The sequence below is a fragment of the Carettochelys insculpta genome, chromosome 1 (genome assembly GCF_033958435.1).
Source record: "Carettochelys insculpta isolate YL-2023 chromosome 1, ASM3395843v1, whole genome shotgun sequence".
In the NCBI taxonomy this organism is placed as follows: domain Eukaryota; kingdom Metazoa; phylum Chordata; order Testudines; family Carettochelyidae; genus Carettochelys; species Carettochelys insculpta.
The window spans coordinates 314,549,868-314,803,578 of NC_134137.1; the positions used below are offsets into that span (position 1 = coordinate 314,549,868).

A 253,711-nucleotide genomic window follows, 5' to 3' on the forward strand; every position below is an offset into this window, starting at 1 on the left:
AGCCACTAAGCCAGGCCCACATCCCCCAGCACCCTGCTGATTTGAACCCAGAAGACGCATCTCCCCACCTCAGCAGGGGCTTTCCTGGTCCGGCCCTGCTCCAGGCTGTGCTCGTTGTGCTGGAAGTTCAGTGGCAGCAATGCCACACTGGGTTCTGTCCGGGCTACCAGGCCCAGCACCAGCTGTGTCCACGCCAGAATCATCCCCCCACCCCCCCCGCCACCAGCAGCACATCCACCCCAGCCCAGCCCAAGACACCCAGCTGGGAGCCCTTGGGCCCTCCTGCCTGCAGGCTGCTGATGGGGCAGGCTGGCTTCTGTAGCTGCCCCAGCCCTGTGCTCTGGTGGGAACCCCACGGCTGGGGCTCCAGCCCCAGTCCCATGCTGTGGCAGGGGTCTGGCCCTCTCCTGTGCTGCCTGCATGAGGAGGAGCAGGACTGAGCTCCTGCCTTGCATGCTGGAGTAAATTGGCTCACGTGCCAGGAGTGGTACGCATGCTGAGGTTGCCGGCCCCTGTGCGAGACTGTATTCAGGCCAATTCACTTGTGTATTAGCATAGATCAAAATAAGAGTAACTGTGAGCAGTCTCAGTGGGGTAGCCAGGGCTATAGCTTCACTCAAAAAAAGACCCGAGCAGTCCTGTAGCACCTTAAAGACTAACAATTTTATTTATTAGGTAATGAGCTTTCCTGGGTAAGACCCACTTCATCATATCCTCTGAAGTGTGCAAGAGCCTTCCTGGAGACAACGTTGGTCATGAAAGGGCTGGTTAATGGCACAGAAAACACAAAACAAGGCCCAGTGGCTGGATGGTGGCTGGAAGCAGACACACTCATATTCAAAATAAGGCACAAATATTGCACAGGAAGGATGATTCAAACAAACCACCAAAGCGAATGCCAGAGTCTCCCTTTCTAGATGTCTTCTACTGAAGATTAGATGCCTTTCTGTTGTGTGCTTGGATCGAAACTTAACTACAGTGACATGTAAGATGGCTGGGCTAACGGTCCTGTCTGGCCTTATCTACTAATTAATAACAAACTGTGTGTGACCTAGAGCACCCAGCTTGCTCCCCAGACTCAGCTGTCATGAGGTGGGCTGACCCAGGGGAAGTCACTCAAACAACCCAAGAAGCTGGCCAGGGTCAGGACACCAGCCCGGGGGAGGGGGGGTGCAGGGGGGAAGACATCACAAAGCTTTGTTGCAGGACCTCAGCCTATTGGAGGACTGCAGTGGGAAGTTGGTGACCTCATGGAGTGACCTTGACATCAGCCAGGCAGGACAGAGGCACAAGGCAGGAGCAACCTCAAAGACTCCTGTGGCTTTGCAGCAGCAAGGCTCCTTCTCTCCTGGGTCTTCTCTCCAGGGTCTCTCCTGGGGGACTGAGAGTGAATTAGGATTAATCAGCGTGAGCCTGAGAGGCCTCACTGGTGTTTTCTCCTTCCCTGCCACTGATTCTGTGTAACCTGTTTTGAAGGTCAGAGCCGCAGAGCCTGTTGTGTCAGATCCCACTGTCACCAGCTGAAATCTATGCCTAGAAATCACTGGGTTAAAGACTTTGTCCTGTTGAATCACTGTGGCCCTTGGTTTGTTCTTTCAGGTTTCCCATTTTCCGTTCTTCTCTCCCTCCACCGGGGTGATGACAGTGGTTGTAGGAGTGTGTGTGTGGGAGGAGTGTTATTCTCATTGTGGGAGGCCCTTACAAAGAGGTGGGGCTGAAATTGCTCTGAGACTGATCCCCTGTGGTGGTGACCTGGGCCATCCTTTGGGACATCTGCTGAGACCCCCCGCTCCCTCCTACCTGTCAGATTCTCCATGGTGATTGGCTGAGCAGGGGGCTATTGACAGGAAAGACTCTGGTCCTTTTCTCTTTAAATACTAGGCAAATAAGTCCCAAGCAGTCATGAGTTTGGGTGGCCGCTCTGCTTCCTGCGATTAGTGCCGCTGCACAGTTCCTGGTTCTCTCTAAGGTACCAGTTCTTCTCAAGTACTTGCTGAATAATGACTATGAGCAAGTGTTGGTCTGTAGTATGTTTGATAGCCCTGTCTTGTGATGGGTCAGTGTGTCCCAAGGGGCTGGCTGGGGGCAGGACACCAGCCTTGCAGGGGAGAGGCAGGTGTGGGGGTTACGTCACAAATACCTGGTGTCTGAGCAGAGCGGGCACACAGGAGTGGCCACTCACAGATGTGACATTGGATTTTAAGGTGAATAGAGAAAACATTATTCCAGGTCTGTGCGAAACCTTATGCCAGGTGGGCCAAGTAAAGTGACTACTGGTGATCTGCTGAATGATCTGCTGAATCTGTTTATACTATTTATGTTTGTATCATTTTTATATGTGAAGTCATAAGTATTGGTTCCGTACTTGTATTTGAAATTTTCGTTTCTGGAAGACCACAGTACGAGGTATGGCAACTAGCTTGCCTCACCAGGGAAATCCTTGGCAAGCTTAAATTCAGAAAAGAAGCTTACGAGAAGTGGAAACTTGTATAGATGTCTGTGGAGGAGTATAAATGTATTGCACAAGAATGCAGGGGAGTAATCAAGAAAGCAAAAGCACAATTGCAACCACAGTTAGCAAGGAATGTGAAGGTTAACAAGAAAGGCCACAGGCATGTTAACAATAAGAGGGTGATCAAGGAGGGTGTGAGTCCCTTACTGGATGAGGGAGGTAACCTAGGCCTGGTCTGCACTAGGGATCAAAGTCAACCCAGATATGAAATTCTAGCTACGCCATTAGTGTAGCTAGAGTCAATGTATGAGGCTCAACTTTGTTCCCTAGTGAAGATCGGGCCTCTTCAGGCTCGCACATATGTCCCTTGCTCCATGTGAGAGCATGGAGTACCAGGTTCGAGTTCTTCCATTCCCATGGGATGTGTCCGTAGCCCCACAGAACAGGAGGGCTCCCTATGGTGGATGGTGTATCCTAGATGCCTGGGAGGGAGTTGGTTCTAAATGGAGTAGGGGGAGAAGGAGAGACAGACTTGTCCTCCAGCAGGGGCCAGTTCCAGGGGATTTGATGAGTTTCGACAGGACTCCTATTACCCAAAGGGAGACAGCCTGAGTTGGGAGAAGGGACATTTCTTCATGGGTCCCATTACCTGGCTTCTGTCAGTTCACTTTTCTATTGGGTCCCATTTCCTAGCAGGGTTTCCTTACCTGTGTCGTGGCAGCAGTTTGCATCACCATCATCATCATCATCAACAACCATTGGCTCAGTGCCCATTGGTGTCCGATGTCTCTCACTATTTCCTTCCATCTGTCCAGTGTGGAGTGGCTTAGGTTCTGTAGACTAGCTCTGCACCAATCTACTATGTAATCTACCCATTCTCTGTGGGGTCTGCTTCTCCTATTCAAACCATCCATTATGTGTGGTATGGTATTGCCACTCTTCCTACTACACCGCTGCCGGTGGTAGCACTGACTTCTGAGCTGGGTGCCCTGCAAGCGAGCTACTCTTTGCCTGCCCTGCTCGGAAGTCAGGGCTGCTACCAACAGCAGTGCAGGAGGACATGCAGCATGGTGTGGCATTGCAATGCTTCCTTCTGCACCCTGGCTGGTGGCAGCACTGTCTTCCAAATGGGGTGAGCAGAGAGCAGGAGCCTCTGGCCAGGTGCCTACCTCAGAAGCCAGTAACAACAGGGCAGCAGTGCAAAAGAAAAGATGGCGCTGTAGGGTATTGCCACTTCATTCTGCATCACTGCTGGAGGCGGCTCTGCCTTTCAGGCTGGCCAACCGGCAAGTCAGTGCTGCTGCCGGGAGCAGCATGGAAGGAAGGGTGGCACACTGTGGTATTGCCTCACTTCCCTGTGTGCCACTGTTGCTGGCAATGCTAAATTCCAAGCTGGGAAGCAGCAGAGTGGCAGCCTTCAGCCAGGCACCCAGCTCGAAAGGCAGCACTGCCGCCAGAAGCCGCGCAGAACACATTGTGGCAGGTGATGGGATTGCTGCCCTCCCTTCCGTGCCAATGCTGCTGGCAGTTCTATCTTCCAAGCTGGGCAGCTGGAAAGGCAGTGCCACCATGAGCAGGGTGGAGAAGGAGGGGTGGCATTCTATGGTATTGCCTCCCTTCCTTCTGTGCCACTGCTGGTAGTGGCACTGCCTTCTAAGAGGGTGACTGGGATGTGGTGACGACTGGTCAGGTACCCAGCCTGGATGGCAACCCTGCCACCAACAAGGGTCTGATACTGCCCCTCTTCCATCTGTGCCTCTGCTGGGAGCAGCACTGCTCTCCATTCTGAGCAGCCAGAGAGGCATGGCTGCTGGCAGGACACCCAGCTCAGAAGTCAGCACTGCCACCAGCCACGGCACAGAAGGAAGGGTGATATGGTGTGTTATTGCCACTTTCCTTCTGCGCTGCTGCTGTTGGCGATGTTGCCTTCTGAGCTGGGGAGCTGCAGAGCACCTGGCCTCTGGTGAGGCACCCAGCTTGGATGGCAGCGCTGCCAGCAGCAGCAGCAGCAGCAGCACAGAAGACAGTGTGGTGTCACATGGTACTGCCACCCTTCCTTCTCCGCCATGGCTGGTGGCATCTCCACCTTCCAAGCTGGGCAGACAGAGAGAGCAGAAGCCCTGTGACGAACTCAGTGCCACCAGCAGCAGGAGTGCAGAAGAAATGTAGCAAGTTATGGGATTGCCGTCCTTCCTTCTGCATGGCTTCTGGCAGGGGCAATGCTTGCCAGGCTGGGCGGCTGAGAGCAGCTGCCACTCCAGCCACCCAGCTCTGAAGGCAAGGAAAAAAGTCATCAACATCTTTTCATATGTCCAAAGTCCACTTGGATGGGGATCAGAGGACTGAAAGAGAGGTCATGGCTTGGGAAACCCAAATAGATGACCCTACAAATGACCCTCTTTCACTGGCCTTGCTACCCCCTTTCGGGGTGGGACACCCCCACCAAGTGAGAAATGCTGTATGAGTGGATTCCTCTACAACCCCAAGGTCCAACATGGCCTGTTGTTCTTGGCAGACCCTTTCCCACAACTTCCATGGAAGTGGTTGTAGATTCTCAGGGAAGTTTTCCATATTTCAAATATCTGCCTGGATTGGAGAACCAAAAGGTCATGGCCAGGAAAACCCAGATACATGGTGTGCCTCTCAGACATCCAGGTCCCTGGCATTAAGTGACCAGACACTTCTTTGTATATACTTGTGTATAAAGAAACCTGTTTCTCCGCAACAAAAACATTGTGTCTCCCTGCCACTTGTATCAGCCAAAATTTATGCAACCTTCTATTAATTCCATAGTCTCTGCTGGCTGCTTCATCTTAATTTCCTGGGACAGCAGAAATGAAATTTATCCTCCAATAGGTTCTAAATCAATGCAAAATTCTTCATCCCAGCAGCACGGTAAACCTCCAATGGACCAATATCAATAGCCAAGTAAGAAATCATGAGACTGACGTAAGAATGAGATTAAAGAGAAAGAAATGAATAAATAATTCATTTTCAGTCTGTTTATGTGCCTTTGTTTTCTGAGCCTTGAGGACACACTCGGGTCAGGTGTTCAGCTTTTTCCTCGCAAACCTGAGGACATGCAACATTCTTTCCATGAAAGCTGAGGAGGCATCTACATTCCAGAGCTCATGCTGAGAGAGCTTCTCCAGCATAACCCCCTAAGCTTACATGCAGCCCACAGGCACAGAAGGAGTTTTTCTGTTGGCATAACACCATCACCTCCCCAAGCAAAGCCTTCTTAGACTCCTAGCTGGGGCAGTTGTGCCTCATAGTCAGAGAAATGGAAGTCAGCAGGATTCAGAGCCATGGGTCAGTAGTCCAAGAGCAAGCCAGAAAGCAGGTCTCATAGGCTATGGCTAAATTACAGGGATTTGTTAGCAGAAGTTATCTTGCAACAAAACCTCTGTAGACATATTGCAGCAAGAACTTAAAAGCAGATGGAAAGAACAATCTGCTCTGTCAACAGAGAGTAGCTGGACTCCTCAGCCACTCTATTGGCAAAATGGCCATATGGAAGCACAGCAGACAGGGTTGTGTGGTGTCCCAGAAGCCTCTTCTGTCAACAAGAGGCCCCTGGAACATCCAGACCAGCGTTTTGTTGACAGATCTCTGTTGACAGAGGCATTCTTCCTCGAAGTGAGCGGGATATGGCTGTCAACAAAAGTGCTGTGTTCTGCCAACTTACAGTGGACAGAACACCCTTGGGAATCTGGACACTACATGGGTTCTGTTGGCAAAACGTCCATTTTGCTGACAAATCCCTCCAGACTAGACGTAGCCATAGATGTCACTCAGCCTTCAAGAGCAGAAGGGACCATCATGATCATCTGGTCTGACCTCCATATTGCAGGCCATAGGGTTACCCACACAAATTTCTTTATCCCTTCTACACTTCAGGGACACACACACACCTTTACCCAGTACCTAGGACTCAAGGTGTGAATGACCCTGTTAATTTAAACTCCCACCTTTATCCAGTTCTTAGGGCTCAGGGCATATTTCTCTGCAGGTATGCAGGATCTTTGCCATTGAAAACCTTTACATAGTAATATTTTTATTCTCTATTTATTGACAATTACCAAGAAAGCAGAATACATGCTAAGCACTCAGTGTCATGCTCACCAATCCTGATAGAGGCAGGCAGCTTTACCCTGTTGGACAAAGTCAATCTCTCTGTATGCTTGTTGCTGCACTTCAAGGTCTGGCAGCTCTGGTCTTGGCAGTGAGTCCTCCCAGGTTCTGTCTCTTCTTCTTACTGTTTTCCTTCTTCCCTCCTTACTTTCTTTGACTCCAGTTTAAGTAGTTATTAAGTAGTTATCAGGTATTGATAAGTAGCTTCTTGCCAGGCAAAATGCTGTTCACTAAGTTTTCTTTACCCGTTCTGAGATCTACTTTCTTTTATTTGATGACCGTGGGTGGCTTTAGGATGGCGGCTCCTTCTTAACAGCCTGGTGTGACACTATTGTAATGAAATTTGGATGGAATGTGAGCATGTGACTTCTAGCTTCCCAATTAATGGCTGCTGCTTTTTCATTCTGGCTGCAGAGGAAGGCTTCAGGGGCTCTGTATGGTTATAGAAAAGCCATATTTGTTACACTGTTACAATAGAACCTCACACATCTGCCCACCACAGACGTACCATAACTGGCTGGTTACCGAAGTCCTCAAATTCTTATTCAAAGACGTTAGGTTATGGAGAATCCACCACTTACACTAGTTGAATCCAGCCAGTGACCCAGGCCCCATGCTGTAGAGGAAGGAACCTTCCAGTGCTCCCCAGCCCCCAGGGTTCTGCAAATCTGCACCATGGGAAACTCCTTCGCAACCCCGAGCATGGGCTTATGGCTATTTCAGCAAGATCAACCAGCCAAATACATGGAAAAAATAATCTGTAGCAACTTCAGGTGAGGGGAAGAGGGCAGTTGCTCTGGGGCCTGGCAGTTCAGAGGTCCTGGAGCTCCCAGCTTCTACTATTATAACAACATGGGTGGCCTGAGCCCCAGACCCTTTAAATCACCATCAGAGCACTGGGCTGCTTGGTCTGGGCAGTTCTAAGGGATGCGGGGGGGGAAGGTGCTGGTGTTACATGCTCTGGGTAGCATGGAGGGTTAGCTGCAGGCTGCCAGCTCCCCTGAATAACTCCAAGCCCTTCTGTGATATGATAAGATTTTGAGATGAACCTGCAAAACATTGTTGCAACTGCTGTTCTGTGTTTGCACCAAATCTTGTGCCAAGTGGGCCAAGGGAGGTGTCTGCTGAAAGCTGGTGATTTGCTGGTTCTGTTTTTACTGCTCATATGCAGGTATCATTTTTATATTTGAAGTTGTAAGTATTGGCTTTGTACTCGTATTTGTAATGTTTGTTGCTGGGCAATCCCAACAGGAGGGTTGGCAATCAGACCAGCCAATGGAGGTTGTGGGGCAGGTGTAACAGAGGCAATTGCCTTTAGGACCAGCATTTCAAAGGGATTTGGAGCTCTGGCCACCACCGCAACTAAAGCTTCAGGCCACTTTGAAACACCACAGAGCTCAGTGTGCAACTCAATGAGTGGCTCAGAGGGAGCACGGGGGAGGGGCTGAGTGCCCCAAACCCCATCCTTGCTGCCTTTGCACCTGCCCCTTCCAGGGGAAGAGAGCTGGGCCTCCCTCCCACCTTGCTCCCAGGACCCATGGCACCTCTTGGCACTGCTGTTGGCAACCTATTGTGAAAGGGTTCTTAGTTAAGTGAATCAGTACTCAACTGACAAACAGCCTTAATAGCAACAGAGGAACTTTGCTGGCTACATTTAGACCAAAAAATAGGCAATGGCTGATTGCCTAAAAAAGGACATGGACAAGTGACCTGCTCTTGTAACAGGGTCCACCTTGGACCTGATACCATGCAGCAAGAACAATGGAGTTCCCTCCACGTGGGCAAGGGAATAAAGTGGACCCTGAGGCTCCTCTGTCTTTGTCTTCACTCCAGCTCATGTCAGAAGCATCTTTGCTATGAACTTGGGCCTGGAAAGATTGAAAGGATGTATTACAGAGACTTTTTAAGATCTCCATCTATTCCACCTCTGCTGCAAGCCTGCATCAAGAGCTTTGTGACCTGGTGTATGTAATAAGATGGAGAGAGTGTGTAACTTGTCAGCATAGATAATCATTGCAAGATGTAACCTGGGTAATACTTAAAGAAGAATGTGTTTGTATCAAAGGTATGCTTTACAGGCCTGGAATAAAAATGAGGCTCCAGCTGATACTGAGTCTTGGTGGCCACTTCAACCTAACCTGTTTAGTGGGCAACATAATGGAAGGCTCAGGTGTTCAACCTTGCTCAATCCCAAGACTCCGTGAGAAAATACCAGACACCTGCAAATCACTGAAACTCCCTGGAGATAGAAAAGGGTCAGAACCGATGGGGCTTACCCTGTCTATGAATAAGGACAAGAGCCCATTTTATGAGAACACAGTGGAGGGGGAAGCGTACTGTATCCAGGCACTGAGGAGACACATTGAGGGGTGATGTGTTCTCATGAAAAATTGGCTCCTGGTTCCCAGGAGGCCAGTCAGCTCTGCAGCAGACTGAGGGTGTGAAGGAAACCTCTGTTACTAGCCAGGAGAGGGGATAGTTCATATGTGCAGCTCCAGCTTTGCATGGGATTATTTTGTTATCTTCTTTCCAGCCCTTGCTCAGGTTCCTAGCAGAATCTCTCACTTTTCCTAAGCAAACCTTCTTCTGGGTTATGGTCAGTGCTCACAAGTGGGGGGCAGGTTTCAGGAGTGGAGGGTTACAGTGAAACAGGTGAACTGGGCTCAGTGTTCTTTGGGAGACCCCACAATCAGGGGTTCTGTGCACAGCCAGTGTCAGGGGCTGGATATCACAGAGGACCAATTCAAAGGGAGTGGAAACAAGGGTGGAGGGAGGCCTTACGGTTAACCTGCAACATGAAGGCAGGGCTGGCCTAACCTAGTGCAGTGAGGGAGGAGGTGGCAGGCTCTTTGTGGAGCTGCCCACCTAAATTCCCACATGAGGAGACACACAGGGAGCCTTGAGACAGGCAGCCAGTTGTGCATGGTGCCAGTCAGCAGGGGACATGACCTGGATTATCTGCCATCTTCAATTATTGTCTTCTTGAAACAGCTTGTTCCAACAACCTTTCTGAGGTGGCGTGCCAAAATTTGGCCTTTCGACTTCTATGCATGGTCCGAGTGCTGGTGATAATTTTAAAGTCACCAATAGTCCTACTTACAAACAGTATCATTAATAAAGACAAATGGTAAAGCTTTGCATGTTTAAGTCTTCTAAATCTTTTTAAATATCTAAAAATACTAATTATTTTAATACAGGTTGAACTTGCTTTATCCTGGATTCTCTGGTCTGGCAACATCCTGTTTGCCCTCAGACAGTTGTTAATCTAAGGAAATTATTGACTGCCTCTCAGCTAGTGTGTAAAGGCATTTGCTTAAAATTACAAAATATTTTTGGGTTTGAGCATATTGTCAACAACAATCCTGTTTTCCAAACAATTGAAAAGTAAATGAATGCAGATTTAGAAGTGTGCACTCAGGTTATGTGTAGATTAGAGCAATTTATTGACAGAATTGGCAACATGGCTAACCAGAAGCACAGTAGGCAGGGGTGTGCAATGTCCCAGAAGCCCCTTCCGCCAACTGAAAGGTCCCCAGGACATCCAGGTCTGCTTTTTGTTGACAGCTCTCTTGTGACAGAGGCATTCTGTCAGAGGTATCCCTGCCGTGAGCGGGCTACAGCTGTTGACAAAAGTATTGTGTTCTGTCGACTTAATGTCGACTGACTGCCCTTGGGAATCTGGATGCTTGGCGGGTTTTGTTGACAAAAGGGCCATTTTGTCGACAAAAGCCTCCTGTCTAGACATAGCCTCATTGTAAGGCCATTCCTGAAATGTTGGTTTAATGGTGTTGCAACCTGGAGGGCACTGAAGTCCATTAATCTATAACTGGAAATTTTAGTGCTCGCATTTGTCAAACCCATTGACATAATTTGGCAGAATGGCTTTGTACGCTGTGGTTGCTGAGAGCCATTGGGTGATGATTATGTTTGCTGATGATGGCATGGTTCTGTGTAAGTGTTCAACCTTATTTTCAACTCTCTCTTTCATTTTTACAGAAATCTAACATGATATACAAGTATCAGAGAGGTAGCCGAGTTAGTCTGTATCTTCAAAAACAGCAAGCAGTCCTATAGACTAGGAGATATTTTGGAGCATAAGTTTTCATGGGCATTTGACGAAGCAGGTCTTTGCCCACGAAAACTTATGCTCCAAAATATCTGTTAGTCTATTAGGTGCCACAGGACTTCTTGTTGTTTTTGATTATATACAAGTTATGCAAATAATACAAAATTAAAATGTATTAGCTGAAGATGCTAAAATTATACATCTCCATAAACAAACTCCCCATACGTAAATGAAAAACATTTAAATATTGAACACACTGAAACAAGTTAAACTAGGTTATATTAACCGCTACCTACAATATCCCCTTTACAAAAAGCTAAAATCGCGCTATCAGTCACTCAAATGTTACAGCGTATTCTGCTAAGCTGAAGAGTCACATCTCCCCCAGCAGCAAACACTTGTGACTTCCCCTGTATTGTGTGCTGGGATGGGAGCAAGGCAGAGGGCATCCGGCTGTGAGGCCGGCTGTGGGGGCAGGTGCATGGGGTGCAGACTTACCTGCTGTTCCCACTCAGCTCTGTGGTCATAGCAGAGTCACCCTCCCACCTATGTCCCTTCATGCCTTGGGGGCTGCCAAACCTGCCTGGAGGCAGGAGTCACCCGCACGTCTCTTCCCCACACAAACTCAGCGGCTGCCCCACCTGCTGTGTGGAGAGTGGGCACTGCTTCTACAACTCAGGGAAGCTGAGGAGAAGAGACGAAGACCTCCCAGCCCATCCCAGCCACGACACAGGCTGCACCTGAGCCCACTTCACTCCAGCCCATGCCCACCCTATCGCTTCGTGCGCCGTGTGCTCTGGCACATGTTGATGCCAGATGTGGCCCACGTTAGACCCATCTGAACGGATAATTTTCCAAATCTGAGGTGAGCCTATGCCTAAGCTGTGAGATGAAATGTCCTCACCTCCCCACCTGCTCCTCACAAAGTCGACATTGCTGCCTCACTGAATCACAATCAACAGTAGCGCATTGTGGGAACCTATCCCATGGTTTCCTCATCCCTGTAGCACTCTGGGTATATCTGCTGGTCTTCGACATTATCTTCCCACATTGCATTTGACTGATTCGCCTCCCGGGATAAGCAAACATCCATTTTTCCAGTAGGAGGAAGGAAAAGCTGGGCATCAACAAAGATGGCAAAGTTAACAGAAATCTCTTTCTTCTGTAAGTGAATTATCAAGGATTTTATAAAAATCAGCAAGTGTGTGTCCTCTCAGCTGGCCATCCACTGACTGTCCCCTCTCCCTTGATTGCATCTGATCCCTGACAATAACACAGGAACAATGAAAAGCATGGAGAAAGAGTTGATAGTAAAGTTTTTGAAAAAAAAAAAAAAAAGAGAGTTGCCGAGGGGAGGGTATTTGGCTTCCCAGTTTATTATGCAGCTTCTGCGCACATTTGAAGCTTCTGTATTCTCAACTGGCCCTTCACCCACTCTTCCCTGCATGAAGGGGAGCAAAGGTAGAAGCAAGAAGATAGAACAGGCTAGGAAAAATGATTTTTGTCTTCCCTCTTTACTGCACAGAAATTGCCAACACGGGATGGCAGCAACACCCCGAAAATCTTAGCTTCCAGAGGAGACTTCCCCCGACTGGCAGCTAGCCACTTGTTGGGGCAGGGGCGTGGGAGGGGACTTCAGTGGGGGGAGCCAGTTGAAGTAGTCCCCCCATGTGGCAGAAAGGCCCCAAAAATCTTAACTGCCAGGGGAGAATTCCCCCCACCACTGGCTGCAAGCCCCTGAAATTCTTTCCCTGCCTTGGAGCCCTAATCACGTGCAAGCCAGAACATGGGGCTACCTGGCAGCATGGTCAGCACCAAACAGCAGGCACAGCCTTTTCTTGGATCAGGGGCTAGCCATGTGATGTGTCTGAGTGCAGGAAAGACCCCAACTGCGTGGCGCTTGCTGTGGTGGGAAGGGGGCTAGTGTAAACCACTGAGAAGAAGTTTCTCGGCCTCTTATGCAAGCACAACCCCGACAACAGCCTTGCTGCCATGTGGTGCATCAGGGCAGCGGCTGGCATGTGGCAGCACAGAAAAAAATACCAAGTGTAGAGACAGAACCATGAACTTCATGCTGGGGCTATTTGTAATGGGGAGAGGTGCTCAGTGCGCTAATAGCAAAGAAAGAACGACGTTTCTCATCAGACTCTCATACAAACATGAGCCCACAGCCCCAGGCTTCCTGGTCCCGATTTGAAATTCACAGTCTTCCTGTTACCTAATTCCTATGCACCTGGAAAGCAGCAGCCAGAGCGGAGCACTGAGAGGGGCATTGTGGGTTACATACAGGACAGCTCTGGAGGCTAATAAATTCAATTTTAAGACGTGGCACTACCAAACTGGCCTTTATTCAAACTTCTAAATTTGAACTTGACGCTACACCCACCCAGTTCCAATGACATTGTGATATCGGTATTAGTGGCATTTACAGTGAAGACCATCACATGGTAATATTGAGCTAATTACCTTAAATTCTAATTGAACTTGCAGTGTAGAAGTAGCCTTAGTAAGAAGATCCTTTACTAATGGGCCTGTTTGTCCTCAGTGCCCACCAAAGCAAAGGTTTGTAATTAGATGCACAATCGAAGTCTGTGTATTACATGACACGTAGCATAACTGCCAGACTATGGCCTCTCTTTAAAAACACTATTTTTTCAGAAATGTTTATTTTAAATGTAGCGGTATTATTGTTATTTCTGCTTGGCAGTTTAAGTAGTATTTTCTTTCCTCTGCACTGAGCTTGAAAATTCCTGGAGACCTATGACAATGTTCGACATTCATGATTACACAGACAGACATATTTCATGAAAATTGCATAGGCTTTTAATATTGAATTATGAATGAGCTCTAATGTTGAAATTAGATTGCTTTTCAGAACCTATTAACATATTTCCACAAAGCAACCTTGAGGTACCTTTTCATAAATGGTGATTACTAAGGATAGATTTTTGGTTTCGTTTTTTTTTTTAAATGAAAACATTTGTCCAGAATGGACAAGACTTTCTGAAGACTTTACATTTTTATGACTGACATTTCAGTTGTTTTGAATTACCGTCCTACCTCCATGTTTCACCATATATGTCACCATGTGCATCTTCAAAGAAACCTAGAGATTTTCCTCAGAAGTTTTTTTGCACTGTAATGTAAACTCCACTGCGTAATTTGTGAGTTGGGAGTCAGGTAAAATATATAGCCCAAGTTATCCCATTACTCAGAAAGCATAAATAGACTTAGCTAATGTCTAGCTTTTTTAAAAGCAGTGATTTTTCTCAGGAGATTCCAAGGGGGTCTGTAAGTATTATTTTGTGAACAAGCCCACATTTTCTCTCTTCCCGGACTCAGACATCGGACTGCTTGATCCACTAACCCTGATGAAAACAAATTGTTTGAATCCTGCACAGAGGCAAACAGAGTTCTGATTTACCTTTGCATAATGCTAAAAGCATTGTGATTACACATTACAGGGTTTACTCAGGACAAGTATGTACATTTGGTAAGCAAATGTCCGAGGCTATGTCTACACTACAGCATAAATTCAAACCTAAGGCAGTTAGCTCCATTTTAAATTGTGACTGTTCACTCATTAAACACCATTATCTCAAATTTAGGGGGCGCTATGGCTGATATTATTACTCCAACAACCTGAATGGGATTCACGAGAAGTTCAAATGCAAGAGATCAGATTAATGGTAGTGTGGACACAGCTCCCATTTAAACTGGTTTTATTGGCCTCCAGAAGAGCCCCTCATGCATCCCACAATGCCCCACAGTTGTCCGTTCTGGCTGGTTGCAGTTCCAATGCTCTCCAGGCACACAGGTAACAGGAAGCCCATGAATTTGAATGCTATCAGGAATGCAAATTCATTTTCTTCATGACCAGTCTCCCCCGACACCTCGCAGCAAAGATTTGGGGGCTGGCTGCCACTGGGGGGGTGAAGTCTCCCACTGTGGCAAAGACTTTGGGGGCTGCAATGTGGGAAGACGACATCACACACCCACAATCATTTGCAGAGCATTTTTTTCCATACTGCACCAGCAAAAAAGAAAAACCAGAATGCTAAGGAGATGAGGGAACTGTAGGACAGGTTCCCACAATGCACTGCTACAGCAGTCCACCTGTGGCAATTTAGTGTGGCAGCACTAACTCAAATTTGTGGGGAATCTGTGGGAAGGTGAGGAAACTCAAATTCATATTTATAAAACCCAGCACTACAAATGTGAATTTCCTAAATTCAAAGTTTATCTTGTAGTGTAGACATCACCTGAAATTTACGTTTGAGTTTTGCCTCAAACAGCTGCCTGTGTGTGCATAAGGGGTACATTTAGGTGAGATTCCCACAGATGGACAGTTCAGATCTACCATTCTGTGCTTTACCGGTGATTTCTGAGGCCATGTTCTCAAACAAGCAGCCAGGTTTTAATTTTCCTTTCCGGAAATGGCTGTCAAGTTTCTGTTAGCTAATTTAGAAATTTATCCAGCATGCTAGCGATCAAGATGTCTAAGCAGCAATTTTGCAGCCTACGTGCACTTTGAGTTGCTGAAGCTGTCTGTTGTTCATGTTAATTGGGAGCCACTTGGACAATCTGCCATACTGCACTTTGCTGAAGGGGGGCTTCTAGTCTTACACTGATGCAAATCAGAAAAAAATGCCCCACCGCAATCAAGTGGATTATGCCAGTATAAAAGTGTTTAAAAGAGAGCTGGATGGGTCCCTTACCTGCCTGATAATCAAGTTTGATATGTGACAAAGTCAGTCTTGTTCCTGGGCTTCTGGTCTCTATTCAGTCCACGGGTCCTACTTAAGGGCCCAGTTGCCCTTGCTGGGGTGAGGGACAGTCTGGGGGGAACCCAGCCCCTGCCCACTCATGCCTGGTTCCAGCCCAGGGACCCGATGTGGCTGCTAGTGGGAGGAACTGACTCCCTTAGCCCTTGGCACAGCAGCTCTCCTCCCTAGGTCACTTCCCCCGATGATTCCCCCAGTACCTTCTCCAGGCAGCAGCAGCAGCAGCAGCAGCAGCAGCAGCAGCAGAGTCTCCACTCTCCAACTGCTGAAGGTCGTCGGTGTCACATTCTCTCCCCACCCTTTCCCCCTGTGAAGTGCTTTTAAAGGCCTCTAATTACACAAGTCATGGAGTCAGCTGGCCCCAATTAGGCTGAGCCATCTCCAGCCCAGCTGCCTGTGATTGCCCTGCTGGCGCTCTGCAGGCCCTTCTGCTTGTTTGGGCTCCCTCTGAGGAGGCCCTCTGCTCTGGCCCTGCCACAGATAGTTCTAGACGATCTAAGTTGGCCACGAGGCAAAAGTCATATTTATTTGACACACTGTTGGTGTAAGTGGATATTTTCAAATGTAAAGCAGTAGCTCACGAGCAGCGTGGAACATTTCCCTCTACTGAATAGTAACAGAGCCACTCACACCATGAGTCACAAACCAAGCTGATTAGCTTGGAAAGGGCTGAGTCACCTAAAACTGTTTTGCACAACTGCCCCCATCAAAAACATTTATCTCCTGATTCTTCTTTTTCTTTCCTATGATAAGGGGAGCGATGAGCAACGCTCAAATATCCAGGCACTGTTTAGTGAGGCATAGTCTGCTGATTCAACAGCAATAGAGAACACATGATTGATTGTCGTAATCTCTGGCAATTTTGGTTTCCGGACTGAAGACAGGGAAGAATAAAACAACACAAAGTCGCACCCAGATTTATACTGCATTTTATACACAAGTCTGGGGATGGAATTAGCTAGAGATGTGTGTTTGCTAATTGTGCATCAAAAAGTAGCATAGGCATTGGTACCAGTCCAGAGCCTATACTTCCCATTCTAGCCACGTTCCTGTATGACAGTTCCTCTATTCCTACCACCTAGCCATTTGGTAAACCAGAACCAATGTCATGTGGCTTGTATGACTAACCTCCAGCTGGCAAACTGGCTCAAAGGAGGACATAAGAATGAAAACCTTTGTGTGAAAGTGGCCCAAATAGCGACCATTTGTATTTTGTCTTTGCTATGAAATGTCAACATGTTAACAATTTGCTTCTTCAGTCGCTCAGCAAAATTCACCACCAAGAAAGCAAGCCATTTCGGGGGGCGGGCGGGGGGGAATATCTTGGCCTCCTATTTCACTGTTTTATGACTAGGGAAAACTATGGCCCTTCTGTGACCAATTTGCTTTCCAATTTAGGCAGTGTATCCCAACACAGGGTTTGGCTTCACCCTTGGCAATAATCTCTTTCCACTAGAAACGTCAGCTGAAATCAATACACAATATTTACCCAACTCACCTGAGGATAACTCCAGCAGGAGTCCTGCATGTACTGACGTATTTGATGTTCATGGAGTGAGAATACCAAATATTATTCCCCTTGGATGGACATCATTCAGCTGTTGGACTTGCTCCCTTCATGTCACAGCGTCACTGGGGATGAACGAAGCTGCCCTTTGGCCAGGTCATTGTTTGGTTTAGAATGTTAGGTTTGGTGTAGCAACTCAGGCTCCTCCCACCACCTCTGCCCTTGTTTGTCAATGCAAACAGGCAGTGGTGGCTCGTGACCTACACAGCCACAAGAGGCTGCCCTTGAAAAACACAATGTTGTTATAAACAAAAGGGTCGTCTACTTTGATCTGCATCTTCTGGGAACAACTGCCCTTGCCCTGCAGGATGCTAGCACAGCCCACCCACTTCATTGGAAACTGCTTGCATCCTGGGGCTTGAAAACAGGGAATAGGTTCTTTGGTGCCACCTCAATACCCACTACTCTTAGCTATCTTGGGGTGGAGGAGAGGGAGGGAGTGTACTCTTACTGGTCTCGACAGCAAAACTCCCATTGAACTGCAGTAGGGTCACTCTCAGTCAGTAGCTTCTCAGCTAACCTTTGCCACCCATTCTGCTGGGTGATGATATCTAGTACATATGCACACATCTGTGCATGCACATGTACTCAGGTAAGAATCTATTGGCCAATGCCTTTGAACTGGCAAAACCCTAAAAGGGCCAACAGCCGAGAAAAACTAGCTGATGAATAAAGAAAGGACAAAGAATTAACTGCAACTTCTGACCATTCAGATCACTGCTAGGCCACAAAACTATATTCAAAGATGTAGAGATAGCCGGCTAGAAATTCCCTAGATTAGGATTGGGATGATATGATAGGTTTTTGAAATCCTGTGTAGCACTGGACTCTGGAAAATGTGTGTGAACCTATTGTAACCATAAAAGACTGTACTGGCACACTAAGGGGTAGGGGGATGTGTAAATGGTATAACAGTACCTGCGACAAGACAGCCCAAGCAGCAGTTTACTTAGAAAAATGCAAGAATTCTTCACTAAAGAGGGATGTGTGCATTTTGCATGGCACAGGACTTAGCTGAGAATTTTGTCTGCTGTTTTTAGATTGGTTATGCCCCATAGTTCATACACAGTCTGTACCCCCAAGGGCCTGGGCTTACGTGCAAAATGGGCGAGATTTTCAAAATCAACTAAGAATTAGACAGCCAAATCCCATGGGATGCTTTCAGTGAATATTCAAAGGATTTTCTCTTAGATGCTTTCTTAAATCTCAGTCAATGGGCCTGACTCACCATTTAATTGTCCCAGGTTTACAGGAGCTTAACTCCTGGCATAAAAGTGATGCAATGGCGTAGAAAACCAAGACTTGTGTTTTGGTAAGTTATTTCAGAAGCTTATATTGTCTAATAGTTTGAGTGCTTTTCGAGTTCATAATAGTTGCCAAGTTGAAAACTTCTAATGGAAGGCCTTTCTTTAGCCACAAACCAGGTTTAGTCTGAACAATGTGAATGCAAGTTCTACACTCTACTGCACCTCCCCCTGAACACAAAAGGACCACTCTGACAGCAAAGGTGGTCATTCCATCTCTCGGCCCATTCAGTTCTTGGATTGTCAGGAGAGGCTGCCAATGAGTAGGGCTCTTGGGGTGGTGGGTTTGGAAAATGGTGCCAAGACCAACTCATTCCACAAAGACTATGAAATCATTGTGGGTTTTGGCTGTTGCCGACACAGGCCAAAATTGAAGTGGTGATCTAAAGGTGAAAGTGTCTCTATCCCAATACATATTTTCTCAATTAGCCAGCTCCATAGGGACATACTTTCATGGAAATCAAAACTTGTTTCAGATAATTGCAGATATTTTCCACTCTGTCCACACGTTACAACTGACGAGGTTCTCCAGATGTTCATGTACGTACAAAATATACAATAATGAAGTTGTTAACTGGATGAGACTGCCCAGACTACAAAAAGAAGGCTTTCAAAACAGCCTTGAAAATCATTCTGAAAATTTACCAGCCCAGGCACAAATTCTACTTGTCCTCTTTTACAGTGATAACAAATGACATCCCTCCCTTGTTTGTTGTAACAGCTACTTGCTCCAAGCAAGTGAGCCTATGAAACAGCATTTCCCAAACTAATTTGGCCACAGAACACTTTGGGGCTTGGAATATATTGATAGACCACATGTATGCTGGTTGGAGGTGGGGGGTGCTGAGGGGTTTCCTACGGAAAAATTGCCACACAAAATGCTCAAAAGTTGATTTAAAAGGTGTATTTTTTCAGATGTGTTTTATTTTACAAAGAACAAAAAATAACAAGAGAAAAATAATCTGAATGAACAACTGATGTCCTTCTGATAGGAGAATGTTTAGCAACGCTATAATTAACTATAAAAAATTACATGCAACCCCCAAACAAAACATCAGTATAACAGCTAGAAGAAGGATGGCTAGTATCGTTCTTTTGTACAAAAACAGAAAGGACAACATTGTTCAAAAAGGGACTGTCCTTCCTAAATGCTTAAAAACATTTTTATGAAAAAGAAATGCAAAACAAATTAGATATGGAAAAGTATTTTTAAATTTTGTATTTTCATATGTTTGTTATTTCTACGGAAAACTACTGGAAAATAAAAATAAGTAACATCTGACAGTTTTTTTAAATGGGAAAAGTGCTTTAGCAGCTTTTGATCACAAATCTGCTTACTATTAGGAATGATGCTTGAGAGCTGGAGCCTTATATCAGATGCAGCATCACGTGATTTCTCTGAACATGATTCATGCTGAAACAATCCAAATAGATTCTGTTTTAGCACGAGTTGAATAACAACAGGTATACTGTTATGAACGCATTATAAATATTACTATACCTACAATTTAAGCACTTTTCAAATACCTTTGTGCTTTGATATGCTCATAATTTCATATTTAGTATTTCAGAAGGAAAAATATTATCATTGAATTTTTTGTCACAGAACATCTATTCACATTGTATGGAACACTAGTGTTCCACGGAATACGGTTTGGTAACCACTGCTATAAAACTTGGTTTTTCTTTTACAAACATTTGGGACAGACAAGATACAATATTTTGCTCCCTCATATGTTTGGTACTTGGGCAGACAGTAGGGTTGCCAGTTCTGGTTGGACATATACCTGTATGTTTCATCATGCAATAATATTTAATTAAAATTATTTAATTCTTTGAGATTCCAGGGCAATCCGGGGGGCTTGGCAATCCGAGCTTTCGACTAAGTGAAAGGAGAAAAGAATCATTTGCATTGGTGCTGCATTGACTTAAATGCTACCAGTCCATAAATAAATAAATAAAGGGCAGGGGAGGAGGAAGAGAATTGCCAGTAGCTGGAAATGGAAGTGGAGAAAACAGGTCTGTTATATTAGCCAAGCAATTCTTCTTGGCGGCAGACAAGCGGGTCGCTTGCAGGTGTCATTCTCAATGAGGCATTAAGAAACACTACAATCAGATATCTGCAGACTGGAATTTTCCTGTGTGTTTGAGAGCAGTCCAAGAACAGGAACAAGGATGGATTTTTAAATTAGAGGCCTTTTTTTTTCCCACTTGTGGAACACCTTTTCATTTACCACTGGCCTGCACAGGTTAAGCAAAAGCAAGTTTGAACCGTTTGACCGGAAGTTCTAGGAATTCTGTGGAGTAGCTCTGCAACTAGCCACACCCTAATATGCCAGGGTGATGTGTAGGTGGAGGCAGGAAGGGGCGCATGCTCCCCTCAGACACAGTGGAGTGAAAAGGCAAGAAGCTCTTCTGGCCACACCCCTTTGCAAGCCTCAGAAAGCTGAAAATTTGCCCCTCCCCCCATATAGAAGTCATATTATGCCTATGGCACAACACCTAGAAAAATAGGCCTGGCCTAAAGAGCCGTCATTTGGTGAAGAAAGAGACAGAGTTTGCGGGTGCTATGAGGCAGCAAGCTACACTTTGGGATGGGTATTGCACTCCCCATTCCCTGCCCTGAAGTAGTGATGGGTCCTGTTGGACTTTGCCAAATAGCTTGCTTGAGTCACCTGACTGGTGGCTGAATGTCAGGAGTACGTAAAGTGATTCCTATTATTCTTAAGTCCATGGTAGTACAGCCTTATGTTTACATATTACCTCTTCTTCTGATGAAAAAAAAACATTTATTCTTTTGTGTAGATTTAGTCCGGTTTGTCCAATGGTAGGGGGGCATTGCTGGCACGTGACAGCAAATATTACATTTGTAGATGTGCAGATGAATAAGCCTTTGATGGGATAGCTGATGGGGTTAGGTGTCATTAGGGTAGATATGTGGACAGAGGTGGCCATGGCATTTGTTACATAGACTGGCTCCTGGGCTGTTTTTGTTGAGAGATGTGGAGTTGGTGGTATTTGTTTCAATTTGGTGGTTGTCCGGCTTGCCTCCCAATGCCTTTCACTCCAGGCGTCCGAGGAAGTGAGCTGGAGCACACAAAAGCTTATGCCCTAATGAATGTGTTAGTTTTTAAGGTGCCACCTACTGTTGTTTGTGCTGAAAGAGACTAACGATCCGAAATCAGTCCCAGAAGCATCAAATTATCTCAGTTATGACAGGAGACAGGCATTGGAGAGGGGAAGGACGGGGATCAGAATGGGATTGGTTTGGACTCGTGTAGAATATACTAATGTGGCAAAATGAGTCCTTAGAATGTCACCTGACATTCTGATTGACTGTCATCTCGTCCTTGGACGCCCTGCAATACCTGAGACCAGTTAGCTGAATGACTGCACCAATGCCACTTAGGTTTCCAGGAATGTAAACATGAAAGCAGGATTGAAAACAACATGGAAGCTCTTACCCTCCCCCTCCACCTCCCTGCACACACACACCATTTTAAAAACATTTGGTAGAGCTGATTTATCAAACTGTGAACAATGAGGAATTCCAAACCTGTTTCCCTAGAGCCAAATCCTGAACAAAATGGAAGTTTCCAGCCAAATTGTTCAGCAGCAGGTCTCTGCACTGGTATGTATAACTCTTTCAGTTTGCAAGGGGCCATCTGCATAGAACTCCGCACGGCCATACCTATACGTAAGAACATATGGCAGTGGCTGAAGATTTTTGCTAAAGTGAAGGTTGAGCACTTACATAAATGTTTCTCTCCCCTCAGTTGTTATCTGGATTTCTCAAATACTTTCACAGGGACTGACGCAGGAATCTGAGCACATTGCAGTGCTTTGGCTCTTGCTACTGAAAAAAAAAATTAAATATTGTGTGATAAAAAACTGGATATATAATACAGGAGTTCTCAACCTTTTCCTTTCTGAGGCTCTGCCACAACAAAATTCCATGGCCCATCTGTGCCACAATTGGTTTTTTGCATGTAAAAGACAGGGGATTCTGCAAAGCTAACTTGATCAGGCTTTGACTTCAGCCACAGGTGGTGGGGCTTCAGCTTTCTGCCCCAAGCTCCGTCAAGTCTAATGCCAGTCCTGCTTGGTGGACCCCACATACCTGCTCGCACATGGTTGAGAGCCACTGACGTAATACACAAAATGCAGAGAGTCAGTAAAAGAACCTAGATAAAGGAAGCACCTTCAGATTGGCTGTAGTTCACAGCAGATGAACCCATGGCAAAAAGTAGATATGATTAAGAAAGAAAACAGAACAGTGTTTAGCTATGAAGGAATTTTATTGTGTATTAATATATGATAAATATTTGAAAAGAAATTTGAATTAAGAAATATAATTGTTTTTCAAAACTGCTGAACTGTTCTGAGGGAAGGTTTAACTATTAAATGGTACCCAAAGCTGAAATCATCATTGGATAGCTATAATACATATGCATACATTTTACATATCAGTTAAAAAGTTCTTCTATTCCAAACAACCAATTAGCAATACAGAGAGGATATTATAAAAAAAAAAGCTTTTTATTTCAGCATCATTTGCTTTCCATATGAATAAGCATCCAGACAGTCCACATTTTACCCAGATAGAAATGTTCACTTGTTACATTAGACATTGTACTCAGGTCCCAAGATCCTTTTGTCATGACCACAGACAGGCTGACCTAAATTTGGACTTTTTAATACCAACCAATGCTGGCATCTTCTAACAGCACTTACCTTCCACTGTGCTGTGGTGCAGAAAGAGAACAATGAGTTTCCTACGTTAAATGGTGTAACTCCCCCAGATCACATACACCTCACCATATTGATTCAGTTCATTGCATTCCATATCCTGCAAAAATAAATCTACTGTAGGACAGCTGACATTATTGCTTACTGAAGATTTAGTAATGTATTTCTCTAACATAAGACCAAAATACGGTGAAATTTGATAACAAATCCAACAGCAATCTGAAATTAAAAAACAAATATGCTCCCCCCATTATTAAAGATGCTACATTTTTCTCGTTTATGTCAGAAAATATTACCGGAGAAAACAGACTTTTCCTTAAACAAAGGCAAGGGACAAGAATAGCCCTTCTGTAAGAAATTGTTAAAGAATAATGGGACCCTGGAAAGCTTGACTGCCTTGATACATTAAGATCTAGTCTCAAAGGGGGAGCTGTGTTAATCTGTAGCTTCATAAACAAGCAGTCCCGTAGCACCTTAGAGACTAACACATTTATTAGGTCATGAGCTTTCACAACATCTGATGAAGTGGGTCTTAGCCACAAAAGCTCATGACCTTATGCTGCATCCCTGCGTTTGTTGTAGTGCTAATGAGGCAATTCTCATTTTTCTCTATGCTTGTACAGAGGCTGCTTTTAAAATAAACGGTGACTTTGTCTGCACTTCCAGCTGGGCCCATTCTGGAGCTAGCATGCTCAAACTAGAGTGCAGCCCCACAGTGCAAGCCCTGAGTACAATACACCTGTCTGAGAGTCTAAGTGCACATCTGACGTGGGTAACCCCTCCCTTCATTTGTGCTGCCACAGCTACCATTTTTAGCCTGGTAGATCAAACAAACAGAGCTATTGCGTCTGCCTCCCACTGAGCTGGGAATCAGCCCGAGTTCAATGTGCAGCCATATTCTCCATTTCAAGGGGTATGTTCATTTTGATTGGTATAATAGGCTCAATCCAGCTTCTATTAAAATCAAGGGGAATTTTTCCTCCCAGCACGAATAGGACTGGACTCAATGTCAACTGTAACAGGATATGCACAAAGAAAGCACTTGATCTGACTGGTCACTGAACTTTTCAAGGCAAAGTGATATTAGATAATACCCTATCACTAAAGCTTAGGAAACCTGATTACTCACAATTACAACCAGATGCTACTGAAGTAAATGCTGAGAGCAGTTGTGGAAAACTTCTTGCCAGGTGAAACCAGCAACTTTTCTCACCAAGTGAATAGTCTGGCTTTTTGCCAGCCTTTGTCATGCTCCTTTGTTACCTCACCCTCCCACCCACAGCCCTTGCCGTAGCTACAGCTAATAAAAGCCTGACCCGTGGAGGCTTTATGGGCCCTGGCCAGCTTCAATTAAATATGGAGCATTTGAGAAGGGCTTCACTTTTCATTCTGAGGTCCCAGGTGTCCTCAGAGCCTCTTCTATGGGTCTGCTGAGGCCTTGTAATGATCCCTTGCTTTGGGCAGGACAAACAGCCCACCAATGTCAACCCATACCCACTTCAGTTCTCTAAAATTTCTACCTGCTCCTGCCCACATAAATAATCCCCTTTATATTTTAATTCAAGTCCAGATATCTAAGAGCTTTAGCTACAGAGGACACAGCCTCTCAAAAAAGCAAACGCTAGTCAGCAAAACCTGAATAAGTGAAGCTTAATAGTTTTGAGCTGGAATTAATATTCAATTCCAGCACCCTACGGAAGGAAAAATGGATGAGCATGCAACATATGCTTCCCTGCAATGTCTACACCCTTTGTATTTTGGCAGTAATCTAGCCAAAGGAGGGGTTGTACGTCTCACCCGTCATTTTCAGTTGGAAGGGAACTGCCCAAATCCAAGCCTTTGCAGGGTGTGGTTGACACAGGGAGATGGCTGAATACATATGACCTAAGGCCACATACCTCACAAATCAGAACAACCATACATGTGCTGGGATCTCAAGAATTTTATTACACTCAGGAGTTTTCTGTTTCCTGAAGATAACCTCAATCCCTTTCTCCCCACAGAAAAGGAAAAATTTTCCAATCTATACTAACAAAGCAATATGAACAAACTAATAAATAATGAGGCTATCACCTCATTTTCAGGCTTCCCCAAAGCAATCTCCAAAAAGAAACCAACAGAATCAGTCAACAAATATTCAGATCCTATTATGTACTATAGTATGCTGGCAGGCAAGGCCTCAACTTCAGCAAAGAAAGAAGGTGCAGAATGCCTTTGCATTTTTAAATATATGACATTATGTAGCAGGCAAGTTAGAAAAACATTCTTAGTAAGTCAGGAGTTTTCTGCAGACTGGTCCTTGTCCTAAAGTTCAGTTTTGTCTGTTTGGGCTGGACTGGTGCTACTGCTGCCGTCTCCGGCACTGTTCTTATCTACAGACTCAAAAGATAGCGAAGCAGAGTTTATGCAGTATCTTTTGCCAGTTGGACGAGGCCCATCATCAAAGATATGCCCCAGGTGAGCACCACACTGAAATAAAACAACAGAATATCATTGCATTTTTATACACTTACATGGCACAGCAATGCTAATAATGCTGTAGTCTTAAGGTAAGTCTATAGTGGGACAAGGGTTACACCAGGAAAATAGGTAGAACAATTTCTTAGGTATTTTTCATTGGCAGGTGTTCTCAAACATCAGCGCACTGCAAACCCCTTCTGATAACAAAAATTACTATGTGATCCCAGGGGAAGAGACCAAAGCCTGAGCCCCCAAACCCCACTGCCCCCAGGGCAGGAGGGTGCAAAGCCAATGCCCAGGGGTCTTCAGCCCCAGGTGGGGGACCTATAACTTGAGCCCTGACACCCAGGCCTAGAGCCCTCAGGCTTTGAATTTGGTCTCAGGTGGTGGGGCTTGGACTTTGGCCTGGACCCCAGCAAGTCTAACGCCAGCCCTGGTGACTCCATCAAAAGGGGTTTGTGATCCACTTTGGGGTCTCAACCTCCAGTCTGAGCACTGCTGGATGCCTAGTTGATGTCATTGCAGGCTGTGCTCTGCATACGAGAGAACAAAGAATAGCAGAGCTCTCATATCTGATCTCATTTGTAACTATAAATTGAACTGATGCGTAATTTGTTACCTACATGGAATGTGAAAGTACATGTGTTGTCCCCACAGACAGAAGTATTATTTTGGATGAGTGGGTTTCAGATGTGTCTTAAAGCATGGTAAAGGCTGTAGTACTGGCTGTAAGAACAGGAACATTCACTTCTCTTTACATACAGAACATCACATTTGAAGAAGCAGATACATTGAGCTATTTCTGAATGCCTAAGACTGCAATAGAGGCTTCTGATGAGAGGAGAATTAGGTCAACAAGTACATATTGAAACCAACAGCGCAGTATAAATAGCCGTTCCAGTTCTTTCTTATTTTTCCAGTATGTCACGAGGAATAAAAAAATAAAACCCTGCACTGAAGAAACACGTACCTTGGATACAGCATCATGCTGCTTTGCTTGCGTCCAATGTATTTCCCATTAAAGTAAATGGTTGGCTTCAATATGAGTTTAAATCAGTGGTGTTAGAAGGGTGTCATAGTTGAGACACAGCCTATGTCATAGGCTAGCTGTCTATGTCTAAGGCTGCTTCTAAACTCTCACTCTCTCGTTGGAGGTGGCATGGTAATGAGGCAATTTGAAGCAGGCTAATGAGGTGCTAACATGCATATTCAGTGCCTCATTAGCATAACAGAACTAGATCAGAGTAAGGGAATGTTGAAGTGGGGTGCTTACTTCAAAGCTGCCCCCATCTTCACTGTCAGGCTGCACTTCAAAATTTGCACAACCATCATTATGCTGATGAGATGCTGAATATGCATGTTAGCACCTCATTAGCCTGCTTTGAATTGCCTCATTGCCATGCCACCTCCAACGGGAAAGTGAGAGTGTAGAAGCAACCTAAGTCATAGGCTATGCCTACACAGAAAAGTTATTTTGAAATGGTAGCCACTATTTTGAAATAACTGTGGCTGTGGCGGCCCTAGTCCCCTCCTTTCGGAAGGGATTTCGGAATAAGGTAATAAGGGATTTCGGAAGATGCTAATGAAGCGTTGCCATGAATATGCAGCAACTCATTAGCGTAATACCAGCCATGCCTGATTCAAAAGTGCCGCCTTCTAAATGCATGCCGCCCATGTAGACGGGGGCCTTTCAAAAAGACCCCCTGACTTCAAAAGCCCCTTCTTCCCATTTGGTTTTAGGAAGAAGAGGCTTTCCACCCATTCCTTCAATGCTTTCCAGATTTTGAAAAATATTTGACAAAAAACGTTTCATTGAAAAATTCCCTACCACCTCTAATTCTGATCACCACCAGACTTCAGGAGCAGGGGTCATAGCCAGATGCATGTAATGCCTATGCCTTAACTCAGTGCTGGACGAAGACATCCCTGCCATGGAGAGTTTAAAGTTTAAGTCTCCAATCCTGCAATCAGGTGTATCAGAGCGGATGTCTGAGAAAGTGACAACTGTGGTTTTGGGTATGGCACCTTGAAGGTGCAACTTCCAAGACAGAGAGCTTTGGAAGGGCTCTGTGAAACTCCTGTTGCCATGCACAGCCTGCTGGGACCAGCCACAGAACAATATAGAGCTCCCACAAACCCCTTAAGCAGCGAGTCATCACTGAAAACTGTACCACCTTCCTGAGGGCAGCCCGTGCTAACGCCCGTCTCCCCTGGGAAGGCAGCAAAAATGGCTGTGGAAGCCCAGTGGAGACATACCACTAGCCAATGAGCCTACTCCCACTCTGTGGCATTGCCAGGAAGAGCTCTCGGTAGCAGCTGTTCCACAAATGAGTTTTGGGAAGGCACAGGATTGACTTCTGCGTAGGCGGCTAAGGAAGCAGTTAACAGGACTGGTGAGGCTGAGGACAAAATAACCACCTAATTTCTTTTGTCATGAGGGAGGGAAACAAAGGAGCCAGGAAGGTAAAATGAAACAATAAAAACATAAGATAACAATGAGGACACCTTCAAATAATAGAACTAACAAGTCTGATATTCATGACTGATCTCTTGCTTGTGCCCCCTTCCCAGCCCTGATCCCTTTTGTCCTTTGAGGTTGTAAGAGTTTTGAAGTAGGAGCTGCCCTTCTGCGTTTTTAGAGTCTGGTGTCTAGCATAACAGACGTCTTATTTCAAGTAGGGCCTTTGGATACCATCACAATGCAAACAAGTCATAATAATTTAGTGTCCCAAAGTATTTGTGTAAATCCAAAATATGACAAGACAATAGCAAAGTCTATTCCATGTCATCATCTACCAAAAGATTATTTATAAATCACTCATTCTCCAATGCATAGGAACTGAGAAATTACACAGAGGGGCAGATTTCAAGAAAACACTGACATAAATGTATGGACTATTCTGTCAGAGCTATCACGACAGAACTGCTTGGCAAGGAATTCTAAAGCCTCAGCAAGGCCAGAGATGGTTTCATGATATTTTTGTGTGGTAGCAGAAGTCACACCAGGATTGGATTACTGAGAAATCAGTTAAATTTTGTTACACTGTCTCTCACTAATATTTACATATAGTCCATGTACACACGTGCTATTACTCAGGGGCAATGAAAAGAACTCAAACTCAATTGTTTGCACCACAAAGGAATCATTGTGGCTGTTATTTGAGTGTATGAAAGATGTGCTGACTATTTTTCTTTGGTGAGTGTTAAAGTTGATGAAGCTTCACCTTGAAAATTATCCTATGCTGGTTCATACATTGGACAGAACATGGCAAGATAATAATAGACTTCCAAGCATAGCTCAGGCCTTTGGCAGCTGGGGAGCAAAGCTGACCACAGCTGTCAGCGTGGTTGGCTCTCACTGGTTGCCATGAGCTCAAGAAACCATTGTGCAGTTGAGCTGCTAATGATTTATTTCAGTGCATATTAAAATGTGCAACCAATATTTTTGTGATTAAATAATTTTGTTATGTTTTACAGGTACAACATAATAGCTAGAGAGTCCCTAGGGGGAAGGACCCCCTGCACAGGAAAGGAAAAGGAAGGAGACAGAATGTGTAACCAATTTAATATTATCCCCTAAATGTGCCTGCAATTAACATTTACCTGTCACAAGTATCTGGCATTATATGTCCTTCCATGATGATGTGTTTCCAACAGAACTGTAAAAATTGTTTCTTGGATAATCACAGGGATGCTTTTGTTTTATATTAGGGTAATTTCCCTCCCTCCCCTCAGCGTTTGATCTCTAAAGTGAAGAACATTTTAAAAAGAGGCTTTTACACAGGAGCAAGCAGATGGAGGGACATTTAGAGAAAAAAAGCAACTTTTTCATCTGCAAGAAATTAATACAGTTTGGAGTGTGGGGCGGGGGAAGGGAGGAGAGTTTACAAAGAACTGTGCTGCAGTAAAATTGTGGTCTCTTTTGCTGCTGGATACATTATTCACATTCTTAGGACCCCAGGGAGGCAAGGAAATGGCTGTGTTATGGGTACACTACACAGGGGTGTTGTTCCCCTGGGCCATCTTCCTGTGTGATCTGCCCCATCTGCTGGGCCAAGAATACGGGTTCCACTGCTGTTGGACTTTGCTGTGGGGTTTATCCTCACATTTCCCTACACTATTCAGTAAATTCAGTTTTTAGTGTGTTTTAAATTGGTGCGTGCATTGCTAACACCATTCTGTAAAATCTGCCCATTCTAGTTTCTCTCTGAAGACAGGGAAATGATAGTCTCAGATTTCTCTACACTGACCACATGCTCCTTTGGGCTCCAGTCAGGTGAATCCAAAAACTTCAGCTTCTCTGGAAGGGAGTCAAATCCATTTGTTGGTCACAGGCTTCATTGATGTGTACTCACCGTCCTGCCATGTGGCACTGAGTAGGCTGCATTTTCAATGAATGTCAATAATCACTGAATAAAGGAGATATTCCCAACCTGTGCCTCTTAGAAGACATTGAGGGGTAAACTACAGCTAAACAGCAGCACAGAACACTGAGAACCAGGACAGGTGGCTGGGAATAAACTTTGCAGGACCACAAGAAACTTGGCCACACGCATGATAAGTAGGCGTCCGGATAACTAAAGTCATGCTGGATTACAGAGGTTGACAGGTGAGAGAGATCCACGTTAGAGAGGTTCAGCCTGTACCTTAATACTCTTAACATCTTGGTTGCTCTTCTAACCACCTAAATCCACTGATGAAATCTCTTCACTGAGCAGGCCACACCCATGGCCAGGTCTTTTTCCTGTGTGGTTTCAGTTAATTTAAAACCCACAAATGTGTAAGAGTAGTGACTTGTCTACATGGCACCTGTAAAGCTCTCTGGTGAATTATGATTTGCAGAATGCACTAACAAGCTGTGCACTAACTGCCCCTATAGACCCAGCTGGGGCTCTCTCTCAGGAACCTGGCTCACACTGATGGAGTCCTGTTTCAGCCTTTTAGAGCACGCCAGCCGGGTCTACTGGACCCACAGCAGAGGGACAGCAAGGTGGGATTGGAGCATGGAGAGGGACAGCTCAGAGAACCTCTAGTTATAAGGAAGTAACTCTGCTTCATCTTCAAATGATCCATCCTTATTCTGTTCCTCTGAGGGCAATTACTCAGCAGAACCCAGCGAGGAGTGGGGTGCAAGGAAGAGGATGGAACTGTGGAGCAGAGGACTGCTGCAACAAACAAGGTGTCCATCACGGGATCAAGCACAAGAGCACAATGAGAGGAAAAGGTGTGCACCAAACTCCATGTGGCTGCCTTATATGCCCACAAGCAGCACTTTGTGGAGCGCAGCAGGTTTTGATGCTTGCACTTTCATGAAACGGGCAAGTATTCTATCTGGTGGGGACCATCTCAACAACTGATAGCAGAGCATAATGCCCTTTCAGAACCACTTTGAGACTCTTGGTGTGGGAACGACCTACCCTTTAATTCTCTCTGCTATGACAACACGCAGTCTGGGGGACTTCCAGAACAGCTTCATCTTTTGTAGGTAAAAGGCCATGGTCCAACATACATTGAGGGAGTGAAGCCAGCATTCCTTAATTAAGGTGTGTGGTTTGGGAAAGAAAGCAGGTAGATGTACAGTTTGGTAGAGGTGGAAGTGGGAAACCCCTTCCAGTAGAAATCTGGGGTGCAGGTGCAGTGAAACTTAGTTCTGAAGGAATGTGGTGAAAAGGATGTTTCCCATCATGACTCCCAGACTGTCAAAGGCCCTTGCAGAAGTAATAATAACTAGGAAAGAAGAAAAAGCAAGCAGAAGGTCAGAGGTCCAAAGGGAGAGTTTGTTAATGACATAAAGGCTAGACCAAGGTCCCACTGGGAGCAATAGGCTCAATGGGCAAGTATTTCTGTACAAGGCTTGTACAAACTCAGGCATTCCAAGGGAGGGGTAAAAACCAAATGCTCCTTAATTGGGGGGGGAGCGGGGCTGAAAGTGCTAATAGCCACTGTATGCACCCTGATGGAGTCGAGAGCAAGTCCTGAGGCTTTCCGATAGAGGAAATAGTCTAAGAGCATTGGGATATCTCCAGCTTTTGGGGAAGACCTTGCTGTGGGGCCCATGAAGTGAAACATATACATTTGGATAAGTAGGATCATCCCATTGAATCCTTACTGCTATTGGAGAGCACATCCTCTACTGCCAACAAACACACACGTTAGCGGAGGTGTCCATCCAAAAATCAAGCTATCATGTGAAGCATCTGTGGATTGAGATCCACCGTGTTCTTTGAGCAGTTCCAAAAACATCAAGAGCAGCAATGGCATGCAGAGAAAAAGAAGAAACCATAATTAGCCATGCCAGAAGAGAGCAAATAGGATGGCCATTACTCTCTCCCACTGGAGTCTGTGAACGACACTCACGAAAGTGATAGGGGAGAGAAGGAATAATTGAACAAGTCCAACCAACTGCTGACCAGGTTGTCACCCTGTGAAAGGGAACCAAGTCCTCTTCTTGAGCAGTATTGAATGTATTTGGTGTTGGTGTGAAATACAAAGGGGTGCCTGATCAGAGTTCCCCACTGAGCAGAAATATCCACAACTACCGTGTTGTGAAACTTCCATTTGTGGTCAGTTGCAAAGTTTCTGCTGAGAAGATCAGCAATAACATTCTGAGTTCCTGGCAGGCCGGCTGCTGTCAAATAGATACAACACGCAATGCACCACTGCCAGAGGCCTTCTCTACAGAAACCTGAGAATTGCCCCCTCGTGACAATGTGCAAGAGGATGCGTCTACTGAATCAACAGCAGCCTGAAGTATAGACCTAGCTACCAACTTACTGACCTCAGGTTGGAGCCAGGTACAATACTGCTATGGTAGCTTCTCAGCAAAATCTGCCATTTATACATAGTTTAAAAAGTTACCTTGGGCCATCTGTGACAGGTAGCTAGAGATCTGGAATAGGATACCAGCTGATGAGAAGATTGGCCCATAAAGTCTAATTTCTTGCATTAGTCAGAGTGGAGTGTGGATGCTGCTGTTTAGCCAACTCCAGAGAAGCCTGTGTCATGAAGCAATTGAGTAGGGGATGTAAGAACAGAAATTCAGACCCTTTGGTGGGGGAGGACAGAGTAGCTCTTTTTCACCCCTTTCCGGGTGTTAGCGAGAGCATGTGGCCAGGATATGTCACATGGTGCCTGCTGGCTGGAGAATGGCATCATTGATCAATATGGCCAAACTGGCTGGTATCACATAATGTCTAGTAGTTGGAGCCGACTGCCTGCTCCACTTCCACTGACAACTGAAGAGCACTAGCTGTCTTCCATGGCACCTCCTCAACAACAGTCAGCTGGGGAACAGGAGGGCATTGATGACACAGCTGCATCCAGGGATGCAGAGGGAAACGTCTCCAGATTCATGGGTACCATCAGGTCCAGGCAGATTGGCACAGCCTCTAGCCCTGGTTCCACAGGTCTGCTTAATGAAGAAAGAGATGGTGAAACAGAGGAGTCCTCTCACATTAGATAAGATGGTTGCAAAGGCAAACACTGGGGCCACAAGCCATTGTGCCCAAGGATCAGGGAACCAGTGGCTCCCAGGCTGAGATTAAGGAGGGAACTGCCACGGAGCCGTCAAAACTCTGTAAGATTCATGAATTAGGAGAAGCAGCAGCAGACGGTGGCCACTGTATGAACACACAGACTCCGAAGAATCAAACACCTGCACAAATGATGTGGTCGATGGAATAGGATATGTTGAAGAACACAGCCAGAAAGGGGCAGATCTGATCTGAGGGTTGGGGCTCTCAACAGGCAAGTGTACTGGAACACAGGGAAGACTCCTTTTTTTTTCCAGTGTGAACAGCTCTTAAGCCAAGGAGCCCTGCTGAGTTTGCACAGAGTCAGTGGCACATCACCTGTGGACAGAACCTGGCCCAGTAAAGGGAGCAATGCAACTTCTTGCCATTCATGTGACCCTTGGAAGGCAGCATTCCTCTGTGGCCAGAACTCATGGATGGGACACCATCCGTCTTGGATCTGCAGGCAGACTCACTGCCGTGCTTATGTGTATGCTGCCAGCACTCATGGCTTGGCCACCAGCACCACAGCAGTGGTCCTGGCAGAGCTGAACTGTGGCTCCGAGGTAGGAAGTGCACTCTTGGATTGCTCAGGCCAATGTATTTAGAGTGGGGAGTGGGGTTACTCGGCCAGGATCCAACTGTGTCTCCAGGGTAACCTCCATGAGCACTTAAATCAGAGGGCTTGGCCTTCCCATGCAGGGTCATGGAAACAGAACGGCAGATTTAACCAGCGTGAATGAAGCTGTTGCAGCCTCCCCAGAAGGAATGTGAGGATTTGGAACTGGATGGATTTGAGCTGCTGGGTGTTTTTGCTACAAGCCAAGTCAGCAGTTCCCCTCCTTTCACAGAAAGTTGGGCATCATCAAGTATGAAAGCAAGTCAAAAGAGACAGATAACGGAAAGTTGGGAGCATCTGGCGTTACGATTGATTTCATTACTATGGGAGCTGGGACTACCTGAGATGGTCAGTAAAACTGACCTGGGAATCAGTCTTGGATTTCAGGGAGTGCACAACGATGGAATCAGCACACAAAGAGCCACCACAAAGCTTACAACCCCCATCAAAAACTTTCGTAGCTGGAGGTAGAAGAGCAGAGCACAGGGGTGATCCATGAAGGGATTCCTTTCAACAAGAGAACTGCGGCATTCTTGACACTACTGATTCAAACTATTAACGTATGCTCTGTTAAACAGCGCGTAAGACAAATAACACCATGCGCTCTCATTAGCACTTTGTACTCTGACCATCATCTGTCACACTTGCAATCCACCATGTCATCTTAAAATGATTACTATGTAATGAACTAAAAGCTTGGCAAACCACAGTGAGATGATTAATGTGCTGGAACAATATTTGCAGCTTTTACCATTGAAAGAGTCTGTGTGTGCCATGCACTGACCTGACTGCAGCTTGTTTCGATCCTGTGCATCCCGTAAGAGAAGTCATCGGTGAACGCAATTACATCAGGACTGATCACATCATAGAACGAAGGCCAGCCTGGGAAAGAGGAACAAGAGAAATCAAGAGCTGCAGTATCTGTGTGCCAGACAGTGTTAACAATCAATTACAAACTGAGAGGAACATTGTTAAAAGCACCTACCTAACTTAGGAGCCTGAGTCCCATTTTCAAAACTGTCTGTGGTGCCTATGTCACTTCTGCACCTCTGAAAAGTTTACCTCACATGTACAATTATAATAAAGTATTCACACTTAGGCCCTCTCAGAGAACAACCTGCCTTGTACCTCTGCAGACTGACTGCCAAGCTCTTCCACTGACAGCAGCTGTGACAGACTAGCCCAGAGAGAGGGAGAGAACAGAGGGCTCTGGTAATCCATACACAGATTCCAGCCATTTAAAGTTTTAAAGATTAATAAAAAATACCATACAGGTTGAACCTCTCTAATCCAGAACTCTCTCAGGCCAGCAAACTCCATAATCCGGCATGATTTTAGTTAGCCAGGCAATCACTTATCGTGGCTGTGGCCAAGTTTCCCACGGTCCCATAAACTTGGTTATAGCCACCAGTCCTGGCTGTCAGTGTTCTGTGCTGTTATTTAACTGTAATTTGCCCTTAAATGTCTTCTAAGAGCCCAGTAAGCAGTGGAAGTGTCGGTAACACAGCTAGACCAGGGTGCCCAACACACGGCCCGCAGGCCAGAATCCAACCTATGGAGCCTTTTCATCCAGCCTGCAGAGCTGGCAGCAGCACCATTTTGAAGGTCAGCAGAGTAGCTCCAAGCCGGACATGGCTCTTTAAGGAACCACTTGCGGCTCCTGCTGCTGCCACTGCTCACTCCTCCTCCAGGTCCCTGCCCTGCTGTGCTGATAGAATAAAACTCAGTTTAACTGGTTTAACAGCTGGCAGGAGAGATGCAGCCGTTAAACCAATTAAATTGAGTCCCATTGTTTTAGCACAGCAGTGCAGATTGCCACACGTGCTGCAGGAGGGCTAGGGGGAGCCGCACAGCTGCGCTGAGGAGGAGACAATGGTCTATCGAAGGTGCAGCGGGGGTGAGGGGTGGCAGCACCCAGAGCTCCTGTGTAGAGGAAGTTAATCTACGTTTGGGGCTGGGAGGGGTTAAGCCTGGGGGCAGGTTTGGGGCTATTCTGTGTTTGGCCCCTGGAACATGTAAAAAATTGCCATGTGGCCCCCCATTGGAAAAAGGTTGGATACCCCATGCTAGAAAACATTGACCTCCCACGGTCTGGCAAAGTATCTCATCTGGCACCAGTCAGGTCACAAGGGTGCCGGACAACATAAGTTCAACCTGTACTTTGAGTTCCATCCAGCTGCTAAAAGGCAAATGCACCAGCTCATGGGATGCAGGTGTTATGTGCTCCCAGGGGAAGCTTAATACAGAGCTCCTGAATTCTGCACTCATTCAGCTTCTGCATAGTCTCAGTTGCAGCCCCAAGTAAAGAGCTCTGAGGGAATCTAATCTCAAAAGCACAAGGCCTACATGCAAATGAAAAGACCTCATTTCACTTTGCCACGTACAGATGGAAAAATGTGTTCTTCAGTGCAGCTGCTACTTGAACATCCCATAGTAGCCTCAGATGCAATAAAAGTACTGTGCTGTCATCTCTATTTATAATTCATGGCTGCACATCATCATCTGAAGAATGATCCTTCATCCTCTGACCATTTGCTCTGGAATTTCCCCCGCTCCACCAATACAGGGACAGGAGCCCCAGCCCTGGAAACACAGTATTCTGGCAGTTTCCCCACACAACCTCATTGGATCTCCTAAAATGCTGTATTACCTGTAGCTGAACTTCCACACGAGAACTCACCCAAAAGGCTTTAATGGTCACCTAAAAACCCATCCAATATCCACCTGAGCATCACCAGATACATGCCCCGCCCTTGCACCCTTCTAAGGTCACTCACCCATATAATATATTCTCTGTGTACAGGCTCCTACATACCACACTTCCTCTTGCTTTTCCCTTATATCTGTTAAACATTTGTTACTAATGGTTTCATAACATGCCCTCCAGTTAGTCATTAAAGAATATAGCTGCAGCTACAAATCACTGTGTGCAGATGAATGCAGGATGTACAGTTTCCCCACAAGCTTTTTAGGAAAGAGAGGTATGGAAGCTATCAAATGGTCTCAATGGGGAACAACGCCGTACATCTTTCATTACACTTTACACAGTTAAATGTGGAGAAGACCTTTTGAGGAGGAAAACATGTACAAGGCAAAACTAAAAAGAAAAAAAAAATCCAGCACTCTCCCCAAGAGTTTTCATTCCTCCCCCATTGGGAAAAAAGCTGGATAAATACAGTATCATCTTAACTAAAGCCCCAGCCCTGCAATGAGCTCCACGCAGAAGCCCATCGGGTCTATCCGCGTAAAGCTCATTGTGAGATCAGGCACTAAAAGTGTTATCCAAGCGTGATTGACGGGAAGGAATGGACAGCAGCAAAGCTGACGATCAAATACTCTGAACAAGGCAAACATCCTGCAAGAGAGAAACCCACCTGGAATCCCTCCAGTAATGTAAATCTTTAAAAAGAATTGTTACTAAGTAACGAATGTCTTTATAAATTACTCCACACTGTAAACTATCCCAGCCAAACCATGCACATAGATAGCTTCACCAAAAAAGCAGCCTACTACAAAGTTCTGTAGAATGGGAACCCTCCAAAAATCCATATCTTCCAGCTGGCCAATCCTCCCTAGCAATGCAAATTATCTTCTGAGCTGGAACTCCACCTAATAATGATCAGTGAGGTATTAAGCAGACCAGGCTGAAAAATTTTCAACAGAACTTTTTCCATCAAAATTGAAATGTTTTGTGAAGAAGAATTCTTGTTTTCTGGCCAGCCCTAAGTCTTAAGGCAGAGAAGCCCCAAAAGAAGAGACCATTTCCCTCATCGTGTGAAAGTATTTGAAGGAGGAACTCTTCACTGCCATAGAAATCCTCAAAGGGAACCCTCCCTCCCCCTACACACAACAATAAGGAGAAAGCTTCAAAGGCTGCTATGCAGAGATTGAAGCAATCTGTGTCTTGCTGAGAAAATTATCTAGTGCAAAGGGGTAGGGGGATGTGTTTGTGTCAGTTTTGACATTAAAGGAAGATCATCCATCCTCCTCTCCCCAGACTTTTGCTTTTGGTCTTCCCATCTAGCACAAAAAATTATTTGTCTTGGATGCATTCCATGCACTTTTTAAAAGTGAAGTCAGCTGAAAACCTGTACAAACAGAGTTGAGCTCCCTTAAAGCAGCCTTTGTACCCAACAGAAGCGGCTAGAATTTAGTCTGTTAATTTTCCAGTGCACACATTTTTTTTTCCAAAATGCCCCTTGCTCCATAGCTTCTGCCAGTGAGGCATCTGCTCCCCTCAAGAAATGACTGCAACACAGTTAGCAAATCCAAGAATTGGTTCCTAAGATTTTAATCACTTTTTTAAGGCTACCTTCTTGTATTTCTACCTCCTCACCTCCTCTTTGTCTCTTACAATATTACTGTGATGACGTAATAACATTAAAAGGGTTGACAGTCCAGCTGTGTGAAACCTGCAGGGGACAGTTCAAGAAGGACATCATCATGTGGTTGGTCTGGAGATCGAACCAAACTAACCGCTGTACATTGGGTGGGAGGTTTGACTTCACAATGCAAACTTACAAAGTAACCTTCACTCTCGGCTCCCCAGCTCCCTCACCTGTAGCACGGAAATAGAAGGTCATGCTTTGGACAGTTTGTGAGCCCTCCAGTGGCACTCACTGTGTTCTCTTTCAGAAGCGGCCGGAAACCAGTCAGAGCTGCGCAACAGAGGTAGCTAGATCTGGCATATTTGTGTCCATTTAGTAAACAAGTTTTTCTGGACCCCTGTTGTACCCATGTGGCTGCTTCCGATTGTCGGTATTGTGTAACTAGCAAAAAACACAACAGGGGCTTTCTTGTGTCTCCACCTTTCCCAGCAACCTCCAAAAAAAATCTCTTCTTGGCTTTAGGCTATATCTACAAGACAATTTAAGGTGTAACCATAGCTCAGGCAGACTTATGGTGCTAACATGGGCAACGTGTGGAAGAGCACAAGGGGCCAAGTGCACCCCCACAGAATTGCCCCCCCCCGCACTCACTGTGAGAGCCACACCACTCCTGATGAGCATGGTAGTGGTCTCCCCTGCCCCCAGCCCCTGGAGCAGCGTAACCCAAAAGCAGCACAAGCTTCCTAGCTCACGCTCCTCCTCTGCTGTGCCACTCCCTGCGGGGTGGGGTTCCCCTGCCCCCACCAGAAGAAGAGTGGTGTTTCCCTGGAAAGACAGAGTCAGGGGCAGAGCAGGGATGGAGAGAGGGCAGGGTCGGGAGGAAGGGGAGGGGCAGGGGTTGAGCATGGGCAAAGCAGGGGAGGGGCACGGGCATATGGCCAGCGCTCCCCCTAGAATTCTTGCACTAGTTGCCTCTGTGTGCTGGATTTAAGCTCGCTAGCACAGGAAACAACAGGAGACAAAACGTGGCAGCATCAGCTTCATTGCAAGCCAGCTGCCACTGTACGTCTGTTAGGGATGCTGGGTCTATACTTCGGTTGCAAGCCCATGCTGAAGCCTCTGCTACCATGTCTCCATTACCACTGCAAGCCACTTGCAATAGAATAAAGCGGGGATGGTACACCTCCCCCTCACCTGCTACGGGGACATAGCTGTAGATGTCGTAATCTCCCGTCACTGTTCCCTCCCCCAGGGACCTGAGCCCTTCTACCCCTCCTCCCTCCCTCGGCCTGCAAGTGCCACAGGGTGACTGCAGGAGCATGGCTTTCAAGTGCCAGCGAGCTAGGGGCGTGTGTGTCGCTCAGTCTTTCAAGGGACATTTGGGGGTGGGATGCTTCCGAAAGGGAAACAGGAATGGGAGAGAAGAAGCCCCCCAGCCCCCAACTTCTGCTCTCCACTGGTTCAGCAGAGCTGGGGCCAAGAGGAAATGGAATCCCATGCATGTAAAGGCTGAGTCTAGGAAGAGACGCTTCATTCATGATCATGCGTGGTTTCCTGAGCAGGACAGCGCACTAATAATGGCTGGGTGACTGTTAGCTCCCGCTGAAGAACAGCCAGGTGGGTGGGTAGAACAGGAGAACAGCTGGGGGGAGGGGAAGAAGGGTCATTGCAGGAGACAAGCAGCAGGACAGCGAGTTTCCCAGTGAAATGAACAACTTCAACCGCTGGTTGCACACTTTTGTGAACAGGAGCCAAAGTCTGTGACTACATTGATCACTGAACTCAAGGTTCAGTTTGAGAGGGATGGATGCAAATGTTACACACAGGCCTGTTTGTTAGTTAGTTATTTGTATACGATTACAGACCTTTAAGGTGGGTCTAATTCTTATCTTCACTGAGGCCATTTTACTCCACTGTGACAGAGGACAGGGGCTTGAAGACCGGACTATATGATATACATGCACACTTTAAGGCCCTAGGACTGTAGTGTAAATGTGAAGCAGGCCCACAGTGTTGCCCACCATCCCAGTTGCACCAGAGTCTCCTAGGGACTAAAGAAGTCAAATGAAGAAATTTTTGGCCACTAACAAGTGGGCTAAGGCCAGCTCCTTGTCTACCCCGGCTCTGCACTGCTTCCGGAAGCTGCGGGCACATCCTGGAGTCCCCCTTCTGAACCACTGCCCCCTCTCCAAGAGCCAACACTGCAGATCCCAGTGGCCCAGAACTGCGGTTCATGGACACTGCAGGGGCAGTGAGTCGAGTCCCCTGCCCCAGCTGGGGGACTACAGGGACATGCTGGCCACTTCAAGGAGTGGCACCGGCCAGAGTAGGCAGAGAGCCTGCCTTAGTGCCACTGTGCCACCAGTCAGATGCCACCCAAGGTAAGCACCACCTGGCCAGAGCTCATACACCCCTACCCACACCCATGCCCCAACCCCTGGCCCTCAGCCCCCTCCCAGAGCCAGCCCCCAGCTCCTCCTCCCACACCCCAATCCTTGAGCTCCCTCTCAGTCCACACCCCACACTCCCTCTTGCACCCCAACCACTTGCCTCACCCCTTGAGCCCCTCTCCAGCATCCAAATCCCATCCTAAGTCTACCTCTTGTCCTCTACCATATTTCCATTCCCTGCCCCAGCCTGGTGAAAGTGAGTGGGGGTAGGGGAGAGAAAGCGATGGAGGAAAAGGAGATGGAGTAAGTGAGGCAGAGATTAGAGAAGGGGCAGGATAGTAGGACAGGGGTGGGGAAGAGGTGTTTGAATTTGTGTGATTAGACAGCTGGCAACCCTAGGCCCATTTGTTCTTGGGTCTGTGGGTTTCTGATCTATTACATGTCTGATTTAATTATTTAGATATAGGGAACATCCATCTGAGCCAAAAATGCAAACATACCAAACAATGGAACATTATATTATCCATTACCTCACTAAAAACTGTGTGTAAACCATACATTAGTTGAGAGGTCATTTCCACTTGGCCCTGAATAAAAAAGACTCAAGCCAGTAGGTTGCACATATTTAATCAGTCATGTGTTGCACTTCTCTCCACCTCCTCCATCTGGGATTTCTCCCACATATTTTATAAATGCTGCACAGCTTTTGTCCTAAAATTCGAATAATTTGTTTTCACTGATGATCACTAATTTGGTGAAGAGAAGATGGAGGGCTTGCATCAGGAAATGCTTTCTTCAAGATAGAATACAGCTGATGACTGCCCTGAGCAACCAGGTTAAGGGCAGGAAGGAATAGAAATGTTTCCACTCATACTATGTGGCTGATGTTGTTTGTGCAATCTACAAAATCTATTCATAGTTGTGTACATGTGCGTGTGTGTGAGAGAAAGACAGAAAGAAATCAAACCTATTCCAGAAAGAGCTGCAGCGTACGTTATATGATCTTTCTCATTAAAGTTAAAAAGACAGAAGGAAGCGTATTATCCATGATGATGAAAATTCTAGAAAACCTGTGTGTTCTGGCCACTCCTAAGGCATGTTTTCATAAGGCGATCCTGGCCCCCGGCAGAGTCCTACACACGACATATTTCCCACTTAAGCCACCAAACAACATAAATTGAACATATGATAAATATTTTCAAAACAGTCTATGCCTGAATTCTATTATTAATTTTTCAATAAAAGTCTCGATTCTGCTTCCAATTTTATGAGTTTAGGCACATTTTGTAGCATTTAGCTATCTAACTGCCTACGTCCACAAATTAGGAAGTTAGAAGTTTAACCGCTAAAACATGCACCTATAATTATTTGCAGAAGCAAAACGACAGGCTGCTTTAGAAAATCAGGGCCTGTCAGCATTTTCTTTTTTTTTTCTTTTTTTTTTTGCAGAATATTCCTTTCGATAATTTCCTGAACAACACAATTTCAATCACAAACCATTTCATGGTTTTGCATTAGTGCCGGATTCACATACCTGTGAATTGGAGACCTCCATTCTGTCTTCCATAGCAGAGATTTTTTGCAATTACGTGTTCCATTTTAGAATCCAGAGACAGTAAAGGGTAGCCTGTATTTTATCATTTTTTTTGCAAAATTATTCAAAGCGTTTCCTACAGAAAGCTCTTTGCAGGTGGAAAGGTAGGGAGTGATGGAATATGTTAGGACTTCAAAAAAAAGAGTTGGTTTTGAGCAGGGCAGGGTCTTGACCTGCAAATGCTTGGTTTTTCTGATGGGTTGGGGTTTGGGACTCTTGTAATTTGAACCACAATTTTTGTTGTTGGAAACCATGGTATTTAATTCAGAATTTCATAATTTTCGTTTCAGAGTTTCATAATTTGTCTTATTCCACTGAGAAACTACATCTTTGTAAAAACACAAGCATAAAATGTCTAAATACAGTAATAAATCTTCCAGTTTCAAACAGTTGTAGATCTTTAAGTTATTTCTCTCTCTCTCTGTTTCTTCCTCTCCATACATGTTTGTACCAAGACCAAATCTGACTGAGCCATATATATCAGCCTCTAACTCCATAGTACTCTAATTTTATTACATATTATGCCTTTGCAAATACCAGATCTGCTTTGGTGAGCTTTATGCATTTATTTTCACAGCAGCAGAATAACTATGGGAAAAACAATATTTTTTAGAATGCTTTTTTGCTTACACTTCAGTAAAAAAGTGGTACCAGACTTGAAATATTGCCCTTGCTTCAAAATACTACTTGCTGGGATGGCACTGGAGAGAGTAAGCCTTATTATGGTTTCATGTAAGCACTTTTTACAGTGAAAGAAAATTAATTTAATGGAGTTACTCCTGACTTGTACCAGCATATCTAGAAGCAGAAGCAGACACAGTAATCTTGTGTTTCCCCAGAATGATAATCAAGTGTTATATGCATCCTACTGGAAAGGAAATCTTAGTTTCCCACTCTTATCACATAAGGCTTTCAGTGGGACCAGAAGACCATATTGTTAAGAAGGGACAAAGAGGGCTACAAGGGAGAGGGAGAAAAATTGTCTCCTTGGCCTCTGAGGATAGGACAAGGAGCAAAGGGCTTAAACTGCAGCAAAGGAGGTTTAGGTTGGACATTAGGAAAAACTTCTTCACTGTCAGGGTGTTTAAACATTGGAATAAATTTCCTTGGAGGCTGTGGAATCTCCATCACTGTAGACATTTAAGAGCAGGTCAGATAGACATCCATTGGGGATGGTCAAGAAGGTGCTTGGTCCTGGTGTAAGGGCAGGGGACTGGACTAGATGACCTTTCCAGATCCCTTCCAATTCTAGTGTTCTATGATTCTATGACATATGGGGAGCTGAGCTTGGAGACAATGCTGTGAATGTGTGTGGGGCGGGGGAGGGAATGAGGAAAAAGGTAGGATCTTGGGTGTGCACAGAGAAGCAGATGGGCCCTAACAAACTCATTGTGATCAGCAGAGTTGTGCCACTACAACAAGTAAACATGACCCTCAGGGACTGCATCTGAAGGAAATCTTACAAAATAATTACAGATATGAGATGCTCATCTTTTGCTATCCTGTCTCTCACTTGGAAGTCAAAAATAAAAACCATGAGGTTTCTGTAGCTATTGCTGCTCTCTGAACGTGAAAAGAAGTCTTGACAAAACAATATATCCAACCTGGATTTATTTCTTGTGCTTAGTTTTAGCATGCTAAACTTGCTTAAAATGATTGCTGAGACAAGTCTGAAATGTCACATCCGCAATCTTGTTTCACCTTTGAATTGTTGAAAACAATTGGCTTGACAACAGCAACCCAGATGTTCAATGAAAATATGCTGCATCTGTTTGCTTTAGAAAATAACAACAATATTAGCATATAGCTCTTGCTATGCTTTCCATGAATTTCTAAAATACCTGAGGATATATGGTCTGCATTGCCTCTGAAAACACATCAGACATCTCCAGCCTTGGACTCATTAACATGCAGAAGGTAGGCAGTGTTCCTACAAAATTTCAGCTACCGATGATTTCTTTTTGGTTCAGGTTCAATAAAACTGCTAAATTAATGCACTTCATGCAGAAGGGTTCCCCCTGCCCTGCCCGCCACATCAGCTGAACAGTGTTTCTTGTTGCTTCAAATCATGGTTACTATTTTTCAATATACATCTTACACGTCAGTTGTAGAGCTGCAATAGCAAAAAATCTGAATAACACGTGTAGGAGTGTAACCTATGGTTTTAAAATGTCATTCAGAAATGTCTCAAATAGTTTTTAAAATTTAATGTTGACCTAGTAACCTCAGTCCAAAAGCTCTCACTTTTGAATAATGTTTTTTTCTTATAAGAGCCTGATCAGTAAAACAAATGTATGTTTTGAAAGTGGCTTGTGATTTACATAATTATGTGTTAGCACTATTATTCACTAGCTCAATCACGGTTTTCATCTACAGGTTGAACCTCTTTCATCCAGAACTCTCTCATCCAGCAACATCTGTAATCCAGTATAATTTTAGTTAGCCGGATGACCACATATAATGGGTGTGGTCAAGTTTCTCATGGTCCCATAAAGTTTGTTTACAGCCACCAGTCCTTGCTCTCAATGTTCTGCGCTGTTACTTAACTGTAATTTACTCCTAAGTGTCTTCTAAGAGCTCAGTAAGCAGTGGAAGTGTTGATAATGCTGGTAAATAATATAACCTCCCATATTCCAGCAAATTCCATCGTCCGGCAACAGTCAGGTTCTGAGGGTGCCAGATTAGACAGGTGCAACCTGTAGTTTAAATCAGTCAGCATCAAATTGTGATTGCAAGCCTGTGTAGTTATTTAAGTAAATCAAGCCAATAAATACAGCCCAGTCATCAGCACTGTCCATCTAGATATAAAACTATTATTACTTATCTTGTGGTAGCACGTAGGCACCCTAATCTCAGACCAAAATCCTAACCGTGTTAGGTGCTGTACAAAAGACAGATCGTTTCCCAGAGACCTTGAATCCTTTCATTTATACAGCCAAATATTTCAAGAAAAGCTCCCACTAAAATTATACAGATTTTTCTGAGTAGTACTAATATTTTACCACCACTACCACCCAGCTCTCTTAGGGTACCTTTCATCTACAAATCTCAATGCAATCTACAACGGTAGACAAGTAAGGTTAAACTATCTTCCTGTCCATCCATGTTAAAACTGATTATTTTTAAAAAATTCATTCATATGAGATATTATGAAATGGCACATCAGCTGGTTAATATGTCATAATTCGTTACTTTTTTTTTAAATGTTTTGCACTGAGGTGGCACAGAAAAAAAAAACTGAGGGCTTTCAAATTTCATAGGCCTGATTCTCCCCTCATTTACATTGGTTTGATGCAATGTATCTTTAGTAGTTATATAATCCCCATCACGATAGCATCTAAGAAGCTCTCAATCTTTAATGTATTTATTCTCACAACACCCCGGTGAGGTATGACTGCACTATTATACCCATTTTACAGAGGGGAAACTGAGGCACAGATAAACTAAGTAACTTGCCCAAAATTAAGGACCTGAACTTTGGAGTTCCAAGCCAGCACCTGCAACCTGGGACCAACTATCAGACAGCATAAATCATGAGACTCAATTATTGATGAACTTGTATAACAGAGTCCCTCTTTACTAGTGGCAGTCAAGTATGTAATGCTCTGATTTCTATGTTTACTCAAACATAACTGCACAGGGCCAACTTTATAGGGATTCAAGCATGTTTTCATCTTTTGAGAAGGTGGCATTTGTGGCAACGTTGCTTTGGAGTACTTCAAGAACAGACTATGTTCTATACCTGTATTTTAAAAGAGTTTAAGCACTGTGGCTATTATGTAGATGTGTGGAATTTATTTTTGAAGAACAATTGCAGTTCAAGAGAAAAGCCAGAATCATGGTGATTGAGTTCTAGTAAGAAAATTGTTTTGGCCTCCTTTTAGGTGATTGTCTCGCTAATCTGGCAACATCCTATCAAAATATGCTTTGTTATGTTCTCTTTACCGAGCGACGTGTCATAAAACAGCCTTCCACACAAATGCCCTCCCACCTACAATTTAACAAACATGGATCTCAGTACAAAGGCAAGGTCATTGAACAAGGGTGCAAGTTAAGCATAGTGATAAAGTAAGACACCCTTCCTTCTGTTTACTTTAGCATTTAAATGTAACGTCTTTGAAAAAGAATTTGTGCAATCTTCATATAACCCAGAGGCACCGAGACATCTGACAAGAGAAAGTGAAGTCTCTGCTCTGCAGCCTCAACTGGGAGTCAGTTGGCTTTTAACTCATGCAGTAGAGGCACCAGGTTTTTACCCTAAAGGTTGCAGGTTCAATCCCACCTATTGACGAACAGGTCTGTCGGTTTTACACCTATTTCACAATTACTTTAAACGGAACAAAGTTTTCTTGATCATCAAGGGCATTTTTTCACAACTTCCACCCTGATCTATTGAGTAAAATTGCACTCCTCTGAGGCTATGTCTACACTGCAGGTTTTTGTGAAGTTGCCTATTTCAACATTCTAATATCTAAATAAGTAACTGTGAAAAATCACATTCACGCAGCCACAGCATTGTGAAAGGGAATGTTCTCATTTATAGCCACAGTTCACAGACACAGCATTGCACAAGGAGCCTTCAGATGAGGCGATAATAGCTCTGCTTTGTTCACACACATTCCTTTTTGACCTTGAAAAGGGGTGTGGGGGGGGGCAGCAAAAGTCATTTGCAGAGCTGGAATAATTATAAAAGCCCTCCTAGCTCGAACTATCTTGCTTGGCTGTGTGAACACTTTGGCTGTGTCCACACTACGAGATAAAATCTATGTATAATAAATTTGAATACTTAGCCTCGATATTTTGAATTTGAAAAAAGTGTCCACAAAGCTTCTTAAAATTTGACCCACCTTTCCCCCTTGCTGAATCTCTGTGTCCCCGATGCGCCCTGCAAGTTCGACAGCGTGAGCACTGCACTGTGGGTACCTATCCTACAGTGCCTTAGCCCCGGTAGCTTGTGGGTGTTTCATGTTGTAATCCCAGAATTCCAAGCACTATCCCAGAACTCACTGCATCACTAAGGGTGCAAAAAAAAAAGAACTGGAGATTGCGCCATTACCTGCTGCAGCATTCCAGTGCAAGCATGGATCCACAAACACTCCAACTCATAGCACAGATTGTTTTGGCAACCACAGCATCTGTCACGCAATTTGTCCTTCAATTCCAAAGCTCAGTGACACTCGGCTATCATACTGGGGAGGCTGCGGCTGCTGCTGTTGCAGCTGGTGATGATGATGATGACGACGACAATGATGACGACGAGGATGGTGGTTTGGAACAGCGATTATGCCAAATGTGGTCCATGTACTCAGAGCTGATGGCTGCCATGAATGCATTGATGACAGTGGAGTGGCAGTTTTGGACTCGAGAAGCCCACACGCACTGGTGGAATCACATCATTTTGGAGTCCTGGGATGACCAGCAGTGGGTGCAGAACTTTCTCATGAGCAAGTCCACCTTTATGGAACTTTGTCATGCACTGGCGCCTGCCCTGAGCACAGCAACACCAAATGAGGCCGGCTTTAATGGTACAGCAGTGATTGGCAATTGCACTGTGGAAGTTTGCAACCCCCAGTCAGTGGCAAATCAGTTTGGAGTGGGCAAATCTACAATGGAGTCTGTGGTGACAGAGGTGGACCATGCAATCTGTCAGCATCTCCTCAGGAAGACTTGCAAACCTGGGAGATGTATAGGCCATCGTGGATGGCTTTGCTGCCCAGGGCTTTCCTAACTGCAATGGGGCAATAGATGGCATGCACATCCCCATCATGGCCCACGCCCACCTGGCACTGGAGTGTATTAATCGAAAGGGGTACTTCTACATGGTCACGCAGGGGTTGGTAGATCACAAAGTTCGTTTTACTGACATCAATGTTGGCTGGTCAGGGAGGGTTCACAATGCACACATATTCCAAAATTCAGCACTGTACCGAAAGCTCTTGGATTGGACTTTTTTTCCCCGATTGGAAAATCAAGATTGGCGACGTGGAGATGCCCACTGTTATATTGGGTGACCCTACTTACCCTTGGCTTCCCTGCCTGATGAAACCCTACACAGGAGCCCTGGACCCCAGCAAGGAAAACTTTAATCACAGACTGAGCAGGTGCAGAATGATCATGGAATGCACCTTTGGATGTGTGAAAGTGAGGTTCCGATGTTTATTGACCCGTTTGGACGTTTCTGAAGCTAAAGTCCCCACCATGATTACAGTGTGCGCTATTTTGCACAGTGTACGTGAATCAAGGTGGGAGACTTTCCTGTATATCTGGAATTCTGAAGTGGAGGCTGTAGGCAGGCCTTGCTCACAGCTGTTTACACTGCCATCCACCAGTAGCCATGCTCAGGTTGCCCCAATAAGTGATGCTTTAAAAAACAGCTTTATGACTGATCTGTAATGCACATGGTACCCATTCCTAGCTCCCAGCTTCTCCTCCCACCACGAGGAGCCAGGAATGGGGCTGCAGCCATTCCTGGAGGGGGACGGGTCTCCCTGACTGGAGGGGTGGCTGCCCAGGACACCAGGTCCTATTAAACTCTTAAAAAGGAGTGGGGACATACACTGCCCTCCCCACCCCAACACAGCCTGCTTTAGCTATGGCACAGCCCCTGCTGGCTCCCTCTCCTGCAGCTGCCTAAAACGTGGCCTCTCCAGCCAGCAGCTGTGACTGCGCTGACCTGGGATAAGGGCAGCTCAGCAGCAGACATGAATACAAGACAATCAGCCCTTTTCTTAAAATATGTCAGGATGTCTTCCAGGTGCCTGAAATATGGGACTGTCCCAGCCAAAACCAGACGGTTGGTCACCCTATTTGAGAATGACTTGCAATGCTAGATCCAAACCTACTGAGCTTTCACAAGCGTAGAATCAGAAGCTGAAGGTGCTCATAGAAAATCGGACATTATTAGGAACATGACTAAGATTCTTTAGTGCAGGTCAGAAGCCTGCCAGCCTTAAGGAAAATCACTAAATGCCACCACACTGGTTCCACCTGGTGACGTGAAACAACTGGTTTTAAGATCTAGCAAGCATGTTAGAGAAAGCATGACACCTCATAGTTTGTTCCTGTCGCCGTCTGCTGAGAAAGTAAACCCACTTGCCCAGCCAATATAGGACCGGTAGAAAGGCATATGCATAAATGTAAGACAACTGTTCTGAATCGGTGTCTGCGGAAGCACATCTATAGCTAAGCCTACCAGGATTTAGAGGATTTGAGTGGCTTGTGGGTGCAGATTGTAATGATGACATTATTATAACAGAATGATTTCTCAGATATGTGTTTTCACTAATCTTCCTGCAGACAATAATACAATAACCCTAGAACTTTCCAAGGGTTAACAATTTAACGTACGGCTGCAGCTCATGCAGTGCTAGAATATATATGTGCTACACTTAGCCATGTAAAAGTATCTGTATCCACGTATAAGGCAATCCATTTACTCATTTGGTTTTCAAAATTAACAACATAAAAAACTATTTGCTACTTACAGGGGAAAAAAAGGTGGGTGTTTAGCAACCCCCATCACCTCCTTCCTCTCCCTCACAGTGCCTCCTGCACACTGCAGATTAGGTATTTAGTGGTGTGCAGGAGGCAATGAGGCAAAAGGACAGTGAGATGTAACGGAAGGGCATGCGCAGGTAAGCAATGGCAAGAGGACGGGCAGAAGGGCAGGGTGGGTGTTTGGGGGAAGAGCTGGAGTGAGGGTGGGCGTTGGGGCAGAGAGGGGTCAAGCTCCTCCCACCAGGAAAGAATAACGTTGGTGCCTGTGATTAGCCACATCAATTTTTAATTTCAGAACCACTGGCCCTTTATTTAAAGGGAAACTTTTGATTCTGATTAAACTGCTCTATTATCGATTTTGAACTATTATAAACAAACATGAAATGCAATTCTCCATTGGTATGAGAGTGTAACAATGTATATTGCACCAAAAACCAACCAACCAAACTAACTAACAAACACACAAGCAGTCCTGTAGCACCTTAAAGACTAAAAATGTTATTCCTGGGGTTAGACTAAAAATGTTATTCCCCTCCGACAGAGACAAACACCTACAGGATCTCTACCAAGCATTCTTGAAACTGCAATACCCACCTCAGGAAGTGAAAAAACAGATCAACAGAGCCAGACATGTGCCACGAAGCCTCTTACTACAGGACAAACCCAAGAGAGAAACCAACAGAACACCACTAGCCATCACCTACAGTCCTCAGCTAAAACCTCTACAGTGCATCATCAGGGATTTACAACCCATCCTGGACAATGATCCCCCACTTTCACAGGCCTTGGGAAGCAGACCAGTCCTTGCCCACAGACAACCTGCCAACCTGAAGCAAATCCTAACCAGCAACTATACACCGGACCACAGTCACTAACTCAGGGACCCATCCATGCAACAAACCTCGTTGCCAGCTCTGCCCACATATCTACACCAGCAACACCATTACAGGACCTAACCAGATCAGCCACACCATCGTGGGTTCATTCAGCTGCACATCTACCAATATAATTTATGCCATCATGTGCCAGCAATGCCCCTCTGCTATATACATTGGACAAACTGGACAGTCTCTACGTAAAAGAATAAACACACACAAATCAGACATCAGAAATGGCAATATACAAAAACCCGTAGGAGAGCACTTCAATCTCCCAGGCCACACAGTAGCAGACTTAAAAGTAGCTATCCTACAGCAAAGAAATTTCAGGACCAGACTCCAAAGAGAAATGTCTGAGCTACAATTCATCTGCAAATTCAACGCCCTCAGCTCTGGCTTAAACAAAGACTGTGAATGGCTGGCTAAATACAGAAGCAGCTTCCCCTCCCTTGGTGTTCACACCTCCAGATCAACTGCTGGTAGTAAGCCTCACCCTTGCTGACTGAGCTAGCCTTGTTATCCCCACCCTTGCTCTGGCTTATTTATACCTGGCCCTGCAGATTCCCAAGACCAGCATCTGATGAAGTGAGTGTGTGCTCACGAAAGCTCATGCTCAAAACTTTTCTGTTAGTCTATAAGGTGCCACAGGACCCTTCGTTGCTATTCCTTAGGTAATGAGCTTTCATGGGTAAGACCCTCTTGTCTTACCCACAAAAGCTCATTACCTAATAAATAAAATTGTTAGTCTATACGGAGCTACAGGACTGCTTGTGTGTTTGTTTTTGTTAAACTAAGGGTTAACGCAGCTACCTCTCTGAGACAATTTAACATATATTTCAGTAACTCTTGTGATTTCAGTGACATGATGTCAGTGTAAGAGAGGTAGATTAAAGCCATAAATTCTCACACATAAAACTGTACTGTTAATATAGTTCTGCCTCTTTTAAAAATCAAATCATGACACAGGCAATGAGTCTGTTCTTAAGAGAGCTTTGGTTTAGAGCTATAATTTTCACTAAATCAAGAATTATTGTTGCAAATTTAAATCAGGTCTAAACCAGGGGTGGGCAAATACTAGCTCGTGAGCTGGATCCAGTCTGCCAGGGTTAGTCACAAGCAGGCTCCCACCTCTATATTTATCTCCAAAGGAACAGGTATTGGCCAATCACAGGTCTCACTGGCTGTGGATCACCCTTTCTGACCAATGGGAGCAGCAGGAAGTGAAGTCCTGGTCCATGCCACTTCCTGCCTCTCCCATTGGCCAGGACCAATGATCGGCAGCTGACAAGTAGTGATCACCCAATACCGACGGGACTAAACTTGCTGGGCTGCCACTTTTTTATTGACCACCCTGGTCTAAACAGTTACATGCAGAACAAAGTATGTCTATTGTATTTAAGCCCACTTTCTTTGCTGTTCTGAATCATACTATGCTATAGGTCTCTTCCAAAGTACAAGGATCTGAGCATCCTTTACAGTTGTCATCTTGCCAAATAAAGCTGAATTCATATTAAAATAGCATCCAGGCCTTATACTTCAGTCTTCTCAGCTTAAGGACTTTCAAATATATAATTCTAATAACAAATGGCAGCTAGGCACTGTTATTTTATACATAGAGAGAGGCACACAGAGACAAATTCCTTGTATAAGCACAACTTGCTCACACTACAATCACTCTATACATTTCTGGAACTCACACGTCAAAAAGCATCATCTTCAATTCACTGAACCTTTCAAAACAGAAACACACAAGGTTTCGGGTGTTCCAGCCTAACCTGACTTTCACTCCCTTCAAAAGATGCAGAACACTAAAACAAGAAGGAAAAAGACATTTCTCGTCAAGTGTTAAATGGTCCAATACAGTCATAGCTCTTGCTCTCTCTCTTTCCTTTATATCAGATGAGTCATGAAAACCTGATGAGACAGGCCTCCAAGCTACACAGTAATCTCAGATCACTGAGGTGCCTGCTCAGATTGAGACACAAATTTACACAAGCAAACACTGGGAAACTGCAAAGGCAGCAAGTGGAAGATGTTGTCATGAATATGTCAAAAAGGCTTTAAACATCTCCGAATAAAATAACTGCAGATCAGGTGCTGATGGGGATCAGTTTTCTTGAGGAACAGGAGTCAGTCTGTGAACTGGCTCCCCAGGTATTACACGGGCTACATTTACACGGCAGAGCCATTTCAGGATACCTCAGTATCCCAAAATAGCTAATCTGTGTCTTTGCCATGCTCCCATTATTTCTAAATATTTTTCCAACATAACAGGTGCTCTATTTTGGCAAGCCTGTAATCCTCATTGTAGGGAGAGTAAGGGATGTTTTGAAATAGTGCTTTACTTTGACATTTGATGCTGTTTAGACAGCTGCTGAAATAGCCAATTTTGAACTACACTCGAAATAAGCTTATTTTGAATTTAGGCTGTTGTGTAGACATAGCCATGGAGACCTCAAGCACATTATAGTTCAAAAAGGAACTGTTCCACCGAGCCCAGCTAAACCTATGGACATGACATACCAGTGAGACACAGGAAGTTCTTTAAGAAATAAAAGAATGTTATGAGTCAAACAATGAAAATCCCCATGAATACGCAACCCAACCTATCTAATGATGTACTCTCACTAGGAACTCCCGCACGCCTTGTTTGGTCGGCTGGTTTTGGTTTTCCACAGACTCTCCTGGGCTGTGGGTGTGTTTCATTTCAGATAAAAGCACAATTGAAATCTACTCAAATATTCGGCAAGACCTCCCCTCTGTGGCTGCAAGGAAGTTGTTCATTCATTATTTATATTACTGCCAGGTTAGGAGGCCCAATCAGTTCAAAGCCCATTCTGTCGAGCACTGTGCAGAAATACAGAGATACACTCATAGAACTGGGAGGGACCTTAGGAGGCCATTGAGTCCAGTCCCCTGCCCTCTTGGCAGGACCCAGCACCATCCCTGACAGATTTTTTTTTTAAATCTATTTGCCTCAGATCCCTAAATGGCCTCCTCAAGGATTGAACTCACAACCCTGGGGTTAGCAGGCCAATGCTCAAACCACTGAGATGTAAAACAAAATGCTGTCCCTGCCCCAAGAGCTTATCACATATAAACCTTAATATTGACCCCCAGTTTCCCCATCCATGGCTTGTGTTCCCAATATCGTCTTCACACAGCTATTGTGAAAACAGACACTTTCTCTTAGCTGCTTCAAAAAAGAGGAGTTCTATGTGAACTCAATCCTGAATGGTGCTGAGCACTTTGGTCTCATACAGCGTAGCAGCTAGACACATATTCATACGGTGCAGCACCTAGGCAGCTTTACACATGCGAGTAGTCCAACAGACTTCAAGAAAACTACTCACAGGATGGAAGTGAAGCAGAGGTTTAACATGAAGTATGAGGACTTTGCTGAATGAGGCACAGTGCTCAGAGTTTTGCAGGAGTGAATGTACTTAGTAGTATGACCGGTGTTCTATTTGGATTCGGAAATGCAACAATTCAAGCCCTAGACTCAGTTGCTGGCAAGATGCTTATTCAGGGATACATGGCATCATAGGCCACTTCACTTCAGCATCATCGCATATAGCATTTAAAATAAGGAGTCGGGGTCCTGGAACCATTGGTATAGAGGGGGTGCTAAGAGTTGTTGAATCCTACTGTAAACCCTGGATATAATGGAAATCACTTCAAGCCCCGGGGGGCCTGCAGCGCCCCCTGCACCTCTAGCTCCAGCACCTACGTAAGGAGTTGGATGTTGATGACTGTCCCATTTCAGATGCCTCTCTGTAGGGCTAGAAGAGTTTTCAGTGACTTTGATGAGTTCTTAGTACAAGTGTGCCAATGCACATAAGCAATTTGTAATTGGCTGTAGTAGCAGAGTGTATTTTAGGAGACAAGCTATCAAAATATTTTTAAAATTATGTTTGCCTAGAATTTTTGCTGTCTTTTGGCAAGAAGTCATAAACACTAGAGCCACATCGGAATCAAATTTTTTTCATTTAAGAGAGAGTTAGTCTATTTTGAAATCTCTTCTATTCACAGACAGAACAAAAACAAAATAAAAACAATTATCCGTGAACCCAAAGTCTGCAAAAATTGTGGTTTGGGTCAATCCAAATATTGCATTCCAATTTAAATTTTTTTTTATTTATATTTAAATGACTTTTACATGCATTTAGTCTACTGCTCATTTAATCTCTGAACTGCCAGCATCCTTCTATTTCGGTTTGATTCTGGACTCCACTTAAAATAGTAATTGTTTACATTAAATGGGGAAGAGAATGTGTGATGTATTTTAACTGTCAAAAGTGTTGTGAACAGCAACAGCTGGAAGAAGAATGTCTAATTCACTCATAGCCTTGAAGACTCAAGCCTTCAACCTTCTATATTCCCTATATCTGCAGCGACAACTTTACTCGTTTGCACAAAATCTTTTCCGGTGCCAGTGAACAGCACAGCAATTCCCTGCTGCTCTATAAAATATGAATATAGACTCCATAGGTGCTGCCATATCGGATCAGAACAGTACTCCATTTAATGCAGTATCTTATCTACATTACTGGCTAGTACCAGCTCCTTCAGAGGTGTAAAAATGTCCATCAGGTTTCTTCCTAATCCCTGTCTATTAATGGTTGGTTTATGTCAGAGATTCCCCTCCCCAGTCAACGTTAAAAAAAACTGATTCATACTTTTACATTGGTCGGCTGGACAATCTAATTCTAATCTCTTTTAAAAGATCTCCAATAACTGGATAATAATCACCCAGGGTTGTATCTTGGCCCCACTGAAGTCAATCCATTTTACAAGGTCACAACTTTCTGTAGTTCCAGCCAGCTAAGCAAGAGCAACTACCCTTTAGGCCTCACTTCTTTTTTAGGTCAGACTCAAAGACACAGCAACTAGGTGACTGGTTCAAAAAAAATCTAACTTGATATACCTGGATAATGATATTGAGAAATTAGCATAGGGCAAACCTTTTGCTCCCAGTACCTCTGCTGCTGAGTCTCTGATGTTGCAGCACATTTCAGTGATATAAGCTAACCAGGTAGAGAACGAGTTCAACTAAAGGGTTGTTTTCAGTCAGCGTCATTGTCGTTTCCTCCTTGGTTCATCAGACTCAATAGCTAAAGATGATCCAAAACTGGGACCTCATGCGCAAACCCTTCTGGGTCTCGGGGGCACTTGAGGTTCAGATCCCTGGAGCGGCACACAACCTGATAGCTTGGTTCAGGGTTTGACCATTAGGAACCTGATGTCTGGATCTTCAGTTGCAGACATCATGCAATAGCAGTGGACCTCAAAAGATTCCCTCCTAAAGGGTCATCTTCTTTGTGGTGACCGGAAACACCAATCCATGTTAAGGGGCTTCGCCATCCCAACACCATAAAAAGGAAAACAGCCTGAGAGGAGAATTTCATAAATCTAAGGAACGTCTAACATTATGAAACAAAGTCTGCCGCACCAATTCTCAGAGCCCAGGTCAACTGTTACATGGGGCTCAGGCTAGCAGGGCTAAAATCTGCAGTGTAGATGTTTGAGCTCAGGCTGAGTCTTGGATTTGAGATCCTCCACTCTTGTGAGGTTTCAGAGCCCAAGCTCCAGCCCAAAAAGGAACATCTACACTGCAGTTTTTTTCGTCCCACACTCCAAGCCCCACAAGCCTAAGTCGGTTGGCTAGAGCTCTCAACCTTGGTGCAGCAGATTTTTTTATTGCAGTGTATTGTGGTGCCATGGGTTTTTTGCGCAGGGTAGACATGCCTGAAGTCAGTGTGTCATAAACTTTGTTCTGCAGAAACCTGGTGTTCTGAGAACAATTTGCAGGTGTGCCACGAGCATTTGGAAAAAAACACAGATGAGAAATATTTTGTTAAGAAAACCAGATACAATGTTACTACTGCACTGCTATGATACCTAATTAAATTACTTCATTTTGTTTTTGCTGTATATGTTACTGTTAGTGGGGGTTTTTTGTTTTTTTTTTGGTCTAACAATTTTTTAAGAAAAGTTTCACAAGTGTTCCACATAAAAATATGCTATTGTCTGGTGTTCTGTGGTCTCAAAAAGTTTAAGAAACACTGTCCTAAGTTGCCACCCACCACTGGGCCTAATCTTTTCCTGGTGAGCAGTTTCTAGAGTGTAAGATTCCCAAGAGAAATACTATGAGTACTGAAAATCAAGGAGTATATTTTAAGTCCCAAAGAAATAATAAAACCTCACAAGAAGAGCCAATTCCATACCCTTCCTCTGAGTCTACTTCAAACCCCAACCTCTGCCAGCTGCCTACACTTTACCTGGATCCACCTCTGTTGGACAAGCAACATTTTCAAATGCTACATGACTATATATATATATATGTGTGTGTGTGTGTGTGTATATATATATAAAAAAGGCACTGTGTGAAGTATCTGCTAGCAATGCCTTTGCTACCACAGCATGGATCATCTCCCAGAGTGCTTTCAGCTAATAGGATGATGTGGAAATTTCACTCAGTGAAAAAACATATAACGATTTAGTAAGGTAGTGATAATTAATTTGCCCTTTCTGTGCATCAGGCTCCTTCAGCCTTGCAGATGAGGTGCCCCCCCTCCCTCCAGTCCAGGTTGGGACTCCCTCAGCCCAGCTGCCACTTCCGATTCCCTTCTATTTGAGACAGTTTTCAACTTTTTGTAATCTTGCACCATCCTTCACCCTGACGTGACACCTCTCTCCTGCGACCGTCGGCCTGCAAGTTTTTGCCCTGCTGGGAAGAATGCCTGTATCCCTTACTGCTTTAGCTTGTGTCTCCCAGAATCCTCAGCCATGCCCGCATTTCTTCCAGCTCCCTTCTCTGCAGTGTCTCCAAATCCAAGCTGTGCAGAGTCTTGTACAAGCCAACCATTGCCATGAACATTCCCAAGCACGCCATACAAGCAAGCCTGGGCATGTCACCACCCCCATCCTCAGACAGCTATGCTGACTCCCTGTTCATTTCAGGGCCCGATTAAAAATGTCTCTCCTTCGCTGTTGGAATATTCTGCAGGTTCCCGTGGGCCTCCTCAGAGCTCATGTTTCTCTGACATCCTTCGCTCACCTAGCAACACCGTATTCTGATTCTTAGCACAATTTCATTCATGTGGGCACAGCAGCTTTCTTCACTGTTGTGAAAGCAGGCTGAGGTTGGAGAGCCCAGCTGCTCTTCAGGGGCTTTAGTCACAGCACTGTATGCGACGGCCAGTGGGTCAGTGACTTCACACATTCCCACAGCAGAAGTGGATGCTGCTAAACACAGCGGGAGGCAGTCACAATGGTAGAGCTTTGGCTGGAGTATTCTCTCCCCACTCCACAGCCCTCCTACCCACTCCAAGTTCAGGAGAGGATTTGGCCCTGTTGCAGTAATTACGGTAATGTTGAGGGGCAGGTCCAGAATGCAAGAATTCAGTGACAATGAGAGAGGTACTCCTTCCCTTCATGTTCCCATTGCGTTGCTTCCCACTTTGACAGGCAAAAATGTGCTTTATGACTGCAGCCAACTCTGATCCCCTATGAAGAGGGTCTGCTTTTCTCAAGCTCAGAATTCTGCAGAAATGTAAAGGATGATGTATGCAGTTCCCACTGATGACAGGGGAGCCTAGTGGGAGGGGAGGGTTCGGAGGCTCCATCCTCCAGCTGCCAACCCGATAGCCACTGTGGCTCAGGCCCTGCACATGTCAGAGCCAGCTCCTGCCTTTTGGCTGGTCAGCCCTGAACTGGGCTAGCTTCTATCCCTTTATGCTCCCTCCAGGCCTGACACTGGCTGCAGGTGAACCGGGGTGGGGCTAATTGGGCAAACCGGCTTTGTTTAGCCCCTGCCCAGCCTTCCTCTCACTCCCTTACAGGTGGCTATTGCACTTGCGACATTTGCTGGCAACCCTGAAATGTTTTGCAGCCTTCCGAGAAGCTAGAACACACCAACAGCTTTGCACTAACACCTTCTATAACTGGATAGCACTTGGAGTGTTCTCAGTAGGATTCCTTCCTACACAACCACTAAAAATGTAAACTACAGTCAAAAATCTCTGCAGGAAAAAAAATGAACCACTAATACAATTAATTTCAGAGAGCTGACTAGATTCCCACCCCTAAGACAGTGGCATACAGACACCCCACAGTACACACACACACACCCTGCAGATCAGAAACCAGTTTAAGGGCAAGGACTAAGAGATCCGAGGATTCCAAATTGCACTACTCTATTTCTGACCTCTGAAAACACATGAAGGGTGTTGAAGCCTTGCAAACTCTGTTAGTCCAGGCCACATTTGCCTGAGGGCCGGCCAGCACCCCAATACAGCCATGTGGAAACAGTTCTATTAATTATCCCTGAAGGATAATTGCACTGATTACATCTCTTTCAAAATGCTCAGGAGGCGAACTATGGCACACTGGGGATTACCATTTCTTAGCATTTTAAGAGGTCTCCATTGCAACATTTTAGTTCTCCTTTTTATATATTTCCACTCTGACACTGGTATCAATATTCAGAATATCAAGTGAGTCTTCAATGGTGGGTCTAATTAGAAAATATTTGCTCACCGCCTAAAAAAATGTGAGGTCTAAAAGGTCACAATAGCTGTGTCTACACATGCACGCTACTTCGAAGTAGCGGCACTAACTTCGAAATAGTGCCCGTCACGGCTACACGCGTCGGGCGCTATTTCAAAGTTAACTTCGACGTTAGGCGGCGAGACATCGAAGTCGCTATCCTCATCAGGAGATGGGGATAGCGCCCTACGTCGACGTAGGGACCATGTAGTCGTTGCGCGTCCCGCAACTTCGAAATTGCGGGGTCCTCCATGGTGGCCATCAGCTGAGGGGTTGAGAGACACTTTCTCCAGCCCCTCAGCTCAATGGTGGCCGCGTGGAGAGGCCCCTTAAAGGTCCCCTCCCGCTCCCTTCCTGTGCAGGAAGCTGAGGGAACGTGCAGGCAGCAGCCCAGACACGCGGCCAGCCTGCACGTCCTTCAGCAGCCACAGGACCATCAATGGCCGGCCGGCAGCCCCCCCAGCACCCCCAGGGGACCCCCCCCCAAGGGGAGCCAGGGCAGCCAGCCCAGCCAGGCGGGCAGCCAGGCTGGCAAGCGGCAGCGGGGCCCCTCCTGGACAGAAGCCGAGCTGCGGGACCTGCTGGGGTTCTAGAGCGAGGAGCAGGTGCTCCAGGTAATTGGGAGCAAGAGGCGGAACGTGGATGCGTTCGCTTGGCTGGCCGACGGCCTGGCTGCCCGGGGTCACCCTGCCTGCACTCCTGATCATGTCAGGAGTAAGGTGAAGGAGCTGCGGCAGGGTTATACCCGGGCCCGGGATGCGGCCGGCCGATCTGGGGCCGCCCCCGTCACTTGCCCCTTTTACAGGGAGCTCAGGGACATCCTGGGCCCCCAGCACACCTCCTCCCCTCTGGCCACCCTTGATACTTCGGCCGACGAGCCCCAGCAGGCCCTTCAGCCGGAGTCTGCCCCGGAGGTAAGTCCCGCACCCCAGGGGCCTCCCCCGGAGCCCACCCCCGGGCCATCGCAGCAGGAGGAGGAGGAGGGGGGCTCCTCCTCCGCAGAATCCGGGCTGCAGATCCTCCTCCTGCCATCCCGAAGCAGCAGCCGGGCCTCCGCCCCCTGGGGATCTCCGGACCGTGGGAGTGGACCGACAGGTATGTACCCCCCTCTGGTGTACACCCCTGGGCTTGAGGGGTGGGGGTAACAGATATGTGTCCAGGGCCCCCCACATGCTCACATGGCCATGGCCCCAAGGACAGCAGGGCCATGTCCCCCACAGCACTGCATCAGCCCCTGCCCCCCCCATCCCGCACGACAGTGCCATACCCCATCCCCGGGGCAGGGGGGAGCGGAACCTCGAGGGGCCCCCAGGAGGAGGGGGTGGGACACCCCGCAGCAGCAACAGCAGCAGCAGCAACAGCAGCAGCAGCAGCATGTGATGGAGTGGGGGGAGTGCAAAAGGGAGACTCAGGCTAGATATGAGCAACAAGAGCCGAATAGCTCCCAGGTGCAAAGGATGATCGTGGGGCTACAGCTGGCAGGTGAAACCTCTGCCCTGAACAAAGAGGAGGGAGGAGCCGAGCTGGCTTTGAAATGGGGGGAGGAGGGCGGGAGCCGCAGGTAGAGGCTAGGGGAAGGGAGAGCTGGAAGGCAGCCAGCCTGAGGAGGGGGAAAGCTGCATCCCAGAGGGGCACCCCTTGGGGTCTTCTCCCCAGGACGGGTTGGAAGGACTGTCTCTTCTGACAGCTGGTGCTGTCACTCCTGGGAGAAACTGGGCATCTGTGGCCTAAGAAACCTTTCCTGTCAGACCCTGCAGAGTGAAGTGAGAGTCGCTCCCACCAGGGGACGGGGTGCAGTGCAGGAGGACCCCTGAACCCCATCCATCACAGCAGCATCTCCCAGGGACGGGGATGGGGAACCTGCAGCACAGGACTGGGAGGACAAAGGCCACGGCTCGGGGCCCACACTAACGCCTGTCTCCATTCTTCTTCCCCCCCTCCTCTCCTGTGTCCCGCAGCTGCACCATCGGAAGGGCCGGAAGAGAGCGCCGGCGAGGCATCAGTGGTCCCGGAGACGCCTCCGGGGCCATTGCTCCAGGCAAGCCCCTCGGCCAAGGACCGACCGGCCCCATGGCGGGCTAGACGGCGGACCCCGCGCCACCACCAGCCGACAGCGACGGACCCCCAGCTGCTGGCCATCCACCGGCAGCAGCTGGAGGTGGCAGAGCAGCGCCTGCGGGTGGAGCAATGCCGCGTCGAACTGCAGGAGCGGGCGCTGGCCTGGCGCCAAGAGGCATGGGGGGCCTACATGGACACTTTCAACCACCTGGTGGACTTCCTGGTCCCCCATGCCGCGCCGGCCGCCGCAGCGCCCGCCCTGCCTGCTCCACCCGCCACACCACCAGCTGCTTCACACGTCGCCGTCCCATCCACCGTCGCCCCGCCACCCACCACCGAGGGCCGGAGCGCCGAGGGACCCCTGGAGCCAGCTGAGACTCGCCGGGCATATCTTCCGGTCCGCCCCGCCCCCGGCCAGCCCCGGAGAGGGCTGCGGCCGCGGTGGGGCTCCCGGCCGCCCACGCCCAGTGCCGGACTTTAGGGGCAAGGGGCCCGGGACGTGCCCCCCCCGTACATAGTTGTGATTTATTAATTTGTGCCCCCCATTTGCCCCGTCCCCCCCATGTAAATAGTTCTTCCCTTTATCATCCCTGGTTTTCTTTTTATTAGTGAACAAACTTTTTTATTACTATTGTTTTATTTGTACACATTACTTTTGTTCCACACATTGTATATAGTTTGTTCTTGTTTTATTTACAGTTAAAAAAAAAAAAAAGTTCTAAAAGAAAAAGCAGTTTAAGTTCAGCCACAAGTGCGTGCTGTCATTTGCCCAGGAAAAGTGGGAGGGGGTGCGGTTGGATGCTCCATGGTGTGGGCGTTGGGGCAGGTGTGTGGTGGAGGAAGAGGCGGGCAGTGGGGGGCCTGGCAGAGCTCACCCCACAGCCTCATCATCAAAGTGGGCCTGCAGGGCCTCCTGGACCCAGGTCTCTTCGGGGTCCACCTGCCGACTGGGGGCAGGGGGTGGCTGCATGTCGACCCTGCCGGCCTCCACAGCCCAGCCCTGGAAAAAGGCCTCCCCCTTGCTCTCCACCAAATTGTGCAGGGCGCAGCAGGCACCCACAATCAGGGGGATGTTGTTGGGGCCCGCATCCAGGCGGGTCAGGAGACATCTGCAGCGTCCTTTCAGGCGGCCAAATGAGCACTCCACCACCTGGCGCGCGTGGTTCAGGCGCTGGTTGAAGTGCTCCTGGCTAGCGGAGAGATGGCCCGTGTACGGGTGCATGAGCCAGGGCCGGAGGGGTATGCCGCATCTGCGATGACGCAGAGGGGCATGGTGGTGTCCCCCACAGGGATCTCCCACTGGGGGATGTAGGTCCCCGCCTCCAGCCGGCGGCACAGGCCCGAGTTCCGGAAAACCCGGGTGTCGTGGGTGCTGCCAGGCCAGCCCACATAAATGTCCTGGAAACGGCCCCGGCTGTCCACCAAGGCCTGGAGGACCACAGAATGGTAGCCCTTGCGATTGATGTAGCGTCCTCCACTGTGATGCGGGGCGCGGATGGGGATGTGAGTCCCATCCAGAGCCCTGAAGCAATTGGGGAAGCCCAGGGTGGCAAAGGCCGCGATGGTGTCATCTGGGTCCCCCAGCCTCACGAGCCTGTGTAGGAGCATGGCATTGATGGCACGCACAACCTGCAGGGAAAGCACATGGGAGAGCACCAATGAGGGGTGAGCAGGGTGTGCGTGGCCCTGCCCTCCCCTCCCCGCCCTCCTCTGCCCGGGCCCCCCTCCCCTCCCCTGCCCTGCCCTCCCCCCGTGGGTTCTCTTACCTCCATGAGGACAGCCCCGACAGTGGCCTTGCCCACACCAAACTGCTGTCCCACGGATCGGTAGCTGTCTGGAGTGACCAGCTTCCAGACAGCGATGCCGACCCGTTTCTCCATAGGGAGGGCACGCCGCATGGCAGTGTCCTGGTGCCTGAGTGCGGGGGTGAGCCACTGGCACAGCTCCATAAATGTCTGCCGGCTCATCCTGAAGTTCCTGAGCCAGCGGTCGTCGTCCCACTCCTGAAGCACCAGCCGCTCCCACCAGTCGGTGCTGGTGGGGTAGCTCCACAGCCGCCGGCGTGTGAGGCGGGCAGGGCGGGGCGCTGCAGGGTTGGGGGTTGAGCCCTGCTGCCCTGGGGGCAGCTCCTCCTCCGGTGTAGCAAGGAGGTGCTCAGCTGCCTCCCGCATGGCATGGATCAGGGCGAGCCCTGCTCCTGCCAGGAGGGCTGGGTGGACCTCTGGCTGCTGCTGCTGCTGCTGCCAGGGGTCCATGCCTGCGTTGCCTGGGGTCTGTGTGCCTATGGCTCCTCAGACCGCGTGCTGTGCAGGCTGAGTGTGTCTGGGAGGGGCCCTTTAAGGGAGCGGCTAGCTGTTGCCCCGGAAGCGCTAGTCCGCCCTGTGACCTTGTCTGCAGCTGTGCCTGGCATCCCTATTTCGATGTGTGCTACTTTGGCATGTAGACGTTCCCTCGCAGGGCCTATTTCGATGTGGTGCTGCGCGACGTCGAAGTCGAACATCGACGTTGCCAGCCCTGGAGGACGTGTAGACGTTATTCATCGAAATAGCCTATTTCAATGTTGCTACATCGAAATAAGCTATTTCAATGTAGGCTTCACGTGTAGACATAGCCAATATCATATAAACGATGACTCATTTTCAAGAAAGACACGAAACAAGCTAACCATCCTTCAGAGAAAAAAAAAAAGAAAAAGTCAGCAGGAAATACAGGAATGGGAACGTTACAGCATCACTAATTCAATCAGGGTGGATGTGGATAAGAAAGAAAGACTATCTAAAGAGGGAAATTACTTATTGTACTGAGAGAGCCATTCCCAGTCCCTATTCAGATCCATTCTGATGGCATCAAATTTGCATATGAATTCCAGTTCAGCAGTTTCACTTTTCAGTCTATTTTTGAAGGTTTTTTGCTTAAGGATGACAACTTTCAAGTCTGTGACTGTATGTCCAGGGAGATTAAAATGTTCTCCCCCTGGCTTTTGTACGTTACCATTTTTGATACCTGATTTGTGTCCCTTTAGTCTGTTGTGTAGAGACAAAGTGGTTTGTTCAATGTACATGACAGAGAGACAATGCTGGCACATGGTGGCATGTATCACATTAGTGGCTGTGCAGGTGAATGAGTGCCTGATGGTACAGCTGATGTTGTTCAGGTCTTACGCAGGTGTCACCAGGGTAGATGTGGGGACCTATTGGGCAATGGGCTTTGTTGCAGGGACTGGTTCCTGGGTTAGTGTTTTTATTGTGTATCCCTTCCATCTCTTTCTTTTCCTTTCACTTCCGGCACCTGTGTGCCATGAAAGGGGCTGGCTGGGGGTGCTGCAGGTGGAGATGCTCGCTCCCAGCTGGGCTCCTGCTGGCCCTTCACTGCCATAGCTAGATGCAGCTCAAGCACATGCTGTCCCTGCAGCATGCAGACCCTGGGCAGAAGGGGAAGGGAGTGCAGGGGGTCTTTGCACACTGCTGCTGTAGCCTGCATGTAGCACTCCCACAGCTACAGCTGCTGGGAACAGGAGCATTGGAGGGCAGGGACCAGGTAATCCAATGTAAGCATTGTAATTAACTCACTGTGATATTGTTTCCAACCGGATCCCTATAGTCACTACTCAGGTAAAACCCAGTGGAAATTATGTCTGACAATAGCCTTCAGGATTATACCTTAATGACATTATCATATCTGCTTTTCAACTCAAGCAGATGTGGGTCTCTGTATATATTTATTTGCCAGTCCCAGACTGGCAGTCGCATTGCTATGATACAAACCTGTCTAAGGTTAATGCTTAAACGCTGGTTTTGCCATTACAGTATTTCAGCAAACGGCAAGCTGCAAAGTTCATTATCTTGTATAGGGATCCACCTAATAAATTACTTGCAAACAGCTATTCAAAAGATTTTAAGGGTGACCGCTGAACAATGCAGTTTAATTAAAAGCAGGCTGCATTTTTCTTACTCTCACTACTATAAAAACTAAGATAAGTTTGTTAATGAAGACTACAATTTGAAGAGGATTAAAAGATGACAGATCTCGCCTGTAATTCCCTACTAGTCATAAATTTACAGCAGTAATTCAAGACAGTTATTAAATGATAAAAAAAATCTTATTATACTTTTGCCATTAATCATTACATTTTTACCAGACTCTACAGCTTAGTTATATGAAACAGATTATATCCTTTACAAAGTCGTAACTTTCCCATTTCTGCTCATTCTATATGACATCATCCTCATCTTGCTGAGAAAAGATTTTATAACTTAATTCTTCTTCTGCTTCTTCTTCTCTCTCTCTCTCTCACACACACACACACGGTCTCTCTCTTTCACTCTTTATTTTGTTGGTGTAAATCCAGATGGCCAAAGCTTTTATTCTTTTGTTATTACGATCCATGACCACATTAGATAAAATAGAAGACAAGAAAGTTTGGACAACTTCCTCTTGGGGAACCAATTCATGTGTCAATTAAAATCAAGAGGAAAAAGACACATTACGTAGCAAGACACTGAGGGAAGAAGAGTGAACATTCAGATTTCCCACTGAGCTGAGCTGAGCATAAGACTAAAGGGATGAGGGCAAAGTTGCTTCAAGACACCCCAATAGTCCCCAGATCCTGACTATCTGGCTGGGGAACAGTCCATTCTCTGGCATACATTAGAGAAGCTCAAGGGGCCATTGGTAACCAGAGACCGCTTGGGTTTAGGGATGCTATGGCCTTGTTCCACTACCCTTAGCCACACACTTATGAATGCCAACGGCTGGGTGGACTGATGGTATAGTGAATGCCACAAATGGCTTTACAGTGTGCAAGCTTTCCTCAAGGTAGGGGCAATCTTTATAAGACCAGGTCCTCTGGCTTTATACGGCTGGCGTGAGCCAAGGGAAAAGGACAAAGCTGCCTGAACATAGCTACAAGCAGGACATTGCTTTTGGGTGGCCCTTGCCTCAAATTACAACATGGAGCTCTTAGTGAAGCATCCAGCACATTCTGTGAGTGTTATAGGGGAGAAGCAGTCCCAGGTGGGCTGCCCGGTTACTGGCCATTTTTGCCTGTGATGCCTGTAATCAGGCCACACAGTACAGGTTCAACCTCTGTAGTCTGGCTCTCTCTGGTGTGGCAAAATCCATGGTCCACCATGGTTTTAGTTAGCCAGATGTTCACTTATCATGGGTGTGGCCAAGTTTCCCATGATCCCATAAAATTTGTTTACAGCCACTCTGTCATGACTCTGTGTTCTGCGCTGTTATTTGGCGCTAATTTACCTGCTAAATGTCTTCTAAGAGCCCAGTAAGCAGTGGAAGTGTTGGCAATGCTGCTAAATAATATTGACCTCCCATGGTCCAGCAAATTCTCTCATTCAGCATCAGTCAGGTCCCAAGGGTACCGGACTAGAGAAGTTCAACCTGTACCTCTCTATCTATCTATGCACGCCACACACACACACACACACACGCGCGCGCGCTACCTGGGTGCTTAGAGCTGCTACCTGTTTAATTGGTGACATCTGCTGGTTGTGATGCGGAAAGCTGTGGACCTAAAGGTTTACATCACACTCATCTACATGAAAACATCAGTTTTGATGTGTTGGACAAAGCAGCAACAGACCAATCTCCTCAACACCAGTTGCAACTGACAAACCCATTCCTCCATTTTGGGTACCTCCTGGCCTTGTTCCACAACCCCTGGGAACACAGAACCTCAGGCTGATGGGTCCTGGAAATAACTTGCTATGGGTACTCCACCCACTTCACCTGCCTCCCACTCCAACACTTCTCCCTCTCCCTCTTCAGGGACCTAGCTCACAGGAGTTTATAACAAGAAATAGATCACCTCCTGAATTTAGGAGCCAAAGAACCTGTACTTTAGCAAGTGTGAGGCAAAGGGTTTCAGTCTTGTTATTTCCTGACACTCAAGAAGAAGGGTGGTCGAAAACCCATATTGCAACTCAGGTAAATTTGTGAAAGCTCAAAAATTCAGAACAGTCACATTATCCAGAATTCTTTCCATCTCGAGAACAGGGAGATTTGTTTTCTGCCCTTGAGCTACAGGATGCCTATCTCCATATATTGATTCACCTTCCCACAGATGATTCCCTGGACCAGCACCATGGGGATATTGGCTGTGCCACATGTGCTGAGGCTGAGCGGCTCACTGTAGAGGGTGTTGATGGCACGACTTATGCTGGCGGCATCTTCTCAGTGGTGGAGTAGTCTCTTCCTTTGACTTTGTCCTTATCTGCTAGTTCCATTGGTTCAGTGCCTGTGTCCATCAGGTCTTTAGGAGCATCATTACTGCTGCTACTGACCCTCATAAGCTATAGATACCATGTTTGGGCTGTCTTGATAATACCGAGCGTACTGGAACTCTTCTTCAGCTGGCTCAGGACTCACTCTGGGCACACACAGCTCTCATTTCAGAAGACTTACAGGAGGGAGCCACAGCTGTTTTCTTAGAGCTTTAGCTCCTAGATATCAAAGGCTGTGGGGAAGCTTTGTACCGCCTGGCACAGGTCCAGAGAAGGCTGAAGAACTGCCTCCACCAGGATAAGTTCCTTTCTCAGCTCCCTATCCCTCCAAGACCTAGGCTTGAGTTCTTGGCAGAGACCACACTTTTGAGGAATACGGCCTCTCCATAGGCAGCGGACACAGCTGCAAAGAGTATCTGCTACAGCAGTGGTCACCAACCCATAGATCGCAATCAACTGGCCGATTCTGGAGACTCACGCTATTGATCGCAATCTCTGGCAGATTTGATTGTTCTCTCTTGCAGCTGCTCTTGGGAAGGACCCTCCTGCTGGCTGCACCCCATCTCCACAGAGTGGGGAAAACGGAAGCCAGTCAGACTGGCTCAAACTCAGAGCACCCAGACTGTGTGAGACTCTCTGTATTTCTTAAAAAAATGTGACCATTAGAAACAATTTGTCAGTCAACATTTAACTGCCAAATTGTTTCCAATGGTAACTTTTTAAACCATGTAAAGTGAAAACAAAAAAATAAAGTAAAAAGAAAAAAAAGAAAAGATGGGGTCTTCCAATAACTAGGTAGAACAGTACAAATTACTCTTCCAGATAAAGTAGACAGATTGGCTTACATTAATCATATTAAATTGGAAAAGCGGTATCTTGAAGTATTTCCATTACAAGACCAACATAAATATACCTGAAAGCTAATGTCTTTAAGCAAGACAGGAAATTTGAAAAAGGAGTGAGTGTAAGAGAAGGAAAAATAATAATACAGCATTTTTACTAACACTCCATTTTTAGTTCCCTGGGCAAAGCCCTGTAAAACATACAGATTTTTTTTTTTAAATTCTACCACCTGGTGCTTTGTGCTATAACTGCTTCGAACAAAAGTGGCTAATCTAGTGCGTTTCCTAGTTCACGGGGATCATGAGTTCCTTGGTAAGCTTGGAATTAGACAATTACACACATGAAATATGCAGAAAGAAGGGAATTTTTTGAGACCCTGAGAATATAATAAAGAGTAGTGTTATTTATCTACTGTAGAAAAAATACAAACAGCCATTCAATATTGATCTAGATAATTCGATTAATAAGGCAATGAACACACCTGTTCAAGGCTGCTGTATTACAGATCCTAGACACCAGTAGCTAGCTGATAAGTATCTTCTTAGAAATACTAAGAGAGCCAAGAAGAGACATGGCAGTGATAGCAGGCAATAGTATACCTAACCAAGGTCCATTATGAACTATGTGTGCAGACTAAGGGTGGTAAACTCAGAGACCTCCTGTAACAGCTGACAAAGCAATAGAACAAACCACGAGAAAAATGGAGTTTTCTAGTGTAGCTAATTTACTCCTTAAAAAGTTCTAAGCAAATGGGCAGGCCTTAAAGCCCGCGCTAAAAGACTAGGGAGCTACCTAAGTTCAGATAAAAGAGATGTAAGTTAAACTACCTGACTGACTTTTCTGTTCCTCTGAAGCAAACAGAAATGAGAGCAGACTGATTATCAATTTAGCTATCGCAAGTCAGGGCAATATTTAGCTCTTCATTCCTTTGCGAATGAGACGGGTCCAAATGTTTTGTTCCAGTTTGTGAGTATTCCTCAGCATATTGTAAATATTGAGTTTTCGATGACCTCCAGAGGATCTCATTCCTGTCTTTAAGTCTAAATCTATTAAACAGTCCTGCAATGTGTAGGTATTGATAAAGTGTTCGATTGTTTGGTCGGTATTTGGATTTTAGGCTCTTGGGGAACGGAGAGTCCAGTGAAGACAGGTGCTGGAACTCCATGTGTGTGGGGGCAGTGTGCTCCAGTACCCCCAACTTGACATGGTTCCCATTATATCTGGAGTTCACAGTTTGGTTCCATGGCTTTCAGCAACCCCACCACACCAACAGGTCCAGAGCCCCTGAACTGGTGCGTACTTTTTGCTTTGGACATGCTTTTGCTGGGGAATGTGGCTTGGTGGTGACTGTAGTTGGTTTGTTGCAGGCTTTAACTGGATTGTTTTTCAAAATATCTGTCCAACGAGCGACAAGTAAACAAAGATGTATATTTTGTGTCTACGGAGATACAAAATCAAGGAAGGAGGCAGGAGAGAGATTGTCTTTGGAGATGTTCTGCTGGCTCTGGAGAAGCATTTCCATTTTTGAGGAAAAAATATCCTACCATGTCAGAATAGCTTTCAACAGCAAATGCAGCAGAACAAAAAGCATTGTGTAACCTTGAGTGCATTCGCGTATTCTGCTACTGCGAGGGTCTATTTCAGAAACAAAGCACTTGTATTTTTCTCTGAAAGGTTTCCACCTTCTTCTCTCTACCCAGCCTCAGGTCTGCATGAGGAAAATGTTTACTTGACATTACACCATTGGGATGCAAATGAAATTATATACCAGCTTCTTCCTTTTTCCCCCCACCCATTCCTCCCTACTGTTACCATCACTATCATTTGCAGCTTACACACAGTATCCCTGAGCAGTGGCACACTGCATCTTCTAAATTCTGCAGAATTTTCTTTCGAAGCTCCATCCCAAAAGGTAAGGCCTGTGGTCCAAACCTGCTGCAGTTCCCCAACATAAATTCAGAATTTGGTGACCAGAGGAGAAATGTGGACAAAAGGTGCTTCTGAAGCTGTTTACTCAGAATGCCAGATGGACAGAGGCACCAAAGGAAGAGAGCTCTCTGCTACCACCTCCTCATGAACGGGGAGAGAATGCCCAGAGAAATAGCTCCTTTGCATAAACTTAATACTCAGGAGGAGGAGGAGGAGGAGGAGGAAGGTGCTGCTACATTGTGGCGGGTACTCTGCCTTATGGTCCTACCTGCAGTGCCCCAGCCTGAAGAGGTCCCAAAGTGACTCCACAGTAAGAATCAGCAGACACAGAGATGGGTTTGAAGCAAGAGGCAGCACGAAGGTGGCTCTTTCGCTTAAGTTGCAGACAGGGGCATTGAGTTGGCAGAAATTTTGGTGGTGCTCCCTCCCACCCCCTCCAGACTCCTTCACAGAACCTCAGGTAGCTCAGGGGCTGGGGGGACAGGAGAGCATTTATATGTGGGAGGTGCAGGGGATTGAGTTAAGGTGGGGGTGCAGGCTCTGGGAAGAAGTTTGGGTGGAGAAAGAAAGAGGGGTCAGGCTCTGGGAGGGAATGAGTGTGGGAGGGAGTTTGAGGTACACTCTCCAAAAATGAGTGCAGGTGCAGGCCCTGGGCGGGAATGTAGGCTGCAGGAGAGGGTGAGGAGTGCAGGTTCTGGGGGGAAGTTTGGGGTCTGGAAGGCGTGTGAGGATGGGGTTGCAGGGGGAGTTTGGGAGTAGGGCTGAGGGCGAGGAAGAGGGGTGCTTATCTGGGGAACCAAGGTAGGTGGACTGGAGGGTCTCCATGAGCTGGTGCATTCAGGGACCACACCCACAGCTTCCCAGAGGCTGCAGGGGCACCAGGGGCAGCAAAGCAAGCAAAGACACACAGACACACACTCCTCTCTAGACCAGGAAGCTGCTCCATCTCCACTTGCTGCCTTTGGCAAGGCACCTAGGCCATGTTAAATCTCTCCTGGTAGGAGGCAAGGCTGTGAGGTATGCAAGGGGAGCACATGGAGTGGCAGGTGGGGCCAGGGAGAGATCCAGCCCCAAACTTTGGTGGAGCCAGACCCTAGGAATATTCCTGATGCCTGGGTACCACAGGCCCATGTAATCCCTGCCTATGGCTGCAGGAAGTAGCAACAGACCTGAGTGACCTCCATTAAAGACCTCCAGTAAAGCTGAAATAACTATAACTGTGCTAAGTATTGGAGAGTCAAGGCTAGAACAGGCAGCATTCCCCCTAAGAGCTGGGGGCAGGCTGCTGTAAGTGCACTCCTAGACACTGGGGATGTAGCTACTCTGTTAAAGGACTACTGTCCGAGACATCACAAGGCGGGTGTCTTACTTTATTAGTAGTGTTTTTATATTCTGTAGTTGTATATTCCCAAATTAATGCTGTGTCCCTTTAAATCCTTGATTTATATACATGCGCCATGCTTGTAAATAGGAATGCATTGCCCATTAAAGCAATTGTCCAGAGAAGCTTCTTCATTTTTCATTTTTTTCAGGTTTCTGGGCTCCAGCTAGTGCTGTTTGTTGGTTTTAACATCAGAACCCAGCTCTTGCTGCTGCGGTTGACACCTGCCAGAAAGGTTACATGAACAAGAGGTGAAAGAGTTCACTGACTTTTGCACCAGCACTTCTGCCTGTTTTGTAATTAAATTAGGCAAAAGCCTTGCTAACGTGAGGCCTGAACTCTGAGTTGCAGTTCCACGAGAAAATACAGAGGAGGCAAGCCCCAGGTGGAAGAAGACAGACAAACATACAGAGGAACAACTGAGTGGTAGCTAAAGAGAATTTCTCTGCAATGACGCCATGATAACAAGGTTCTTTTGGAGTGCTTTATTACTCCCCACAAAGTGTGGTCAGTGAGCCATTAAAGCAATTAAATCAAGTCCTTAGCATTCAGTGTGGAAGGCAGCTAGAGGAGGGAGCAGCAGCAGTGGGAGCCAGAAACAGCTCTTGAAGAGGCATATGTGACTCGCAGCCACCCAGCTGGCTTCCAAAATGGCAGCACCAGGAAAAAAGGTGCCGAAATTCCATTCCAGTGAGTTTCACCAGAAAAAAATCCCTGCATGTCCCTAAGTCTTATATTTTACAACCCCTTCCACACAGAGCATTAATACTCTCCCCAGCTACCAGCAGGCATGCCTTTCTTCCCCATTAATCACATGGCTGCTACACATTCACAATCCAGTTCACATGCAACAGACTCACTTTAAAGCAATGATGCCTGCTGGCCACAGTGAAGAAAGGATTGGCCCCTTCTTCAAACACATGAACACACTTCTGAAGCCTTTATTCAGTTCAGGCAGCCTCCCTCCCAGTCACCTCTCAGTTCTCATCCGGAAGAGTGGTGTTTACTTCCTGCTCTGCTGTGCTCAGCCACAAAGAACCACCAAATGCGTAAGACCGCCACAGCCAAAAAGTAGTAGTTAGGGACTGATCACCCCCAGTGCTATTGTGGTGTTTCTTGAAGTGCAGAGCATTAGGTCATTTATAAGCTTTTGTGGAGAGACACTACTTTTGTGTTTATGCTGCACCTAATGCAATGAGTCTCTGGCCATGATCAGGGACTCGAAGTGCTACCACAAAAATAATCAATTCTCCGCACAGTCTATTTCTAGACCACCTCTAAAGATGTACATTAATGCCAACATAAAGTTATGGTTTTCTCTTGAGCAGAGAAGATTTGCTGTCACAATGATGTGGCTCATTGTCAGCTACATTGTTTGCAAAAATGCAGCAGATTTCAGTGGATAAGGCCACAAACGGGGAGTATGGAGGCTTGCAATTTATTCTGTTTCGGTGATTCTCATACTGTGGAACACTGGCAGTTTATTCTACCTTGCTGTGGCTTTGGCTCCCCACTAGTAAAAAGGGAATAACAATATGGAGCCATGTGCTTTGAGATCTACAGATTACAAATTTTATATAAATACTAAGCATTGTTATTTTATCATTCATAGTGACATTTCCATTAGTTTAATCCTTCTGCATGAAGCATATTGCTACAAGTCTACCCAGCCTTAATCAGATCTAATTTACTGGCTGCAGCATGCTATTGCTGTATAACAATAAAGAGAATACGAACCTGTTGAATTTTACTCCAAAATGCCATATTAATTTTCAGTCAAGCAACTAGCACAAAGGAACCTTTAAAAACTCATTAATAAGTAAAATAAATAAGTAATATAATGTATCATTTAAATTATACCCTACAAAATATTAAGGACACATTCTCAGCTTTGACTTCAGTGGATTATCCTGACCAATGGTAAATTTGGAGAGAACAGTAGGACAAATACCATATTGCTAAGAATATAGTACGTATGTCTTACAATAGATTTTTTGCTTTAATATATATAGTTTTTCTAAATTATTTGAATCCATAATACCATAATATAAAAGTAAGCCAAGTCATTATATCATATAAGAACTTTTACAGCCTGAAGCTAATTTAATGTTCTTTGAGGCAAACTTTTACCTTTGATAAAGATATAAAATTAACACACAAAAAGTTTCTCAGGCAAAATTTTTAGTCAAGAGGATAAAACTGGTGTTCCATACAGATGTTATAGGTATTTACATGATAATCACTGATCATCCACACAGGAATATTACACCATACTTATGTTAAATGTTCTAATTCTAATTAATCTTTCTTTGACAGTATCTGTATAATATTTCAGTGTTTAGAAAAAATAGTAACACATTTTTTTTTTCAATACTTTCACACATGTTCCTAGGAAAAGAACAGTAGGAAATGCTCCCCTTCTTCTTCTAGTCTAGAGTAGATTTTTGTGCTTCAAGAATTGTCTCCATTCTTCCCATCCCACCAAATACATACAGAGAGTGACCACTAAGGGCCTGTCTACCCTTGAAAGTTAATTCAAATTCAGAGAGGTATGAATTGAAACTACAGTAGCTATTCCAGGATAACTCCATGCATGGACATTCTTATTCTGGAATAAAAATTTAACCCATTTTCAAAATTGAAAAGGACCAAGGCCTTATTTTACCATGATAACATTGCCTACACATAAAGTTGTTTGGAAATAATAAAGTCTTAGATGCACATCTGGCATGCCAAACTCAAAGCCTACTGAGGGCTGCACAAATGAAAACTGAAAGCTTTCAGGGTCACCAAAGAAAATGTACTTCTATCAGAAAAAGTCATAATCATTTATCATAGATTATGTTTTAGGTATATTTTATAATATTTTTCGGGTCTTCTTTGTTTGAGAACGTGATAATATGAATTGGTTTATAATTTTATTAATAGTTCATAACATTTGATGTGCAAAATTATTTGCTCATATATAATATTTTAATTAAATATAAATTCAAGGTATTCTGCACCCTGGTGGGTTCCCAGCCCTGGGGCTGCTGGGGTTCCCCCGGCCCTGGCTGGGTCCCTGGGGCTAGAGCTGCTGGCAGCGCTCTGTGACCCAGCTGGCTCCCAGCCCCAAGGCCAATTCCATGGGGCCGCATGTGGCCAGCGTGCCACATGTTTGACATGCTCGGTGTACATCTTTCTGTTTCGAAATGGAGGTGTGCAGAAAGACCTCATACAAAATTCACGTGGGCAAAGGAGAGAGTTCAAAGAGGAGCCACAAGACTTATTAAATTATTAGAAAACTTCCCTTATAGCAATAAATTAAATAGCGTGGGTTCCCGTAGTCTAACAGACAGAAGGTTAAGGGATGACTTGGTCACCAAGTATGATGAATGACAACACTCAAAGAGGTTCTCTGGCATGACTACAAAGTGGCCTCAGTGTCGCTCTAAGCTCTGTATGCCTCTACCTGCTTCTCAAGGGCAGTGAAAGCATTGTGTATGGAGATCAAGGAACTAGGTCTAAAAGTACAGGTTGACTGACTCATTCCTAAAAATAATCCTTAGTTTCCACCTTCACCGCTAACGCATCCATGGACTACCTATGCTTTTCCATTCACTCAGTGGTAGCAAAGTGCAGTGGCATGCATGTATCTTGGATTCAGCACTTTAGAGACTGGTGATATATAGGCCAGACAGCACCTGATCTCAGTCAGATTCAGTCAGGACAGACATCTGGAGAGAAAAGCAAAGGAAGGTGGTTTTCAGTGATACCTGGAGATCTTTAACTCAACTTCCTAATACTCATGTTTCCAGATTTCCAAAGGTCACTTCAGTGCTCTTTCTACTGTCCATTGATTAATACCCCTGCGGACCCTCCAAGGAGTTTTACAGGTTCTCACATGCCATCTACGGAAAAGAATGAAATCTAAAACCTTACATAAATCAGACTCTCAAGATGTCCTTCTTCACAGCCAAAATGATCTTAGGATCAAGCACTTTCTACAACAACAGTACTATCCTTTTCACAATGATAAAGTTACTCTTAAACTTCCAAAGAGTTCTTTATAGAAGTTTCACTGGAGATAGCATTGTTTCAGGCAATATAATAATATCCTTCTTTCTGTTTCCAATCTAGTCACCCTATAGAAAAAGCATGGTAAATACTGGCAATCAGGAGACAAAGAACAAAACCATACAAAATACCAGAGTCCATGTTCATAACTTAAATATATTCACTGTAAAACGGAATTATTTTATCCAACATTTCATTCTAATTAGGCAACAAGGAAGAACACCACTTGGGAGTTCTATTCCGTGTCTTCTTTTGAGAAGTTTAATTTAAAAAAATCCATCAGAAAACCCTTAAAACTACCCTAGCCGCCTATTTCCATATTCACAAGCCAGGGGCGCCAAAATGAGCATTTACCTCACTTGAGCAAGATCTATAACTAGGAAGCAAACATAACAATTAAAACCACAGTATGAGTGATCTATATACAAATCATGAACTGGATCGTGTGCATGCTTCACTCTTTAGGTTTCATGTTCTATACTGGCAGCTACAAAGATATAGTCCAGTGTAAAAAGGAAAGGGAAAATAGTAAAGGTACCTCAAAATTCAAATGGAGATTACTGGTATAAAAGGAAGCAAAGGAAATATGTCAGTTCTGAGACTTTTAGGTCACTAACATGGTAAAATTTGCAGAATAACAACAATTCCAAACCCTTAATTTTAACTAAATTCATGGCATAATATTAACAATTACAAGATTACGCTCAACTTCTATTAACATTTGTGTTCTATTTAAAACAATATTTTCCTTTTTAACTAAGTATGTTCAAGTGATTGGTTCAAGTAATAGACACTTCAGCTGCTCTAGGCATAAAAAAAATCATTTTTACAGTTTAAGGGAATACTCTTTTATAACATCAAACACCCAGGTATAGGTAGCTTCAGAAGTGGCAGACTGCTTTCACCATCCCCATTTGGAGAAAACAGTTCTCTTTGCTACCCTGCATGCTTTGTCTTGTTAGAAACACATCAATCTGTTATGCTGACCTTTGGTTTCTTCCCCTGTAACACATTAAAATTCTTTAAAAAGATAAGTTGAGAGATATTGCCTTTTGGTAAACCTCCTAGAGAGAATTTCACAGACTGGTTTGGCATGCATTGTGTACACGCATTTGTCATGAAAATGTAATGACAAATCAGCTGCTTCTCGATATATAGGCTGCACAGAATTCAAATTCCCATGAAATGTCTTTGTTCATAAGGAAGAAAAATATTCTTTAGGATAATGATAATTCCCAAGTTTCACCACTCCTCCACTTCCTTTACTCTTTACTGTGAATTTTTTAAAAAGACAGATCAGTTAAAACCTACTGCAAAACAATGGCTTCCAGGTGACCGTCTCAAGATAAAAGTCGAAAGTAAAAGAAATTATGAACCAATGAAGAGAATGAAAGCAAAGCCATCAGCTATCACAATGCTCTCCTTAGGTGGTGAGAAAACAGAGATCCTTTTAAAGATTGGCCTGTCTCACTCCGGTGAACACTGAAGCTAAACTGATAAATGAATCAGATAAGAGTGATATCAATACAATTTGTTCAGCATCACACTGTAAGTCTAAACATACCTGAATTGGAGTCAAACTTTGTTTCTGACCTGCAAAGAGAAACAAGAACTTACATTATAAGAACTGCTTTTAATCGTGGAAACTAGTTGACTGGATGAAAAAAACTACTGTATTTTCAAAGTAGGCATACCTCTGTGTTTTAATGATTCACACATGCAAATTGGTCTTAATTCCAAATGGTGCTTTTGTGCTTAATACTTTTTATTGAATTTGCACAATGTACAGAAAAAGGAAGAGAAATTTTAAAAGAAAAAATCCACACAATATAAAAGCAGGCTTAAATTATATATACTTGCCATTATGAAATACACATTGTTCTCATTCATTTTCATTCAAAAAGTCATTAACAGGATTCCATATATTCATGAATGTTTCTAATCTATTCTTGAACCAGATACTCTTTCATTAATATCATATGTCTTATATACAATGATCAGCATTTAGTTGGACAACATCTTAGGAGGGTTTTGTACATGTCTTTAATTTGCTCACTCTGCAAATAGAAAAAATAGTTCTGCTCTCTTTAAACACAAGCTGAACTGATTTTGATTTCTTAGCAAAGACAATGACGTGTGCTAGATGCACAATTATCCTCTTTGTTGTGTACCACGGCTTTTCACTCTCTAACAAGGCACATTATCTTTTAAGTGTTTAGCCCATAGCAAATGAACCTAGTAACCTGTACATTTAATAAGGAGGAGAAAAAGTTTAGCCCTGGTGGGAACAGTATGTTTCAGATATAGGTTAATAATAGTGGTAAATTCAGAAGCCTTTGAAACTCTCAGTTCAGCTGTGGGAAAACTTAAGTTGGGTAATTATCCTCAAGATGCTGCTGAAGTGCTGTGAAGCAGAATTAACCCTACCACTAGGCCTATCTGCACAAGCTGCTATAAGAGCATTGTCTGTATCTAGCTCTCAAACCAATTAGCAGGCATGCCCCAGTCAGATAGGTATGGCACAATCAGTAGCATATATATTCACAGCTGCAGCAGCAAGATACAAGAACTGACCAGCGGGAGTCCTGTGAGAGGAAATTAACCAGCAAAAAGATTTTGGGGGGGAAATGCATTTAACCAAGAGAGACATTAAACGTTTGGGTCTTTTAACCTGTGACAGGCTGTTGGGGTAGCTTGGGAAGTTACAACCTTGTTTTATGAAAAACAACTGAAGTACAGAAATAAAATACAGATATTTCTTTGAAAGAGATTAGATGGATGGATGGATGGATAATCTTTAGTTATATATATAGGCTTTGACACATCTAAAAATAATACCAAGATAATCATAAGGTAAGTATCTTTAAGAGCAAAGTAATGTCTATCATCTACATTCAAGAAAACAGGAGAAATTTACACAATGACTATCAATGGACAAAGAGAAGAAACATGAGAGAAAAGGAGGGAATGAGCTGCACACTGAAAAAGGAAGCTAGAAATACACCTACATTCCTTTTCCCTTCCAGGTTCCCCCCACTCCCCAACCCCCCCACTTGCACAGTTTAAATGAAAAGCTGAGTTTGGTCAAAGGATGGCAGTAAAACAGAAAATACAATGATATTTTAAGAAACTTACAGCAGAAGCACATTCTAATTCATTTTTACCAAGAGCTAACAGATACATGAAAACAAAACACATTTATGTCTATATTCACACACACACACACACACACACATTCAAAATTAACATGATGGGAAGAGCTGCAATTACCACTCTATTTTAGTTTCTTCTTCATATTGGAGTATAAGGGCCTGATATCGCAAATATTTCTGCACATGACTTACAGTGGTTATTCCCATTGAGTTTTCACCAAAAGAAAAAATGCAGAGCTGTGCCAAACACAGAGCAGCAGTGTATTCTGTTCACCAAATTTCATTGTATCTACCTGTGCAGTTCAGTCAGTCATGCTCATCACCATGTTACCTGAACATTTCAAATGCCTGGATTTCCTGAGCCTCAATTCAATTAACAGAGGATGGAACCAAGATAACAGCAAGGCTTTCTGTGGCTGACACGGCTTATGTGCCCCTACAGGGCATATTTTCCAAATAGAGGTCACAGGACAACTTCTCTCTGTAAAGAGGGCCAGGGTTCCAAAAGCCCATAATGGGACAGCATCTTTCAATTTCTCTGTTTTCCCTCCTGTTTACTTTGGGAGAATTTTGTAGGAAGAGAAACCTTAGTTCCAAAACCCTTGCTATCAACAATAATCACTTTTCACTCCCATTAACAGTAGCGAGATGTGATAGAGATCTCGTTTCTCCTTAGCTCCACTCTGCTGTTAATTCTGTGGCAATAAACACGCTATTTCACTTGTGTTTTGTACTCACATTGATTGGGCTGCTTCACTTTTTCCTCTTGTAAAACAGCTTTTACTGCATGAAATTATACAGCACAGCCACTCCAGTGGCATCTTGAAATGTGGACAGGGTGGCCATCCATCCCGTTTTTGGTGGGACAGCCCTGTATTTCAGGTGCCACAAAGGCATCTAGACTTATTTGAACAAAGGGGCTAATGGCCCCGTATTTGACCCCCTGTTGGCACACAGGCACAGCTGCTGGCCAGAGAGCAGTACTCACAAGCTCTCCAGCCACACCAGAGGGAGCCAGCAGGGGGCCCTGCAGAGGGAGAAGTATTTTGGGGCATGGGGATGTGGCTGCCAGCTCCCTGAGGCATGGGGAAGCCAAGAGTCCTGCCCCGCAGCTCTGGCAGAGAAAGCAGAGGGTCCCAGGACTACACAGCACTGGCCTGCAGGTACAGAGCGCTCCGGCCACTGTCTGCAGCTCTGCACTGCCCGGCAGCCCCACAAGCTGCTCGGGGCTTGAGGAGACCAGCACCCAGCCAGACTCAGAGCAAGGGCCACACACTGTCCGGGGGTCCCAGGGTGGCCCTCGGCGTACAATGCTGGAGGCCCACCCCATGCCCGGGCAGTCCCTGGCCCTGCCCTAGGCAGAGTGTCCCACTGAGCTGCCAGGCTCCTGGAGGCCGGTGGGTGGCTCCCAGACCCCAAAGCCCACAGGCTGGAGTGGGATATGGGGCCCACAGGTGCCTGGGAGCTGGGCTCAGGGGCATCCAGGCTGTGGCAGGACTGCATAGTTACCAGCGCTCACCTCCCCACCCGCCTGCCTCATCACAGGACTGCTTCTCCCAGGCAGGGTGACACTGCTGTGAGCTTCCCAGGAACAGGGAAGCACTCCTGCCCCACCCAGGCACCCTGCAGGATCCACCCCCTGGAGCACACAGCGACTGGCTAGGGTCTTTCGGCTTCTCCCGGCCACCAGGGGGCAGCTGTCCACAGCCCTGCTGTCCTCCCTGCTGCACTCCGGCCAGCTGGAGCGGCAGCCCGCTGCCCACCCACCCGGTATCCACGCATGTGAGGCTCAGGCTGCATGGACGGAGGGGGCAGTGGAGTGGCTGGGGCAGCCTGGCTCTGGGCGGATCGGCATGGGCAGGGCTGAGCGCTACTGAACCAGCCTGTAACCCTGGGCAGGATCGAGCCTGCCTCAAGCCCTTAGCACCCCTAGGTCCTGCAGGGAGGGGGGCGGTGTTCAGGAGCTCATGCCCTAACCTGGCCTAGGAAGCAGCCGCTGATAATTCCTGGGTCAGTCCCTGGCCCCTCACGCTGGGGGGTTTGTTCCTCAGCAGGTCAGGGCATCCTGGGACCTTAGCCTTGGTTCACAGCCCCAACCACTGCCCTGCAGCAGGGTTGGAACACTGGTGCAGCTGCTGCTTCCTTCCCAGGTCCCTGAGGCATGGGACAGCTAGTGAGGTCCACCGGGGCAGCAGACCTTGGGAGCTGCAGCCAGGGGCTGTCCCCACCCCCTGTATCTTCCTGACCCATATTCGGGATAGGGAAATATGGTCACCCTATATGTGGTGTTTCATGCTAGAAACAGACTAGCCTTTTTGATTGGGCTGCAGACCTGCCATTCACCTTGTCATGTGAAATGTAACATACCGTGAGAGTTCCCGCAACAACAACCAAGCCAGAAAGTAGTTGAGGGAGGAGGTTGCTAGGGGTCACTGAGCAATGTAATGAGTACTAAAGCTCTAAACAGTCATAAATTACAGGACAGCAAACCAGAAAGCTGATCTGGAGTAAGAAATGAATAGAACTTAATGTCTGGCAGTAGCTAAGAAAGCAAACAGAGCTCTGAGATGTTGCTATAGAAATCATTTAATAAGAGAAAATTATATCACTGCAGAGAGGTCTAAAGAGAACAAAACTTGGAGTACTAGGCAAAAATTAGGGAGACAGTGTTACAGAGATGGTACTGAAGAACTGGAAAAGGGAAAATGGTCACCGATAGTGAAGCGTCTCTGACACTAAAACTAAGCAATGACTTGGACAAAAGACTAAAAAAGCTATCCTCCAGGGTCTGAACGGTTCAAATATCAAGGAGGAAGATTAAGTAGTTTTTGTTTCAAGTGGTTGAATGAAGTATGGCTAGCATTTAGGGGTCAAATGATATTTGATGGCAATAGCAAAGCTTCCAATGACTTCAGGATTTGATCCTATGCTTCGGTCATCATATTTCTCCCTTTATAATATAGTAAGGTAACATATCAGAAACTAAGTTCATATGGTCATTAAAACTGTGAGTAAGGAAACACCAATATCAAACATAGTATCAAATAAATTCCTGGGAGTAATCTCCCAGGACAGCATGCCTTATTAAAAATAAAAATATTTCCTATTGCATTAAAATTTCTAAATTATATTAAGTAGCCAAAGGACTTCTTTGTGGATTTATTATTTGCACCAGTCTCCTGCACATCAAGATATCCAACATGGAATCATGATCTGACTTTGTAACTACTTTTAATATAGTTTCCATTATTTTTGTTCATTTGTACTTCCTCTGAGTTTGATGAGTTTATCACTTAATTATGCTCTTGTGATTCTCCTTCTTCATATTTTACCCTTCCTGTATATTTCTTTCTCCTTTGCTCTCTGGTAGGGCTCTGAAAATAACAGCCATATTCAGAAACACATGGAACAGCAGGTTGTATTGTACATCTATAATGTGCCTTTCATCACAAAATGCTTTACAAATCCATAACCGTATACCATGATGTGGGAATGCAGGGCAAGCAAACAAAACTACCAACACACACACAAAACAATGAAATCGGAACACTGGGAAATTTTAGCTAAAGACTTTCACACTAACCTTACTATTGCCACAAGTTCTATAAATATCCACATGGAGTGGAGAAAGCATCTCTTTTGAAGGTCAAACACAAGAAAGTGTATGTTGGGAAAGATGAAAGGCAAATCAACCTTGAGAGAATTTGAACCTGTGGTTCCAGGACACCTAGATGTTTTAAGCGTGACATTTTACCCAGGAAGCCTCTCTCCCACCAAAGGCAGAGAGAAAAATTGAGCAATGAACATCAAAAATGATTCTGAAGAAGAGCTCTCTGGAGCTCAAAACCCAGCCTCTCACCAAGAGGAGCTGATCCAGTAAAAGATATCACCTCACCCACCACCTCATCTTTCTCAAAGGCTGTCTACTCTAGCCTCTTTCTTCAAAGGGGCCATGGCAATCAGCCTGAGGAGAGAATACGAATGAAGTGCTGCGATGAATTCTGGGGAGTAAGGGTACTTTGAAATTGCGCAGGTACTTTGAAGTGCCCACGGCTACACGCATGCTGGCACTTCAAAGTTTGCAACTTCGAAGTTGCCACAAGGAGAATTAGCCGAATGAGGTGCTGAATATTCATTGTAGCACTTCATTAGTAATCTCCACTCAGGTTGATTACCATGCCCCCTTCAAAGAATGGTGCTAGTGTAGACACAGCCAAAATGTTTCTCTGCTGTTGACAGTCTCATATATTTTTCCTGTGTATAACTGAATTGTACCAATGGGTTGGTCTGTGGCATACATTGCAGATGGACCAGCAGTGGCGCAAATGCAGCTGTGACTATCTGGCATATGAGTATTTGGTTTGCCATTTGTCAGTGCAGCAGGGATTTTTTAGTGGGGGGAGGGGATGGGGAGGCGAGAATTCACTCAAGGTTGTTCCATAGAGAATTCCACTTCAGCAACTCACCATTAGCACCATCATTCTTTTTTTTCTACTGTCCTTCCCTGTCTGAGTCTATCCGATTCTTTAGCCTTTTTCACAGCTGAGTGAGAGGTTTGTTTGCTAGGACTTAAATGAACACAGGGAACAGACTCTATAAATCTCACTGGCTTCCCAACTAGCATCTGCTACATCCGCATTAGTTCATAACTTTATCACTATTCTTTTCCTTGTAATATAGGTTGGACCTCTCCAATCCGGAACTCTCTCATCTGGCAAACTCCATAATCCAGCATGATTTTACTTAGCTGACCACCACTTATCATGGGTGTGGCCACATTTCCCATATTCCCATAAAGTTTGTTTACAGCCGTGAGTCCTTGCTCTCAGCATTCTGTGCTGTTATTTAGCTCTAATTTACCTCTAAAGGTCTTCTAAGGGCCCAGCAAGCAGTGGAAGTGTTGGTAATGTGCTAGACAATATTGACCATCCATGGTCAAGCAAATTCTCTCATTCAGCATCAGTCAGGTAACAAAGATGCTGGACAAGAGAGGTTCAATCTGTGGTTACGAGAGGGAGGAAGAAAGCATTGGCCCCTTTCAGTCTGTCAGTACTTTTTCCTCAGATACATATTTTATATGGATACCAGGAAATATTGTTGCTTTCCCCAATGATACCAGGCATAGCTTTGGAAGAGGAAATATTAGCAATTTCATGCCACTCAAAATGGAGATGTGGGTCATCAAGAATCTGTTGGAGTTGAAAACATACATGATAAATGTGGGCCAACTTTGTTCTATCACTTTATTTTTCATAAGGTTGTGTGATTGAACTTTGCCCCAGACTGTGGATGTCAAATATGCACCCTGCTTCTGCACCCAGAGTCCAAACCCTCACCCCCAGCCGACTTCTGACCCTCCAGATCCCACACCTGCTCTCCAGCAGCCCTCTCCCACACACTGAACCTGAATCCCCATTTCTGATACCCATCCCCATAGCTGTCAGAAGAGTTAATCTGACCTGGGTGAAGCCCTGCACTCATCCCCCGTTCTCCATCCCCCTGCCTATGGTGCTGGAGCATGAGAGGAGTGAGATGTCTGTCAGTGAGAGAGTTTTTTTTTTCTTCTTCTCACTTTTATGTGGCCCCTGACTGATTTTTTTGTGCATCAGTGGCCCCCACCCAAAAAGCAATCCCCACCCCTGGCCTAGGTAATGCTTAGTCCCACCACAAGTGCAATAGACAGGACTAGATGACCTCCTGGGGTCTCCTCCAGTCCTATAATTCTATGCTTCATCCACTATTCCAAAAGACATGCTCCCATGCTGATGATGTTCATGAAAAAATAATGCATTGAGTAAATTTGTAGTTTGGGTTGGAGGGGGTAGAAAGCAAATTAGATGGAAGGAACTTCTCCTGTCCTGTTTTACCCACTTTCTGACATACCTTTCATGTGATAGCAGCCTCTGGTGATAACCCAGCATATGTTCATTTTAAGAACACTTTCACAGTGGAAATAACAAAACACAAAAAAGGTACATTGTGAGATTTCTAAAAATACCTACAGCACTTGACCTAAGATTTAAGAATTTGAAGTGCCATCCAAAAATCTGAAAGGGACAAGTGTGGAGCATGCTTTCAAAAAGAGCAACACTGTGATGCAGAAATTATAGAACCCAAATCACAAAACATAAAAAAAGAAAAAGAGAAAATTGAGCTTCTGTTAGTGGCATCTGACTCAGATAATGAAAATGAACATGAATTGGCTGGGGACACTGAGACTACTCTGGCTGGCCAGCACAGCTGCAATCACTGTGGCCAGCCAGCCTGCGTGCCTGGTTAATGCTTAAAGCAGGCTAACCAGTAAAAGTCATGCTGGTTATGCATAACTCTTACTGGTTAATCTAATGCAGGCACCTGTTCTCACTTTCAGGTGATGTTGTAAATGAAAAGCAGGCAGCATTATTTCCTGCAAATTATAACTAAACTTGTTTGTCTGAGTGATTGGCAGAACAAGAAGTAGGACTGAGTGGCTTTGTAGGATATAAAGTTTTACACAGTTTTATTTTTGAAAGTGGTTTTGTATATAATCCTTTTGTAGGTTGAACTTCCATGATAAAGAGATTTCACTATAGTACTTATCTTAGGTGAAATGAAAAATACGTTCTTGGGGATTTTTACAGTGCAAGTATTTGCAATAAAAAATATAAAGTGATCCCTCTGCACTTTGTCTTATGTTTTGTGATGGAAATCACTTTATATGAAAATGTTTAAAAAATCCAAAATATTTAAATAGTATTCCATTATTGTTTAACAGTGCAATCAATTGCTCAATTAACTGTGATTAATTTTTGAGTGTTTGATAGCCCTAAAATAAATCACTGTTTCTTTCAGTACCTGAGAGAGCTAAAACCCCTACCAACGAGAAGTCCTTCCATAAGCCAGCAAAACTAGCAGTGGAGTAGCAGCTAATTTATTAAGACATGGAGACTATTCTTGCACTTCAGAACTGGAAGCGTAGACAACAATACTATCAAGAGAAAAAAAAAACCTTGTCTATTCCATGGGCTTCTCACGGCATCTTGTCTGCATTAAGTCTCTCTTGCACAGGCTGCCTGTTCTCATACATTTTTGTAACAAGCACACTGCTGATGTTTGCTAAAAAATCATTATAATTATATGAAACTATTTGTCATTTCTTTTGTGGAGATGACATCAGAGTGCAAATTCTAGTTGGGTGCCTTTTGTGATGGAATGTGGGGAGTGCATGTGTGAGACTGAGGTTGGATGTGTGTGAGAAAAGCAGAGCAGCTCCCAGCGGCTAAGGATGAGCCTGGGGCTATAACCTAGGCTGGCAGGTAACACCTCTGCCCTGAACAAAGAGGAGGGAGGAGCCGAGCTGGTTTGAATCTGAGGTGGCAGTTAGAAGCTAGAGGGGAGAGGGAGCTGGAAGGCAGCCAGCCAGCCGGGCGGTGGGAAGCTACATCCCAGAGGGGCACCCCTCGGGCTCCTCTCCCCAGGACGGGTTGGAATGGCTGTCTCTGACTGCTGCACTGACTCTTCTGTAAGAAACCGGGCCTCTGTCACCTAATAAACTTCCTATTCTACCTGCTGAGTGAGAGTCACTCCTGCCTGCAGCCAGGGTGCAGTACATGGGGACCCCTGAACCCCATCACACCTTTGAAGACAGGCACAGCTGATTCTAAACTCCTACAGCCATGTTTGCTGAGAAAAGGACATTTTTGCATGATAAAAAGGAAATTCCTTGAAAAAAAAATCAAGCTAAGAGTCAAACACTTGAAATTCTCAGTCTTTAGAAAACAAACAATGGATTAAATGTGTCATTCATCATTTCTAGAATCATTTTATCATACAGGTGTTCTGATTTTCTGTAAATTGTCATCAAGTTACAGATCCCAAAGATCCTGCAATCTCAATAAAGATGGCAGAGCAAAAGATTACAGTAAACCAAGGTGGGGCAGAACAAATTAGAAGCACAGGTTTACAAAAGTGAGTTCCTGAGACTTGTTCATTGCTTGTCTTATACATCCTTTTCTTTGCTATATTGCAATATGAGAGAGTCTGTTATGAAGTTCAGGCAAGGAAAAACTGGATTTAAGGGAATGATGTTTATTACTTTTGAGCCACCTTCTGACTGTGGAAAAAATTAAAGCACATTCTCCACCAAGCCATGCTTATATCACCAGTTTAAATGAAAAGAAATCTTGAGTTTTAATTGTTTCTTCTTCTCACTTCTCCTGATAAAGGCAGATTTTTATTTTAAGCATGTAGCGAAAAAACAAAAATAAAAACAAACCAGGCCTTTCACCTGGCATATGAAATGCATGGCTTCCCTGACCTTGTGTGTCACATAGTAATGAAATAAAGGAAATCGGACATATTAAAAGTTGAAGTTTATTAATAGTAGCACTGAAGCGTTAGTCTCCTTCCTGGCAAAACAAATGGGTCTGTAGGTCAAACATATATATTAACAGATTACAATGATGCAAATAAAAAATTAATGGGCACCCAGCAGGAGCCAAATGAAACATACAGGTTTCATATGAAAATCTGGAAAAAAAAAAAACATTTGCCTAAATTTTTCTGTTAGCATTATAGGAGTTTCTTCTTTTCACTAGTAGTTCTCTCCTAAAAAGCTATATTGTGGGGATATTTACTGAACAGCATAGCTTTGTATTTTCCTAGCTATATGCTTTTGCTACCCATGCTACTTAATTTCAATTTTTTGAGCTGAAACAATCTCACTGTATCTCTTCCTAGTTATCATTTTTAATTTATTCAACGTATCTCCGCTAGTCGAGGAAATCACAATTCCTTGCTATTTTGCTGGTGAAATTAATGCTTATTATAACTTACCTATAGTGCTTTAAATATTTGCTTTTGTGCTCCTCAGCATGACGACACTGATACCTACACAGGTTTTAAACGTGCCCATTACTTACCTGAACACCTTTCAAGTGCAAATTGATATTGACAATAGACAAGAATAATCCTCTGTGTGTGTGTGTGTGTGTGTGTGTGTGTGTGTGTGTGTGTGTGTGTGTGTGTGTGTGTGTGTGTGTGAGCTTTTAACATCACTTCAAATGTTATAAATAAATATTTTAAAATCTACCCTTCACACTCACTGTATGGTATACAAGCACTGCAATGCCAGCTAATATAAATAAGCATAGCTCCATTGATGTCACCAGCAGTACAATGATTTACAATAGCTGAGGATCAGTCTGAAAAGCTTGACTATTGCTCATGGCAAGTACATCAAATGTCATTTTGGTGGAGGCCACAGAGATAGGCACTGCAGGGTTTTTGCAAATGCAGGCTGGGGTGCCCACTCCTCCTTCCCCTGCTTGGCCAAACATTGCCTCTTCCTTTTCTTCAGTGCCACCCAGTTGATCTGACTCTGTTTGTGGGAGGACTGCTTGAGGACTTGGATAGAAATGTTGTAACAGTGGAAGGAAGGGCACAGCGTCATCATGTAGAGTTTTTTCTTTCACATGACCAGCCTGGGTAAGTGGCTGTCCCTGAAGCATATTTAACAGGTTTTAGAGGTTGGATGAGGTTCACAATGAAAGTGGGATAAAACCAACAGTAACTCTGGAAATGGGCCTTGAAAACAGGGTCATTCCCATTTTCAGGAACACATGGTCACCCTAAGGATGAAATGCAAAACACTAAGGCAGAATATGGCTCGCACAGAACACGGAACCACTTCCCCTGGCAATGCAGCTTGTAATCATTCAATGGACACTATGATCTAATTAGCAGAAATGCTGTGTGTCACTATATGTGGTGAAGAGAGAAGTCAGGGCTTGTGTCATAGTATGAAGAAGGGGTGCACAAAGTGGGAGGTGGGCCCCCTTCAAGGGGACATGAAATTGCATAAGCCAAAGGTGCAGCATGATCAGTTGCTGAGTCTCAGGCTTATCTATCTCATTAAAAATGTTGAAATATGTTACTGTTTTACGTACGTGTATTCACATTTACATACCGATTTATAAAGTTTTTACATTCTACAAACTTATTTTCTTACACGTGCCAAAAAGATGGTTTTTTTGGTCATATGAACATAACTGAAATTTCCATCAGTTTAGATTACATTACACAGGTCATGGGGGGATGGCCCTGCTAACTGCAGGGAGGAAAGGTGGGAACCAAGGTAAAACTTTGCTCACCCCTTGCAAATAGTATAACAAAATATACATATGGCTACAGAAACCAAATTCAACTTATTATCTTTACTTAAACTAAAAATACCAAGGCCATACCATGAGACCTGACTTAGACAACACTTCCAACCTGAAGTAAGACAAAGTGGAACTTGTTCCAACCTACAGATCCCGAATACAGATACTCATGGGGGTGGTCAGAACATGGAGTGTGAACAGGTGTTTCAAATTTTTTTGCTTACTACTCATCTTGGAACACTTTCAAATGCCATTCTTCCTATTTTCAGCTCTTGCTTCCTCCTTGACACAACCACCCCCAACACTTTTAAACAGGTTTTAGGGATGTCTCATGTATATGTTGTCCTATTGCTGTCCTTTGCCCAACCTAATCAGAAATAAGAGCACTGTCCTGACCTGCTGTCTTGCATATGCTCTACAGAGGGAAAATCTAAAAACAGATATTACTATTTAAGAGAGAGACCAGGTTAGACTTGAGACAAAACAGGGCAGGAGAAATACTTTGAGTGAAGAAATTATAGTCAAAAAAGGAAAGAGCCTAAGGAAAAGGGAAAACATTTCAGGAAAAAGAATAACTGACACTATTAATCAGTTATGCTTCTGGGTCCCAATTTTTGCAGGATATTTTCCCCTAGTACATTTAAAAGCTTTAAGTTAGTAGCCTACTTTTGAAGAATCTTGGCCTAAGTGTCTAACACAGCTTTTCATACGGAATAACAAACATGAAAATTCAGTGAGTCAATGTAATTTTCCCTTGAACAAGAAAACCAAATATTTTGTCTCCCTCTCTCTCTCAACTACATGAGTAACCTTCAGGGAAAGGAGGAGCCTTTGCAGGATGGATGGGGTCCACTTAAATCCAAACTGAATCAGACTGATGGCACGTGAAATTAAAAGGTAATACAGGAGTTTGTAAGCCAAAGAATACTGAGGAGCACATGATTTGGACACAGGCAGCCCTCTGGGGAAAAATTATTTAAAGGGGATACTACAGATTAGAAAAAAGGATTGGATAGAAATTGATCAAGTACAGAAAGGAACTGGAGAGAAACAAAGAGAGCCTTATTCAATTACATCATATAAAGACAGTCTCTACTAAATAGTAACACATTTTATATGCACTTGCATACTTAATGCTATAATACTACCCAGTATTCTATGTATACTGTCGGATCAATTGGGTGGCACTGAAGAAAAGGAAGAGGTATGTTTGGTCAGGGAGGGGAAGGAGGAGGAGTGTGCAGCCCTGCCTGCATTTGCAAAAATACAAGTGTACTTGTACACTAAATGCTAAAAGTCTAAACACTAGGAGGTGTGAACTTGGTTGCCTGCTATAATTAGACTAATTGATACAACCGGCATCACAGAAACTAGTTGATATGACGACAATTAATCAGACACAATAATGTCAAGATATAAAATATGTAGGAATGACAGGATGGGTCATAATGGTGAAGGAGTGGCAATGCAGATGAAAAAAAAACAATAGGGTTAAATATAGTATAAAAAAAAAAAAAAACCCAAATGAATCAAACTGTACCACAGGGTCTCTATGGACAGAAATTGATCTACACAGAGGTCCTTTTCGGAAGGACCTCACCAGCTTCGAAATCCCCTTACTCCTATCAGCTGAGGAATTGTCTGGCTGAGCCACGTGGGAACGAAACATGGCAATTTCGAAGAGCCGCGGCCGGCGGCATGCTAATGAGGTGCTGACTATGCATTTCAGTGCCTCATTAGTAATCTTTGAAATGGCCATTTCAAAAGTTTGTGCCAGTGTAGACACGGCCTGGATGATTAAGGCGCTAACTGGAACATTCAAAGGAAGATATAAGGCCATTGCAGAGGAGCTAGATGAATTCTTTCCATCTGTCATCACTGCAGAAGATAAGTGAGATTCCCACTCTCAAGTCAATGTTTTAGGCGGTAGATCTGAGGGACTGTCCTAGATTGAGGTGTCAACAGAGGTAGTTTAGAACACATCCACAAATTAACAGTAATAAGTCACAAGGGCCAGATGGTATTCACTCAAGAGTCCTGAAAGAACTCAAAAATTAAATTTTAGACCTAACTGTGGTATAACTCAGTGGTTTGAGCATTCGCCTGCTAAACTCAGGGTTGTGAGCTCAGTCCTTGAGGGGGCCATTTAGGGATCTGGGGCAAATAGATTTTATTCAAAACAAAAAAAGGGGGCGGGGGACGGATGGTGCTTGGTCCTGCCAAGAGGGCAGGGGACTGGACTCGATGACTTCCTGAGGTCTCTTCCAGCTCTGAGATGTGTATCTCCATATAAGCTATCACTTAAAACAGTCTCTGCACCAGATGACTGGAGGATAGCCAACATAATGTTGATTTTTAAAAAAAATTATCCTAGAGGCAATCCGGTCAATTATACACAGGTAAGCCTCACTTCAGTACCAGGCAAACTACTTGAAACTGTAGCAAAGAACAGAATTATTAGATACAAAGAAGAACACAATAGGTCAGGGAAGAGACAAAATGGGCTTGCAAAGGGAAATCACACCTCACCAGTCTGATAGCTTTTTTAACAAAATCAAGCATACGGACAAGGGTGATCCACAGTCCCTGGTGTACTTGGACTTTCTGAAAACCTTTGACAAGGTCCCTCACTAAAGGTTTATAAGCAAAATAGTAATCAGGAGATATGAATCAGCACCCAAAAGACAGGAAACAAAGGGTAAGAATAAATGGTCTTTTTTCACAATGAAGATATGTGAAGAGCAGGTTCGCCCAAGGATCTGTACTGGGACTAGTTCCATTCAAAATACTCATAAAATATCTAGAAAAAGGAGTAGCAGGTAAAAATGTTTGCATAGGCTACAAATTACTCAAGGTATGTAAGTGTAAAGCAGCCTGTGAGGGGTTACAAAGGGGTCTCTCAAAACTGGGGGGGGACAGGGAAACAAAATGACAGATGAAATTCCATGTTCACAAATGCAAAGTGATGCACGTTGGAAAACATAATCCTAGCTATACCCACAAAACTATGGAGAGAAAAAATTAGCTGTTACCACTCCTGAAAGAGATGTCAAGAATCATTGTGGATGGTTTTCTAAAAGCATCTGCTCGTGTCTGGCAGCAGCCAAAAAAAGATAACAGAATCTCAGCACCATTATACGAGGGATAGCTATGACAGATAAGATAGTGTCATGTGGAATACTGCATATCATTTGTATTGTCCCATCTCAAAAAGATATATTAGAATTAGGGCTGTCAAGCAATTAAAAATTAATCTTGATTAAATCGCATGATTAAAAATTAATCGTATTGTTAAACAATAAGAATACAATCTGCAACACAAACACACACAAAACACAGTGCGTAGCAACACAAAACACAGACACAAATGCACAGTGTACAGCAGCACAAACACATAGAATACACGCACAGTGTGTAACAATGCAGGTACACATACACTCAGTGTGTATCAATATACACTCACAGAGAAAGACACACACACGCAGCCCCTCACAGGGGACTGAGGCCAGAGTGCTGGTATCCCCCAGCAGCCCCATGCGGTCCCAGACTGCAGAGTGCTGGGGCTGCCACTGGGTGCATCCTATGGCTTCGGGGCTGCCGACTTGGGCAGCCCAGCAGCTGGAAGCCAGATGGGGCATGGAGCCCCACCAGCAGCCCCGGAGCCATGGGACCTGGGCCGGGGCAGACCTACAGCCACAGGACCTGGGCCGGAGGCAGCCCTATGGCTGGGGCACAGAGTCCTGCTGGCAGCCTCACAGCTGTGGGACCCCGGCCAGGGGCAGCCCCGCAGCTGGCAAGGACCCCCAATGGCATTCCCACAGCTGTGGTAGCCCAGCCCAGGCAGGGAACCAGCAGCCCTGGCTGCAAGTGCTGTGGGAGTGCCACCAGCTGTCCAAGTTGTCAATTACGGGTAGTATTAAAGCCTGCAACTAACACATTTTTTAAAAACACTAATTCTGCCCTGCCTTAATCACAAGCTTTAACACGAATTAATTGACAGCCTTAATTAGAGTAACGGAGAGAAATGTATAGAAAAGGGCAACAGAAATGATTAGCGGAATAGAGCTGCTTCCATATGAGGAGAGAATAAAGAGACTGAAATGTTCAGTTTAGGAAGGAGACAATTAAGAGGACAGAAGTTTATGAAATCATGACTGGTGTGGAGAATGTAAATAAGGAAGGGTGACCCACTTCACAGAGAGAGAGAATACGTGTCCTCTACAGCCTAAGCTGAGAAGCAGCTGGCCTTTAGTTCAGGCTGTAGCAGTGCCTGCACTATGCTCTAGAGGTCCCAGGTTTGAGCCTGACTGATAGGCAGTTACAAGTGGGGACCTGTCTGGAATTTCAGCTGGGTCTCTGAAACGTAGGATACCTTCCTCAGGTAGGCGAGTATGTAACCCTAGGTGTGGTCAACTCTCCCACGTAGCGACACCTAGACCACTTCACAGAGAAAGAAGAAATGTTCTCTACAGCCTAAATTGAGAGCCAGCTGGCCTTCAGCTCAAGCTGTAGAGGCCCTGGAACTAAGCTCCTGAGGTCCCAGATTCAAGTCTGCCTGTGGGCAGCTACAGAAGCTTAACTAACCCCTTTACATAAACACAAGAACCAGGGAATTACCCATGAAATTCACAGGCAGCAGGCTGAAAACAACATGAGGAAGTACTTCACACAAGACAGTAAACCTATGGAACTTGTTGCCAGAGGCTCTTGTGAAGACCAAATGTAGAACAACTGGGTTAAAAAACAGAAATTAGCTAAATTCACGAAGGATAGATCTATCAATGGCTATTAGTCAAGGTGGTCAGGAATGCTACTCCATACTCTAATGTGCTCCTCAACTTCTGATGCTTGGGGCTGGGACTGGATCACTTGATGCTTGCCCTGTTCTATTCACTCCTGTGAAGCTTCTGGCATTGACTACTCTTGGAAGAGGGACCATTGTTCTGACCCAGTATAGCTGTTTTTATGTTCTCAATGGCCCAAACACCCTACTGGAGAGTGGATAAACTGCTTTCATTGGGCCTACCTGAGTCTGCAGAATGGGGACCACTGGTTTACACACATGTACTGAAATAAAGAACTTTAATATTACTTCAACAGCTCAGTCCATCGCTCTGTATTACAAAACTCAGTCTCCAACCAAGTTACTTATGCTATCCAACTCAAGTTTACTGTGTTTATGCTATGTAAATTTTTATGCCACCTTTTGGTTTGAATGACAGTAAATTCTTAACATTTTCTTACAAAAACTACTGCAAAGCTGGCACACGAGTAAGATTACTGTGGCACATAATATCTAGCACAGAAAGAGTCTCGAAATTATATTTTATATACTCACTTGAATAAAGGAGTTCCACAAACAACACATTTGTATATCCCATGAGCTTTATGATGTGTGTATTCTCCCTCAAAGGCACTGGGGAAACAACAACACCATTTTAAAAATCAGTAAGGGAAGCGTGTTTTTAAATACTATATTTGGTTGAACCTTAGAATATACTTTCTATAGTGTATATAACTTACCTCAAGAGGTAATTATTATCCTTTATCAAACTGCATAATCTCATCAATTTGCCTTGACAGTTACATACCATGAAGGAAGAAGCAAAATGTCATATATGCCAAAGATCAGAGCACAAAAAACAATTACTGTTTACTGATTTTAGGATGGTTCCAAACGGATTTAATTTTTAAACAAAGATTGTTTAAAATTCTATTTACTCTTTTGTATTTGTCTAGCTTTAATCTTCAAACAATCTTTTAACATGGATTTCAAATGCTCAACAACAAATAAAACCCTAAGTGTACTGGGTAAATGACACTGTTGGTTTGTTTAGCCTAGGATAGGCTGCCCATGTGTTAAGAGCACCAGTAGTATCTTGACAGAAAATGAAACAAAAGGTCCATCATTTCAAGCCGTGTGAGCCTTATATTTTTAGTTTAAAAGGAATATTACAGGTTTAAGGGAATATTTTTTCTATGTGAACAAACTTCAGGGCAAGGAGGTCATTCATCTAATACAAATCAGCTGTGCTATACCAACAAAAAGCCTATGTGCTCCACAGCTTGTTTTTATTATCCTTTCACCCTTTTTATGAGGTCCAATTTTTTTTTATAAACAAGATTTTTAAGAATGGCCTACTCTCCAATTGTTTGTGTGCATTAAATCATTTTTGCTAGTCATATATACAACAGTGAGTGACTGGGGTGGAAGAAGTCCTCATGAGTGGAGTTGAGGTCCCATGGCCAGCTTAGCTGTGGGGGGTAAAGGGCTGAAAGAAGAGAAGGAGAGTGCTGTGATTCCCATTCATTAAATTCAACCAACAGTATACTCTGTTAGGAAGAGTGTTGTCTATTAACTAGGACCCCATGTGTGGTAAAAAGACTTCTCAGGTCATGAATGAAAGCAAGCAGTTACATCATTAATACATTTGGATCAGAGGTAAGCTAGGGCTTTGTGCCAAGCTCCATGGTATAAATTAGACAACAAAATGGTTAGACCTTGGCAGGTTGCCTTCACGCTGGAATCAGCTGAGAGAGACTATTCACTAAAAACAGTTTGGAAGGGAGATTTTTTTTTTCCATCCAGGATTTAGGGCTAGCTTCCAGGGACTAAAGCCATGTGAGGGCAGTTATTGAAAATTTTTGACATTCCTACCACAAATGAGCCAATAAATACCTTCCCCACATGTGCTTCAAAAAGAAATTGGAGTGGGGTGGAAAGGAACTAAATTATGCTACCTTCTTTTTGCAGCCAAAATGTCTATACTTACAATGGCCACCTTCAAAATCTCAGCCTGCTGGCACAGAGCCAGTTTCTGCTCACGGTGATGTCTTCCAAAAAATGTATCTAAACCGCTATTACTTCCACACGTTTTGTAGTAAACTGAAAACAGACCCTGAGCATAAGCTCTGTGACTTTATAAGACGCTTAGTGTTCTTTTAATACACACATGCACAATTGCCTTGACCACCATGCTGCAGATTCCTGTCTTTTCAGCGGCGTTGATTTGCAGGGGTTAGCAAACAAGTGCAGAATTCTTGAAAGTGGCTGATGGGGAAACAGTAGCAGAGAGAAGGACAGAAGGGAAGTAGCCTATTTCTTCAGGAATGTGCTTCCTTTCGCCTGCCTTACCTTTCAGTCCCTTTCTCCTGAGTGACATGGTACTGCAAGGGCGTCAACCGCTTCCTCAGGTCCTGCTGGGAAAAGACCACCTTGCAGTTCTTTTTATCCCTACATGACCCTGCAAAAGGGAGAGGGTATGAAAGAAGGAGTCTTTTTTAACTTAAATCTTGAATAATTGTTTTGGCTGCTGGCCATAGCATAGCTTCTGCATTGGCTTGTCAATCGCCAGACAAGTCCCTAATGCACTAGAATGGCTTAGCTGAACAGCAGCTGATTATTTCTTCAAATCCAAGTTTAAAAAGAATGTTGCTCAAAAGCCAGGTGACTCTGCTGGAGTAGTGATAATGTGCTACAGCCAAAGCCTTCTGTGCGCCATCCTACATCTTTACACAGCCATTCACCAGAAGGTAACCTTTTTCCTACCACTTAAAGAAATTAAGGTCTGCAAAAATAAAATTCAAACTCAATGCTCTTTGCAAGACATCTATATAGCAGATATAAGGTAATGGGCATATGATGTTTAGCCACAATTCAGCATCCAATGATTTCACAGCCTTTTAAAGAAGTTATAAATATTATAAATCATTATACAGATTGAACCTCTCTAATCCAGAACTCTATTCCAGCAATATAAGTAGTCTGGCATGATTTTAGGTACCTGGACGATCACTTATTATGGGTGTGGCCAAGTTTCCTGTGGTCCCATAAGGTTTGTTTCAAGCCACCAGTCCTGGCTCTCAGTGTTTTGTGCTGTTATTTAGCTGTAGTTAACCGCAACTGTCTTCTAAGAGCCCAATATGTCGTGGAAGTGTTAGTAATGCTGCTAGACAATACTGTCCTCCTGGGGTCTGGCAACTTTGGTCGGCACCAGTCAGGTCCCAAGGGTACCAGAGGAGAGAGGTTCAACCTGTATTTTCACAATTGTTAATTTCTCCACCAACATCTTACTTAGTTTAACTTTGTTTCATGAGGTGTACTTTTGTCACAACTGAATTATTTGTCATGACAATGTCTCATCTTGCAGATCGAAATACCAGCCCTAAGAGAAAAGTCCTTTCCATAGTCTAAAAATTGTGCAGTCCCCCAAAATAAAGTTGCCTGTAAAATTAGAGCTGGGATTTTCAAAGGTGCTTAGCTGGCTCAAACTCTCTTGAAGATTCTATCTAGACTTTTTTTGCCCAGTTCTACATACAAAAAGAAAATCTAAATGACCTCCAGGCATTAGGGTAAAACCATCACTTTTGTAATGCAAAATCTGTAATTGCACTGGAAAAGAATTTTTAAAAAATGAGGAATGGCATCTGACATTTCTACTTTTAGGACCCAATTTTGGTTGCACCAGTGAATAGAAACAACAAAAAAGTCACACTAATGTAAGTGTGCTGCATGCAAAAACAGGTTAACTCACCATATGCAATACTTCATGTAAAATAACTTTAATTATTCAGGTAATTATAATATGCACAATTAGAAGTAAACAGTCCTGACAAAAATATTTTTGTCAGTAACATATACACTCATAAAAAGTCTAATTGTGTTCCAGAAGTAGAGGGAACAGAGTTACCCATCTGTATGTCATTTAGTACAAGAGAAGCAACGGCAGGTTTAAATTACATGGTATTGGATTGCAATTTCCTAACATTGGATGCTTTTCTGCTTTTTACCTTGAGTCATTACTAAGAGTGTTCATAAAAAGTAGCTTAAAGCACAGATGCTTGCAAATCATTTAGGCAAAGATATTACTCCCCCTCCCTCTCCCCTTCTCTCTCTTTTGTTTTTGTTTTTTAGCTTTGGAAGAATTATATTTGGTCACTCCTGACTAACCCTGTCAACTAGGTCCAAGGAGAACAAGCAAAATTGAGAACAGCTGATTGAAATAAATAATTCAAACATAAAAGTTTGGCGACTGAATGAAAGGTATTGAAAAGCAACTTCATTTCATAGATTAGAAATTACTTTTGATCCAAACAGTCTTAAAAACAGATTGTTTTCTGAGGCATCTCATTAACTTCTGTGCTGCAGAGCCTTCATTTTAATGGCAAGCTTTGAAAAAGCACTGCTATACCTCTTTGTTAGCTTCAATCTTATTTGGGAGGGGATAAAGATTTCATTCCAGGTTTCTTTGTTTGTCTTTCAAGAACCACTAAAGAAGTATTCACACAGCTTTTGCAGGAATGTGCCCTGTGCCATGGCTTACAAATTATTTGGGTTTGGTGCACTTAAAGGTCACCTTCCAAATTAGCAAAATGTTCCTACATCCTGGCTTTTCAACCTTAAATGTAAATATTGTTTCCTAAGTGTGAGTGAAGTTGGTTCTTTAGAACATTCGGTTGCTTTTTTTAAAAGATGTCAAACTTTGGAGATTTTTATTCTCAGGGTGTGCTATGTTCTTGCACTAATAAGTCTTTCAAAATATATCTAACAGCAAAGAGAAGTGTATCCATTATATAAATAATTCAACGTTGCATTAAGCAGCTCAGTAAGAAATTGTCTCAGCATTAATCAATACTTATTCTTACATTTTAATATTAAAAAGCAGCCCACATTGGTATGAGTTTTATAGACAAACACCCTTTAAAAAACTTGCTCAAAATTATTTTTTGGTCTAAATCATCATCTCTTTCTTTTACATAAAAAAAATAAGTGTGCCTCACCTTTGACAAATCATGGAAAAGTTGAGTGTTTTAAACAGAAATCTTACAATCAATTCTGAAATGTGTACCCTGATTTTAGTGTTTTAGAATCACAACATCCTTTACTGGGTATGTTCATTACTTTACAGAAGGAATTTTCCATTTTGCCATGTGTCATTTGATCCAACATTATGCAATCAGAAGTAAGAAACGTTATAAGAGATTTTTCCCTATTGTTTTTATAGCTACCTGCATGTTTTATAAGACAGACAAGTATTTACATGTACAGGGAAATCTTGCTAATCTGCACTTGTGTAAACTGCAAATGGACACTGGGATTTTCACCTGCAGCTCAAAAATGGTACAGAGCGCGAATCCACAAAATGCTAATGCTGTGTTGCAACCTCACTGGAAAAACCTCTTGTCATCACATGAATCAATCCTCAGAACTCAAACATCCTTAAGCAGAACTTTGGCACTTCAGATTTAAATGCTCATAGAAAACCAACAGACCAGTAAATTAACTAAGCCTGTTTCATGAATGTCAGTGACAATGGGTAATATGGTGTATATATCCATTTTCTATTTTCTCAACACATACTAGTCTGCAATGGGTTTCCTCTGTTAGGGTGCATTAGTGATGTTCTAGCATTACAGTTCTCTCTTTAGGCCACAGTTCAGAATAGCATCTCCATGCCAAGGGAGCACTTAAGACATATGCACAACTTGAGTGTTTTCCTGAATTGGACCTTTATTTTGCAATACTGTGCAATGCCAGATTAGCTGGCCGCATGCAAAACCTGTGCAGATGCAACATCTTCACGTCACAATCTGTAGAGATGCTATGATATGGAAGAGGCAGCAGACTAGATGAACAAAAATATTCACATTGCACTAAAATAACGTCTGCATTCCTCACCTGACACTGCAATCCATAGCTTTTAAAAACAGTTGTGTTCGCTTACAGAATTACCTTCTGGGGGTAAAATCAGTGGGAAAAGCAAGAAGAAATATAGGAGTGTGGGAAAACAATTGAAGATGGATCATTTCTTTGGTGACTATGCAATAAATTGCAACTAATAATGCAACCACTGTGGTATTCATGCCAAGTATGAAAAATTTAACTAAAATTAATTGATTAAATTATGAAAAATTAACTGTACAATCAAATCACCTTACTGGTCTTAAAAATACAGAAAGAACCTATTCATCAATCCATGTCTGACTTTCTTACATTAGTTTACTCAACAAGAGGGTAGCAATGCAACTGAACCAGGATTCCCAAGCACATCTCTAAAACTTGAGAGGTCTTCTTAATTTTTTGGCAAATCAGGTCTAAATCTGTGTGCTGCTCATTCCTAAACTCAGCAAGTCAATGTAAAAGAGGAAAATAATCAGCAGTTTGACAATTATTACAGCATCCATTTAGGACAGGTCATTTCATGGGAACATGGAGAAGGCAGAAGTGTAAATTTTCACTCCAATTTTTGCATCCTTGAAGTAAAAAAAAAAAAAAAAAAAAATAATAATAATAGGAGAAAATGTAAATATATCCTCCAGGTAGTAAAATTACAACTGAAAATTCCATGTCGGTTTAGTACATCTTACCCTGCTTCTGCAATGAGCTCCTGCCCAGGGAAATCAGTGGCAGGGGCTACACTCAACGGCCATGTCTACACTACAGTGATCTTTCAAAAGATGATCTTCTGGAAGGTCTCTTCCAGAAAATCTTCTTTCAAAAGAGCATGTCCACACACAAAAAATCAGATTGAAAGATCAATCCACTCTCACAATAAAGAGCATCCACATGGTCCCAGCTCTTTTGAAAGAGCGGGCCAGGGATTGAAAAATCCAGCACCATGAGGACTGCTTTTTCAAAAAGAAAAAAAGGGCCCACAGAGCATCTACATGCGTTTTTTTTTCCCCAAAAGAAACTTTCAAAGAAGCCACTCTTCCTGATCCAAGACCAGAAGAGGGCTTCCAGAAGAAGAGCCATACTCTTTGGATTTTGAATCAAAAAAGTGTATTTTGTGTGCATACGCTCCACATGTTCCTTCAAAAAAGGGCCTGATTTTCCAAAACAACTTGCTAGTATAGGGATCTGGGCCCAGGTTGAATATTTAGTGTTTATCCTTCCCTCTTCACTCTCATTGCTGTTCAGTGGTTTTAGCACCGGCCTGCTAAAACCAGGGTTGTTAGTTCAATCCTTGAGGAGGCCATTTAGGGTTCTGGGGCAAATAGATTAAAAAAGGGGTGGTGCTTGGTCCTCCCATAAGGACAGGGGACTGGACTCAATGACATTCTGAGGTCCCTTACAGTTCTATGAGATGTGTATCTCCACTGTATAAAAGCACTTGGCATATGGCTGCACTTCTAGGAGATGTCAGTGTTTCCATTTTAGAGCCATGTTTTCAGCGGATTCAAAAATGGCAACCAAAGTGTCACGTGGCTTTCAAGGCCTCAAAAGGCGGCAGAGGCTTTTTCAGACCAAACTAATAATGAAATGTGAATGTCTACTTTTAGGCTAACACATAAGCAAAAAACGTAATTTTGGGATGTTTTATTGATTTCCTGCATCTCAAAATGGTCTTTTTGAGGGAAAACAATGCAAAACACATTGAAAATAATTACCATCCTCACCATTACATCCTCCAGTTTCACAGTTTCGGACAACATGGAACACAGCACTATAAAACAGAAGCAAGTTGCAAACCTTCTCTGGTGTAAAGCACCTGACCTTATTTATAATTTCCCCTTTTGTACACAATTTCCTTTGATTTAATTAATAACCACACAAAAGAGCAGTAAGGTTTCCTTAGATCAGAGTGACAAAAAACTATCAAGCCATTACTCCTGGCCACTGTCCTTCATCTGCTCAACTGTGCCTGTGGGACCAGATTAGTGCATGACATGTACTGAAATATGTAGGCAAACAGCCAACTGATAGCTTTGCTTCTCTGCTACTCTTTTGAACAGTTGCAATTTTATCTTTGTTGCTTCCTCCCCATTATTGCATTGAAACTAACTCACGTTTCAAACTTCATGTAAAGCACTGTGAATAGCCTCCTCTTTGTACATGTGCATACATCCCATTTGCACAAATGGCCATGATAGGCATGAACTATTAAGATTTCCTGAACTAAATACAGCAAGACAAACATTCCAAACACATCATTGTATAACAAACAGGCTTCCACCTTTCAATGCTACTATTACATTTTTCAAGCATGTGTCAGTAGGGTTTTATATTTTTTATAAACACCATCGGTCCCAATTCTGACACTTGATCAGTGTAGACAGCCTCCTGCGACTACGCAGACCCCCAATGACTTCAAAGAGATTTGGTGTGGACAAACAGGTCTACCCATGCATATCAGACTGCAAGATCTGTGTCTAAGTGTGCCTCTTCTTGCTTCTCCAAATCAGCTGCCTGCATCTCCAGAGTGTACCATGCACACTAATGGCAAATTACCTAGTACCAATCTGACAGAAATGCTACCAGACTAAGATTTTACATTTAAAAAAAAAAAAATCAAATATTCTTACCCAAATGACCAAACTTTCCATTTAATTAAAAGCTGAACTAATTCAGTTTCCACCAATTATTATATTAGTTTACACTTCACACTTGCCTCATTTTGAAAGAATAAAAATAGGGAAGTCAGTTTCATTTTTGTTTAGTCTGTTTTCCTTTATGCATAGTTAGCCTTTGCAGAATGCTCTAGCATAGGGGAATGTTGGTTTGTTTTTGTTTCTAAAAAAACTATAGAACAAACTTTCCATTGGAATGACAAAACAATTGATGGAAACATTTATATTGTCTTTGAGTTTGAAAATATTTACAATACCTAACTTTGGTTTCTAGTTTGACCTGCCAGGATGTCTTTAAGAGGATAACTAAACATGCACTGTCAGAAACAGTCAATGGGAAGCAAATTTACTCAGATTTTTACTCAATGTAAACCAGTTCATCAGTAAACCTAGTCATTCTCCATGCAAACTTTTGCTAAAATTACATAGCAGAAGCCTTATGTTAAATTCTAAATTAACTTTTTAGACTTTCCCCCCTTAATCCACATTTTGCTTGAGCTCCATCTTTTGCTTTATTGCTTCAGTTTCTAAAATTTCCTTATAGCTGAATTCATAGACCATCTTTGAGTTATTTTAAGTGTCGTTCAGAAGACTCTCTCAGCTAGCAAGACCAAGTATTATTGTTTTGAATATATGCAAGGCCAAGTTTTAAATAAAATACAAGTCTTGGACTTAAAAATACTTTTTCATAAACTCAAAAAACCAAACCGCTCTATATTCAGTTGTGGAATGGCGCCTGCAGTTCCTTGCTTCAGGTGACTACATCCCACAGGCTGCTAAAATGCTATTTGCAGTTTCCAGCAAACAGTACCAATGGAAGAAGAAACCACCTGCACAGCACCATGCATTGGAAATACGAGTACTGGAGATGGTATTTTGAATCAGATGCAAGTTAAATAAATATAGCCCTCCCTTTTTATCTTAACACTTGGAGGAACAAAAGGAAGAGATGACACAGTAAAGGGGAAAGTTGGTTCTTTAGAAGTCTCTTTTATTGCACGGGCAACTTACAATTGATCTGGAGTTGTCTAATGTGTTTTTGATCTGGGTGGATCTTCAGCAAATCATAGTCATGATGTTTTGTTGATGATCCACGTATAAAAGACCATCTCTCAAGATATTTTCAGCTCCATTTTAGATTTTGTGTGCAAAAAAAAAAAAAAAAAAAAAAAAAAAAAAAAAAAAATCAAACCTCCAGCTCTCTCAATGACTGATAGCCATGTAAGCAAAGACAGAACAAAAATCCCACTGGGTACAGTAGTTTCCTTTAGAGCTAGACATTGATATTGGAACCAAATTGTTTTCTTTTTCTCATCTAGCCCATTAGTACTAGAGCCACTGGGAGCTGTGGGTGCCCGCTTCATTTCATGCTCACTGTTTGCTCCTTTAGATCCATAAAACTACAACTGGAACAAGAGCGTTTATATGGCTGATACGGAACCTGTGAGAGAAAACTTATCCCATGGAGAAGAAATACTGCACTGTTTTTGCAATATAAAAAACCCTTTGATTATTTTTAAATGAAGTGTTTTTCATACGGGAAAAATAGCCACATATACCATCTCAATGGGAGGGCGCTTTTACCTTCCTTCCTTATCAAAGGCATCTGTTTCTGGTGCACTGCTGAAATTATTGCCAGGAGTCACTTAAGCTTGGTTTTACGTTCAATCACAAACAAACACAAACTGGGCAAAGCACTCAAAAACTCTTCGGTGCAAGCTGGCAGGTGACTGACTACCTTTGGGGATTTCCCATCTATTCTTTTTAGGATGACTACGATTTAGGTAGCACAGTGCTTTGAAAATGTAACAATTTTCTGTAAAACTGAGTAATCCTGGTAGCTGAAAAATCTGAAGGTGCATTATAGATCAGCCTCCTTCGAGGGTATCGGTATGTTGGGTCACAATCCTTCCATTGCAGCTGAACTCCAAAAGGTTCAAGAAAAAAAATGTTACCATATTATATAACCATTATTACAAAAAAAGGCAATACAACACTAAAGTTCTAAATTAACAAAGTGGGAAACAGGTAGGTATGGTGGGGGGTTGGTAATAGGACATGAAGCACTTTACCACCGCATGCTGAGTCTGAATTTAGCTCTAATTGCTTAGTGGCCTATGTGATATGTGCTGTTACTCTCAGGATAGCTCCTAATAACATCCATGTAAAAAATGCCATCCTCGCCCTTGTAACTGGCACCTCCATTGGTGGTCTTATCAGAAGACTAACCTGAGTAAGCAGGGAGATTAATCTATTCTTTTCATCCTTACCAGTGAATTACACAAGCCAAGAAGGAGACATGTTGGCAGAGGGAAAAGAAACTGATGTTACGCTATCTTTTTTCTGCCAAAGAGGGGGCCCCTGGTTCCAATGCTGTCTCCTCACACACCAAATGTATGAGGTCACATTGTGTGGAGGACACAGTTTTAAACAGCAAAAGGGCACCCTCCATACAGCATACTCTCACACATAGGGTGTGTGCAAGCTCATGCTCTGTGGGTCATTTTGCTCTTCTGGAGTCTGGGCAGAAAGTACTTCATTCAAATGGAGCTGTGATAGCAAAAACCTCATGTTAACACAATAAAAGATGGTATAAGTGGGTGGGCTTATCATGGGGTCATCACTATGGAAGTGACTCTGTGTTTGCAAGGATGGGAACACGAGCAGCTTTCCCAGGTCCCAAGCAGTTTCTCTTTTCTCACTGCACCATACTCAGCTACCAAGCATGTGTCACTCAGTACCACCAAGGGCATGTAGCATGTAACAAAGCCTTCTACTGAGTCGGAGAATGAGAGCACCAAACCCCAAGAAAAACCAATGCAGAAAAAGAATGGAAAGATTAAAAAAAAAGAATAGCAACAAAGAAAGAGATATAAGAGATATGAGAAAATGAGAAGCTCTGACAACATGCCTGCACATAGAACTGCCGGAGTCAAGACTGAGTGTCCACCAATTTCTTGTAAGTTTGCAGAGAAAAAAGAAAACAAGGCCAGGGGGTGGGTTTAGCACTAAAGACTTAACATGACGTGCCAATAGTGGGTAGCTCACGTGAAAAACATTGCCTTTTGGTTGCTGTTCTAATATGGGGCAAAGAAGAGGATGCTAGGAGAGAAATTTCAGCCTTTTACACAAATTTCTGATTTTTGCAAGTATAAGATATAATATGACTGTTACTCAAACCAAACAATTTTATGAATACATTTCATTTGCTGTTTGATACTAAAGAATGAACAAATAATGTTGAACAAAGCCTTTTACATTAGACATTTGTATATGTGCAAAAATTACAGATTCAAATAATTGTTAAGCAACAATATTCTAGGGGTGATTTTTTTAACCTCAAATAGTGTGTTTCCCTCCTTCAGAGCCATTACATCACTATGACAACACCACAACATATCAGGTTACAACAGGTTGCTATTATAATATCAGTAGAATATACCTAACAAACATCTTGAAGTTACTAGGTCTGTACAAGTGAGAACATGCCAAAATAAGTACATAATATTTTAACATAAAAATGAACAACACATTAATATGCTATTTACAGTGGCACTTGGGTAGACTTTCCATCTTAAACACTCAACAGAAGCAATCTCAACATTCTAGCAAAGTAATGAAGTAGCAGCATGAAAAATCATATTGTAGATCAAAATGATATTTTGATTCTAGAAACAAATCACATTTCTTTAAAGATTAAAAAACAGTGAATTGTCTTTTTTCTCATTTTCCAAACTGTCTAGAGAAGGGACAAAAGTGCATATATCTGAGACCCTGTATGACGAATTTAATCTTTGAGCAAGTTTTTAAATTCAAGTTATAAACCCCCACAACAGGGATTTATAATGAAAACACTGACAGGCACTTAACCGTAGTACTACTTGGTGTTGCTAGAGTTAGCGTATATTCTCTCTCTCTCTCTCTCTCTCTCTCTCTCTCATTAATATTTTTTTCCAAACCAAATGAAGAAATAACTGTTCCTTGGTAACAGAACTATGGAAGTTGCAACAAATATGAAAAGCATATGTACAAATATACACACAGCAGAAATATATTTAGATATATTTTAGTCAGACAGTATACATATATATGTGTATATTCTGCATAAAATCTAATAGTGTTTACAGTTTTGGAATCTGCGTGTGCGGGAGAGGATAAGGATGGACATGGTAAACTGTTTTCAGAAAGTCCATTGTTAAAGCCAGATTTGCAAAACCTGTGCGTGAGTTAATTTAACTGACATGAGTAATCCCAGAGTTCAGAGGAACCATGCACATGAATTACTCATGCTTGCATGTGTTTGTAAGAGCTGCCCCTACATGTTATCCTTTATGTTAATAAATTAGTGCAAAAAGTCCAATTCTGAATTTTGATACGGTGACTTTTCATTTCCTAATCAGCATATTTTATTTCCAGGTAATGGAGATTTACTGAAAAGTGTTTTGAAAAAACGTATTACATATATTTATTTAATAAGAGACTTACACCATATGCCCAGCACCATTTTCATACAGATGTATTCTAATACAACCACCAAATCATAGAAAAATGTGGTTTGCCAGTACTATTTTAAACATTCTAGTAAGCAAACACTGCACAACAATTTAATTACCATTTAAGACTTTATTATTTCATATACCTATTAGACAGTGTGCACAGAAGCATATCCAAACTCTAGAATTTCATTGTTAATTTTACTTAATTTTTACAAATACTACAATTTTTCTTAATCTACGATAGCAGAAAAACAGACTTCTATCTCATGCAAAAAATGTGATGCAAGCAACATAACATTCAAAGTGTTAAAAAGGAAAGGGCACTTTTTAAAAAGAGAATAAGAGCCCATACTAATTCAAAGACACAGCAAAGCAAGTAAGATTTTTCTTTATAACTTGGCCATCTGCTACAGAAATCATATGTATATGGAATATTCATAATTGCTATTTATGTCTGTTACTTTTCTGGTCTGCATGAAAGAAGCCAAAGGAAATTTTGTTTCTATCTTAAAAAGATTTCAGAACAGATCTGTTTCTTTATGAACCCAATCCTGAAATATGCCAACTGCCTCCTACATCTCAGTGGGCATGAAGCACCCTGGATCAGGGTTAAACCATGCTGGTTTGTTTTAAATCATATGAAAATATAATGGAGTTGCAATTATTCTTGGAAACGAGGAGCCCTCTATATTATAGGAATTAATTTTGCAGATAAGTCTGAACTTGTGTGATTTTTCATAATGCTCATGCCTTTCCTATGACAGTTTACACTCCCTTTAAACTAAATTCTCAGAATCTACCTATGTACAAATGATTTCTAAAGTGGAAGCTTTTCATTCTATTTATGCAAAAGAATATATTATTAGTGCCATCTACTGGAAATGGGAAATATGGGATATTTTAGTATGATATATTTGGACTGAAGCACTTATTCATAAAAAGGCAACTGCTGATTCTAGGCATCATCCAGAACAGTGTTTTCCCAAATGGGGTTGAACACAGTAAAAATAAGGGTTCCACAAGAAAATTCCTCTGTGGCTCCCTGCCCTGCTGCTGAAACAGTAGAACTAAATGTAATTGGTTAAATGGCCAGTGGGAGGGATCCAGCCATTAAACCAACTGAAATTAGTTCCATGATTTCAGTGGGAGCAGGGCAGGGAGCCACAGAAAGCCCGTCCCTCACCCTGCTACCCAAGCGGCCACACCCCTCCAGTGGGCATGGCTTGGCTCTCCCCTGCCGGCAGAGCACCTATACACCAGCCTTCCTCACACTGGGCGCACGTGGCTGCCCTGCACAGACTCCCCAGCCAGTGCCACGGATGGGTTAGTGCCGGGGAGTCAGTTTGGGGCTAAGGTGGGCTATTCCTGGGGATGGGAGCAGGAGCTGTCTGAGGCTGAGAGTGGTTAAACCTGGGGATGAGAGGGGCACATTTGGGGCCGAGAGGGGTTAGGCCTGGGGATGGGAGTGGGGGTTTGCAGGATACAGGGTAAAGCTTGGGGGTAGGGGAGCAGAGGTGGGTAAAGCCTGGAGATGGGGGGGTGGGTTTGGGGGCCAAGGAGGTTGGCGCCTGGGAATGAGGTTCTGCAAAATTCTTTCAAGTTTAAAAGGGTTCCGTGGTCAAATGAAATTAGGGAACACTGATCCAGAAAATAAAAAATGGCTATATAATTACATAACCATGCCCAGTCCAGCAAATATTATGTGTGTGGAATTTAACTGTTATGAGTAATCTCAATTTACCAATTACACGTTATTTTAACAGCCATAACTGGCTAAAGTCGTGGTTTGGTGCCAGCACATTGCTCCCTAAAATAATTTGATGGCATTGGTTCATTATATCACTAGTGAAATTATGTCTCCTAAACCTCTTTCTGTACCACCTGGATTTTCTTTGAAAGTTTCTATCCTACTAGAAGCAGTCTTAGCCTTCTTCTTGCTTATCCTGAGTTCTGATGTGCTCACTGCACAAAGCAATAAGTTGTACATTATATATTTTGTGCGAACTATGATGCGGGAGGGAGAGGGCAAGAAAATAATTTTCATATAATTGTAATTCTAAAGAAAACAGGGCACTTCTGCAAATTGGAAGCTAAAATGCAGAATCTAGTAGGCCTGTGGCAGTTATACAAATGTTCCTTCTAGGACTTATTCTTGCATTTATATGATGCACCTTTCACCTTTTGCTTCTGTTCCACACCTCCACTACACAAACAAGCTGAAGACAAAAATTAGCCAGCATTAATTTATATGTCTAGAGAATTTAGTTTCCTCTCAGAATACATTAAATATGAAGTTGTACATTATTTTGCTATCAGTGCATGAATTTAATTTTATAATATACATCTCTAAAGTAATTAGTGTAATGATCTGTTGAAATTTCAGTAGCTATGGGGATCCTACAAACAGAAATAAATTAACGTGATGCTTTGTGATCTTGTATGTACTTCTGACAGATTCTGTTCCTAACCCACCAACTCAGGTTTGCTTGGGATCTGCATTAGAATGAACAGGAAAGCTGTAAAATGCCTTACTTTAATGCAGATCTCTCCAGTATGAGTTCACATCAAAGATGCATAATGAAAGGAAATTTGCTTGTCCTCTGTTTTCAGGATTTGAGGCCTGGGTCAGCCACACACATAATTGGAGACAAACGGAGTTATCAAGGTACACTTGGAACTCCTGTTGAGGTTAATGGAAGTTATAGAAAGGAAAATAGACCCTGATGCCACAAAACTGGAGCTGTTTTGATAGTTAAAACTGTAATGAGCTCGAGGCAAAAAAATCAATTAATATGAGGTTGTGTATCCTACCATTGAAAGCATTCATGACACTTCTTCCATGAGAGCAAATAGAAACGATGCATTAATTGTTGTATTTTGTCTCTGCATTCAATGGTGATGGATGCATAACCACCACCTAGCTGGAGTTACTTGGAGTTTCAATCATCGATCGCTTGCAGCTGCATCTTAGTTTTGATTTACAGCTGCATCTTACTTTTACATTTCAACTTTTTAAAATACAATTTCAGATAGCCTTTGAATGCTACAGATTAATCCACTGATGTTGTCATGTCATGTCAAATGTTGTACCTTATAAAGATATTACATAGGTTACTGTTTAAATACAGTCTGTTTAAACATTTAGATTCCAGTCTTGAAGTCAGATTCCCATGATTTGGCCGTATGCCCCAATGACAGCCTTTACACATGCAAATTCAGGAGCTGGGCTTTACATATGAAATGTCATTATTTCTCTTTGTATTTTTAAATGTGGTTTTGGGATGGGGAGTTTGAAAAAAAAACAGAACAGCTGTGACAGAGCAGTTTTGTTTTGTTGAACTAAAGTATCACGTAACTAAGGTGCACACTGAGAGGGGAAGGAAATTGCATTACAACTCATCACTTTCTGCATTAATCTTTGTGTGCGTTGTTATTAAAAGAAAATTTACAATAAGAATTTCACACACACAAAGGAATAAATGGCAAAAGACTTCACTGAACGGTATTTGAAAAACTTTTTCCTAAGATAATTAAATAATACTGTTACATAGATTGAATGCTGCTAAGCAATTTGTTATTAAAACGTATGCAGTATTTAATACAATTGTGATTTTCCAGCTCACTACTTAGTTTGTGTCCGGGGACAGGAAGATGCTCTCAAATTTGAGATATGATAATATATTGGGCAAGGAAACTGGATAATGTTTCCAAGGCATTCTAAAATCTGGACTATGGAACACACTAAAAGCAAAACAGTAATTTATAATAAACTTTCGGCTTCCGCAGAGAGCACTAATAAATCACAAATAAATTTAGTAAACCATAGCATATCATTTCCTGCAGCAGAGGCACACATCCCTAAAAAGGCCCTCAATATGCATGACACAACAAGCAGCACCCATTCAACCTGAGGGAAGCCCACAGGCTCGCAGGGCCACTGGCTGGCTCTTTGTCACCAAATGCAGCAGGTTGAATGCAGACATCACTGTGATATCCTCACCAACAAAACCAGAGGCAAAGAACAGGGGCAAGAGCTGAGTAAGGGGAAAAAATGAAAAACATCAAAAATGTTAGATACATTCATAGGAAAACAGATAGAATCATAGCTATCTGAAAAGAAAATACAGAACTAAGAAATTCTGTACGCCCATTTATTAGTTGGTTTATCCCATTTTGTCCTTTAAACTTGTTTACATTTGTTAATCAGAATACATAGTAGAAAATGCTGTAAACTCTTTATGTTACCAGGCGGGGGGGAAATCTTAATGTCGTGCAATGCAGGGCAACCCACATTTGCAATTAAAAATTTACTGAAAACACATGTTTATGTGGTGATTGCTGGAAACCAACCATTATGAAAAACTGTTCAGTTGGCTAGTTGGTTAAACAAAGCCAAACTTTATTTAAAAAATAAGCTTTCCAGTTATGGGACAACCATTTCTTCAAATAAAGATAATTTAGATCTTAAATTCTCCAAGGGATACATTTAAGCAATTTTCCAGATGGCACAAATATAGAATAAAGGAAAATGGCACTGGAGATTTTTTTGTTTTGTAAGATGTAATGTCTCTGGCGATTGTTTTCTTTTCTCACAATAGGAAGGATGAAATGCAGCTGCCTTATAGGATAGTCATTCATACCTGCAGTCTGCATCAGAAGATTATTACAGTAAATGACATCAGGGACTTAAACCTGCGCCCTCCCGGAGGTCAACAGTGAAGCTCTTGTTTATTTCAGTGGAAGCAGGACTGGGCCCCACAGAAAATCAGAACAACAATGCACCACTCTTAACCTCATCCAAAAGGCATTTGTTAAAATGATTACAGAATGGAAATGCCCAGAAATATACTCAGGAATGATTCTGTCTTGTACATTTCCTGAACCAGAAGAGATGTCTGCGCATGGTCTGTTCTGACCCCTGAAGAACAAATACATAATAAACAGTAATATATATTATAACATCACTCTGGAGTACATCTGACAGAAATCTGCTTGCATTAACATGCCTGAACTCTGACTTCTCTAAACTAAACTTACTACAAAACCAAAACATTTTTATGTTACTAAATGGAGGAAAAAGGGAGAGGGAAGGTAAGTGCCACATAACGAACTGCTCAAAAGAACCATTAAACATAAATAAACATGTCATTTTCACGAGTGACTGCAGAACTGGTTAAAAAAAATCCTCTGTTGCAGACTACTGACTAATAAAAGATCAAAGATCTATGCATAATAAACACTACGAATAAAAATGCAATTTTTTCTAGTGACCTTCACTGTGAGAAGTAAAGTGTGCAGTGAAAACATAATTACCTAGCAAAGCTGCAGTCTTACTGTGGTCCCGCAACTGATCATAAAACGTCTTCCTATTCTGTTTCATCAATTGCAGTACCAGGCAGCTTGTGCGCCTACCAATCGCAGCCATCTGGCTTGTGTCAAAGCCTGAGAGTCAGGCAGCTACAGTGCAACAGGAAGAAAGGCAGTGATGTCACTCTGCAGGTCAGGCAAAGAACAAAGATGTATTCTACATCTAAAAAGCAGGGTGCCCCCAGAGTGGGAGTGGGAGTCTACAACATGCTGTTACTGCATGACCTATAGTTAATCCTGTTTTTTCTATTATCTAAATAGAAGAGCACCATCTAGTGGTTATTCTTGCAAAAAGCTCTTTAAGGGGAAAAATCATTCAGTTAGCAAAAAATGTAACAGAGAGGAAGCCGTGCTAGTCTACACACTAGCAAAACAAAAAAGCAGTCAAGGAGCACTTTAAAGACTAGCAAAAAAGTTTATTAGGTGAGCTTTTGTGGAACAGACCCACTTCTTCAGTGGGTCTGTCCCACGAAAGCTCACCTAATAAACTTTTTTGCTAGTCTTTAAAGTGCTCCTTGACTGCTTTTTGTTTTCAAAAAATGTGTTGCTAAGCTTAGATAACGGACTTTGCAAGCCTTAAAAAACTTCATACAGCAAACTGGACAAGGGGTATGGCTTGTTCTCAGCCAAGAGTTTTATGCAATATTGTAGCTATTACATGGCACAGTCATACCAGCAAGGTGAAATGTTTAATAGCTGCCAAACTTGAGCTAAGTCTGAAATGCATCCTTTGACTTTCATGAGTGAATTTGGGAGCAGGAGGGAGGGACTTAAAAGAAGAACAGGAGCTCTGTAGTCATTTGAAATGTAAATAAGTCAGGATTTTGTTACATGTCTGAGACATCACCTGTCTTCCCAGGCCCTCCAGCCACAGGTGTGGTCAGTGGAGACACAAGAGCAGGAGCCCCTACTGGTATGAAGGGACCTTTGGCAGAGAATTCTCCATTTAATCACCGACCAATCTCTTGTTAGAATAATACATACTGCAAATGTATACCAATTTACCACATGTAATCCTTACAGCCTTAAGATACCATAGATTTGAATGCAGAATTTGGCAAGGAAGTTAACTGGCTTCTCTAAAAACTAACTGCATATCACCACCTTTCAGTTTTGAGAACTCCTCAGGGCAGAGAGTGTCTGCTAGATGCTGTCCGTATCTACACATGCTATACTACAAATTGTAACTTAAAGAACAAACAGTAGTATTTAGTTCCTAATGTCTACATTGACATAATTCAAATCCCAGTCCCGGGCTCATTTCTCAGGTAAAACCGCCACATGCTTCAATGGCAACTTTGACCAGGTCTACTACACTAGACTTTAAAAATCAATCGTAGATACGCAATTCCAGCTATGGCAGCTGTGTAGCGTGAATAGAAGCATCTACAATCGACTTATCTGGCCATCCTCACTGAGGAAGGTTGACGGTAGAAAATCTCCCTCACTCATCGCAAGAATGAGAAGTACCGGGGTCAACTGTCGACCTTTGATAGTTCAATGTCACACTTCCCCACTAGATGCACAAAATCGAACCCTGGAAGAACAATCCTGACCAGGTCAATCTTCCAGGTAGTGTAGATGTACCCTAAGATTCTTACAGATTTTCTTTTAGGTAGACTAAACTCATAAGAAATTCACAAGATAGTAGTCCCGATTTATTAAAAGTAATCTGCTGAGAAAATTCTCCGCTATTTTGAAGAATTTGGTGTCAGACAACAATTTTTTCATCCATGTCTGACATGTGGTTTACACATTTCTTCCTTTGCAGCCAGCTGGAAATAGAATATACTCTAACAGTGCAGCACTGGGAAACAGAAGATAGAAAAAGTAAAATAAAATACTGAATTTCACGCTTTACGAAACAGTATCATTTGTGCTTTTTTACTTCTTATACTCTGTTCTTTAGATAACACATACCATAAAATGACAGAGGAGCTGGCATGTCTGTTTATGAGTGGAAAAAGAGGGACAAATGTTAGTCTCCACTCTTTATATTTACCTCATGTTTCAATTTTCCTATTGTGCATGTGTCGCAGATTTACTTTTTAACAATCTGAAGCTGTTTACTACTTTTCCCCTCTTAGAAGCGAACAGGACTGCAACTCCCCAAAGTGTAAAAAGTTGATAAATTATTTAAAAACCCAAACTATTTTAAATGGATCTTCGTCTCCTGAAAAGGCCAAGTATTTCCATGTTCACCAAATTGTTGCTATTCAGTCCCAGGTATTCATATAGGATGTAAGGCTAAAATGCCAAAAAAAAAAAAAAAAAAAAAAAAAAATCAATAAAACTGAACTAACGTTCATGAAAAAAATAGTACAGCAGGCTGTCTTCTCACTTTTGAAGTTTAACCTCTATTACTTGTCTTGCTGCAGTCCCTAGAAGCCTGAAGCAGCACCAGGGCTCCCCTGTACTAGGTATTGTATGGACACAGTCCTGGCCACACACAGCTTACAACCTAAGCTGACAAATAACCTGCTAAGGGGAATGGAGGGAAGGAGGATACAATGAAAGATATAATTTTTAGCATAAGCTTAGGCAATGTGTTTAAGAAGCTGCTGTACAACTCTGCCCCCTTTTTTCTAAGAAAGGGCAGTGCTTTTTCTTAAGTTTAGAGAGAGAGAGAGAGAGAGAGAGAGAGAGTGTGTGTGTGTGTACGTGCACGTACGTACACACATGCCACTACATTGTGCTGGCACATTTCCAACTCCCACCCCTAAACCCCAGCTGGGGCTCCTGTGACTGGAGCTGCTGGTGGGGCTCGGCACCCCAGCCGGCTCCCAACTGTGGGGCTGCAGGGTCCCAGGCGAGTACTGGCAGTGGTGGATTAGCCACTGGGCTGATGAAGTTTATGTACAGGGACCCCAACCAGTTAGGGAACCCTGGAAAAATGGGAGCCCGCATGCCCCAAACCCACTCCCTGGCATGCTTCAGCTGATAGGGACCAGACAGAGCCCATGACCCCCTATGCTCCAGGTCCTGCCTCCACAGCTGGGTACTGCCTCCTGGACCCTAGTACTCACCTGTTTCTTCTACAGCCCTGAGTGCATGAGGAGTGCGGAGCAGAGCGAGTGGGCAGGGGGGCAGGCGAGGAGAAAGAGAGGAAGAGGAAGGGGCAGGGGAAGAGAAGGGGAAGCAGGAACCCAGCATGTAGTGTTGCCTGAACAGCAGCAGCACCAGAGCAGGGACACGACTGCAATAGCTGGTGCTGGAGTGGTCACCAGCAGCAGCAGCTGGGACTCCCCCCTTACATGTCCTGTCCCCTCTCGGCACCAGCAGCCCAGGTATCACTGGAGGCCGGGGGAGAGGGAGGTGCCAGTGTACCCATGGGAACAGCTTCAGCGTGCATGGGCATGCAGTATACCCACACCACCCCAAGTGTAGCAGTCAAACTACACCTATAGCCCTGCTACAGACTACAGTGGTGGTGGTGGGGAGAGAGGCAGGGCAGAAAGGAGCAAGGTTGTAGGGCTGCAGTGGGGGAGGCAGAAAGAATGGGGCTATTACGTGTGGAAGTGGGTGGGACAGCTGGTGAAAAGGCAGAATGAGCAGGCCTGGAGGCAGAAGGATGCAATGGGGAGGGGCACCTCACTTGCTCTGGCCCGGGGTCCCAGAAAACCTTAATCCGCCTTTGATACTGATAACATATCAGGATACTGGTAAATCTCTTCACCCGGCTTCTACTGTGCCATAGATTTCAACAGATACAAAAATCAGGACCACAACCTAGATTTGTAAAATAAGATGTTAGGCTACTACAAGCAAAGCACTTTTTCAGTATCTTCAATGCTAATTAGCATTCTTGGGGGAAACATTTATGCTGTGCCTAGAGCAGTGGTTCCCAACCTTTTGCAGACTGCTGTACCCTTATCGGGGGTAAGATTTTACTTGTGAACCCCAAGCGTGCTTTCACTTAAAAAACCATTTATGTGCAAAAGCAAACCTAAAAATACAAACGTGGCTCAGCACATTATTACTGAAAAATTGCTTACTTTCTCCTTGGATGTGTATGAAAATTTGAGTTTGTACTGACTTTTTGCGTAGCCTGTCGTAAAACTAGGCAAACAGCTAGAGGAGCTGATGCATCCCCTTTAAAAGCTCTGCATACCCCCATGAGTGCACACACCTCTGGTTGAGAGCCACTTCTCCAGGGGTGCAGCATAGAATGCTTGCCACAGGGTGGATAAAATGATTCTAAGCCAGCTTTGACCCAGCCCTGGACTGTTTTGGAGACTGAAGAGACCCCAGCATAACACAGGTATCCAGCAGCGTAAGTTGTAGTATCCTCCCAGCAGCGTCCTATGCACTTCAACACTATGCAGAACCTCTGCAGGAGTGTGTGCTACTGATGCAACCCTGACCCACCCCATCCTTCTCCAGGTATGCACTCAACACACCCCTTACTCTCAGGGGTGGGGAACTCCCAGGTCATTGTCCAGATCCAGATAGTGGCTTGTCTGGATCCAGACCCTAGGGCCTGGGACAGCCTCAACAGCACTGCCCAGAGGTTTCATACCACTCTTGTGATTGGACTGAATTCCAGCCAATAAAAGCAGGGGAGGGTGGTGCCTGGGAGTGGAGGAAGGGAGCAAAGAGCCATGTGCTTCTGGGGATGAACAGGTAATCTGCACCCCATTGCCCAGACCCCCCACCTCTTGACCACTCCTATGCCCCCTAACATCCAGGTCCCCCCACTCCCACTCCCTTCCAGTCCCCTCCATCCCAGATGCCTCACCCCTCCCTCCAAGACTCCACAACCCATACACTCCACTCCCCTCTTGGCTAGACCCCCACCCCTCTCCTCCACCCCCAGCCTGCTCCTGCCCCTCACCCCTGCCCTGATTGCCCATCCCCAGCCCACTCATGCACTCTTCCTCCCAAATCCCATAATCTGTCCCCTGAATCAGGGACTACTTGTGTGGCCCCCCCGTCTGATCTGTCTCCAGGTCAGTGGCCCCTGACCTGAAGACACTTCCCCACTGCTACCTTACAGCAAGGCTTCTCTCTCTCTCAACTGGAACCAGAGCTTAAGGGCCCCTTTTATCTGTCACAAAGGAGCCTGAGCAGGGGTGTGGATATCTCTGTTGGTATTTAAGCAATGTTTTGTTACAGCGGTTCTCATCTCCAAACACAGTGATCCTGTGTTATCTTGTTAACGATACAAATACAGTAAACCACAAATTCCACTAGCTTCTGCATTGCACCACTAAATCATTAGGTGATTTTTTTTTGGAAGATGAAAGCCTTTTGTTTGCATTGAAAACACAAACAATAGCTTCAGGAAAACCTTACTTTTAGGATTTTTATATTAAAAAGGTGATACTGCGGGGTTGTCAGCTTCACAACTTCACTATGGTCAATTCCAAAATGTTCAGAAAGCAGGAGTCAGGCCTACAGAATCATGCGCATGGCATAAAAATCATGATATTTGTTAACAAAAAATTAGGTGTTCTGTTTTAATTGGCCTTCTGGATTTTGAATCATTAGATTACAGCTGGGTCATTTGCTTTACAAGATGTCAGTTCTGACCTATGAGGGTTAGAAATATACTTAAAGAGAGAGAGAGAGAGAGAGAGCGCGCGAGAGAGAGTGCACTCAGAGACTCACATATATCAATGAGAGCTGGAGCTAACAAAATGTCATGGAACTCGAGACCCACCAACAAAATCACCTGGATTGTCAAAACTGTAGTTAGTTTGAGAGTCCTGGACTGTGAGATGCTTTACGAAAAGCCACAGCTCCTGGAATCCTGTGATTATGCAAGAATCTCAACTCTCATTTAAAAAATAAATTATGGCCCTCGTGACTACAGACAGGTTCTCTCCTGCTACTTTTCATTTAAAGCTTTTTTCTTTAAATGTACAAAGATTAGATTGTAAACTCTTTGGGGAGAAGTTATTTTTTTCTCTGTGTGTGTGTGTACCGTGCAAAGCACAATGGTGTCCTAATCCTTAAATGCAGCCTTTTATCACCCATCTTGGCCCTTACCCCTGTTTGACTCACCTACTCAGGCAGGAAACCTGTTAAGTATATGAGCTATATGAAGGCAGAAAAACAAAAAAGCAGTCCTGTAGCACTTTAAAGACTAACAAAATGATTTATTAGGTGATAAGCTAATCAGATCTGATGAACTGGGTCTCTCCAACAAAAGCTCATCACCTTATAAATCATTTTGTTAGTCTTTAAAGTGCTACAGGACTGCTTTTTGTTTTGTAAAGATACAGACTAACATGGCTACCTGTCTATGAAGGCAACAGCTCCTCCTATATGTTGCAGTTTTTGCAGCTCTCCCTTTACCTTTCCTTGGCTGTGTCTACACTAGCCCCACACTTCGAAATGGCCACGCAAATGGCCATTTCGAAGTTTACTAATGAAGCGCTGAAATGCATATTCAGCGCTTCATTAGCATGCGGGCGGCCACGGCACTTCGAAATTGACGCGCCTCGCCGCCGCGCGGCTCGTCCCGACAGGGCTCCTTTTCGAAAGGACCCTGCCTATTTCGAAGTCCCCTTATTCCCATGAGCTCATGAGAATAAGGGAACTTCGAAGTAGGCGGGGTCCTTTCGAAAAGGAGCCCCGTTGGGACGAGCCGCGCGGCAGCGAGGCGCGTCAATTTCGAAGTGCCGCGGCCGCCCGCATGCTAATGAAGCGCTGAATATGCATTTCAGCGCTTCATTAGTAAACTTCGAAATGGCCATTTGCGTGGCCATTTCGAAGTTTGGGGCTAGTGTAGACGTAGCCCTTCTCTGTTTTGTGCATGTATACAAAATTAATTGGTACTGTATAGTCTGAACATGTCAAGGGCCTTCTAGAATACTGACAACTTTTCTGTTCCTCTGCAATTGTTGCATGTGGGGAAAAAATCAAAATAACTAAAAATACTAAAATGGCATACAAATCAATGAGATGAAAGGGTTATGGTAGAAGCTTAACTGAGCTCAGGGAATCACAGAAGATGAAAATAGAAAGACATTTTTGGAAGGTCATACACTCCACTTCACTGTCAATGCATGACTGTGCCTTAAAGGACATTTACCAGTGCTTGGATACTTCCAATTTTAAATGGCCCATTCTATGAACTTTGCACCTCTCTTTTAGATGTGTCAAGCAATGGGGCTTCTATCTATTTCCTAGTCTTTGAGGTTGTAGTCTGTTCCCATAAAGCTGAAATTCAAGAATTTTAACAAATTTAAGCCCAACAGCTATTTCAATAAGGTTTTGTTTTCTAATAAGTACCCTAACAACTCTGTAGCAAATCCTCAAGGACACTGAAAGTATTATTTAACATATACAATTATTCCAGCCTTCCCTCTTAAAAGCTTTAAAAAGGCTTTTTAGCTGTGGCACAGTCCTTGCCAGCCACCTCACAATCGCTCAAGGGTTTAAGTATATAGAACTCTGAAATGCCACAACTATCAGAAATTTGGAAGGAGCATTGGAAATTGTCTACAGAAATCCAAGTAAATGGAAATCTTTAAGTGTACTACATAAATTTAAATTTTTAATCACTATTTTGTACTTCAGGTATAAAAAGCTACATTTAGGCTTACGTTTGTTTCAGTTCTCGCTCCTACCATATGTGAGGCATTCAGCACATAATTATAAAGTTACATTTCAATCACCTTTAAAATTCACCTGTTGGAGAAGTTAAAGGCACTAGATTTTCATGTGTTTGTAAAATACACCAATCGATAATGTAAATTGCACATGTACCAGATTTTCCTCAAAAACTGTGGCAAAAGCTGCTGCATGACAGGAGTAATGTATTCAAAATGATTAATAGTTAAAAGCATGCACCTATACATTATTTGTAAAAATGGTGTTCATAAAAATTGAGGTTCTGATGTACAATAAATTTCAGAAACTTGTATAATCTAAATAACGGCCTTTGAAGTTAAACAAGTCCTTTAAAAATATTTAATACCAGTCCAATTCTAAAACTTTTACTCACACTGAGTAGTTCCTTATAACTTGTCTAATTTTACTGATTTCAACAGCTCTGGTAAAGCAAGAAAATATTCAGTGTAATCAAAGGTGTGAGACTCCAGCTCTGTGAGGTAGCTGGATAACAATTCTAGTTTTGATGCAAGTGACTTCTCTGTGAAATAGGAAAATTACATTATATTTGATCTGAGGAAGTCTGAAATTGACACAATTTTTATTTGGTTACCGAATTCAGTTAAATCTTCTCTCTCACAACAGCTATAAAAGAGATGGGGAGTTCATGACTCTCTACCATTTGATTCTGATACTCTTGTTCGCTAAATTGTTCACTTTAATAGCGTCTGCCTATTCCAAAGGTCAGCTTTCTGAATTGTTGGCATGACAAAACAAATATAAAATGTATCCCAAGAGCTAATAAAAATGATGTGGGAGAGGTAAGAGGAAGTTTTATTTTAAACTGACTCTTTTGAATTCTAGATCCCGCACCCTCCCCCAAATAAAAATGGAAAATAAAAGCACATCATCATTCCTCTTTTACATCTACTCCGATGTTTCCTGCCTTCAGGGAGACAGCAACTGCACTGATTCCTTATGGTTTTGTTATTTATCTTTGGTACGCCACAACATACCTGACACTGCACTCCTCTGAATAATTTTAGTCTAAATTGCCAGTTCCCAAATTGTGACATGTATCACTCACTAGTACTTCAAGAAGGGCTTAGATGATATATTAACGACAGTCAAACCAGGGCTCCTGAGCTGCATGCAGTTCTTTTACAGTTAAATTGTGGTTCCTGACGGTTTCCCCATGTTCTCCCCCATTCACCACCAGAAGAGGTGGGGGGTGGGGAGACGGGCACTTAGGGCTTTTGCTCTGCAGTAAGGTGGTGGGGCTCAGGGCTTCTGCCCAACAGGGAAGGTCTGAGGGCTTTAGCCATGCACCCCAACAGGCACCACCCTGTAGGGCAGATTGTGCGTCTCTCGAAGCTCTCAAACTTCTGTAGATTATGGTATGTGTCTCTGAGTGTTGGTAAGTTTGGCCACCCCTGCAATGTATGCTAGGCAGGCTTCTCCTCTGCACTCTATCCTATAGCAAAGGGTCTTGCTGAAGGCCTGAAAAAAAAGATGGAACTAATCTAGCTGCTGCTATTAGAGGCTGCTACTAAAAGAGAAGAGAAAACAGACCACTGAATTCAGGGACCAGAGTCAATTGTGAACGGAATTATAATGCATTAGCAACAGAGGGGTATCCAGAGAAGAGAGAGTCAAGCCAGTATGTCCAATGAAGTGGGGTAGATGACAACCAGATGATTGGTAGCCTGGGCTAGGAGAAAATGGACAAAGCAACAGGGAAGTAAATGTAAGGAAAAGAGGACAAAACTGGAATTCACTGTAAGCATGATCAGGTGAGCAAGGCGACAGAGAAAAACAAGAGGACACACGCAAGGAGGAGACACAAAATAAAGCAAAAATAGAAGACCGCGTGGTTAAAGTTTTGTTGTGATTTTTTTTCCCCAAAAAAGACAAAACCACATTCATTGCACAGGACGGCTGTAGTCTCTGTGGTTACATTATGCATTTGCAAATGGGAGGGAGGTGGTCTACATAAGAACAGGGCTTGACAGTGATCTGTGAGAATATCTCTACGAGATGGTCTGCACTACAAATGTTTTATAATAAGGTTATAGGACTACTTGGGAAATTACACTGCACATCACAAAAGCTCCTAGTCCTGATCTGTGTTTTAAAAATAAATTCCTCTTACACAAAACAAAACAAAAAAAGTGTATGGAGCATTGTCTTAGAGACAGTGGGGGGAAAGGTGAGCTCTGAGGATAGAATCTGAAATAGGAGAGGGAGGTTTCATGGTGCTGAGGAACGGAGACACATTCTGCTCACAGAAGGCACCAAAGGGAAGAGCAAGAGGAAGAGTTGGTGCTACTGAGGTAGACACCGAGGCTATCTACACAAGAGCATAAAGTCAAATTTACGGCACTTAGCTCAATTTTACAATGCAACTGTCTTCACTGCAAATACTATTAGGCCGATTTTAATGAGCGGTAAGGTCGACTTCCTCACCACACCCCTCCAACGCGGTGTAACGTCAAGGTCGAATTTAAAATGTCAAATTAGTGCTAGTGTGGAAATAGCATCACTTTAAAATAGATTTTAATCGGCCTCCAGAGGTGTCCCACAATGCCCCGAATGTGTTCGTTCTGGTCACTTTTGTCTCCACTGTTTTCCAGGTGTGCATGAAGTAGGAAACAGGAGGCCCAGCAATTTTAATTCATCTTCTTTCTGGCTAGTGTGGTGATCGCATCTAGCCATGACTTCTCAGGACTGCAAAAGAGCCCCAGCATGGAGCCATCAGGAGAGCCAGGATCCCATTTCGGCTGGCAGGCTAGCCCCCGCCCCACCACACCATGTGGTGGCTGGGCTGTGAGGACCATGCTTGCACAGACAGTGACACATCCTGCCCTGCGTGGGGTGACCACTTCTTCCCTGCACAGGATTTAGCAGGAGAGGCTGAGAAACTTCTTTTCTGTGCTTCACATTTGTATGGGGAAGCCCCTCCCCCCAGTGCCATGCAGCTGGTAGGCTAACCTCCCGCCCCACCATACCACATGCTGGCTGTGTGGTGCAGGACATGCTTGCAGATAGCAGCACGTCCTGCCTGCATGGGGTGAAGGCTTCTTCCCTGCAATAAAATTGGTCTCTCCACTTCACATTTTCTGGGGCTCATTCTTGAAAGCGTCAACCCCTGGAACTTACAGCACGCACCAGGGGGCTGGCCCCAGGCCACAGAAATTGTATGGGGCTTTGCCAGCCCCAGGTGCACAACTGATTGAACCAAGGCAACAGATCACTCAACAGTCCATGGGGCTCTCCCCCACAAGGCACCATGTGCTGTGAGGCTGGCCTCAGAAATTTTAAGAGGCTGGCTCCTCCAAGGCACCACACATCTAAGGCGCCAGTACTCTCCCTTCCCAAATTGTGTGGCTCAGGCGAAAGATTTCCTATGAAGGAATGGAGCTTGTGGGCTCTCTCTCTCTCTGTACTAGTAGAGGCGAGGGAATCCTTTCATTCTTTCCTCAACTTTTCAATCTTCTAATGCTTCCTTAGCTTTTCCTTCTGTCCTCAAGCCACTATTACGTCTAACAGGGTAATGGGTCTTTCCACGAGCCACTAGCCACCAACACCTTCTGGGATTCTTTCCTTCTCTTCTGTTTAGTCTTCTGGATTCATAATGGCTACATCTACACTGGCAAGTTTTTTCTGAAAAACCCAGAGTTCTTCCAAACAAATCCTGTGGAGCATCTACACACAAAATGCATTCTTTCGCTATTAAATTGGAAGAATGAAGTTCTTTTTCCGGCAGCCCTCTTCCACTTCCAGATGAGGAAGAGCACCTTTTTCTGAAAGAAAGTTTCAGGAAAAAAAAAAAGTGGGCGTAGATGCCCGGGGGGCCCATTTTCCGAAAGAGCAAGTCTTCCACAGCACTGGACTTTTCGATCCACTGCATTTCTTGGTCCATTCTTTTGAAAGAGCAGCTGGGGGGTGGCCACTCTCTACTGAAAGAGCAGAAAGATTTTTCAATCCACTTTTTTGTTCATGGCTGCGGTCTTTCAAAGAAGTGTTTTTGGAAGAGATCTTCCAAAAGAATGTCTTTCAGAGGACTGCTGTAGTGTAGACATAGCCAATGACTCTGGAACAAATACTTCTAATGGTCTCCTCATCTCACGATGGAGATGTCAGCGCAATGGCCTCCCTAGAGAATCCCTCACTGCTATGTGGTGATGACTCTCAGATTTTTCTCTCAGCTTCAAACCTGTCTCCTCCAGCCAGATACACTACCAAAACAATACAGTAAACTCTTTCATATGCAGCAGACCCAGGACCCAGAGATTGCTGGATATTCAAATATTCTAGATAATAGAGAGGTATACTTAGCAATGAATAACACTAAAGAAAAACAAAATTAGATATTAAGAAACAAAAGTGTATGCAGAGTACTTTATTTACCAAGAACAGTAGTACTGTACACTGTGAACTTACACTGTATTTATTTGTATTTACTATCACTATACTTATGGAAAAAGTACAGTAGACCCCAGACTTACACAATTCTGATTTACACTTTTTTGCGATAACAAAAGTCGATATCATGAGTGGCAGGGAGCAAGAAACCAGACAGCAGCCTGGCTCCCAGCTCCCCTCTGCTTGCAGGAGCTGGGAAACTGACCAGAGCTGTTGTACTGGTCAGTTTCCTGACTCCAGCGACTGGAGTGGAGAGCCCAGAGCCAGGTGCAGCAACGCTGGTCAGTTTCCCAGCTCCCGCTAGTGGAGGGGGGCCAGAAGGCAGGCTGCCACCTACTTCTCAGCTCATCACCTCTCCTGGCAGCCAAGGAGAGGCTCTGGCTCTGGGCTCCCCCACCGCTCAGAGAGTAGGGAGCCAGGTGCAGCCAGGACCAGGGGACCCAAAGGCAGCAGGGCCCCTCCCATACCCGGTCCTGACATACACAAAATTTGACTTACATGTGATTACCCAGGAACGCAACCTATGCATAAGTCAGGGGTCTACTCTAACTAAAATTTACTTTTTGTTAAAATGCCTGTTAGAGAGTTCTGAATGATAGAATGCCAGACATGAAAGTTTACTGTAACACTTTTGCATTGTATCTTCTTTCTTTGTTAATATTATGAAGTCTTTTCCCAGTTGCATGGAGCCAGTTTGTTCCACTTGGGTATCAAGGGTTTCAGCTTCTGAAGCATACCTGTTTGATGGTTTTTCACTGGGAGAAAAGTAGTTGAGCAACCTATTGACATGGTTCCATCAGCTGGGTGCTCTCAGAACACACATGGTAGGGTTATTTTTTAAAGTCATTGGCTACGCCTACACTAGCCAAAAACTTCGAAATGGCCATGCAAATGGCCATTTCCAAGGTTTACTAATGAAGCGCTGAAATACATATTCAGTGCCTCATTAGCATGCAGGCGGCCACGGCACTTCAAAATCGCCGTGGCTCGCCACCACGTGGCTCTTCCAGATCGGGCTCCTTTTCAAAAGGACCCTGGCTACTTCAAAGTCTCCTTATTCCTATCTGCTCATAGGAATAAGGGGACTTCGAAATTGATGCAGCTCGCCCAGACTGGGCTCCTTTTCGAAAGGACCCCGGCTACTTCGAAGTGCCGCGGCTGCCTGCACACTAATGAGGCGCTGAATATGTATTTCAACACTTCCTTAGTAAATTTTGAAATGGCCATTTGCATGTTCATTTCGAAGTTTTTGGCTAGTGTAGACATGGCCACTGTTCTTTAAAAAGGGACAGAATGAAGCACAGAACACATTTGGTAACAAGGCTCATAATGCAGATGACTCAATTTCTCTCACCGGGAAAGAGACTTACAGAAAATGGCAGCTTGTCTTCAACAGGAGGGGAACGAGGGCAATGCAGTCTCAGAAGATGACATCACACACCACAACCTCTTTCAGGGCATTTTTCCCATAACGCAGACACAAAACACCCAGAATGCCACAGGGCTGAGGGAACTGTGGGATAGGTTCCCACAACGCACTGCTTCAACAGCAGAGGTTTGGTAATTTTAGTGAGCACACTCTAAATCAACTTTGCGGGCAGGTGCAGACACTCAACTTCGACTTTATAAAATCCAATGTTACAAAGGCGACTTTAATACATTCAACTTTATTTCATAGTGTAGACATAGCCCAAAAGGTGCCATTACAGAATCTGGAGGAGAATTAGTTAGTTGTAGAGTCCCTTAAGCCCAGGAGAATAGCAGATCTTATAATTAAGCATTACCTGGCTCTCTGAGCCTCGTTAGCCCAGGCAACTGCTTCGTTTGCTGATTACTATTGCACTATTGTACAACTGGCAAGACTTCTCCAAAACTGAAGTAAAATTGGGTCAGTCTAGATTATCCCTCCGTCTACTCCCCGTTATCTCAGGTCTGATGCACTAAAATAGAGCTCTGTTATATTTTTGTTTTCCTGAACTTGGCAGCGTAACAACATACAGCACATTCCTTTGATGACATTAAGCTTTTAACTGCAACAGACTTAAACAGACTTTTCTTTAAAGCTACAGTCCTTTCAACATCTTAAAGAATATCCCTAATCTTTTCCATTCCAGAACAGGTTTTCATAGTGTAACAACAAAGATTAAATTGCTTCTGGTGCTCAGAGGACATGATGCAAATATTCTAAAGGCACACTTCACTAATTCCTACCAGCTGGCTTGCTAAACGGCCATTGTGTTCACTGATTAAGGCTGTGATTTTGATGCAGTTCCTCAGAAATGACTTCACATTTAACTTGTGAGAAAACAGACCAATTCTGAAGTTTCACCATAGGAGTGAAGATTAAAAATATGTATTTATTTTTGAGACTGTATTGCGGCTCTATGTAAATTGCAATGCTACACCTTCTTCATCCTCCCTAAGTATTCGCCGTTTGTCTAAAGAGTGGTACACAGTATGAACAAGAAATGGCGATGGGCTGAGTGAAAGGCATTGTATAATGAACCACAGCAAAGAATGATATGTAACAAAACTGTCATACTTTAACAGTCAAAAATAGTTCTAAATGGCTGGTTAGATGACCTCTGAGGCCCCATTCTTGCCAATTGTCCATTGTAACAAGGACCGTCACAAGATTTAACAATCCAGTAAAGAAGCACTTTTGTGCCTGTTTTCAAAGTGGGAAAACAGCCCAGCACAGAGATTAAATGATTTGCCAAATCAGAGGCAGAACTGAGATTAAAACTCAAGTGTTCATTGTTCCCAGTCCTAAACTCTGTACCAGACTGTGGCACTGATGCCTTCTGCTGTACTTGGTGTACTCTGGAAAACTAAATTCTTTAGCATGTGAAATTTTTTTCTGTTAGACAGTTCCCAGACACTCCAGTTAGAATATCAGCCCCCATTTTGCTAGGCATTACGTGACTGAGGAATTATTTTCATTAATGACTGGGTCTGGAATTTTCAAAGGCGCCTACGGAAGTAGCCCAGCTTTTATCAAACATCCCTGGGACTTGAATGCAACTTTTAAGTTCAAGTACACTGCTTTGAAAGACTGCTCATGCCAGCCTGTGTTGCTTTTGCCTAAAATAAATGAGCATATGAGAGTTTATTGCAGAAGCTAACTGACAGCTTGATCAGCATATGCAGATATCCCTAGTTGGCTGAGCAATATGCAAAGCCATTGATGCAGATGCATAAGTTTATTAAAATAAAGTATCAATAAGGCAGTCAGTCACTTTTCATGACCTCCTTTGTGAAGCACTGCAGGACAACTGAGAAAAGACAGAATCGAAAGAAGACAGACACAAACAAAAAAACACCATCACTACAGGACCAACACCACAAATGTGTCACAGCAATGCTCAGCAAGAATGAAAACGCAGATAGATTCACATAACCTTTCCACCCTGAGATCATGAGGATGCCAGAGCCAAACTTGTACTAGGAGTTAGGGTGGGGTTGCTGACCCCTGGCTTACAGAAAGCAACTCTGCAATGGAGTTAGAGTCCTCTTTAAGACAAGTATCAGAAGTTTGGCTGAGTTAGTCTGTATCTTCAAAAACAACAAGAAGTCCTGTGGCACCTTATAGACTAAGAGATATTTTGGAGCATAAGCTTTCATGGGCAAAGACTCGCTGCATCAGATGCGTGAGAGGGGGGTTCCAGAGGAGGGTGCTGATAATGGGCCACATCATCCATGACTGAATTAACCTTGTCAACTCTGGCCCTCCTCTTGATGGGACTCCCTCCTTTTCATGAGCCTATAAATTTAGACACTCCTCTGGAAGCCCCACTCATGCATCTGATGAAGAGGGTCTTTGCTCCAAAATATTGGTTAGTCTTTAAGGGGCCAAAGGACTTCTTGTTCTTTTTAAGACAGTGGTTCTCAACTTTCTCAGACTACAGTGTACTGTATTCCTGGAGCCTGGCTCCTAGCTCCCCGCCTTTCACAGGAGACAGGGGAGCTATGCTGGTCAGTTTCCTGGCTCCCCTGAGTAACAAGAAATTTGACTTACGTGGGGTTGTGCAGGAACGCAACCGCCGCGTAAGTCAGCAGTCTACTGTACACTCCGTATGCCTAAACTACAAAAACACAATTATATTTCTATAACCTGTGCCCTTGGTCACACCTCTGCCTGCCATACACCATTCCTCCATTTTTCTATCAAGTCCATCGTTCAGTTTTTAAGCACTTTCATCCATAGAGCTGGGCATCTCACCACATGTCTTCTACGGCACAAAACCAGTTCCTGGGATAACTAGGCCCTTTACACACTAAGAATGAAATCTCTCTTACTTGGTTCCTGGCAAGAATTTCAGGCAACCTGGACTTAAATTAGTTTCCTTATTGTTCCTTTTTGATTTTTCTCACCTACCTGTGCTCATCAACAGCTTCCCCTTAGCTCTTTCCACAGTTGTCTCTTCTTCCTTCTCTGACTGTGCATGGCTAGGGGATCATCGGTGCACCTGTCTCTCTCTTCTTTTCCTACTTCCTTCCTTCCACCCTCTAGGCCCAATTTAAAAGGAGAGAGAAAGGAAAGCCAAGGGAGAGAACTTCAGTACCTGTCACTGACAAAGCTGCACCATTTCTTCACTAAACTCATTTGCTCACATGATATTGTATTCACATCCTCCAATCCACAGCCTTCACCTGTTTGTGTCTTCAGGGCAAGAATTATTAAGTATTAAGAACAATGGAACCCTACAACTTCAGAATATACTTACTACTACTACTACTACAGCTCTGTTCTGTGTGTCCTCTCTGAAGCTTCTAACATATTCATTAGAGTCCTTGAAATAATACATAAAATAAAAACAAAGGGCAATTCCAAAAATAGAACAGGAGTACTTGCAAGTCAAATTAAACTTGCAGTTTTTCAGACAAAAATATCTTGCAGTTCTTAGCTGGAACAGTTGTCAATACATAATCAGTTCTGCAGGATTTCAAAAAAAAAAGCACTGGACTATATACTGGACAATAAAACCTCCATTTATAGCAAAGAAGTCTACTGCAAAGGGTCTCGTGCAGTGCTCCGTATAAGCCGAGTGCTTGGGCAGCCATCCAGGAGAGATTCAAATGCTCCCAGCTGATTAGCAGAACGGCCACAGTTGGCACATGCGTTTTTACTGGTGGTGCACATCCATTCATGCCTTGATGCACATAGCAAAATTTCTTCAGCACACAGATGGAAAAAATTTGAGGGAATGTTGGTCTTGTCACCACTCCATACACTATTTCTTAGTTCTTCAATTTCCATTAATGTTAATGAGAATTTGGTGCAAAACATCCTGCTATAGGGACAGAAAAAGAGCTCCTGTGCCAGCTGTTTCCCCAACTCTAGTGTAACTGAGCTACTTCAAGAAGAGGCCTTTCCACACACACATTGTACCAATTTATTTAAATTTGTTCCCAAGTCACAGTCCAATCAGCACACAGCTCTGGCCTATGTGACATCCTCAGGCCCATACGGGTAGTACATATACAGCAAATCCTCAAGATACATACAATGGCTTAACTGCTGTGGGAAACTGCTCCTGTCAGGGGCAGAAGCCACAAATCAGGCTGCCATTCCTGACAGGAGCAGGGAAACCGCTCCTGTCAGGCAGCAGCCTGACTCTCAGCTGCCACCCCAACAGGAGCGGTTTCCTGTAAGGGGAGCTGCAGCCACGAGTCAGCCTGCCATCCGTAACAGGAGCAGTTCCCTGTCCCCAGAGTGGCAGGAAGCTGTGAACCAGGCAGCAGCTTGGGTCCCAGCTCCCCTCCATTTGCAGAGCTGGTAAACTGAGCAGAGCATCAGTCCTGCTAAGTTTCCTACCTCCAGCCAGTGGAGAGGAGTCAGGAACCAGGCTGCCACCAGTTCCTGACTTCTCTCCACTGGCTGGAGCCACGAAACTGACTGAGGTTGCTGCCCTGTTCAGTTTTCCCTCTATGCAAGCGGAAGGAAGTGTTGCCTTATATACATTAAACATGTGCACACCTGGACTGAGGTGAACATGGATGTAGGAGACAGACATGTTGAGAGTCTCTGGGTTAAGTTAAAAGGGGTAAGAAACAAGGGTGGCGTCGTGATGGGGTCTACTACAGACCACTTCACCAGGTAGAAGAGGTGGATGAGACTCTCTCTAAACAATTAACGGAATTATTCAAAATACAGAACTTGGTGGTGATGGGGGACTTCAACTATCTAGATGTATGTTAGGAAAATAGCACAGCAAGACACAGAATAACCAGAGAGTTTTTGGACTGCATGGATGACAACTTTTTATTTCAGAAGGTGGAAAAAGCTGCTGGGGGGAAGCAGTTCTATATCTGATTTTAACAAATAGGAAGGAACTTGTCAAGAATTTGAAAGTGGAAGGTAGCTTGGGAGAAAGTGACCATGACATCACAGAGTTCATGATTCCAAGCAATAGTGAAAGGGAGAACAGCAAAACAGAGATAATGGATTTCAGAAAAGCAAATTTTGGTAAACTCAGAGCTGGTAGGTAAGGTCCCAGGAGAAGCAAGATTAAGAGAAAGAACAACTGAGGAGAGTTGGCAGTTTTTCAAAGGGATGTTACTAAAGGCCCAAAAGCAAACTATAGCACTGCATAGGAAGGCTAGAACGCATGGTAAAAGACCGCTTTGGCTTAGCCAGGGGATCTTGCATGATCTCAAAATCAAAAAGGAGTCATATAAAAAATGGAAAATAGAACAAATTACAAAAGAGGTACATAAGCAAACAATGTGCGCACGCAGGGGCAATATTAGACAGGCCAAGGCACAGAACATGCTCAAATTAGCTAGACACACAAAGGGTAACAAGAAGACATTTTGGCTATGTCTACACTAGCCCCAAACTACATGGCCATTTCGAAGTTTACTAATGAATCGCTGAAATACATATTCAGCGTCTCATTAGCATGCGGGCAGCCGCGGCACTTCGAAATTGATGTGGCTCGCCACCGCGCGGCTCGTCCCGACGGGGCTCCTTTTCGAAAGGACCCCACCTTCTTCGAAGTCCCCTTATTCCTATGAGCAGATGGGAATAAGGGGACTTTGAAGTAGGCAGGGTCCTTTCGAAAAAGAGCCCTGTTGGGATGAGCTGCATGGCAGCGAGCCGCGTCAATTTCAAAGTGCCGCGGCCACCTGCATGCTAATGAGGCGCTGAATATGTATTTCAGCACTTCATTAGTAAACTTCAAAATGGCCATTTACATGGCCATTTCGAAGTTTGGGGCTAGTGTAGACACAGCCTTTATAAATATATTAGAAGCAAGATGAAGACCAACAACAGGGTAGGCCCACTACTCAGTGAGGAGGGGGAAACAATATCAAGAAACTTGGAAACGGCAGAGGTGCTTAATGACTTCTTCTTTGTTTCGGTCTTCACCAAGAAGACCAATGCAGAAATGCCTAACTTATGGTATGCTAGTGAGAAGGGGGTAGGTTTAAAAGGATACAGTAGATACTTCAAGGCTCTTGAATGATACCATCAATGGTGCCTCAGCAAGATCTTCCAAATTAAGTGGGATGACCAGCGCACCAACATCAGTGTCCTGTACCAAGCCAAAAACCTCTAGCACTGAAGTTATGATCACCCACAACTAACTCTACTGGGCCAGTCAAGTTCTTTGAATGCCAGACAATTGATTGCCAAAGGAGGTCATGTTCTTACAACTGAGCAGATGAGGGAAGAGCAAGAACAGTGCTTCAAAGATGCCCTCAAAGCCAAAACAAAGAAGTGCAATATCAAAATAACTTATAGGAAACCCAAGCCCACAACCAACTGAAATGAAGAAGGACTTTGTTGGATCCCAGCATTTCAAGACCAGTGGAAAAAACCCATGAAACAGACACAAAAATAAATGATAAAATGCACTGCAGCCCAACGCAACAATCCACATCCGCCCCTTCCACTAGAACACACATATCCCAATTGTTATATGATCTGTGGATCCTGGATTGGTCTTACTAGTCACCTGAAGAACCACCAGTTAAAACCGGCTAATATTTCATGGAAGATGATCATCCCTGAACTCCAGCAGATCACCACACACTATATTGCACTGTTCCACTGGAAAAGATGGTATACTGAATTGATACGTTACTGTAATTTGTCACGTTTGGGATGAAAATGCATCATTATGTATAACAACAACAGCTAAAAATAAAAAGGAAATGCTGAATTTATTCAGACTAGTGCTTAAAATTAAAAAGGACTAAATTGACAGAGTTTGAGGAAACCACAGTGTATCAGCTGCAATCCTATACACATTACAATCCAACAACTGCTAAAACAGTTTGAATCAGTTCAACATATCCCTAAACTTCCTGATTCAAATGGCAAAGCTATATGCAATTTATGAACAGGAAAGATAAACATAGCAAAAGGTTAAAACACAAGACAGCCTAGCGTTCTATTTCAGATTCAGGCACTCAGTCACTGCATGATCTCAGGAAAAATCACTTGACCTTTTTGGGCTTCAGGCTGGATAAGAGCAGGTGTGCATGGTGGGCAGGGCATTACATTTTCCTTGGGAAAAGTTTTTTTAAAGAACTACTATTACAGTACAGAATACCTTGCTATTGTTACTACCATTTCACTGCCTTTTCTGAATACACAGTAAGGTTGAAATATTAATCCCACCAAAATTAGGAAGAATTAAAAGTATGGTTTCCACAGCAGATATATTACATTGTACACAAATTCACACTAACAGTGCTTAAATCTGTCTCACAACTGACCATCAAAAGAAAGGGATTCGCATCACCACATCCTCATTACCCTTCATGACGAGTACTAGTTCACAAGAGGGCAAAACGTGTCTAAATGGGCCTCAGTAAGACTTACTGTAAGTCTGAATCTCTTGACTTGTATTTAAAGTTCTACAGATATGTATACTGTACACACATTGGACTGCAACCTGACAGGAAAGATTAAGGCAATTTCACGGAAAAAATCATTAGTTGGCCTTGTATGAGCTCCTTACAAAAAGAGTGTATCCCACCACTGCTGAGTGGCCTTCAAAGACTTCTGAAGAGGGACTACAACTGACTGGTTGGAGAGGGCCTGAAACAGAATTTTTCTGGTGGGGACTGAGGGGGTGGGGAAGACACATCCAGGGACAGTGCTTTGATTTAATTTGTCACTACAGAAGACTTCCACAATCTGCACGTGACAGGAAAAAAAACCCATGTATTCACACCCTATACACTACTGTAATACTAACTGTTGTACCAAAGTATGCCTTGTAAGAGATCATTTGAAAGATTATAATTGCTAGACAGTATTTTCCCTGTATACTATATGTGGAGCTTTAAGATTTCCCAGCATGATGTCATTAACACAAGTCTCAAACACCAAGCAGAAATCAGGTTTACCCTAAACAAAGAAAAGGAACATATGCTTGCCTTAATTTGCAGTTAAGCAGCAAACAGAGTCAGCAAGCTAGGACCAAAATCAAAGAAAGTTTAAACATTAAAAAAAGAAAAACAAACAAGCGGTGAATGTCCTTCCACATAAGTGCTTTGTTATATAGGTCTCAGCTAAAATGTTTTTCAAAAGGGGAACTAAGATTATAAAAAGCAGGGATGAGCAACCAGAAGTCCCTGTCTCCCTCTGCCCATCACATTCACTCCACCTGAAGAGACAAAAGAAGCAGACACTGGATTCTGGAGGAGAAGCCCTGACCCAGAGACTCTGATCAGTAAGACTGATGAAAGCAGGTGGTGAGAAAATGGCTTTCAATCGAATGCAGTTTTTGATTAGGCTCTACAAAATCTCTGACCATTATTGTTCTTCTAGCCTTTTCTGACTTTTCTGCCTCATTGTGTGCACTCACTTAACATTTCTCTTTAGGATTAAATAAATTTCTTTTACTGTTTTTAGCTTACACAGTGCCTTAAAGCTGAAGTGTCAAGAGTAATAAGTTGTGACCATATTGTTCCCTCAAAGGATGTGTGTATATATGCTGTCCAGGAGAGGGCTGGGCAGTACAGGACGTGAATTTCTGAGAGAGAATCTGGGACTAGGAGTAGTTGAGTTCACACTATGGAAATCTTAAGGCTGATAAAAACCAAAGTGGGTCTGGCTAGCTGCAGACACAACTGGGAGCAATGTACCTGCTGGAGGCTCTTCTGTGAGCAGTTCAAGGATGGAGGTAAAAATGTAAAGGGCAAAACAGCTTATATATAGCACAGGGGTGACAATTACTCATTACTCTGTATTCTACCTAGTATGTCACAACGACCCATTCTTTAAGGAAAGCAGCAGAAACGTAGCACTTTATAAATGTCAGTCTGTATTGGAAATGAGATTGATCTTATGAAGTGGGTCTGTCCCATGAAAGCTCATCACCAAATATATCATTGTGTTAGGTTTTTAAAGTACAGGAGGATAAAAAAAAACACTGCAGTAAAAACTGACAAATCAAATAGGATTGAAGGGGGGGGTGAGGGCAGGAATGTTAATTGTCCTGTCTGAGATAATTATGAGCATCAAAGGAAGGGAAGTAGTCCTTGTAATGCATGAGGTAATTGATGTCTCTGTTCATACCACGTGTAATGAGTCGAATTCAAATATGAACCCCAACTCACAAGTTTCTCGCTCTAATCTGTTAGGGAATTATTTATGCTCTAGGACACTCATTCTCAGGTCTTTAACAGAATGACCCACTCCACTGAAGTGTTCACTGACTGACATACGTGTATTGAGTTTCTTGTTGTCTGTTCTGTGTCCATTTATTCTTTGGCAACAGTTTTGCCAAGTCTGTCCAATGTACATAGTAGCAGGGCATTGTTGGCACATAATGGCATATATATTATTGCTGGAAGTACACAAGAACGTGCCTTTGATCTTGTAACTAACATGATTAGGTCCAGTGATTGTATCCCCAGAATAAATATGTGGACAAAGTTGGCAGAGAGGATTTGTTGCAAGGAAAAGTTCCAGGATTTGTATTACTGTGGTGTAGCCTGTGACCGCTGTTGAGAATCTCTCTCGGGTTAGGAGGTTGTCTATAGGGAGGACAGGCCTGTCACCTAGAGCCTTCTGGAGTGTAGCATCCTGATCCAGAATAGGTTGTAGATTTTTAATGATGCATTGCAGGGGTTAGAGTTGGGGGCTATACGTGATGTCTAGTGGTGGTCTGTTGCTAATCTTCTTGGGCGTATCTTGAAGTAGCCGGTTTCTGGGTATTCATCTGGCCTTGTTAATTTGTTTTTTACTTCTCCCAGTGGGTAATTCAGTTTTATAAATGCTTGGTAGAGGTCTTGTAGTTTGCAGTCTCCATCAGTAGGATCAAAGCAGATGCGATAGTATCTAAGGGCTTGACTACAAGCGATGGATTGTGTGATGTGAGCTGGATGGAAGCTGGAGGCATGTAGGTAAGTGTATCAGTCAGTGGGTTTCCAGTAGAGAGTGGTGTCAATGTGGCCATCAGTGATTTGCACTGCGGTATCCAGGAAATGTATTTCTCGTGTGGAATAGTCAAGGCTGAGACTGACGGTAGGATGCAGGTTGTTAAAACCTCCGTGGAATTCTTTCGAAGTCTCTTTACCCTGGGTCCAAATGATAAAGATGTCATTGATGTAGTGTAAGTAAACGAGGGGTAATGGGATAAAAGCTAAGGAATCTTTGTTCTAAGTCAGCCATAAAAACATTAGCATACTGTGGGGCCATGCGGGTGCCCATAGCAGTGTCGCTCATCCGGAGGTATAAGTTGTCCCCATATTGGAAATAATTGTGGGTGAGAACTAAGTTACATAGGTCAGCCACCAAATTTGCTGTGGTAACATCAGGGATGGTATTCCTGATAGCTTGTAGTCCATCTTCATGTGGAATATTGGTGCAGAGAAACTCTACATCCATGGTGGCAAGGATAGAATTATCAGGAAGGTTTCTAATGTTCTGCAATTTCTTCAGGAAGTCAGTGGTATCTTGATGATGGCTAGGAGTGCTGGTGACACAGGGCTTGAGGAGGGAGTCTACCTAGCTGGACAGTTCAGTAGAAAGGGTGCCAATACCCGAAATGATAGAGCATCCTGAGTTTCCAAGTTTGTGGATTTTAGGCAGTAAATAGAATAATCCAGGTCAGGGTTCAGATGGTGTGTCTGAGTGAATTTGGTCTTGAGTAGAGGCAGGGAATTCTTTAAGTAGATGGTGTAGTTTCTTTTGGAATTCCAAATTGGGATCTGAGGAAAGAGGACTCTAAAATGTGCTGGATAGTTCTCTAGCTGCCTTCTATTCATAGTCTGACCTATTCATGACGAAGATAGCACCCCCTTTGTCTGCCAGCTTTATTATAATGTCCGAGTTACTTTTGAAACTATGTCAGTCTGTATTGCAAATGAGATTGATCTGATGAAATGGGTCTGTCCCTCGAAAGCTTGTCACCGAAAAAATCATTTTGTTAGTCTTCAAAGTGCTACATTTCTGCTGCTTTCTTTTGTTGGAATACAGACTAATACAGCCACCTCTCTCTAACTATTCTTTAAGGGTTATTTTAGATTTTCTCATGGTTACTGGTGTAAGTGGCACATTGACTGACAAAAGATTAAAAACGACTAAAATGCATCATTTTTATTTACACTCTATACCTTCGTTCTCCTTCCCTAATTTGTTTTTCAGCACATTTCTCTCCTCTTCTAGAAAATCTTTTGGGCCCTTTCATCATCCAGGGATTTTAGTCAACTTTCCTTCCCTATGTTAAGGATTATTGTTTCCCTTATCTTGGTATTTTGGGCACCTTACCCTTCTGACTGGTTTGGGGAGCAGGCCGGGGGTGGCGGGGGATCTTCATGCTATTCACTGGCCCTTGAAAGTGCGTTTCTTCTCACTTATTCCTTTCCCCAAAGTCACAGGCGAGTGGGACAACACCACTAGAAAGATAGTGATGAAAACCTAGCCAATTTCACCATCAGGAGACGCAATGACTAGTATAAATCAAACCCCTGATAAATCAATTACACTCTTCCTGTACACAGTTGTTTAAAGTATTGCGAGGGAAATAGTCCAGACTGCCTAAGCTACCCTGGGTTTTGTTGCAGGACAGCAGCAGCAATACGCTGGCATAATATGGAATTTTCAAGATGCACAGGAAAAGGTGCACAGGAAAATCTCTCTGCTAAACCTAACAATTGGTGGAGTGTTCTCTTTTGACTATAGATGGCACAGATCACTCCATCATGAAGTTATTAGATTTCCTGCATATAACATTTCTTTTTCAGTGTGCAGTCCAAGTGAAATAGAGGGAATTTAGCAGTCTTTTTCTGACACAAGTGATGTGTATTGTCAGGTGACACTCACAATAATTTACTGTTCCTTGAATTAGAGATTCCTTCAAGAGAAACATCTAGATTAAGTGTGGAAATTTTTGGAGGGGGTGGCACTTCCTAACAATGAAATTATTTTGGTAAACTGCTATCTAGGGTTTAAAGAGATCACAATCCACAATTGATAATACAAAATGACTCAGCAACATGACTGGGACAGTTAATTGGGAAAGCGCATTGTAGTCCTCTCATGCCTGCCTTACCCGTAGTACAGTCTTAAGTTGAATTATGTTTAAACACAGCACATCCTGAGAAGCCATTTTCCCTGTCCAGTATGAACAGGGATGAACCACTACATTAAGCCATATTGCGAATTTTGATATATTACAACTTAAGTCTGTTCACTTGGGGAAACTATTCAGAACTTGATAATAACTGTCTTTACGCAGATTTCTGAATAACACGGGTTCCGTTTTCAGGCCTTAAACTGTAAAATTGAGGAAAACACATTTTTCTCCTAACAGCAGCTCCTAAACAACTTGTTAAATAAAAAGCAGAAGGCTGAAGTCAAATGGGTTAAAGTAGAATTTAATGTTAGTATAAAGTAGCCTTAAGAACTCATTTACCTTACTTTTACCAGAGCATAAGAGGCACCAGTTTCCCAGACAACCACAATGATTCCCTTTAAAGCCATCAATGATGTTCCACATCTGCCAGCAGGAACTTTAAATGGTGGGACACACTCTCCCCATTTCTCTCATCCCTAATCAAGTGGATGACAGCCAATTACAAGCTTTTTAAAAACTACTAGTCTACTACGCATTTACTTATTCCAGAGCAGAAGGATATGAATCCTTAACTCCATATTTTTATTTTAGCACAAATACACGAAAAACTCTTCCACTTAGCAGCAAGGTTACCTCCCAGGTTGATACAGAGCATTAAATATCAGCCTCCAGAGCAACAAAAGGTTCACTTTTTTGATCATTGATTGTGTACCCCTTCCTCCAATAAAAAACACCATGTCTGACAGACTGGTTTGCTTTTATTTACCAGATTGTTTTTCAAACCTTAGCAACATCAAAACATTTCAATTGAGCTTCAGTCTTTTTGCTAGAATTCCTTAGGGACACATCTACACTTAGAGAAAACTTCGAAATGACCATGCTAATGGCCATTTCAAAGAACACTAACGAGGCGCTGAACATGCATTTCAGCACCTCATTAGTATTCTTTGAAATGGCAATTAGAATCACCATTTTGAAGTTTTCTCTAAGTGTAGATGTAGCCTAGATGTAGACAGGCAGTCTCATCAGCCCCCAATCTCAGTTGTGAGGGATACTGAATCCTTAACAGAAAGGCCTTTTCTGCCACATCTTTGGTGTGGAACTTTAGCTAAAATCTGCATAAAAATCTCTCCCTCTCTTTATCAAGCTCCACTTCCTTGGCATTTCCACAATAACTCACCTACTAACTCCCTGGTCACCCAGAGAGTCCTGTAGGATAGATAAAACCTCAAGAAAAGATAGCTCTCAAGGCTTTCATTATAACCAAGGGAAAATGGCACAAATAACTTAACCCGCATGCACATGCGCAAGTTACTATTAATAAAATCTTCTTTGAAGAGCTACTTTTGAGTTAGATGAAAATGAATTTATAGTGCATAAATTCCTGTGCAGCTAGGTCTTCACTAAGCAAAGTAAATCGATCACAGATGCTTGTTTCTAGCTATGGCAACTGCATAGCTAAAACTTGATGCTTCTGCACTCGGCTGTCTTGGCTGTCCATACCGGGTGAAAGTCTACAGGAGAGTTTCTCCTGTCAACCTCCCTTACTCCTCACCTCTCATGAGCAGTACGGGTGTTGACTGCAATCCGAGAGGTTGATATTGTGCATCCATATTAGACGTGTGAAATCGGACCCTGGAAGGCTGATCCTGAGCAGATCGAGCTTCTGCGGTAGTGTAGGCATAGCCTGAGAGAATGTTAATGTAACTATTTGGATAGAAACAGGGTCATTCTGTCTAAGGGTGTTATTTTTGCCTAGAACCAATGGAGTTATGTGGCTTTGTAGCCAAATACAAAACATAAGCCAATACGGTTACCAAAAGGTTATATGTTTAAAGCTGATGGCTCTTTCTTTTGGGTCAGAAAAATGAGATTTCAGAATTTTACATGGAGAGCTGTCTTTTAACCGGACACTTTATTTTCTGTAAGTCATGATGTGTCGATCACAGTGAATAAAGGTACCACCTAAAATAAAGACTTTTTTCCAATCCCAAAGCAGAGATTCTCCATTTATGTTGAATAGTAACAGAGAGGAAGCCATGCTAGTCTTTTCACCATCAAAACAAAAAGCAGTCAAGTAGCACTTTAAAGACTAGCAAAATAGTTTATTACATGAGCTTTCGTGGGACAGACCCACTTCGGGTCTGTCCCACGAAAGCTCACCTAATAAACTATTTTGCTAGTCTTTAAAGTGCTACTTGACTGCTTTTTGTTTTGATTCTCCATTTAATTTATCTAATTTTTCTTTTTCTGTAACTCAGATTTTTGCTAAGACATATACCTGTCTTGCTGGGTTATTTAACAATAAGATTAGTTAATGTTTGCCATAGGTAATTCCCTACACAAACTCAGTGTCTTTTTGCAGTCTGTTAGATGTTTTTTCTAGAGTGAGAAATCTCTAGAACAGTGTGAGCCATTATCATAAACACTAGGAACAAATGCCTGATTAGGATTAAAAGCCCCATGAAATGTATGTCCTGAATTAAACCTAAAAAAAGCAATGCAACTAACAAGATTTGCCAGACAAGCAGCAGGAGCACCATGACAAAACTGCAAAGGCATGCAACAGGGAAATAAAAAAGAAAGAAATCATCAGGAAACAAGACTGTAAGCATTGGTAACAAGTCAGCAAGGACTTCAATATAAACTAGAAAGTGTTAACATTAAACATTTGATTCAAAGTAACTGGCATCAGGCCACAGTGTGGGTGGATTCTGAGCTGCCATTTATGGACTGCAAGCCATCATCTGAGCTTCATATAACAAAGGCAAATCATCTGCATGCTGTAGATATTTTGCTTGGCTATCTTTCAGAACAGTGTACTTTTAGAACTATCTTGCCTCCAAAACAGGGTCTGTTTAAGGAAACTGATAAACCATAACATAAGGGTAAGGCTCAAGTTGTTCCTAAAGTAAGAGTGCAGTGAGCTCAGCAGACTATTGTATGACCATCTAAGTCTAACATTTGTTTTACAGAGGGGTAGCTGTGTTAGACTTAAGCAGTCCTGTAGCAATTTAAAGACTAATAAATGTATTAGGTCATGAGCTTTTGTGGGTCAGACCCATTAAACCAAAGGAAGCAGGTTTTACCCAGGAAAGCTCATGACCTATCAAATGTGTTAGTCTATAAGGTGCTACATGACTGCTTGTTATCTATTTTACAGAGGCACTAATGCTAAAATAAACCATCACCCCCTTCCATCAATTCTATTTCATTTGTCAGTTTTTATTGCAATTTTCTTTCAGTCCTCTGTATTTATAAATGAAATGCCAGTCTGTATTGGAAATGAAACTGATCAGATGAAGTGGGTCTGTCCCACCAAAGCTCATCACTGAATAAATCTTTTTTGTTGAAGTGCTGGAGTACAGACTAACCCGGCTACCTCTCTGTTACCCTTCCTTTCTTGTTACTGAGCTTTGGCTTCCATATATAATTAATAACATTAAGCAAATATGGTAAATGTTGACTAGCACGTCCCACTGCTACGAAGTTTTCTGTGGTGCCAGTCTTATGGCAGGCTCCGCAGACAGCAGGAACGCAGCTCTACCCATGGAAGGCTCCAGGACCGCGCCCACTAACCCCTTCTCCTGCTTGGGGTGTTCATCTCTGGAGAACTTGGATTTGCTGTGCTACAAAGAGAGGCAGCAGAGGCCGCCTCCCCCCAGCAAGCGGGGGCCTGGTGCAAACCCGGCAGAGACCTGCATGCCGGCTTGCCAAGGGTCCCGTTCCTGGGGCTGCTCCTGGCTGCACAGGGCCAGCTTGTGTAAGGCAGTGAAGGCGACTTGCACGTCCCGCTCCCCCTCACACACACGGCAGGTGTCGCTTCTGCATCCCTCTCCCCACTCTCTGGCCTCCGGGCCCCGCCAAGCCCCAGGCCTGCAGCGGCAGCAGGAGCCGCAGGGCCGGGCCGGCTCCCGAAGCGAGGGCACCGGGCAGGGAGCTGCCAACCCCGGGCAGGGCCCCGCGCCTCTTACCTGCTGGTACCACCGCAGCCGCCAGGCAGAGCGCGAGCGGCAGCGCGCGCATGGGGACGCCCAGCCAGCGCCGCCCGGCTGCCCCCTGCCCACTCCCAGCAGCACAGCGGAGGGCGGGCCGGCCCGGGAGGCATGACGGGAAATTCCTGGGCAGGGGCAGCTAATGCCAAATATGAGCATGGAGCAGAGGCGCGAGCGCAGCGCCCCCGCCCCTCTCCCGCAGCTGCTCGCCTCACGGCACCCGAGCGCCCGGGGTGTACCCGCCAGATCCGGTGCCCGCTGGCGCCAGGCGCGACCGTCTATGGCCCGAGAGCGGGGACTTACTCCGGGCTCTCGCACGGCCTGGTGCAGCCTGGCTGCAGCCCTCTCCCGGGGGAAGGCAGGGCCCGCGGAAACAAGGCTGGCTGCCTGGGACCGTACAGGCTTCGCCTCCGCCGCCCACCCAGCGGCCTTGTGCCGTGTAGCTTTCCACAGGGCTTCCTCTAACGCGAACAGCCCCGTGCCCTGCGGAAACCCTCACCCTACTTCCCACTCCTCCAACAGGGAAAACGCGAGCCGCGCTCCCCAAGGCCAGGTTGAACCCGCTAGTCTAGAGCTAGGGCTGGTCCCAACTCCTGTCAGCCTATGAATGCTCCTCCCGCCCTTACTAAATAACTAGCAGGCTGGGGCACCACAGACTAATAAACCTATTAGCTGTTGCAGGTAAAACCCCCTTCACAGGTGCATTTTAGCGTTAAAGCAATGCCAGTTTGCATTTTTGAAAGAACGGGATGTGTACAGAAGAGGATGGGGTAGTGACCACTTTCATTAAATTTATTTAAAAGAAAAAAAAGAAAGGTAGGAAGGATAAGAGAGCTTATAGGATAAAAGCCCCAAAACAAGAAGGCGCGTGGCACCTTATAGCCTAACATTTTAGAGCCTAAGGCCCACAAAAGTTTATGCTCCAAAATATGCTAGTCTATACGGTGCAACAGGACTTCTTGCTGTATTTAAAGATACAGACTAACTTGGCTACCCCTCTGATACTTAAAACCCCAAAAGTTATTTTCTCTCTTAGCTGCAAAGGAGCTTTTCCAGGGAAGGAGACCATGGTTCAGCTACTGCTTTTTTTGTTTGAGTAATCAAGGGTACCATAGTCTTTCTTCCTCTTCGGCTGCATCAAGATTATACCTACAGTACATAGAGCAACTGGTCTTTCACACAACCGATTCCTGAGGGCAGAGAGGAGATGGAAGGCAGGTATTATTCAGTAATGGTTAAACTAGTGAACTACATAATAGTGCCAAATGTCTTAAAGCTGTGCTCAGGACTTTGATGAGCTTCTGAAGATTAGTAGCCCATGTGGAAGTTCTAGCTTTAAACAGAACACCTCCACCACTTCCCTTCAAGAAAAAATGGTGGCTATTTTAAGGCTTTTATCAGAAAGTGGTGTCATTACCCAGCATAGAAATGAGAGGAGGGTTCATCTATTTTATCTGTAAAGGCTGCATAAAGTATTTAACTGGCTGCATGGATAAGGTAAGAATATGGTTGTCATTTATAAACTTTTATTGTTCTCCATAAGCTAAGAGAGCATTTCAAGAGGAGCTCCAATGCAACTGGCTAAATTTGGAAGCCAGGATTGCAACACAGCAAAATAAACTATTCTGAGAAACCTGAAGATTTAATAAAAATGTATATGGAAATCTGTGCCCATGTTTCACAAACAGTAAAAACCCTAGTAAACAGCATAAAAAAGTAAGAATTATTAAAAATATTTCCCAACTTGGAACTGTTTTAGAAAAGTTTTCTGAGTTGTTTGGCATCTTTCCTGGCCTATATTCTCTTTTAGGCTACGTCCACACAAGAAGCCTCTGTCGACAGAAGTCACTGTTAGAAGGGATTTCCTGGAAAAACTTCCAGTGATAGATCACATCAACTCCTAAAAGCAGACAAAGAGCAGTGTGCTCTGTTGACAGAGAGCAGCCAGACTGCCTGGCCCTCTCTCCCCAAAACAGCTGACTGGAAGCACTGCAAACAGGGCTACCAGATGAACTGGAAGCCTGGTCTGTCAACAAAAGGGCCCCAGGGCATCTACACAGCTGTTTTGCCAACAGAACACTGTTGAGAGAAGTATTATACCTGAAGGGAAGAGGTATAATGCCGCTGGTGGATGTGCTGCATTTTGTTGACAAACTGTCAACAAAGCACATTCTTCATGTACGCGCTCCGTAGTTTTCCCCAACAAAAGCCCAGTTTTTCCAGGAAAAGCCTCTCGTGTAGACATAGCCGCATTGTATTTTAACCCACTAAAATACAGAGAATTTTTTCACTGTACCAGTGCACTCACATTTGACAACCCGCATGTTTTGAAATATCAATTTCCCTATGACAGTAACATAGCTTTTCGAGTTTCAGGCACCTAAGAAACATTCTAATCTTCAGAAACAGACATCTTTTGGGAAAACATACAATACTGAAATCACCTGCACAGGGAAAAGATTTACCATAGCAGGTACATGCCAGAAAAACCATAAACGTGAGTCAGTGGAAACCACTCAAACTCACACTAGAAGCAAAGTGCAATTTAACAATGAGGGTAATCAAGCATGGAAACAATCTTAGATACACAATGCAGTCTAAAAATACACTATTCCTTAAACAGATGCTTGATGACATTTGAGTCAGGTTCTTGGAACTGTGTTAGGTTAGGTAATCACAGTTCCTTTTGGCCTTAGATCATGTTAAAAAGTAAGACACACACACACACACACACACACACACACCCTCTCTGTGCTCACTGTTAGTGAACTCTGAGGATTGGCCTTCAGTAGAATTAAAGGCTGTACTAAAATCAGCATCACAATCATTACCTAAACTTGGGTCTGGAGTTTTTGTTAAAACTTTACATGGGTGCAGTACAAGGTCTTCGCATTCACTACCCACACAACAAATACAGATAGATATACAAAAGAAAGACACTCCTCCAGATTGAAAAGTTGACACACATATAAAAACCCCCTAATAAACTTTAATCAGAGTTGTTTTGTTTTGTTTTGTTTTTACAGGACAGGTGACAAATTACATCAAATATCTGATTTTCCTCAAATATCCAGATATTACACATTCCCCTCTGTCTTGCAGGGAGGGATATTGGTCAACTTAACAGTTTTAGGTAAAATAAACTGCATAATAGTACATATTACAATAATGAAATGTACAGTGTTTACAAGAAATATATTCTAGAAGCAAGAAAATGATGCATCCGCATCAGAGGGTGACCTTTTAAAATGCCACAACTACTTTTACATTCACTCTTGCAACAGGTCACAAGATGGGATCACTAAAATCAGGTCAACAAATCACTATGATGCACATCCAATACAGCAAAATCAGTTTATATACATATATAATACATATACATGTATATTATACATATGTATATATAGTAAAACTCATGAAAATCTACCAGATGAGACAAAATCTACTCACTCATCAAAAATATGTACTTGTCCCTCATGAGTAGAAATTTGCATGGCAGATTATATATATTACACATACTTATTCATTAGCATCTGAGATGTAAAATGGAGAATTAAAAATTTTTCAGATAACAAACCCTCCAATAATAAACATGGTGCCCACAAAAGCACAAGGTAAGGCACAATAGGATTTTCTGTTGCAGAATAGTGTGCATCATGTTTAATGAACTATAAGAAAAACATGCATTATTTGTGCAAGTTCATGCTGCAAATCCATCATATCTACAAAAGAATTAAAGTGAGTTTTATTAAATTTATTTGAACTGGCACACTCCCAGTCTTACTATCTATGCAATATTCATCTGGATAATTGTAGACAAAATTATGTTGTATAAACAAGGGATCAGTGCAGCCAATAATCTTAGATTTTCAGTGAAAATTCTTAGCAACTATTCTGTAGTTACTAAGCGTGACCAAATGTTAATAAGGAACTCACTTTGTACATTTCCCACTCCCATGAATCAAGATTTAGTTGCAAAAATATGCACCCTTATTAATTTTACACATAACTGGTTAATTAAAACTTATTTAAAGTTATAAATATATTAGGAAAGTTATTTAATCCCAATAGTACTTTGTCACAGTCCTGGTATTTGTAATAAATACAACTTGTCACAAAATATCTTCAGTATCTGTCAATTGCTTTTTTATTGCTCACATAAATTTGAATCCACTACAATTGTTATCATATCAGATCTTTCACACAAAATCAGTCAGATATTTCAATATAAAATCTATAAAAGATATTTAACTTGTATCTAATACTTTAAGGTGTTAGGCTGTTTGACATTTATGTGATGGTACAGCCAACACTATAAAAACATTAGGTTTTAATAAAATAGGAAGCTTATTCACTGCTTTAATGCAGACATCCTCACAGAACAAGACAATTTTTGCCACCACCAGCATTTACACTTATGTACAAAACCCAGTACATCTGCATTCAATTTGTTTCCCTCACATTTATAAGCAACCACTAAAGTCAAATTAATTTTCCCAGACCCCAGGCTGCAGCAAATGAATCTTTTACAGCAACAGAAACCTAAGGTTAGGCTGAAAAAATTAACATTTTTTACTTATTCGGCATCAGGAACTGTAGGTGATTTGTTATAAAATACCCACAAAATTATTTCACAAGAAACTATGGAAATACAGGAAGTCTTATTTTCTCCATGCTTCTGGATTGTTATCAAAACACTTCTTGGTGCAAAAAATACAGCCACCACATCTGAAAATATTTAATAAATTCAGTGTTCTACATGCAAAAATTAAATGCGTTGGTTTACTCAAGCTCCAAAAACTTCCTGAAGTGACTGTTTTTGTCCACTCAGTATTACCACTTCATTGCTTAGTCCCTTTGGAAACAAGATTTCTGGAACGTTCAGATTTTTATATAATCAATGAAAATATTACATACAAAAAGCACTAAAAAAGGAAGACGGCAGCCAAAACAGGAATTTTCCTGCTGCAAGTAACAGTCCTAGTAGTTGCAGAAAGTCTCCTCAGGAACTTCCCTGAGAGTTATTTGTGCCTGTCCTTAGACGAAGATGTGACATTGAGTTCATGCGTTTGTTTGATGGCTTCAAGGGTGTGTTGCAAGTAAGAGCCTGGGGAAAGCGATGATGATATCGATCTAACCGTAGGTATTTTACCGTTACCAGCTTTCCTGTAGTAAAATAAACCCAATTACTAGTTTACATCATTACACACAATTTAACAATTTGAGTTACACAAATGCTTCAATACAATGATGTAATCAAATTTCCAGATTAGTCAAACCTATGAAAAATGTCAAATTGTTAACGCTTAATATTTCAGTTATCCATCTTGCAGTTTTTAACTGTATTTTTCCCCAGAGTATAACCCTCAAACTTCTTACCATCAAACCAAGAGCCATGTAATGCTTTAAAAGCTTTTCCAGCATATTCTGGAGACAGACACTTGACATATACACAACCCTACGATGAGAAAAGAATAATTAAGTTGAAGACTGACAAGCCAAAGCACAGGACCAACAAGCCAAAAAACACAAAGGGAGTACTGGAAGGGTATTTACCTCACGTGAATTTTTGTCCACAGCAATATGAACAATCCCATCATTATCGCTGCATTTTTCCAAGATTGCTTCTTGAATTGCCAAATGCCAGTGATCGCCAATTTCCCTAAGTAACACAGTTAAGAGAACATATAATGAAGAAGTCTGCATGAATGCTTTTTTACATTTCTATGAAAAAGTCTGATAAGAGCAGAATAATGCAAAACTTACTTTAAAAACCTGGATGAGCAAACGTGTGCCTGCTCCACCTGGACTCGTTCATTCAGTATTTGTAATCCATCATTGCAATTCTAATAAGGCAGGCAGCACAGATAGCTGGGTGAGGGGAACTTCTCTCCTGCTTGCCTGCAGCATAGAGCTGGGAAGGGGGTTTCCACCCTGCTGCCAGGGAGCTCTAGGGTTGGAGGAGAGACCCACAGCAGCTCTGCAAGCCCCAACTTGCTCCCCTCCCCAGTTCCGGTCCACCGCCTACTTCCACAGGTCCCTGTTGCACAGTCAAGCTATGTGACTATTTATGGCCTGCTGCGCAGCTTAGAGGGAACTACAGCTACACTTGGTTGATGGAAGCCATTGCTGGCTTAAAGACCTTGCAATGAAGAGGTTCCAGGGAGAGGATCAAGCCCAGTGACAGGGGAAGGCAAAGGGGGAAATTGCCCCTGAGGCCCAGAGCTCAAGCTGCCGCCACTGCTGAAGTGACAGCAGCAGTGGCTAGAGCTCCAATGCCCTCTGAAATGCCAGAGTGCTATGCTGCCACTCCATATGAGGCACTGAGGGAACGTGGGGTGAGGGGGAGGGATGACCCAGGGCTGACTGCTTTAAGACCCAGCCCTTCCGCTCTTGGCTCCACCACTTCCAGTGACAGGGAGTAGGAGCCCCCTACCACCATGCCCCCAAGGCCCACAGCAGCTGTTGGCACCACTGGAGGGGATCCAATCTCCTCTCTGTCCCAAATAGGTATATGGGTAGAACTTCATTATATATTTATCAGACACTTATCTAACTTACTATATGGCGTTTATCCCTGCCATGTCAAAACAGCTTTCAAGAATATGGAGTGTTAAAGACAGAAATTCTGTTTCCTTTATTCAGTAGTGACATGACTTTCAAATGTTTGGTAGTATACCGCAGAAAAGCTTGGTAAAGGGGAAAACAGTCACTTACATGTGTTGTAGTTATTGTTTGAGATAATGCACATGTATTCCACTTAGGTGTACGTGTACCCAGTGCAATGGAGCTACAGCTTGTTAAAGCAGTACCTGTCAGCACAGCACACATAGAACATGCAGCCCAGTGATCCCTCACCAGGCTATGAAAGGGCAGCAGCATCCACCACCTACCTCTACTAGCTCGTTTACACTAAAACATGACAAATCAGGACTCGGGTGGGTTCTGGAAGAGACATGTGCAATCATCTCAAAAAACAGATACAATATAGGTAATTTTTGCTTATTTGAATCGTTGCCTGTATGTATTGCAATCATGTGATTCAAAAGCAGCACTGTCAAGTGGGGCTGGGAGTGTATTTAAATAGCCACGAAGGCTATTTAAATAATCACTGCAATGCAGCCTTCCAAAATTGGTATCCGATCTCCAAGAAGTCATCCTAGCAAATTGATGAGTCAACATAAGCACTAAAGACAAGTATCATCTTTAAAAACATTTAAACACATGGATACCCTTTAAATTAGCCACTGAAGTAGCCTGACCTCCTGCACAAAAGCCAACAACCTCTGCGGACAAGGCACCTTCCTGCCCTGTAAGCCAAGGTTGTACCTACCTTTCATAAATTTATTTTGAGATGTGTTACTCACATCCATTCCAACAGCTGTATGCGCACACTGCGTGCATGGTCATTGGAATGTTTTTCCCTTACTGGTACCTTCATGCCCCTAGGAGTGGCACCATAGATAGGGTTCTGCCGACCCCCACCCCTTCAGTTCCAGTGGCACTTCCTGTTGCTCCTACATGCAAACAGATTCATATGGGTAGGATCCCACCTCTGCTGCTCAGACAGTAAGTCTGGAAGAAGAGGTGAACAGTTGATGGAGAGTGAATCAAGAGGCAGTGAGGATCTGAGAACCAGCATTGCCTCAGCCATGCTGGGCTTTAAGCATTATCTGGTATGGTCCTCTGTCAACCTGACCATCACCTGTAGGATGAGCAGAATGCAGGGGTGGAGGGAGAACGTGTACAGGAAAGACTGCTCCACTGTAAGAGAGAAACATCAGTACACAAGCCTGAACTGTGACACCCTTGTGAACAGAATTATGGCATTTCTTTTTCTTTTTTATTGCAAAGAGGTCAACCAATGCAATATTCAGTAACTGAAGAGTTCTGAGTAGAATGGTCTCTGAAGTAGTGTTGATTTTTGTAAAATTTCCTGCTGACATGACTGCCCAATAGGTTGTAGAAACATGTTCCTTTTCATGCAAACATCTCTGTTTCATTACTTTAGACAAAGCGGTCTGTTGTATCTAAACCAATAAGCCTTTGGCATGAAGGAGAAAAGCACAGCAAGCCTTGCAAATTGCTTGAAGTTTGAGGCTATTGATAATGAAGGATCAATTCATATTAGCTCCCTAATTGGGCTCGCAAATCTTCTAGATGAGCACCTCAACCTATCAGGGATGCACCATAATGAGCATCTTGGATGAAAGAGAATGAGAAAATGGCACACGCTAGCATATGCTGTTCTGATCTGCTCATTGTTCTAAAGACACCAGACCCATAGGTGGTACATGGACCTATTTGTATAAGGGATTTCTGTTTGGTACATAATATTAATATAACTCCAGATCCCCCAGAAGAACTTGCAGGCAAAGTCTGGAATATTGGGTCACATATCTGAGTCCATGTGACGAGTAATATTAGTCTCACACTGAGGGCAGGGGGAGAAGAGATGAAAGAAGAAGAAGGTGGCGAGATGACATGAGAAACTTACACAGCTGGGCAATGACCTGAAACTTCTGAAAGGGAAAGGCCGTCAATCCAAGAAGGGTTCCCAATGACCTTCATTTTCTACATTGTAACCAACATAGATATCGGCTTGTTCATCAAAAGCAACATACTGTCAAAGAAGTGAAGGATGAAATGGCTGTCATGGAGAACATGATGTTCATACCTGTTCTGAAGTTACCAATAATGCAGGCAAGGAAAGACATGAATTCTTTTCCTCTTTAGGGAGACCACCTTCCCATGCCTGCTGAATACTCATTTCACCAACAGCAGCCTATAGGGAAGTAATGTAGTCTGATAATGCTGTTGTGCTATTTAAGAACTCAGAAGTTCCCTGTGACTCAGTAAGACGGCTATATGAAAGTAAGCTTCCTTGAGATCAAGAGCAGCAAACCAATGTTGCAATCTAGGGAAAGAATAATTGATGCTAGAGAGACCGTGGGAAACAATGCATCTGATGGACTTGAGGATTCAAAGATCCAGAATGAGTCTCAGACAACCCCTGTCCACAGACTTGGGATTTAAAGTATTGTAAATAATACCTCTCCCCCCAATGTATTTCTCCTATGGCTCTTGATCTGTCTAAACTTTGAGGAAAAAGCACTGACTTGTGAGACATGTCCCTGGGAAAGGAAAACATAACTACGTGGGGAAGGAGAGTGGGCAAACTAGGCAGAAGTCTCTCAATACTTAGGATCCATTTGTCTGTTTTTACAAATTCGCGGTATTGAGGAAATGTGATAATCTGTTTCCAAAATGGAGTTGGGGTGACGGAGGAACTGGCTGTCACTGGCAACTGTACAGCTATCCTGAAAGAACAAGGCAAATGACATGCCTCCCTACAGCCAACTGAAGATGAGATGCTTGTGCTGTACTACAGCTGAAGAGGTATGAACAGGCACCTCTACCTGGAGTATTGTAGACTAATAAAAAAAAAGTATTACTTGAGAGTCTTTAAAAGAATGCAAGGTCTCAGTTTATTCTGAAAACAAAGAAAAACTGGCACTCTCTTCAGTTATTGGTTTTCAGTCCCTAGCTATTCCCAAGTTCTGTAACCAGGAAGCTCTTTTCACAGTTTCTTCAAGTGTCTCTGCAGTATGAGCCTCATGAAGTGCAGACTGGGATGACATCTTAGTCACCAAACAATCTTCTGCAAACTAACCCTTTAACTTCTCCTTTGCACCCTCTGGCAGTTTTGCAGAAAACATGGACAACTGCATTTTAGTTTACATGTTTAGCTAACAGTGACCACTAATTTTATTATATACATCCTGAGAGAGGAAGTGGAATAAACTTCTCCCACTTAAGTCTTTTGGTCTTTTTTTCTATTTGGGAACTGATGTAAGCCTCCACAACGTGATCTCTCACTGATAGCTCTCACTATTAAAGAGTTTAGGGTGGCATGGGAATAAAAACATGTGCATGTTTCTTTGTATGCTTGGCTGCAGGGGATAAGGAAGCTGACATATGCCATAAGGTGTTCACTGGTTCAAGAAGAGCCTTGTTAATAGGGAGGAACTATCCTCAAGTTTTGAAGAGCATGTCCAAAAGCTTATGATGTTTTCTTATCCCACATCAGCTTTTATGCCCAAAGCTGCAGCCATTCTTCTCAGAAGTTCATAATGAGAATCATCTGCAACTGGAAGGGGCGTGCCTGGGATCATGTCTTCATTAAGCAAGGAGGGAGGTTAGCAAAGCAGATGGCTCCTGGTGTGATAAAAATTGATTCACTAGGCAAAGATTCCTCTTGAAGCATGGGGGACTCTGTGGGAACAGCATTTTGCACTTTCAACAAAGGTGACTGTCACTGTTATGCTCTTGTGAGCATCCCCCTTGACTGGACTTACGAATCAGACCCAAACAAAAGGGAAGCCTTCCAATACTTACCATTTTAAATCCAAACTGTGCAAATCTAAGTCCATTTTCTTAATTCTACAGCCACTCCAGTCTGTTGCACACAAGTAATAGAGCACCAATCTCTTTTTGATGCTACAGAAAATCAAACACTTTTACAGCCAAATGGGGAGAGCCAAGGTGACAGTGTATTTGGACACAAGATAACTACTCACTGTTGTTGAGGAAAAGGTCTGCAGAATGTTAACAGCAAAAAGCAAGATGAAAGGGAGGATGACTTCACGGGATTAACAGTCTCTAGTTACTTTGGCTGGTAATGCACACACCCTAAATATATATATTTGGCTTATATACGATGCTATTTCTCTGACCACAGTATTAGGTTGAAGTCTGAGATGTGGTACATTTTTAGAAGGGATCTAAAGAAAAGAAGCTTCCACCTGCTCTAAAGCACAATGCAAACAACATTTGGTGTACAACCACATTTACTTACATGACTGGATCGAACATATTACGAATCTTTAGGCATGGTGTCAAACTGTTTGGTGGTGAATTTCTTCTGTCTAAGTGAAATGCTACAAAGGAAAAGAAATGGATGTAATAATTTAATAAGTGATGAACACAATAGTGTACAAGCATTTCATCTCAATCCTTTTGTTGCTTTGAATTTAAGAGTAAGAATATCTTCCTTCCACATTATGAAAGAAAAAATTTAACAAATTACAATGTTCCCATAGAGACAGACATTCTAATATGGAGAAAAATAAAATACTTTTTTTCCCCCTCCAGACTGAATTGCTAGGTTTAAAAATACTGCTTTTGATATTCAGGCCAGTACACTGGATAGTAAATAACTTCCAGATAGCTTAAAGAAGTTGTATGCTATAACAAATGCAGAAATTGCACGCAGTCTCTGTAAGTGAAAACACAAAAAAAAAAGAGTTACCGTACCACAACTGGTGTTTGAGATGTGTTGCTCATATCCACTCCATTTTAAGTCCGTGGGCTCACCTTATGCACCAGTGCTGGAAATTTTTTCCCCCCTCAGTGGTATCCATAGGAGATTGGTTTTGCCAGGCACCCATATAGCATTGGGTATGGGGCGCTGTTGGCTCCCCCAAAACCCTCTGCTCTTTCTGGCTTGAACTCCAACAGTGGAGATGGAGATAATGGAATGGACACGAGAAACACACCTGGAAGTACAAGTTACAGAACAGTAACTGTGTTTTCTTCTTCGAGCATTTGCTCACATCTATTCCACGTTAGGGGATTCCCAAGCAGAATTATTGGAGGCAGGTAGAGTTCATGGCCTGGAAGCTTGAAGCACTACTCTGCCAAATCCAGCATCCTCTCTGTTCTGCTGAGGGATAGCATAATACACCATATCGAACCTGTGGACCAGTGACCATGGCATGACTTTATGTATGTCCTGGATGGGTACATGTGCTAAGAAGGATGCCACACAAGGCAGCTATATAGACCCTGAGAGAGGAGAGGCTAAACCTTGCATCTTCAGCAAGAGAATGTAAATCCAGGATATCCTGTACAGACAAACCTGTTGGGGATAGGTTGTACTCAAAGGCCCAGTGAAGGAACTAGTCCATTTTGCCAGGGAAGTCGATCTAGCATAGAGGGTTCCTTACTCTCCAAAACAGCCTGTTACACCTCCCTGGAACAGGCCTCCTCTTCAGGACTTAACTGTGCAGAATCCATGTGCGAGGCAGAAGAAGGGAAGTCTGAGGTGCAGAAGATGACCAGGGTCCTGGGATAAAAGGTTTTGGCAGTCAGGCAGCTCCCATGGGAGGGGTTGGGGGAGACAAATGATATCTAAGGTCCAGCAGTGTGCAGAGCCAGTCTTGGCACAGCCAAGCCAGAATGATCATGACTCAAGCCTTGTCTCTTGATCTTTGACAGCAGACTGCTGATCAGCTGCATTGTTGGGCATGTGCATGGCAGCTCCCTGGACCACAACAGGAGGGGCATGTCAGAGATTACACCCCAATGTAGGTCCTGCAGACAATGGAAGTGAGGGCTCTTCCTGTTCAGCCTGGTGGCAAAAATATCCATTTGGGGATTTTCCCAGTGCTGGAGAATCATCTGAGTCACTTCGGGGAGATAAGGATCTTCTCAATCTCCCAACACATTCCTGATGCCAGAAAGGTGACCTGACTCAAGGCAGATGTTATGATGAATAATGCGTTCCGAAAGGTCAAGCACTTCTTTACAGGGATAATGACTGTGTTCCCCCTTGCCTGTTGATATAAAACATGGAGTCCATGTCATCTGTCAACACCCAGACCATCTGGCCAGCTAGCTGTGGCAGGAACACCTTGCATGCTAGGCAGACAGCTCTGAGCTCCTCGACATTTATGTGCAATTGCGACTCTAAGGCTGGTCACACACACTAGGTCCGCAAATCACTGAGGTGAGCACCCCAGCCAAGGTCCAAGGTTTCCATCACAAGCAAGACTGACTGTTTCAGGCTACTGAACAGGACCATGGCCAGGACTGTGTAGGGACTGGTCCACCACTACAGTGCTGCCCAGGAGAAATTCAGTTTGATGACCAGCTGATTAGCAGAAAGCCCACAGCACCCACAGCTGGCAGCGTATGTTTCAACTGGTGGCACACTTCTGCACACGCCTTGGTGCGCACAATTTATTCTGCGCAGTGATGGGAAAAAAATAGAGGGAATCTTGTTAGTGAGGTCTGCAATGAGGTCTCATTTTGTGAGGAAGGAAACCCTCACACTGATGGAGGCTAGCACTCTTCCAAAGAGCTTGATCCATTGTAAGGGAGCCAACACCGATTTCTCTCTTTTTAATCACAAGACTGAAATGCCTGCACATATCCAACCATATCACAATGGCATTCCAGACCAGAAACCTGGAATAATCCCTAATCAGCCAGTCGTCAAGGTACAGGTAGATACCCTGACATCTGAGGTAGGCTGCCATAACTGCCATACATTTTGTAAGCATCCTTGGTGCTGATGCCAAGCCAAAGGGGAGCAACACAAACTGGCAGTGACGTGAGCCCATCATAAAGTGGATAAAGCACCAACAGCTTCAAAGATAGTAATATGGAAGTATGCATCCTTCAAAACGAGGGAAGCACACCAGACTCCTGGATCCAGGGAGAGAATGGTGGAGGGCCTCAGAGTGGCACGGCTAGTGGCATCCAAGACTATGCAGAACACCAAATTTGTTAGGTGTATGTTGAGGTTTCACAGGTCTATGATGCAGCGCAAGCCTCCCTTGGCCTTTGGAATCAGAAAATACCCGGAATAAAAGCCCATGGCTCTAATGCTGGGAGATGAAGGAGACTTCTTGTACCATCCCAAGCAGCAACAGAGTGTGTGCCTCCTGCTGCAGCATACTTACAGGGTTCCCAAAGAGGGACTGTGGAGAGAGGTGTTGGGTAGAAATAAAAATGTAGGGTATAGGCCTGCACCAGTGTTGAGGATCCAGCAGTGCAATGTTATGGATGCCCAGACTTGTCAGGAAAAATAAAAGAGGTTGGAGAAACAGGGGAGGATGCGATCCAGTACCATGAGTACAGCTAGTCTGTATGAAGGAAGAGTACTGTAGATCCTGCCAGTGTCTGATAAACTTTGGCTCTCTTAGGGAAGGAGTCCTGCTTATGCTGACCACACTGTTGGGATGGAGGCTGTGGTTTAAAATGCCACCTCTGCTGCCTGAGCACACAGAGTACTGGGGTTTTGAGGGTTATGTTGGAGTCCTTGAAGTCCTGCAGTTTCTCATCTGTTTGTTCCCCAAACCAAGCACCGTGATGGAAGGGGAAGTCTTGGATGGACTTCTCGTTCTAGCCATGCCACTTACCTCACGCAGATGGCAGAAGCCATTGTCTGAGTGACAGATTTTGCTATATCTATCTGAGGCCTTCCACAGTGGTACTCTCACAATGCTCTAGCCCTCATCCAGCACGGTCTGAACTCCTCCTTTCAGACTGCTGGGCTAGTGCTGGTGAATTTGGTCATAAGACTGCCAGGTATTAAAACCACCCCCACTCAGAAGGGCCTGATGATTTGCTGCCCTGTGCTGAAGGGTGGACAACAAATATATCTTTCTCCCAAAAAGATCCAGTTTCTTTGCCTTTATTTTTGGCCTTTTTTGCCTTTTGCCTTCTTTCCTGCTCAACGATTGCAGACACCACCAGGGAGTTTGGGGCAGTGTGGGGACAAAGATTCCTCCAACACACTGGCAGACACATATTTGCTTTCTGCACACTTAAATACTGAGGGGCTGGTGGGGGTGGGGGAAAGGATTTTGCCTAGGGGCGTCAGTGATTTTTCCCATCCCCTCATGTACTGGCAGTGCAATTCTAGCCAGGACTGCCTCACTAAGGACATTAAACAGAGTATCTGAGGGCTCCTGCAGCTATTCTGTTGGCAACCCTAGGAATAAGGCAACTCTTTTCAACAGCTCCTGGTGAGCCTTGACATTGTCTTGAGTGACCACTAGTGGTAATCCACAATACCTTCATCCTGATATAAAGACAATCATGCTAGTACTGCAGGAGCCGCTTCTACGGTCTGATGATCTGGACAATCATCCCCTGGTTGGGTCACAGGGAGGATCCCAAGGGTGGTAGGCTCTATCTCCTGTGGGCAGGAGATGGTTGCTGAGGGCTTGTCTGGTCACACAGCACAGTGTGAGCCCCTGCAGCTGTTGTGAGAAGTCCCAACATGTACAGGTAAGCCACAATAACAGCCAACGCCTGTGAGGCCAGAGAAGGTTGAAGGTGCCACTGGGGCAGGCAGTGCCCCCTGCACAGGCCCTTGACCAACCTGCAAAGGATCCTGGTTGGACTCCAAAGCCCAGAAGGGATCCCTGTACTTGGGGACCGAGACCATCCCAAAGTAGATCAGGCATCTCATCCCAGTCTCAACTGCATTCGTCACTATGGGCTGCACAGAACCTGTAGGGCTGGAACAACCTGCAACACTGAGAGCCCAGTGATTGGTGATGGTATTCATTGGGGGAAGGGATAGCTCAGTGGTTTGAGCATTGGCCATCTAAACCCACAGGTTGTGAGCTCAATCCTTCAGGGAGCCCATTTAGGGATCAGGGGCAAATAGACTTTTTAAAAAAAGAAAAATCGGTCAGGGATGATGACAGGTGCTGCTGTGAGTGCAGGGGACTGGATGTGATGACCTCTCACGGTCCCTTCCGGTTCTGAGATAGGTATATCTCCATATATAAACAACATCTGCTTTGGTAACCCAGACACTTGACAACTTGTATCATGAGCGGGCCCGTGATCGATAGCAGGACAAGGAGTGTCAATGCCAGAATAAGGTCCTGAAACTGCATGCAGGAGACTTGTAGTCTCAACAATGGTCCCCATAGTTACGGCTCTGCACGGACAACAAGCTTCTACGATGCTCCAGGTACCAACGCTATGGTGCTGTGCATGCCTCTGGTATGCACCACTTGAATAATAGGCACTTCAAGACCAACAAGTGGTGTCCAGAGTTCAGGGACCAGCGCCAAAAAAGCCCATGTATGGGCTCCTACAGAATGGCACAGTGGCCCTGTACAGAAAAGCGTTGGAAGGACACTACTGAGGGATGGGTGGCGGAAGTAAAGCTGCATTGATGGAGTGACAGAGGAAGTCCAATAGCAGTCTTACCTCTTTGTCCAGGTGCTATAACCAAGTACTGTGAGTGGCACTGGGAAAGACAAGATATCCTGCATTGCTTGCAGGACCTCCAGAGTTGATGGCTTTTAGGGGTGCTGGTCCTGTGCACTCCTGTCTGGATTGGCTGATGTGTCCCTGGGAGGGATGTCATGCTTGGCAAAGGCTGGGGCTCTCCTTTAAGGGGAAGAACCGCCCCTCCTGGTTCTACACTCACCTCCAGACCTATCCTTGCCCTTACAAGAGGGGAAACGTCCTCTACTAGGCTTCTTTTTAAGACCTGGTGCCAGGGATGGAGATCTCCACGGCTCTGATGAGGGACCCAGCTAAGCACTCTGCAATGATGTGGCAGTGCTGTACACCAAGCCCAACTGGCACCAGTCCAGTGCCAGGGTCAGCACCAACTTCCTAAGTAAGACTTTAAATATCACGTCCTGCTCTTTTTAGGAGCGCAGCTTAAAGCTTTTTTTCTCTTCAGATGGATCACCACCTTGTCTTGGTTGGGGGGGCTTATGTGTCTCAATGACCCAGAGAGCTATGCCGGCTGGAGCTTTACGCTCCTGGTAGGGTCTCCCTTGTCAGATGGGTCAATGGGTAGAGACCAGACAAAGAGCGATCCAACCTCTCCTTGAGGATAAGGGGTTGGCACAGGGCTAACAACCCTGTCTGTAAAAAAAGAAAACTGTTACAGAAACATCCACAAGGAAAACCTTAACTTGTCATGTCTGGGGAAGAGCAGGAAATCCAGCCGGAATAATTAGGAAGCGAGGCAGCGAAAGCCGAGAGGAGGCTGCATCGCAGATGACCCTTCTCTCACCCAGAACTACAACTCAGATTGGAACATGGAATGTTGAACAATATGAGGCTGGCAAGACAGCACAAATAGCAGCAGAATTGCGACAATACAAGCTAGCAGTTTTGGGGCTGTGCTAAACAAGATGGATACAATCGAGACAACTGCGACTAGCAACAGGTGAAACCCTTATTTATTTAGGGCATGAGGAGGATGATGCACCACACACGGAAGGAGTAGGTATGCTGTTGTCCAAGGATGGAATTGGATCCCTAATTGAGTGAGCAGCAGTGTCAGCACAGATTACAGCCAGGTTTTACACCAAGATAAACAAGATTCTGATTATACAGTGCTATGCCCCTACAAATGATGCTGATGAAAATATTAAAACAGGGTTCTACGAGACTCTCCAAAGTATTATTAACAAGAAAGGTAAGAAAGATATATTGATTTTGATGGGTGACTTCAATGCCAAAAACGGAAGTGACAACACAGGAAAGGAGCAGTACATGGGTACAGAAGGGTTAGGAAAAGCTAATGAGAACGGCAACCTCTTCAGTGACTTCTGCGTATTTAACGGATTGGTGAGAGTATCTTTCCACACAAAAGAATCCATAAAGCAACACGGGTTTCACCAGACCACTGGATGGAAAATCAAATTGATCATATCTGTATCAGCAGCACCTTCAGACATTCTGTGAAAGATGTATGCGCAAGAAGAGGGGCGGGTGGGGGATCCAACCCCACCTTGTCTTAACAAAGTTCAGGCTGAAACTGAAAAAGCACCACATGCAAGTAAACAGGCCAGGGCCAAGATATAACACAGGACTCCTGAGAGATCAGATAACAAAATCACAATTCCAGTTAGAACTGTTAAACAGATATACAGTCCTTAGAGATCTAAGATCAGAAGATGTAGCGGTAGAGCAAGTATGGGAAAGCTCTAAATCAGCAACAAAAAGAAGCTTGTGAGAAAATCCTGGGCAAAAGAACAAAACAACACAAAGAATGGATGTCACCAGAGACTCTAAGGAAGATAAAGGATAGAAAAGACAAGAGGGCAGCTGTCAACAGCAACAAGACCAGAGCTATCAGGGCAGAAGCGCTGTAATTGTATGCAGAAGCTAACAAGGAAGTGAAGAAAAGTATAAAGAGGGATAAAAAGAACTTCGCGGAAGCACTCACACAACAAGCCGAGCAAACCGTAGGCCAGAAGAATCTAAAAGAACTGTATAATATCACAAGGAAGTTAGCAGGTGCAAGACAGACAGTAGATCGTCCCATGAAAGACAAGGATGGGAGAGTCTTGTCAAATCTAGCTGAATAACTTACTCGAGAGAACATTTCGAGGATCTCTTAAATCACCCAGCACCAATAGATCCACCAGACTTACCCTCAGCTCCAGTACCACTACCAATAAATACAGACAGACCAACTAAGGAGGAGATAAGGAAGGCCATTTCTCTGCTGAAAAGTGGAAAAGCTCCAGGGCCACACTGCATTCCCTCAGAAGCAGTGAAGGTGGACCTTGAAACCTCCACAGATATGCTGTACGAACTCTTTGGCAGAAGATGAGACACCGAGGAAATACCATGAGACTGGAAACATGGACATAATTAAAATACCCAAGAAAGGAAGTTTGAATGAATACAGAAACTGGAGAGGTATCACTCTGCTGTCTATTCCTGGGGAAGTCTTTAACAGGATCCTGTTGGATAGAATGAAAGCAGAGATTGACAGGCTGTTGAGGGACGAACAAGCTGGTTTTCAGAGCGAGAGATCATGGGTAGACCAGATAATGACCTTGAGGATCATCATAGAACAGTCATTGGAATGGAACTCCCCACTGTATATAACTTTCATAGACCTTGAACAGGCCTTTGATAGTGTAGACAGAAATACACTGTGGCGACTGTTGCAGTATCATGGCATTCCCCAGAAGATGATTAATCTCATTCGAGCCAATTACGAACCCTCCATTTGCCAGGTTGTACATAATGGCACTCTGACAGAATCTTTCACTGTCCGAACAGGTGTGAGAGACAGGGATGTCTACTCTCACCATTCCTTTTCCTTACAGTTATGGATTGGATTATGCTACAAACAACAAGAGGACACCAGAGAGGTATTCAGTGGACCTTCTCTCGTCAATTAGAGGATATCGATTTTGCTGATGACATTGATCTCCTGGCACATCGGCATGAGCATATGGACAGCAAAGTTGCAGCACTGGATAGCACTGCCTCAAAAGGCAGGCCTGAAAATCAGTAGATGTAAAACTAGAACTATGAGGGTCAACCATACTAAACAAGACAACATCACTTTAGGGGGAGAGATCCTCGAAGACGTCGAACAATTTACTTATCTAGGTAGTGTTGTGAATAAAGATGGTGGTACTGACCAAGACATAAAATCCAGGATTGGCAAAGCCACAGCAGCATTTCAAACTCTGTGGCCAGTATGGAGATCACACAACATCTCTGTCGAAACAAAGCTGAGAATCTTCAATTGAAATGTAAAGTCCATCCTCCTGTATGCCTGTGAATCATGGTGCACCACAAAGCTCTCAACACACAAACTGCAGACATTTTTGAATAGATGCCTGAGGTACATATTACAAATAAGATGGCAAGACAAAGTCACGAATGAACATCTGTGGACATGAACAGGCCAAGAGCCACTGGAGATCCAAATAAAAAGGAGAAAATGGGACATACTTTGAGGAAACCCCCATCCAACATTGTTCGACATGTCCTAAAATGGAATCCTCAGGGGAAATGCAACCAAGGAAGACCCTGAATAACATGGAGAAGATCTACAGTCACGCAAGCACAAGAACTGGGATATTCATGGGGCCAGATTGAAGCCATTGCCCAAGATAGAACCAGGTGGAGGAGCGTTGTGGATGACCTGCCTATGCCCCACTTGGGGTTCACGGGTTGAACTTAACTTAAAGCTTTTACATGTATGACACTCCTCAATAATATGGGCCTGTCCCAGACAGCAAAGGCAGCTGGGAAAGAATCACTAATTAGCCTGCACCTTTTGCATCTGTCACAGTTCTTAAATCCTGGGAAGGAGAAATCCCTTCCTGGGACATTAAACTCTAACCTACACACCAAGAGAAGGAAAAAAAACCCAATAAGAAACTAACTACGTATAGTAAAGTTCATATGAACACCGAGAAAGTAAAGCTCTGCTAGAGCAATGGAGCATTCCGTGCATCATCACTAGTGATAAGGAGGAACTGATGGTGAGGAGAGCCAGCAGGGTCCCCTATACTGCACCAGGCACATGCCTCCCCAAGAGATGGCAGGGTCAGGTCCCCTGTGGATACCACTGATGGAAAAACTTCAGCTCTGGTGCACATGGTGAGCACACACAGCTAGCCAGGAATGGACATGAGCAAGCACTCAAAGAATAAATGTAAGTTCTTGCTAGACAGACAGAAGCAGTAATTATAAAGTTTTAATTTTGACATACCAATATGGAGATACATCTCTCATAGAGCTGGAAGGGACCTCGGAAGGTCACTGAATCCAGTCCCCTGCCCGCTTGGCAGGACCCAGCACCATCCCTGACAGAGTTTTTTTTTTTTTTTTAATATAATCTATTTGCCCCAGGCCCCTAAATGGCATCCTCAAGGACTGAACGCTCAACCCTGGGTTTAGCAGGCCAATGTTATCCCTCCCTCACATAAGGATGTAATTTTATGGTGAGCTTTTGACCTGCTGCTCACAAAAGGAGAAACAGACGTGAGTAGCAACCTGGGCTGCAGCAACCACGAGATGGTAGATTTCAGGATCCTGACAAATGGAAGAAAGGCAAGCAGGAAATACAGACGATTTCAGAAGAGCAAGGTTTGACTCCCTCAGAGAACTGATGGGCAGAATGCCTTCAGAAAAGGATATGAAGAGGAAAGAAGATCAGGAAAACTGGCAGTATTTTAAAGAAGTTTAACTGAAGGCACAGGAACAAACCATCCTGATGTGCAGCAAGAAAAGCAAACATGGTAGGCAACCAGCTTGGCTTAACAGGGAAATCCCTGACAAGCTTAAAAAGGATGCATATAAGAATGGAAACTTGGACAGATGACTAAGGAGGAGCATAATTATATGGCTGGAAAATGTCAGGGCATAATCAGGGAAGTGAAAGCACAATTGGAACTGCAGCTAGCAAGGAATGTGAAGGGTAACAAGGAGGATTTCTACAGGCATGTTAACAATAGGAGGGTGATCAGGGAGGGTGTGGGGCCGTTACTGGATGACGGAGGTAACCTAGTGACAGATGATGTAGGTACAGCTGAACTACTCAATGCTTTTTTTTACCTCAGTCTTCACAGATGAGATCAGTTCCCAAACTACGGCACTAGGCAAGGCAGTATGGGAAGGAGAGGGGCAAGCTCTCAGCGGGGAAAGAACAGGTTAAGAGATACTTAGAAAAGCTAAAGGTACACAAATCCATGGGTCCAGATTTAATGTATCCCAGCGTCCTGAGGGAATTAGCAGGTGTCATTACAGAGCCTTTGGCCATTATCTTTGAAAATCTGTGGAGATTAGGAGAGATCCCAGATGACCGGAAAAAGGCAAATGTAGTACCCACCTTTAAAGAAAAAGAAGACAATCCAGCAAACTACAGACTGGTCAGCCTCACCTCAATCCCTGGAAAAATCACAGAGGGGATCCTCAAGGAACCCATTTTGAAGCACTTGGAAAAGGAGAAAGTGATCAAGAGTAGTCAACATGGATTCACCAAGGGCAAGTTGTGCCTGACCAATCTGATGAGCTTCTATGATGAGGTAACTTGCTCTGTGGACATGGAGATGTCAGTGGATGTGATATACCTTGACTTTAACAAACCTTTTGATACAGTCTCCCACAACATTCTTGCCCATAAGTTAAGGAGGTATGGATTGGATATATGGACTGTAAGGTGGACAGAAAGCTCATTTAACGGACGGACCCCAAGGGTCCTGGTCAATGGCTTGTTGTCTGGTTGGCGGCTGGTTTCAAGTGGAGTGCCCCAAGGACTGGTTCTAGGGCTGGTATTGTTCAATATATTTATTAATGACTTGGATGAGGGAATGAATTGCACCCTCAGCAAATTCACAGATGACACTAAGCTAGGGAGCTAGGAAGATACATTGGAGGGTAGGGATAGGGTCCAGAGTGACCTAGGAAAACTGGAGGATTGGACCAAAAGAAATGTGATGAGGTTCAACAAGGAGCAGTGCGGAGTCCTGCACTTGGGATGAAAGAATCCTAATCATTGTTACAGGCTGGGGACCAACTGGCTAAGTAACAGTGCAGCAGAAAAGGACCTGGGGATTACAGTGGATGAGAGGCTGGATATGAGTCAAGTCAATAGGGTGCCCTTGTAGCCAAGAAAGCTAATGGCATATTAGAGTGCATTAGGAGAAGCATTTCCAGCAGATCTAGAGAAGTTATTATTCCCCTCTACTCAGCATTGGTGAGGCCACATCTAGAGTATTGCATCCAGTTCTGGGCCCCCCCAGTATAGAAAGGATATGGACACACTGGAGAGGGTTCAGTGGAAGGCAACAAAGATGATTAAGGGGCTGGAGCACATGACCTATGAGGAGAGAATGAGGGATTTGGGCTTATTTAGTTTGCAAAAGAGAAGACTGAAGGGCGATTTGATAGCAGCCTTCAACTTTCTGAAAGGGGGCTCTAAAGAGGACGGAAAAAGACTGTTCACAGTGGTGACAGATGGCAGAACAAGGAGCAGTGGTCTGAAGTTAGAGAGGGAAAGGTGTAGGTTAGATATTAAGAAAAACTATTTCACCAAGAGGGTGGCGAAGCACTGGAATGTGTTAGGGAGACAGGTGGTGGAATCTCCATCCCCGGAGGTTTTTAAGTACCGTCTGGACATGGTGCTGGCTGGGATGATTTAGTTGGGGTTGATCCTGCTTTAGACAGGGGGTTGAACTAGATGACCTCCTGAGGTCCCTTCCAGCCCTAGAATTCTATGATTTATGCTATCCTTTGGATATTTTACAATTCATCACAATCTACTAAGCAATAGGAACAGATTTTTCAGTATAAAAATATTTTTTAATTACTTCTTCATATTGGAGTGACATCTAAAGGCCCCCAATCAGGATGGGGACACTGTTAGTAACTGCATGTACATACGGGTAGAAGAAGACAAATGCCAATAATTAATAAAAAACAGAAATCCTTAACAAAAGAGAGAAAATAGAAAGATTTACACAAAAAGGATAGGGACTATAAAAAGTAGTAATAATTGTATTATTAACCTGTAAGTTTACTGCAGAGCTGTTTTGTTGGCAGTATTGCAAAACCATAGAAAATTTAATTTATGAATTTCATTCTACATTGGCACAACCAACAGTTTTCTTCAGACACAGCTAGGAGATGTGGTGTTTTTAAACACACAAAAACCTTAGAGATTCTACTCTGAAATGCTGAAACCAGTCTATTATGGATACAGATTTTTGGATCCATAACTTCTCCACTACAGAGTTTACAAATAAGAGGGTTTATGTGAATACCACTCTCAACAGCTGCCTGAAACCATGTCATGCTTTTTTCCCCCTAACCTGCACACTCCAGTTATTTCTGTTGATACAACAACAACAAAAAAGCAGCTCTCTTTCTGACTGTGAGGGTTCTGCTATTTGGCAATTGCAGCACTAACAGAAAAGCTTATTTCTGACATCAAAGTAAACAGATGAGAGACTAAGTACAGAGAAACTAGTCTACTGAATAGGAAAATATTTTTGTATTGTCTCGTTTTCAAACAACTGCAATTCACATTTAAGTAGATTAGAAAAAGCAAATACTTCCTTTTCAAATGATAGATAAGCCCTAGCAGGAGACAAGAATTAATGTGAAGTGTAGCATGCAAGATACAAATTACATTCAATAATATAACTATACCTTGTCCTTGCCATACTTTAGATGGTATAACTAAAATTTTGTCACATGCTGCAGATGGTTGTATCCATCTCCAAACCAAGAAGTCAGCACCACCTATTCGCCGCGTCTCTGTGCGAACTCTAGATTCATTCGCAGCAAGGAAGTCAACTGCTCTGTTCCAAACCTTCTTCATTTTTTTCCTTCAATTTAGAGGAAGAACAAAAATCACAATTTTAAAAACAAACAAAAATACACTGTGCAACCACATACTAGTAATTTTATTACATGGAGGTTACTTACCTGAAACTGGATGTTCTTCAAGATGTGTGACCCCTATCTGTATTCCACACTTGGATAATATGTTCACTATGCACCTGTGATAAAAGATTTCTAGCAAAGTAGTGTCTATCGGCTTGCACATTCACAGTTCTTCTTGTGCCCTGAACAGGCAATAATATAAGTGCAGTGCAGACCAATGCCTCTCCACCCATCCAAACACCAGATTGTGAAATGAGGGCCTGGGTTGCGGGTATCTGGCATCACTGTTCTCAAGGCAGTAGATCTGAAAAAGGCTGGGTGCTGAAGGGAGGTCACATTGATGTTTTCAGAAATTACCTGTGCCAGCTGGACACAAGAGAATACCCAGAGCTTTATCATGGTCAATCTTCTGTAGAATTTGTATTGTCACTGGAACGGGAGATAAGGCATACCTAAGGTGGCCCAGTAAAGGTAGATGAAAGACATTGCCTCCATGACCTACAAAGGATGTGTCCATGACAATGGTCATATTAGGCAGGTGGGTAAGGAATGGACTCACATATACATATTCTGGATTTATCCAACAAGGGAAGTTGTGACCTTCACAGAAATCATACTCTAGTATTTCTGTTGTATCTGTCTGGTGACTAAACAAGACTGCAGGACTTTTCTATATTGACAGATTCCCAGGAAGGTAGCAGACAACATAGGAATACGGTCACCAACTGAATGTTCCTCCTCGATGTAACCAGTCAAGAGCCAGTCATCTAGATGATGTAGTCTCATCTCATCCAGGCTACCATCATTGAAAAGATCTTTGTGAAGACCTTGGATGCTGGAAGTAGGCCATATAGAAATGATGACTGGATAGTGCTCTTGGCTTATTAGGAAACAAAGGACTCTTCTATGGTGCAAGGAAATATCCACAGAACAGTAGACATCTTTCATGTTAAAAGCCACAATCCATGTGCTCTCTTTGACAAAGGGGCTTATCAATAGCAATGTGACCATACAAAATTTTGATTTTAGAAAGAAGACATTCAGTTGGCAGAGACTACAAATGGCCCTCCAACCTCTGTTTTGCTTCAGGGATTGGAAGTAAGGAAGTAGAACATTTTTCTCTCAACACTAACCTGACATGTGCCCTACAGCCTTTCGCTGAGGAAGAGTCCACTTCCTGATTAAAGATCTTGTTGTGAGAGTGGTAACTGAAAAAGGGCCAGGAAGGGATTGCTTATAAATAAGTGACACACTTGATTGTATAGCCAAAATGAATCCTCACCAGCACATGCCTACTGTTATTGCCCTCCAGTTGCCCATGAAATGGGCAAAGCAACCACCAAAAGTTTGGAGGAGTTATGAAGAATGGCATCAGTAGAGGAATGCAATTCCCAAGCATCCTGCCAAAAGTAACTTCTGAATGGTGAGTGGAGTTGAGTAATGGCAGCAGCAGTGGAAAAAGTCACAATTTTGAGTTTTGTACCCTCTGGCACTTATGTGGCAGTTTATAAGAGGACTGAGAAAAAGTTCTAGGTTTATAAACCTGCTTATGGTGCGATGTCCCTGGGGCTGGGATGTAAATGCTCACAGAGCATAAGGTTGTCCTGATGAGCGAAGCAACATCTTTTCAATGAAGATATTACACAAAGTGAAGAAATTCAGGATATTCTCAACCTCACTGAGGAGCCCTAAAACATGACTCTTGCCTCAACTATAGTGTCGCAATGGCTATAGCCTGGAACGGATACAAACTTTGTATCTTCATCCAATCTGCAACGGCAGATATCTGCAGATTTGAAAGGATCTAGCACTATCTATGGGCACAGTGTCACCTGCACCCAGTACTATTTGGAGGAAAGTCTTACCCTCCAGCTTGTATCATTGATAAAAGCTTAGAACTGAATCGTGTCATCCTGACAAAAAGTTTGCTACCAGTCTGGTAAGTTAGCAACTCTGAACTGAAGGCTGGGTTCATGAAAATATCCTCCTCTCCAGAAGGTCAAGGCTTTTGATGCCATTGTATCAGAGTTGCCCTGCAATGAAGTGCCTAGATATTTTTGTGGTTCCCTGCACCACAAATCAGCTGAGCACTGGGTGGATAAACTCTTCACCTTCAGCTGGTCCACAGTAATGACCTTCTACCCCTCCTGATGTGAGCGTATAGAAGGCTGGAATGTGTATTACTGCCCTGGCAGGTACCCTGATGGCCTCATTTATTGAGTGGCCTGATAGGACCAAAGAATTATAGAATATCCAGGAGTCTACACTGAGTATCACTGACCACCAAAGAGATCCTGAATTCGGTTGCCACTCTGCAGGAGACATGTGGACCATGTAAAGAGAGCCTCTACTATTTAGGAGGATGATACACATTGGAACTGTCAGCACTAGATAATCCAACTCAGTTTCCCCTCTGCATACTCTTATGGGGCTAGGCGAAGGCCAGTGAGATTCATGCCCAGATCTGGAATGTCTAGTGTACAGAACTCAAACTCCAGTAGAGCGAGTATGAACGAGTATGAACGTTAGGTTGGGGACTACTCCAAGGTACCTGGTACCAACAGTACCCTGTAGTCATATCTGGTCATAAATTGGTCTCCCTCTGAGGGGGCAAAGGTTCACCCAGAACATCAGACTCATCTGACCAGTTCCACCTGTTTCTCCATTGGTACCAGTGGAAGCATGTTCCAGATTGTGTACAGGGTACAGGAGAGACCCAAGGTGGTTTCTTCTGGTGTTGGAATGTGCTGTGAAGGACCAGACAAGAGAGAATAAAAGATTCCAGGTAAACTAAGTCAAAGATATCCTCTGGTGTGTGGAAAAAGTCCTGAGGTATTCTCTGTGAGTCCTGCACTTTGTGACAGTTAGAGATGCCTCAGAGGCTTGCTGTTTCCCTTTTTGCTCTACCTCCCAGTTTTTGCAGGGCTGGGGCACAGCCTAGCGAGCCCTTCTCATCTTCAGCACAGTCATAAATGGGGGGAGGTCCCTCATGGATGTTGGGTCTCCTCCTGCTCCTTCCGAAATGTCTCCCAGAGGGCATGGGGTGGTCTGGGGGGAACCCAGTCCCCTCCCACTCAATCCAGGTTCCGGCACAGGGACCCGAGGTAGCTGCTGCTGGAGGGGCTGTCTCAGCCCAAAGTACACCAGCCTCCTCCCTGGGCCACTTCCCCAAACACTTTCCTCAGTACCTTCTGCTGGCTGCTGCCCTTCCTTTTTGCAGGCTCTCCTCTGCACTTGTTCCCTCCTTCCTGGTCCGTCCCCTTTCTTCTTCTCCCCACCCCCTGACCTGAGGGGAACCCTGACAAAAATGTTCCACAGGCCTTAATTGGCTGCAAGTGCTTGCTTAGCCCCAGGTGCTGGATTAACCTGCTGCTGGAGCCTGATCCTTCACAAGCCTCAGTCCTGGGGAAACATAAAAGCACTGAGTTAACTGCCCACATACTTGCCCTCCCTAAGCTCACTATAGTATGCTGCAGGCTGTGATCCTTCACAAGTGACAAAGGTTTCAGTCCACCCTGAAATTCCGTGTCCTAGAGGCTAGATTGTCAGAGCCAGCGCATATAACAAGATGGGCTTGGCAGATCTTTCCTGGAACATGTTAAGTGGGAATTTTTAGCTGAAGCTTTTGGCTTCAGAGTTGGAGCCAGAACTAAAGTGATGGAACCTTCCTCCATTGCACTTTCTATTCCTGATCTGCAGATTTAAGCAAACTTAACTCTTTAATACTCAGACACAAACACTCACCAAGCTTGGACAGAGACATATGCTTACACTTATGTTTTTGTCCCATATTCCTCTGAGAGGCTTAATGGGTTTGGCCTCTACTCCAAATCTCTTACTCAGAGGTGTGCAACTCACTAGCAGAGGCTACTGCTCTGGGGGGCATCTCCTCCCCCCACCAGCTCACATTGCAGTCTCATGGCCTTCTGCATAAGATATTTCACAAATAAGTCATGTGCCTCTCAGGTTCGGAGAGGGAAAGAGTAACAAAGTTGCATTGGTGGTGATTATGAGCTTCCCCAAAGTGGTAATGGCAGAGATGGTGCTCACCAATGCAGGAAAAAAGAGCAGGGGTCAGGAAATACAGTTAACACTGGGGTGTTGGGCATAGCACTCTTCTGCAGAAATGAACTTTGGAGGTGGGGGAGGCACATGTATGTGATAAGAACTGAACTATGAAGTCTAAAAATAGCAAGAATACTAAATACTAGGGCTGTCAAGGAATTAAAAAAAGCAATCACAATTAATTGTGCTGTTAATCATAAGAATACTATCTACCCCTGAACCCAGTGGGAAGTGTACATGGTTGGGTTGGTTCTGTTCGCACAGAGATGCAGGACTTGCCCCCTGAGGGTGTCTTAGGAGAAGGGAGGGAAGATCAGGCCAGCTGCCTGGAGTGGTGGGGCTCCTAATCCTGCAGGGCTGTCAGGCTCCCTCAAGTCTGACAAGGGTCCCCGGGGTTGCAGGGCCACCAGTGGGGCTCAGTGCCCAGCCAGCTCCCTCGGCCACAGGGTCCTTGCAGCTGTTGGCAGTTCCCAGCTGCGAGGCTGCCACAGTCCCCGCAGCTAAGGCTGCCGGCACCCCACCCTGCTCCAAGCCTACGGCTGCGAGGGTCACCCAACCCTCTGCAGGGGTCACACACTCAGGGGCAGCCCTGTGATCCCATGCCCTGGACACTAAGCCCCTGTGGGAGCCCCAGACACAGGACCGTGGGAGCCCCAGACACAGGACCCTGGCCGCCTCAGGCTGAGAATTGCCAGCAGCTCCACCACTGTGGGGACTCCTGACAGACCAGTGGGAGCCTGGCAGCCCTGCAGGAGTAGAGCGCCACACCTCCCCTCTCCCCAGGCAGCCAGACCAAAACTCCCCTGCTCCAGCAAATCCCCTCCTCTAGGACCACTCAGGACCCTAAAGGTGCTGGAAGAGGGAGGTACAACCCATACTTAAAAACTAGGGCTGTCAACTAATGCAAGTTATCACCTACTGTTAACGTGCATTAATTTTTGTAACACATTAATTCTGCCCTGCGTTAATCACAGGCGTTAACACGTGTCAATTGAGAGCCCTACTAAATACTAACATATGTACAAATTAAAAAACAAGAACAGTTTTAGACAGAAGATTCTGACTCTAACCATGCAATGGCAAGAAGAAACTCACAATGCATTGAGCTGCACCTGTCCTTATGCCCTTGCTCCAGAGCCTGAGGAAAACCATTCAGATGTGCAGACCAACAGGACACTACTTGCTAGGAACTTCCAATCTCAAGTGTATTATGTGCATGAGTACCCATGTGTGAAATACACAAAGATCAACACACAAACTAGGGTTTTTCTTCTCTTAATCATCTAAATGGGTTCATTTAATCATTTCAAATATTCAGTAACTTAGTTCATTGACTAAAATGATTGATGGACATATAAGCTCAGCACACTGCCCTTTAAAGCAACTCAACAGAATCATCTGAACATACCTGTCCTGAGTTGGTATTAAGGAATCACACACATGGGAAATAGGCATATATGGCTGCAAGTCTTTGTTCTCCTGACATGCCTCACTGTGACTTCTTAGAACATCTGAGAACACCACAACCAACAATTAGCTACACTGATATGAGTCAACTTCAAATTTAGTCACCTTTAAAAAAAAATAGAGAATCAGAAACAGTTCTGGGTAAAAACAGCTGCTTCAAATCCCCTGCCAGTATCAGTAGTTTTACAATCACTTTTGACTTTTTGGTTTTTAAAAAGCTCTAAGGAAGACAGATCAGGGAAACTGGCCACACAGGGATAACAGCAAAAATGGACTACAGTAAACTCTTTTATATCTGGCATTCTATCATCTGGTACACTCAAATAACTGGAATTTTAACCGTTAAGTAAATTTTAGTTGCATCGTCCACTAAGTACAGTACACTGAATGCAAATACAAATAAATACAGCAATATAGTATAAGTTTACAGTGTACAATACTACTGTTTGGTAAATAAAGTACTCTGCATACATTTGTTTCTTAATATCTAATCTTGCTTTTCTTTCCCGTTATGAATTGCTACGTATATTTCTCTATTAACCAGAATATTTGAATAAGTGGCAACCTCCTGGTCACAGGGCTGCCAGATATGACAGTTTACTGTCCGTACAACGTACACACATACAAAGTGAAAAATAAGCCATGAATTAAAGGGGGGGGGGGAATTCTGAGTTTTATTAACTGTAGATGTTTTTAATTATATGTAACACACCTTTTTAAACAGAACAATTCTTTTAAAACAAAAAAACAGAATGTCACTATTACTTCCAAAAAATTATTCTTAAACAAAATGTTTGTGGTAGCATTACATGAACAATAAGGTCTCAGGGTACACAAGGGTTCCGTTCCATGCACCCTCACGTAACCCAGATTTCGCGTAAGTGGCGGTCCAGCTTTTTCTCCAGCAGAACACATGTTCTGCAGCCGGTGAAGCAGCAGAAAAATAAGTCCTGGGGTGGCGGGGGGGACAGTTGGGGAAGGTGGTGGGTTAGGGCTGCAGGGGGTGGAGTTAAGCTGGAGCTGTGTGCAGGGTGCTGAGTTAGAGCCCTTATCAAGCAGTGAACCAGGACCCGGCGGGAGGTTGAACCAGAGCCAGAGCCAGAGCCAGGCACGGGTGGTGAGACGGCGGGGGGGGGGGGGGGTGTTGAACTGGGGCTACGGGTGAGGGGCTGGGGGTGTTGAACCAAAGCCACGTGGGGGGGATTTAAACCAGGGCAGGAATATGGAAACGGGGCCACATGCAAGAGAGGTTTGAATTGGAGACACACATGAGGGCTTTAAACTGGGGGGGGGTGTGGAGGGTGAGCCACAGCCACACGTGAGGGGCAGTGAGCCAGAAGTGGGGGTGGCAGGTAAGCTGGAGCCAGCAGGGGGTGTTGAACGGGGACCAGGGAAGTTGAGCTGAAGCCATGCCTGAGGGGTGGTGAGCTAGAGCCAGAGGTGGGGGTGAGCAGGAGCTATGCATGGGGGGGGGAGGGGTGAGCGGAGCTGGGGGGCGGCTGAGACCTGGCCATGCAGAGCCAATGGGGCTGAACCAGGGTGCGGGGAGTGAGTTAAGCACAACTGGAAATGGTGCTACAGGGTTTACTATAGGAATTGGGGTCAGTCGCATAAGAGTGGGGTCGTGTACTCTGCGTTCACATACTCTGAGACCTTACTGGATATTAATATTGCAAGTCCACCTCTGTTCTGGACCTGAATCAACCACTGTTAACAGTAAGTCCTAAATCAAGATGGTTCTGAAGCGCAGCTAATGTCCTAAACGAGCAACAACACCGGGTAGATATACTGCCATTCAGAAGTGGTAAAATAGTATTTGAATTAATCTGGATATTCAATTTCAGTAAAACAAAACTTAGTCCAGTTTTGGAAAGCTCTCTCAAAAGTATTCTTCCACTGTTATTCAGCCACTGAAAATTACTACTGAGCTAAAAATGAAGTATGAGAGGGAAATGTGCTCACAATGGAACAACAGAACACCAACTACACAGCAACGAGTGAAAGGGAGTGACCAAAAAAAAAATTCAGAAGATAACATTTGACATGCCACTGGATAGAGAAAGGATTTGTCTTTTCAAAATGCATACAAGTTTTCAAAACCACTACGTGTTGTATAAATATTCATACCTATGATCTTCACAACCATATCATACATCTGCCTCGTCTCCTCTTCCTCTTTTGTCCAGCGATATTTCATGTAGTGCAAGACTCCCCACACCAACCCTATACCTGCATTAAAATTCATAATATTCTTTTAGATATACTTACAACTTTGGCTGTTCCTCACTTTGCACCACATACTTCCGTAAATTGGTTTAATTAGATGGTGCATTACATACAGCGAACGCCTGACTTGTCAGAAAAACATACTTAACTTAGGTTTTGTATTTTTGGAACAAAGCAGTTGGGGCTGAAAAGGAAATGGATTATTAGTAGGGTTTTTTTGTTCATTTGTTTTTAATAAATACTTCACTGATATTACTAAAATGAGTTTCCCTCTGCCAAGCATCACATTTTGCTATTATTGGTAAACTAAGAATCATTTAATTCTCCCTGAGATGAAGTACAATACAATTTCATAGAATCACAGAATACTAGGACTGGAAGGGACCTCGAGAGGCCAATGGCAGGGCCAAGTACTGTCTAAACCATCCCTGATAGACATCTATCTAACCTGTTCTTAAATATCTCCAGCAATGGAGATTCCACAACATCCCTTGACAATTTATTCCACTGTTTGACCACCCTGACAGTTAGGAACTTTTTCCTAATGTCCAACCTAAACCTCCCTTGCTGCAATTTAAGTCCATTGCCTCTTGTTCTATCCTTAGAGGCCAAAAAAAAAAAAAAAGGTTTTCTCCCTCCTCCTTATGACACCCTTTTAGATACCTGAAAACTGCTATCATGTCGCCCCTCAATCTTCTCTTTTCCAATCTAAACAAACCCAATTCTTTCAGCCTTTCTTCATAGGTCACATTCTCTAGACCTTTACATAAGAACATAAGAATGGCCATACTGGGTCAGACCAAAGGTCCATCCAGCCCGCATCCCATCTGCCAACGGTGGCCAATGCCAGGTGCCCCAGAGAAGGAGAACAGAAGACAATGATCAAATGATTTATCTCCTGCCATCCATCTCCTGCCCTTGTTCTGAAGGCCAGGGCACCATACTTTATCCCTGGCTAATAGCCATTTATGGACCTAACCTGCAAAAATTTATCAAGCTCTTTTTTAAACCCTAATAGAGTCCTGGCCTTCACAGCCTCCTCGGGCAAGGAGTTCCACAGGTTGACTGTGTGCTGTGTGAAGGAAAATTTCCTTTTATTATTTTTGAACCTACTACCCATCAATTTCGTTTGGTGTCCCCTAGTTCTTGTATTATGGGAAAAGGTAAATAATTTTTCTATATTCACTTTCTCCACACCATTCATGATTTTATATACCTCTATCATATCGCCCCTCAATCGCCTCTTTTCCAAACTGAAAAGTCCCAGTCTCTCTAGCCTCTCCCCATATGGGACCCGTTCCAAGCCCCTAAATCATCTTAGTCGCCCTTTTCTGAACCTTTTCTAATGCCAATATATCTTTTTTGAGGTGAAGAGACCACATCTGCACGCAGTACTCAAGATGTGGGCGTACCATAGTTTTATACAGGGGAAGTATGATATCTTTTGTCTTATTATCGATCCCTTTTTTAATAATTCCTAACATCCTATTTGCCTTACTAACTGCCGCTGCACACTGCGTGGATGTCTTCAGAGAACTATCCACTATAACTCCAAGATCCCTTTCCTGATCTGTCGTAGCTAAATTTGACCCCATCATGTAGTACGTGTAATTTGGGTTATTTTTTCCCAACATGCATTACCTTACACTTACCCACATTAAATTTCATTTGCCATTTTGCTGCCCAATCACTCAGTTTGCTGAGATCTTTTTGTAGTTCTTCACAATCCCTTTTGGTTTTGACTGTCCTGAACAACTTGGTGACATCTGCAAACTTTGCCACCTCACTGCTTACCTCATTTTCTAGATCATTGATGAACAAGTTGAACAGGATCGGTCCCAGGACTGACCCCTGGGGAACACCACTAGTTACCCTCCTCCATTGTGAAAATTTACCATTTATTCCCACCCTTTGTTTTCTGTCTTTTAACCAATTCCCGATCCATGAAAGGATCTTTCCTCCTATCCCATGACCGCCTAATTTACATAAAAGCCTTTGGTGTGGGACCGTGTCAAAGGCTTTCTGGAAATCTAGGTATATTATGTCCACTGGGTGCCCCTTGTGCGCATGTTTATTAACCCTTTCAAAGAATTCTAATAGATTAGTTAGACACGACTTCCCTCTGCAGAAACCATGCTGACTTTTGCCCAACAATTCGTGCTCTTCTACGTGCCTTGCAATTTTATTCTTTACTAGTGTTTCTACTAATTTGCCTGGTACTGATGTTAAACTTATCGGTCTATAATTGCCAGGGTCTCCTCTGGAGCCTTTTTTAAATATTGGCGTTATATTGGCCGTCTTCCAGTCATTTGGTACCAAAGTGGATTTAAAGGATAGGTTACAAACCACTGTTGTTAACGCCGCAATTTCACATTTGAGTTCTTTCAGAACCCTTGGGTGAATACCGTCTGGTCCTGGAGACTTGTTACTATTCAGCTTATCAATTAACTCCAAAACCTCCTCTAATGTCACTTCAATCTGAGAGAGTTCCTCAGATTTGTTTAGTTAATCATTCTTGTAGCTCTTTTCTGGACCCTCTCTAATTTCTCCACATCTTTCTTGAACTATGATGCCCAGAACTGGACACAATACTCCAGCTGAGGCCTAACCAGCGCAGAGTAGAGCAGAAGAATGACTTCCCGTGTCTTGCTCACAACACACCTGTTAATGCATCCCAGAATCATGTTTGCTTTCTTTGCAACAGCATCACACTGTTGACTCATTTAGTTTGTGGTCCACTATAACCCCTAGATCCCTTTCTGCTGTAGTCATTCCTAGACAGTCTCTCCCCATAACTGGATGATCTTGACAGAGAAAAATAGGTTTTTACATGAACTGAAGGCTGAGAGAGGATACTTGCTTGACAGCCTGTGGAGTTTTAAAAAAGCACATACTTTGCAGGTTCTGGACTCCACTTCCTAGCTATAGGCAAGCATTTTTGAGTGGAGGCAAAGATGTTTCTAAATAGGGAAGTCTAATTTCTCAAATGTGGACTGCATCTACTCAGTAGCACTGCTCGCTGTGAAGCATTGCAGGTATTTCTATAAATGAAAATCATTCTGATCCCAAACCGCTTATCTCCACAGTGGTGACAAATCTTTAGGCTTTGCAGGAATCTCGTTTCTCCAGCTTACACCTCTATTAAGGAACAGATGTCACCGATACTAGAACAGAGAAACCCCACTGCGACAACCCCCCACTAACACCTCCCTTCCACAAGCAGAAGTGAACTGTACCAGTAAAAATTGCTGTCTGCATGTACCAAGTGTGTGAAAGGCTGTTGTCCTGATAGGGCATGGCAGAGCAGAGGCCCCCAGCCAGGACGACCAGTCTCAGGCATCGGGGAGGACAGCCCTCTACTAAATGGTGCCATCCCTAGGCACAAGCCATTTAGCAGCGAGGTTGCCATCTTCCTCACAGACCTCGCCAGTGGTCTTTGATCTGCCATGCCAAGACCACAGTCTTGCACATAATATTTAAACTGCAGGGAACAGGCATCACTAAGGCTAGGTCCATACTGCTGTGGAAGATTGATCTGCTCAGGGTCAATGTTCCCGAGTTTTGTTCCATGCATGCACAAAATAGCACCTTCTAGGGTCAAAGTTGACCCCAGACCTCCTTCTGAGTGGTGAGGATTAAGGAAGGCTGACTGGAGAAACATTCCCAACCTTCTTCTTTAGAGACAGACATTGTTCGACCACTGGTAAGTCAATTTTAGCTACTCAACTGACATAGCTAAAGTTGTGTGTCTGTGGTTGATTTCCATGCCTAGACACAGACATAGCCTGGGATCAGCAGCTCCCCTGCTCACTAGGCCAGCAGCATGGTAGTCATCCCCAGGCAGAAACTGTTCAGCAGCACCTGGCAACCAATATACTATCCTCCTTGCTGCTCCAGTCAAGGGTCTCTGCTCCTTGCAGCTTGTGCTCTTGTGCCTTGGGACCTTCAGCTATTCAAGGAGTACCCTGCTGCCTTTCCTGGAGCACCCTGAAGCCTCACTGCCTTAACCCCAACCATACCACCCCTTTATTTCCAACAACTGTAAAAATAAGAACACTTACAAACAAAATTGATAATCATCAAAATTAGGGAAAGAAAAATCAAATACTGCCATGCCTATGGGTCTCCTCTGGTTGAACTTCAGAGACGTTTGATATTCTAGTTGAATATAAAATGTTCAGCTCAGAATCTGATGCAGATTCTTCTCTTCTGGACTTTGCCAGTCAGGAAATTAAGCTTGCTGTTTGTTAACATCACCCATTTTCCAGCACGTAAAGGAGCATGGTGATAGGACAGAAACAAATGAAAACAAGATGGCACACACTCTTGATGGAATTGTGAACTCTCTGCTCAAGAAGTCATCCCCTGATTTGACAGCCTGAATGGCATCACTTTTGGAAGGGATGGTTAGTGAGAAGGTCATGGCAATGGGCAGTGAGTGAACCTTCCACTGCGGGAGGCAAGTAGCTCCCCTGTCTAGGCCCCATCCCTTTCCCACTGTCTTCCTTTTCTTTTCACTTGTCTTCCTTGTCAATCCTGTGTCACTGCTTGCTGCACGCTTGTCCCTTTCCAGCCAAATCCCTGAACCCAAGCAAATTACTTTTGAAAAGACCTTCCACTTTGCTGTAATTTTTTTCTCAACAATATGCAACAGGTTTTGTGCCATGTGCCAGACATGTAGAAGACACCCAATTAAAAGCACTAAACTTGGGATTGACAATTGAGAAATGTCTGGTTGCAGATTTTTTTTTAATACAGCCTCATAGCTGACATGCACGCAGCCTGCAAGTGCCACAGACTCCTCTCACTTATGTGGCGGGCGGACATAACAGCAAACACCAGTTAAAGCTAACTGAGAAATCTCTGTGCCTTCACCAGATAAAAAAGTGGGTCAGGTCTCACTGTCAGCTACCATTTGCACCACCTTGAGAGGAAGAAAATGGCTGGAATCAGACTGCAAGAGTTACCACCTCATTTTCAATTCCTCAGACAAGCATGTTGATGGCTTCCTATGTTTATTGTTTCAACAGCAGTAAGAGTCTTTGACAATGAGTAAGAAATGCCAAGGAACTTGGATCATGTCAGTAAAATAAAAGCTGGCTGCTGCTTTAACAATAACACCCATTCAGCTCACAAAACCAGGAAGGTAAAATGTTCTAGAGGCTAGGTCTACACTATCAGATACATTTGATTTTATTACATTCAATTTTATGACTCTGGGTTTTATAAATTCCATTTTGAGTATCCTCACTTCCCACAGAGTCCACACAAAGTCGAGTTAGTGCTGCCATACTAGAGCAACCAAACACTAACTATTGCAGCAGTGCATTGTAGAGACCTATCCCACAGTTCCCTCAGGCCCCCATTCTGCACCCTTCCCCTGGGCCCTGCTGCACCCCCACCGCTGGCAGCACTCACTCTGCTGCTTGGTTCCCAGGTCCCTGTAGCTTTCAAAAGGGCATGTGTGATGGGGTTCAGGGGTCCCCGTGCACTGCACCCCGTCCGCTGGCAGGAGTGACACTCACTCAGCAGGTACAACAGGAGGTTTATTAGGCAACAGATGCCCAGTTTCTCACAGAAGCGACAGTACAGCAGCCAGAGACAGTCCTTCCAACCCGTCCTGGGGAGAAGACCCCGAGGGGTGCCCCTCTGGGGCGTAGCTTTCCCCCTCCTCCAGCTGGCTCCTTCCAGCTCTCTTTCCCTAGCCTCTAACTGCTGCCCCGATTCAAAACCCAGCTCGGCTCCTCCCTCCTCTTTGTTCAGGGCAGAGGTGTTACCTGCCACTTGTAGCCCCAGGGTCATCCTTGGCCACTGGGAGCTGCTGCTTGCCTCAGACATCCAGCCTGACTCACACATGCACTCCCCACACTCCATCACAGCATGTTCATACACAAAAAAGCGGATTTAAAGATTGAACACTCTTTTGATAGAAAGCATCCACACAGCCCCTGCTCTTTTGAAAGAGCAGGCCAGAGATCGAAAAATCTGGCACCATCAAGATTGCTCTTTCGAACAAAGGGCCTGCAAAGCATCTACACATGCTTTCTTTCAAAAGAAGCTTTCCAAAGAAGACACTTCCTGATGCTGGGGTGGAAGAGGGCCTCCAGGAAGAAGAGTTGTATTCTTTCAATTTCAGATTGAAAGAGCGCATTTTGCATGTGGATACTCAGTATGTTCTTTCAGAAAAGGGCCTGTTTTTCCAAAAGACTTTGCTAGTGCAGATGTGGCCAAACAGTTTGGGATTCAGTTACTTAAGAAAGGCTATATCTACACTACAAGATAAATTTACATTTATTAAAATGATTTTATAATGCTTTTTTTAAATTTGATTTTGGAGTATCCTGACGTCCCAACAGGCTCCCAACTAATTCAACATATTGCTCCCACACAGAAACCACCAAACATCAACTACTGCAGCAGTGCATTGTGGGAATCTCTCTCTCAGTTCCCTCAGCCCCACATTCTGAACCGGGAGACAGGTGCAGCAGCACTGTCAGTTTCATGGGTCCCCGCAGCTTAGGGGACCCGGGAAACTGACAGCGCAGCAGCCCTGGTCAATTTCCCAGCTCCAAAGCAGCTGCAGGACCCAGGAAACTGCACAGCAGTCCTGGTCAGTTTCCCGGCTCCCATTAGTAGCAGCGAGCCAGGTGCAACACATAGCTTTGTGGTATACACATGGAACACTTGTGGAGGCTAATAAATTTCAATTAAGACATGATGCTTCCACACTAGCCTTTGAGATTTTAAATTCGAAATTGATGTTATACCTGTCCATTAATATCGGCATTTTGTTATCAATATTAGGGCACACTAAATCGAGCTAATGACACTTACAGTGAAGCCAGTGACATTTTAATGTTGCACTAAATTCAATTTTAAATTTGATTTTATCTCAGTGTAGACAGCCAAAATCTCTTTTCTATGCAAAATTACTGCTGAGACTAGAAGTGACAATTGAGCAAGATCCCTCTCCCTTTAAACAGGAGGCAAGCAGAGAGTGGCATTTTCTCTGAATGATTCAGTATACTAACTCTTGTTCTTCTTCAGTCTGACATAACCAAGATTAGTTGATAAGGCACATCCATGAGTTGATAAGTGAACTTGACGTTTTTGCATTAATCACTACACTCATATTGAGTCGGTGACTGGTGTTCCATATAGTAAAATAAAAATGAAAAAGTTAAGATCTAGGCTTCTGTCCCTTAGTCAAACCTGACTGAAATTGGGGTTTTGACTGAAGAGCATGTGATCTACAAGTACGAGAGCTTTAAGATGCTACTGTACATGATCAGTTTTATTTTGGGGATTGTTTACAGAAACATGCAGGTTCTCTGGAATTACTACCCATTCCTCTCCATTTAGAAAATCTCATCTCCCCTCCCTTGTCAACCCCATCCAGAATGTTTAAGGTTATATTATGTTCTCATTACTACTATCCATAAAGGTTTAAACAAATCAGTGTCCCAAAGACAATAAAAAAAATAAGATTTTCCCCTTCTTATAAATGTTTACAAAACTATTTGTATATGACTTGTGCCATAAATTGCAGATAGTACATTTGACTCATATCAAATTACATCTTCAATTAAACCATGAACCAATTCACTACATACAAAGAAACCCAACATTTAACAGAATTACAGGACAAACATTGCTGGACCGTGTCCCCTCCCACACAGTTTAATGGAATTTACAAACAATAATAGGCTGAATTGAAATAACTTACCCAAAAGCAATATTGATAATCTGTGAGTTACAGTAATAAATGCACGGCGAAAACGACATCTGAAAGACATCTGTGGTCTAGTAGATTCCAGGTATTTGACATCAGTTACATTATTTAATTCCTCAGTGGGGTCATTACCAATACACCTATGCAAAATTATTCAACAGTGTTAAGGCCAAAGTCACCTACTGTGAAAATAAAAACATATGAAATAAAACCCACTTACTTTATGCCAACATCTTCCCCCCTATTCATAATCCATTGTAGCGCTGTGTTAAGTACTTTTTCATACTCTGGACCTAAACTCTGTCAAAAACAAGTAATATGAGCAAATAAGTCTCTCATATGCCAGAATAGATCATGTAACACTAATCAATAAGAATACTGTATAAGGAGGACTACCAGGCAATACTGATAATGTTTCATATGAAGTTTCAGCAACACACACACAGACACCAGATACATGCAGATTTTAACTAAAAATGAAATACATCCTTTGAATTGAGAGACAGTTGAGATGTGCCGTTTTCAGTTTTAAGGAGTCATGTATCACAAGTCAGCAACGAACAGTCTATTATTTAGCCAGTAGAGGGAGCTCAGCATTCTTGGCAACTAAATCCAAAACTAGAGATGAACCTAAATATAGATTCAAACTTACCATAGGAGTTAAATTAGCAAAAGGTTGATTCAATTTAAAGTGGATAATATACTATTAAAATTTTAATTAATCCTACCTTTTCTAACTTAAAGATTTTACTGCACATGATTTCATGTCTGCTGTGGGAGAAAGCCTTTACCACACTTTGACAGGTAAACTCCATAGTTCACCTTTAAATCTCTTTTTAAAATCAAACTGAAGATGAAACAACATAGTTTAGGTACTATTTCCCATTTAAACTGTAAAAAGATTTTACAATATATATCTTACCCTATCACCTAAGGATCAGAATGACATATGTTGTCCTAAAATTAGAGGACAAAAGGTAATATGTAAATCAACCCTATTTTCACACCAACAAAGAAAGCTCTTAGTAGAGCCTAATCAAACGTGCTGAATGTGTTGTATTGCTTTAAAATTCTGTCACTGCACACAATTAGTGGAGTGCTGCACATCAGATGTTATATTGATATTCCAGTTACAAATTTCATTTAATCCTAAACTCCCCCATCATGTATTTAAGAACAACAAATCTGTATACAAATTTATAACCTCTCCTGTTTAGAGATCTGAAATCCCACCACCATAAATACCTTTACTTCCCCTCTGCTAAAATCCCCTACTATGCATTTCATCTTTCACTTTTACTTTAACACCCTTTTCTCAACCCATCAAAAAGGCAGACGCAGAATGCAGACGATTCCGAATGTTGCTGTCCATCATTCATAAGTGCAACCACCACCATCTCCCCTTCTTCCCATTAATTCTTGGGATCCTGTTCAAGTTTTCCTTCTGTTCACAGTGTAATTTTTGCGAAGTAGTTAAAGTTTAGTTTAGTGTAAAAATGAAAATACAGAAAAAAAAAACTTCAGATCTAATATTTGATTTAAAACAAGATTAAATGAGCAGATGCATGGAATTTTTTCCTCAACTGAGTGCAAATGGAAGAGACAAAACTCTCTTTCCAACCAGTTTCAAATCCTTCACCTTGATATGAACTCTCTCCCATGTAGAAGGTTGAAAAATACAAGACTTAACACTTCAAAAGAAACAGAGCTGGATTTTCTACAAAAATGTTCACAAAAAAATCCATTTGTCTCCCAACTCTAGTCTGTCTCCTCTTACCTACTAGGAAATGCATATCCTTTATGTTCCATTGAAGGGACCCATTCTGTTAATGGTGTTAGCTGATACATGTCTGGTAAGAGACCATTTTCTCTCACTGAAAAGAGGATTACTTTTGCTTCTTTGCCTCCAACACAACTGAACGCCATCACAGCAGAGCATGGTTCTGTCTACTGAATTGTGGAAGACCTATCCCTTTACACTTTTGTAATACACAAGATTACAACAAAATTTGTCCTTTTGAAGCAACATCTCCATTGCATTTTAAAACTCCACGTTCTCTTTAAGATTCTTTATATGACATCTAGGATGTTCTGGGGTTCATTTCATGAAAAAGGAAAAGGTTAAAGCGTGTAAGAAGTGTCTTTACTTTGTACATTCACTCTCACATTCACAGAAGAAAGGCTGCTATTTCATTAAACTTGTCTTCCCTTTCCCCGCAAAATAAAAGCCATACAGATGTTGTGTGGTGTATGTGTTCAAGTGAAATAAAGCACTTATTGCATATCAGTTATATTTTAATTAAATTGAATGTAAAATCAGCTTTTTAAATAAAAATTGTCATCTTAATCTGTGCAAACCTTAAAAGAAAAACTAAATGAAAAATACCTTTTCTGATTGCTTACTTTTAAATATGCAGCTGCCTCCTGGATGGAAAGATTTCTCTGAATAGCGCTGCCACACTCATGATCTCCTGGTAAAAATTAAATATGTATTTATTTTGATCTATTTATGACTTTGTTATATAAACTACAAAGCCCCTCAACTGCTCACTTACAGAGTTCTTACAATCCATACAAAAAGAGAATAGTTGAAGGTACTAGGTATTTAAAATATCGTTGAGGGGAGAGACTTCTGGATACTTGTGGTACCAAACATCTGTTTGCAGTAGCTGTCAACTGTAATGCTACAAATATGATTAGGACTTCAGGTACTAAACAGAAAGCAAACGCGGAAGCACATTTTTTAAAAACACAAATACTGGAAGGGAAATAAAAGGCTGTTTACAAAACTTTATTAAAAACCATTTTTGTGGCCAAACAGAAGAATCACTGATTCAAATAAGGGTGAACATTTTGTCTATTTCAATACCCTACCTCAAAAGGGCACCCTATGTAATTGGATAATCCTTATTTGGGCCTCATTACTGGAAAATATCTTGCGTGTATGAATCTGACAGAGTCATTTTTACCCACAAGAGCTTATGCCTACATAAATCCGTAAACTTTACAATGCCACAGGCTCGCTGTTTATGCAGCTATACACTAACAAGGCTACCCCTCTGAAAACCGTAGAGTATATTTTATACAAATGCCACATTCATCATGAAATGAATGCAAGTCAAAAACCAACAAAATCAATGCATGAAGGCTCACTAAGCTTCTTGAATGGTTTTAATGGTATCTGGAACTTTCCATTTTATCTCCTCTTAATAAAAGCCTGAGAAAGTCATGAGACCCTGCATACCTGAATCAGTCTTCAAAATTTCAAAAATTACATCACCAGCATTAGCAGGCTTGACCACGACTAGACCTCCAGATTGAATACACCTCCTTGATCACCCAGAGAAACTATAGCTGATTAATTCTCTCACTCACATACAAGAAAAGAAAAGATTATTCCTAGTCTCCATCGATTGACCCCTCACCTTACCTAACAATTTTATTTTTCTGCTACTATCCCTGTCTTCTAGCTCTGAGTTCTCAAGGTGTTGACCAGAAGTGCATATTTCTCCAGCTTTCAAAACAAAGCATCAAAGAAGATTTGTGACCTGTTCTCAAATGGCACTGTTACATCCACCAAGGTGATTTGCTTTCTGTCCTTGTTTGTGATTACAATGTCTGGACACAGTTGGCTATCCATTCCGGTAATGGCAGAGTTCACAGCAACCTTCCCCCAAGGGTGGTGGAATGGTTCTCTGTACAAGCAAATAATTCAGAAAAAGCATACCACATCTGACAACCCTGTTGTGCATTTTAAACAGCAGTCTTGTGCCAGAGCACATGATGAATAAACTATATTCCTGAGAAGCAAGACCTTTTACAGACTGATGCAGTCTGAGATTTGGTTGAATACTTTTTTTTTTTAAATAAACAGGATTACAAGTTGCATCTCCAATTTTGTAAGCCTTCACAATTTGTGTTTTATGTACTGAAGTTATCAATGTCTTCTCTTTGACTAGTGGCCAGCAGAAGTAGTAGTCAGGACATGATTATGAAGAAAGAAACATCTTGCATAATGTCTGATCCCACACCACTGAAAATCAAGTGGAATTTTTCAATCAACTTGAACTGAAGCAGAATGGAGCCCCTGAAGTTTTGATTCAATGTTCTTCAGTAACATACAATGGAATGTGCAGTACCTATATAGAAAGACTGTAGTTAGCCTGGAAGGTAAATGAATTTACACTCAGAATAAAAAGTTATTCATCTTGTGCAGTCACTGTAGTTCAAGACGTGACCCTAGGGGAGCTCCACTTGAGGAGCCCGTGCCCCTCATGACCCTTTTATCAAAGATTTTCAAGACCAGTATGAGTTCAGGCTGCACTTGCACTACTAACATTCTTGTGCCCCACATGAAAGTTGTATCAGGTTCTGTGGGTGAATCACCCTCAGCTCCTTCTCCAATGCCAAAGCGGGTGGTTGGAGGATGGGTAATGGAACACACCCACATACCTCTTAAAGAATGATCACTACTGCACAAGATTAGTAACTTTTCTTCTTCAAATAACATTCCTATGGGAGCTCCACTTTAGGTAGCTCCCCACTCCTTATGGGGATACTGCAGGAGAGCCCTGAAACCAAATCCAGCACAGAACTACTGTGTTGCCAATTGCCATACTACATCCAGAAGAGTTGCCTAAAGGCATAGTGCCTGAAGAAGGTATATACCCAAAGACCATGTAAGCACATCTACCAATCTCAGTTACTAGGACAGTTTTATGTAGCGCCACAGAGGTAGAGACCTCTAATAAGAGTGAGCTTATACACCAACGGGGGATGAATGATTGGCAGCACTAACAATCTAATGCACACCAAGAGCAGAACATTTAGATCTGCCTGCAAACAAAATGAACAGTCTAGGACAGGCATGTCCAACCCGCGGCCTGCAGGCCACATGCGGCCCTGGACAGCTAGTAATGCGGCCCCACAAGATCGTAAGCTTTTAACATTATTATGTGGTTTATATACATTAACTATATTATATATTTTATATGCGGCCCAAGACAATTCCTCTTCACTCAATGCTGCCCCAGCAAGCCAAAAGGTTGGACACCCATGGTCTAGGAGATTTACAAAATTATTTAGTCCTATCTAAATAGAAGGCTAGCACACTCCTGACACCTAGACTCTGAAAGGCAGTCTCCAAGTTTGAATTATGTTGCTTTAGAAAGAAAACTGATACTGAATCATCTCATTCTGATGATACTTGGCAGATACATTAGGAAGAAACCTTGGATGTGGCCATATAAGGGAGCCAGGTCCAAGAAGAATTCGAGGCAGTGGCGGGAAGGAGCAGAAGGGCCTGACAAAAGAGACACACTTCAGCTAACAATAAAGACAGACTTTGATTGCACCTTAAGTATTAGTATATCCACCTTTTAACAAAGTTTCTACATCAACATTACACCAGTCTGTGTAATGGCACTCTCTAATAGGAGAAATGACTGACTATAGCTTGGTCTACGTTAGGAAAATAAGTCAACTTCAGATACAAAATTCATAGAATCATGGACCACTAGAACTGGAAGGGTCCTCAAGAGGTCATCAAGACCAGTTCCCCGCCCTCTTGGCAGGACCAAACACCATCTTGAGCATCCCTGAGAAGTGTCTAACCTGATCTTAAACATCTCAAGCAATGGAGATACTACAACCTCCCTAGATAACTTATTCCAGGGTTTAACCACCAGGAAGTTTTTCCTAATGTCTAATCTAAACCTCCCTTGCTGCAGCTTAAGCCCATTGCTCCTTGTCCTACCCTCCAAGACCAAGGAGAACAATTTTTCTACCTCCTCCTTGTAACCCTCTTTGAGTTACCTAAAAACTGCTATCATGTTCCCTCTAAATTTCCTCTTTTCTAAACTAAACAAGCCCAGTTATTTCAATCTTCCCTTATAGCTCATGTTCTCTAGAACTTTAAATCTTTCTTGTTGCTCTTCTCCAGCCATTTCCCAATTTCTTCACATCTTTATTGAAATGTGGTGCCCTGAACTGGACACAGTGCTCCAACTGAGGCCTAATAAGCGCTGAGTAGAGCAGAAGAATGACTTCTCATGCCTTGCTCACAACATTCCTGTTAATACATCCCAGAATCATGTTTGCATTTTTGGCAACAGCATCACGCTGTTGACTCAGACTTAGCTTGTTGTCCAATAGGACCCTTAAGTCCCTTTTCGCAGTACTCCTTTCTAGACAGTCGCTTCCCATTCTATATGTATGAAGCTGATTGTTTCTCCATAAGTGAAGTACTTTGCACTTGTCCCTATTAAACTTCATCCTGTTTACCTCAGATCATTTCTTCAGTTTGTCCAGATGATTCTGAATTATGAGCCTATCCTTCAAAGCAACTGCAGCACCTCCCAGATTGGTAACATCTGCAAACTTAATAAGCGTGTACTCTATACAAATATCTAAATTGTTGACAAAGATATGTAATAGAACTGGTCCCAAAAGAGATCCGTGCGGAACTCCACTTGTTATGCCCTTCCAGAGTGACTGCAAACTATTAATAACTATTCTCTGAGAGAGGTTACCCTTCCAGTTATGCACCCACCTTATAGTGGCCCCATCTAAGTTGTATTTGTGAGACTGTGTCAAATGCCTTACTAAAGTCTAGGTATGCTACATCCACTGCCTCTCCCTTATACACAAGGCTTGTTATCCCGTCCAAAAAAAAGAAAAAGAGCTATCAGACTGGTCTGGCATGGTTTGTTCTTTACAAAATCCATGCTGGCTGTTACATATGACCTTATTTTCATCCAGATGTTTGTGGATGAATTCCTTAATTATTTGTTCCATTATTTGTTGAACATTATTATTGTTCCTGGCACAGAAGTTAAACTGACTGGTCTGTAGTTTCCTGGGTTGTTCTTTTTCCCTTTTTATAGATGGGCACTATGTTTGCCTTTTTCCAGTCTTCTGGAATTTCTCCCAACTTTCAGGACTTTTCAAAGATGACAGGTAAAGGCTCAGAAACCTCCACTATCAGCCCCTTGTGTATTCTAGGAAGCATTTCATCAGGTCCTGGGGACTTAAAAACATCTAATTTTTCTAAGTAATTTTGAACTTGTTCTTTACATATTTTATCCTCTAAACCTACTCCCTTCCCACTAGCATGCATTATGTTAGGCATTTCTGCATTGGCCTTATTGGTGAAGACCGAAACAAAGAAGTCATTAAGCACCTCTGCCATTTCCAGGCTTCTTGATATTGTTTCTCCCTCCTCACTGAGTAGTGGGCCTACCCTGTTCTTGGTCTTCATCTTGCTTCTAATGTATTTATAGAAGGTCTTCTTGTTACCCTTTATATCTCTAGCTAATGTGAGCACATTCTGTGCCTTGGCCTTTCAAATCCTGCCCCTGCATACACACACTGTGTGCTTATATACATTTTTTGTACCTTCTTCTACTTTCCATTTTTTATATGACTCCTTTTTGATTTTGAGATCATGCAACATGTCCTGACTAAGCCAAGGTTGTCTTTTACCATACTTTCTAGCTTTCCTACACAGCGCCATTGTTTGCTTTTGGACCTTTAATAATGTCCCTTTAAAAAACTGCCAACTCTCCTCAGTTGTTTTTTCTCTTAATCTTGCTACCCATGGGACCTTATCTACCAGCTCCGAGTTTATCAAAATTTGCTTTCCTAAAATCCATTGTATCTATTTTGCGGTTCTCCCTTTCACTATTGCTTGGAACCATGGACTCTATGATATCATGATCACTTTCAAATTCTCAACGAGTTCCTCTCAATTTGTTAAAATCAAATCAGGAACTGCTTCCCTCCCGGTAGCTTTTTCTACCTTCTGAAACAAAAAATTGTCATCCATGCAGTCCAAAAACTGTCTGGATATTCTGTGCCTCGCTGTGTTAGTTTCCCAACATACATCTGGAAAGTTGAAGTCCCCCATCACCACCAAGTACTGTGTTTTGGATAATTTTGCTAATTGTTTAGAGAGCGTCTCATTCACCTCTTCTAACTGGCCAGGTGATCTGTAGAAGATCCCTGTCACAACCTCACTTTTTTTTTTTTTTTTTTTTTTTAAACTCCTTTTAACTTACCCCAGACTCCTGCATCCATCTCCACCTCAGTCCAGGTGCGCACATTTTTTATATATAAGGCAACACCTCCTCCCTTTTGACCCTGCCTATCCTTCCTGAGTAAGTTGTACCCTTCTATAGCAATATTCCAATTATGTGTATTATCCCACCAAGTTTCTCTGATACCAATTAAATCAAAGTTGTGTTGATTGGGGGCAAGGAGGAAAGAGACTAGCTCTGTGGTTTGAGCACTGGCCTGCTAAACACTGGGTTATGAGTTCAAACCTTGAGGAGGCCATTTAGGGGCCTGGGGCAAACACATTTTAGAAAGAAAAGTCTGCCATGGATGGTGCTTGGTCCTGCCAAGAGGACAGGGGACTGGACTCAATGACCATCCAAGGTCCCTTCCAGTTCTATGAGATGTGTATCTCCATATATTAATATTATTTCTTGCATTTGTATATAGGCATCTAAGACACCCATTTGCTTTTGCCCCCCAGTTCTACCTAGTCCCTCTTTTTTCTCTGCTACTATAGCCCATGATCCCTCCCATTTCCAACCCAACTCCCAGGTCTCCAGGTTTTTTAATTACCTGTGGGTTTTGGGCACCTGTCTCCATAGAACCTAGTTTAAAGCCCTCCTCACTAGATTAGTCAGTCCCAATACAAATACATCCTTCCCAATTCTTGAAAGGTGAATTCCATCCCTGCTTAGCAGTCCTTCATGGAACAACATCCCATGATCAAGGAAGCCAAAGTGCTCCTGGTGACACCATCCTCCCACACAGGCATTCACATCCAGAATGCACCTGTCTCTCCCTGGGCCCCAACCCTGGACAGGAAGGACTGAGGAGAACACCATCTGCACTCCCAACCCCTTCACCCATACTCCCAGAGGCCTGTAGTCATGCTTGATCTACTCAAGGTTACATCCTGCAGTATCATTCACGCCCACATGGATGAGTAGTATGGGATAGTAGTCAGTAGGCCAGATAATCCTTGACAGTGCCTGCATAACGTCTCAGATGTGGGCTCCTGGCAGGCAGCATACCTCCTGGGATGACGTGTCAGGGCAAAAGATGGGTGCCTCCCTCCCCCTCAGAAGAGAGTCTCCTACCACAATTACCCCACGTTTCTTTCTTATAGTGGTGGCAATAGACCTGCCAGCGTTGGGGGTACACAGCTTCTCTGATTTACCTGTAGGGGGTGATTCCTTACCTCCTTTATCTCCCATATCCAGAACAGCCTAACAGTTTCCCAGTACCACAGTGGGAGGATTGGGAGCAGGAGTAGAGCATTGCCTGCTGCTGGAAGTAACCAGCTGCCAGTGTCTCCACAAGCCATCTTCACGGATAGGATGTCAGCACTCTTTTGTGTTGGGACAGCTCTCTCACAAGAATACTATCCAGGAATTGCTCATGGAGTCCAATATTCACTCCTAAGCCAAGCTACTTCTTCCTGTAGCTCCACCACCTGCTTCCTGAGCGCTTTTGTCAGAAGACATCTTCCACACTGTATGGTCTCCCCACTCTGGACTTCAGTAGGCGGGAATTGCAAGTCACAGTCCCTGCAAAACCACACCAGGGTCTAGGTAGAGGCCTCCCTGGTCCAGAGGTCTGTCTGACTACAGGCACAGGTGGAGGAGACAGAAGCAGTGCTGCCACATGTGTTGTGGGTCTTCCTAACCCTAGTGGAACCCCCACCCCCCTGCCGACAAACTCCCTCTTAAAACTGATCTGTCTGCAGCCCCCTACCCACTTCACTCCCCTGATCTCTCCGAAATTGGCTTTTAAAGCCTGAAAATCTCAGTCAGGCCTCCCCCTCGTTAGTCACAGGGGGGAAGGCTGATTTTGAGCCTGATCAAAGGAAATCAAGGAAATAAGGGATCAAAAAGATTCCAACCCTCCCAGGCACACAATCTCAACTGCCACAGTTACTGAAACTGAAATGACCTTCACTAAGAAATTAAAATGTAAACAGTCAGGCAAACTCAACATGGTAATTTGGGATAAAGTTTTTTGTATAAAAGTTCTAGACAATGGAAAAAAATGTAACTAGCTCCCCTCTCAACTCCTCCTCTAAACTCCCTCCTGGTTGCTTACTAGCAGGCTCTATAGGCTCTGGCCTTCCCGACTGGTAACTCGGCCCCCTGGCTACGACTCAACCACCGAGTAGAGAGCTCTAGATTTCAAACCCTAACTGGCAGCCTCAGCACACGGCCTTTCAAACAAACAGCTCAGCGCATGGATCTCCAAACACACACACACACACACACACACACACAAACAAAACAAGCCCAGTACATAATCACAAGTAACCCCCCCCCTCTACACACACACTCCTGACAGCCACTTACCCCGAGGTCCTGTGATCTGCTCCTCCTTTACCTGGAGAGCACCCTGCTCAAAACTCCATCCTGTTTGCAATCACCTCTTCGCAAATTCTAGCTACAGAACTTGCATACCTAGAATTGACTTATCTGCAATCGACTTGCCTGGCCATCCTCACTCTGGAAGGTCAACGGGAGAGTTTCTCCCATCAGCCTCCCTTCTCCTCACAACAGCAAGGAGTAGAGTCGAATGCCAACCCCGGTAGGGATGCACAAAAATCAATCTTCCAGGCATGTAAAAATCAACCCGCGGAAGATATAACTCTGAGCAGATGGATCTTCCGGGCAATCTCTGGAGAGCTTTCTGAAGAGTGGTCTGTAGGTGGTCAGAGAAAGTGTAAAGTGAAGATGCCAGTCTTTCAGACAATGACTGTGCTGGTGTTTTATAATATTCATGGTAGAAAACCTAGATTCTCAGATGTAAATCCAAATATTTATAAAGACAGATGGCTAGATACTGTCTATTCTGAAATTGGTTAGCATATTGAGTCCAGAAATCATTAAGTGCTATTTTTATGACTTTTGCTTTCAAGACATCTGGCACTGAAGCCTGACAATTTCTAACTGAAAGAGATATCTTCATCAATTGAATCAAGACTGTTCTTTGCTTCAGAAGGGCTTGCAAGGTCCATGGCAAAGACAACAAATGGAACATAAATTAAAGCAAATCCTCTGGAATCTTGAAATTCTCAAATCACATTTTAAAATTTTCAATCAGATTATTTAGGAAGTCTTGCAGCATTTTCGTCCAAGTTTCATCTCTAGCAACGTACAACATCAGAAAATTCAACATCTTTCCTTTTGTCCCAAAGATCTCAAGGATCCTCTGAAAGTAGCACGCTGTTCCAAACAGATCCCTAGCACTACCTGCAGCTGCAAATGGAGTGAATAATATAGTACAGAAAAGCTATTTGTGATAGAGAGAGAACATTAATAAAATTCCAGGAACTAACAAGCTTTGTTGTTATTGCAGTTTGAAATACATTATCTGATCTTTGAAAAGAAGTAAATCTCATAGATGCTCCCTATTAATCTGCAAACGTTGTGCTCAAAGCACTTGTTATTAACGTCCAAACATTACTATACTCAGAGGTGGAGTAAAGATTTTGTGAGGGCTTGGGCCAGAGTAGTAGGGACTCCTCCCTGCCTCCCTCCAACTCCTCCATAAAAAACTGGGTTGGGATACAGGGTCATATCCTGCCCTTCCACCCAGCACCCCGGTAGGTAGCAGGGTGCAAAACCCCTCTGCTCCAATCCAGCTCCCCAGCAGGTGCACCAGAAGGCATGCAAAGCAGGTTGGGGCACAAGGGCACCCACTTTTCTAGGGCCCCTAATTGCCTGGGGCTCCTGGGAATGGGCCCCATTTGACCAACAGCTAATCCATCACTGGCTTGCTGCAAAAGGTCACTGTATTCACCTGAAATGTCTTGTAAAAGCTTTGAAAAGCATGTTTTTGTGGGCTAGAAGTTGAGCATATGTAGTTCATGAACCTCATCACAATACCCACTCTTTTTTCCAAGTGCCCAGAGATCTTATGGCAGAGGACAGTCTGGTAAAGGATACAGTGAAGCCTGTTTAACGAAGGGCCTATCGCTAACACATATGAAGCAATGTCTTGTGTTTCCCTGTTACAGAGGGTCCTCCATCTGTAATAAGTAAGTTTACTTTCTGCAAAACCAAACCACTTTTTCCCAGAAGAGCTTTACACTTTTTCAGCAATGATCTGATATGCATAAACATCTAATGACATTAAGCACAAAGATCCTTCCTTGAAAATGTTACCATTCTTGGATCTGCAAGAAAGTTGTATTTGGCATTTTTAAAATCAGAAAGCAGTGCTGACAAACAATCCTCGTAAATTACCTCCAGTCTTCACACTGATGAAGAATCAGACAGGGACACTGATTCACAGTGCAATATTAGTTTTTCGTCTCTCGCAAAAAGCTCCTCCAGCATTTCCAACATGCACTCCTTTATAAGCTCAGCATCCAGAAACAGCCTTTTCTTTTCAGCTAGTACCAACACTGTCCAAACCAGCTGTTGCTTTTTCCTTTACAGTTGTCGATGTTATGAGAATGACATTTGATGGGTTATATGAAGACTTTAGATTTCCAGTTTTGTAGCATCCTCCAACACTGCCAGGACAGACCACACTGAAGTCACTGTGCTTTAATTCAAAATGGCACCTCATTTGGACAACTTTAGAGACAGCACAATGACCTGGCATATTGAACACAGAAGGTGCATGTTTACGTGAGGGAGAATAATAAAACCACCACCACTTGGGCTTTGGTGTCGACTTTGTGGCATTTACTCTCACTTTCATCTTTGGTTCCCCTTCCGTCAGTAATGAAAAACGGATGGCATATTCACTCAGCTGTAGCCTAGCTGTTGCAAGAACTTAAAGATCCAGTAAGTTACTTACAAAGGATGCCATAGGCAAATGATAGGCAGTGCATAACTGAATTACAAACTTTAAGGTAAGCTGGTAGTCCACACAGGAATCCTTAGCAAGCCACATGGGGCCTATGTAGCATCACTGCAAAAGAGCACTGAGGTGCACCCACCATGCTAACAGTGATGCTTTGGTGGATCCTAGTAGGACTTTTGCCATTTCCTGAGTTTTTAAGAGATTAGTCAGTCCCTCACAAGGGAAGAAAGAAGACATACTAAGTTAAACTTGCTTTTCAGCACTGACTAAACATTTGAACTCGCTACTGAATATTCTGGCTTTTATGGAACCAGTGCGTGTTAATATCAAAGCTTACATAAAGCACCAAAAATAAACAAGCATAAAATGGATCCCAAAAAGAAAATACTTGGAGTTTTTGAAGCACTGTTTCTTGATTTTCATATCTGTTCTCCTTCAGGCATTCACCACACTAAAGTGTTCAATATATTTCTTTCCCCTACTCCTTCCACGGATGGTAAATGGATTCTTCTGTCTTATCTCAAAATCTTTACTAGGGACATGATCGCATACTTCATCTTCAACTTGAGATAAAAATTCAGAAGTTTTCCTTACTTAAATGAAGAGCGGATATGTTTTCCTTTTTAAAAACCTAAATGTGGTAATTGTTTTCTGATTACTAAATAAAAGAGCTTTACGTACAAGGCCTCTGGGTCTGTACAAGGGTCTTAAACTTAGTCCTGTGCTTCAGTTTTATTTTTGGTTTCTTGTTTGTATTTAATTTAATGTTTAAAACAGCTTTATCTGAATAACCAATTCTACCTAGGAAGATCAAATGCTCATCCAAACTTTTGAGGAAAATTGAGATTTTGTGGCCAACTGCTTATTTGCATCTGAGTGTGATGTAGTGATGCAATGCAGTAAGACAACGGCATTAATAAGCACTAATAAGTTTAAACAGACCCCTCCCCATGCTTACGGGGTGCACCAAAGAGTGCATAAGAGTAGGAAGCTGTTCCATACTCTGTATTTTGGAGACAGAGGTGATAGAGCGGAATGAAGTTAAACAAGAAAGGATGTCTTCAGTAGCATAAACTCTTCCTGATTTGCCACAAAAAAGTTCAGCAACTTAACACTTGAAATGCTTTATAATGTATCAATGATGCAAAAGCTATTCTAATCAGTGTGACCAGGTAAGCCTTGAGATGTGGCTCCAGCCACTGGTTAAGCTAACAAAAAGGGCTCTCTAGAGAAAAACATATGTATTTTCAGAAAGTCACCGAGGTTGGGGGAGGGGGCGCAACTAAACAGGGATAAGGTAGGCCTTTTGGGGTTCTACAGAAGGAGAACAGATCGTCTGGGAGATTATTTATGACTTAAGTCCTTCCCATTGATAGAGAAACATGAAAACAATTATAATATTTGCATGCATGCGGGGTGAGGAGGAGGAGGAGGAGTGTGTAATTAACACAAACGAATGAGAAGCCAATATCTCCTTCAATATGTAGAGTTGTACCAAATTCAGTCCATTTTGCTCAATTTCACTGTCACAAGCATCTAAAAATCATAAATTTTATCTTTTCAGATACTTAAATCTGAAATGTCTTGGTGTTGTAATAATATGAAAAATGCTGGTCTCCCACATGAAATTGGTACAGTAGAGGTAAAGACACACATGATTACATTTCATGAAGGAGTCCAGACTTCTGTCTGCGATGCACTTTTTGTGGCCATGAGTTTGGCAGGGCCCTGCCCATACAACATAAAATGGAAGGCATCCAGCCTCACTGGTTTACAACTCAAAGCTTTCTAAGCTGTCTATTAAAAAGCCGAAAACGTAATCTTGTTTGTTTTTAAGCACAGAAAATTTAGGAAACTATTAAAACTGAAAGAGATCCATGAGATTGCAGCATGAGACATTCAGGTCTGGAAATCAATTTAAGACTGTGCCTGGATGCATGCATCATGATAGAACATATAATAATATTTACTTTATTATGCTTATAAAAGAATGATGCAAACTGATTAATGAATTGTTCTAGTATCCAATCACTGGCAACACTGTACACATTCAATTAGTAAGGCAAGACCTGCTGCCAGAGAAAGCATGCTCTCGTGAGGAAGGTACTGGACTAGAAGCCAAGGGAACTTGGCTCTTTTGTCACCTCTGTCACAGAGTTTGCATGTGATCCTATGCAAATTGTGCTCTGTTTACCTATCATCTATAGAACACAGTTGTCCAAGCTAAGGGAGTGGTCTACAAAGTTTGTTTTGTAATGTTTGAGAGGAACTTAAGCTATACTGGGTACCAAAGACAGCACAGTATTCCCTCCATAGTCTGGATAGTGAGAAAAATATTTAATATTGGGCTCTTCAAACCAGGGAAAAAATGTAACAATCCAGCGGCTAGATGTTGAAGCTAAACAAATTCAAGCCAGAAATAAGGTGTAAATTTTTAACAACAAGAGTAAATAATCACTGTGAGCAGGGGTGGGGGAAATCGACCAGGCATTCTCCATCATTGATCATGTTTAATTCAAGACTAGGTATTTTTTCTAAACGATAGTAATGTAGGAATTATTTTGGGGAAGTTCTAGAGCCTACGCCAGCTGTTGCCAACCACCCAATCTGCCATCTCATGTCCCCTGTTTTCAAGTAGCAGAAGGCAGTTTAACAAAGACCTTATTCTGGTTTAACCACAGGCTGCAATAACCTCAGGCTGATTTGCAGGACACCTCAGCAGGTTGTTGCCTTTACCTTGAAAGGTGCTTAAAAGGGGCAAGGTGGTGTGAAAGGTAAGTGGGCTGGGCTCACTGCAGTGAATTGCTGATCGGTTCTCTTCTCTGATCGTGCAAAGGAGTCAGCAGAACAATATCCATCACTCCCTCGGCAGGAGCTGAGTCTGCAGAACAGAACAAGTTCCAGCAATGCCCAATGGGTCAGGATGCTTCCTTTGCATAGCAACCAGAAGAAACTACATGAAGAGGGAGTCTTTTGCAGCTCTCCAGTTCTTGCAGACTTCCCAGCTGCTGCAGCAGGCGGGGGTGAGAATTCCCAGCCCTGTCAATAAGGGAAGGAATCCCCAGAAGAAAAGGAACCAACTGTTGCCAGTCAAAGGAAGCCCCAGTTTGAAAACAGCCATGATTAAAACAAGCAACCCCAGACAGATTAATCCACACACATGCAAGACACATACCAACCCCCTCCCAAACAGAGCAGCCGGAGCATGACAGAGGCTGCAGAGGGTTAACAACAACAGCCACCTGGGTAACTGCCACAGCATGAAATGAATACTCCCGTCTCCAGACTGGGGGCTTTGAAATACCATTAATGGAGCACAGCCTGTTTCCAACACAGAGCCTAGTGCTGTCAACTAGCCAGAGGGACAAAAATGCCTGCTTGCTTCGAATTCCAAATGGTATTTGATGTCATTCATTAGCATAACTGGAATAATACCACAATTCACTTGCTAATTTGGGATAATGAGTGAGCCCTTTTGGGTAATGCTAAAAAAGTGAGGGGAAGGGAAAAGGGACTTCTCAAAGACAATCCAACAAACCAAACAAGCAGTCATGTATCACTTTAAAGACTAAAAAAAAATAAAGTGCTACAGGACTGCTTCGTTATTTTGTTACAATACAGACTAACACAGCTACCTCTCCATTACTATTGAAAGAAAAACCAGTCACTTTCTGGGACAGTAACAAAGAGGTAGCTGTGTTAGTCTGTATTCTAACAAAACAAACCAGAAGTCATGTAGCACTTTAAAGACTAACAAAATGACTTATTAGGTGATAAGCTTGCGTGAGACAGACCTAATTCTTCAGATTAGTAACTGGGTCTGTCCCACACAAGCTTATCACCTAATAAGTCATTTTGTTAGTCTTAGATGTGCTACCTCACTTTCTGCGACATTCATCAAGGAGAGCATGGGACTGGGATGATTATTACGTGGACATCTATGTGCACGTGTTTCTACTGCAGCAAATTGTCTGTGAGAACATTACAACCAGCATTTTTATCAGCGAGCCTCAGCAAAATAGGCTACCGTAAACTATATCATCCAGAATGCTCAAATAATCAGCATTTTAACCATAAGTAAATTTTGGTGAAATTTCTCATAAGTACAGTATAGTGAAAGCAAATACAAATAAATATAGCAAATATAGTATAAGTTTCCAGTGTACAGTACAACTCTTGTTGGCAAATAAAGTACTCTGCATACATTTTTGTTTAACATATAATCTTGTTTTTCTTTAGTGTTATGTGTTGCTGGTACACCTTTCCATTATCCAGAGTATTTGAATATCTGGCAACCTCTCAGTTCCAAGGCTGTCAGATACGAAAGAGTTTATTATATACTGGCAGAGAGGAAGTTATTCAGCGTGTGCAGTAATGATGGTTCTTCAAGATGTGTCCCCCTGTGGGTGTGCCACTTAGTGTCGGTGCATGCTTGTGCTGGCACTCGGAGAATCTTTTGTAGCTGTGGTTTCCTGCACCATGCATGCACAACAGCGCCTCCTCATGCTATCTGGCACATGGCATGGCCCCCTCCATTCCTCCTCTACCCTAGCAAATAGAGCAGGATACTCCAAAGCAGGGAAAGGAGGGAGGGAAGAGTAGCACCCACAGTGACTTACATATCTAAGAACCATCGTTACTGCACAAGGTAAGTAACTTACTCCCCTTTGAGTAGCGTCCGCATGGGTGCTCAACTCTGCACGACTACAAAGCAGTAGTCTCACTTTGGAGATGGGTCTGGAGCCCAGAAACTGTTACAATCAACAGAACTGCTCGACCCACTTGAATGCAGGAAGCGACGGAAGACAAGAAAGCGTTGTGCTGTGCAAATGTGTTGCTCAAAGACTAAGTCACTGCCTTGCATATGCCCGTAAAGGGTACATTCTTAAGCAAGGCAGTGGTGAAAGACACAGTCATGATAAAAACGGGTGGTGACAGCACCCAGAAGGTCCTTCCGGTGAAGAGTATAACGGTGTGAATGCAGGTGGTGATCCACTTGCACAGCCGCTGAGATGAAATGGGATGGCCCTCGAAATACTCCACAAAAGCAGAGGAAGATCCTAGGAGACTCGCACCAAGGCTTAGCGTGACTGATGCAGAAGGCCAACGTCCAACATCCAGAGTGTGTCATGCTGCATGCGTACGATCAGAATCCAGCTTCGAAAAGAATGCAAATAAGTGGATAGGGTTCATTTGAAATGAAGCAGGAACCTTGGGAGGAACTTAGGATGAGGGCAAAGAGTGACACTATCCTTGTTAAAAATCATATAAAGAGGTTCAGCCGTCAGAACGGCAACCTCCCTGATGATGTGATGGCAACTAAAAACGAGACCTTCATCAACAGATGGAGCCAGGAACATGTTACCATGGGTTCCAAGGATGGCTTCATTAGGAAGTTTAGCATGTGATTTAGGTCCCACATAGACACTGGAGGACATACTGATGGAAACATGTTTTGCAGACCCACCAAAAAACATATGGTGATAGGATGGGCAAGAAAGGCAACCCCATCGTCCATCCTGTGGAACGCTGCCAACGCTGCAGCATGCGCCCTGATGGTACAGAGATAGAGGCCTGACTCACACAGGTACAGCAGGTAGTCAAGGAGGACAGGAAGGTGTGCAGTGTGAAGAAGCATAGGTTGATTAGTACCCAAACAGTGAGAGAACCACATCCACTTGTAGAGGTAGGACTTGCAGGTGGACTCCCCTCTGCTGTTAAGAAGAAACCTTTTACCCTGAGAGCATGCAATTTTGGCAACCTGAAAACATGAATGAGCCACGTGGGGAGGCCCAGCCTCAGTGGATCTAGGGGAAGAGTGCAGCCAAAGTCCTAGAACAGGAGGTTTTGGCAAGGAGGAAAGGAATACGTAGTCGCCACTAACAGCTGGATGAGGTAAGGCTACCAAGTTTGTCTCTGCCGCACAGGGGCTATCAGGATGAGGTGAGCCCAATCCAGTCTGAACTTGACCAGAAGCTTGTGAATCAAGGGAAGGGGAGGAAACGCATACAGAAGGGGAGCATCCCATTTGATGGAGAAAGCATCTCCAAGGGAGTGCCTCCTCAGACCCACTGTGAAGTACCAGCAGCACTTTCTGTTGACTTGTGTCACAAACAGGCATATGCACAGCTGGCCCCAAAGCTGGAACACACGGTTAAGAGCCACCGTGCTGATCTCCCACTCATGGTGATCACTGAACAAGTGACTGAGGATGTCCATGGTCATGTTCACTACCATTACAACAAATGGGCTCACCAGCTGCTATGACGGGTTAGGGTGATGCCTTGTGAGCATGGAAGAGATGGTGCTGCCTCAGCGAGGAGTGCAGATGGAGTTAGACAACAGCCCAGACTACACTACTACAAGTATTGCGATCAAGCAAACTCCTCCAGCAAGCCCCCTGGTATGCCTGCCCACAAAGGCTTTTCCCTTCGGTCTCCAGCCCAGGGAACAGCTGTCTTGCATGCTATGGAGCACTGAGGGGGAAAACCACGAAGCCCTGCTGCTTCCCACAAGTATTCATGGGTTTACTTCTTGACCTGGGTGCTTGCGCAGCATGCCACACTCCCATCTGCACCTGAAAACTGCCTCCGCCTGCAGCTCTCCCTTGCACAGCCTACACCTCTCTCCTGCCCTCCCAATGTTCTGCCCCAGCCTGGAGACCCCTAATAGAGCTAGCACCCCCTCCTCCAGCTTCAACTGCACCTCAACACTATCCAGCCAAGACCCCCATTCTGCAAGACTGGATGCAGGACGAGACCCCAGGTTGGGGCGAATTCCCTCCCAGAGCTTGCCCCCTCACCTTCTGGCTCCCAAACCCCACTGGCTCCAGCCCTGAGCCCACACCCTCTGCCACACCCCAGTGAATCTGAGTGAGGGTGGAAGAGTAAGAGAGGGAGAGAAGGGGAAATGGAATTGGGGGATGGGCAGATCTTGGGTTACCCTGAAATTTAAAAATAATCTTGGGCGTAAAGAGATTAGAGATCACTGATCTATACTATACATGTCAGAATTAACACAGGCTAATTACAATGGTCTCTTCCAGCGTTCCTTATTTTTTTTTCCATCCATTGGCAGAATCAATTTTGTTATGTGCACCAAGGCATGTGTGGACATGCACCACTAGTAGAAACACAGGCTGTCCTGCGTGTGTGGCTGTGGGCACTCTATCAATCAGCTAAGCAGCACCTGAATCTCTCCTGGAATGCCACACAAGCTCTCAGCTTACAGGGAACACTGGTCTCTTCTGGATTTAGAATCTTTGAATCCTGCTGAACTAAACCATAGAGAGTCAAGATCTGAAAAGGCTAAATGCTTGAAAAGACACCTCGTGTGATCTGGGAGCCCTGATCTCTCTATTTCACAACCTCACTCTCCAGATCGTCACCTTGTTGTGGTGAGTGGGCTTGTGTGTTCCAATAAACCCAAAAGCAATGTCATACTCCCAAAAGGGTCACCCATGGCAGCAAGGACAAGTAGGGGGGTCCAGACAAAGAACAACCCTAAAAGTCCTCAATGGCAGAACAGGGAGAGGATAGCAAGGGCAATGCTACAATGGCTCTGACGGCAGATGGAAGGCTGCAGTGGACAGGGGACTCCAAGTCATCATGGATCCCATGCTATTGGACCCAGGTCTTCTATCCACCAAGGACTGTGTGGTGGCTGCAGTGTAACAGTGCTTCCCACATGAAAAGAAGTCACATACAGGCATCTTCCTCTGCCTATTACTCTTTTAAACCTGCACCCTACGGCAACTGGCAAATGGAGCAGGACAGTGAAATCTGGAAGCTTTCAGTCCTGGACCAGCATACGGGCAGTGGATGTATGTACATATCAGTTGTTCCATTCAAGAACTGAGATGGTAGAACAGTCCAGTTGCTACATCCATGATTGAGCAGCCCTATTGTGGATCTGCTCTGCTCACTCCACATGGGCGGGGGCTAGAACAGGTGCCCTAATCGTAGTCCACCTCAAACTCCCTGGTTGGATAACTGCGTGCAATGTGTTCACCTCTATGTGGTCGAAAACTAATGGTAAACTTTGGAACATGGAATATTTGGATTCCAATATACAATCCAGACAGTGGGCAACCCCAAAAGATACAAGGCAATCACCACCCATAAGCCACAACGACTCAATATCGACATAGCTGCCCCGGCAGCAATGTATAAATCAGAAGAATAGCTAACAGAAGAGGGAGGAGTGTACACCTTTTTCTGGAAAGGAACCCCAAAGGAAGAAAAATGAATTCATGGGGTAGGATCTGCCATCAAGAATGAACTGACAAAGATCCCATCTGATGTCTCTGTTGGCATCAATGAGTGCCTCGTGACTCTCCATTATAAACTTGCAAAAAACCAAGAGGCAACTGTCATCAGGACTTATGCACCAACTCTAGATGCCAAAGATGCTTTGAAGAAGTTCTACAACCAATTGGACACAGTCTTGAAAGACATTTCCAATGAAGACAAGATTATTCTCTTGGGGAATTTCAATGCCAGGGTCAGAAGACACGTGGATCCCTGGCAGACTACCACTGGGAAAGAAGGAGTCGGCAACAGCAACTACAATGGAGTGCTCCTCCTTACAAGATGTGCGGAACACGGGCTTGTCCTCATGAACAGCCACTTCTGCCAGAAAAACAAAACGTAAGACCTCATGGCAACATCCTTGACTGAAGCACTGGCACTTCATAGACTAGGTCATCATCCACACTCAGGATAGGCATGATGCTCTTCTCACAAGTACAATGAGTAGCACTGACGATTGCTGGACCAAAAGCTGCCTTATTCAATCCACAATGGCAATTAGGATTGTCACCAAATGGAGAATTCCAAGGAACCTGATCAACAAAATGAGCTCAAATCATTGCAGACTGACTTCTGCCACTCTCAGAAGTAATCCTCCCAGAATACTAGGGTGGCTTCTGACCATTCTGAGGAACAGCACGTCTGATCTTAACCACCCAGCAACTACAAGAAAAATGTTGTGAACAAAACCAAGCCTTATGAGTTTCACTGAGCTAACCAAAGCATTCAACTCAACCAAATGTAGTGCACTGTGGACCATCCTCTCAAAGATCAGCTGCCCCAAAAATTCATTAGCATCTTGAGGCTACTTCACAATAGCACAAGTGCCACAGTATTGAGCAACAATGGATCCCAAAGGGACTCCAAGCTAGGAGTCAAACAAGGTTGTGTCATTGCCCCATCACAGTTCTGCATCTTCATCACCATGACCCTTTACCTCACTGATGGCAAGCTTCCAGATAGCATGAAGACTATTTATAGAATGAATGGGAAGCTTTTCAATCTCAGACTGAAGGCTAAAAGCTAGTCGTCCATTATCTGAATCACAGAGCTCCAATACCCAGATGACAACAGAGTGGCTGCTCTCTCCCCCACAGCCCTTCAGACCATCCCAAGCACCTTCACCGAAGTATACAAGAATCTCAAACTGAACATCAGGAAGACCAAGGTGCTCTACCTATGGAACAATCTCATGTACCTTCTGTTGAAGATAACGGAGACCTGCTGGAAAATGTGGAGTACTTCCCATACCTTGGAAGTCATATTTCTGCTAAAGTTGTTATTGACGCAGATATCTAGCATCATCTGAACTGCAAAAGCTCTCCTTTTGCCCACCTGAGACAAAGGGTCTTTGAAAACTGGACATCTATGCTCTTTGTATATAGTGCAGTAGTTATTTCGACACTACCGTGTGCACGTGAAACCTGGACAACATACAAGCATAGTTTAAAAGCACTTGAACAATATCATCAAATGCTGCCTCAGGGGAATCCTAAATATCTGTTGGGAGGATAGACACATGAACACTAGCATCCTGAGAGAGTCAAACATGACCAGCACTGGAGCCATTACCATTCATCAACAACTTCGTTGGACTGGTCACGTGGTTCAGATGTCTGATCAGCACCTCCCAAAACAGATTTTGTTTTCTGAACTAGAGGAAAGACAAGGAGTGTTCGGGGGCCAGAAGTGATATAAAGATGTCAGCACACATGGAAAAGTGCAGCATCAGTATTGACACTTTGGAGAATGTTGCCCAGGACCATCCCCAGTGGAGAGCAGTAATGTGTGAGGGGTGGCACAATGAGAAGTTACTGCAGTGCAGATGAGGAGAGGCAGAGAAGAAAAGAGCAGCAAAAACTGCCCTGTGCCCATGCAACAGCTACCACCTGCCCCTTTTGTGTTAAGACCTGTGGCTCCAGAATTGGGCTGATCAGCCACCAACAGATTCATGAATAGGAGGGCGACATGAAGACATCCTACTCATTATCGAGTGAAAGAGAGATTTCAAAGTGTATGAATAACTCTGAAATCACTGACAGTTAAAATAATTTGTAACTTACACAAAATAATCAGGGTCCTGGGATTTTTACCTATTGCCACAACATTGATTGTGCGTGCACATGTGTGCATTCAATTGAATTTATAAATTTTTCCCCGTTTATAGTCATTATTAATTTTAAAACATACCTGCTACTTGTGCCAATCTATCGTGAAGTTTATATAAGCTGTTCATCATGAGACTTTTTTCATTTGCCTGGAATTTAAAAAGCTGGTTAATATTAAGACAATGTACAACTTCACAAGAGACATTAACTTTTCATTTACTCAGAATCTCAAGCTGTTTAAAACAAAACAGTATTTTAGCTACAGAGTTAGGTAAAATTGCCAAAATACGTTTCATGCATCAAAAAAACCAAATGCAAAAGTTGTCTGCACTAACTCCTATTAGAGAGGGGTACTATAGGAAACAGACTTACTGTTTTGCTTTAAAACAAACAGTGCCCCAGATTGGTTTTAATAGGCATGATAATCTTGGAGGAGCTAACTCAAAAGAAAATTAAACAAAGCCCCCTGGATATTTGTACTCATTCAAGCTCATATGAAACTTTAGGCAAAACTAGGTGCATTAGCCATCCTAGATGATTTGCTGTTCAACTACGTTCTATCCATGTGAAATTGAGGCCAAAATTATACTTTTGGAAAGGCCAAAACAAAAACTCACCAAGCTACCTACCCTCATACTTGAATTATTTCATAGAAAATGAGCCACGCTGTAGCATCTATAGTGTAAAGCTGGGGTGAAAAGACTTCAAATGAAGTGTAAGAATAGGAGTCAGGAACAAAGAATGACACAAACTGAGTAGTGAAATATTTTAGTATCTCCTATTATTGCAGGTATGCCCAATTTGTATGTGACCTTAAGTAAAACGTTATACCTGACTAATTTTTTCTACCTGTACAATGGTGTTAATACCCTATTTGCAGGAATTTTATGATGTCATTAGTGCCTGTAAAGTGCTTTGTGATTCTCAGAAGGCACTCTTTCAAGTCCAAAATGTTTACATTTATGCAGTAAATCAGGCCTTTTTTCAAAAAAACATTCTTCACTAGAATATGACTTGTATTATCTACTTCACCACTGTAACATTTTCAATCTAACAGATAAGCAGCAATTAGCTCAGGCATATGAGGTTTAGAGTAGGATTTCATATTTTTGTATATTGCTTGTAACAGGAAGACAAGTTTTTCTACCCTCCATTCTCAGTTTCTCAAATCTGAATTAGTTTAACAAAGGAGAAATAATTTCAGACACTTGTATTCCTTTTTTCCTACTTCAGGCACAAAGCTCTGCATCTTGATCAGACAGTAACTTCCATCAATTCAAAATCCTTTTTGCTAAGTCTATAGTGAAGACATGCCCATAAATTTTGAAAAGTTTCAATCTCACTCCGAAAGCCACAAATAAACATAAAATTTCAAGAGTCAAGGAATAACCACCACTGTGTTTCATAAAGATTATGAAGAGAAAGTGGAACCAGTCATGAAGATAGATACTGGAAAGTTAAAATACTTCTCTTCATTGACTAAACTTCCAAACAATTCAGCATTCATGGGCCATTTTGGTAACAATGTACTAGCCACTCAGATATAACTGGGAAACTTACCGTGAATTTAGCAACTTATAGCTAGAAAACATGTAAAGATCAAAGAACCTCACAGGATCAATACATCTAAATACCAAATTTCAAAATGTTTTCTCTCAACAACCTAGAGATGGACTCCCTCAACTTTTCAAAGAATATTTTATGGAAAATCAAGTTTGTTTCCTTCATTCATCAATGGAAAATAGTGAACACAATAAGAGAAAACAAAGTCTTGTAACCTTAGAAAGTTCTTTTGTTTCTATAGGGAAAAGCCACCCATAGCTTCGCAGATGACCTCCTGGGTCAAGGTACTCATGAGAACTGTTTTTATGAATTAACTTAACGTCCAACAATAACAAATCAACTGACAAATGATGTGGATTAGAGACCATAAAGCAAAAATGTACACCAAACCCTTCTGGCTAATGAACAAGCCATATTAATTCCACTCCATGCTAGAAGGAAACTGACAAGATTCCCAGAAGGAAAGGGAAAAACACAAGCATAAGGAACATGACGACAAAATGAAAACGTGTTCTAGGTTTGTCTATCAAATCTGGTGCCCAATAGACTATAATGTCAAAAGAATTCTTTCTGCTGTGTTTACGAGCCTTTCTATTGGACTCCTTGGAAATAAAGGCCTAGCATTGCAGGACACTGTCTTTCAACTCAGTCTTCTCAGAAGAAGGCATTCTATCAGTTACAAAATACAAAGACATCTCAGGGTGGGGTCACCTCAGAAATTGATGCCCCAATCTTCCAGATGAAGAAGTCAGTATCTTAATGGTGGAGAATAAATGTAGAAGAGTGGGACAAATTCTCTTTTGTGAAATCCACCTTCTGAAACCCTTCCTTGTGAACCAAGATCAAGGAATTTCTTCAGAAGTAGAAGAGTTTTATCTCCTGATATTTCATATTGGTTATTTTTGTCTAACATTAGAATAACAACAAAGGCACATTTGGCTTTTGTAAAATTAAGCTTAAAATCATGAAAACTAGTACAAATCTTTCCAGGATTTTAAAACAAACGCTGCAGCATTTTTCTACATTAAAGGCAGTCTGACTATAGACAAGGCTGAAATGCGCATGTAAAGTTTTACTGCTAAAGACTTTTTTAAAAAAAAAAAAAAAGGTAAGAGCATAGAGAAGAGTATGCTACATTTTTACATTCTTTCAATTGTATTTGTCTTATGCATAAGTAGCAATTTTAAATAATGGTTTTACTTCCTGAGTCTTCCAAGTCTTTTGAACAACATAAGAACAGCTTAATTTTCTCAGTGTCTTATATGACATAATTACCTCTGCTAGAAATAGGCAATACACTCCAAAATTTCATATATTGTAATAGCTATTGGTGTTTGTACTGATTTCATACAAACACCAAAAAATGATATTTACTTACTTTTATTTCTTCAAGCTGCTCACTGATGGGATTTTTAACTACTAAGGGTAAAAAAAAAAGTCATTAGTTCACTCACTAACCCGTAGATGGCAATAAAACATAATTTTATAATCTAAGCACAGATATTTTAAAGGAAAAAGCACATATATTTAAATTTATGCTAAATGAAGATCAGATAACTGCAGCAGCAGCTTGCCGAACTAAGATTCGAATTCTGTGTAATTAGTTCCCTGTAGTTAGAAGTTATCATTAGCCATATTCTTAATTTCAACAACCACTTCAACATGAATATAAAAACAGAGCTATTTAGCAAACCCAAAATATTTCCACTATTACACTTAAGCTATGTCTACACTACGACAAAGTCAATTTTAAGTCATTTAGCTTGATTTTACAATATGACTTTCTTCACCGTAAATATCATTAGGTCGATTTTAAGGGGCACTAAAGTGGACTTTCTTGCAGTGACCTTCTAAAGTGGCGTAACACCAAGTTCGAATTTAAAAAGTTGAATTAATGTTAGTCTGGACACACTTATTTTAAGCAGATTTTATTGCTTTCCAGAGATGTCCCACAGGTATCCCACAACATCCCATAGTTGTCCTTTCTGGTCTCTTTCATTTCCACTGATCTCCAGGTGCACATGAAATAGGTAACAAGAAGCCTAAGAATCTGAATTCATCTTCTTTGTGACCAGTGCAGACAGCACAACTCAGGTGCCATTCATCACATCTACCCATCAAATCTAGCCATCACAACTATTCAGAGTTCTGTTGATCTGAGTTCTCAGGGTTGCAAAGAGCTCCAGCATAGAGCCAGAGACCCTGGATCTCATTTCTGTGTGAAATAAAGAATCAGCAATGAGCAGACAGAGTCAGCAAGTGAAATGAAGGCATTTATGAGAAAATTTAGTGCAATATAATCAAGAATGGTAATGCACAGGACCCTCAGCAATGCTGAGTCAAAATAAAGGAGATCAGGCAGAACTATCAGAAAGTGAGAGAAGCCAATGGGTGATCTGGGTCATCTCCCAAGACATGTTGCTATCACAAGCAGCTGGGTGCCATTTTTGGGAGTGACCCAACCATGCTCTCCAAGGCTAACAAGGACTCTTCAGGAGATTGTCCTTCGGACTCAGGTCAGAGCCCGGGGGGAGTGCCGCAGGGAGGGGGACCGCCGCAGGGAGGGGGACCAGGAGGCCAATGTAGAAGAGAACACTGATGTTCAGTAGGCACTTGATGAAGCTGATCCTGCCAGTTCAGAGCTCTTCATCACCCTCAACCCAGTCCCCTCACTGACACCTGATGTTCTAAGGCCAGCAATGGTGCAGAGGGCTCTTCTGGTGATTTGTTTGTTTTTTTTTAAATGCTGCAAGCAGCTTGTGGCTCAGGCACAGTGGATCTATGCCCCATAGAAAAGCTTGTTAATATTTTTGGGGATGGAGTGCTTATCCTTTTTGAGATCTCCATAAAGGTCTAAGCCAGGTACTCTTATTTTTTACTCAAACTTTTTGGAGAGGCCTGATTTATTGAGGCTTCCATGACAGCCACCTTGCCAGGCAACCATTAAGTAATATGGGATTGCTGCACCCCACAGTGTTGACTTGCTGGACATTTACGAACACTCCTCTTTTGACTTTATAAAATCTAGCAGTCAATGTCAATAAATTAGACTTTATTTTGTAGTGTAGACACAGGCTTAGAAGTAATTTTGAACAGCTACTCAAAATTTTCACAGTTTATAGTGTAATCAATGCATATGTATTTAAATAAACAATCGTCTTCCATGAAAACCCCTGCATAACATTATACCCTTCAAAAACGTTTAAGAGACACTACAGAAAACATGTCTGCTTACAACAGCAAGTAACATTTTTGACAACAATTTCTACAGTTCATTTAAGCTGCAACTGTCTTCCTTGACTCCCATGAGCAACCTTAGAGTATGAAGAAGATGGCACTAGACAAAATGACATGAAATAAAGCCCAATTTAAGACACAAAATGCGCTGGATTCCCCATTACTTAAGATATTTTAAAAGTACAAAACAAAACACAGGATTACTCGGGTGTGTAAACTGCAACATTTGTGGTTTGTTTTTTTTTTTTAAGGCATCATTCCTTGGCTTCAAAATCTAAAATTTCATTTAAAGAAAGGTCCAGAAGCTTCCCTGTTTGCAAACTTTAGAAACATTAGCCAACATTAAACTGATGCAGTCCTTTCCACTTATGTTTATCAACATCTTTAAACTCTTATCGAATTTGTGAAGTGCTCCCACTCATACCTGAAGTCCAATGGAAATTTCAAATGTGAAAATTAGCTGTTTTCACACTGATAATTTGGGGTGAAAAACAAAGCATTAATGTTCTCTGTCACTATTTGATGTTGGGGAAAAATTGAGTATAGTGGGGCAAGTGTTTCTGTGTTGAAGTGTTTCCGGACAAAGGAACAAAATATTGAAACCCTTTATGACAAACGTAGTGACTGTTACTCCTGCTCAAGAAAGGAAGATGTGTGAATGAAGAAAAAAAGAGAATACATCATGGGTGTGTCCACGCAGACAAGTTATTTCAGAGTAATGGCCACTATTCCAAAATAAGTTGGCAAGCACCCACACAGCTAAACTGTTGAATAGCAACAGAGAGCAAGCTGTGCTAGTCCACATACTATGAAAACAAAAAAGCAGTCCAGTAGCACTTCAAAAACTAACAAAATAATTTATTAGGTGATGAGCTTTTGTGGGGCAGACCCACTTCTTCAGATCATAGCCATACCAGAACAGACTCAATATTTAAGGCACAGAGAACCAAAAATAGTAATCAAGTAGACAAATCAGAAAAATATTATCAAGGTGAGCAAATCACAGAGTAGAGGGGCAGAAGGTAGGGGGGAGTCAAGAAATTAGATTAAGCCAAGTATGCAAAAAAGCCCCTATAATGGGCTAGAAAATTCCCAACCCAGCTCAAACCACATGTTGATGTGTCAAATTTGAATATAAGAGAGAGTTCAGCAGCCTCTCTTTCCAATCTGTTGTGAAAATTCCTCTTCAGTAAGACACAAACCTTCAGGTCATTAACAAAATTAACAGAATAGCTAAACTGCTATTTCAAAATAATATTTCGAGTTATGTAAGCCACATTCTATGAGGAATAGCACCTATGAGGAATAGCACCTATTCTGAAACAGAAATTTCAAAATAGAAGCTGTGTAGACAGGGAATGGGACAATTTTGAAATAGGGAGCCTCCAGCCCCACCAAGGGTGCCTTGCTGGTCAGTCAGTCTGGCTGCTCTATTTCAAAATAGCTGAGCGCTATTTCAACATGTAATGTGTAGGTAGACACGCTATAACAAAATAAGCTATTCTGAAAAATCTCTTCTGGAATACCTTATTCCAAAATAATGCTGCTGTGCAGATATAGCCTATACATCCAAGTGCAAAAGCCTTAACTGCCAAGTAAATGACACAAAATTAAAGACCATTTTCAGAAGTGGTGAGCCTCCAACAATTTGAACTGAAATTAAAAGGAAGGTAACAGGTGCTCATGTACCTCTGAAAGTCACATTCCACATACCTCAAATACTCCTTTACAGATAGGGCCCTACCAAATTCACGGTCCATTTTGATCATTTTCATGGTCACAGAATTTTTTAAAATTGTAAGTTTCATTATTTCAGATATTTAAATCTGAAATTTCATGGTGTTGTAATTGTAGGGGTCCTGACCCAAAAAGGAGTTGTAGTGGCGGTGGTGTGTTGCAGCATTATTGTATGTGGGTTGTGGTAATGTTACCCTTACTTTTGCATGGGTGTCAGTAGGTGGGGCACTACCTTCAGAGCTGGGCAGCTGAAGAGTTGTGGCTGTTGGCTCTGTCTTCAGAACTGGGCTCCTGGCCACCACCACCAGCAGCACATAGGCGAGGATGGCATGGTATGGTACTGTCATTCGTATTTCTGCGCTGCTGTCTATAGAACTGGGCCCTTAGTCAGCAACTACCACCATTCAGCTGCCCATCTGAAGTCAGCATAGCAGAAGTAAGGGTGACATGAGTATAGTATTATCATCCTTACTTCTGCACTCCTGCTGGTGGGGCATGCCTTCGTAACTGGGTGTCTGGCCACAAGCTGCCCATCTCTGAAAGCAGTGCAAGAGGAAGGGTGGTAATAACATGACCCTCCTAAAACAATCTTGTAATCCCCGTGCAACTCCTCTGTAGATCAGAACCACCAATTTGAGAAACGCTGGTCTCCCCCATAACAGCTGTATATTATAGAGTAAAAAACCCCACAAAAGGCCAGATTTCACCATCTATGATGCATTTTATATGGCTGTGAATTTGGTAGGGTCCTATCTATAGGTGCAAACCATTTCAGACATTTCCTATTGAGGTGTCAAGAACATCAGCTTTCCACAACAATTTCCATATTGTATTTATTTACTCAATACTGCAGTGCAATGTACACTGAACATTTAAAATCTTGAAAACTGCATGAAGCTGAAAATAATAATTAAACACAACCAAAGAACATTTTAGCGATTGAACTGGGGCTTAGGTCAATGAGGGCGAAAAAGAACAAGTGTTACCTTATTCTATGCAATTCCCATAACTTAAGCCCAATTTTACTGTGTGAAATAGACATTTCAGCATTGGTGGGTGCCTGGGAAAAACATGCAAGATTCTCTATACTACCGTCAGCAGTATTTCCATGCTTTCTAAGCCACTCAACCACAAAAAACTCTTAACTGTTCCAATGCATGCTATGATTAAAATGGAAGAAGTTAAGTTAATTACATTATCATCTCCAAACCTCTGTCACTTATTCCAGGATAAACGCAATTATGTAAATGTAATCCACCTTAATTCCTACATGTATGAGTTTGCATGACTATATAAAATGCCCAATTTATTAAAAAATTCAGATCAGTCAGTATAATTCATCTGTCCCTACCTTGTTTACCACTCCTCTACTGTGTCCTCTGCAAGTTTACCAGCAGTGATTTTTACATTTTCTTTCAGATCATCCATGAGGATACTAAATACCTCATTCACTGGGGCAAAGAGACTGAAATATGCGATTAAAAATACTACAGTGGACAATTATTGATTTACAATTATTCTTTACATTCTATCAGTTAATCTAGTTACTGGTTAATTCAATATGAACTACCCTAATTTCACATAGGGCTAATTTTTATCAAAATGTTATGCAGAACAAGTCAAATACCTTACAGAACTTTAATTAGCTGAGAGGAATAAGAGGATTTCAAAATGTTGCAGGGTCCTTTTGAAAAGGACCCAAGTGTAGCCACACTGAGCCGCACACATGTGAAAGCAGCGCTTTTGAACTGCTGCAGCCGGCGGTATGTGAATGCTAATGAGGCGCTGAATATTCAATTCAGCGTCTCATTAGTATTCTTCAATTTGGCCATTAGAGTGCCCATTTTGAAATTTTGGCCAAGTGTGGCCACAAACTAAGGGAAATACTGTGCCTTTAATTCTGAGCTTGCAGTCCCAGATCCATCACTGGGTGCAGTTGTTTCTCTGGGGAGCCATGCATGAATCTAACAAGACAGTCAGGGATACTACCGACATCAGTAAGTTCAACACTGACATAGGCGATATCACTCTCCTTGGAGAGGCAAAAGGCATTTTTGGAGGTGTGGGCAACATTAGGAAGGGGTCACCTGACATCCTTTGGTGAGCAGGAGAGCCTAAAGACAGTCCCATAAAAGTTATAGTCACAGGTCATTTATATCCCAAGCCCGTTTTCTCTGACGCTGGTTTCTTCTTAAGAGCTAGCCCTCTGAATTCTGCTATTGATTGCTTTTTGCAACAATAACTGTGCTGATGCCAGTGGTCTCACTACCAAAATTTTCTCTAGAACCAGAAGGGCTCAGAGCAGACCTACGCCTCTTGCTTTTACCATTTAGAGCCTTAGAAATCTGACACAGATGTCAATTGACAAGATTTCTCATGGAAGGATAGATTAGGGTGTTTTCTAGCTAACTTTGTGAAAGCAACTTAGGTAGTGAACATGGATATCTAATTTAGGAAAAGCACTGGACATGATACTCATCTCCTAATTCCATGCTTCTTGATCTTTGGATCCACTATAAACAGAATAGCATTAAACACTTATTTAAAAAACAACCACGCCTCAACTATCTAACTGGCCAAATCAGCAGCTGGAGGACCTGAGGTGGGAAATGTCATCACGCCCACTTTGACAGCCATGTACTCAGAATGTGCCGAGACAGAGCAGGGAGACAGACATATCAGCAAGCTTGGGACACTGCTAGCAGAAGATAGTTCCCAGTTGGTGCTACTGAATAGTGCTATCCCAGGAGCAAGAATATACCACAAACACTCAAAGAAATTATATTCTATTAAAATAATTTAAACAGAAAATAAGTACATGTTTGTTGCCAAGTTTTAAAGAAAGTCAGATCACTAAACCAGAGGAAGTCACTAAGTATCTGGAATCAAAAACTGCTAAAAAGCTAAAACTGCTAAAGAAGCTGGGGACAGAAATAGCATCTTCTGAAGCTGCAGAGGGAATATTTTCTTTTGGTTCAGTTTATCCAATTAGCTCAGTTCAATAAGTACTTGATTCAAAATTGAAAAACCAACTGACAGCTGAAAAGGCAGGAAAGCCCGCCATCTTTTTCTAATCTATGAATAAAATTTAGGTGCAAGAGGATGAAATACACAGGTTGAAACTCACTAATCCAGAACTCTTATCTGGCAACATCCATAATTCAGTATGATTTTAGTTAGCCAGACAACCACTTACTGTGGGCATGACCAAGTTTCCCATGGTACTATAAAGTTTGTTTACAGCCACCAGTCCTGGCTCTCAGTGTTCTGTGCTGCTATTCAGCTGTAATTTACCCCTAAATGTCTTCTAAGAGTCCAGTAAGCAGTGAAAACGTTGGCAATATGTTAAACAATACTGACCTCCCGTAGTCCAGCAAATTCTCTCATTGTGTCAGGTCCAGGAGTGCCAAACTAGACAGGTACAACCTGTACTAGTTTAAAATCTTGAAGCACATGGCAATCAATAACTTTCAATTAAATTTGGTACTTACAAGCCATACTTCCTTTAAGAAACAATTAAAAGTGATGTTTTTGTGCTTCTGAGCTGAATTTCCATTTAAATAGAGCTGGTTATAAATCATATACAAAAACACTAAGGCTGTGTCTACGCTAGCCAAAAACTTTGAAATGGCCAGATGGGAATAAGGGCACTTTGAAGTAGGAGGGGTCCTTTCGAAAAGGAGCCCCGTCTGGACGAGCCACGTCAATTTCGAAGTGCCGCGGCTGCCTGCATGCTCATGAGGCACTGAATATGTATTTCAGTGCTTCATTAGTAAACTTCGAAATGGCCATTTCGAAGGTTTTGGCTAGTGTAGACATAGCCCTAATGTATAAGAAATGCTTCATCCTTTTCTAATGAAGGAAAATTAATCTCAATAAATGTAAAATAAGTTATGCAACTTCTTTAAAAAATGTCATATAGAGCATCCTGGTTAACAAAAAGAAGCACCAGATTTAGTGTGAAGACTGTATTTAGTTCCAAATCAACCAATGAGAATTAACCTTCAAGAAAATAAAATACAGAGTATAAATGCAACACACAATTAAAGTCTATTTTTAAAAGATCAGTTTCCTGTTTGTAAATTTAAATAATTTTTATTGACAATTTAAACAGAGTTGAGGTGCACTGATTTAATTCAATGCAATCAGAGTGCAAACTTCAGGTGATAGCAGGGCTATAGTTTGAACCCCAAGATACTGCAAAAAAAAGTGTATTTCCCCCCACCCAAAGGCCTTTGTACATTCCCACTTGAGATGTGCCAACACTGCTGACAGAACCATGGAAGCCCTCTAATAGCAGTTCCCACCCAAGTGCTCATATGGGCCCTCTTCCTTCCAATCATTTGGAGGACAAAGCCATAAACTATCTGGAATTCTGACTATTTCTCCTTTCAACTACAAAACTAAAATGGCTTGGAACAACGTGGGGCTTAGGACTACGATTGGTTGAAAAATATCCAGTGTGCCACCCTCTTAATTTACTTAATTCTTTAATTTTCTCATTGTTCAACTAAACACAGGCACAGGGAATTGACTCAGATATGCCAGAATTAAATAAAAACAGGGATTACAGGCATGCCTCTTGCCCCGGGTGCACACATTGTTTGGCCTGCTTGAGGGAAGCCATTTCTCCTCCCATTGCTAAGTGCAGCAATCTTACCCTTAGGACCAGAAATAAGAGTCAGAATTTCTTCAAACTACGCTATTACAGGGAGCATTTGTGGCTACATCTTCCTGCACTGAAGCAAAAGGATTCATAAGTGCTGGGACGCCAGCCTTTGTCTGACCCCTTAAACAGGTTAAAAGCCCAGCAAAGTTCTAGCACATGCTACTGCCTCCTTGACTGGAGCCAAGCTCTAAGATGCTGGTTAACTGTACAGTGACTGGATGGTACTTAGCATTCGACACATTAACGTGTGGTTTGAACCGGGACAGCAATTTTCTAGCTCATTATAGGGGCTCTTTTACATACTTTGCTTTATCTAATTCTTGACCTCCCCCCTCCCCCCGCTCTCTGATTTGCTCACCTTGATAATACTTCTCTGATTTGTCAACCTTGATTACTATTTTCGGTTCTCTGTGCCTTAAATATTGAGTCTGTTCTGGTATGGCTATGATCCGAAGAACTTGGTCTGTCCCACAAAAGCTCATCACCTAATAAATTACTTTGTTTGTCTTTAAAATGCTACTGAACTGCTTTTTTCTTTTGGTCTCCTATGTGTCTGCTGAAAAAGCCACTCCTCAAAAGCTTACCACTAAGGACTCACTACTTCTGGCTCTGCGCAGGGAAATGCAAAATAATACTAGCAGACCGATACGGCAAAGCAAACTACATTACAGAAAGGAACAAACTCTGGCAAGTACAAGAAAGTAGGCCAAAAGGAAAAAAAAAACAAAAAACAAACAACCACCCACAACCCTGAAGAGGAACCTGCAAAAGACACAAAAGCTAACAGCAAAGAGATGACAGACAGACAAAATATTAAAGATATCAACCAAAAAAAAAAAAAAAAAAAGAGGAAACCTGCCAAATCAGTGGAGTTACTGGACGACTGAACATTCAAGGAAGAAGAGTCCATTGCAGAGTAAATGACATCTTTGCATCTGTCTTCACTGTAAAGAGTAAGAGGGAGATTTCTAATCTGAGCCATTCTTTTTAGCTGACAAATCTGAACAACTGTCCCAGATTGAGGTGTGAAAAGAGAAGTTTTGGAACAAACTGATAAATTTAACAGCAATAAGACATCAGACCCAGAAATCCTTGGGACTCCTCATATTGTTGTCACAGTCCACCACAGCTTTAAAGCAACCATGTTCATATTATAGTAGAGAGATCCCTGAAGGGGATAATGAATGTCCACCCAACCTGTTACAACAGACATACCTATATGAAATCTCATTCATATTCACCTCATGTAACCTCTCTTTTCACACTTGGGAATATGTTCTGTTTCACCTCTCAGTTAAGAAAGCCTTTGCACGCCCCTATTTTAGGGATGTTATAGGTTAACCAGTAGCAGCTAGAGCAGCCCCCAAAATGGGAACGTGGTTGCTGGGCAGTGGGGGGAGGCAGGAGACTGGGGAGGTCACTCTAGCCCAACCAGGCTGGAGCAACCTTCCAAGCTTCCTCTCCACCTCCCCGCCCGTCTCAATTCGTTAACCAATTAAACTACCATTTAACCAATTAACTGGGATTTTACATCCCTATCCCATTTACAACTTCACTCTCCGAACGTCAGGAATCAAAACAGAGGCGTAAGAGTGCTCCAACTATTCAAGAGTGCACTACTATTAGAAAGGTTCTAGGACAGGGGTGTCCAACCTTTTCTCCATCAGGGGCCACACAGCAATTTTTTACATGTTCTGGAGGCCACGCACAAAACATCCTCAAACCACCACAACCTGCGCCCCTTAAAGCCCCTGCAACCACAAACCACCCCCACCTGCCCTCAGTCTTAACCCCCCTCACTGCACCAAGCCACCCCCCACAACCGAGGATTAAATTTCCCAGGAGAGCCTTGTGCTACCATCTCCTACTGGCTACCGAGCTGCTTCCATTCTGGGACTACTGGGGTTAACCGTCCAGGTCCCGGGGCTGGAGCTGCCAGCTCTCAGCCCTGGGGCTGCCAGAATTCCCCTGACCCCTGCAGAACTCTGCTCCCTAGAGAAGTTCCCTGCACCCCAGGGCCACCAGCCTTGTCCTGACAGAGCCCGGCAGAGCTGCCCTGCAACACTGTTCGCGAGCGAGAGGCAGACTGGCAGCAGCCACAAATGGTTCCTTAGAGCCGCATGGCTCAGAGCCACTCAGCTGCCATTTGAAAATGGCACACCTGCCAGCTCCACAGGCTGGATTCTGGCCTGCAGGCCACATGATGGACACCCCTGTTTAAGGAGGCATGCAGAAACTATCCTGAAGAACTCTGTTTGCAAGAGACTAAACTAAACTTACAAACAAATCTCTTTTTCCCTTTGGTTCTGTGTCTTGGGAACCTCGGGATCAACAGACTTCAGACATACCACTAATGTCCCAAATCACGTGAGACAGACTACAGTAAACACCAGATTTAACCAAACCTGACTTAATGGACTTTGGAAATAACGGACACTGTCTGCCAATCCCTCCTTCTTTCCCCCTCCCCCCTAAAATAAATGTCAGTGACTCACCAGAGCCTCTGCAGCCACCAAGGCCAGAGGAACCGCTTGGGCCAGATGAGGGAAACTTAAGTGCCCAGCCTTGGGTGGGTGATGAATGGCTCATGGCAGACGAGGCTCTGCTCTGTAGACAATGCAAAGAGGCCACTCCCAAGCTCTCTTCCAAGCCTGCTGCGTTTTTTCCAGGTCTTGGACAGGAGCGCTTCTTAGTGTGACTTGCAAGGTGCCTCCAGTCCTGCAGATTTCGATTTAACAGCCTTTTGGCCTTAATGAACACCCCTTCTCCCCATTAGTCCATTAAACCGAGGGTTTACTGTATGAGCCAGACAACCTGAGCCAGAGCTCTGCTACGGCAGCCTCGCCCAAAAAGGGTAATAGGAGCTAGCTGAGCAAGCCCAGACCTGCTGGCTGGTAGCTGTGAGCTTCCTGAGCAGAGAGTTATATAAAACAGTTGGTATTGAAAGGAAGGGAAGCAAACAAATGGCAGTGAGGGAGGGGAGGAACCAGAGTGTGACAGACTCCACTTCCCTGTCTGAAGGGTTTGGCAGTAGGGGCTAACACCCCAGAATGTTGAAGGGGGAGAACCTAGCTTGCGTAACCGAAGGGGGTCACTGTGACCACGAATTTTAACACAGAAGATGGAACTTTTTACACATAATAAAAGCACAGGTGCCTACAACTGGAGAGGTCTTCGCCAAGTTTGCGGCAGAACAGGGGCCTGGAGCCCAGAAGCCTGAGAGGCCCTACTACACATGGTACAACCAATTTTTTCCGAACAATGTGAAATGTGTACGAATTTTAGAGTACCAAGGAAAGGTCACTTTTTCAACAGCAGCGTATATCAACTGTAACTATGGTGGATCAAGACATCTCAAACCCAACAAGACCCATAAAATAGCTGCTGACTTGTAACACAAACATTAGGAAAAATTGTGTTCTCATTTCATTTTCAAATCTACCTTTATATTTTTAAAATAATTTGTAAATAATTCAATATTAAAACTGAACATTTTCTCCAGATTAGGAAAATGAAGTAACGATTTCATTTAAAATCACAATTTCTATTGTAAAAGTCATCCCATTTCCTAAGGAAAAAATCCCATAGATTGCTAAAGCCAATTCAGTGATTATTCTATCCATCTCCTATAATTTAAGCTTCAAAGTGAAATACCGTAAACCCTCAATTCAATGAACTAATGGGGGGAAGGGATGTCCATTAATGCCAAAAGTCCATTATATCTGAATGGTTACACACACCCCTTGGTATACAAGCACAATTGGTTCCCAACTTTCTGCTCGTTGGCAAAAACTCATAAGACACTAACTTACCATTAAAATACATGTAAAAGTCTCAGATTGGTTCCTAGTGCTCCTAATTGGGGGGAAGGAGCAGCAGCATGCAGCTTGAAAGGCAAGTGACCCCGGGGGGGAGGGGGCAGTGCTGCAAAAGGTGCATTACCTGGCGGGGGTGGGGCAGTGCAGTGAGCTGGGGCGTTCCAAGCCTGGATGTGTGTTGGGAACGGGCAGGGCTGGGGGTGGCTGCATGGGGCGTTGCGGGCCAGGGCTGCAGGTCTCCTCAGGCCCTGGCCAGGGATGCTGTGTCCGGCGCCACTCCAGCCATGGGTCTCCCGGCCTCCAGCCAGGGACCCCGCAGCTGGAGCAGAGCCAGCCACAGGTCTGCAGGTTTCCCCGCGGCCCAGCCAGGGACCCTGTGGCTGGCTCCTATAAGTGGGGGAAGTTCACTGTTTTAGTGAACAAAGGTTTATATTTATGTCCCTTGTTTTAGCAAGTACTGTTAAGTCAAGTACTCATTGAACGAGGGATGACTGTACCATACGATGATACACTGACCTTCCCAGCCTATCATTCACGCCTGTCCTTTGCCCCCACTTCCCTCCCCCCCAGCCCCATTCTTCCCCTCACACCTCCAACTCCCTCTCCCAATTACCAGGAGAGGAGCTGAATGCCAGCCTGGCGCCTTCCACCCCCTGCAGCTCTCAGCACTGCGGCTCCACAAGCCCCTGGTTCCGAGCTGCCCACACAAAGGTAGAGCATGGCCGTCCCCAGCCTGCCAGCAGGCATCAGCTTCTGACACCAAGGCTGCTGCTCAGTGCCACCGACAACAGCAGTGGCCAGGCACCGACATACTCCACACACCTGGGGTATGGGAAAGAGGACTCCTGCAGCCCACTGCAGACCCCTCCTCCCTGGCTCTTCCTTTAGCCCCAGCCCCTGTGGTGGCCCCTCCAGCCCCAGCAGCAGCTCTGGTGAGTCTCCAGCATTTATTTAGGGAGGGGGCAGGGAAGGCTGGCAGACAGCATCCACTATTTCCAAAGTCCATTATATCAGGGTCTGTTAAATCAAGGCTTTACTATATTGACCAGAATAAAGAGCATTTTGGTCTGAGAGAACAGCACTATTGGTTTTGAGTTTCCAAGGGAGAACTGGAAGCCTAAGTAATCCCCCTCAAACCACCCTCTCATCTGGCAGAAATGAAGTCTGAGGAAAAAATAGGAAGGAAAATCCCATTTTGTTTTTAGAGATTATTTTTTCTATTAACTATCCCTAAATATCTGAAAGCCAAAAGCAGCAGATGGCAACCTGTATACCAACATTAGTATCTTCCCTCTCCCATGATCTCTTGATCCAGTGCTTCTTTTATCCCTCTTATTCTCCATCATTCCTTTCACTTCTCCCAAACCAAAATATGAAACAGTCCCATCTGACAGAGACCCTCCCTCTGAAAAAGTCTTCATCTCCTTCCACAGCCTGTCAATACCTCTGCTTTCTTCAGCAGCTCAGGCATCAAAGATCAAAACATGGAGTTCTTTCCCTCATGAAGGAAGTATCACTGTTGCTGGCACTAGATAGAGGGAAGAAGAAACGTCCCTCTGAATCTGAATCCAAAATTTTGAATTCTGCCTAGATAAAGTGCCATTCTCTCATTTACTTTCTTTCATTCTCTCTTCACTCCTTCTATGTTCTTCTCTCACACCATCTGTGGTTGCAGAAGAAGAAATGGGCAAACAAATTTTTTAATTCTACACTAAATGTAAGTCCCTAGAAAGTCTCAGCATCTCTTGATAGACATAACAGTGCAATACAATATACACAGGAAATATGCTGAGACGACACAAAAAGCAGAACACCAATAAGACTACTGCTAAAATGTATGCAGATTCATTACTCTTTCACACTCCTGTCTACTATCCTTTACATAAGACATTTATTTTCTAACAATTTGCTTTCAGAAACGGTAGCATCCCTTGATTCCATCTTCTAGGCCAGATATCAGAAACTCAGCTTATTCTGTTGAGAACAGACTGTACATTGAATACAATTCAGCATGCAATACAGAAGAAAAAAATGGAAGATGAGTTCATGGGAAACACGAAGAGACAAGAGGCTGACAGATGACAGAATGGAAGCCCTCCGGCCCCATCCCCTTTTCCAAGCCACCAAAGAAATTGCAAAACTTATTTCATTAATACATTTCATTCTAGATAGAATACAGACTAACTCTGTTACTAACAAAACATTTGTTTGTTTTGTGTTTACCACAGGCTTATAAAGGGATCATTTCAACAGGTATTACATGCAAGTACGCAGGAAAAGGACAATAAGTTTCAGATAATCCTGCCCCCGTTTACAGGCACTTAAAGAACAATACAAGTGTCAAAGAATTCTCTGAGTGAATAAGAAAAAAGCTTCTGAAAGACAGAAGAAAAGCAAGTATCAGGAGTAGCTGAGTTAGTCTGTATCTTCAAAAGCAACAAGGAGGACCCGTGGCACCTTACAGACTAACATATTCTGGAGCATAAGCTTTCGTGGGCAAAGACCCTCTTCATCAGAAGAGAGGTAGTGGCTTCTGGGGAGCAGACTGGGAAAACTAGGACTACCAAAGCCCACTGGTAAACGTGTATAGATCTTCTACAGTGTTAAAAACTTCCTTCTTGATATACTTGTTCCCTCTGCTGAGATTAAACATTATGTGCTGACAAGACAGTTTTGGATCACCATATGCACCACTGATCATAGCTCCCATATGGGAGAACTTCAGGTAACTGAACCCAGTAAAGTAAACTGAGCAATCACAGATGGCAAACAGGGCAGTACAGTCTGGGACACAGTCTATGAACAGTATCAGAGAGGTAGCTGTGTTAGTCTGTATCTTCAAAAACAACAAGTAGTCCTGTGGCACCCTATAGACTAACAGATATTTTGGAGCGTAAGCTTTCGTGGGCAAAGACCCGCTTTGCTGACGAAGCGGGTCTTTGCCCACGAAAGCTTATACCCCAAAATATCTGTTAGGCTATGAATAGGAGAACCATGAGATTCCACACAGAAAAGTGAGCACCTGAAGGGGAGCATTCAGAGCTAGAAGAGGATCAGAAGTACAGTTAGTCCTGTGAACATGGCAGAGACTCATTTTGCATTTTAAACTGAATTCTGAACAGGAGGTGGACTGCTTCCTACTAATAACTAAGAACTCAGAAGCCCTACAAAAGTGTGCGCAGAATGCGGAGGGGGGGGGGGGGGGTTAAATCTCATTATTTTGGAAAGTCCGATACATGATTTTTTAATGTATATGCCAATATTGCTTTTATTGCCCTCTCATTCCCTACACATAATCCTTATTTTTCCTGCCTCCCACCATCCCAGGAAGCTGATAAAGTCTGCAGGAGGAGGAAGACCAGCACAGACACTCCTGAAACAGGCCTGGCTCTCAATGTTCTGTGCTGTAATTTTCTGGGGGCTCTTCTCTGAGCCCTCTCCAAATCATCAACATCTTTACCGAATCATGGGCATCAAAAACCGACAACTCTGGTTTACATTTCAGAATTAGGTTGACATAAAACAGCTTGCACTGACCCAACTCTCCAAGCACCTTAACTAACACGTAGCTCCCACCAATGTCACTCACCCACTACTCCAACTTAACTCCACCGACAAGAGGCATAATAATTAGGTCAATACAGTGTAAATGTGACACTGCATTGCTTACATCCACACATGAACAGCAGACTTAATTATCTTGGGAAGGCTAAGCCTATCCAAAATGGCAGGAAATGACACATGCAAGGCATGCCTCCAATAGAGCTGTATATCAGCCACCTCTCAAACATTGCCACCAGCACCTGGATAGAGGCCACTCCCCACAGCCAGTGTTTCCTTTAAGCCGAGCATTTGGACAGCCACCCAGAAGAGGGCAAAACGTCACCTAGCTGATCAGTAAAGCACTCACAGCCAGCAATATGTGCTTCTATTGTGATGTACATCCACCCATGTGTCAGTGCACACAAAATTTATTCCACACAGATATAAAAAAGATAGAAGGAACACTGCCCAAGGGTCCACCTGCACTTGGGCTCTTCCCCCACAACTCTTCCCACGTCCCCAGGTTTATCCACCCACTGCTTGCTCCTTTCGGGGGAGGGGATGAACAAATGTGAGCATGGGAGGAAAAGCAAAGGAGAAGAGGCAGAGCTGGGCAATGTTCCCTATAAGCTGTGTGCTTCTGCTGCCGCCCACCTAATTAGCAGAACACCCAAAGGTAGATATTTTTTATTTCCAATCATGGTGCACATTCACTCATGCCTTTGTACACATAAATTTATTGACATGGACAGAAAAAAATCCACACAGGGATAGAAAAGATTAGAGGGAATGTTGGTGGTGGGGGGGGAGGGCCTTGAGAGAAGATAGGATAGGGACACAGTCCAGACACCAGCGCCTCTGCACCAGCTTCTAGAGAGCTTCCAGACCTCATGTCCAGCCACAGGATTCACATGCCATTTGTGCACTTACTGTTGCTACCTTTCAGAAGCTGTTGCATACTGATAGTTAAGTCACTGCAACTGTTCCAGATGAGGACACACACCGCCAACACAAAGTGTAGTGTGGATATGGAAAAATGACAATTGTCATGGTCTTTATACATCAGCTTAACTTAGATTGACTTAATTTTGTAGTAGAAACTTTCCCATTGTGGTCCAACAGCAGACATACCAGCGCTAAATCTAGAGGCAAATAACCTCTCTACTTCTACTCAACATTGCTCTGTCTATGCATCATAAGATTGCATTTGCTGTGTTAGCCAGAGTCGCATCATCACCCCAAAATCTTTTTCAGAGTGACTGCTTCTTTAGGATAGAGTCCCTCACCCTGTAAGTATGGCCTATAGCTTGTTCCTAGATGTATTAAGAGAGATTAAAATGCATATTGTTTATAATGCTTACCAACCAATCCAGATTATTCTGAATCTGTCACCTGTTCAACTGTTCTCTTTTTGCTCCCCCAGTTTTTGGGTCTTCTGCAAGATTTATCTGTGACAATTTTTTTTTCCCCAGGTAACTGATAAGAAGTATTAAATAGCATGGGGAAGAGGCTCAAGAAAATCTTATCTTTTTTAGGCCTACACATTCATTTTCTAATTCAATACCAGATCATTGTTTGCTTATACTATATTTTGTTAATGAAAAATTAATTTTTACTACTGAAAGCACTGCATTCAGACCTGAAGAGAAAATTTATTTTTTGTTCAACTTCATGAATCAGATAAATTGCCAGTAGCTTCAGTTTCAAAATAACTTCATACAGCTTATAACTCATTCATCCAGCACCCTCAGGACCTGACCAATACTGGATGAGAGAATTTTCCAGAAGTCAATATTTTCTAGCACATTACCAACACATCCACTGCTCACTGGGCTCTTAGAAGACATTTAGGGTAAATTACAGATAACAGCACAGAACACTTGAGCATCAGGACTGGTGGCTGTAAATAAACTTTATGGGACCATGGGGAAACTTGGCCACACCCATAATAAATGGTCACCCAGCTAATTAAAATCATGCCAGATTACAGAGTTTGCCAGACAAGAGTGTTCTGGATTAGAGATGTTCAACCTGTAATAGAAAGTATTCGGGTATTAAGCAAATAACATTTTCAGATAACAAAAGGACCTTAAAGAAACATTTGCAGTAATTTCTTTGAATTTATTACCAACTTCCTTCACAGCTCTGTTCTCCACTAATAAGTAGCACCACACTCTACCCTTTTATAAATCCAGTTTGCTCCCAAGAGTTCCAAAATGTCTTGAAAGCTGAAGTGTTTAAACAAGGATTGAGGTTCCCAGCCAACTAACTCAAAACATGGTCCTAAAATGAAAAACATTCATTTGAGACTGCTTTCTAATCTTTGATTCATACCTTTAGTCTACTTCTAAACAAGACAATGACGTTAATAAGGAGCTCAGAGTCCCGTATTTCTAGTAAGTTTACCAACATACCTTGCATCTTGCCCATAGTGACAATACATAAAGCATATACCACGTTAGAGCTGTGTTGTTCCCAAAATACTATAGATACACAGAGGATGTGACAGTACATTTAACTGAACCAACTTCTTTGGAGAGAAAAAATTCTTAACCTGAAGATGTGGTCTGTGTGAGCTCAGAACAGCTGCCTGTACGCTCAAAGGCTTGTCTTCCATCAATATTTGGTCCAATAAAAATATTATCTCACCCACCTTGTCTCTCGTACAATCTACCATACAAAGTCTAGCACATATTACTTTTCTTACAAAAATCGCTTGTCTTCACTGCTTTTGTAACTGTGTGTTAGAGGGGTTACTACCCAGTACGTACTAAACCTGTTTAACAATTTCACTTTAAACAGCACGCTTTTTCTTGTTTTGAAAACAGAAGCCTTACAGTGCACCCTTATCTGAATTTCCCATTCTCTTACAGTAAACCCTCCAGATGGGTTAATGCGACTGCTGCCCCAATAGTAGCAGCAACCCAGTCCTGTCAGGGGTGGCAGCCTGACAGGAATGGTTTCCTGCTCCTGTCCGGGCAGCAACCAAGAGTAAGGCTGCCGTCCCTGACAGGATCAGAGAGACCGGTCAAGAATCAGGCTGCTGCCCCTTAGAGTAGCAGTTCCCCAGTTCCCAGAGCAGCAGGGAGCTGGGAGGCAGCAGTAGCCTAGCTCCCAGTTCCCTTTCACTTTCAGAGACTGAAGACCAGGGCAGCAGCCCTTGTCAGTTTCCTGACTTCAAGGAGTGGAGGGGAGCCTAAAGCCAGGCTCCCCCTGGTTTCCAGCTCCCCTACACTCCCTGGAGGCAGGAAACTGACCAAGGCTGCTGTCCTTGGCAGTTTCCTGGCTCTGCAAGGGGAGGGAAGCTTAGCTGCTGCCTGGTTCCCAGCTCCCCTCCACTTGCAGGATCTGGGAAACTGACCAGCACATGGCTGCTCAATTTCCCAGGTCTGGCAAGCAGAAGGGAGATGAGAACCATGATGATCCCTGGTTGCCTGCTCCCCACCACTCTGGGAGCCAGGAAACTGAGTGGTCCTTACAGACTGAAGAGCTTCCCAGCTCCTGCAAGCCTAGGGGAGCCAGGAACCAAGTTGCAGCCTGGTTCCCATCTCCCCTTGACTTTCACAAAAATTTGAGTTATGCAGAGGTTGCAGAAATGCATCCCCCACATATCTTGAGGGTTTACTGTACTGTCAAATACCACAAGAAGTTAACACAAGATGACCAGCCACTTCAAGTGTTTTGCACTTCAAGCACAGACACTTAAAGTTATATGTATTCACAACATCAGCTGGATCACTAACGACCCACTGGCTCCACTGAGTAAGCTACCACACACTAATAGTTCTCCACAGCAGCATAAATGGATTTCACCTTTACTGGATAACACATTTTGGAATGAGTTAGATTTTACTGAGACTGAGACCCAAAAAACTTGTGTGTACACATTGTAAAAAGTGACTATTTTTAGATATAAATGAGAGCACTTTACAAATTCCTTGAGGATTCCCAGTTGTAGGAAATAACTGGAAACAAGCAAAAAAAAGAAAAGAAAAGAAAAGAAAAGTTATGCCAAAAACATTCCTGTTTCAAATTAAAGCTTACTTTCTCACTTCACAAGAGTATTTACTGATACAATGATGCTGAACCATGAGAAGAGACAGGACCTGTTTTGAGCAAGATATCAAAAACAGCATTTAAAAAAACTTGTTTCTCTAATGTGTAATTCTCATGCAAAGTTAAAAACTGAAATGCAATTTACAAGTTTACGGAATCATCCAACTATGCTTTTTCTAAAAAAGAGTTTGGAGTAGGAAGAGAAAGATAAAGCCTTTTGAGAAAATGAAAGCTGAAAGATGACTGTTAGTTTTTCAATTCCAACCATTCAGTGCCCAGTCATACACTAGAGACTAATTTCACATGCATGCCACTTACACAGGAAATGGGAAGTTAGACCAATATTTATAAGTCACTTAAAGAGTTAGTGCTTCACACTTTTCTATTCAAAAGTGTTGAATTGAGTTAAAAAAAAGACTAGCCACTTCTTACTATGTCTAATGCTCGACAGAAAAAGCACTCTTAGTACCTGGATTGCTCTGTAAAGAAAATTATAGCCAAACTGTTTTCCTAAAACTTTGTTCCATTTCACTTATTTAATTGAAAAAAAACCTAAGAGGGTAGCTGTGTTAATCTGTAGTACCATAAAGACTAACACGTTTATTAGGTAATGAGTTTTTTTGTGAGTAAGACCCACTTTTTCAGATTAGTCTTAGTCTTACCTGCAAAAGCTCATTACCTAATAAATGTTTTAGTCTTTAAGGTGCTACGGGACTGCTTGTTATTTTACTTATGTTACAACTGCAATATATTTACAGCTATATAAGAAAAGCATCTTACTTAATAGCAGATGGAGTAGTTATTCTGAAACAGTGATGTAAAAGCGGTCTTTAAGGGGTGACAAGAAAATATGATTATGAACTCAAAGTACACTCCCTGAGACATACTCTACAATTTTAAAATGAAAATATTTGAATCAACACTGTCACTAAGGAGAGGAGTGTGGGATGCAACCTACACCACTATAGGACCCACAAGATTCCTGCAGGAAACAGACAGGCTGAGTCTAAGAAGTGCCTTGTCACAGACTCCCTAACACTGATACCCAGAGCAGCACAAGAGAAGCAGCAAAATAGTCAGTTACAAGTTCACCAATTTCTCTGCCCAAGTTGAGAGTCGAGTAGCTCAGAGGCTGCTTGAGTTAGTTGGCAATATTTCCCCAGGGATCACACACATTTGCTGTATTTTAATATATTTATCTCTATGTCTCCATTGTATTGTATTGTAAAACAGACTCACCTTGATAATTTTTTTTCTGATTTCCCAACCTTGATTACTATTTTTGGTTCCATATGCCTTAAATATTGAGTCTGTTCTGGTATGGCTATGGTCTGAAGAAGTGGGTCTGTCCCACGAAAGCTCACCTAATAAATTATTTCGTTAGTCTTTAAAGTGCTACTTTACTGCTTTTCTGTTTTAATTTTATACAGGATGGTCAATCTTAGTTAAATTTAGAAGATCACTGACAGGGAACATTGTCATGGCAAGTTTGAGAATCACTGTTCTAGGTTATCTGATCAGGACCCCCACTGTAATAGTGTATGCCCCACACCCACATTCTACCACCAAGCTCTGGAGAAGAGCAGAAAGAAGCAGCTGCTCACCAGGCATCCAGTTCTGAAAGCAGCACTATCTCAGCAGCAGCACAGAAGTGTGGCAACGTGGGGGGAAAAAAATTAATCAATATCACTTTTCCACAGAAGTCTTAGCACCCCAATTCTGCTGCTACCACTGTAGGCCTAATAGCTGAAGCACACCATCTCCAAGTAAGGGACCAGGCAGGTGGGTGGTGGTGTTAATAGCACTTCTGCACAAGCCACTGCAAACCAGGGCTGACAGCCAGAGCTCTTCAATAAACATATAACTTGCAAGTCCCTGGACACATTCGTGCACCTCTCCAGAGACCTGCTTATCGTTTGAGAACCACTGACCTGCAGCAAAACACAAACCTTCGCAGTATAACCTCATCTGTGCAAACATTATCCAAACCTGGGTGACGCTTCACAGATTACACAGCTTCACTTATGCATGAAAACTTCATCCACTTTGCTATTGGGCAGCCACAGGTGAATTAGAGCACCGTTAGGATCACAGCTATCCAAATGCAGATTAATCTTATTGAAAAGATCATATCAGTGTAAGTATTTAACACCTAATTCATAACCTGAGTTGTCATAAAATAAGTGATTAGTGAAACATGAAAGCTATGCTAGAAAAACGGTTGTCAAGAGGTTAGCACAGGAGATCAAGTTCTACACACAGCTGTCAAATAGACATGGCTCACCTTCAGCAAATCATAGTCCTTCTGTGCCTCAATTTATACATCACTAAGAATGATTAATGCTTACCTATAACACAGACACGGTGGAAATATTATGCTGACAAGCCACTGATGTGAAAAATGTTAGAGTCCAAAATAGCATTATGCAATTGTATGACCCACTGCAATCCAACCTCTTACTCTTGACCTAATACTTACTGTTGACTTCCCCCTCCTCAGCTGCTCCTGAACCTCTCATTCTCACGTACATGAGTCCCAGAATCAGAAAAAACAAACATGCAGCAGTTAAGAGAAACATGGACAGGTAATGTGCACTGAAGCCTCCTGTCGGGGATACCTCCTCTCTCTTGAACTGTTGGAGAAGCTCCTCCTCAGGCTCAGAAAGCTTTTGCTTATAGATGTTTTTCAGGTAGGAGTGATTAGAGCCCGTGTGGTTGGAGTGATTAATTCTAAGGGAAGAGGGGACAGAAGCACCGTGGGGAAGACTGTTGGTAGCCGAATAAATCCTGGGTTCAACAGTAAAGCCCTCAGCAGCGCCACTGAGAACATGATTATTGGCTGCTTTCCTAACCGTGCCCAGAGGGTCACTGCTTTTGCTGTTGTCCATGTCTCTGGGCTGTGGCAGTGCCAAAAGTGGAGAGGAATTCTTGGAGGAGGGGCTGCGGTGTCTGGCGGTAAAAGGGCTGGAGTCCAGGTTTTCAGAGCTTCCCCCCCTGGTCACCACTGCCTCCTCCTCCTGATTTCTGCCCCTGTCTAGACTTCCAGCAGCCGCCGCCTCCGCCCTGTCATTCATTGCGATTACACCAGCACCGCCGCCTCCCCCAGCCCTTTGCTGGCACGTCTCCATCATGCCAGCGCTGGCTGCAGCATACTTGCTGACCATGAATGGGGCAGCAGATTTGCTCAGGCTCCGTCTGGCCCTGTGCTGGCGGGCTGCAGATTCCTCCTTCGTTACCAGGTGCCTGGCTCTCTCCCCCTCTTCCTCCGAGTCGGAATACTCAGCCCTGCCGCCAAGTGAGGGGGGCTTGTTACCATTCACAGTCCGGTTCTTCCACTGCTGCGCCTCCTCATCCTCTTCGTCCCCTTCCCCGCCGTCCCCAAGCTCCCGCATGCTCTGAGTCTGAGCCCCCGCCATAGAGGCCGGTCTGCTGGCCGCCGCCCCCCACCAGGCACTAGGCTTCCTCCTGGCCGTCTCCGGGGGTGGACTGTGCCTCTCGCTGCAGGCGCCACGGAGGGCTGCGGGCCTCAGGCCGCGGACGGCGGGTGACGCCCGCTCCCTCCGGCTGCTGCCGCCACCCCCGGCGCCGGCCTGGCTCCTGGGACCGGCCTCCACATCCGACTCGTCCGAGCTGAAGCCCAGCAGCACTTTGCTGCCCCCGGCAGGGGGTGCGGCACGGCTCCGGCAGCCCCCGCCTGCGCCGCCCGGCAAATAGGGCTGGTCAGGGCTGTCCAGCCGGGCCCCCACGCCGCCGCCGCCGCCGTCCGGCGCTGCCCCGGCCCCCGTGTTATTGTTGTTGCTGTTCCGAGTCTTGTTGGCGCCGCCGCGGGCGCCGGCCCGCTCGTCCTCCCGCAGTTTCTTCAGCTTCTTCAAGTACACCGGCCGGGTGCTCTCGGTGACCGGCCCCGGGGAAAAGCCACAGCGCCTGAGCTCCGAAAACAGCTCCTCATCTGTGAGCTGCGCGGCCGCCGCCATGTTCCTCCGCCCCGCCGCCGCGGCGTTTCCTACCCACGCGCCGCGCCGCTCTCCCGTCCCCGCCGGAACTGACGCGTGCGCAATGCGCACTAGACTGTGGCCTAGACCCGTCTGTCACCTTGCAAGCGCCGCCCTCCGGGCTGGGAGGCAAGACAGACGGCAGGAGGAGGGGGTCGCCCCGAGGCAGGAGCGTGGCCGCGCGAAGCGCGTGACAACCTCATGGCGCCCGTGCGCGGCCCTCCCCTGCGAGAGCGGGATGGAATGTGCCAAGGGGGGCGACTCCGGAGGGGACGGAGCCATCAGCCCGGGCGGTGGGCTGGGGTGGAGGGGGGCAGCAGCAGAACTTCGCAGTGAACGCTGCGCTGGTGGCTGCTCTCCGCTGCAGTGCCCGGCAGGCGGCTGTGGGTTGGGAGGAGGGACGGGGTGGACGCCGGGGATGCACCCCGCAAAGGTGCGTGCCCTGGCTCAGGCATAGGCCTGGGGGTGGTTTCGTAGAACCAATGTGGGCATATAAAACCCGGCCTGAAAATAGAGCCAGGCCTGTGAGACGGAGCCGAGTTTAGCTGTAGCTCCAGTTGCTCTCGTGACGTTGCAGCTGAACAGGTCTGAAGTAGGCCTGGATAAAATATCCAGGAAGTGGAGTGGGGGGTGTTGGGTGCTTCAGTCAATGTAGGACATCAGTTTCCACAAGCCATTGATTGATTTCCACACGGCTGCATGCGCCATGGGCTGGCCCTTGAGGATGTGAATTTTTCACCCCCTTGAGTGATGTGGCTATTGGGTCTGGGTTGGGTAGGAATTATTGATGTGGGAGAGACACCCCAAGATTTTGGAAAGAGGTCAAGGGCCACACTTTTCTATGGAGGAGATGTGGAGTCTGGGATGGAGGTTGGGGGCAGAAAGGAGTTTAGGATGAGGGACGGGGGGATTATATTTTTCGCATGTGCATTACTTTGCATTTCTCAACATTGAATTTCATCTGCCATTATCAACAAGAAGTCCTGTGACACCTTATACACTAGCATATTTTGGAACATAAGCTTTCATGGGCAAAGACCGGCTTCATCAGATGCATCTGACAAAGCAGGTCTTTACCCACGAAAGTTTATACTCCAAAATATCTGTTAGTCTATAAGGTGCCACAGGACTTCTTGTTTTCTTTGAAGATACAGATGAACTCAGCTACCCTTCTGATATCTGCCATTATGTTGCCCAATCACCCAGTTTTGTGAGATCCCTTTGTAACCCTAACCAGTCAGCTCTGGACTGAACTATTTTGAGTAATTTTGTATCAGCTGCACATTTTGTCACCTTACTGGTTATCCCTTTATTTCTACCCTTTGCTTCCTGTCTTTTAAGTGGAGTACCTGGCAATGTTTTCATGATTATCTAATGATTCTTCAATTACTTGAATGGCAAGCCTTTTGTTACCTTAAATACCCTGCCTCCCTCTACAAAACAAAACAGCAGTCCTGTAGCACTAAAGACTAACAAAATAATAACAGAGAGGGAGCCAGTGCTAGTCTATATACTATCAAAACAAAAACAAGTGCTACTTGACTGCTTTTTTGTTTTAACAAAATAATGTATTAGATGATGAGCTCTCATGGGACAGACCCTCTTCTTGAGATCAGAGTGCTGCAAAGGCAAAGCTGAGAGCAGCACAAGCTCTCTTGTAGTTAGAACAGATGCCCTAGTCCCAAACGCAGCTCTTAAGCAGATATCAAGTATGAAATTCAGAGGTTCAAACTTCAAAGGGGGGGGGGCTACAGCAACCCACAACTATCCCCAAATAGCACTGCTTGTTCTATACCCCCAGTGTGCTCCAGCTGCTTTGATGCCTTGACAGGCAGAACCCATGATGACCACTCTTTTGCTACAGCAGCAACCCTTGGCAGTTGTCAGACTGGGTGCTGTCTTGCCCCCATGATATTTTGTTGACTGGCTTGAGCACTTCCTGCACTAGTTGCAGTTTACTTAGGCTGTGCTCTAGCACCCATTACCTTTGACTCTTCTCCCTGCATATTCTTCTACTACTACTAATGATCTCAGGCAAGTCACTTAACTTAATAGACATTTTCAGTAAGCAGTTTTCTTTCCTCCCCACCCTTTGCCCCTTCTTCCTTCTATCCTATTTAGCTGATTTGTCAGTTTCCATTGAATTTTTTTCTATCTGTTATATATTTGTCATTCTAGTTCACTTTCAGCACTATTTCTAAATCTGAAGAAGTGGGTCTGCCCCATGAAAGCTCATCACTTAATAAATTATTTTGTTGGTCTTTAAACTGTGGTATGATTGCTGTTTTGTTTTCCCTACAAAGTTGTTTACTGTGCAGCAAATTAGCATTTCTTCTATTGATGCCTGTTTCCAGTGCTGGTATCCCATTAATGGAAGGCATTGTCTCAGATCACCCCATCAGCCGTGGAAATTTGGACTCCTATAAATTTATTTTCAGTTGTTTGGTGGAGTTTTCTGGAGATGAACACATCCCGAACAGAGAGGTAGCCGTGTCAGTCTGTATTCCAACAAAACAGAGCAGCAGAAATGTATTGTGCTTTGTCCTGCCAAGAGGGCAGGGGACTGGACTTGATGACCTGCTGAGGTCCCTTCCAGCTCTATGAGATGTGTGTGTGTAGCGCTTTAAAGACTAACAAAATGATGTATTTGGTGATGAGCTTTCATGGGACAGGCCCACTTCTTCAGATCCAAACAAACATCCCAAACAAACAATGCCACAGATGTGTCAAATATACACATTTAAGCATTTTCACTAGCTGGCTATGACTTACATCTGATACGTCGACTGCTGCCATCTCACATTGTTGCTTCCCCTTTTGGCAGATGGTAAATTTCTGGTATTGTATTTTTACAATGGATAGACCTCTGGGGGTGTCCATATGTAGTCTGAATAACTCAGCAGTTCCCTCCACTGAAACCACTTTAACTATGAGCTTCTTACTGAGTTTATTACAGTTGTATAACCACCCTATTTAACCTTTTGTGTAATTACTCTCAAGACCACCAATATTCACTTTACAGATAGCATGTTGTTAAGTAGCATGTTTATGCAATATTATGTGCCCCCAAAGGACAATATTAACATAGTACTAGATATGCCAAGAAATTGCAGTTTTCATTCTGCTGCCGCTGTGGTTTAATTTTATCACAAAGCCTAGAGCTCTTGTAAGCTCTCTGTCTGGCACTGCTCTGGTTTTAGTTTTAAATAAAAAGTTGGCTTGACTCTTAGCAAATACTCTTTTTCTGTGTAATAATATTACGAAGAGTTAAAGCCCCCTTTTAGCAGTGTAGTCTTTGCATCTCAAATCAGCTGCCTGTTATAGGCAAGTACACTAACCCTAATTTTTTCAGTGAGACTCCTGATTCCTGAAAGAAAGCTGTACTGAATTCTGAGGAAGTGAATTTTACCCACAAAAGCTCATGATCTAATAAAGTTGTTAGTCTCCGAGGTGCCACAGGACTGCTTGTTGTTTTTGAAGTTGCAGACTAACACGGTTACCTCTTTGAGGCTGAATTCTGTGGTGATTCTGCAGCCCTGTTGAGTGACTGCAAATTAATCATCCCGGGATTTGCAGTTTTACTGAAGTAATTCTAAGATGTATCAGTCAGGGAACATGTAACTACAGCAAGGTTGCAACATTGCAAATTCAGTGATTTGCGAGCGGCTCGTCGTCTCCTGCACTGTTGCTGCTGCGTGGTACTCAGCACTGTAGCTGCCTGCGCAGCAAGACACTGTAGCTGCCTGAGCAGCACTGTTATTGCAGCCGTGTGGCACAAGGCACTGCAGCTGCCTGCGTGGCACAAGACACTGTAGCCACTTCCTGCAGCTCTGCTATTGCTGCTGCGCGACATGAGGCACCATACCCATGTGCGTGCGGCACATGGCACCATAGCTGCCCGCGTGGCATTGCTGTTACCGCCGTGTGGCACAAGGTACCATAGCCATCCGAGCGGTGCTGTTGTTGCCGCTGCGCGGCATGAGGCACGATAGCTTCCCATGCAGTATTTCTAGAGCCGACGCAAGGTGCCCTAGCCACCCGTGCAGGGCGTCCAGGTATTTTCGGAATTCAACATTCGCGAGGGTTCTCAACACGGAACCCTCACAAATATCGTGACCCTACTGTATTGTAATACCATACAGTCCATAATTTATACTACTCTTAATGCTATGCACCTCACTGCCTTCTGCTGCTCAGGTTCCCCATGATCACAGAATGTACTAAGCTATCTCACTTTCCGCATCATCCTACTAACCCTGCATGCTTGGCATCTTCAAATCTGATTGTCCATGTGCACCCTGTGTGTTCTAGTCCCTTCTCGGTTTCCAGGTGCTCTAATTCCCCACAAAAGCAGCTTAGTCCTCTTACATTGTTCCTTAGTAAAGGTGCAAAGAGAGCTGGAGGCTAACAGTGAAAGATTTAATGCCCTCTTACAGGGGAACTAAAGTTTAGCATGCACGAGACAAACTGGAGACTAAGCAAAAGATGGCACCCAACAGCAGGGGAAGTAGTGACAAAAAATGGAGTTTCGATAGCAGGAAACTACTGCAGAACACAGAATTCAAATAGCCGTGATTGCAGGTTTCATTATTTCTTTGAGAAGTTTTTTATAATTTTGTGCCTCCTGATTCCTCCCAATGTATTCACTTTTGCTTCTCCTCCTGTGATTCGGTTCTTGCCTAGTTATAGGCCAGCATGCATGGGCAAAGCATCCATAAGGCAAGGGAAGGCAACTGCCCTCCCACACAAGACACCCCTGCTAATTCCATGCCCCTGAGGTCTTTGTTATGATTCATGCAGGTTCTGGGGTCCAGTGGGGGAAGGCTGAGTAGCAGAGAGCCTCCTCAACTGCCTGTCTCAGAACCTGCATGCAACAAACAAGCTCACATTTCAAACACAGGGCTACCCAGCTTGCAGGCTGCCTGAAGGGTGCCTGTTGGCTGGGTCCTGGTGCCTCTTGGTTACCCTTTCTGTATGCTGGGATGGGAACCCCCCTTTTTTTTTGTCCCTCAGTGGAGCTAGATGGGAGGGGCATTGGAGAAATGAGGGAAGGAGAGAGATGAGGAGGTGGGGAGAAGAGGCAGTGGGGAAAGATGGAGAGTGAGGGGAGGGGGATGGAGAAGGAGAGGTATAGGGAAATCACAGGAGGAAGTTGGAGTCTTGCAGTGTCCCCTTAACAACAGCTGAGGCTTCCCAGATAAGTAAGCCCATCTCACCCTCAGCCATCCCTGCTTTCCTATACCTGGACCCATCCAACAAATGCCCCCCAGACTCCCATCCCACTGAGCCACAGTAAGCTCATTAAGCCCCACTTCCCATGGAACCGGTACCGCCCATCTGCCCCTACCACCTCCACAACCTCTCCCCTGAGCTCAACCAGATTCCCATTCCCCCTCTACCCAGAATCCCCCAGTGAGTACATCCAGATCTCCCTCTGGGCTGCCCATGCCTGGATCCCCCCCACACTAACCCCTCCACACTTGTGTCATGCCTGCCCCACTGCACCCAGTACTCCTGGCATAGAGGGGCAGAGCCAGCCCTCATGCTGTGTTAGGGTCAGGTGCAGTCTCCCTGCTGAGTTCGTGTACTGAGGCAGATGGCGGTTTCAGGGTGATCTCTCATCTCAATGCAGCAGTGGCCTGTACTCCCCACTGCTAGAAATGTGAAGATCTGGGGTTTTCTTATTGGCTTTCCTGTCACAGACTTCCAGTATGATGTTGAAACACCTAATTTAAAGCTTGATCTGGTGAACAGGACTTTCCTTCACTCCTGGGGATATGGGCTCTGCTAGCCTTGTACATAAAGCTGCCCCCTGGCCCCAGACTGCCTCGGTGGGAGATTTTACCTCCAGGTTCTGTGAGCTGAATGGGCATTACTGTTGTTAAATATCAGAGAGGTAGCCATGTTAGTCTGTATCTGCAAAAACAATGACAAATCCTGTGGCACCTAATAGACTAACAGATATTTTGGAGCATAAGCTTTCATGGGCAAAGACCCGCTTCATCAGATCCATTGGAGTAGGAGTCAGGGAGGATGTGGGTCTCTTCCAGTAGCTAATGTGGAAGTGTGAACTCCAGGAGAAGAGAAACTGCTTTTGTAGTTGAAACTACATATTCCCTGACTGAATTGACTTCGTCAGCTCTGGACTTCCTCTTGATTCCTCTCACCTTATTTTCAAGAGCCTATATATTTAGACCTGTCTCTGGAATCTCCAATGCATCTGACGAAGCAAGTCATTGCCCATGAAAACTTATGCTTCCAAAAATCTTAGTCTATAAGGTTCCACATGACTTCTCATGGTTTTTACTGTTGCTAAAGCAGCAGCCAGCCTGTATTTTACTGACAGGATCCATGTCCCTTGGCAATTCTTATTCACTGTCAGAATAAATATAGGAAGCCCTCAACATGTTTGTATAAAGCAGTGAGAATGTTTGCAGTTTGATTCTAGTCATGTTCTTCTTGTCAGGAGGCAAATCCCAGCTTCAGGTGAGGCCTGACACCTTGTTTGATTGTGTGAAGAAAGGACAGGGAATTCTCAATTAGCTTTAACTGGTGCTTGCCATTATGTGCTCCTCAGGATTAATGACAGGGGTTTGGGGCACTTGAAAGCTGCCTGCATGTCAGCTACCAGAGTATATAAAAAAACCTGTGACAAACATTTCTTATTCCCAGATGTAGTGCTTTTAATTAGGTGCCTTCTGCATGTCTGGCGTATGGTACAAAACATGCTCCATTTTGTTGAGAAAGAAATCACAAAGAAGTGGAGTTCTTTTTAAAACATAATTGGCTTGGATTGAGGGATTTGGCTGGATGGGAGCAACCACGCAGGGAACAGGAACTCTGGATGCACAGGAAAGGGGAGGGAAGAGAGGAGGTATACAGTAAGAAGGGAGCAGGGCCTGGGCAAGTCAGGAAGCGGGGCCTGGCCAGGGGGGCTACTGCATCTCCAAGTGCAAGCTTCACCCACCACCCATGCCAGAATGGTTGCTATTACTATAGCATGTTCTTACTAGAATGCCACCTTGCAGCACTGAGAATGCAGCAGCCCCTAGCCCTGTTTCCTCAAGTGCCATCTGCTGCTCTGCCCAGCCTCCACCATCTTCTGGGTGGTATCAGCTTAACTCTCCAGCTAGGTAATTTGCAGTTCGATCACTTCAGGAGCCCCAAAGTCCCCATCAAGCATGAAACAACACACTCCTGTTCCCCCAGGAGATCTGCTAGGTGCCAGCCTTTCCCCAGTTCCTGGCCATAGACAGACTTCTCTCCCACAGTGCGAGCTCTGGATCTACTCTGCCTGCCTGCTCTCTCTCAGTTGAACAAGTCTCTTATTTTTAATTCCCACCCCCCACCCTCGCAAGGCTATTTCCTGCTCCAGCTCTCTCATTTTGGGAGGCATGTGGATCCCTTTATAGTGATATAGCCCTTTTGTTTTTAATTGGTCTGTTTTGTGTCTTCTCTCATATTGCAGCATGTCGGTCTATTGCTTTGTCTGATTCCCTTGTAACACACCCCTGTGTCATCAGCATCATCTACAAAATGTACCTCTTGTGTCCCCTGAGAGACAGAAGTGCAAAATGTACCTCATGTGTCCCCTGACAGACACAAGTGCTACTTGACTGCTTTTTTGTTTTGACACCTTTCTTACATCTGGATAACTCCCTTTTCTCTGCTCACATGGCAGGGAGAGTAGAAAACCCAGAGAAACCACTTCAAGGAGACTCATGATCAAAAAGACAAGCTACACTTGCCCTTCCAGAAAAGTGTGACCATTAAAGTTGTGTGAGAAAAGAGGGATCAGTCAGGAACAGAAGCTACTCCTTCACATTGCATCCCTCTGAGAGGCTACTACATACATATATGCAATCTCACAGAGCTGGAAGAGGTCTCCAGAGGTCATTGAGTCTAGTCCCTGGCCCTCTCAGCAGGGCCAAGTGTAAACTGCTCACAGATAGACTGGCACCTGGGACCTCTACAGCTTAGTGCAGGCACTGCTACAGCTTGAGCTGAAGGCCAGCTGTAGCTCGGCTTAGGCTGTAGAGGACACTTACTCTTTCTCTGTGAAGTGGTCTGGATACCACTAGATGGGACAATTAACCACACAAAGGTGTGTGGGTTACATACGCACCATCCCTGACAGATTTTTTTTTTATTTATATGCCTCAGACTCCTAAATGGCTTCCTCAAAGATTGAGCTCACAACCTTGGGTTTACAAGGCTAGTGCTCAAACCACTGAACTATAACATTTATGTAAAACCAACAATTAACCAGACTTGATGAAAGCAGTAATAATTGCTTTTCCACTTCTGACTTCCACCCCAGGCATTACAAAACAGTCTATGGCCTGTGAGCTAGTGACAACATGCTAATGCCCCTTTGTGCTATCGTTCTGAGGGATAGGAAGCCTGGAAGATGCACAATGAGACAAACACCCTGGGGGGAATACTGGCCCCCTCAGAATTCAATAGGAGTTTTACCTCTGATTTCAATGAAATAGGATTTCATCCCATGTGATTGACTGGGATTCAGGGGAAATCCTACATTTCATTGCATGAATCTCTGGCCTCTGCTCATGTCCATGGGCCTTATACCCTGGCTGTTTTGCATCCCTATCGCTTCCACAGGAAGGTGGGGAGAGGAATGCAGCCCAGTAGGTACGCTTCATAAACCACATAATTCTGGGATTTTTTTGTTCTCTGACATGTAGTTTTATGACAGAGGGGAGTATAAGTCCCAGAATGATTTTTCCCTTTGCTGTTAACAAACCCTTTAGATATATGGAGATATACAGGACCAAACACCAGCCCCCCCCCCACCCCCACCCCCACTTTCTTTTTATAAAACTATTTTGCCCCAGATCCCAAAATAGCCCACTTAAGGACTGAATTCTCAAGCTGGGGTTTAGTAGGCCACCACTCCCCCCTTTGCTATAGTTAAGCATTGCTCCTATGACATAGCACTTATGATTCTTTCTTTGTCTGCTCTTTTCAACGATTCCTGCTGCTGAGTGTCCTGCCTGAACTCTGTCTTTCAGCTGCGATGGCAAAGTTCCTACAACTGGCTTTTCAAACATTGGCTACTCTGGCAGCACCTTTGTAAAATATTGTGATGCGCTTCTCTTAGGGATTTTAATTATGTTCTGTAGTTTGACTTTATAAGTACTGAAAATACTTCCAAACTTTGTTATGTGTGAGGGACTAGGTACACCAAACTCACCCTGCCAGGTAAATAGTCCCAAGCCACATCTACACGAGCCCCCTCCTTTCGGAAGGGGCATGGTAATGAGGGATTTCGGCAGATGCTAATGAGGCACTGCCATGAATATGCAGCGCCTCATTAGCATAATAGTGGCCGCATGTGATTCAAAAGTGCTGCTTTCAAAACCCATGTAGCCCATGTAGATGGGGGCCTTTTGAAAGGCCCCCCCCCCCCCGGACTCAGAAGCCCCTTCTTCCCAAAACCATTTGGGGAGAAGGGGCTTTTGAAATCAGGGGGTCCTTTCGAAAGGCCCCTGTCTACACGGGTGGTGTGCATTTCTAAATTGGCACTTTTGAATCACATGGAGCTGCCATTAAGCTAATGAGGCACTGCATATTCATGGTAGTGCCTCATTAGCATCTGCCAAAATCCCTCATTACCATGCCCCTTATGAAAGGAGGGGGTTAGTGTAGATGCTGCCTTAGAGGTGTAGTTAGTCCTGCAGGGTTTAATGCAGGCCAGACATACCAGCTAGTCCATTATCTGTTTAATTAAGGTAGTTTATCTGGGCAGGAATAGGCAGGGCTAGGGCCTATAAACCCCAGGAAGTGAAAGTTGAAGGGGCTGCTGGGAAAAGGGGGATACTCTGAGGAGAATGTGGGCAGTGAGCTGGGGCTACACTGCAGGCTGGAGTCATTCACTGGGGACGAACAGGAGGCTTTGGGATCTGCTAAGCCCAGGAAGATAAGAGGACCCAGTAATAGAAAGTAGCCCAGGGACAGAGTAGTGAGGCCAGAGAGAGCGAAGACCTAGACTGTTGGGGTGAGAGTTCCTACGCTGCAAGCTAGAGAAAAGGATGGTTCCCCCTCTTACCCTTTGTGCAAGTGTAAACCTAGGGTTGTGAGTTCAAGCCTTGACCAGACCTGTGTAGGACAGGTTAAAATTAAAAAAAAAAAACCCTGTCAGGGATGGTGATAGGTCCTGCTGTGAGTGCAAGGGACTGGACTTGATGACCTTTCAAGGTCCCTTCCAGCTCTATGATGTGTGACAGAGAGATGTCTGTGTTCTACCAAAATGCAAAAGCAAGTCATGCAGCACTTTAAAGGCTAACAAAATAATTTATTTGATAGTCTTTAAAGTGCTACATGGCTACTTTTTTGTTTTGGTAGCTCTATGATAAGATAGGGTAGAGGCACATGAACTGAGAAACTTTCTGGGGCCCTGGACTAGGTGGGCGGATGCGAGGTGGCTTTGTGTTCTCAGAAGGGGTGGGGCCTTGGGTGGAAGGAGTGAGGATGGGGCTGGGGCAGCCACCCAGTGCTGTCTGCAGCATGGTATCAGGGGCTCTGGTGGTGATTTAAAGGCCTGGGTCACCAACTGCTGCAGTAGCATGTTGCTGAGCGCTCTGGGCCCTTTTGAATTGCTGTGTCCTTGTATAATTGCATTTTGTTGTCTCTAGGAAACTGCTCCCTTCCTCTCCCCACTCCTCCATCCACGTGCCTACTGAAAACATTACAATGTTGTGATATGAATTGACAGAGTAGCTTCATCTGGAATAGCATGTAGCGTTGGTTACTTCTTCTTCAAGAAGGACATCACAAAACTAGAGGGTGTGCACTACAGAAAAGAAGAATGATTAGGGGCATTAAAAACTTGCGGTCTTTTCAATCTTTCTTGGTAAGAATTTGTTTGCCTTAGAAGAGAGACAAACTAGAAGAGACATAATAAACATACATAAATGAATTGGCCAGAGAACAGAACAAGACATACTAAATGAAAATGTAGCTGAGATGCTAAAAATCCCTAAAAGGAAACCTTTGTCCACGCAATGTGCAATTGAACTATGGAAGACATTGCTACAAGACGTCATCTAGACCAAGAATTTAAGATTCAAAAGGAGACTGGAAACATGGATTTCAAGACTATCCAGCGTTATGATTCGTAACAATTTGGAAGGGACAGTACAGATTATGTTTCCAGACTTAAGCCTCAGTCCAACTCTCTAACTGCTAGATATCAAGTCAAGACCTAATATGGGAGATAACCCCCCATCTGCCCACTCTGGATTCTTATATCTTTTGAATGTCTAATTCTTACCATTGTGAGATATAGCACGGTGGAGTGAATCTGAATCTGAACCAATTTTTATGTTTCTGACTAATGTCGTGATGCTCTGTACCCCAGGGCTTGTCTACACTAAAGGGAAGATAAACACTGCTGGCCTCAATCTTCCGGGGTTCACTAAATTGAACCTTGAGGGCACATCTCCCAGTAACCTCCCACAGTGGGGCTGCACTGGTAATTTGACCTAACATACATTGACTCCAGCTATGCAGTTCTTATAGGTGGAGATGTGTGTCTCTTATATCAAATTTCTTTTCTCGTGTAGATGAAGCCTCAGAGTTGCACCCTAAAACTCCCGTATTCACCACTGTCATATAGCTACTGTTCTCTTGGAGTCTATGTGCTATCGTTGTATGTGGAAGTTAAGAAGTTTTGGTGTGTTTGTTGCTAAAATATATTGTGAAGTTAGGAACACCCACAATCAACCTTTCAGGTACAACAATTGAGTAGCCAGACATCAGTTAGTGGCTCATCAACACCCATCGAGGAAAGAATCCACTATTCCAGGAACTACAGCCCCCAACTCAAACCACTGCAACACATTATTAAAGACCTACAACCTATGCTTGATCAGGATGCCACAATCTAGAAGGCCCTAGGTGACAGGCCTGTTCTCTCCTACACACAACCGCCCAACCTTATGAGGATTCTCACCCACAACCACAGTCTATACCACAGGAACACCAGTCCTGCAACTTTTCCTTGCAATAAAGCCCACTGACAGCTTTGTCCATGTATCTATTCTGGAGATGCCATCACTGGACCTAACCAGGGTATTCACAGAATCATGGGCACATTCTCACGTTCCTCAACGAACATCATATATGCCATCATGTGCCAACAATGCCCAGATGCTTTGTATATTGGACAGACTTCTAACTCTCTTAGACAAAGAGTTAATGGGCACAAAACATATATGAAAACACTCCTGATCCACAAACCGGTCAGCCAGCATTTTAATGGAGTGGGATATTCTGTTAATTACTTAAAAGTTTGCATCTTACTGAAGAGGAATTTTCACAACTCCTGAAAGAGAGGCTGCTGAACTCTCTTTTATATTCAAATTTGACACATTAACCCATGGTTTGAACCGGGATAGGAATTTTCTGGGTCATTATAGGGGCTCATTTGCATACTTGGCTTAATCTAATTCTTGACTCCCACCCCCATTCTGCCCCTCTACTCTCTGATTTGCTCACCTTGATCATTTTTTTTCTGATTTGTCCACCTTGATTACTATTTTTGGTTCTCTGTGCCTTAGTTACTGAGTCTGTTCTGGTATGGCTATGGTCTGAAGAAGTGGGTCTGTCCCATGAAAGCTCACCTAATAAATTATTTTGTTAGTCTTTAAAGTGCTACTCGACTGTTTTTTTGTTTTTATTCCAGGAACTGTATTCAGTAGAGACTAACTCTCAGTTTTCTCCAGGGCCTTTTCATTTTGACAGAACTGCATTTTCTAATCTGCCCTAGTGCTAAATACTCTGGTCCTAGTTCAGTGAAGCACTGAAGCATGTGCTTAACTTTAAATATAACAGGACTGCTTTTTCATTTAATCACTTGACTAGTCCTGTTGAAACTAACTAGCTCTGTTCCTAGTGAAGTCAACAGGAATGTTATCCCTGACTTGTATGAGAACAAATATAGGCTACTTGTTAGTGTTTTAAATGTCCCATCCTCAAAGCTAGAAAACTCCTGCTTAGTTAAATCAGAGGCAGTGCTTATTAGTAGCCGCCAAATTTTAATTACAGATCATGAAGCAAAGAACAAAATCAGCAGCAACTAATGACCTGTGTGCCTGAAAGGTAAAATCAGGTGAAAGCAGTGTGAGCCAAATTAAGTATCTCAGTGCAGGGTTGTGCCTATTATAGGCTCTTTTCATGCCTCCCCTTCCCCTCCAACCCTGTCAAGGAAACCTTGCAACCCATCCCCTCCTGGGTTGCCATAACAGCAGCTGCATGTAGCCAGCTGGGCACTAGAATGTCTGAGAGCACGAGTGTTGAATCAGCACAATATCTGACAGTCCACTAAACTGAAAGTGTACAAGGCTGTAGTCCTGACCAGTTTCCTGTATGGCTGTGAAACTTGGACCTTATACAGAAAACATATAAAACTGCTGGAGTGCTTCCACACATGCAGCCTGAGGTCAATACTGCACATTCGATGGCAGGACAGAGTTATGAACCTGGAAGTCCTGGACAGAGCACAAACCACAAGCATCGAAGCCATGATTCTGAAAGCCCAGCTTCACTGGACAGGGCACGTCATATGAATGGAGGAGTCAAGAATCCCTAAGCGACTCCTCTACGGTGAACTCTCCCAGGGCAACAGGAATCAAGGTAGGCCTCGCAAGAGGTATAAAGACTGTGTGAAGGCCAACATTGTTCATGCTGGTTTAAAACCAGATCAGCTAGAGCAGCATGCAAAAGACCGAACAGGCTGGCGTGCTCTCGTATGTCACACATATGAGAACTTTGAAGAGCAGTAATGCTTATGCCTCATTGATGCTCATGAGAGGAAGTAAGCAACAGCAGCAGCCGCACCAACAGAGCCAGGACAATTCCCTTGCCCCCACGGTGAATACCCATGACGTTCAAAGCTTGGACTCCTCAGCCACATGCCAGTCCACAACCAACGAGTCTGTGCAAGCTCAAGACATCACCGTCGGACATGACGGACTACCTACTACTAAACATTTCAGACCTCTCAAGGTGATCATCAGAGGTATGCAGCCAGCACAATAAGTAGCCTCCAGCCAAGCTACCTGCCAGCCCCTGCCCCTGCCCCTGCCCCCCCACATCCTCCAGGACTAACACTTTTGCCAGGGTCCTCAGATTTTGGTATAGTGGGGCTGGAGATGGACAAATGGACCTAATGGTGGTGTCCCCTCACCCACTAAAGCCTGCCCTCCTTCCATCCCCCACTAAGGAGTGCGCATACACTGCCACGGAGGGATTTACTACAGCAACAGAGAAACTTCTTCTGTGGCTGTTAGAAGTGTTTATGCTAAAGCAGTGTTGCTGCAGCTGAGGCTCTGTGGACACACCTTTAGCTAACCAAAGAACTCTGCAGAGGAGCAGTACAATCTCTACACTCAATCTCCAAATGCAACTCAAATACATAATAAACATACACTTATTCGGGTCTCAAATAACTAGTACAGGTCAAGGGTATATGGACACAATCTGTAGATAGAAACGTGTTGAGTACTCTATAGGATGGAAATAGCCTTTGTAGAATATGGATTGTTTTTATTACTACCTGCAAATAAAAATCTGATTACTACATTTCTTAAGAAATTATATAGGCATGACTTTTGTTTCTGGTCCCCAGTTACAGCATTCCCCAAGCTGTGTTCTGCAGAACGCTGATGTTCCATTTAAAAAATTTGATGCAAGGGATATTTTTCTTTCTAAAATATTAAATTGAAATTGTGTGTATCAAAAAGGAATTTAAATAGTATTTAGACTAAGTATATTAATATTTATAACACATTCATAATAGTATACTTTTTTTGGCACAGATAGCCTAATAATCAGAGTCAATTCAGATTGTTTTGGCACAAGTCATGTTCAGAGAAATCATGGGATGCTGCACCTGATATGAATCTCCAAATCTCTGGCATCATTCCCAATATTAAGTGGATTTGTGATGAAAAAACATTCTCCCTCTTAAAACACTGTCAAATGTTACTTAGGGCGCGTCTACACTGGGAACTAACTTCAAAGTTAACTTCAAAGTTAGACACTACATCGAAGCAGCCAGCAGAGAGTCTACATACATTTTCCCCTTAATGCGAAGTTAACTTTGAAGTAGGGAGCCCAACTTCGAAGTCCTTACTCTATTCCCGGGAACGGAGTAGTGCCCTATTTTGGAGTTTAACTTCAAAGCAGTGTGTGTATAGACACTCTACTTCAAAGTTGCTTACTTTGAAGTTGTACTTCAAAGTAAGCAACTTCAAAGTGATTTTTGTAGTGTAGATACAAACTTATTTTTATTTTTCCAGTAGTTTTCTGTAAAAACAAAGAATTTATATATATTTTCCATACCTAATTTGTTTTTCATTTCTTTTTCATAAAAATCTTTTAATCTTTAAGGAAGGTCTTTTTTTGAGTTAGCACTTAATTTTTAATTTGATACTGAATTATAAGGTCGCTAACCATCTTATCAGAAGGAGATTAGTTGTTCATTTAGATGATTTTCTCTTGTTATTTTTTGTTCTTTGTAAAGCTAAATCTGAAAAGTTTAATCTTTTAAGTCAACTTTTGAGCATTACATGCAGCAATTTTCCAGTATGAAACCCTCCACCCTGTTCCCCCACCGCCCAGCATTATTGTGTTCTGTTAATATATTCCAAACCCAAAAGTGCACCATGGCCAAATTAGTTTAGGAAACGCTGCCCTATTAGTTCCAATAATTAGTTTGGTAAAGTTCGTGAAAATTGGTACTCACAATTATACCTGCCGTTAGTAGGGTGACCACATTGCCCTATGGCAAATAAGAGACACCGGCTTCCAGGGATGGAAGGCTGCTGTCCCATGTCATGGCTCCCTGGCGATGGGGGCTCTGCAGCCTTGTGATGAGGGGGAGCAGAGGAGAGGGGCTGTGAAACCTGCTGGTGTGTGTGGGGGGGGGCGTGCATGTGCCAAGAATAGGGGCTTTGCACCCTCCAGGTGGGAGGAGGGCAGCTGCCAAACATGGCAGCCACCCCACGGAGGAGCTTCTCCACAGCAGGAGCTGCCTCCCTGGCATCCCATGCTTTGGTGAAAGAGGCAGCTGCCCTGTGGAGGGACTTCCTGCATCCCCTAGGCGCGGGTGTGAGGGAACAAGGCAGCCCTCCCATGGTGAGCTCACTGGCAGCAGGGGCAGCTGCTGTGGGGTGCTGGGGAATGGGGCAGTTACCCCATGGAGGAGCTCCCTTGCTGCAGGAGGTCCTGCCCCGAGGCACAAGATGCTGGGGAACTGGAGCACTCTCCTGCTGCAGGGCTTCTCAGCTGCAAAGGCTGCTACTCCGAGACACCACTTGGGGGGGAACAGGAGCCCCACATAATACAGGACAATTTGCCTATTTTCTTTAAAAAGTCAGGACGCCTGTTAGACAGCTTAAATAAGGGACAGTCCTGGAAAAAACAGGATAGATGGTCACCCCCTCCACTAGCAAATACTAAGAACCTTGTAAGTGATGACAGAGAAATGCATCTAACTTTATAATATCCCTGACTTGTACCAGACTGGGTTCCTTTTTCAGCATCTTTTGAACTGTTTAAAATTAATTTTACTACTTCATTCCATTTTAATTCCTTTCAGGTTTAAAATTGCCTGCATTTTTGTGGAGTTACAAAAAAGGAAGGGTTTTTATGGAAAACACACACTTTTCTATTACATTTTAGGGGACTGGAACAAGACGATTGGTAGTAAAAGCTGCAAAATGATGAATAGTTATAGTTCTATAGATGCACCTGAGCCAGAGATTTTAGAAAATAAATTGGCATCCTTCTTGGGAAATCCATCAAAGTTTAATTGCCTATATCCTTTTTTGTGATTGGGTCTTTTTATTGATTTCCATAAAGAAATAAAATACACAAAGGTGAATGACTTACAGCTTGTATGTCTCCAAATCTTATTCTCTTCCCAAGATCTCCAGCAGAATTTTGGAATTTCACAATTTTCCAACATGCCAAAGCTGTAAGACTAGACCGGGGTGAGCAAACATTTTACATTAGGCCCCACTTTTTGTTCCTGCAATTAGCAGGGTCCCCCAACCTGTCTAATGTAATCCAAACCGATGGAAATCTCAGTTATGTTCATATGAATAAAGCCCCTTTCAGCACACATAAGAAAATAATTATGTAGAATGCAAAAACTTTATTAATTGTTATATAAATGTGAATACACATACATAAAAACAGTAGCATGTCAACATTTTTAATGAGATGGATGCGCCAGAGACCCAGCAGTGATCATGCCGTGCTCTCTCCTTAGGAAATTTCACAGCCACTGAGAGGGCCTATGTGATGTTGCTGGATTTTTAAAACCATTTAGAACCATTTCTGTACCCACTGTATTAAGTTAGCACCACATCTTCTGCCAAGTGGGCCAAGTGAGGTGTCTAGTGAAAGCTGGTGATACACTGAATCTGTTTATGCTGCTTATAAGTCTATATTATGTTTATATGTGAAGTCATAAATATTGTCTCTGTTCTAGTATTAGAAATTTTTTAGTGCTGGGATTCACAGAAGATGGTATGGTCACCTCCCAGGCAGGTAAGGATGGGCTGAATAAAGGAACAGCCCCATCAGACTCCAATCCACAGCCCAGGACTGTTGTTGGGATGTGCTGTCTGACCATGCGACCAATGGCAGACTGCACCAAAAAGGGAAGGACAAGTGACCTGATCAGGTGGTTCACCACTGGGTAGATGACCAAGTGCAGGGAACTTCCCTCCACATGGCAGGAGTCTATAAAAGAAGGACCCTGACAGTCACCATTTTGTCCTCAGTTTGAAGTCCTCAGCCTCCAGCCTCCATCTTGTGAGCAGTTTGCAAGAACACGTCTGCTATGAACTAAGCCTGAATGGACTAGGGACTCATCCTAACAAAGGATGTATTTCCAGAGCCTTTTAGGATAGCACCCCTTACCATCTGCTGCAGCCTGCATCAGAAGATTCATAACTAATATATGTAATTTGACCAATTTAACAACTTTTTTCTCTCACCCTGTTCCTTCTTTCTTTCTTAATAAACTTTTAGGCTACATCAACACATACAAAAAAGCTTCGAAATGGCTATGTTGATGTCCAAATCGCAGAATACTAAAGAGGTGCTGAAATGAATATTCAGCACCTCATTAGCATGCTGCCAGCCGCAGAACTTTGAAAGTGCCGCGGTTCACTCACCCATGGCTCGTCTACGCAGGGGGGGTCCTTTTTCAACATCAAAACGCCAACATCGAAATCCCCTTATTCCTATCAGCCGATAGGGTCCCCAGTCCAGTCCTATCAGCTGACAGGAACGAGAAGATTTCGATGTTGGCAGGGCCCTTTTGAAAAGGACCCCCGTTTAGACGAGCTGTGGGTGAGCAAACCGCGGCCTGCAGCATGTTAATGAGGCACTGAATATTCATTTCAGCACCTCATTAGTATTCTTCAATTTGGCCATTAGTATCACCATTCTGAATTTTTTGTAAGTGTAGATACGGCCTTAGATTTTAGATTCTGGAGGACTGGCACAGTGTGCTGTTTTGGCTAAAATCTAAGTGTACAGTAAACCCCCAATATCTGCCAGCTTCCCGCTTGTTCCCAAAGTCTGCTCAATCCACCAGCACACCCCCTGCCCCACAAAGACAATACATCAATGCTGGCGACTCACCGGAGCCACTGCTGGAGGGGCTGACACAGCTGGACCCCCCCCCGGAGTGGCTGCAGGACCCACCATGGCTGGGGCCCCCAGAGGAGTCACTGAGGCGGCTGCATGACCTGCGCCATGGCTTGACCCTCCCAGGGCAGCTGCAAGACCCGCCGTGGCTGGGGCTCCCAGAGGAGTCACCAGGGCCGCCAGAGTGGCTGCAGGATCTGTGCCATGGCTGGAGCAACCGTGGCAAGAGGAGCTACGAAGCACACCTCCCTCCAGGGTGGGCTGCATACGCAGGCAGGAGGCACTTGTATATGTGCCCTGAGTGCCCCTTCCGGTGGGAGGAGTGCGTGGCATCTCCAGTAGCGGCCCAGGCTGCAGCGAGGCTGTGGCTGTGGTGGTGGCTCTAGTTGTGGCAGAGGCTCCAGCCATGGTGGCAACTCCTCCAGCTGTACAGCGGGTCCAGGAGCTGATGAGGCTCCAGCAGCTCTGGTGAGTCTGGTGAGTATTTGGGGGGCGGGGGGGGCTGGGGTTGTCTGGCTGGGGATGGGTGCTACGCGAATACAAGTAAACCCTCAAACTTAATGGACTTTCGGCATTAATGGACACCCCGCCCCACCGCAATAGTCCATCAAATCGAGGGTTTACTGTATATAGACCTGGGAATGTGTTAGATCCCTGTGGGGACTGGAAGAACCTGTGTGGATTTGGGTGAGATTGGTTTTCATAACCTTTCATCTGCATAAGGAGGAATACTGGTTGTGGCAAAAGGGAAGCCGGAGTGCTTAAGGGTTTGGCTTGCGTAAGTTCTAGGAAGCCAGAGACATGAAAGGCGCTCTTTGTGACTGGTTTGGTGTGCCTTGCATAGAAGGACCCACGGTCTTGGGTTGTAAGTGGCCTGGTTTTAAGCAATTTGCCCTGATATGGCTCTCTCAGCAGAGCCCAGAAACCTCCTGTATATTACAGCCGGCCCCCTACTTTGCGCACCCCGGACTAGACAATACTACAGGGACATAACACATTAGAGTGAAAATAAACCAAATGTATACATGAATGGGAAGTGTGATGGAGAGGGTGTTGGTAGATTCTAATTCTAGCATACTCTGACTCATCTTACCACTTTAATCCAATTGTATCTAGAAATAGGGTCCAAATTAATGCACATGCTCTCTGAGGCAGGGGTGCACAAAGAGGGGTGGCCCCCATCAGGCAGGGTGAAATTTCATAAGAGGGGCACAGCACAATCAGCGGCTGCATCTCAGGCTCACCCATCTCATTCAAAATGTTTTTGTGTATGTGTATTCACATTTACCTACCAATTAAATAAAGATTTTACATTCTACATTGTTATTTTCTTACACATGCTGAAAGGATTTATTTGTTTGTTTGTATGTTTGTTTTTGCATGTGAACATAACCCAAATGACCATTAATTTAGATTACGTTACACAAGTTGGGGTGGCCTTGCTAATTGCAGGGATGAAAAGTGGGGTCCAACATAAACAGTTTGCTCACCCCTGCTCTAAACAAAGCCAATAACCTATTCTTGCTTTAGCTACTAACTCAGACAAATCTAAATATCACTGCTCCCTTCTGACCATAAGCTAACCTCCATTTTTGTAAAAATGGGGATCACTGCAGTCCCCGGGAATGGAAGTTATTGTGACCAACCCAGCTTAACAGGTAAATAGGAAAGAATTTGCATGGGGGTTTGGCTGCTATACCCAAGCACTATTTCAACTCTTGCATCTGCCTTTTTCTACAGATACCTGACTGTTGGATGGTTGCATAGCATATGGCTCGGGGTTCCTTTTTCCTTGGTACAGGACTAGCAAACCCTAGAAAGTAAGGCCGTAGACCTTTGTTGTCCAGTACATTTTGAATTAATTCTCTTGCTATACAAAGCAAAATCTCAGATGCACAGAAGCATTGTTAATATTAAAAACAAGAAGAAGTCCTGTGGCACAGTTATGTGCCACAGGACTTGTTATTTTTAAAGATACAGACAACTCAGCTACCTTTCTAATAATTTTTGAGTGTTTTGCTCTGCTACTGAGATTCTTTAGAGAACTTTGATAGATCCTACTCCCAGGCTTTGGCAGAAAATGCCAGATTCATGGAGTTCCTCTTCTTTAATACAATAGACGTAAGCTGTGTCTACACTGCAAAGTTTCGTCAACAGAAGATGTCTTCTGTTGACAAAACTCTGTAGTGTAGACTCAGCTTCCAGGGGGCTCTATGTTGACAGAAAAGGGCTTCTGGTTTACTGGGCAGCCCTGTTTGCAGAGCTTACCATTGGCTGTTTTGTAGACAGAGGGCTGAGTGGTCTCTCTGTTGACAGCGGGCATTGACAGGGGGAGCCCCTGTTAGATGTGGACATGTTCTGTAGACAGAGGTTCTGTTTTGAAATATGTCGACAGTGACTTATGTCGACAGAACTCTGTCGTCTAGACACACAGACCCGTTTCTTCAGACCATAGCCATAGTCTATTCTGGTGTGGCTATGGTCTGAAGAAGTGGGTCTGTCCCAAGAAAGCTCACCACCTAATAAATTATTTTGTTAGTCTTTAAAGTGCTACTTGACTGCTTTTTTTGTTCTGAAATATCTGTTAGTCTATAAGGTGCCGCAGGACTTCTTGTTATTTTTGAAAATACAGACTAATGGCTACCTTTCTGATACTTAAATTCAGCTGGAGCTGTCTGGAGGGGAACATTGGTAAGTATTTTCAGTCACTGTGGAGCTTTCAGACATTTTCTTGCCTGGAGAGAATTCAGGAAATACTCTAGGAGAATTTCAGCCCTAGGCATGTGCCAACATTGCCTTGCAATTTGGACCTACTGGGTGTAAATAAGCAGTGTGCATCAAAGAGCTGAGCTATACCTCCCCCACGTGGACACTGAAGAGAAAGTTTCTGAGTTCGCACTAATTACCCAAATTGCAAGGCAGCATAGTTAAGCCCTCACTTGTATGTGTACTGCCACTTCTCTGACAGCTGCAGGTCATAATAATATAATTTTAGTGCTAGAAAAGGAACAAATCACACATAAATGACTTAGTAGAAAATGGATATGATCTCACCCACCCACCACTAGTTCCTCCAAATTAGTCTTCTTCTCAATATGCAGGTCTGGGTTGCCCTCACAGGTGTCCTGCATGAAAGCATGGGTGAAACAGATACACCTTCACTAGCATAGTGCTGACTATTTATGCAGCCAAGTTGTTTTTCTCCACTGGAGAGAAAGAGCAACTGAGCAGACCTGCATGGGAAATTGGATACATTAATACACATTCAATTTCTACCCATGTGTGCTTAAAGGTATGAGCATGCTGGAAACAGTTTGTTATGTGTGGCACGATGAGACCATAATGGCAGTTCTTTAAGTCTGGGAGCTGGAACCTCCCTTTGGGGAGCTGGAGACTTTTTTTTAAATGAGAGTCATAACTGTTTATTGGAGTCCCATGGGAAGGCTCCAATAAAATTAAATTTTCTAAATTGAAGACATTATATGGCTAGTTTGGAATAAAGAGAAGCCTGTGCAGAATATTGGTTTTCCCTTTTTTTTATTATTAACCTTTCTCCGCAGGTTCATGGAGAGAGGTTGCCGTATATTGGGTATATCTACACTAAGGAAAACTTCGAAATAGCCATGCTAATGGCCAAATCAGAGAATACTAGTGAGGTGCTGAAATGAATATTCAGTACTTCATTAGCATGCTGCCAGCAGTGGCACTTAAAAAGTGCTGCGTTTTGATCATGCATGGCTCATCTACATGGGGACCCTTTTCAAAAGGACCCCGCAAACATCTAAATTCCCTTATTCCTATCAGCAGATAGGAATAAGGGGATTTCGACATTTGCAGAGTCCTTTTGAAAAGGACCCCCGTGTAGATGAGCCACACATGAGCGAAACGCAGCACTTTTGAAGTGCCGTGGTTGGCAGCATGCTAATAAGGTGCTGAATATTCATTTCAGCACCTCACTAGAATTCTCCTATTTGGCGATAAAAAGCACAGTTGGACCCAAGTGTCTCAGAGAGACTGATTGAAGAACTGAAAGAGATATCTCCACCGAGCATCGAGATCGAGACTCATATTTCGAAAGAGGAAGTAGAAAAACCAGTGAAACGACTAAAGAACAACAAGAGCCCTGGAAATGATAAGATCACGGGAGAGACGATCAAATACAGCGGAGAAAGCATGATTCAGGAAATACACCGACTATGTAATATAGCATGGAAAGAAGGGAAAGCACCTAACGAATGGACAAGA

General features: G+C 43.7%; 2 protein-coding genes across 8 annotated transcripts; both read right to left on the reverse strand.

The window, feature by feature from the left end:
- Positions 1-22,586: 22,586 nt before the first annotated feature.
- On the reverse strand, positions 22,587-141,517 carry MSRB3 (methionine sulfoxide reductase B3). 6 transcript variants are annotated; one of them, XM_075013521.1, is made up of 8 exons: positions 111,843-111,981; positions 111,379-111,447; positions 110,437-110,563; positions 95,819-95,927; positions 94,022-94,099; positions 76,954-76,982; positions 34,431-34,528; positions 22,587-25,525 (listed from the first exon to the last, which is right to left on the reverse strand). In XM_075013521.1, exons 3-8 carry the CDS (start codon positions 110,510-110,512, stop codon positions 25,361-25,363), a joined length of 555 nt encoding a protein of 184 aa, XP_074869622.1. In that variant the 5' UTR covers positions 110,513-110,563; positions 111,379-111,447; positions 111,843-111,981; the 3' UTR covers positions 22,587-25,360. The 6 variants fall into 6 exon arrangements, with proteins under 6 accessions (XP_074869622.1, XP_074869604.1, XP_074869632.1 ...); XM_075013503.1 differs by lacking the exons at positions 110,437-110,563; positions 111,379-111,447 and adding an exon at positions 141,400-141,517 and having other exon boundaries at positions 111,843-111,986; XM_075013531.1 differs by lacking the exons at positions 111,379-111,447; positions 111,843-111,981 and adding an exon at positions 141,400-141,510.
- Positions 141,518-144,383: 2,866 nt separating this feature from the next.
- Positions 144,384-230,805, reverse strand: LEMD3 (LEM domain containing 3). Of its 2 annotated transcripts, none has more exons than XM_075013571.1 (13): positions 229,264-230,805; positions 207,103-207,140; positions 204,244-204,310; positions 183,293-183,360; positions 181,110-181,189; positions 180,884-181,029; positions 173,059-173,160; positions 170,873-170,975; positions 165,163-165,341; positions 152,279-152,360; positions 146,977-147,082; positions 146,800-146,878; positions 144,384-146,586 (listed from the first exon to the last, which is right to left on the reverse strand). In XM_075013571.1, the coding sequence occupies exons 1-13, from the start codon at positions 230,756-230,758 to the stop codon at positions 146,423-146,425; spliced, it is 2,709 nt and encodes a 902-aa protein (XP_074869672.1). In that variant the 5' UTR covers positions 230,759-230,805; the 3' UTR covers positions 144,384-146,422. The 2 variants fall into 2 exon arrangements, with proteins under 2 accessions (XP_074869672.1, XP_074869662.1); XM_075013561.1 differs by having other exon boundaries at positions 144,385-146,586; positions 207,103-207,143.
- Between the last annotated feature and the right edge of the window lie 22,906 nt (positions 230,806-253,711).

Excerpts from the sequence above, each read along its gene's own strand:
- MSRB3 (XM_075013503.1), bottom strand. The coding sequence starts at position 111,954 with ATGGCTGCGATTGGTAGGCGCACAAGCTGCCTGGTACTGCAATTGATG. Across the intron at positions 94,100-95,818 it reads CAGGAGAAAGGGACTGAAAG|TGCCTTTGAGGGAGAATACA; the intron begins GTAAGGCAGGCG and ends TTGTTTCCCCAG. Across the intron at positions 76,983-94,021 it reads TGTGGAACTCCTTTATTCAA|GTCAGAAACAAAGTTTGACT; the intron begins GTGAGTATATAA and ends TTCTCTTTGCAG.
- LEMD3 (XM_075013561.1), bottom strand. The coding sequence starts at position 230,758 with ATGGCGGCGGCCGCGCAGCTCACAGATGAGGAGCTGTTTTCGGAGCTC. Across the intron at positions 165,342-170,872 it reads TTAATACCAACTCAGGACAG|GAAAAAAATGAAGAAGGTTT; the intron begins GTATGTTCAGAT and ends TCTAAATTGAAG. Across the intron at positions 146,879-146,976 it reads TGGACAAAAATTCACGTGAG|GGTTGTGTATATGTCAAGTG; the intron begins GTAAATACCCTT and ends TTCTCATCGTAG.